Raw genomic sequence first — 280,190 nt, 5'->3', positions numbered from 1 at the left:
TATTTTGGGGTGACCCAAACCTGTGTACCTATGGATAACTTTCATTTTTCTGAAGCTGCTGAAGCTTTTTTTTTTTTCTTCCATATTATTTGCAAGGGAAACAGGCTCTTCAACCCCAAATTTATAATCTCGTACCTCCATAAGTGAAACTTGCAGAGAGAGAAAGCACAAGACGCTCTGACAAAACCTGCCTCGAACGTCTTTCCTCTGCTCAAATGGCACTGCTGGAGCTTCCCCTCGCAACCAAGCTAACCAGAGTCAAGCAAGTTAAAGACATGAATTTGTTCAATACATGGAGTTTATCCTGGTGGGAAAACATCCTCCCAGGAACCCAGCAAAACTGGCTGTATTATTATTCATAAAACAGGTGTAGTGTTAAGTGATCTGCCCCTTCTGACCCTCTCAGCAGACAGTGCGGTGAGATGCAGCCGTGCTTCGTCTGTCCGCGTGACAGATTGCAATGCTGCTGCTCGGGGAAGTTCGAGGGAAAGGAGTAGTGACAACAGGAAAGAAGGAAGGATAAAAATTAAGCATTTTGTTAAAACTCCCGCATGGGGATATGATTCGTTCTCCAGTATTTCACTGTGAAAAGGAGGAAAAGAGAATCAAAAAAGCAGGAGAAAGAAAGAAAAATCCACGATTATGGAAATTGTAATATTCTTGGTTTTTTCCCAGTGTCATAAAAAAACACCCCCACAGCCAGGGAGAATCTAAAAAGAGGTGAAAAGGGTTGACTAAGAGACTATTTTTAATTGAAAAGGTAATTTTCCATTAAAAGGGAAGTGTTTAAAGACCAAAGCTATTCAACCTGCTCATTGTAAAACTTCTGCCAGAGTTTGAGACGCTGCATGCAGGCTGTGCTGGGGTGGTACCCAGCCCACGCTGCTGGTTAGACAGAGCAAGAGGTTCTCTCCAGCCTGGGCTGCTCCAGGCTTCCCCTTCCAAGATCTGTGGCCTTCGAAGAGCTGGTATCCAGCTAGCTGGATTGGGTTTCTTTTCTGATTATAAAGCCCTGGGTTTCTCTTGACGTCCCTGCTTTGAGGTTTGGTGGTTGGCATTAGCAGGCCTAGCAAGTGGAGGGCTGCAGAAGTTGATGCCACCTTCTGAAGACAGGCCAAGTGGCATTAATGCTTTTTGTTGAAATATATAGAAGAAAACCTGAGGGTCCTCACATCCCAGTGCTATTTTAGAGCCCTGCAGCACTCAGTGGTAACTCAGGGTGTGCTTTGGCTCTGGGGTGAGCTGCTGCAGCACAGTGGGCTGAGACAGCTGAGGAAGACAGGATCCTTCCACACCAATCATCCCCTTCAGGAGCTCACAGTCTCTCCTCAGCACACAGTTGTTGCAGCTGTGATCATGAGCGTTTATGTGGGAGCTGCAAGGTTGGCGTTTAATTTGGCCAAGACATCCAAAAGTGCTCTCTGATAGGGCTTTAATGTAGATAATGTGATGCCTCTTGGTGGCTTAATTTGAGTCCATGATGAGGGATTCGGAGTTCCTGGTACTCCATGTCAGCAGAACAGCTCAACACATGGGTAACAGAAAAAAAATAAACTGGGCAGCAGAGTGGGATCTAGCACCTAGCCCAGATGGCTCTGCATGTGCCCACTGCAGTCAGTGCAAACAGAGCTTGCGAAGTCCCATGAGCAATCCACCTCCACTGTCTTGATGCTGATCTTGGTCAGCCACCTGCAAGCAAATCCAGACCATTGCCTGCAACGTGAACAGTCTCTTCTTGAAGTTGGAAGTGAAGGGATACGATAACTGAGACTGGGGCGGGATATGATAACCAAGGCTGGCTGTTTGTGGGACACCCTTATGCTTAGTAGTCTACCTTGAGACCCTGGAAAGATGGTCTCTGGGTTCTGGACCACGAGTTCTCCAGGTTACTCTGTGAGCAGGGCTTCTCCCCTTTCTCCACATGATTACTGTGGGTTTTTTGGAAATTTTTTGTGCTTGATCACCTGCTTAACGCACATCCCACCACATGCTCCCCAGCCCTGTGTCTGGTAGGGCAGCCAGACCATAAAACAGGAGTGTGGCTTCTGTGAATAAGAGACCACTTGCTCGTCTGAAAATCTCACTAGCAAATGGCTGTCCTATGCAGAGGAAAGAAGTCAATGAGCAACTGAGGTCTGATGTAGTCTCCTGAACTTGGTCCTAACCCTCTCATTCCTCATTCGTGTGGGCCTCTGTACAATGGTGTCAAAATGCTGCCCATGAGCAGTGCTGCCCCTGGCCTTGCAGAGCATGGGGCTACTCTCTACAGACACCCCACGGAGCAAACCTCACAACAGTTAGTACTAACTCACCAGTGTGGATTTCCTTCAGGATGAATTGCCGGGGAAGAACATCAGCTTGATGTGGCTGGAGCTTACCTAGTCTGCAGCCCTGCAAAAACCTGATTTTCATAAAACAGTAGAAATTGCCATCACGGATAAGCCAAAGAAAACGTCTATCCTTGCACATACACTCAGACCCATCTTGTGTGGGGTTACAGCAGCACAAAGGATTCAAAAATAGCACTAAAGAACTCAAAAATCAAGAAATACCAAAGTTTAAGTCCCTTCCAATGTGGGCATTTTTCCTTGCAGACATTTGTCATGATGGTGCCTTCAAAATCCAGGCATGTCATCCACTTTTTAGGCAGAGAGCGTAACAGGGTCCAGCTACCTACCCTTCCTGCTCCTCTGAATTTTGCTCTTCCACATTTGATCTTAGTTGCTGGGTCTTGCCACCACTTTTTCTGGAGAGCAAGTCACTGGTTTCCCCATGAGAACCCTCATACCCTCAGATTAAGCTCTGATGCTTTTTCCTTTGCTCTGAGAATAAATAAATAAGCCAGGCTCTGGGAATGACTGGTGCAAGGCGGTGTGTCATTGCCCACCACGCGTCACATCTCATGAACTTTCTGAGACAGCAGCAGCCCCCTCCCACCCACCCCCTCCCATGGACAAGCTTTGTTTTAGTGTACAGGCCAAACATTTAAAAACATTTAAAAACAAACTCCATTGCTTGTGCTAAGCTGGATTTGTTTCTTACCCAGAAATCAAGACAGCGTGTTTTCCTGCCTTGTCTTGGTTTGGTTTCTGTAGTGGCTGCTGCAGTTTCTACTGAAGCTCAGCAACAGCAGTACTGGATTGGGAATTAAAAAAATATAAATCCGAAGCCATAAAGGTTTGAGCTGGTTTGCATTCAGTTCAGCTCTGGGGTTCCTGCTGAATTTAGTGATTCAAGGGCAAGTCCTATAGACCCTGGGTGACATTCAGACACTGACATCCTCATGGCGTGACTCTGAAGAAAGGCCACCACCACCGGCCTTTCTTCAAGGACCTCTTGTCTGCGCTGGGCCCTGCACTGCCTTCACCATCACACCCAAGCTCCCTGGAGATGCTCTCTCTGCTGCCTGGTTTCTCTGCGCATGCCCTCTCCGTCCCTCCCAGCTCTCTGCTGTCCTGTCTAAGGCCCAGGTGGGAAGCTGGGGAGGCTGTGCTGAGTTGGTACCTCCTGGAGCACCAGGGGGCACAGAGAGGAAGAGGAGGAGGAATTGCACGGATCAGGAGGCACGTGGGGCTCCCAAAGCTGCTGATGGTGGTGGTGTCAGAGAGGGCGGCTGGGAAGCAGGGTGTGTACCCTCTTTCAGGGGATGATGGCTTTTAGTTCATGGTGAGGCACATTGTAGTGGAAAACGTGATACAAGACAGATAAGCCCTGATGAATCCCCAGGTGTTTGTCAGCGTTAGTGGACAAGGACGTATCTACGCCAGGCCAGTGGCTGCCACCCTGTGGTTCTCTCATCTCCTTCCCTATGCCCTCTGTGCAATTAGCTCTACCCAAGGCAGGCTTGGTTTGGAGGGTTTCAGTGGTAAAGGGAGAGGATTTTATCATTCCAGGGATATTGGACAGTGCTGTGGCTGTGGGCTGATTTCTGGCTTGCCTCTACCCAGGGCCAGCCGGCCCAGCTGGGCGTGCAGCAGCTGATGCCTATAAAGAGCTGCGAGGGGGGCAGGAAGGAGAGGGTGGTGTGGAGGGATGTTTCTGAGCAGAGGGCAGTGCTTTGTCTTCTGGGTCGAGTTGGCTTCAAGCATTCAATGCACCCTGATATGTTAGCTAGTATCACGGCGCCTCCTGTCCTAAGGGAGCTGGATGAAGTGTGCGTAGGGAGCACAACTCATCATCTTCTTTAGCCTCCTGTATGCCTGCTTCTGGGTTTAGCCCTCCCTGCTTCTGCACGGTTCTGCATCCGCTTTGCTGGGCAGAGTTAAGGTGATGTTGGAGGAGGGATGTGGCTCCCTGCTGTCTGAGACCACGTCTGTTGCTGCGACTGTAGTCACCCGCCCTTGGAGCTGATCTCCCAGCAGTGAATGGCAGGGACCTGCCGCTTCACCCGAGCTCCTCAGCACAAAACATGAAAACTGGGCGACCCCAGCGGGAAGACGGCTGGGAGAGATGCGCAGCCCCTCTTCCAATGCTGTGGGCTTGTTAATCTGGTAGGCAACTTCTGATTAATGCTGTTTTTCCCAGGCCACCCTGTTTTTGTAATACCTGGCTGCCTGCAGACCCTAGAGCTAGAATGAGAAAGCCCAGTCCTGTTTCTCCTCTTGTTTAATTCTCTTCAGCTGCTGATACATCTAATTCAGCCCTGGGTGAGCTAATCATGGAAACCCTGGCCCCCGGAGGCTGCAGTGAGCTGACTGAAGTACTCCTCCCAGTCTTTTGTAGGGCTGTTGCCGGAGGTGGAGGTGTGCTTTGGGAGTGAGGGGTTTTGGAGTGTATTTCTTGCATGTTTTACTGGTTCACCTTGTGACCATCCTTTGCTTGAGAGCGGGTGTGCTCTCCTGATCTCTGTGTGAGCTGGCGGATGCGTGTAAATCGCAGGCAGCAGCACCCTGCTGCAGACCCCTCGGTGTTATGCACTGGGCCCATCCCTCCAGCCTCATCCTTCTTAGACTGAGCTGTGAGTTTTGCACGAGAGCTGCGAGGTAAGGCAGTCTCCAGATCCCTCCTTGCCTGGAGAGGAAGAGGAGGAGGAGGGGGAACACCCCAGGGTGACATTATTTAGGGGGAATTGGTCCCTCCCAGCTGTTCCTGCATCTCTGATCAGACCAAACTGGGGGGGGAGAGGGGGGGGCAATCTGAATATATAGGCAAGGTGCCTTGTCCAGGGCCGTGGTTTTTAGCAGTGCTGAAGGATGGCATCCCCACCCCATGGGGCTGACCCCCGGCTTGTGTAAGGAAAAAAATCTACTGTCCTGCAGGTGGGGTGGGGTGGGATGGGATAGGATGGCTGTGCTGGTTTGCGCAGGGAGGAAGAGCAGCAGGCAGTGCCTGGAGCCCCTGGTCACGCTGCAGTCCTTGCCGGGCTGATGTCTTGGCAATGTGGCTCTGATAGATCTGGCTACCTCGAAACTTGGCTGGAGCTGCTCAGAGACCTTCAGGAGAGACAAAGACAGAGGCAGCAGAGCCCAGTGCCTCCCTGCTGCAGCTCAGCTTCCTACATGTGAGGGATCAGAGCTCTTTCATGCTGACCTGTGCAATGGTACCAATCTGTTTGTGCCCAAGCTCCCAGTGTAGTTATACTGGGATACAGTGGTCTCAAGACCCTGTTTCCCTCTCCCATGGGATGTTGGCAGGGTGGTGATCCACTTGTGCGAACCTGTGGCCTCTATCCTTCCTACGAGCTCCCAAAGGACATGACCTTGGTCCCTGCATCACCCACGTCATCTGGGCGTGGGGAACACTTGGTGACGAGGATGCCCCACGGAGAGGCTAGGAGCGCTCCTGCCCCTAGTGCCAAGGTCACCGGTGAACACAGGAGGTGAGGCCCCTAAGAAACCTCCCACCCTCCACCAGTCTGTAGCGGGTCCCTGGCAGCTCTGCAGCCGTTTCTGCCCTGCCAGCTGGAGAGAGGGGACCCGGCTCTCCTCGGTGCCGGGAGAAGCCGTGGCCCCGCTACCCAGGCTGCTCTGGCTGCAGCAGGTACGCGGCTCCGGACCTGCGGGGCCCTTGAAAATCCCCGAAAAACAGCGAACATCCCCTCCGGGCAAGAGGGAAGGGCAGACGCGAGCCGGGCGGGACGGGAAACTGCCGGTGCAGCGGGAAGGCTGCAAGTTTCGGCTTTCCCGGCCGGGAGGGATCTTTCCTCCGCGGGTTTCCCCTCCCCGAAACCGATGCGGTTTGGCGGAGCCGGGGCAGCGCTTCCCCGGGGCCGCCTCCGCCTGCGGCTCCGCGGTACCGGCGCCGGTAGCGGACCGGGCCCTGCTCGGCGCCAGCCCTCACCGGCGACGAGCCCTCCGGGGCAGCTACTCCGGCTTCGGGCTTTTTAATTTTTTTCTCCCCCTCCCTTCCCAGCACTTTTTTTCCTGCAATACTCTGGAGCGGCGGGAGCCAGGCACCCGGGGCGATGCGCGGCGCGGGGGAGCGCATCCCCGCCGGGGTCCGCATCCTGCCCCGGCCCGGGGACGGGCTTTCCCCAAAAAACTCCCGGCCCGGGCTTCTCCTGGAAGTGGGAGCTGATTTCCAGCCGGTTTCACCACCGGGAGAACGGCGGTGGTGGGGCACCACCCTCCACCTTTTTTTTTTTTCTTTTCTTCTTTTTGGCTTGCTTTCTAAAAAAAAAAAAAAAAAAAAAAAAAAAAAAAAGAGAGAGGAAAAAAAGGCAGGGAGCGGAGCGGAGCCGGGGCTGCCCCGGCGCCCCGCGGGGTGGCCCGGCCGTGCCCCCCGGAGCCGGGAAGGGCCGCCGGCCCCTCGAGGCGTGGCGGGGCTGGTGCCTGCAGCCAGGCAGGAGAGCGGGGAGGAAACTTATTTCGAGTGGGGTGGAGAGGGGAGGGCAGGGGGTGGGGGTCGGGCAGGGAGGTATCAGCTCCAGGAAATGTGCCTTGGCAGCAGTCGGACGGGCGCTTCCCCGCAGGTTGGTGCGCTCCGTTCCGGAGCCGTCCAGGGCGCCGCGGTTCGTTCCCCACCCCGGGGGAGGACAGCCCGGGGAGGAGGGAGCCGCCGCAAGACCTCTCCGGAGCGGTGGCCTCGGACACCTTTCCCGCCGGTTCCCCGCAGGAAGGCACCGCCCGGGCCGCCCCAGGTAAGCGGTCGAGCCCCACCGACGGCAGCCCCGCATCCTCCCGTCCCGCTGCCGCGGGAGGCCTCGGGGCGGCCGCCCCCCACGTCGGGGCCGCGGGGCTGGTGGGACCCTGCGAGCCCGCCCGGGGCAGCGGCAGCGAAACCCGGGGTGGGGGGTTCACCCGCTCGGCGGCAGGGAGGGAGGGAGGGAGAGGAGGGGATGGGGGCGCCCCGGGAACGGGCGAGCAGCCGGGGCGGGGAAGCCCCAGCCGGGGCCGGCGGCCGGGGCTGAGCACGGCGTGTCCGGGCTGTGTTAGCAGGCGGGCGGCGCGGCCCCCTCGCCCGACCCGGTTTCCCACCATGCTGGACGGGCTGAAGATGGAGGAGAGTTTGCAGAGCGCCCTGGACCCCGCCGCCCCCTTCTCCTCCCTGATGGGTAAGTCGGGGCACCCCGCTCGACCCTCCCGGGGACCGGGGGTGGGCACGGCCGGGCGGGCCCCGAGCGATGGGCAGGGGGGAGGTCGGGGGACCGGGGGGACCCGGGGGCAGCTTCCCCCCGGCTCGTTGCTGCCCGCCGCCCTGCCCGCCGCCGCGCCGCTCCCTTCGCCCGGGGGGTGCCCCCGGCGCCCGCCTTCCCCGCTCCCGTTTCGTTCCGCGATTGTATTAAATTGCGTGTGCCCCCCTCCAACCCCCGGTGCAACGAAGGCCTTTCCTTCGTGTTGAACAATAAATAATTTATTTTCTTTTCTTTCTTCGTTTTAATACCGGTTTCAAACAATCGCCCGCTCTCCGAGCTGCGGCTCCGCCGCCGCCTTTCCAAGAGGAACGAAATTGGGGGCGACGTCCCCCTCCCGGAGCTCCCCTAAGGCACGGGTTCTCCTCGGATCCCGGAGCAGCGCCCCGTACACCCCCCGGCCCCGACCCACCAGCCTGCGCGGGGGCAGCCGGAGCAGCGGGATCCTCCGTCCATCCCTCGCCCCGTCCGTCTCCCCGTCCCCCTCTCCCTCCACCCACCCCCGGCTCCTTCCCCGCAGGCAGAGCCGCGACCCCCAAGTCGGTGTGCGAAGGGTGCCAGCGGGTCATTTCGGACCGGTTCCTGCTGCGCCTGAACGACAGCCTGTGGCATGAGCAGTGCGTCCAGTGCGCGTCCTGCAAGGAGCCCCTGCAGACCACCTGCTTCTACCGCGACAAGAAGCTCTACTGCAAGCTGGACTACGAGAAGTAAGTGCCCCCCGCTTCGCCCCGCTCTGCTCCCACCGCCCGCAAAACCCCAGCACCCTGCCGAAAGCGCGGGGGGCCGGAGGGCTCGGTGTCCCCCCTGTAGCTCCCCTCTTTCCCTGCCCTGTGTGTCCCGAAAGGCATCACCCTGAGGGTGCTGGGTGGTGAGTTGTGCTTCTCCCCCCGCAGCCTCCTCGCACCCCTGGTTTTCTCCTTTTTTCAAGGCGTTTCGTTGTGTTCGCTTTGTGCCGTGGGAATTTAGGAGCCTTTTGTCAGGAGCCTGTGAGACAGCCGGTAAACCTGGGGCTGCGGAGGGACGGGGCAAAGCATTTTCCCGTCTCCTCTGGCTTTATTTTCCTACTGGGCGTCTGCAGGAAGAATGTTACATCCTCCCTGTCCCGGTCCTGGATGGGGATATTTTCCTAATATCCCCGCAGGCAAGGCAATGCTATTGCTCCCTCTGGTCAGGTGGGGAAACTGAGGCGCTCAGAAGGGACCAGGGAAGGCCCCGCTGAATTCAGAGTGTTTGCTGCCACAGGCTGGAGGCTTTGCCCACGTCTGGGGCTGTGATGGAGCAGGAAATTGGATGTAGGTGGTTAAAGCTTCCAGCCCCAACACTTCCCCTTTGGCTGGGGAAGAAAAGATGATGAGAAAATTATTTTTCTTTTTTTCTTTTCCTTTTTTTTTTTTTTAAGAGAAAAACCTTTCCATTGGGAACGGGGAGAAGGCTGTTGAGCTTCTCATCTCCGGCAGCTGCTTTCATTTTCTCCTGCTCATCCCGCTCTTGCCGTCACTGCCCGACCCCGTTCCCTGGCCGGTGTTTCGGAGCCGTTAAATTTGTTTTGCCTCCGGGCTGGTTGTTTCTTGAGGGAGGGTGTAGATGGGGGGCTGGATTCCTCACTATGGCGATAGCATGGATGCTGGACCCCCGTGATTTAATTCCCAGGTCGGTGTTTTTATGAGAAAACTGTTGTCGGCGATGCTCTCGTCCCTGGCCTTCGGCGGCTCGGCGAGCATGCCGGGGGCTAGCCCTGCTCTGGGCCTTTTTAAAGTTGGTTGTTTTGTTTTTTTTTTTCCTTTAAGTCCCGTATTGTGGGTCTGAGTTTAATCACTATGGATACAAGGCAAATTGAAAGCAGAATTTGTGCGCGTGACCTTGTTTTCAAATGTTTACGAAAGAGCGGAAGAATTAGCTGCTGCGAGAGTGGAAGGGAAGAGAGCTGCGTTATGGGCTATTTTTTTTTTTTTAGGTGAAAATTTGTCGAGATTGGGCGCGCTGCTTGTTTGTCCATAGAAATTTCACTACTGGTTCCTGTATGCTTCCAACACAATTTAATTGGCATTTTCTGCTTTATCGGCGCCTTCGTTTGGAGCATTAAGGGGAAACTGGGGTGATTATTGCTGCGGAAATGCCTTTCCAGCTTGCAGCATGCGTGGGTTTTACCTTCTGTGTGTTCGACTGCGGCTTCGGAGTGCTGGAAGCCGGCTCCAACCCCAAACCCTCCTCCTCTGTCTCTTGGCCGTGAAAGAAATCAGTGCCGCAGTTGGCTTCTTGCTGTGCCCATCTCGCTGTCGGGATGGACCAGGATGATTGTGAGGGGGGGAAAAAAATTAATGAATTTATTCCACAAATATTTCCTAGGCTCTGGCAGTGGCACCGTTTATCCTGGTTATTTCCCGGCTGCGTTTGTGTTGGTGACTTCTGCCCGAGCTGGGGAGCGGGCTCTGCGGCGGGCGGTTTCCTGGAGCTGGGATGGTTTTAGCCCTGAACTGCTGCCGGCCTCTTCCCCTCCTGCACCCCTCTGCCCCTTGCTCTCGCGTCGTTGCCCCCTTGAATTTTATTTTATTTTATTTTATTGGTACGGGGCTGCAGGTCCATGTCCCCGCTCCCTCCCTGTCCCCAGCGGGGCTCTCTGCTGTGCTGGCAGCGCGACTCCTTACCTGGGGACAGCAGGGACGCAAGGCAGAGTCCCAAAGAGCTGTTTCCTTTGGTTCCGCAGAGCTTTATGTATGACACTGTTTTTAACAGAAAACCCTCTTTTTTTGCCCAAACTATCCGTCTTGTCTTTGGGCTGAACTCTTTCCCCGGGCGCAGGAGCTCTGTGCCCGCCTCCGCCACGGTGTTGATGCCGGGGCTTTCAGCGCGAAACACACTGCTCTTGTACCGAGCTAATTATTTCGAGCCGAGAGCTGGTTAATTATCGCGGGCAACTGACCCTCCTTTGCGCAGCACGATGGTGTGAAGCAGCTGATCCTCCCCGCAGCACCGGGGGTCCCGCCAATGGAGCCGGGCTCCGGAGGCCTCTCCGTCGGCACGGCGGTGCTGGCCGGGTGGGAGGGATGGGGGGGTCTGCGTCCGAAACGCTGCTGCTGGGGGTGTTGGGGAAGTGGTGGGGATCCTACCTGCCAGTTGTGGTGTTGGTGGTTTTTGTTGTTCTTATCTTTTTTTTTTTTTTTTTTTTTAATGGAAAGAAGGGATTTCTCTTCCAGATGGTGTCTGTTGGGATGTTTTACCAGAGATGAGTAGGTGCGGTATTTTCGGACGCGTGTCTTTGCACTCTGAGCTGCGTTTATAACAAGGCTGCAGAGGGTTAATGACAGAGCGTGAGATGGCAGAGTTGTGCCTTTAGTTATAAATACACCCGTGGAAAGTGTTACGTACACTTTTAAGGGAGCATCTGACTTCGCCGGCCTCTAGAAATTGAGGAATCATTTATTAAAACAGATGTTTTACATTTCTTTTGTCATTCATAAAGAGGAAGACCTTGGGAGAGGACCTGGAGAGGGACGGATTAAAGACCGGGGACGTCGGGCTGGGTCGCGGCATCCCCTTGGGCTGCGGCTCAGGACCTGTGGATGGTCCGGATGACGATGCCGGCGGGGGGTCACTCTTGGGCCGGTTTCCCCCGTGCTGGTGGGGAGGGCTCCTGGGGAGGGACCGCTCGAGCTCGTGCCCCTGGGACGGCATCTATTTGGGGCAGAGGACGTTCGTTACAGAACATCCTGAATCTCGCGGCAGCCCCCGGCGCTTGTCCAAACCTGATAAGTCTCAACTATGACAAGGTTCAGGCTTCGCCCTGGCCGGCTCCCTGACTGACGGGACGCACCCTGGCTGTGGGGCCCCCACGGTTGATGACCAGGGGGAAGGGCTTTTGTGGTGGCAGGTTTGGCGGAAGGTGTGTGTGGGGGGAGCGATGCCAAACCTGGCCGTAAATGGGGAGGGGTGGTGGGAGCGATGGGAAGAGCGGGGCTTACCAAGGGGGCTGCCCTGTGGGTTCAAAATCCACAGGAGGATGGGGATGGCTGAGCCCCACTTGCCCAGAGGCGTTTTGCAGTGGGGCAAGTTGTAGGGAGGACCTGGAGCTGCGGGGACATCCCCACCCCAAAGCCCTGCCGCAGGGACATCCCCATCCCAAAGCCCCATGGCGGGCGATGCCATGGGCGATGCCGTGGGCGTGCGGGAACGCTGCCGGCCGGTACCGGGGGCCGAGAGCGGTGTCAGCGGTGTGGTCGTGACGGGGGGGCGCAGCTGGGGAGCGTGGCGACGGCGGGACGGCTTGGCACGTCCCCAGCCACGGCGCAGAGCCCCGGCCCCAGCCCCGGCTGGCAGGAGCAGATGGCCAGCACATCTCGGAGCAGGCCTGGCATGTGGGGGGCGCCGGCAGCGGAGGGGCGGCCGCGGCCCCCCAGCCACCGCCGGCGTGCCGGGCTCCCCGGCCGAGGGAGGCAGTTGTGTGATGCTCGCCCTGTCTTCGCACGGCTTGATGGCTCTGTGCCGTTGCCAGCTTCTGCGCTGTCATTGCAAAGCTCCTCTGTTCCCGGAGTTTGTGGGGTTGCGCGGGTGCCTCTTCCGCCACCTCCTCCGTGAATTAAATGGAGGAGACTCGTCCAGCTGCGAAGGGAAAAAAACTAATAAAAATCCTTCCAAGCTCTGAGCGCACACAGAAGAAAGCGTGCGTGTAGAAACCCATCGGTGTCGGGTTTTAAAATCACACTCAGCATCTTTGTGTGAGGGATGAGGCTGGATCCCCAGCAGCGTGGTCCCAGTGGACCGTGGCTGGCTCTGCCCAAGGGGAAGGTGGGGTCTGCCCAGCTTGGAGCAGCGTGGCCTCCTCTCGCCTGCTGGAGGCTCCTCTGGCAGCTGCCGTCGCTGTAGAGGAGAGACGGGCAGAGGTTTGAAGCGTGGTGGCTGTTTATCTTGCTTAACGTGGGTAATGAATGTAATTGTGCAATTAGCTGCGAACCGCGGCACTGCTTCCCCAGCCTGTGGAAGGGTTGCGAGGGGGATAATCCCAAACGGATTGAATGAATAAGGTGATGCTGATGCCGGACGCTTTAGGGCAGCCTGATTGCACCAGCCTGAGACTTCCTATGGTCTGGGGAGTTTTTTGCTGGCGATACACAATCCTTTGCCTTCTCTTGCCTGGAGAAATGGGACTTTTTGCTCCTCTTGTGGCTGATAGGAGAGAATGGTCCCTCCAGAGAGCCATGGGTCAGCCTAGCTACGGTGCAACATGTCCTCTGGAGGTCCTTTTCCCTTCTTGTAGGGAATCCTATGGAGATGATGGTGCTAACTTGGGTTTCTCCAACTGGCCAGGGACTTGGGGACAGTCAGGCTGGCCGGGATGGGGTAGCAGAGCACGCGGCAGCTGGTCCCTCTTCCTGGTCTCTCTTTTCCCCATCCCTCAACCTCTTCTTCTCGCACTTCTCATCCTTCCTGCCTCCTCTCTGTCCCCACCCAGCACCTCGTCCCCTGTAGCAAACCCCTCTCTGACTTCACCCCCTTGCCCACAGCTCCTGGAGGAAACATGCCAACACTTTGCGGGCTGGGATGAGTGCGGCTCTGGGGCAGCTGGATCTGGTCTCATCCCCACCAGGGATGGGGATGGTGGGTACCGCCAGGCTGGCACCAGATGCTGGCCCTTTGCTTTTTGTTATTAAGTTGCGCCAGCGGTGGGGGGAAAGGGGGGAAGCAGCGGGATGCAGCAATGAGAGGGGTGTTACGGAGGCTGTCACGGGATCCGCGCTGGAAACGCCAGGCCAGCAAAATATGCCTTGCTCCCGTCTCCGCCACCCCCTGTCCTCCCGCTCGTGGGGCTGCCCCTTTCCAAAGGGAGCGGAGACGAGATTTGGCGTCTTGCCCCCCTTCTCTCTGCCCTTAATTAGATTTGTGTCTTACAATTGACGTTTCGTAGAAAGGCCTGGAAGGAAGCGACGTTTGGCAGCTTGGGAGCGAGGCAGCCGAACATACTCGTCATCTGTCCCTCTGTGGTGGGGATGGGGGTGGCTTTGGGGTCACCCTTTCTCCCGCTCATTGGCGGTGGGACCCTGGAGGCTGTGGGTCAGTGCCGGCAGAGCCAGTACCTGAGCATCCTTGGGACTCTCCATGGCTTCTGCCATCTTATTTTGGACCTACAATGATTCCGCCCCCCCCCCCCCCCCTTTCATTCTTTTTCTCCCGCTGTGGCATGGTACTCCCTGATGAGCCCCTGACGGCGCACTTGGAGCTGGGGGAAGCACTTCAGATCTTTGCAATCCCAATGAAGGCACCAAAAATAAATTGTCCGGGGGAAGAAAGGGGGGTTTGTTTTGGTTTGATGGAGAATTTTGTCTCCACCAGCTGGAGAGACAGCTGGGGTCCTCTCCTGCCCCGGCTCGCCAGCCCTCGCCTCGCCGGTTCTTCACTTGCTTGCAGCCGCCAGGCGCAGGCAGGGATTTGCCAAGCCGTGGATTTTTTAGAGAGCTCGCAATTTGGTTTCTTGCTCGGTCCTTCCTCGGGAGAGCTTTCTGGCAGGGTCTGAACCCCGTGCTGTGGTCATCCCCGGCCGGTTTTGCAGAGGCTGGTGGTCTTGGGTGTTAGATGCGCCGAAGGCCGAGCAGCGTGGCAGGCAGGAGGCTGAGCCCTGCTGGCTGTCCCCATCCCTGCAGGCAGCCATGGGGTGGCCCCAACAAACCCAAACCCCCAGCCATTTCTGCCTCTGCTCCCGCACACTCGCCCCAAGGTATGGCTGGGGGGACTCCAAAGCACCCTCTGCCTTGGAGGCGGGGGGAAAGGGACTTTGGGGGTGGGGGGTGTGAGGGGTGGTCCCCTCTTCTGCTCGCAAATGTCCAAGTCCTGCTTCTGGCTGAGGAGGGGGGAAAAAACCTAACGGTTCAAATCAGGTTTGGGTCTGGATTCGTGGTTCCACAATTCTGGTGAACCCTGGGGTGTGCAGCCAAGGAGGGGTTCTCAATACATCCCACGTCCCGGATATTTTTCTTCTCAAGATGCTGTTTGTCCTTTTGTGCTCTGTTTCATCTCTGGCTCGTGCCCTCTGCACATGTGGGGTGGGGACGGGGCGTCTGGGCTGGAGGACTCTGCTTCTGCCTGCGATTTAATAAAGCATCTCCTCTGTAAGAGGAGTAAAGAATAGCTTTAAAGCAGGGAGAAAATAGTTGGATTTTATTAGGATGAAATACTGGGGTTGACCCAAAATAATATTTTTCTTTTTTTTTTTCCCCCATAAATGCGTTTTCATGAGAAATTTGAATTTCTGTGTATTTGTAAGAGATTTCAGAAGGGGGGGGTGGGGGGAACGGAACTAACGGTGCTCCCTGACGTGGCAAACACTGCGCAGACGTGTGTGAAAGCCTACAGCCGTGGTATGCTAACTTTGTATTTTGTTCCTTGGTACTTTTAACCTGAAAGGAGTCCTGCCTGGGCAGAAGGAAGCCGGATTGTCCCCACGTATCTTCTCCTGGTGCTGTTGGTCCTCGGGGGCAATGGATGCGCCCGGCTTGTCCCGTGCGTCTCTGTGAAACCCGCAGGCACCTCATTGCAGCTCAGTTTGGGTTTTGTTGTGTGGGGGGGGGTTTGTTTGTTTTTGTGTTTTTTTTTGTTGTTTTTTTGTTTTTTTTTTTTTTTTTTTTTTTAAGATCATCGAACCTTGGTTGCCCAGGAGAGGAGTTCTGTAATCCCTGGCTCCCCACCCCAAATATTTATGGACAGCCAGATCCCGAAGCTTTTGCGGAAGGCGTGCGGCAGGCAGAGCGGTGCCGTGCCAGGGCTGTGCTGGCAGCAAGGGCGCAGCGTCGGGCTGGTGGCACTGGTCTCTGGTTATCTGGGGGGGCTTTGTATCTTCTTGCCTATCTGTTTTGCTGGGATCTCATTAACGAAAGACCCATTTCTTCAGCTTATCGTGGATGCTTCAGGTGCTCCGTGTTTTGTAGGCCGGCTATCTGAAAATGGCATTTTCTCCCCCAAAGGTTGGATTTTTTGGGAGGGTGGCGTGTGCGTTTCTCCATGTAGGGCTGAAATCACGTTGTGTTCAGTGCAAACAATTTATTTGCTCATGTTGCACTGCGTTCAGTAGAGGCTTAGCGTTTCCACGATCCTGTGGCTGGATTCAGGTTGTCTGCACTCGGTGGCTGGTTTGACTGGGATGGTCCAAGGTTGCACGCAGGGAAAAGAGCTGAGACTTGGCTCCTTCACCCATGAAATGGAGCTGGAAACCTGGTCTAGTGGGAGGTGTCCCCGCCCATGGCAGGGGGTTGGAACTAGGTGATCTTTAAGGTCCTTTCCAACCCAAACCATTCTCTGATTCTATAATATAGCTAAAAAAGGCTTCATTCATCATCGCAAGTGCTTTGAGCACCTTGCTGGGGGAGTTTGAAGGCTGGGCAGGAATTTTCAGTCTCTCTCCAGATTTGCCTAATTTGTGTCATGTTTGCTTTCGTGTGTTCCACCTCGGGCTGCCTTTGACCAAAGGTGACCGAGAGGTTGTGCTGCAGAGATACCAGCTTCTCCCGGGCGTTGTTTAAGGAGAACAGCTCTCCTCTGTATCCCAGCACATCCCAGCACGCAGCGACGCTTCCCCTCATCCGAGGAGTCACTGGGGCTCCGTGGCCGCAGACAAAAGGTTTTCCCTGCGCCGAGGCATCCCGCTCTTCCTTGGGGCAAATGCCTCAAAGGGCAGAGCACGCCGGAGGAGGCTCCCTTGGCTGGTACTTGTGCTTTGCGAGCCCATCAGGACTCAGCATTGATCCTTGCCAGCTGTCCCCCTGTCGCCATCCTCCGTATATTGTCTCTCGCCACTCCCTACCCCTCTCCTTCCCTTGTAGCCTTCATTTCCTAAGGCTGCTCTTGGGGAGAGCTTTCTGTCCTTGACAGCGGAACAAATCCCTTTTCACGCGACCATCACTCGTCGGCCCATTGTCCTCCACCCCCGCTGCCACCGTGCAAAATCTCCCCCCTGGTACGTCTGTTCCTCTGGAATGATAACCACCATCACGGTGGGGCAGCGAGCCCCCGAAATCCCTCCGGGCAAGGTCCCCTGCCCTGCGAGGGAGCGAAGTGGGATCTTAAAAGCACAACAAGAGGCAAGGGCGATTCCTGGAGAAAAGGTTTCTTCGGGACCATTTGGATGTGTTTCGTCTCTTTGGGGCGTGCATCCTCTCCTCTGGTTCTGTGCTGCAGAGCTCCTTGGATGAACCTGGAGCCTGTGTCTACCGACGGCTGCTCCTTCCCCACCTGGGGCCAGAGGAGACATATTATAAGTTGATTTTTCACTGCATAGCATCGCCCAAGGCAGCTAAACAGGAAGAGGGAGGCGGGAATTTTTGCTATTGAAAGCTCAGGGAAGCATTTGGCAGGAAAAAATTTGGAATGGGGAGAGAAATGGGTTAAGGGACCTGAAGACAGTTCTCAGCTGCGGCATTTTTTTATTTGAAAGAGTCGGTATTGTCACTTCTTCCCTCCAACCCCTGCCATCAGAAGAACATAGGGATGCTTTGGTTGTCAAAATTTCTGGCATTTGCCAGCTCTGTTAAGTCTTTATTCCTGGAAAACAGCATCTCAGCTATGCAAAATGTTGCTAAGCTCTGCAGTAATGTGTCTAAACAGGAGGAGGGAAAAGCAACATGGCAAATGTTTGCAATTGCCTCCACAGGGGTGATTTTGATGCTGTTGAATGAATAAATTCATAGAATCACAGAATGGTTCAGGTTGGAAGGGACATTAAAGATCACCCAGTTCCAGCCCCCTGCCCTGGGCAGGGACACCTCCCACCAGACCAGGCTGCTCAAAGCCCCATCCAGCCTGGCCTTGAACACCTCCAGGGATGGGGCAGCCACAGCTTCTCTGGGCAACCTGTTCCAGTGCCTCACCACCCTCACAGGAAAGAATTTCTTCCTAATATCCAATCTAAATCTCCCCTCTTTCAGCTTAAAACTGTTACCCCTTGTCCTATCACTCCACTCCCTGATCCAGAGTCCCTCCCCATCCTTCCTGTAGCCCCCTTTAGGTACTGGAAGGGGCTCTAAGTTCTCCCTGGAGCCTTCTCTTCTCCAGGCTAGTGACCCAAATTCACAGGTGCTGATAGTGGAGATGGATATTTGCACAACCCTAAAACTCTTGCCCAACAACTTCTGTGTGGGACTGCCCTACAACACACTTCTGGGGCATCTTTCCCATCACTGATCTTAGAGGGGACCCTCCAGGCAGCAGGAGAGGAGAGAATGTCAGCAGTGCTGCGTGCGCGTCGGGTGCGCAGGACCTCAGCCCTGTGCTGGGTGTTGAGGACAGGGCAGCAGTCTCCTCCCTGGTTGCGGACCACTTTCTGTAGGCTCCTGCAAGGGTTGAAGTGGGGAGACTCCTCTGGGGCACACGGTTCAGCCAACTCAAGGTCTGAACTGTGCGATGGAGAAGCTGAACTCCAGGTTCTTGGCTGGAGGGAGACCTGAGAGCCCTTTGCTCACCCGAACCGAGTCCGTGAACTCAACCATCCTCTTGACTTGGGCATCTGCGGTCTCCAGTGTGGTGGGATGGCTCAGGCTCATGTGTCTTGAGCCTCGCTCGTGCCAAATGGGTGGCCAGCTGGGTTGGTGATGGAGAACAAAATATGAATTATGTATATCTCAGCATCTCCACTGCCAGGCAGAGCGCTGCAGTGGTATTGAGCAGATCCTTTTAAACAGCAATGAGGACGTGGGAGCTTGGTTAGGAAAGCCATTAAGTGTTTGAATCTTCTTGATGCCTGCTCAGGTGACTGTTGCTCCTTCCTTCTGCATCCGTAATTATGAAAGGCTGAAAGAGCAACCTCAACAGACCGGCTTAAAAGTTTAATGAAGCTTAAAGTGTTATAGGTTGAGCTCTTGAGTCTGAGCTTGTTTCAGCTCTGGCCCTAGGAAGGAGGGTTAACCAGAAAGGAGGAGAGGCTTCCTGCATGCATTACCTCGAGGACATTAAAACTCACGTTGATGGAAGGTTGTGTTATGGAGATGGATTAGGAGAAAGTAATGGGAGAGGACATCCGAGATGGATGAAGGGCCCTGCGTGTGTGTGACGGACGCCCTCTGCTCTGCAGCTCCGAACCCGGGCAGTGCTGATGGATGGGTGCCAGGGAGCAGTGGGATCCAGGTGGCTCACCTGCTCCGTCTGGTGTCACACGCTTCTCGCAGCACCCACCGGAGATGCTCCAGGCTGGGGAGGGGTGGTGGCCTGCCCACACTGGCAGCCTTTGAATGGGTCCTAGCGAGAGCCAAAGTGCCTGTGCCCTTGGCGAGGTCTTTCCTGAGTTTCCTCCGCAGCACCAAATTCACCTTCGCACCTTTTTTTGGCGGGATGAGACATGGAGCCGAGACCCTGAGCAGTTCGACAGTGTTGGGCTGGGGGAGAAGTGCTCGCTCCCCAGATGTGCTGCGTTGTGAATCTCCACAAGATCCCATTTTTAGTTTCATGGCGAGGGTTTGCAGTGGGAACTACCTCTGGCCGAGCGCGCTGGGCTCCTGCCCGCTCCCAGCGCTTCATCTTTCTCCTCTTATCTCGTGGTGAAACTGCAGCTCTTTATGGCTGGAGTGACGATGGAAGAAACGCGGTCAATGCTTTGGTGCTGGGGTACATGTGGGGACACAGCTGGGTTTGTGGGACCATTTCTTCGTGGCCAACCCAGTTCAGAGGCACTGATGCCGCCCATCCTTATCCAGGCAGGGTGACACGAAGTGATGAATCTGGCTGCTAAACCAGAGCACCCAAATCCGCTCTGCTCTACTGGGATGGCCCATCTCCGTCCTCCAGGGAAAAAAAAAAAAAGTGCGATTTCCCTGCCAATAATGTCTTTATGCTATTTCCAACCGCATAACAAAAATCCCAGGAACTCTCTGAATCCTTGGCTTTTAAAAGTACGTATACCCCCACCTCAAACTGATTTATTTCTCCTGTTTCAGGCACTTCTGCCTCCAAACATCAGCCTTGGTCCTTCCCTCCCCGGAGCACTGTTCTCACGCAGAGTGGCCACTGGCCTCACCTCAGGGCGATGCTTTGCAGGTCTCCGTGGTTGTCCAGGGAAGCTCATTTGGGCACATAGTGGGTGAAAGGCGCTAATGAAACAAACCCCAAATCTACATCTTCCTCTTCCTCCCCTTTAGTGCCTTCGTGCTGGAAAAGTGCAGCAAAAGTCAACCGGCAGCGCATCCTGCCGAAGCTGTACTTTTTTTTTTTTTTTTTTTTTTCTTCTCCATACGGATTAGTGGTTCAAGAGCAGGGATTTTCAAACTGACAAGCCCTTGGCAGAGAAATAATTATAGGCTTTTTTATGCTTTGTGTTTCCTAAGTAGTTCTAAATGACTTTTTCCCTTGGGGTGTTTTTTGGGGGGGTTTTATTTCGGTTTTTTTTAAAGACCACAAAAAGGGGAGGAAAAAAAAATAATGTGTATTTTCTCAGTGTCCTTGAAAACATGCAAGATGTTTGTGGACACCATTCAAGTTTCAGCTATGAGATTTATTTTTTATTTTTTTATTTTTTTGCATGTGTGTTTGTTTTGCTTTAATCACGTCCAATCAACCGAAGTTTCTTGGCCGGTGATGCTTCAGAAATGGATCTTAGAAAGGGGAGATGGAGGGGAGATAGATGCGATCACTTCCCAGCCATCTCAAGAATGTGGGTTTTGCCTCTACAGTATATTCCCCAGGGGTTTTACCCCGCTCCTTGCTGTAAGAGAAGATTTCTGGGGCTAGTGGAGCTGGTTTTCCCCGTCAATATCCATTATTTGCTTGCGCTGGGTTGCTGTGCATCCTGCTGGGAAACCCTGCCCCTTTCCTCAGCATCCCGCTGCCGTTCCCGGGGGCTGCGGATCCCAGCGGGGCTCGCCCAGCTCCGTCCTCCGCTGGGTCCTTTCCTCGCCTGCGCCTCCGTCCCAACAGCTTTGGCCAGACATTTTAATTTTAAAAAAGGCAGCGTGACGTGGAGGAAAAAAAAAAAAAAAAAATAAAAAAAAGCCGCCTAGGGGTGGTTGGGGGGCGGCTCCAAGGTGCCTTTCATCCCCAGCAAAAATGCACCCCCTACAAGTTTCTGTGTAAGCCCTTAACGCGGTACCCTAATTTTCTGAGCGCACCTGACATCTTCCCATCATGTCGCAGCGTGTTTTACCGTGGCTCAGTCCCAGCCTGGAGCTTTTTGGTCCCTACTTTTTTTTTGCCCCCGCCATCACCCCCTCCCTGGGAAGAGCCCTCTGGAGGATGCTGTCCTAAAGCCCAGCTATCCCGTGCTTGTCTGGGGAAGGGGGTCTCCATCCATCCATCCACCCACCCATCCATCCTGGATACTAAATGCTGCTTGCTAGGTGAGGGCGGTGGGGGGCTGGGGGAGGGTCCTGCTGGCATTTACATTCACTGCAATATAAAAGGGCAGCGCTGGGGCCTGGAGGGGCCACTTTATTGCATCCGCTGTCGGGGCAGCACCAGGGTGCTCCCCCGGGATTACCGGTGCAATATTCCCGCTGTTGGCAAGGATGGGATGGGGGCGGGGGAGGCGGTGGGCAGGCCGCTGTTAATAACGGCATTGCTCTACTTTGCCTTTATTAAGTGAGGGAAGCTTCTGCTCCTGGTGCCCCAGGCGTGTCTGGGTCCAGGCTTCGGAAGGAGAGGGAAGGGGGTGGGAGGGGATGGGGGGTGGCGGAGAGATGGTGTTTGAAGTAATTAGAGCTGCTCAGTGGCGAGGGGGGAATTGCCAAGAGGGGTGGCAGTGGCGTCTGGATGGGGTACCCTGCCCTGACGTGCTGCAGAGCCCTCCTGCAGGCTCTGCCCAACCCACCCCGCGCCTCGGCCCTTCATCTGCCCGGGGGCTATGGCGATTAGCGAGGAGGGTGGTGAGAGCCTCGCTTCCCCCATTCCCCCCTCTTTTGAAGACCCCTTTAGGTTAGCTGAAGTCCAGTTTTGCTTGCAGGGAGACCACACCATAGTCCCAAAGCCTGCAAGGTCCCTTGTGTCCTGCAGATGTGGAGGGTGACCCTGCAGAGGGACGCGGTGCCAGGAGAGGACCTGCCTGTCCCGTCATCATTTCTCAGGGGAAAGCGTTTTTTTTCTCATCTTCCCCTGTCCAGACGCTGCGAATCCCACTAAAACTTTTGACTGGAGCAGGGATTACGTGCTCAGGTTTCAGCCCTTGTCTGCGAGCGGTGTAAACTTTCTGCCGGAGCTCAAGTGACATTTTGTGGGAGATAGGAGAGTATTAAGTGTTGGTCCTTGCCGATAAAAATAGCTGCTGGCCCGACGATGTTTTCTGTCGTCTTGTCGCTGCTCTGAGCCGGCTCCATCGCCTCCACGCTGGCGCTCACGACGTGGTCTTTTCTTTGCGTCAGGTGCTGGGGGCACCCGCAGCCCGACCCAGCGCGGTCCCCTCTGAGCATCCCCACCTGCGATGCTCCTCTTCTCCCGTAAGCATCCTGTCTGGGGCAGTGCCGGGCTCTCGGTGTGGACTGGAGGGCAAACCGGATTGGGAGGAGCGGGTCCTGGGTTTGTCTTCACAGGGGCTGTAAGGAAACGCTGTCCATCCTGCTCGCCGTGAGCCCACCCTAACCAAGCACAGCATCCCCCCCTTCCCTGCAATCAGAGCCTGGGGATCAAAGCAGGTACCCCAAATCGCCCGTTACCACAAAGCTCGCTGCTAACATGGGAGCTCTCCCGATTACGGGAGTCCTCATGCGTGCACACGTGTCCGCCTGTCTGTTTTTCCCGTTGCTGTGTTTCAGAGCTGATGTTTTCATCCCGAGGTTATAGCCAGAGCTGGCTCGGGGCCCCTCAGCAGCATCGGCAGAGCTGACTCTTGCCGCTCCAGAAACGCGGGGCTGGGGCCAGTCGAGAGGAAAGGGAAGGAGAGGAGGAGGAGGAGGGAGCGGCAGGGTCTGGCTCGCTGCTGAGCTGGGACCAGATCCGCTGCTGGGAGAGGCCCTGTGCCTTTCCCGGGCTCTGCTTTAGAGCAGCATCTGCCCGCTCCACCTCTGAAAATAGCCAGCGTGGCTCTGGAAGAGCTTGTGTAAAGGCATTTTGATGGCAGCAGGGAAAATTTGTCCTGGCTTTGAGTCTTTCTTTCTCATGGCTGGGCTGGGAAGTCCCCAGACATTGGCCTCTGTGGACTGGGCATCCTTTGCGGATGCCTCCATTCCATCTGCTTGTTCTTATGATGTCCACCAGAGTATCATTCTCCCCAAGGATCTCTTCATGAACCTCCTACCGGCACGGTCAGGCTACCTTCAATGCAACTTCTTAATTGCAGCCCTTGAATACCTTTCTCAAACAAGTGAAGGCTTTTGGGAACAGCATCTTTCCCAGATTGCCTTTACACTCTGCTTCAAGGCACGCCTGCTGCTGGGGGATTCATCATCTTGCATGGTGTCATCCATCGGCCGAAGCATCTCTCCCGTCAGAAATAAGGAATGAGGTCCTCGTGTGTCTGGAGCCGAACCGATGCGATGGCACTTGGCCACTTACAGTAGTGGGCGATTACTGAGCCCCTGCCAGGAATTCTTCCAGTGGGATCGGGAACGCTCTCGGGTGTTAAATTTGTCCTGTGGCGTGTAACCTCTAAGTAGAGCCCGCCGTGTTTTGTAACGGATCATATGATGCCGGTGATGGCAGCCGCCCGCCCTGCGTTTCAAGGTCAACGCGGAGCTCGGGGACAGAGGGGCAGCTCCTGGCTGCAGCCTCGCCTGGCCACTGAGCCATCTCGCGGGGCTCTGCTCCCTCCTGGGAGCCTCCACGGGAGCTCTGGCTTGGAGATGGAGGCCATTTTGCTCCCAGACGGTGAGGCTGCAGCCCGCACCTTGGGATCTCCCCTTGCAGGGTGTGCTCCTGTGCTCGGCATGGCTCTGGGACGCAAACCCTCCCTGCATCTGTCCTGCAACCCCGAGAGGGTTTCTCACGTGCTGTCTCCACCTCTGGAAACTGCCATTCCTTCTCCGGAGCCTGTGCATCAGGTGTGGCTCCATCCCCTGTGAGTTTTACAGCATCATGCTAAGGACAGGAGCTTCCAGCATGCACATAGACAATATTCCCTTGCTCTCCGTGCCTTAAAATATCTCCCAGTAAGGACTTCATCTTGTATCCCTGAGGAGAACTGCTGTGCAGGGATGGGTTTGCTGGCAGAGATGAGGAGCTCAGCGTTCTTGTCTCGATGGACAACCATCACAGCGATGCTGCCGCTTGCCCTTGCCTTCCTCACAGGAAAGCACGGCCATCCCCATGGGAAGAGCCTCCCGTGGTCTTTATTTATCAATAAATAAATGTTTTAGGCCTGTCACTGTATCAAGCAATTAGAAGGGACTTTTCGGACAGGTCATTAAATAAGAATTAGCGGAGGTTTAAAATATTAATAGGCAATCGGCCCTCGCCAGTTCTCCAAACGTTTCGTTTGTGATTTGGTCCCAGGCTGGGATGTGCTGAGAGATGCTCGGGCTGCAGCCCGTGCAGGGGGGTTAACGCAGCGCTCTCTTCTGCCAGAAAATAATAAAAGCCAGGGACTGTCTAGGGATCGCGCATGAAGGATTAGGAAGAGGATATGCACGGGCCTGTCTGCAGCTGGTTGAAGTCTAGCGCAGAGGGGTATGCCTGGAAATCATTGCTTTCTCATGGCTGCGAGGGGGCCAGTGTGGAAAGGGAACTGGTCTCCTAAAAGCCGGGGAGCCCCGCAGCCAGCTGATGTTTTTAGTGGGAGGCAGTGAGTGGATCCTCTCTCCCTGAGAGGTGCCTGTGCCAGTTGGGAAGGAGGAAGCACCGTGGGGTGGATGCTTCTGCCTCCGCTTTCCAGGTGCTGCAGTTGTTCAGCGCGAGCGGAGGTTGCTGGGCTCTAGGGACTGTTTTTTTTGGCATGAATGGAGGATGTTGGGCTCTAGGGACTGTTTTTTTTGGCGTGAATGGAGGATGTTGGGCTCTGGGGACCGGGTTTTCAGCGTGAGCAGAGGATGCTGGCTCTGGGGACTGGAGTTTCTGGTGTGAGCAGAGGATGCTGAGCTCCAGGGACTGGGGTTTTCCAACTTTCTACAGGATGCCCCATCAGATCTCCAGATTCTGCTGGGAGTCTGGCTTAATCCACAGCATTATCTGTGACTTTTCGGTTTTTAAAGCTGGAGGTCCCAGAGTCAGAGGATTCTGTGAAGTAGGGAGCACTTCCAGCTTTCTAGCTATAGGGAAAGCTGGAAGATGCTCAGGTCTTGTGTTTGTTTGACTTCTTGATGTTGGCAGTGCTGTTTCCTGAAACGGTCACCTCGATCTGGCTTGGGAAGTCATGGCTCTCCAGCTTAGCAAGTGTGTGAAGATCTCCTCGCATCAGTTATCCAGCATTAGCATTTACTTTGCGACCACCATGCTCATGGAAGGTATCTACTGAGACGGAGGCATCCGAATTCCCTAAGGCGAGTCGGGTCTTTATGGCCCTCGCCCAAGAGAAGCACGTTGCTTTTGTGGCAACTATTAATTGCTTCCTGAATTTAAAAGGCATAAACAAACTCGCTTGCCAGGGAACGAGTTACCCAGCGCATAAATGCTTTGCCATTAATGCGTGGCTGACCCTGACAATGATGTGAGGACCAGAAGAGCTTTCAAAGAATTTACCAGAAACCATTTCAGGGGAGGTTGTGTGTTGTAAATCCTTAAGTAATGGGATGGAGGGAATTAGATTAGATAATAGTTTGCAGAAACTGGGCACGGTTCCCCATTGAGGATCTTGAGATCATTAGAAACATAGGGTGGTGAGGCGAGGCCCCTGTGCGTCCTTATCCCAGTGACCGACGGGGGAGTTTACAACCTGGAAAACGAGATTATCGAAGGGTTTGTTTTACACGCTGCAATAACGAGCGATGTTAGGGAGCAAAACAGAGTCCTGTTACATCCAAAGATGCGTTGTAAAGCCGCAGCAGTTCCTGGAGGAGCAGCCCAGGATGGGGCTGTTGGCGCTGGGTGGAAGGTGCCCGTTGCATCCAGCACCTGTTGCAGTAGCTCCTGGGCACTTTGCAGCTTTGGCGTGGGTGTCCTGGGCAGTCCTGTGCCTCCGCTGAGCTCACCCCAGCTCAGGGGGATGCTTCACAAATACAGTTTGGGCAGAGAACAGCTTGAGAGGAGCCCTGAGGAGAAGAACTTGGGGGTGCTGGTGGACGAGAACCTCAACATGAGCCGTCAGTGCGCGCTTGCAGCCCAGAAAGCCAATCGCATCCCGGGCTGCATCAAAAGAAGCGTGGCCAGCAGGTCAAGGGAGGTGATTCTGCCCCTCTGCTCTGCTCTGGTGAGACCCCACCTGGAGTACTGCGTCCAGCTCTGGAGCCCTCAGCACAAGAAGGACATGGACCTGTTGGAGTGGGTCCAGAGGAGGCCATGAAGATGATCCGAGGGCTGGAGCCCCTCTGCTGTGACGACAGGCTGAGAGAACCTGAAGGGTGCTACAGAAAGGATGGGGAGAGACTCTTGATCAGGGAGTGGAGCGATAGGACGAGGGGTAATAGTTCAAACTGAAAGAGGGGAGATTTAGATTGGATATTAGGAAGAAATTCTTCCCTGTGAGGGTGGTGAGGCACTGGAACAGGTTGCCCAGAGAAGCTGTGGCTGCCCCATCCCTGGAGGTGTTCAAGGCCAGGCTGGATGGGGCTTTGAGCAGCCTGGTCTGGTGGGAGGTGTCCCTGCCCAGGGCAGGGGGGTTGGAACTAGATGATCTTTAAGGTCCCTTCCAACCCAAACCATTCTGTGATTCTATGATTCAGGAGGACTTTTAGCCGCGATAGCAGGGGAGTTGGTGTCCTGTCATGCTTTCACAATCTGCCCCGATGTATATATCCCACTCCCCGCTCCTGCCATGGGCTGTCCTAAAGCTGTTGGCAGGTTTCTCGGGGGCCCCAGCCCCTCCTTGACGATTCCCCAGCCCGTGGATGGGGCTGCTGAGCTATTTCACAGGGAGATGCTGGCGCGTGGGGCTGTTTGCTGCCTCCCCACTCCAGCAGTGCCTTTCATTTGCTTGCTACCTCCGCTGGTTTGCTCTTCCTCGTGCTCCCCCTGTGCTGGAGGCATGGGGTTGGGCGAGCTGTAGGGTGACAGATCTGCTTTTTACTGTCTGGGGTATGTGTTGGGTTTTTCCCCAGAGGTTTGGAGACGGTGCCTGCCACAAAAAGCCGGGGAACAGCTCGGCAAACAGTGTTAAACCACTCTCGTTTGAAAGGGCAGGCATGGTGGGGGGGAAAAAAAAAAAAGTGTTTTGCCTGTAGTGGAAAAGTATTTCCCAAATCCAATATCTATGCGATGAGGGGTACCGCGGTGGGAGTTGCGTATCCTTTCATGGGGCGGCGCTTGCAGGGAAAGCAGTCAGCGGCCAGGCTGCCTCCAGCCTTAATAATAGTCTCACTGGCTGCCTGGGGCAAGGCGCTGGTGCTTAAAAGATGAAATCTGGTGGCTGATATTCAGCTGCCCGTTGGTGTCGGCGTAGCACGTCACTCCCGGCTTGTCCGTCTGTCGTGGAACCACCTGGTACATGCATGGGTCGGTGATGTTTTCAGGATGGCCATGCTTGACACCGGGGAAAGTGTAAATCCGGATTAGCGTGTTGCAGCTCTGTGGAAAGAGACCTGGGAGTCCTGGTGGACAACAGGATGACCATGAGGCAGCAATGTGCCCTTGTGTCCAAGAAGGCCAAGGGCATCCTGGGGGGCATCAAGAAGAGTGTGGCCAGCAGGTCAAGGGAGGTCATCCTCCCCCTCTGCTCTGCCCTGGTGAGGCTGCATCTGGAGTGCTGTGTCCAGTTCTGGGCTCCCCAGTTCAAGAAGGACAGGGAACTGCTGGAGAGGGGACAGCAAAGGGCTACCAAGATGATGAGGGGACTGGAACACCTCTCTCATAAAGAAAGGCTGAGGGATTTGGGTCTCTTCAGTCTGGAAAAAAGATAACTGAGGGGGGATCTTATCAACGCTTATAAATACTGAAAGGGTGGGTGTCAGGGGGATGGGGCCAGGCTCTTTTCAGTGGTGCCCGGCAACAGGACAAGGGGTAACGGGCACAAACTTGACCATAGGAAGTTCCATCTCAACATGCGGAGGAGCTTCTTTCCTTTGAGGGTGGCAGAGCCCTGGCACAGGCTGCCCAGAGAGGTGGTGGAGTCTCCGTCTCTGGAGACATTCCAAACCCGCCTGGACGTGTTCCTGTGCCACCTGCTCTGGGTGACCCTGCTCTGGCAGGGGGGTTGGACTGAATGGTCTCCAGAGGTCCCTTCCAACCCTGAAGGGATCAACTTTTCTGTGATTCCGTGATTCTGTTGGGCTCTGTGTTTTTGCATCTCCAGATCTCACTCTCTCCAGCAGGACAGAGTTCAAAGCGGCTCTGGCCTTCCTGGAATAGGAAATGGCAGGATCCACCCTGGAGCCTTTTCTCTTCTTACCCAAAAGGGTCCCACCCCAGCTGAGAAGCCCTAAATCCAGCTGGGTGTGGAAATGGGGGCGGAAAGGTCCATGCGAGGACCGTGCTTCATTCCTACCGCTCACTCCAGTGCTGGTCATTCCCCAGTAAGTGTGAGGTTGTGCTTGATCTGGGTCTGAGCTTGGGGTTTGTCTTTATTGTCCTTTAGAAAGGGAGGAACAGAAATTCAGGAGGCCCTGGCGAGATGTGCTTGGAGGAGGGCGGCTCTCGCTCCACAGAGCAGACGCCGGCATCCAATTTTCTGTCTCGCTTTGTTTAATGGACCTTCGAACCCGTTGCAAAGCCGAGATTGCACAGGCGAACACCCCGCGGCCAGATTGCAGGGTCTTGCTTAACCCAGCGCTGCCGGGTTTCTCCCCGCAGTTTTCATGCGAGGTCTCGGCTTCACCTTTTCACCAGTGAGAAACTCCCCAGAGTGGCACGGCCAGCCCTGGGGAACTGGGAATATTCTTCTGGAGGTGAGTTTTACTCAGGCTCGTAGGTGATTTCTGGCGATGTGTAGGTAGAGGTGGGAAGTACCTTGTGATGGCCCCAAGGATGGGGAGGCTGCTTTGCCCTGTGTGCTAGAAGTGAGTCCCCTGCTTTCTCCCTCTTCAGGAGGTGGCTTGGAGGCACTTTTCCATGATGGTGACACACAGGTCACTCTTTGTCTTATTGAATACCACCCTGGGAGGTGTTCAATGGGTTGGCAGGTGACATTGTTAGGTTTCAGTAGTAACACACTGTGGAAGTAAGCAGGGAGACTTGCTCAGTGGTTGATTCCCGAACCAGGGGCTCCCGTGTTGCTTTGATTTGGACTCGCTTCATGCTCAGATGGTTTTCCTCCTGACGGGCTCCTTCCCCACAGGCTGTCACAGAGTGGACTCGAGCAGGTGCAGGCTCTCGGGCAGGCTTTGGCTTTCTGCCTGCGAATACATGGCCTCGTGACCTGGGGTGACATTACTGCCGTATTGTGGCTTTGAGCAAGTCCTTTCCCACCTCTGCATCCCGCAGAGGACTTCCAGGGACAGTGGAGGCACCTGAGGGAGTGGAGATGCTATAGAAATCAAGGCACGGTGTCCGGGTGTGCTGCATCCGTCACCATGTCCACCACCCCTGCCCAGTGGGTCACATCCCGCCCGGCTTTAGGGACCACCATTCCCAGAGGCAGGGAGCACCCGATGTGGATATTTTTTTCCTGGGAAACAGGAGCAGAGAAATACAATGTCCACATTTGCAAGCCACCAGGGACGTCTCTGGAAGAGGTGTGGAGGTGCTCGGGATGCAGCTCGTGGAGGGGCCGGGGCACGTTTTGGAGGCTCGGAGTCCCCTTCGCACGGATGCCACTGGGAAAGGCTGTTTTTATCCGTCATTTTCCCCCCTCTCCGGAGGCTGAAGGGTCCCCCTGCCTGCCCTAGCTGCCAGCAGGGCTGTGGAGGCAGGAGGCGGGCAGGGAAGGAGAGGAGGAGAGGATAACGCCCCGGCTGCAGGCCTTGGCCATTTCTGGACGAGTAGGTCATCTGGGTGTGGGAGGAGAGCCGGTGTCCAAGCCAGCCCGGAGAGGCTGAGGTTGGGTGTATGTACGATTTGGGGGAAAGTGAGAAGGGATTTCTTAGACGAGAGGAATGTGAGTTTCCTCCTTCACATATGTCTCCTGTTCTTCCAGTTTGCAACAAAAGTCATCAAATTGCCCAAGACCTGGCAGCAAGGACAGCCCGAGAACAGCCCACAAATCACGGGAAAGCATCTCCCCTCCTCCCTGCCTGCCTCCGGATACTTGTGCATCAGGAACCGCTTTAATCCCCCTTTGGGTGATAAAACTCCTGCCCTTTCCTGATGCTGGGCGGCTGCACAGCCCGGAGCCTCCAGAGCTCGTACACGCTGTAGCACTGGTCCTGGCGGGTTAGAAGTCTGGGTTTCCCTTGAATTGGTTGTCCTGGGAAGGGCTGGGGTGCTCGGACATTGAAGGGGGCAGCAGCCATTTGGAAGGAGACGCCATGATGTGGCTGGCGTGACTTTCCTCGCCCCCAGGTGATGGGGACAGGTGGCAGTGACTCAGGTCCTACTTGGTCTGCCTGAATTATCGGGCACTGGGAGAGGAGATAGAGACTCCCAGGGATGCCCAGACGGAGGGCACCAGGGTTTGGCGATGTAGGGCTCCAGCTGAGAGGCTAAGGAGTGGTTGTGTCTCAGGATGAAGAGTGCTTTTAACAAGCCCAGCCCTTTCCTTGCAATCCTGGAGGTGCAGGTCCATCAGAATCCCCGTAAGAAAGGCACTCAGGTTACCCCATTTTGGTCGTTTGAGTTATTATAGGATTTTCTTACAAGAAAACAACTCTATCTATCTGACTTATTATCAAGTGTATTATCAAGCACTGATAGCAGGGCAAGGACCGCTGAAGGTGTCCCAACCTCAGACACCACCCCTCACCCTGTGTCCTGTAAGACAGCACTGGTGCAGGTTTCACCAAGCGGTCCAGGGGTTGGTGTGATGGAGGAGACATGGGTGGGCTTTGGCCTGACCAGAGGACAGGGGCACCCAGCACTTTGCACTTGTCAATACGCGGCACGTAGCAAGTGAAGGCAGCAGCGTGAGGCTCTGCAGAGGGGGAATTGCTTCCATGTACAGCTTGGGAATGGGGCGCTCCTCTAGTAGTGTGAACACAGCTGGTAGCTGTGTCTGCCTTGCCCGGCTGGGGTGAAGGTGGCAGCCCTCTGCCACCCCTCCCCTTCCCGTATGTGGCCGATCCACTTGGGAACCAGGCACACAGCCGCCGCTCGGAGGGGAGATGTTCACGTGATGGGGCTTCCCGAACCCAGGCAGGGGGGAAACGGCTCCAGGGGAAGTCGAGTTGCATTTAACAGTTCTACCTGGGATATTATTTTTTTCCTATGAGCACTACCCCATTCCACCAGGATGCCCTGCGGATCGCTGGTGTGCGATGCTGGTCCTTCTTCAGTTCTTCTGATGAAACCTTTCAGGCTGAGCTGCTCATGGGCAAGACCCATGGCCAGGTCTGCAGGGGAGCTGGTGGGCTGGTTTCCTTTGCCTGCCCGACACCCCGCTCCCGACGTGAGCCGCTTCCCTGCTCCCGCCTTCCTCTTCCCACCACAGCACCTGCTCCGGATGTGTTTCCCTTGGACTGCAGAAGCTGTGTTTTTCCTTTGTTAATTTTTTTTCGATCTCTCTAGGGTCCTCTTCAGCTTGTTTTGCTCTGTTCCATCCTCTCCAGTTTATTATCTCGTGCTAATGTTATTAACATGCTAATTAGTCCGTAATTGCAATTGCCGATGAAGATGTCAAGTAGGGCTGATACTAAACCGTGATCCTTCGCATCGCTCTTTTTTCTCTGAATTCTGCCGATGACTCTGTACCTTTCCCATCGTCTTGATTATTTTGTCTTCGCAGAGGGATGCTCGCGTCTGCGTGAGCGTGATTGCTCCCCTTGTAAAGACTCGCTGAGACGCAGCGTAAGGTGGTTTATGAAACCCCCAGGGCCAGGTTGGCGATGGGTGTAGCCAGGCATTTTCCAGCTGGTCCCAAGGTCTCGTCTCAAAGGCAGGGTGCCTGCCTTGCTCTCCGTGCCAGCCCCCTCGGGAGGCAGAAGGAAAAGGACTTTGGAAAGTTAAAGAGCGGCATTTGCCATCCCGCCTATACACTCAACCCTCTGGCCGCTCGGGCGTTGTGCAAAGGTCTTCCATGACTATAAATAGGCAGAGAGGTGGGCAAAGAGATGGTGAGATGGGATGAGGACAGGCGGCGAGCCAGCGTTGGCCGGCATCTGGAGCTCTCATCGCCTTCGTGCGCAGAAGAGGTGCGGTTTGTTCCGGCCGCGCTGCTCTCGTCAGCACAAAGTTTGCCCCCGCAGAGCCTATTTTTGAACACAAATTCCCCCCCCATCCCGGTTACCTTTTGGAGGTGCCGCAAAGAACCGGGACCGGCTTACAGCGAGGTGCCCCGGCGCTGCTGCGGGACGTCGAGCCACGTGCTTTGAATAGCTCTGTGCAGACGTGGCCTATGAGAGATGAAATGTGGCTCTTGACCGATTGCGAATAAATCAGGGTCAGGAGCTTGAACGCTGGCCAAGAAACCCAAAGGGATAAAATATAGCCTCTCTACAGACTGTTAGCAAACAGCACGTGGGCTGAGGTCTGCTAGATAAATTTATGCGCTGTGAATTGTTCACCCAGCTGTAGTGGAGGGATGGACGGACCCACAGAGAACTAATAACCATATGTGGTGGACATGCCTTCGGTGCTGACCTTTAGAGGGTTCAGCAAAGGCTGGGAGGTGGCACGGTGACGTCTTCTTAGGGATGTCGCTAGGAGGGAATGGGCGCGCGTGTTGCTTGATGCGAGGGAGGGGGGCTCAGGCTGCCTCTGCCCCTGCGTGTCCAGGACACAGCCTGGCAAAATAAACTAATATTCCTGACCTTGGTTTTCCCACCATGTCATTTGAAATGAATGGAGGATAAAGACTGGGCTCTTCCCCTTTGCCTGTGTGTTTTTGAGCTCGTGGGACTCGTCCCTGCTCGTCCCTGATGCAGCCCAGGGAGATCAGTTTAAAATGGGAGGAGAAAATAGGGAAATAGTGAAAAGGTGGGGATTCTTCCCCAAACCCAGGCTGTGGGTACGGGGACTGCAGCACCCGCTGTCACCCATTTCAGTTGAACTGCCGGGAGCTGGCGGTGCTGCCCCAGCCACGGGGGCTGCCTCCTCTCGCTCGCCCCAAATCCCTCGCCGCTGCAAAGAGAAACGTCGACTTCACGATGGGATGAAATATCCTGGCGGCGGAACCAGCTCCCGGCAGACCAATTTAATGAACCTTTGGGTTCGGTTCAACTGCTTTAAACCGGAGAGATGGGCCTGAGCCCAGAGCACGGAGCCAAACAGCTTCATCCTCATCCAAGCCGTGAGCAGTTTGTGGCTGGTCCCTCCTTTCTCTAACCAGGCATCTGCTTCCCGCCCTCCACCCCGGGACGCTGGATGTGTGCATGCTGTCATCGGATGAGACCAGCTTGTATATTGACATCTTGTATGTCAACATCTCGTATATCGACATCTCCGTCCTGCCTTTAGCTCAGCTTGCAGGGGGGACCCGACGCCCCCGTGGGTATCAGCCCCCGTGCCCTGGGTCTGGCTATGGGAGGGCGACCGCTCTGTTTTCTTGTCTCGTTTTCCGCCAGAGCCGCAGGGGGGGAACCTGAATTCCCCCGGCTGCCATTCAGGGAAATGTTGCGGGGGGGGGGGAAAGGATCCCATATTTTGGGGGAAAAGGTGTTTCTCCCGGATCCTGGGCCGCTCCTGGGCTGTGCTGGGCAATCCACCTTCCCTAGGTGGGGCGGCTGTGGGCCGCGGCATCGTTTTGAGGTTGAGCGCTGGATAAAGAGGCTTTTCCCAGGCTGGGCATCCCTGGCAGCTTGGGAGTCCTCTCTGGGACGGGCCAGCCGCTAGCCATGCCCAGCATCTCTCCTGCACTATTGCAGCAGGGAAGTCCATGTCCCGGCCCCAGCCGGCTGCGGATGGGGACCCCTGCCTCCGTGACTAATCCAGCAGCCCCTGCCTTGCCGCCCCCCCTTGCGCCTTTGCCTTGGACTGTGACTTTTGACACGGGCAGGACACATTTAACAGTGTGCTCCGAATGCTTCGCCAGTGGCGATCCAGCGGGTTGCGAGCTGCGGGGCCGTGTCACAGCTCCTGCTACAGTGACACCAGAGCTGGCATCCCCATCCCAGCCATTGCCGGGGACCCTCGTCCCACCAAGGGCTGGTGCAGCTCTCCATGTGTGGGGTGAAGGATCCCCACCACGACTCGCGTCGCTGTGTGATTTAGTGTTCTCATTCCTTCTTTTAAAAGTTACTTAGACTGCATCGGAGCAAAGCACAGCAAGTTTTTAACGCTGACTGTTTGTTTTCCGCCGGGATGTCTTTCCTTTCTGCCTGTGGCAGTGAGGATTTTGGAAGAAACCTCCCAAGGAAACCACAAATAAAACCCAGAGCAATGAAATCAGCGTGAAAAAGCGTGACGTGGTGCTCGGGTTGTACGTGCCCCTTGCTTTTGGTGAGGCAGCTCAGGGAAGCCCAGCGCTGCACAGGCAAACCTGAAAGACATTTTGGGGGGGAAACTTCCTTCTTTTTTTTTTTTTTTTTTTTTAATTTAAAGGATATGATTTTGCAAGAAGAAATGAGACTTCTGCTGGGGATGTGTGGCTTTGAGGGTTAATGAATCTAACCTACTACCTGGATACATTTGTTATTGCTGTTGGTGGCACTTGTGGTCTCCCTTGATTGCAATCATTAGGTTCCAGAGTGAACACTAGGCACAGGGTAGTTTACACTTGTCTTAGGTGTGAGGGGACACCCCGGCTTTAATTAAATACCCTTCAGAGATGTTGCTGAATACCGCTTCTAGCTGGAAGGGTTAGGAACACCATTTTTGCTGTTGTGTTCCAGAGGGTCCTGCTGGGGGTTTGCAGAGCCCTGCCCTGACATTGCCTCTCCGGGGACTCCCGTCCCACCGGCTCCGTCTACTAGCACATGTTTTGGGGCCAGGAGAGCCTTCTCCCAGCTGAAGGCATTGAGCCATCTTCCGTGAGGGTTTCGCAGCTAATTGGTACAATCAATATTTGTTTTGCAAATGCAATTGGAGGGAAAGAGGGATTGAGCGCGCCAGAAATTCAATTGACCTGTAAAAACAGATACTGTGTAAAGGGAATCCTTTCCCTGCCAAGCAAATATTTAGAAAGGAGAAGCAATAAAATGAATAAGCAACAAAGTAATATCCTGCCTCGCCGGCCGCGGGAGGCTGCTGGGAAGGGCTGCTGCCCCCAACGCTGTGATAACCCCGAGCAGGAACCCGTTTCCTAGAGAAAGCGTGTTTGCTTTTACCATCTAATCCATCAAAAGCTCATCCCGGTGCCTCAGCAGTGCTGGGACCTGTCTCGGGTAGCCCAGCAAGCTGGGCACCAGCCCCGCATCCCTACAACAGTGACCGCGGCACGAGCCCGGCGGTGGCACAGGGGACAGGGTTGTTTTCAGATCAAAAAAGGTCCAGAAAAATGTTTTGGTCAAGAGTGGTGAGATGGGGTCCAGCCAGGGCTTTTGCCAAGTGGGAGTGGAGTGCTGGGGTCCCTCTTTTCCAGGTTGCTCAGCATCCCTGGGCACAGCCCTTGGGTACCCAAGTGACTTGAAGCAGAGCTTGGGCTCATGTCTGAATTGAAAAACCTCTGTGGAAAACAAAGATTTTTCAGAAAAAAAATGTATAAAGTATGTACATACATGTGTGTATATACGTATATGTATAAAAAATAGAGCAAGTACAAGGAAGGGAAATGATTTTATGGGGAAACTCCTAACCAGCTCCGGCGCTGAGCATCTTTAGGCCTGTTTGGAGCCTTCTGAGCATCTTCACCCCATGATGGATACTGATCCCTCTGATTGACGTCAGGATCTGAGACTACGTCTCGTTTACTGGCATCAATTAGAGCCTTTTGGGCGGGGGGGCGTTCATGGCTACTGAAGCCACCTTGAAATGCAGTTGCTAAAGGAAATCAAAAGAGAGGTTTGGATTCACGTTCGCCTAAACAGAAACCAAAGAGAGGTTTGGATTCGCGTTGGTGTAATACTGAATTTTCAAGTGAATGCTGGCTAAAAATGTAGGTTTCCCTCCCAGACTTCCCCAGACTGAAGAGGAGAGAGCTCTAGAGAAGCAAGTGAACTTTAAACACTTGATAATCAATTTTTTCCTGAGGTTTTATCCCTCTTTAAGAGACTGAGCTCCTCTAGGATGCTCAGTACTTCTGGGGAGCTGATGCTCAGACCCACAAAAGGCAGAGCAGCTCTGCTTCCCTGCACGTGAGATGTCATTTGGGAGCAGGTCGCTGGCCGGGATCACGGGATCACTGCCTGTCTGGGTTGCCCGTTGCCAGGCTGCCTCTGCCGACGTGTCCCCGGGACACCGACGGCATGAGAAACCCCCCCGGTGTGCCATTGTCTGGTGTCGCACCCTGGCTCGGGTGCCGTTGAGGTCGCAAAACTCACCCCAAGTATTTGTTTATGGAGTGCTGTGTCCAGTTCTGGGCTCCCCGGTTCAAGAAGGACGGGGAACTGCTGGAGAGGGGACAGCAAAGGGCTACCAAGATGATGAGGGGACTGGAACACCTCTCTTATGAAGAAAGGCTGAGGGATTTGGGTCTCTCCAGTCTGGAAAAAAGACGGCTGAGGGGGGATCTTATCAATGCTTACAAATACTGAAAGGGTGGGTGTCAGGGGGATGGGGCCAGGCTCTTCTCAGTGGTGCCCAGGGACAGGACAAGGGGTAACGGGCACAAACTTGACCATAGGAAGTTCCACCTCAACATGAGGGGGAACTTCTTTCCTTTGAGGGTGGCAGAGCCCTGGCACAGGATGCCCAGAGAGGTGGTGGAGTCTCCATCTCTGGAGACATTCCAAACCCGCCTGGACGCGTTCCTGTGCCACCTGCTCTGGGTGACCCTGCTGTGGCAGGGGCTTGGACTGGATGATCTCCAGAGGTCCCTTCCAACCCCGGCCACTCTCTGAGTCTGTGTTTCTCCCGAAACCCCAGCCCAAGAGCACGTGCTAGAAGAGAGCTGCAACATGAGCTCAGCGGAGAGTGGGGGGGGAGAAAGATGGCTTATATTTAATGTCTTTTTAGATGAATATTTCCATTCATTCCAGAGCATATTCCTCTGGCATTTCCAGCGCGCTTGTTTAGCTGAGTAGTTAACAAACTTCATCGAAACACATGTTATAGTGCTCTCTAGTGCACGGAGCTATGAATGAAGGATGCCTCTTTTGAGATATCTCGATATGCAGTGCAGCTTTTGCTCCGGAGCAGTCTGTTAACCGCAACAGCTGCTTCCCATTGTGGAAATGGTATTGAAAAAAAAAGAAAAAAAAAAACACCAAAAAAACCCCCCACAAAACCCCATCCCAACAACTTGACAACCCACGCAGATGATATTTATGCAAAACCCTGCATGAGGGGGAGCTGGGGCACATGGAAATAAAAGATAAGGCGAGAAATAACCCCGCCGGGAGACTGATATCTCCCCGTCGGCAGCGCCCGGTTTGCTCCCGCGGATCTCTGTTTGCCGAGCCGGGCTGAAGCAGCTGGTCTCTGTGTCCGACTTAGTTTACTCTGTTTAGCTTTTGTACAGCCGAGCGATTTTTATAGCCGCCGGAGCGCTGGGAAGCTCGACAGGATATTGGTCGCCTCCTAATGAGAGTTTGCCGCGTTGGCACGTCGGCACGAATGCACCGTGAATTTTAAACGCCCGGGAAACGGTCCCGGATGCTCAGGGAGCCCTTGGGGGGGAAACCTGGGTTTTCTGTTTAATAAAGGAAAAGATGAGCCTTGATAGTAGCCTAGGAGACTCGAGAGCAGCCGGGAGCCCCAGCGTTGGGGCTGGACCCAAGGTACATCCACCCGCACTGCCCTCGATGGTGATGCTCCGGGAAAGCTCCCCAAAAGCCAAGGGAGCCCGTGCCGCCCTGGGCAGTTGGGGATTTGGGTCGTCCTGAGTGTGAGGTCGGACCTGTGGGACCAGGCTGTGTGTGGACTCGGTCCCTTGGATTTGCCTGATCCCTTTTTGAACTCGTTGGTACGAAGTGGATGTAAATTTGCGGCATCGCTGGAGGTCCCCAGCCCTTCCTCTGCTGGGAGCGGGGCTGGCTTGGGCGTTGGATCAGGTTGCTCAGGGCTGAGGCGAGCCGAGTGCTGGCTGTCCCCACGGAAGGAGATTTCACAACTTCTCCACTTGATCTGAACGCTCTTTCTTTTATTTTCTTTTTTTTTTTTTTTTTTTTGTACCCCCCCTTTCCTTTTGAAATTTGGAATGGAAACTCGAAAAGTTTTCATCTGGGTGTTTGTTTCTATTTTCATTTTCCATCGCAGGAGGTTTACAAAAAAAATTCAGAGGCAGACGTGATGACTTGCAAGAGGGGGTACCCTAAGCTGGAACAGAATGAAAACTGTTCCTTCCAGCGGGGGTGTAAAATCCCCCGAGGGGGTAGGAAAACCAGCCTGTGGGGCTTTTTTTAGCCGGGATTTCTGTTTCTTGAAAAGCAAAAAAATAATTAAAAAAAAAATAAAATTTCAAGATCATAATATTTTATCCACCAAATGAAAGACACAAACAGCGTTTCCTTCTCTCCTAGTTATTCCTGCCCTCGCTTAAAAAGCCGGCCAAATCGGGGTGGTGGCGGCGGCGATGGCACATCCTCTCACTCCTGGTGACTTTGCTTTTCCATCATTTGCCTCCCCATTAATCTCGGTACAAACAAAGGCTCTGAAGAGACAAGCTGAAAAGCTCCTGGGGGTACGTTTAAATCAGTCCTTTCTAATAATGTCTGTCGACCTCTCTGTGGAAGCACCGCTCCCCAAGGAAAGGACACGGAGCCGCGGCAGCGTGCTGAAATATGGTGGGGTGTAATTAATTCTGACCTCTGGCTCCCGCTCACTCACTCTCAATATTAAATTTGACTAGTGATATTGTGGTTTTTCAATTATCCTTGTTTTCTTGGGGGCATGGAGGGGGTGGGGGGGGCCGCTGCTCGAAATTCGGCTTGGTGGGAGATGCATTGGCTGGGATGCAGCACCGCTGTGCCGTGGGCTGGATGGGGTCGATCCTTGGGTTGTCTCCCTTGGGATGGTGTTTGGGCTCGGAAGCAGTGTTGTGTGTGCCCCTCCCCTGCCCCCACCTGTGTCCCTCCTGTGTCCAAAACCAGGTGCTCGATCGGTGCTGTGATGGGACCAGCTCCCTGCCCGATGCTACAGGCTGTTATGGTGGAGGGCGGGGGGGGGAACGCCATAAAAAGAAGCAGCTTTTGGGGGAAACAAAACCAAAATGAGCATTTTGGTCTTGTTCTTCTGGCTTTGCCCCAGGAGGTCTCTTTCTGGGCACTCCTGAAGTCAGCAGAGGATTTTTATGAGATTCTGTGAGGGCCTGGAAGGGACCCAGAGCCGTCAGCTCCTGTAGGACCTTGTTGGTGAAAGTCTTATTAGCACGTCCTTGATCAGAAATGGAGCAACTTAGAGCGGCCTGAGAAGCCGCGCACTTGCTTGACCTTTCATTTTGGTGCAGAGGAGGCTTGAGGGTTGCTGGTGTATTTTGGCAGTGGCTGTTTGCTTGGAAGGCTTCGTTTGTCTGTTTATTTAACCCTATCATTCTAGCAGTGCCCCTGCGTGTCCCGGCGGCGTCCCTGGAGGGTCCGGGGGGTGTTAAGTGACCACTTTCGGTTAAAAAGCACAGCGCCAACCCCCTCCTCCTCTGCTGCCCCCCTTTCCCTTTTGCCGCCACCTCCCCAGCACTCCCTTGTCACCGCTGTCCTCTGCCATGGCACCAGGCACCTGGAGGAACGTGGTTGCTGCCAGTGAGCATCAGGGCAGGAGCTCATTTAGGGATGCTCCTGCAGGATGCCAACGCGTGCCCCCCCCCAGTTTTAACTCCTCCAAAGCCTCTGCAGTCCCTGGATAGGGCTGTTCCCCTCCTCTGTGCCCCAGCTGTCCCCGACGGTGGCTCTGAAAAGCAAGTTGTGCTTGTTGGCATCCAGCACTGTGACGGGCTCTCCGAGTCCGGGAGGTGCGCAGGGCTGGGATGTGCGGCAGAGCAGGATGCTGCGTGGGATAGAACCACTGGGTTTGGACCTTGAGAGAGCTGGGTTGGGTGAGGAAAGGCGAAAAGCAGGACTCTCAGGCTTCACCTCCCTTCCTCGCTTTCCCCGGCCTCTTGGAGAACACAGCCACCAGCCAACCGCTCAGGGCTGGATTTGCAAGAGGCCAAGGGTTCACTTTTTGGACTCCCCAGCCCCGGTTGCAGGCAGCGGCTCGGCTGGACCCTGGGGAGAGTTTGCACCCTGGGGCCGTGGAAGTTTGCATCAGCCCCCGGGATGAAATAAGCCTGTTTCAGCCCGGTTGCCATGTCCCCTTGAAGCGTCGGAAGACGCATTCAGGCAGCAGGAATGAGAAGGGCTTGAGCCGGGGGTAGGGGGAGGGAGGAGAAGGGAAATTAAAAAAAAAAAAAAAAAAAAAAAAAGGAAAACGCCACTTGCTGCAAAGCGAGCGAATTCTCCAATAAACCCGAATCTGCTGAGAATACATTTTACAAACATGCAGCGAAGTTGGCCGCTTTTGTTTGGGCGTTTGTTAAGCATTAACTAAAGAATGCCATGGTCCAGCCTGCTCGGTGTGAAACCTAATTCTCCCCCTTTCTGGAGCCATGGCATGGAGTGCTCAATTTTTTTCTCTCTGTAGGACTGCAGCCTTCTGGTACTCCAGCCAAAAAACACTCATATTTTAGCAAGCTTAGCCCCGGCCCCGTTGCCAGGCAGTAAAGCGAACACTTGTCCGCTTCGGGGGGAGGGAGCCGGGAGCCGGGGAAGGGTCAGGAGAACAGCCCCGGGGAAAACATCCCGCTTCTGTCCCACTGGAGAGCAACATGAGGGCTTGGGGTGCGTGGGGAGGAAAGGTGAGGGTGGCCGTGGGTGCTTTCCTCCCACAGCCTGGGAGCCTGGAGACCTGGGGTGGCTTTGGAGGTCCCCAGGGATCGTTGGGGCCGGGTTGCCCTCTGAAACGCTCTCCTCATCCCCAGGACGTGCTAGCCTGCTCTCCGCAGCGCTCAGGTGGACGCAGCCCTTTCCTAGTTGCTCCCATGGCCTCGGCACCCCTCCTGCCGGGGACGAGGGTCTGTGTGGTCCCCCCATTGCTGCGGCGGGGGGATGCCCTCGCAGGCACCACGCTGGGGGGTGCATCCATCCCCCTTCCTTCTCAGCCATGATCCATGCCCTGTGCCTCATCTTTTTGCCCCACGAGGGCTGGAGGAGGGGACAGGGTGACATAAGCCCAGCAAGACAGCGACTCGTTCCCAAGCCATGGGTGCAGGCTTGACAGCAACTGGCATTTTTCCACTGCCAGCCCGTCAACGACCTGGTGCTGCCGTCCCCCCTTCTGAGGAGTGACAGTGAGTGAGAAGATGACCTGGTGCCAAGACAACTCAATCCGGCGTCCTCACTCCCTGCGGCTCATGACCGGCACCCGCCGCCAGCCTCCTCCTGTGCCTCTTGCGTCGTGCGTGGCCATCGGCTTATCCCCACGCCAAGGTCACGGCTCCAGGGGAGGATTGCAGCTTTGCCCTCCAGAGAGCCGTCGGTTGGGGATGGCTGTGAGTGTGGCCGGGCTGGAGCTCCCCGCATCTCCGATGGGTTGGCTGGGGGTCTGCTCAGACTCCTCCTGGGGCCACGGCAAGATGAGTTGGTCGGGTCTCCGCACCGTGGTGCTAGAAAACCCGGCATCCCTGTGGATGTGTCTGCCGCAGGGAGGCGAGCAGGGCAGCTGCCTGCACTGCTGCGTAGGGACCGGTGCCAATGGTGCCAGCCCCAGCCCTCGACCAGGAGCCCCAGGGGCCACTCGGGGGCTGTCCCTGCCCCTCTCACCGCATCCCTGGGCCAGGAAAGCATCCCTCCGCCATTGCCTTACCTGCCGTGTGAACCAAGGCTCCACGCGGCGTTTGAGATTTGTCCATCAGTATTTAATATCGGCATCCCTGACCCGCCGCGCCCCCCCTCCTTCCCCATCCCGGGGAGGCTCCGAAGGGCTGTGTTTGTATGCGGCGCACGCAGACAGACAGCAGCCGGGAAGCGCCCGTCAATCACGGCCCCTTTCAGCCTGTCACCTCAAAATAAAGGGAGAAAGAGGGGGTGGTGGCTCCCATGGGAACCCAGGGCTGCCCACGGCGTTCCCCCTCCATCGGTGCGGGAAGGGACGTTGGGATGCATCGCCCCAGCAGTGGCTTTGGCCACGTGTCGAAATTTCTAGGTTTCAGTGACGCCAAACGGGTGGGAAACCCCAAAGCAGAGGTCTGGGGTGGCTTTTTCGAGGAAGAGGAATTGCTCGGAGAAGTGGGACTGTGTCCTGGGGGGATGTCTGTACCACCGTCTGGCTGGCTTGGGGGGGTCTTCCAACAGAAACGCACTTTCGGAAAAGGCAAAATATTTTGTTTCAAGATTTTCTTGAAACCCGCCACCACCACCACCACCTTTCTGTTTCAAAATTGCAGATTGTCATTTCAAAAGGGACCTAATTAAAACAAACAAACAAACAAAACATTTTAATACAGATTAATCAATACAGGAACATTTTAATGTTGTGGTAAAAATTTCTTGCATCGCCGTATTTTTCTTCCAGTTCTTCCTAAGTTGCGGGGGCTTGTTTTTATTTACAAATAGTCACTGTCAGCGCTTCGCTGGGGCTTTTACTGAGCGGCCCGTGGCAGGATGGGTTTCCACCGAGCATCGCGGTGCCAAGCGGGTCACCCTCTCCGGTGCCCTCTGCCTGCCAGCTTCGTCTGTGGTTGGACAAACCCGAAGGCTGCCGGCCAGGCCTTACATCGCTTTTGAACCCCAGGCTATGGAAGGAAAAATGGATATCAGGAAGAAATTCTTTCCTGTGAGGGTGGTGGGGCACTGGAACAGGTTGCCCAGAGAAGCTGTGGCTGCCCCATCCCTGGAGGTGTTCAAGGCCAGGCTGGATGGGGCTTTGAGCAGCCTGGTCTGGTGGGAGGTGTCCCTGCCCAGGGCAGGGGGGTGGAACTGGGTGATCTTTAAGGTCCCTTCTAACCTGAACCATTGTGTGATTCTGTGAAAAAAAAAATTATCTACTGAGAACCAAAGCCCGCAGCATCCCTAGGATGGCAGAGATGAAGGTGCTCCCGTTGCAGTTTAAGTGTTGGTGATTTGTTCTTGGTTTCAAACCTGTTGAAGTCCCTGGGCAGAGCCCATCCTTCTTCTCTTCCACGTATCCTCCTGTAGGGAAATGTAATCTCCAAGTCCCCTTCGTAGCTGCAGGGAGGCACAAAGAAGTAGAGAGGGGAGAAAAAATGTCATTTGCTCTGCAGCCTGCTGCTTGCGGTGGGAAGGAGCTGGGCGCAGAGCTGGAGATCCCAGGGGTGGAGGAAAACACCCCTGGATCCAGGCTGGTGTGTCTTGCTCAGGCAAAAATGTTAAATTAATTCCTAGATCTGGTGCGGGAACAAAATTTTCTTTCAACCCCATCACAGGCCGACCAAGGGTGTTACCCATGCAGGAGTTATCCATGCTGGAGTTATCCTATGTGGGGTTATTCCTGGGTGGGATTGTCCATGCCTGGGGTTATCCATGCCGAGGGTTATCCATGCATGCTCTTCCTCCCTGGTCCTTGCAGAGGAGCTGGTAGTGTCCAGGGCTGGTCCAGGGCCATAGGGGTCTGGGACACCAGCGATGCCTCTTGCTCTCTCCCCATTACTACCTGTGGCAGGCTGCAGATTTTGTCTGTGACATTTTAGTGCCTACGGTCTGGGTTCATTGTGGGTTTATAAGCAGCTCTTTATGGGTTCATACTGCAGCGGACGTTTTATGGGGATTTCTCAGCATCTCACGTTGCCCAGGGATGGGGGAGCCCTGCCTTGGGCAGTGAAAGACGCCTGGTCTGTCGCGCATCCCTCAGCGGGAGCTGTGGGGGACCGGGCAGTTTGGAAATGAAGTCATTCATTCAGTGACCTAAGCGCGGCTTTGAGTGTCTACTATTAGGCAGCCTAACCTGAATCTCACACCTTCTCATTTTGCAACGCGCTTTGGGCTTGGAAACATCCATCGTTCGGTTGGTGCGGTCATGCCTAATTGGCAGAGGTTTATGGCTCTCTAATCAGTGTCCTGGCAACAGAGATTTTTGGGCACGTTCATTCGTAAAGATTAGATAGCAGTAACGTAATAGCTTATCAATATTTTATTACTGAGGGCAGTTCGTAATCCCAACAGGTAGGGCTTAAACTTCATTTAAACAGGATGAGAATGTGTTACCAGATGAATACAAATTGCCTCCACTTTGACATAAGAGAGACATAATTAAAGATGAAACGACTACAGAAATATTAGCACAAGCCTGTGCTTCTCAGAGCTGGAACAAGAAAAAAACCAACCCTTCAGAAGGGATGCTTTCAGGGGAATATACGTCCTTCTCCTCCCAGGGCAGTCACAGGGATGTTGGAAATACATATATCTTAGAGACAGACGGTCATATGTAAACCTGGGAAATTGAAGTCGAATGTGCAAAAATAAAAGCCACTAACGGCATTATCTGGAATTATAAAATCCCCAACTCCCACCTTTTATGTGATTATTTTCCCCTTTCTGTAGCGACAATAGTGTTTTATAAAAGTTGTGTAACGTCCCTTTCCTGCTTCTTGCGGGATGCTACAATTTGCTGAGGCGCCCAGGATTTGCTTGGCACGGGGAGAGTGATGGACATCACTGTGCTCGCTGCCACCGTTTTGGGAAAACTTGGGAAGGAGTGGGCATAGCCCACGTGCCAGCATGAAGCGTCCGTGGGAGCACCCCGATGTGGGAGGGAGCCGCCGCCAATAAAGCGGTGAACGTTTTGGGGGCCCCATTCCCAACCCTTCCAGCCCTTGACACCTAGATTGGGGTTGGCGGGTGCTGCTGGAGGGTGGCCGTGTGCCCTGGCACCCTTGCCAGCTGCGTGCGCACATCTGGCAGGCAGCTGTTTGCCTCCGGAGCTCGCTGCTCACCCGCGGGTGGGAGGTGATGCTCGGCAGCCGACCCTGCCCCTTGGCGCAGGAAGGCAGGCGTTATCCTCTTGCTCCTGCACCGGTGGGATGTTCCCCGGCCTCCAGTGGTTCGCGCAGCCGACCCTCTTGGTTACGGGCTGTCGGGCGACTCAAGGGGTGAAATGAAAAGGTGAAGCGAAACCCGGCGGGGATTTCACGGGGGCAGAGGCTGCGCGCATGGGCTCCCCTTTGCTGCTGGGGAGCTTTTGCGCAGCAGCATCCCTGGCGTCACGGGTGCCTTCGCCTTGGGAGCTGCCTCTGAGGCACGAAGACACGCATGTGCTTTGCTTTGTGTGCCCCCCCCACCCCGTCTCCTTGTTTTATGGGCTATCAAGCTCGTCACAGAAACTTTTTGAGGGTTTTTTTTTCCCATTTGCTGAGGGTTTTGCTGCAAGGGTTTTGCGTACATCTGTTCCTCTCCTTGTTGGAATGGGGCTGACTCAGCACATTTCATCTCCTTCGTGAGAGCCAAAAAAAAAAAAAAAAAAAAAGAAGGGTTGAGGGTTGAAAGCCCGCTGGTGGCTGCAGGGCTGCCCTTCCCCTCCCCAGCCCTGCAGCCCCCTGACCCTCCCCTCAGGTGTCCCCCAGGGATGACACATGGGATGGGGACCACGGAGGTGGGAGCCGTCTGGGGCCGGTGGAGGGCTGGATGCAGCACTCCCCACGCGAGGCCCTGGGGCGTCCCCATGCTGGGACACAGGCGATGCTCGGAGATAACCTCTGCAGGATGCGTGCGGACTTCTGACTTCTCTTTCTGGGCCAAAGTCATCAAGTCAGGGGAATAATAATGTCCAGTTCCCACAGATATTTAGGACGGGGCTGGGTAAACAGTGATTTTTTTTCTTTATGGGGCCCAAGCCAAAAACGCACGTATCTGGGGGTGGCAAAGAGGTTCTGCTTTGGTACCTTCAGACATCTCTACTGGGGGAAACATCCCATTCACTTAAAACATCCAGGATTTAGCTCCAGGTGCCTCCAAATCCTCTCAAGCCAACACTGATGCTGCCACCTCCGCTCTGCTCGCCTCAGTTTCCCCAACCGTAGATCATTGATCATGCTACTGAGCTTCTCGGTAAAGACATGGAAAGTCGGAGAAAGAAAAGCTCTGTTTCAACCTAAAGTGTTATGGCTGTTGTTATTATTATTGGCTTTTAAGTATAAAGCCAGTGTGTTGAAACCTGGGAACTGCACAATTAGGGATGCCTCAAACACTGTCACATCAATGTCAAGGAACAAGCTGAGCTTTTTCTTTTCCTTTTGACACATCAAATCTTCGGTCTGTCACCAGCCTTAACCCAAAACTTGCTGCCGTGGGGATTTTTATGATATATTAGACATTCCTGATATGTTTGCAAGCAGGAACGGGGCTGTTCCGGTGACCGAAGCCAGAGGGACTGGGTGGTTTGTGGGTTACTGACAGTGCGGATGCTTTCTGCAGGTGCTGGTTGAGAGGCACGTACGAGCTTGTTGGCCCTGTTGCCATCTCCAGCATCTCCTCACGTCTAGGCCTGAGCTGGAGGCAGGTGGACATGCAGGGTTGGCTTGATAAAACTCATGTAGATGTGCTGGGCCACGTGTCTTGTGGTGGTGGTGGCTGGACTGTTTGCTTTTCACCCTGCAGCGTCCAAACGTTGGGTTTTTCATCCTTTGACTGCGTTCATGGTAAGCACCTTGTAAGAGGTCAACCAAAACCGCTAAAGTTGACCCAAAGGCAGCATCCCCTATTGGCACAGGGCAAGCTTGCAGCACCTGCCGTGTCACCGTGGGGTGCCAGCACCGACGTGCCCAGCCCCTCACCGCGCTCAAAGCACCACTGGGGTGACAAAGTGGTCCTGTGCCGATGCCTGTCTCCCCACCATAGGCGTCCTGTCCCTTGTCCGCAATGCCACGCCACCCGCCGGGTGCAGCCGCGGTGCCACCAGGCGTCCCAGCGGGGTCTCCTCTTGCTCCCCCAGGCTCTTCGCGGTGAAGTGCGCTGGGTGCCTGGAGGCCATCGCGCCCAGCGAGCTGGTGATGCGCGCCCAGAAGAGCGTCTACCACCTGCGCTGCTTCTGCTGCTGCGTCTGCGAGCGGCGCCTGCAGAAGGGAGACGAGTTTGTGCTGAAGGAGGGGCAGCTCCTCTGTAAGGGCGACTACGAGAAGGAACGGGAGCTGCTGAGCTTGGTGAGCCCGGCTCTGTCGGATTCTGGTAAGGGGCCGCCCGCGCCCGGCGTCTCCCTGGCTGGTCCTGCTCCGAGGCCCCTGTGAGCGCGGTGGGGTCTGGAGGAGAGGTTTGGGTCTCACTGCCCTCAACCTCTGCCCCATGGACCGAAGGGAAAAGCTCTATGAGCACCGCTGCATCCTCCATCCAGAGTCTCTCCCACCTCGGTGAGCAGGGAGCTCGGCAGCGGAGGGGCTGCAGGGCCGGAGGATGCTCTGGGGACCATCCCATCTCATTAGGCACATTTCTGTAAGGGTTTGTGCTCCTGGACTGTGCAGGCCACCAGCACCCTATCCCCAGGGGCGTACAGCCTCCCTAGATGCCAAAGGTGACATGTCCCACCTCCCTGCCCCAGGGAAATGAAGGGACTGCCCCAGTATAAATATACTGTAAAGGAGAATTTTATTCCTAAAAAAAATTCACGGTCCCAAGCATCCCACTTACTACCCTGGGCTAAACCTTCTGTGTCCCTCCCTGTCCCCGCCTGGGACTCTGGAAAGGCTGAGAGCAAGAAGTGAGCAGCTTCTGCTGTAGCCACCCTTGGGAATACCGAGGGGAAACTGAGGCACAGAGCTAAAACATGAGCTGGAGGCAGGGGGCCTGCAAAATCTTCTGTCCCCGGCAGCTTCCCAGGCAGTCGATGGCCAGAGTCAGACTGCAGACCAGGGGTGGGGACACTGCGGGGACACCACGGAGCCAAGAGGGGGTTCAGGAGAGGTGTCGCTGTGGCTGGAAGTGGGCAGGGGGCTGGCGCCCTGCTCCAGCCAGGGTGTCAGTGCTGGGTTGGGTGGCATCAGATCAGCATTACAATGTTTATCTACAGTCGATGCAAATCAAATCGGAATGTTTCCCAGGCAGAAAAATTTAGTAAGAAACCCCAGCAACAGGGGCCGGAGGGGTGGAAAGGATCTGCTAGCAGAAATCCTTGTGATAACACCATCTGAATTAAAAAAAAAAAAATAAAAATCAGCATTACAGGCCTGTTTAGAAGGGGGGTGTTAAGGTGTGAAGCAGGGCAGGTCACAGACACGGCAAAGCCCGGCGCTCAGCACCAGGCACAGGCGATGCTGCAGCTGGGGGAAGGTGTATGGAGGGACGGGGGTGGTTTTTGGTGGGGATGGAGAAAAAAATTTCCCAAAGCCTGTGTTTCTCTTTCATATTGTGCTCCTCAGCAGCGAGAGCCCGTCTCCGCAATTCCTGCTTGCTCGAAAGAGAATATTCTCCCTCCCCAAGTAACAGTGATGATATTTAAAAAATAGAGTGAGGCCATGGGAGGAGGTGGCTGAAGGGAGCCAGGGAGTGATGGTCCAACGCTGGAGGAGCTGGAGAGGCAGGAAGGCAGCAGGATCCGGCACGCTGGCGCTGGCTCTTGCCTTAGCCCTGGGAAAGTCCTTAACTGATTGAAGAATTATTATTCTTTCCTTATGGGATGTGCAAACTCTTTCAGTTAAAATAGGAACCAATGAGGAGACGTCATGCGGGAAAATTAAGTGAATTGGCCTCTGGTCCCACAATGTTTTGGGTTTATTCCTAGTGGGGGAAAAGGGCAGTTTGGGAAAGGTTGGGGAGCTTTTCCTCCCCAGTGACTCGTCGTCCCGTGGTCCAGCCCCGCTGCCAGGGGCTCCAGCCAAACCGAGAGCTTCGACTAGCAAAAACCTCGATGGGAAATGCTTATTTCGGTGGAAACTGCAGCTGAGACCCAAGGGATGCGAAGGGCCAGCGTGGGATCAAAAGGGCATGACAACTCCTAGGCTGGTCAGAAACCCAACCCGAAGCCCCCGGCACCCCCTGGCACACCCTGCCTGAGGGGTCCCGGCCCTTCCTGTCTCCCCACAGACCCCGTAAGCTTAGCCTGACCGCCATCCCTGCCTGGTTTTGGTGGCCACCAACAGTTTGTCTCAGGACGGCACATGGCTCTGGGGACGGTGACCCAGCAGGGACCACCCCAGGTGCGCACCCCGTGCAGATGCTCAGCGTGGCGTGGCCTTGCCCCCTCCTGCCACATCCCCCCCGGGGTCCCCACCGCCACGCTGGGGGGATGCAGAGGGGTGTCCCTGCTCCGGCACAGGTCCCGGATGCCCTTCACCAGCAACGTGTGATGTGCATGTCCAACCTCTCCCCAGTCCCCTTTTTGCTGCTTTGAAGCCCCCTGCCCTCCCTCCCCCCGGGCCGCCGCGCACCAAAGGCCACTTTATGAGAAAGCGCAGATAAAAAGCGAGCCATATGTTGTCTGTAATCTCCCAAACCCCCGCTTCAATTACTGCCTCCCCCGAGCCTCCGCCGCCCAGCCTAAGTAAACAAGCCCCTCTGAAAGAGGACCCCACTTTCCAATTAAAAGCGTCCTAACGTTTCTCCTCTCCCTAAATCCTCCCGAGCGAGGAATGTCCTGGCCCCGGCGGCGGGATGCAGGCTCGGCGGGTCGGACCGAGGGCACGCCGCACAATATCCATCGCCCCGGCCCCTTCCCAGGTGACATCAGGGGCAGCTCCAGACACTCATTAATTTCTCCCCCCCTGCCCCCCCTCCTCCTTGGTGGGGAAAGGCTTGAAAGGGAGAGTTAATTAAAAGTAATACCCCGCCAAATCCGGCTTCGCTTTTCCTTCTTTCCCTTTGACTCTGGGAGGGATTTGGGGAGCAGGTGTTGAGGGGGGAAGGTCTTGGGGTGGGTGGGGGTGGGTGGGGGTGGAGCTGCTGGGAGTGTGATTTTCCCCTTTGGCGTGGGTTTTGAGCATCATTTGCTTGATAGAGTCCATGAGCCTCTGGCTCCCCCCCGCCGGGTTCTGCTCCTCCTGGACCCGGGGGAGGGATTTGGGTGCTCACCTCGTATTAAGGTGCGGAGGGGTTCAGGCACTGAAATGTCCCCATCGGTTGACATTCCTCCCCCCAGTATTCATAAAAAATCTCTTCCATCACAATTAAACTCTCTCGGGAGAGCAGGCAGCTCGGTGAAGCAGAGACCCTGCTTGTGCTGGCACTGGGGAGGAGGCTGCGGCAGCCGCTGCTCAGCCCCATTAGCCATCAGAGACCCCCCGCCCTGGGCGTCCCCAGCAATGGGGCTCTCAGACCGTCTGCATTACTACGTCTCTCACACTGGGACGTGCAAGAAAACAGCAGTTTGTCTTTCCCGCTGCCATTGCTGCTGGTGGTGTGCCATGGATGTGCTGTGGGCGAGCAGCAGCAGCAAGGCGCTGGCTCCTGGGGACCAGCACCCAGCTCCAGGCTGTTTTGGGGACCACCAGCATGGACATCTCTCCGTGTCCCAGCCCTCCCAGCCCTCACCACAGGGAAGGTCTCTATAGTGGCTGGTGAGCCTAGGAGAGAGACCAGCGGCATGGAAGGAAGAGGAAACTGGTACCCAAGAGCATCCTTGCTCCTCTGCAGGAAACATTGCCTCCCCTTGCCCTGGTCTCCTGTCTTTCCCCACCTTCCAACTGGGCTGCTCTTGGATTTACACTTACCTGCTTTGTGTCATCCATGATTAGCTCTCGCCATGGGGTACGACCTGACCTGCTTCAGCCATGAATTACTCTGGGCCAGGCTCAAAACCTGCTGGTGCATCCCCATCTCTTGGAGATACGGCAGCGCCGGGATGGGACTCGGGCCAAGCAGAGCCTTGCAGTCTGCATCTGCATCAAACCAGCACCTCAGCTCTGTTATCAATTCCCAAAAGGATGGCGGAGGAGCTTTCTGGAAAAGGCTGTGAGTGATTTACAGCTCGTGAGAGGGAAGGACCTGTGCTGTCAAACCTGCATTTACAGCCCTCCCGTGCAGGCGAGGTCATGGACACGGTGGCGGAGCGGTAAATGAGGAGGGCTGGGAAGAGGCAGGGCAGCACTGCCTGCTGTCTCAGAGCAGCTCCTGCCCAAAGGCCCCATGGCCCCGAGTGATGGAGGGCAGCAAGGAGATACACACCAGTGCCTGGGAACAGAACGGAGCAGCACATTGCAGCAAGGACCCGAGGGGGTGAAGCTTGAAGCAACCTGGGCTTGTACCCAGGGAGACTTAAAACTCCTCGGTGGCGGGGGGGGAATATAGGCGAAAAGGTGCCCCTTATATTTGTGTTTGAAACTCTGTGCTCTAAATGGAGTGGACCTCCGTGGTAGGGCAAATCCGGAGGGGTTTGTGAGGTCTTGGCTAACGCCTTGCCCTCTCTGAGCATCTCTGCTCGCCCTTTGCCTGATCTGCCCCAGCCTGGGCTCTCTGGGCAGAGGGACCAAGTGCCTGGTCCCCAGCCAGGCTGGGGGACAGCCCCAGGAACACAGCATTCCTCGACGTCTGCTGTCCCCTCTTGTGGATGTGACCTGCCTGTCTCTGTCCAGATGTGTCCCCAGCTGTGGCCTGTCAGGAAATCCCTGTGGAGCAGGCAGGGATTTGGGTCTGATGGAGGGAAAATCAGGTGTCCCAGGGTTTCGTGTTGCAGCTGCTCAGACAGTTGGGGAAAAGAAGAACCAAAAAGGACGTCTGCTGGCTGAGCCACCCCAAACTATGAGCCACAGCAGCTCCCACCCTGTCTGAGCTGCCATGGGTCAGCCAGCCCCAAACCTCAGCTCCTCACGCACATTCACAAGAAGATCCCCACCAGCTTGTTTTACGTCTCCCAGGTTATTTTGGACATGCTGGAAGATAATGTGCATGGCCCATTGTCTGTAAAGGACCTGTTGTTTTTTTTCACTCCTCCCTTAGGCAAAAGTGACGATGAGGACAGCATCTGCAAACTGGGTCAAGCCTCGGGGAAGGGTGCCGAGGATGGGAAGGATCACAAGCGGCCCAAGAGACCCCGGACAATCCTAACCACGCAGCAGCGGAGGGCGTTCAAGGCATCGTTTGAGGTCTCCTCCAAGCCATGCAGGAAGGTATGGGGAGAAGAGTCCATGCTCAGCTGCCTCCAGCCCCCAGGGATGTCCTGGATGCTGGGCAAATACTTGCTCCAGCTGCTCTGTATCCTCCAAAAGTACTCCCGAAAATCTGAGGGGTCTGAGACACCACTGTCATTCCTCTCTCCAAGGTGCGGGAGACGCTGGCGGCCGAGACTGGGCTGAGCGTCCGTGTGGTGCAGGTCTGGTTCCAGAACCAGCGAGCAAAGGTGGGTGCACTGGGGTAGCCCACCACCAGCGCCTGGTGCCAGGGCGCCCCTCCCTCCTCGCTCTGGCTGGGGGATGATTTAATCCCACTTTTTCCCCTTCTCCTTGCCCAGATGAAGAAGCTCGCCAGGAGGCAGCAGCAGCAGCAGCAGGATCAGCAAAACACGCAGCGCCTGAGCTCAGGTACGCCCCTCACATCCAGGGTCTCCCCATTTCCCAGCCCTCTCCAGGCTTCCCAAGGGAGCTGGACCCCCCACAAAAAGGTGGTAGCCCAACTGCGCCGATGGCTTGCTCTTATCTTCCAGCCCAGACGAACAGTGGTGGCAGCACAGGGCTGGAGGGGATGCTGAACCCCTACACCGCTCTGCCCCCACCTCAGCAGCTGCTGGGCATGGAGCAAAGCGTCTACGGCTCCGACCCCTTCCGGCAAGGGCTCACCCCCCCGCAGATGCCCGGAGACCACATGCACCCCTATGGTAAGGCTCCGGGGTTTGCCTCTTGCCTTGGAGTACTGTGTCCAGTTCTGGGCTCCCTGGTTCCAGAAGGACAGGGAACTGCTGGAGAGGGGACAGCAAAGATGATGAGGGGACTGGAACACCTCTCTTATGAAGAAAGGCTGAGGGATTTGGGTCTCTTCAGTCTGGAAAAAAAGACGACTGAGGGGGGATCTTATCCATGCTTATAAATACTGAAAGGGTGGGTGTCAGGAGGATGGGGCCAGGCTCTTCTCAGTGGTGCCCAGGGACAGGACAAGGGGTAACGGGCACAAACTTGACCATAGGAAGTTCCATCTCAATATGAGGAAGAACTTCTTTCCTTTGAGGGTGGCAGAGCCCTGGCACAGGCTGCCCAGAGAGGTGGTGGAGTCTCCATCTCTGGAGACATTCCAACCCCGCCTGGACGCGTTCCTGTGCCACCTGCTCTGGGTGACCCTGCTCTGGCAGGGGCTTGGACTGGATGATCTCCAGAGGTCCCTTCCAACCCCCACCATTCTGTAATTCTGTGATTCTCTCCATCAAAGGGATGCTGGGCCATGGCGAGGGGGCGGTCTGGTGGGGGCACGTGTGAGGGATGGGGCAATTTCTGGGAAGACAGCAGTCCCTTCTTCCCTAAATCCTCACACTGCAAAAGCTGGGGGTACCGGGCACTGCCAAGGTGCGAGATGAGAAAGCAGGCTCTGAAGTCTTTCTACTCCTTCCCTGCTTCCAAAGGTGCCGAGCCCCTCTTCCACGACTTGGATAGCGATGATACCTCACTGAGCAACCTGGGCGACTGCTTCCTCGCCACGGCGGACGCGGGGCCGCTCCAGGCACGAGTGGGGAACCCCATCGACCACCTCTACTCCATGCAGAACTCCTACTTCACCTCCTGAGCGTGGCCTGGTCCCCGGCACGGGGCAGCCGATGTCGTCGCGCTGCTTCAGGAGGGGCTACAGAGCCCCCAGGGTCGGGAGGGAGGGGGAAGCCACAAATGCTGGGATGCCGTCAAACAATATGTTGTAGCTTGGGATTCCCAAGGAGCGAGTTAAGTTATGGGTTGCATAGTTTCATGTTTCTCTTAGGAGCCTAGGATTAGGGACAGGAGTGGTTTTTGCAGCTGGCTGGTGGGTTTTCAAATTTCAAACGGGGAACCAAATTTCTCGTTTCGGCAGGGGGAGGGGGAAACCCTTCCCACGGGAGCATCCCGGTGCCGTATCCCCTCTGCACCACCTTCAGTCCAAGCAGCGGGAAGGGCAAACTGCTGATTTTCACGGGGGCCGGGGAGCCCGCCGCATCAGCCGGGCTTTGAAATTTGAAAAGCTGACAACGCTTTTGGGGAAACACGGGGAAAATTTTCCTGCGGGGTTTTCCCTCTGTTCCCTCAACCAGCTTGAGTGCTGGCTGTTTAAACACGGGGCCTTTTAAGATAGATGTTCCCATGCGAATATAGAAAGCTAGAAACCCCTAACATCGTCCCCGTCCCCGAGGAGGGGGCCGTATGTATGTGTATGTGTGTGCGTGTGGGCTTGCACGTGGGCGCGTGCAGAGCTGCGTGGCTGTGGGCGATGGGCCGCACAGCCGCGCCTGCCAGATTGTATCAACAAAGTTTATTTCTAAGTCTATCAGAAATTTACTGTACAGCAAAAGTAACTTTATTTTCAGCGTGAACCATATTTAAGGAAATACTCAATGCACTTAAGTTATAAGATGAAATAATTTACTTTTTATAAACGTTATGTTTAGGTTGCAAAAGCCCAGTGGCAGGGAAGGAACATCGGTTCACTTCAGGCAATAGGTTTGGGTTTTGGGGTTGGTTATTTTTGGTGCTCTCAGGTTGCCACACTGGTTTTGAGGCGCAGTTGAAACCCAAAGCAGGGCTAGCTCCAGGGACCTGCTTCTCCGCTAGCGGCTCGATGGGGACAGCACGGTGGCCAGGTCCTGTCCCCACCGCTGGACATGTCCAGGAGGTCGGTGCGGGGTGGATGACGCTTCTGGAGCAGGTGGACATCCTGCCCCATCGGGGCTCAGCCATGCTTCTCTGCATCACCTCTCTCCTTCCCATGGCGGGACCCAGCCTGCCTCTGCCAGCGACCCCGTCCCGTACCCTCAAATATGGGTGCTAGACCAGTGCAAGCTGCTCTCCTGGCTCCGGAAAACACCGCAGCCTGTATCACTACCCCTCGGGCGAAGGAGGAAGGAGGGAGAGCTCTGCATTTCCCACCCCGTGCTTGGGTTCATCCCTGCAGGAGCCATGGGAACCTGGGGAAAGTTCTCCTTAGGGTCAAGCCTTCAGCTGACCCTCACCTCATCCCCACCTCTTGTTTTCATGCGTTGTGTCCTTTTGTGCTGCTGTTCACAAATGATGTAAGCGACAACCCGTAAAGACATGCAAGTGGCTGTGAGGCTCAAAGTGCTGGCTCACCGCCACCGTACGATCTGACACTGAATGTAGCGGGGTCCAGAGATGGCTGACCCGGCGGGAGATGCTGACACACTGTCAGAAATTGCGTACCGAGATGAAATTAAAAAGACAAAAAAAAAAATCTCTGGAAAAAAAAAAAAAGCCTGGTCTTTTCTTGTGTGTGGTGTCCCGTGACTCGGAGAGGGAAGGGTTTGAATCATCTCCAAAGTCGGCAAGGTGTTGGGTAGAGTAGACCATGGGGAAAGCTTCTGCCCCTTAGGTTTTTTGATATCAAATATTTTCTGGTCTGGGACTAAACTGGCCCTTGAAGGTCCTCTGTGGCCAACAGACAGAGATTGGTGGATCTGGAAGGTGACACACTTACCTCTGGCTCCCACCCAAGGTGGCAGTGAGGGGCTTGCTGGGTCTCTCCACCAGGCACAGAAGGACTGTGTAGGACTAGCTCAGCTGAGAACAACCAATTTGTAGACATCTGTAGGCAGCGGAGATGACTAGCAACCAAAATGACAAAAGAAAAAGGGGGGCCAGACACTAGGCAACCTTCTTTACAACAAGGAGGGATCTTGTAGAAAGGACGGGGAAAAAGAGAAAAAGAGAAAAAGAAAAGTGTTTTTCATGTTTGCCAGCTCTCTGCATGGGCTCATGTGTGTTTGTACTACCAGAAAACTCTGCTTCATGTTTACACCTGCCCACAGTGTTCCTATGTTCTTAGCATTGAAGGAGAGCTGGAGAAGCCAGAACGTCCAGGTTACTGGCAAAACATTTTCCTGAACACATGAGCTCTTGGGTTAAAATGCCCCGCAGACCTCATTGGTACCTTCACATCCCTGGTTGCCATCTCAGCTCACTGAGCAGAGCATGGCTGGGAGGCATTTCTGCAGGCCAGGTTATCTCATAAGTGCTCTCATCTAGACTATCACGTCACCATGAACCCCAACCCTCCACGGCAGGGCCGCGGGCAACTCCACGCTAGGACTGCCTAAAAAATATGAGTGGGTATTTCCCAATAAGAGTCACTCTCATCGTAGTTCCCTGACATGGAGAGGTTCTAGGGGTATGTACTGATTCCACCAAATTGGGGATGGAGATCCACAACTCATTGTCTGAGATGTTCAAAAGAAGGCGTTCTCCTTCCTGCCCTTCGTCAGTCACGTCTCTGCTGCTCCTGTGCTATAAAATGTTTTCCAAGTCCAACCTGCAGAAAAAAAATATTCTAAAGTGGTGTGACCATGTGAAGAAAACTTGTGATTTTTATTTTGCAACTTGCATTTCCCTAGTAACAGCCTGGATTTCTTGGGTTGGTGTGGGGTTTTGCTCTATTTCAGGACAGAAGAGCGTAGCAGCTGACCCTATGAATGGCAACTGCTGCAAAACCCCGCAGCAGCCCCAGCCCAGCAGGCGTCCAGTTTGTTCCAGTCTCCCAGTCATGTCTTGGGACGGGGTGCTGGGCATTGGGATTGTGTCCTTGGTTGCCCTGCAGTTGGGTATTTCCCCTTCCTGCCCAAAAGGAAGACTTGTTTTTAGTCACTGCACAGGCTCTATTTTCTCTCAACAATAACATTTTGATTACAAAACCTCTCTGAGCCTTTATCTGGCCTCCGTTGCCTCAAACATGAGCTGGAAATGCACAGAAAGAAAGCTGGAGAGATGTCTAGCATGTAGGAGAAGGCGTTCTGTGCAGAATTAAATAAGCTATATTGAGCTGCAAGGTCTTCTCTTCCAGTAGAAGTATCTCAGCTGTGCCTGCTTGCTCATTTGGGATGTAATTAGTGAGTCACCAGGTGAAGGTGTTGCAGGAGGGAGGGTAAAACCCTATACAAGCAGCATTCACAGGTTGCCTGGGTTTGGGAGGAGGTGGGAAGACATGCCCTAGGAAGCTGCCTGGCCTGATTTGAGATGATCTTGTGAAGGACAGCAGGGTAGGTGCTTGTGTGTGAATTTTGCCGTGTTTCTAAAGCCCTTGCTCTCTCTGAGAGAGAATTGTGTGTTGGGGGATTTCTTTGTAGAGACTGTGGTATTCGTGTGTACTTTGCTCTTGTAAAGCACAAGGCTGATACCTGTTATAAGTGCTGGTATTTTTTTTTTAGTGTTGGCTAAGTGTAATTTTTTTAGCTGGTTGTCTCCAAACCCACCTTTGGGGTGGATGACGTGAAAAGGCAAAATCCTCTCTTTTGGTTTGGGATTTTGGCACAGGAGGGCTCTACAGCAGCAGGGAAAAGGGTTGCGTCTGTCCTGGCATGGACAGGCTGGGGAAATTACGGCTGGAGATTTCTCTGTCACTGGGCTTGGTGGTCTTGGAGAAATGCTGGCTGGTGCCAGTGGAGCAGAGGGGATCTGGGGGGAGGCTGATGGTCACTGGGGGCTGGAGGTGGATCTCACCACGTGCTTTGCCTGTGGAAAGAGGGCAGATCTGGAGGAGGTGGACTATATGGGGTGTGGAAGAGCTGCTGCGAGCCATGAAGCCAGCACAAGTCCGACGTATAGGATACAGCTGGAGGTAATGGCTGGGTTAACACCACCCAGGCTTGCAATAGAAAAATGGATGCTTTCGGTAGTTGTTATTAAAATTGCCTTAAAAAATTCCCCTCCCTTGGATGCTTCTTAAAACATCATGTTTATGTTAAAAAAAAAAATAAAATTGTTTAAAGATAAAAAGCTTGTCTTCCCCACCCACAGCTATCTCCTATTTGAAAAATACTCACCTACATCAGGCTGGCTTTTCATCAGCCTAACTATCAATTTACACTTACCAAATTACTTCCCCCAGAATAAAGCCCCCATAAAACCCATGTCATGCAGACTGGTTGCCTACTTTTAAAATCTTGCAAAAATGTAACGACATGCTATAATAACAGTATCTCAAGCTATGTGTGTGTTTATGTGTATGAAATTACTATATATAGTATATAATTTTGGGGAAGGATCAGTATTGTGGAAGGGGGAAGATCTTTGTGTCGTAAAATCAGCAGAATTCATGGTCTTTAGCTTGTCCTCCTCCTGCAAGTTGGCCTGTGTGCTTGGCACAACCCCGAACACCAGTCCAGCTTGCAATTGCGCAACGCAGGAGCAGATGTGGATCCTCCTGTCATCTGGATTTCATATTCTCTTGTGCCTTATTTCAGGGTGTGGATGGATCCTGCCAAAGTAAAAACTGGCTGGGCCTTATCTTCTGCAGGTGATGGAGTCACTGCAGGGCAGATGGCTTCTTGTCAGGCTGGCTGGATTGCTGGATGTCCCTGGGTGGGTGGGTGGGTGGCGGGTTTGTTCAGGACTGGCCCCCCTGGGATGTGCTTTGCCATCTTGTGGTCCATGTCTGAGCCCACTCTCAGCCTGGGGATCAACTCCCTAGGACAAATGATATCTTCTTGGCAAAGACAGGAAGAAAAGAACAAGGCCTGATATGAAAACAGGCTCTACCTTGCTCTCCAAGGCAAGGGCAATGCCAGGAAAAGGTTGGGGGCTGACCTTCGTGTCTCTAGTGACTCAAAACAAAGCCCCCTCTGTTCAGGCACTGCTCGGTGGCCAAGGAAAGATCAAGTCAGAGATTACTTTTCAGTTGAGGACACTGATTAGATGATACTGATAGCTAGGAACGAGCTAGCTCTGATTGATATTATGTTAATTAACTTGCTCTTTGTGAATGGATGGTACAGGAGCTTGTGGCAGATGCAGACTGGAGTGAAACTCAAAATGGTACTGGCCAATAATGCCTGGGTTTGGGCTTGGAGATTTAAATCTTGATGGTGTTTGTGGGAGACTTTGTAGTGCATGGGCATAGGAGCTGGAGCAAGCAACCTTCCTGGAAGCATGTCACCTTGGTAGCAGATGCTGTGTAGGAAAACCACCTCCGGTTGAAGAGTTGGGTCCTCGCCTTGCTCAAAATGGCCTGGCTCAACTGAAGTCAGTGGAGCTGTGCTGGCTCCTGCCAGCTGAGATGTGGGCCCTAAGAGACCCCAAAGCGGACATCTTCCTAGCAAAGAGGAGCTTGGGGCAGTGAGGAGGCCCACACGTGAACCCCAGTGCACAGCCACCTTATATACAAAAAGACCCTGCAGGAGAGTTTCTTCTGTACCCACATCAGTGGGTTGTCTTTCTGCCCATCTGAGGTGGAGAGGGCACAAATCCCAGGGAAGCCACAGGCAGGGTCTTTCCCTGGAACTGGATACAGGAGGTAGCAAATGCAGCTTTTCTGGTGGGAAAAGACCAAAGCTTTGGTTGCTTCTGTCACCTTTCCAGAGTGAAATCATTTGCCAGATGTCTGATATCTGCACTGATGCTCTTCTGAGCACAAAATGTCACCCATCATTAGAAAACGCTTGTCTTGTGACACATGATAGGGCTCAAACCACTGAGGATGAGTGTCTTGGCCTTATGGTAGGTCTGTGAGCAAGATCCCAGGTAACACCAGCTGTCCAAATCTGTGACTTGCGTTTGCTAAGTCTTTTCTTCCACTGCTCATCATCTGCATGGAAAGTTCCTTTTAAAAAAAGCTTTATGAAATGGTAAAGATTTGCAATGGAAAGGCAGGAAAAGGGTTGGAACCTCTTCAGGTGTAAAAAGGGGAATAATAGCTTCTTATCTTGTTGGAGATCAGACCAAATTCTTGTCTGTGTTCCTCTGAGTGGCAATGTGTTGGTCACGAAAAGGTTATCTTGTCAGCCGTAGACCTCCTAGACACTGATGTGGAGGCTGACATGTGCTTGCTGGTTGACGTGTATAAGTCCACAGGCTAAGGACGAGCGTATCCAACTGCAAACCATGTCAAAACACTCCGAGTGATCAAATACCGACAGCACTTTCGGTGAAGAACAGCAGCTTCCCACCGCCTCCGGCCCTCTGAGCTGCTGCTTCAGAGAGGAGATCAGATTTCTCCTCTGATGACCCCGAGAACAGGGGGCTCATTCAGAGGGATGCTTGGTGGATTGAATCATGGTCCCAGGGCAGAGTTAAATCTGTGGCAGGAGGCAGGCAGACCCCATGGCACAGAGATGGGGAGCTGGTGGTGAACCCCAACAAGAAGTGCCCTTATCAACTTGGTGGCTTCGGGTGGGGTGAAGAGCTAATGACCCTTTTCTGACCAGTCTTATTTAGGACTCTTAGAGAGCCCAGACCAGGATTAGTGCTCTGGAGAGCTGAGCTTTGGTGTTCTGAAACTGGCTGGCCCCCATCAGCTCTGGCTCTCCTCTTACCTCTGTTCCTTGTGGTATGGATGCAATAATATCTGCTTTGGAGAGGAGAGGCTGTGACGGGAGGTATCCATGGAGCCTGGGGCTTTTCTGTGCTTTCCCAAGAGCAACTGCAAGGAAACAAGTCTGTGCTCAACACAAGCTCAAAATAATATGTGATCATGGAGGGCCCTGAGGCCGCACACAGAGAGCGAGGAGGAGATGGGAAACAGTGAGCAACCACATGTTTGCTGAAGGAGGCAGGGACTGTATGGAAAATATAGCATGAGATCATGGAACGAGAGATGTAGCGCAACGCCTGTGCCTTGGATGGCTGATTATGTTGTCCTGACAACCTCGAGCTGGTGTCCCAGGGTTGGAGGGTTTGGCTCTGCAGCCGAGTGCATGTAGGTATTTGGGAAGTAACTGGAGAGCCCCCGAGGAACTTGGGAAGAGGAGACTGGTGAAACTCTTCCAAAAGGATTAGCTGGAGCCTGCCAGAAGCTATAACCGACTGTTGGCTGCTCTGTCTCCTCCTGGAGTAGGCGGCGGGGTGAGGAAGGAGCGGTGACATCCCAGTGCTGCCAGCAGAAGACCTGGGGGCCTGGGGCACATGAAGCCTCATCCCATGGGGCAAAGACTGCCTTTGCCAGGAGCTCTTCAACAAAGGCTGGGGTAGAAGAGCTGGAGACAGGGTGAGAAGTTCAGGCAGGACACAGTGGTAGCGCAGCTCATCTGAAAGAGAGGATGGTAGCTGCAGGTGGGACCAGGATGGTTGGGGAGGATGGGGCTGTGTCACTTCCCTGTTAGGACAAAAGGAGGCATGAAGAGACACTGAACCACCTGAAAGCCTGTTTTGATCCTCAAAGTTAAGGTATGAGAAATGGGGCCAGGCTTCTGCAGGGAAGGGAAACAGTGTGGCTGGTGTTTGACCAGTGGCTTTCTCTGTGTCAAGCTGGGTTACCTGAGAGTGTAAGATGGGGAGGGGATAGCTGGACATGAGCCAACAATGTGCACTTGCAGCCCAGAAGGCCAATTGCACCCTGGGCTGCACCAAAAGAACCATGGCCAACAGATCCAGAGAGGTGATTCTCCCCCTCTACTCTGTTCTCATGAGACCCCACCTGGAGTACTGTGTCCAGCTCTGGAGTCCTCAGCACAAGAAGGGCATGGACCTGTTGGAGCGGGTCCAGAGGAGGCCATGAAGATGATCCAAGGGCTGGAGCACCTCTGCTGTGAGGACAGGCTGAGAGAGTTGGGGTTGTTCAGCCTGGAGAAGAGAAGGCTTCGGGGAGAACTTAGAGCCCCTTCCAGTCCCTGAAGGGGGCTACAGGAGAGATGGGGAGGGGCTGTTTGCAAGGGCATGTAGTCATAGGATGAGGGGCAATGGTTTGAAACTAGAGCAGGGTCGGTTTAGATGAAACATCAGGAAGAAGTTCTTTACACTGAGGGTGGTGAGACACTGGCCCAGGTTGCCCAGAGAGGTGGTGGAGGCGCCATCCCTGGAGACATTCAAGGCCAGGCTGGATGAGGCTCTGAGCAACCTGATCTAGTTAAAGATGTCCCTGCTCACTGCAGGGGGGTTGGACTAGATGGCCTTTAGAGGTCCCTTCCAACCCAACACATTCTATCATTCTATGAATCCAGAGAAAAGCATCAGTGACTCTTTGACAAGGAGTTGGACCCATGAAGAAGCACGAAGGCAGATGCTATCCTCGAAGACATCGTGTTGCGTTCTGCTGTGCCCCAGAAATGGTTGTGCAAACTGAGCTGCTTTGCCTGTTCCCTGGGCTTTACAGTTCCCATCAATTAAAGGCTAATCACTTGCTTCAGAAAGCTTTTAAGTGCCGGCAAGCTTATTCAAGATGATGAAATTGCCTTCTAATTGATTATTCCTGCAGTTTACAGCTGTTTCCCTGACTTGCTTATGTTTTCCTTTTCTGGAAATAAAAAAATCTGCCATTGATGTGACCAGTTCACCTCCAGCCAGGAGCTCGTGAGGAGCTAACAAATGTTTGTGGCAGCGTATTAGCCAGGGCCGGAGCTGGCGGGGAAGAGCTTCCCCATGAAATATGAGTAAGCAGAGGAGATGCTACGCTTTCAAGCCCTCCCTCCCTGTGATGGCCTCAAAGCTGTGGTGTGCTGGTGGTGGCAGGGGGGAGGAAGAAGAGTCCTGTTTCATCCCACAGCCCTGGGCCACCCGAGCTTAGGTGCTGCCTGACCGCGTGCACCCGGCCGCCCCCCATCCTGATAGCATCGGGGTGAAGACAGTAGGTGCTTTGTGGCTGGGGGGGGATCTGATTACTTGGGAGCAACTCTGCTCCTGGGGAAGACGATGACAGGGGCTTGGGGGGGGGGGGAAATAAATGTCAATGCCAGTTTGTGAATTCCTCCGGGATTTTTCAAGGTGCTTCCTAAGGAAAAAGTCAGTGGGTTCCCTGCATGAAAGGGCTTTATAGCGGATTACGTGCTCTTGCTGACATCCTTAATGCTGTGTTGAGTTTGCTGTGCTGTACCGCAGCCCCCTCCGTGGGACACGTACTCCCTTTTTTGCTGTTACTACAGGTCCTGCTCTCCAGCAAGGTTGGTGATGGCTCTTCTTTCTTTCCCAGCAAAGGTTTCTACCTTCCTTTTCTGCTCAGACAAGGCTTATGCAATTGCCTGGCCTGTCACTTCCTTGCCAAAATAATTTTGGGGGCTGTCGTCTAATTTCTGCCAACTTTGATAAGTTAAAAGAAAAAGATCGGTTTCTGTGGGTCTTGTGTAAAGGGGTGCTGAAGAGATCTATAAATCTGTCCACTACTTCTCTTCCCCTCCATGGGGGAGACTTTGGTGCGAGCATAACCCTTGCTGGAGTTCAGGAATCGCATTGGTGAGTGCTGCTACCCATGTCCCACCTGCAGCTGAGGTGTGAGGCAGGGGTCATGGCTGCCCACCGAAGGGATGCACAAAGCCGTGGGACATCAGGCTTCCCAGTAGCTGGGCTGCTACGGTGTCCTTCTGGCCAAGAGGTTTCTCTGCCTGAGAAACCCCATGACTTCTGCTCAGCTGAGATGAGACCCGTGAGAATCTTTGACGTACCGGAGTGGTGGAGGAGATGTGTTACTGCAGCCAGCTCATTCTTTCCCTCTGTTGGGAGACCTGGCCAAAATGGGTCAGGGATACGCTGCTATTTATTGACCTCTGATGCAGGTATGGCTGGAGTCTGGGCAGGGTCATAAGAGAAAGTCCTTCACTCTTCTTTCTAGCTAGAGGTCTTGCTCTCCATCCCTCTTTTGGCAGCAAGCTCTAGTGAGCGTGAGGCTGAAAGAGTCCTTTGGAGGCTCTCACTGAGAGTTTGACAGGGTGCAAGCTTCCGTCTGCGTAGATGTCTTGAATCTCCCTAATTGATAACTGTGTTCCTGGTGGGGATTTCTGCCGCATGGGATCCTTCATTGAGGGAGCAGGACCCTTAGCTAAAAGGCAGAAGGCTTGGGGAAGCTCTTTGGAAATAGAGCAGTGAAATACAGGGATGGCGATGAAACTTTGCCATCTGCTCCAGAGCGAACCGACTGCGGGGAATATTCAGAGCGGTGCCAACACAGGCAAACTTGCTCCTGCAATGTGTTTGCAGCCCTGCTGGTGCGGGAACCCACTGGATGTGGCATCTCAGCTGCTGGTCCCTAATAAAACCTACCGCGCACCTGGAAGCGTCACCTTTATGTTGCGCAGCGATGGGAAGCTGTCCTTCGGTGCCGGGCGGGTTGCAGTCCTATTAGTCTGAGCTGTGTACTGGCGGGTAACTGGTGTGCCACGCTCGTGCTGCTGGCTGTGCTGGGAGAGACCCTGCTGGCTGCTTTTCCCAGGAAGGGTGCACCTGGTTGTCCTGTCTGTTAACATCCCTGGATTGGAGGACACAAAACACCGCTCTCGACACGCCACCTGCATGACACAGCCCAGACTGAGGGCTCTGTGATAACCAGCCGATAAAACCGTCCTCGCAACCGCAGCCATGCGCGGGCAAACTTCCCTGGCGGGGCGAATGGATCCAGTTTCAGTGCTAATGGGTTTCCCAGGATTTGCAGATGTGAATTATTTGCATTCTTGAGTCCAAGGTGAGCGCAGGTGCATCAGACGGTCCCCGTGAGCACCCCTCCGGCGTGCTGTCCCCCCACCTCCTGCGCACAGAGCCGCTATTGTACATGGCTGCCTGCGCACCAGCTGCCCGTGGGACAGCCCATCGGGCGCTCGGGGTGCTGCTCCGTGCTGATGTTCTTTCTAAAGGTGTCTCTCCTTTTTCTCCTCTGGGAGAGAAGCCGTTTTTACAGAGTCAAACCCTGGCCCTTGGGCTTTTGGTCAGACGTCTGAGGAAAAGAGCCTTTGCTTTAAACCACCCTCCTTGCATTAGCTCTGCTTTAACTCCAGGACTTTTTAACACGCTTCAGCTTCTTATAAAGTTTCTGTCAAGATGGATTAGCAGCACGCTGACAGATTGCTGTTACAGCCCCAGTGAACTTTTAATACCTGACAGTAAGTTCTGCGAGAGTCCCTTAAATCCTCCTGCGGATGCTTGGGTTGGGGAGCAAAGGCTGCTGCTTACGCGGCTGGTATTCAGGGCACCCCCGCCTCTCCCCGAGCCGTCAGCATGAAGAAATGACCTCTGGGGATTTCTGACATTCTCTTCCCCAAGGCCGCCTCAAAACGGTTTCCTCAGTGCGCGTTGCATCCCCTCTCCCCGTGGGTGAGGTGATGCTGAGAAGGAGGGCTTGGGGCTGGAGGTCCCCCACTTTGCTTTGGGCAGAGGAGGGGCAGCAGCAGCACATCTCATCTCTTGCCTGTCCAGCGGAGGGTCCTTGGCCATTGTGGCCAAGAAGGCCAAGGGCATCCTGGGGTGCATCAAGAAGAGTGTGGCCAGCGGGTGGAGGGAGGTCATCCTTCCCCTCTGCTCTGCCCTGGTGAGTCTGCGTCTGGAGTACTGTGTCCAGTTCTGGGCTCCCCAGTTCCAGAAGGACGGGGAACTGCTGGAGAGGGGACAGCAAAGGGCTACCAAGATGATGAGGGGACTGGAACACCTCTGTCATAAAGAAAGGCTGAGGGATTTGGGTCTCTCCAGGCTGGAAAAAAGACGGCTGAGGGGGGGATCTTATCAACGCTTATCAATACTGAAAGGGTGGGTGTCAGCAGGATGGGGCCAGGCTCTTCTCAGTGGTGCCCAGGGACAGGACAAGGGGTAACGGGCACAAACTTGACCACAGGAAGTTCCATCTCAACATGAGGAGGAACTTCTTTCCTTTGAGGGTGGCAGAGCCCTGGCACAGGCTGCCCAGAGAGGTGGTGGAGTCTCCGTCTCTGGAGACATTCCAAACCCGCCTGGACGTGTTCCTGTGCCACCTGCTCTGGGTGACCCTGCTCTGGCAGGGGCTTGGACTGGATGACCTCCAGAGGTCCCTTCCAACCCCCACCATTCTGGCTGTTGGGGGGTGAAGCCAAGGTGATTTACACACACACACACACCGCCCCCGCCTCAGGGGCTGCTGCCTGTGCAGTCTATGGCTAGGATCAGAACATCACTCACATGAGACAAGCTGTTAGCTGCTCTTCAGGCAGGCTTGGGTTGATCTACCAAAGTCATGGCCTGCAGTCCATGCACCCTGAGTAAGGGTGCAGTCTGGAATGGATGTGGTTTTCTTCCTTATACTGAACTTTACATCCTTTTATTTGAACTTTGATGCACCTTTTCCTACTGCTGTCACCAAAACTGAAACAACATCAGTGTAGAGGTGTGCCAAGGAATGGCCACCAAATGTCCACGTGGTGAAGTGGCTGCCATGGTGGAGGCCCCATCCCTGGAGACATTCAAGGCCAGGCTTGATGAGGTTCTGAGCAACCTGATCTAGTTGAAGATGTCCCTGCTCACTGCAGGAGATTGGACTAGATGGCCTTTAGAGGTCCCTTCCAACCCAACACATTCTATCATTCTATCCTATGTGAAGGGGGTGGTGCATGGCAGAAGTCTGGGGCAAGCTGGGGACGGCTCCTGGTGTGCTGCTTCCTTATCCCTGTGGTGAAATGGGAATAGTCTGGGGAGGAGCACAGCAAAAGCAAGGATGAGAAATGGGTTTCATGTGGCAAGAACAGCACGCAGCAGTGGCATAGCGAAAAGGAAACTGGTGTCCTGACTTTCCGTCCGTCTTGGCAGCGTGTGTGCTGATGTGGGTAACTGCATGGTGGTGCACCTTCAACAGCTTCTCTCCAGGATCCCTGGGCCCTTCTGGGTACCAGAATACCTCCCACTCCCCTCTCTTCTTGGAGATTTCTCTTCACCTTCTAAATCCGCAGCTTCTGGAGGCGTGGATGTCCAGGAAGGTATTTGCTAGGATGGATAGTTTGCAGTTGTGGAAAAAAGTTTGACACTGCCTTTGCTGAGCTCCCTGAACTCAGAAACCAGAAGTTGCCTCGTACTTAATTGAGGGCACACGAGTTTTTGCGCACTTAGGACAAAAACTGGAAATGGCTTTTGGCCAGGGTCTTTCTGACTCTATCTGAATACGTTCTGCTCTTTAGGTTTCACTTACTGGAATGCGCGTTCTCCCAGTAGGCAACTTGCATCCAGAGTCTTATTAGCCTTTTGAAATGCCATTTTTCTCTTGTGCGGTGTTGGACAAATTTGTGTAGCTTGGCAGAGATACAGTTGTTCAACAAGAGGCTGCAGCTGAGCAAGATGTCTTGTCTTGGCATGGCCAACGCATCATGGCTGATATTTTGGCCTCCTGCCCGCAGGATGTGCCTCAAGGCACGCAGCAAGTGCTGCGGAGGTGGATGCTGTGTACCCTGCTGCCATAAGTATGCCAAGGTGGTGTTTGGCGTGGTCCAAGGCGGTGTTTTACAGTTGCCCCAGAAACTCTAGCCCAAACTGGACCTCTGCTTGGGGCAGGGGTCATGACACAGAGGTCGCCGTAGCAAATATATGGTGAATGCAGATACAAGGGGGAGCCCCTTGTCAACAGAGGAGGATTTGGGGTGCTGGAGAAGCCAGGATAGGCCCAGATTTGCGCTGCTTGTAGAGACCTTGAGCGTGATAGGGAAGGAGAGTGAGAGACCTTGGTTTCCCAGTGGCTGACCCAGCCCTGCTATCTTTGAACTGGGTTAACTTGGGCAGCTGCTTTTTAAGCATCTTTGATTTTTTTTTTTTTTTTTATTATTGCATGGCAAAATACTTCTTGGAAAGCTGGGCTATTATCCCTCCAATAGCAAAATCCAAACCCAGAAGAGAGAAAAGGGTTGAGGGGAGGGAGGGAGCATGAGGAGGCGGGGGGTGGGGGCTTTGAAGTGAGCTGCCCAAATGAAACGTGTGACATCAGAGAGATGGCAGATAGCTGGCAGAACAAGGCTGCCTTTGAGCCTGCCTCGGGCCTGGCCAGCGTGCACTTTACACCCCACCTCCCAAAGTCGGAGATGAAAGATGCCCCAGGCAGCCTGCCTGACCCCATTGCCTCCGCTATCTCCACTTGATTGCACAGTGTTTTGCTCCAAACAATTCTTCACTGTCTGGGCCGCACAGGTGAATCTCCTGGCTTGGCTCGCGAGCAGGGATGCCGCGCATAGCGGGGCCGCTTTGTTGCGGTCGCTCACCTGCTTGTGGGGTGGTTTTCTTAGGACGGGCATTGTTTAACAGCAGGGTAGGGAGGGAAGGGTGGAGAGGAAAGGATGGGGGCAGGACTGGGCAGCCTGGGGACAGGGAAAGTTCTGGGGGGATATGGAATCAGGGAGCATCCTCAGGGATGAATGCATGGGGGGGATACAGAGTTGGGGAGCATCCTTGGCCGGCAGGTTGGTGAGCCTAGCAGGTTGTGTTGGATGCTTCAAGAAGGGATCCAGGCTGGGTTTGAAAATAACCTGCTTCTCCATTTGTTGCTGGATTCAACCTGTTTGTGTGTCTAAAGCACTCTGGTCTCCCCACCTGGGGCCCTTGCTTTCAGAAAGGTGTGTTGGAAGAGTGGGTGCATGTCTACACTAAGAAGAAAACGTATCTTTGAGCAGCTGTTCTGTCTCAAATGAGATACGATGGATTTGTGTAGAAAATGAGAAGTGGGAAAATGACTGCAAATAAGGCACACGCTCAACAGGCTAAGAGGGCAGTGGGGCTCGGCTCTGAGAAACTAGATGGGGATTTGGGAAATTAAATGCTGGTGGGCAACGTGTTTTGCATCGGGTCTGTCCCAACAAGTCTTCATGCTGGGCTCATGCAGAAGGAGGGTTGGCAAAATATAGGTCATGAAGACTGTGTATATGGGGAGGGTGCATCAGATGTCAGAGTTCCCCTCAGAAGGGCCAAGGCTGTTATTTCTCTGTCCTCGATTTCTTTGAAGCTGGGATATGAACCATGAAACCAGTCTTCATCAGCTGCTTTAACAGCATTTTACATTCTCTACCCTCTCACTGAACGTCATGGGACACTAGAGTTCTCTGCATGGAGAAAAATGAGGCCAGATCCTAAACTGGAAGCCCCAAACCGTAAGCCAGGACACAACCAGCGTTCGCATAAGCAGAGCTAGAATAGACTCCTCCGGACTTGGCTAATTTCTGAGCATCTTCCAGCAGTGTAAAGGACGAGTGGGACCAGTCTCCCATGCATCCACTGATTGTTCATGGCTGCTGCCATGGGACCTGTGTCCTTCCAGTTGGGTTGGGAAGGTAAGGGTAGACAGACGTCCTGCTAGTGAGAGCTGACGGTGCAGTGCAAGGGCTATTACAGCAGGGCTGGCCACCATCACCCATGGTTAGGTCAGGATGGAAAAGGATTGAGTGCTATAGCCAGTCTTTAGAAGGCCAACAGCCTGTGAAATTCCAGCTCTACGTGTGCTTTGTAGACAAACAGGGTCAAGTAAGTTTTGAATGTTCAAGTAGTACCACAGATGTGTCCACAAGACCTCCTCAGTGAGTCCTCCCTGAGCAAATGCAGTCAGAGAGGCAGTTCTTAAATTCATGTGAGTGTGGCGGCCTTCAAAATCCTGAAGGGCATTTGAACAGTTGAGTTCCCATACAAAGATCTGGGCACCCTTTTGACCTTTACTGAAAAGATCAGAGCCAAGTTTTCCCTTGCATTCAGTGACTTGTAAAGACTGAATGCCCTAAAATCAATGTTACTAGTGGGAACATGAAAATCAATTGTGTCAATCTATCACTCATCTTGCCCTATTACATTCGGTGATTAGAACTTGGCCTCAACTACATGAACAAAGTGTCTTCTGTGACAGGTAACGGCTGCAAAGGAGATGGCATTGTATGACTTAAAGTGGTCAAAAGCAGAGAACAAAAGTTTGGGTCCAGCACTGTGTTTGTTTTGGGTTGTGTGTGGTTTTGTGTGGTTTTTTTAGTCCATTGCAATGCTTTCCTATCTTGAGCCTATTTAGGTCAGTATGACATCTTGGGAACAAAAGATGAAGTACACATTTGCCGAAGTCTCAGTTGAAAAGGAAGAAAAGTCTTCAGGACACATTCCCTTACTGTCTGTGCTGGTGGGTAATGAGTAACTTGCAGAAATTTGCTTAGTAAGGACTTGTGAAATGGTAAAGTTAGAAAAAAGTAAAATGACAGGGAACTAGCAGTAGGGGGAAGTATATGGAGAAGGCAAGGTACGCGTTGTTTGTGAACTGTCTGGGAGCAGTGCTAAGGAATAACGTACCAGGTTGATTGGTCATCTTCAAGTAGACCCTGGAGCCAAGGAAGATGACTTGCAGGACTGTGTAGGCATTATGCAGTGACATCCCAAAAACTGTTTAGGGCTGGGCTGTTTGAAGGTGTGAACACCACCAGTGCTGGGGGCATTTTTTTGCATCTCCAGCTACCGTATCACCCTGCCCTCCAGGCCTAAGGGACCAAATGGTGTCGATGGTGACCTCTTCTTACACAGGCAGCTTGGAGGCTGGGTGAAATGGCCAGGTTGCAGTCATGGTTGTGAAACACAGCTGAGATTGCTGATAGCTGGAGGGTAGATATAATCGAGCCAATTTCAGGAGAGCCTTGGCTGGGTAGCAATAAACAGGTATGGCAGCACAGAGCTCGGATTTGGGCTGAAATGACTCCACCTGGCTATGGTTTTAAGTTCAATTCATGTCAAGCTTGGCTTTAGAGTAGAGTAGATACTCTGCAGAAATTGCAGTTTTGCTGTGCACGCAACATGCTCAAACATCTTTCATCTTGCCACTGAGACATGACATTATGTCCAGGTAAAAAGCTGCTTCTCACCCAAGATTACTGCTAAGCTCTAGGCACCCCCAAGTTGCTTGAGCCTGGCAGGGTGAGATGCTGTTGGCCCAAGGAGCTGCCTAGGGGTGGCAAAGGGACGACAGCCCCCCTCCACCCTGTGCCACCCCTCCATGGGGAGGAAGCAACCTTCCCACTGCAGACCCACTGAGTGTGGCTGGCCTTGTTCAGCAGCAGTGGGGGTTCATCTGTCCTCACCCACATCAATCGGAGGGTTACAGCTTGAGGCAGCAGGTCAGCTTGGAAATTTGCTGATACCCCTAACACAAGGCTCACTTATCTAGTGTTTCTCCATCACTAGTGCTGGTGGGAGAAGAAAAGCCTTCCTGCCCTATGGCAGCATCCCCTTGTGCTCCCTGTTGCCCTCCAGCACAGCCTGAGTCCGCAAAATAAAGCCAAATTTTAGGTGGGGAAGAAACCAGCTATTCAAGGCAGAGACAGACCTGTGGGATCTATGTTGGTTGGGGTAAATAGGCTGACCACCAGATTGAAAACCTCATGCAAACACCTGGATGGGGCCATCTAGGCCAGCCCCCAGGCTTGGTAGCACAGTCATGCTGTATGTCAGTTTGTCACCCATCAGTTTTCCAAGGGACACCTTGTCAGATCAAGTAGGACAAGATCTCAAGGTGCATAAATCTTGTAGGATCTGAGTGTGCTGGACACCTATATAGTTTTGTGGTTCCATATCTGAGTTTCCTTCCTCTGTAAAATGGGGAGAAGAGTATTTTCCTCTGATGACTACTACCCCTTCTCTGTAGGGTGGCCCTTCAAAGGGCAGAAACATTGTCCACTGCAGCTGAGACTTTTGAAGTCTGTGATACCAATACCAAACGTCTCTGGGCTTTCCTGCTTCACCAATGTTTGTGTTCACCAAAAACCTCTTCCAAGGGCTGTGCCCAGGCATGGATCTCAGCACTTCTCTGTAGCTGGTGAGGAGGGGACAGAGGGACTAGGTTAGGAGCTCTGCCCATGTCACAGAGGAGTTAATTTTGGGGGTAGAAGTTTGGAAGAGGACCCCAATGGGGGAGAAGGGGAGAAATGACAGCTAGAGCAAGCAATGGGGGTTTCCTACTCTGTGCCCTGATGCGAGGCAGGACAGACTCTGCATTTGCCCAGCCTGTGCTGAGTATCCTCCAGTGACCAAGACTGCAATGCTCTGCTGGAGCTGCTGTTTGGGAGCTTCCCCAAGCCTTTTTCTGTGCTCTCTTCCTCCTTGTAGCAGGAAAAAGGAGGCAGGGAGCAAAACCAAGGAGAGATGATCTGCTTCCCTGACAAGGCAGGTGAACTGCAGAGCTGGGGGGTCCAGGAAGGTGTTTCCACCTCTTCATTGGGGCCTGGCTCTGGGAATGACCAGGGGTTTGCAGCACTGGTGAGGACCCTGGTGCTGAGCTGTCCCGTGGCCCCGGGCTTTTTCAGCCTCTCTGTGTACCTTTGCCATGAGGATGGGGCTGCAGCTGTCCCTCCCCGTGGGACCTCTGCCTCGGAGGTGGCTGCAGCAGCCTGGTACCCACGTGTCCCCTTCCTCGCTCTCCTTCATTAAGGCACCGATCTCTTCCCAATAACAAGGGGGCTTCTGTTCGACAAAACCTGCCAATTAGTCATTCTGGCTGGGTATAAACGTGGCACTTGAACAGCTGAGGGGACGGCGGGCAGTCCTGCCCCTTCTCGCGGCGTTGCCAAGCTTACCATTAACACAATGTGACAACTAATCTCTCTATAGCATCTGACTGAGCAATTTTAATTAATAGCTCTGTACGCTCGCACACACACCCCTACCCCCTCCGCTTCGCGCAGGTACCGCATGCCTTTAAAGCTCCTTCCCTTGCATGGCAGCCCGAGTGGACAAAAGGAGTAAAAAAAAAAAAAAAGCCCTGTTTTGCCCCCAATTAGCGTGGAAATGCTGCTCATTTGGGGCTCTGGCCCTTGGACTGAGTCAGGGCTCACTGCCCCCCATTCCCCCTCCCCTCCGTGTGGTTGAGGACCTCAATAAACGTGGTGGCTCTGGGGCAGAGGTGTTTTCTCAGCTCTGCTGGGGGTTGGGGCATCCCTGCAGTGGCCAGTGGGAGGCGAGGGGCCACCGGGGCTGAGTTGGCTTCGTGGGCTGGGTGTGGGGGAATTGGAGGGCACCGAGGGGGCATTTGTGCTGCTCCTCCAAAAATGGACACCTTGCTTTATCCAAGCGTGTGTTAACATCAGGGGGGAAAAAAAAAAAATCCCATTTCTGTGGCTAGGTTCTCCCTGACGTGAATGGCCATGGCTCCCAGATGGCCGCTGTTGGGGCTGATGTGGTTTTGGTGCGGAGATGTCCCAGTTTGCTTTAGGACAGCTGGGAGGGCTCATCCGTGGTGAGCTTGGATGTTGCTTTAGGCAAATGTTAGGTTGAGGATGCCTATTTTGAGCTACCTCTCAGTGGTGACACGGATGTGGTTGCAGCATGAGCAGAGCCGGCCCTCCGCATGGCCGGGAGGGATGCGGGAGCCCAGGGAAGCTGTGCTGGGCTGTGCAGGTCACAGCTGCGGGAGCAGCACGCAAATCCTCCATGGAGAGAAAGAAATTGTCATGGTTAGGAAGAGCACTGAATATCTGTGGTAAGGACTGAGGCAGAAAAAGCTGGGTACAGGAGAAGGTGAGAAGTCCAGTGCAGTGTGGGGGTAAGGAGGGGTGCCCCCTGTCCTTCCATCAACACCTTAATTCAGTATTTTGGTGCTGGGTAGCCAAGACCAAAGATGGCATCGGCATGGCTGGATATCCCGAGCATGAGGAAATTGCTCAGGCTTTGGGCACTTGGATAAGAGGAATACGTGGGAAGCATCTCTTCCCATGGTGACGTGGCTCCACCATCGCCCTCCTGCAGCTCTCTCCCACCTGGGGTCTGCTCAGTGCTCTTCCTTCAGTTCGCTGGAGCAAGTCCTCAACGACAGTGAAGAAGCACCATGGGGTGCTTAGGCTTGGGCAGAACATCCATACTTTCTGCAGGTTTTCATTCCCGTGGGTCTGGGGGTCTTGACCACCTTGTCAGAATGGCTGCAGCGGGTCATGCCATGGTATTGGGAGCCCAGTGCCTTGAATGGTGACCTGTCCTATGAAGGGGGATCAGAAACCACCATAACTGGTCATACTTAAGTGATTTGATACTTAGACAATAAATGGGGGGACCCCTTGCCCTCAAGAGAGGGCTATGCTATTCTAATACTGTTGGACAACACATCTCTGGCTTGGAATGTTCATCCAACCTGGAAGCATTGTTCATTATGGACAAATGCAGGAGCTTGTACTTTGTTTTGTTCTTGTGGAGAGCACAGGCTTGTGTCTGCATGAGACGTGTCTCTTGCCCTGGAAAGAGTGGAGGTGTGTGGGACACTGGGGTGGTGTGTAGGAGCCCTTTTCCCGGAGACGGGATTTAGGAGGAAATGACCAACTGGCCTCACATCCCTTTTGCTCTGCACCTTTGTGTGCTTCTGCCTTGGTCCTTGCTGGTGACTCCTGGCTTGGGCTCATGTTTCTTTGGTCCCTCTCCTGCCTTTGGGGCTGCTCAGGCTGTATCCCAGACCTCTGGCTGCCGTTGCACGAGAATGTCCCTGCCTTACTCTGGCAGGGAAAGCACCCTACATGTGGTAAGGGTTTGGACTGCCCAAGAGCACCCTCAGTCCCTACGGTGACTTCTTGCGCCCAGCACCCTGGGCACCCAAAACACAGCAGCAGGCTGTCTTGCAGCGGGATGTCCCCTCCTCCTAGGGCATGGGCCTGGCTGCCTTATGCTGGGTGAAGCTGCCCAGGCGCTTCGGGAATCTTGGCCCCACAAGGACCACCGAGCACGGAGCTGTGAGAGCTTTCCTGCTTCCCGCTCGCCTTCCCGGCAGAGAGATGGCATGCCGGGATGCAGCGCATTCAACTCGGCCAGGCAGCTGGCGAGCGCAGCCACCCGCCTGCAACGTGGGGAACACGACGTGGACCAGTCGTGCCCCCAACCAGCCCCGGGGAGAGCATCTCTGCCCCACGGCGGAGGCTGAGGGGACGTGGCAGGGAGCGGCGCAGAAGCCGGTGCTCCCTGGCATCCCCCCCTGGCATGGCGGTGGCAGGCGGACGCGGGACCTGCCCCATCTGCCTGCGCGGCAGCGCGGCAGGGAGCTAATGAGAAGCAAGGTGAGAGGCAGGAGACGGGCTGACAACTTACTGGCTCCACAAGCTGCTGGTGGCAAGCGGGCGGCAGAAGGACGGCATCTGCCCCCCCTCCCCATATCCCCCCCGCCCCCTCCTCCGGCATCTCCAGCCTCATAATGAGGTTATTACTGGCCCGCTGCTTGACGGCCGGCACCAGCATCTCTCGCCTCTCTGTCCTCCCAATTCCCACTTGTGGCTACGGGAGCGGTGAGGCAGGGCGGAAGGGATCACCCTGCTCTCGCGCTTGGGTTTGGCCCAGGGCTTCAGTGGGAGGGAAAGCACGGTTTTGACCTTCCTCGTGGAGGAGACAGCGCTCCCGTGCTCGCCGCCTGTCCATCCCCTTTATTATCTCTTGAAGGTTTCTGGCCCGTTGCAGCCTGGTTTGACAGGGGGAGAGGTCTCAGAGATAATTAAGTTCCTACAAGTTTTGTGAAAATGGGCAGGCGAAGGGGAGGGATGTGATGAGGGCTTCTGTGGTGGGGAGGGCTCCTGATGGGGAGGCTGAGCCAGGAAATGGTGGCTGCCTTGCTTGTGGGAAGCCCTTCCTGAGACCTGACTCGGGAAATTGGGGAATAATGCTTAATCAAGGGTCTTTCTGCTGGAGGAAGGATGGGATTTCACGGGGTATGCCCAGGAGTGTTTGAGATCCCAGTGCATCCCATGAAGGAACTCACGTGGGGATGATGCTGATGGGACAAGTCCTGCCTTCTCCTTAAAAATTTCTTAAGGATAAAAAGCACTTTCTGCGTGCGTGCTGGTTACCAGTACAGCGCGGCCTGTGCCAGCCGTGCCTTTCCCTCTGCCTGCGGAGCACCGGCTAAAAGGCTCCAAACACTTTCCATCGTCCCACCCCATCTAACAGCGGCTGCAAATGGCTTTGCTGAGCCCATCGCCCCCAGCACGCTATTAACATTTGTATTAATCACTAACGAGCATGAGAAACCAGTGCGTTTCCAAACTCCTCCGACATCCAGAGGCTTGCAAAGCGGGGTGTGGAGTGGCTGCTTGTCTCCTGGCTCTGCTCCCCTCCTGCCTCGGCGTGAGGAACAAATAGGTGCCACCACTCACTGCCCCACAGCTGACCACGGGGACCCGATTCCAGGCACCCACGTAGTACCGTGCAGGAGCTGCCTGCGGTCGGGGTGCCGGGCAGGGACCGGCCGGCTTCTTCCCCTCTCGGAGCAGCTGGCGTGGATGTCGCAGCCGATCACGTCGAGGAAGGAGGTGAGCAGGAAAGCGGTGACACCTCGCTTATGGCACCCTGCTGTCAAGGGGCAGATGTGGAGGCCGACACATGTTCGCTGCCGCCATGCCGCTAATTAATCACCTCCGCCGTAGGGCCATGACAGCACCCAGCCCCACGCAAGGGGTGCGGTGGCTCTGCCAGGGTGGCAATGGGTGTTTGTCCCCATGCTGTCCCTTTGAGCCACATCATCCCGTCCGTGGGATGGCAGGACAATGGGTCACTCAAGCAGTGAGCTTCAATGCTGTTGGGTTTTGGCTTCGGCAAGAAAGAGGTTGGAAAATGCAGGGTGCTTTGTTGTCACCTCTTGCACGGCCATCACTGCCTTATGGGATCCCTCTCCGGCACCATCCTGGCTTGGGCGCCCCGAGACCCTGGCACCCCTGGGGACAAGGAGATGCAGTCTCTGTGCTTGCAGCTGGAAGGGCTTCGGGCAGACGTGGAAGGGGATTCCCTTCCCCCTGGGAAGACCTGCAACTTCTAAATAATAGAGAGAGCAGACCCTTTATGGCAGAAACTGTTGATAAAATTTGGACTTTGGGGATGTTTTCCTGTTTGCTCTGGCATGTGTGGCAGAAGCCAGGTGTTGCTGCTCCAATTCGGCTCCCCAAAGAGGCATAGGAATAGCAAGCACCCACCCAGACCGCTTTTTCCCCAATTTCCCTGCTGGCCAGCTGAAAAAAATCCCCAGTGGAGAATGCCACAATTTTGCTGAAACCTGGTTGGGTTTTTTTTGTTTTTTGTTTTTTGTTTTGTTTTTGGTTTTGTTTTGTGTTTTTTTTTTTTTTGCTGGGGATGTCTCACTGAAATTTCTGATGATTTGGCCCCAGACAGGAGCATCTCACAGGGCCGGGGTGGGGGTGGTGGGGGTCAGCCACATCACAGCCTGTCCCTGGGCTCCCGAGGGGGACAGTGGTGGTGGCGAGTGGGGGGGCGGCTATCTGTTTGTTCCAGCATTCTGCCAAGTCAGGCAACTAGCTTTTGCAGCAAGCTCCGGTGGCTTTGGGGACAGAGGACGAGGATGCAGCGGTCACCTTCAGGGATGCTCGGGGGTCAGGTCCCAAGCCATCCCCAAAGCGTCGCGGTGCTCGGGCAGCCCCGGAGTGTCCCCAGGTGACGGGGGACAGGGGATGGGGACCCCACAACCAACCTGGGACCTCTTTGGGGGGCCCCGGCTCCTCTCTGCGGGCAGAAGCCTCCACCTGGTGGCCGAGCCCCGAACGACAGACGGGCTGCGGGACAGGAGGAGGGACGGGGACAGGGGACGTGTCCCCTCCTCGGGGGCTACGGCAGGAGCCTCAACAACCCACACCCCTTTGTCTTCATCGCTGACCATACAATTAGCTTTCCCCCACCGCAAATCCGTCGAGTCCTCCCCCAGCCCCCACCCCAACTGAGATGATTACTTTTATTTATTGCCCTTCACATCTTCCGTGCATGTATTATTTTGGCAGTCAAAAATTTACCAGAAGGTTATAAAGTCTCTCTCTTTTTCTTTTTTTTTTTTTCTTTTTTTCTCCAATTTTCGTTTCCGAAGCTGGGCTGAAGGCATCCGGGGAGGCAGTGGGGTGACATTAGGCAGGGGTGTACCCCTACTTCTCTGCTTGCTCCCGGGTTGCGTCGTCCCTGGCTGAGGGACGAGACGAGAAGGGGGAGCTCCACCAGCCCAAAGCAACTTCTCCTTGTGCACGGTCCCTGTCCCCTCGGGCTCTGCTGGCCCTTGCTGGGGCCATTAGGAACGGGGCCATGCCTGGGCAGGATTTGCCTGTCACGTTTGACAGCCGCGTCTCCTGCAATGTTTGTTTTCCTCTTCTCTAATCCCTTAAATGTGAACGCGAGCGGGATGTGGGATGCTAACCCTGTTAGCGTCAGGGTTAGCCCGGGGTGAGGCAGGCCTACGTGCCTCAGTTTCCCTATTTCACATGACCTTGTTCTGCCTTTGCTTCTCCCCCAGCCTGTCCCCTCTTCCAATCCCTTTAATTAATACAGGGCTAGCTCTGCCTTACAGTGTCCAGCAGGTTTTTCACCTCAAATCCTCAGCTCACTTAACTAATGAGCTCTCTAAGTGTTTTTTTTGGGGCAGCTTTTATAGGGCATCTTATTTCTTGACTTGTCCACCTGCGTTGTGTGGCTCTCTCGGGGCTGATTTGCACTGGCCTTGGGCTCCTGCAGCCTTGGTGGCTCTCAGGAGGGGGTCACGCCAAGCAGGAGTGTCTGTCCAACCACACTTGCAGGGGAAGGAGACTGCGATGCTACCCACTTTCTAGCCTAATTCTCCCCTGTGAAGGATTTTGCATGGGCTGCCTCCAGATTTGGCAAACCTGGTTACGTAGAGGACGCCCACAAGGCACCCACAGACGGAGGAGCCTGTGCTAACCTCAGCCTTCTGCTTTCCCTCTTCTTTTAAGCTGGATACAGAAAATCGGGAGGGGTAACCTGGGTCTCGTGGTGCTCTCATGGAGGAGCAGCATCTCCTGGTTCTCACTTCCCCCATCTGTTATCGCTGGCGCAGGTACGGCGCGTCTGCCCGGGTGCTTCCGCGGCGTCATTTCATTTAAACAATTCCCAACTGCAGCTCATCACGTTGCCTGCTGTCAGCTGGAGATGGCTGCCTGAGACACTGTTTGGCTGAGAAGCCCATTTTGCACAGATCAAGGACAAAGTTTGACCAAAAAAAAAAAAACAAACCAAAAGAGACAAACGGCAACAAAAAGCGGAGCTTGCTGACCAGGGCTGGGCCACGCTGCCACCCATCAGTTAAAACCATGGTGTCCTCAGGGCTTGGGAATTAACCCTTCTGCGGCCAGTGAGGACTATGGGGAGACATGGGATGACTTGCAACAAGCCCAGCACCACGTTGCGATGGGAAACCTCTTGCAAGTGTCCTTGTGGTCCATACCCTATCCCAGGGTGGAGGTCCCACCAGCCGTGTCCCCAGGGCTCCGTCCGGCAGCGCCTGCCCTGCTCCTGGAGTGCCCCCCCACCCTCGCAGCATCTCCCCAGGCAAGCCTGCAAACCCAAGGCATTTCCCTCCAACTTTTATATTTTCTCGCTTTTCAAAAATTAAGACCTTATTTCAGCATCGGAGCAGGATTCCCCCCCCCAAGTTTCAGAAATTCCACAGGGAATTTCAAGAAAAATGGAAACATTTGCAATGTGCCCCAGGACAGAAAACTGGGTTGCGAGCAGCTTTCATCTGGTGCAGCCTTTGCTTCCTGCCCCTTGGGATAAAAGTCCCAGAAGAAGTGACAAAGACTCATAAATTCTGCAGAACAATTTAGTACTTTCTGGAAAAAAATCTGGTTGTTCCCTAAAGTGGGACTGAGCACTGGGTGTGACGCGGGGTAAAGAAAGTTTCTGCAAATGTCTGGCTCTTAATTAATATTAATACCTCTCCAGCTTTTTATCTCTGCTTTAAATAAAAGGAATCCAGCCATGGCAGAGTTCCCACCGCATTAAGAAACTCATGAAAGCGGAGTGATGGATGCTTTGGAAGATGGCTCTCATTAATGTCTAATCCTTCCCATCAGCCCCACTTGTCCCTGACACTTTGAGCTTGTTAACCATTTTTTGCAACTGTTTTCAGGGACTTCTGAAACTGGGGCGGGGGGAGGGAAGGAGACGGTGTTGCTTCCTCCCCTTGCATTTGGGTGACGGTGCAAAGAAGAGCGTGAAAAAGTGGTTTCTGATCTGGGTGGAACTAACTTCTGCCCTTTCTGTCTGCCTGCCCCAGGTTTATTGCAAGAGGTCACTCCCAGACAGACCCCAAAGGCGCTGGAGGTAGTGAAAAAAATTTCTGTTACTTTATGGGTGATAGTCTTAATTAGAAAGGCCGTGTGTACCTTAGAATAATTGTTGCTGGGTGCAGGAGTGCCGTGTTCGGCAGCTGAGGAGCAGGGCCCCTGCTCGGACTGTAGTCGTCGCCTCCCCTTGCTGCTTTGCTGTTGTTAAGGGCAGTCTATTTAGGGACCTTTCAGAAAGCGCCAGCTCCTGGGTTCATGTGAATAAGTAACTTTGCTTTCTTTTTTGAAATCAAGTCACTTCAGTCCTTACAGCAGCAGAGGCGCCTGTGGAAAATACAGTAGGTTTTGAGGCTGGAAGGGAGCAATAAGTTGGTTTGTTCTCCCATGGGGTTGCACTGAGAAAATCCCACAGAAGAGCTTCCCCCCTGGCTGCTGGGAGCCATCCCTGGGAACAGATACGCCGCCGAAGCGCTTTGCTGGCAGAGGAAAGCCTGCTGTGCTCATCCCGTAGGTCTTTGTCAGATTGTTGCGGTGAGCGCGTGCTTATCGCAGTGCTGATAGTGAAGGTTCCTCTGCTGAACACCTTTTTTCCTAATTTATATCCAGGTTGCAACGCTCATTGAGACTGTGTCTCAGTGGCTGGTGATGGCACAGCATGCTCGAGGACAAAGGTGCCCGTCCTTCTGCACCCAGCCTCGCTGGGTGTCCTTACAGGGAGGTCACAGAGCCCTGCCAGATCTCAAGGGACCAAGCTGCCCAAGCCACATACTGGGAAAAGGGGGCTCTGACCCTGCTTGTGGTCTTGCAACCCCTGGTTACTCTGCTGAGGAGAAGCTGGAGATGCTGGGGCTGTCAGGAGCAGCTCACTGAGGTCTTAAACAACATGGAGTTTCTGCACCCAGCCCAACCACATGGTATAAGCAGGTCCTCTCTTCCAGAAAGGCCGCCCAAAATCAAAACAATTGTTAGACTCAGTCACGTACATCTATGTTTGGGCTGAGAGTGATGGGTTGAAGAATTCCTCGCGGCTAAATATTGCAGTAAGGCTTCCAAATTGGTGGTTATTGCAGCAAGGCTTCCAAATTGGCGGATGCGAAGCCTCTTGGAGCAAATCAAGCCCTTGATGTGGAAATGCTGCAGCTGAGGGCGAGGGCAGCCGAGGGCAGCAAAGGGCTGGAGCCCCCCTGCTGTGAGGACAAGCTGAGAGAGTTGGGGTTGTTCAGCCTGGAGAAGAGGAGGCTCCGGGGAGACCTTAGAGCCCCTTCCAGTCCCTGAAGGGGGCTACAGGAGGGGGGCTGTTTGCAAGGGCATGTAGCGATAGGACGAGGGGCAATGGTTTGAAACTAGAGCAGGGTGGGTTTAGATGAGACATTAGGAAGAAGTTCTTTACACTGAGGGTGGTGAGACACTGGCCCAGGTTGCCCAGAGAGGTGGTGGAGGCCCCATCCCTGGAGACATTCAAGGCCAGGCTGGATGAGGCTCTGAGCAACCTGATCTAGTTGAAGATGTCCCTGCTCACTGCAGGGGGCTTGGACTAGATGCCCTTTAGAGGTCCCTTCCAACCCAACACATTCTATGGTTCTACGAGGGCGGCCGCTTCTGTCTGCTTTCCACTAGAGGTAGCTGGAGCCCCGCGCAACCCGCCCGACAGCCCTGGGATTTCCACATCCCCGGCCCTAAATCAGCACTGATATAAGTGATTAGCCTGCCATTAAAGGCATATATATCCCACCGCAGGAGCCTGTTGGTTCGCAGCTCTCCCTTCCCTGCCTGCCTGCATCCCCGCATCCCCCCCGCGCCACGAGAGCTGCGGCGGCCAAGGCTGTGTCAGCGCTTTCTTGGCATAAACCCCGTAGTTTGGGGGGGCTTTTGAAAAGCCAAGGCAAAAAAATTCCCTCTGCTGCTGGAATTCATCACGCGGCTTCGCAGCCTTGGGGACAGATGTCTGCGACACTGGAGAAGAGAAGAGTAAACTGCTTTTAGCTATTTATTCTGCAGAGGAGGAATAGGATGGAAGTTTGTTGGTTTAAGGCGATTTTTTTTTTTCTTCTTCCCTCCCCCTTTTGCCTTTCTAGCAGGTTTAGGATGTACATTGCCAGCTGACTCTGTAGCTGCTCTTTAGGGAGGGAGGGAGGAATAACCCCCCGGGTGGGTGGGTGATGGGGCACTTGGGGTGCAGCCGCCTCCACCCGCAGGGACCGCTCGTGCTGAAGGGCTCCTGGGGTGCCAATGTGGTGGGGGTGGTTTTTCTGGGGGGGAGAAGGAGTATTTTGTGTAGAACAGCTACTCCTGACGAGTTGCAATAACCTTGCAAAGCGAGGAGGGAAAGAAGGTCAGGAGGAGCGGGGATTATCTGCCTTCCCCACTCCCAAAGGGATTTTAGCCCTGACTTTTAATAACAGCCAGGAAAGCGGCAGACTTCATGCTTACCCAGAGGAAAAGGCCCTAATAGCATAAAGGATCAACTGGAAAAAAAAAAAAAACAAACCACCACAACCCTTTTTTAATCTCGCTTCGCTATCCCCATGGAGACTGCCGTGCTGCAGCCCCCGACCCCAAGCCTGCGCTGGACCCTCTGCAGTGGGTCGGGGTCCCCGCTGGCACAGGGGATGCTTGTGCCACTGGTCTGGCCGTGATTTGCTGATGGTGGTGGTGTGATTTCCCCAGCCAAGGTCACAGCTCTGTGCAACGCAAGGGGCTCACATGTGGGACAGAAGGAGAGCCCTTGGGCCCCTCTCCGTGGCCACCACGTTGCCCAGTCCTGGCATGAGCTCAGCAAGTTTGTCTCAAAACGAGCGAGGTCTCGTGGAACTGGAGGTATTGGGGAAGATTAAATTGGGATTGCGTGGCTGGGGCCATCTGCAGCTCTTCAAAGGTCTCCCAAGCCTGCAGCACGCCACAGCGAGGAGGGCTCCTTCTCTCTTCCTGTTGCCACTTGAGATACAGCTGCAGGTCCTTAGCTGCGTTGTCCTCTTTGATCAGGTTTCTGGCCATCAGGTGTCAGTCTCATTTGGTCTGGCCAATGCCAGCAGCCACCTTGGTGCTTCTTTAGGCCATCAGGTGGGAGGGGGCTAACGAATCAAGAGGAATGAGCCTGTATGAACTCTGTCTGGGATCTTCTTGTGTTCTGGTCTAATCCCTAAACCAGTGCTGGAAGCTGGTCTCAAAACCATCCTTGGTTTCTTCTCCAGAGGGTACGCTGAGCATTAGCGGCGGGTTTTTGGGGGTGGTGGAGCGCTCGCCCAGCCTCGTGGGACGAGGACGGGCACACGCTGCTGAGCTTTGACGGATGGAGACCGTTAATATTGAACATATAATTACGCTAGCCAAGGCCGAGAGTCCTTCTGCGGCGATGCGTATGGAGGGCATCAATATTAAGGCGAGTTACTAAATGTATCTCAAAGGTGAACTGAAAGGCGTTTTGGAGGTCCAGGGCTGAGTTTCAGGACTCTGCTGTGCCGTGGCCGGTGCTGAGAAGGTTCTGGCTGGCAGGGCAGCGAAGAGAGACGCTTTCCCTGATCTTCTCGAGATGTCTCCGTGTTTCACAGTTAAAAGAGGAGAAAGGAATGGCCACTCCATGTTGCTGAGCTCAGCCTTCCCACAATGAGGAAAATGGCTTAAAAATGCTTATTTTTACAGACTGCATGCTGTAAATGAATCAATCTAATTAAAATAAATCCTCCCAGAGTTGGGGCTTTTAGGGTTTGTTTTTTAGGCTTTTTTCTTCCACCAGACAGTTGGAAACTTAGTTGTGGTTGATTTCTAATTCAAGTTCTTCTCGCCCCAACCCTCAGTTCCTGGAGCTGGGGCTTTAGAAGGCACTTTGGGTGCCATGGGGTGAAGCCAGGGGTCCTGGAAATTGTGCTGGGAGCTTCCAGCTCCCCAGTGGGAACTTTTTTTTTATATTTCTGGAGGAAAAGGAATAATTTCTCTCTATCAAAAATGAATGAAAACTTGAAAAATCTCTTACAGGTTTATTTATTGCCTCATCTATTAAAATAGCCACATATCTATTCAAGTGTGGGGGCTGCACTTTATCTTGCCTTTCCCATGAGTCACAGAATACAATTCTTTTTTTCAGGGGAAAGACATTGCTGAGTTTCTCACAAGGGGAAAAATGAGCTGGAGGACGCTGAGGGCACGACTTGCCATGGCAGCGGTCGGGCGGCCCACCCTTCCTCCCACTGCCACCATCCCACAGCCCCGCAAACGCCTCAGCGGCCGATGCCAGCCTGCCAGCCCATTTCCATCCCCGCCGGTGAGCTAAATTTGGGGTTTTCCCCACTCTTTAGTCGGGAGCCATCCGCTGCTGGTGTGTGCTGGTTGGGTAAAAGGAGGCAAAGATGCTCCGGGATGCCAGAGACACCAGCAGACCTGCCTGCACCAAACCTCTCAAGGGACTGATGGGCTGTTTCTGGGGCATTTGTGCCCGTGTTTCTGAGCTGTGGCATGAAGGAGCCACACACACACACACACACACACACACGCACATACAACCTCCTGGACCTTTCTTGCTTTACATTCAGTGACACTGCTCCTATTAAGCATAATTGCCGAGTTTCTGCTAAGCCAGCCCCACGCAGGAGCTGATCTAGTTGTGCTGGAAGGGACACACTTTGCTGGTCAAACACTGGATGCCCCAAAATATAGAATCACAGAACGGTTTGGGTTGGAAGGGACCTTGAACATCACCTAGTTCCAAGCCCCCTGCCCTGGGCAGGGACACCTGCCACCAGACCAGGCTGCTCAAAGCCCCATCCAGCCTGGCCTTGAACACCTCCAGGGATGGGGCAGCCACAGCTTCTCTGGGCAACCTGTTCCAGTGCCTCACCACCCTCACAGTGAAGAATTTCTTCCTAATATCTAATCTAAATCATCTCCCCTCTTTCAGTTTGAAGCTGTTACCCCTCGTCCTATCATTACACTCCCTGATAGAGTCCCTTCCAATCTTTCTTGTAGGCCCCCTTTAGGTACTGGAAGGCCACTACAAGGTCTCCCCGGTGCCTTCTCTTCTCCAGGCTGAACAACCCCAACTCTCTCAGCCTGTCCTCACAGCAGAGGGGCTCCAGCCCTTTCATCATATGTTAATTCGAACCCTGGAACCGAAACCCCCTCCCATTTTTTTTTTTCTCGCTTGGTCTCACGCTGACTTGCAAACTCCCGGCAGGACACGAAATTAAACCTGCTTCCCACGATCGGGGCCCTGTGCGTGACTCCACCTGGGACTGCCGCAGCCAGGGGGCTAGAGATGCGAGGGTCCTCTAAAACCCCAGCGAGCCGGTACCTGTTTCCATGACATGGGGCTGGTTTTAACTTTCCGCAGTAATTTTTTTTCTCGGCGTGTCTCAAGCTGAGGACGGTTTCGGCCACGGGCGCAGCTCGGGAACGCAGGGGCCAGTGATGGAGTGGGGCTGTGGCAGGGCTGGAGGAAAGCCAAGGTCCCACGGATGGAGACTTTATTCCTCAAGAAATGGCAGGAGGGGAGGTGTAAGGGCAAAAGCCATCACTTTATTAAGTATTTTTTTGTAAGCACGTCAGCCCAGGGCTGGCGAAGGGGCTCGACTTGGCGGATGGGCGGCACTTTCTCCTGCTGTGGGTATTTTCCCGTGGGAGCCCCACACGGGACCCACCAGCCCTTGCTCCCCCACACACACCCCCTTCCTGCCCGTTCCCCGCCGCAGCTCAGAAAAAGCTTTATTTATACTCATTTAGCTGCTTGCCATCGCCCTAATTGAAATCATTAACCTTCTTGCTTAATGAAGAGGAGGACCGGGAGGAGGGCGAGGGGGGGTGCGGGGGCCAGCAGACCCCCTCTCGGATTGCTCCGCTGATTCCCTCAACCGCCTGAAAAAAAAAGTGATTTTTTTTGAATTTGGCCACCGGGAGCTAAAAAAAAAAAAAAAAAAAACCAACAAAAAAACCCCACAACAAAAAACAAACCCCGAACAACTGCGCCTCGGTTCGGGGGGCTGGCGGGGTACGGTTCCCTCTGCCCCCGGGGCCGCGGCGGGGCTGACGCCGGCATTTCATCTTGGCGGAGAAGTCATCGGCTCTGACCACGGGGAGGGCTTTGCCCGCTAGGTCCCACTTTGCTCCCCTATATTTAGCCCATTATGAATATGGAAGAGCGTTGAAAATGATTCGCCCAGACATCCCTCTGTCCAGCCGAATAACGTCAAAGGCGGGAGCGGGGATGGGAGCCGCTCGCCCTGGCAGGGACCCAGGCCCCCGCCTGGCCTCGTGGGTCGCAGAGTGGGGTCCCTGCAGCTGCGTGTTGCGGGGGGGAAAACCACATTCGTGACTTTAGGGACCCCCATAGTGGGTGTTTGGGGGGTGAGATGCTGGCTGGGGGAGTGCTCCCCCCGCCGCAGTGTGCCAAGCAGGCGCCCGGGGTCTCAGCTGGCTTTGGCAGGGGACGCCGCATGGTGCCCAGCTGCGCGTCGTGCTCTCCAAGGGCACAGCGGCCCCGTCCTTCTCTCCCACCACCCGACACCCCCTGGCCGGCCGGGCACAGCCCCAGCAAAGGACCACGCAGCCCGGGTTGGGCAGCCCGGGATCCGCCAGCGCCCGCTGCTTCCCATCCAGCTCCCACCTCTCCTTCTCCAGCAGAGGGGAAGAGAGATGCCGCCATCCTGGCTGGTTTTGCCAATGCTCCGGCATCCCCACTCCGCTGTGCTCAGGCTCCGGCATCAAACATGTGCTGAACGTCCTGGCGTGCGACACGACGGCACGTGGCTGCTCCTCCGCCAGGCTTTGCCCCCAGCACAAAACCCCTTTTCCTAAGGACGGCTGCTGTCCCTTCCCTTTTGGGAGCACCAAACCTACCCCAAAAGCATTTGGGCATCCTCCTGTCCTGCTCTGGGATATGGACACCCCTTCTTGGGTGTCTGCCCCATTTTGCCCACTGTTTTCCTCCCCTTTGCACGGAGCATCGCTCCGTCCCGAAAGCCGGGTACTGATGGGGAGAGGATGTGATCCAGGGGGGCAGACTCCCCCTCCCAGAGGACCACCCCCGCACCCCCACCCCCAGGCTGGGTTGTGTTGGTTTGGGGTTTGAAGAGCAGTTTGCGCGAAAGATTAACCTCGCTTTTGGGCATAGCGGAAGAAAAGAGGGAAAACAGCTTTATTCGAGCTGTTAATGAAATGTCATTTGCAATTCCCTTCCATGGCCGTCACGTGGCGGATCCGCAGCACCCCGGGGTTGCACCGCCTCACACGGCGGGGGGGTGTGGGTGTGGGTGTTACTTCGGAGGGGGTTTTGGGGAGGGGGAAAAATGCACAAAAGCATTGAAACGTGAATGCCCTGTCCCCAGAGCCTGGGGACAGCATTTGCCATGGGTGCTATTGCAGGGTAAGTTGGCTCAGTGTCCCCTCCCAGCTCAGGGGACAAGGTTGGGGGGGATCGGCAGAGACCTGGCAGAGCAACACACCTTTTCTGTGGGGTCTGGCCCCAGAAATATCCCTGGATTTTATTTTTCCCCTCCTATCCTCACGTATCTATACCCAACACATTGCACATGAGCTGCCGGCAGGGTCCCACTGCCTTCCCCCCTGCCCTGCCGAGGCTTGGTGACGGCCCCCCTTTTCCATCCTCCCCCTCTTTGCCTGCCCCGTCTCCCCTCCTCTGCCCCCTCCCAGTTTCTGAGTGATCCTCCACAGCCGTGAGCCGCTTTAACTAATCTTTCTGTCAGTGGGGTACTTTATGGAAATTGAAAACTAATTAACGTTCATCTCAGTAGCTAATCGCATAGAAAACCCCACCGCCTCGGCCTCCCTGGTCTAAAAATAATGACGGCATGTGAGCAGGAGCAGGGAAGATCTCGATCAAGTCCACCAGAATGAGATGATCCCTGAGACAGACCCCCGAAACCCCATCCCTGGGGATGGGTCACCTTCTGCTGGAGTTCCTGACCCATCTGAATCCATCTTGCCCATCCTACAGCCCTTCCCTCTGGCTACCTCCACCCAAGAGGTGGGGAAAAGACATTTTGGGGCAGTCTGGGGAGAGAGAGGGTGGTGTGGGGCTGGGAGAGGGGGTGGAGATGCGCGGTAAAGATGCTCCCGCCTGCAGTGACTCGTTCGGCTTTAATTGCTCCCTGAAGTTGCCGGCTGCTGGCGGCACCGCATCAGAGATGTCACGTTATAGTCATGCGTGAAGAGCTAATGGTCAAGGGTGACACCACCAACAAAACATCCTCGGGGAAGCTGTCAGTGGCGGGGGGGGGGGCAGGGGGGGGCATCAAAGGGCAGGGAGAAGGGCCGTCCCGCTGCCAAGGGTCAGGCGGCTGCTGGAGATGCAGGTGCCCAGCGTAGGGGTGGTGGCAGTGCCTGTGGAGCTTTGTGGCCAGAAAATCTTCCGGCCACATCAGGGATGGTGTGGGCAGTGCCCGAGCTGAGAGCACTGGCTGCTCTCAGGAGCCCTGGAAAAGTTTTCCTTTGGCTTTGAAGCTCCACGCTGGCATGAGTTGGGAGGGCTCACGCTGATGGTGTTGTTGGACCAATGTTAGTTGATCCCCACTGTCCCCATGCCACAGGGAGGTGGCCCAGGTGTGGAAAACCAGGATGTTAAGGTGGGTCTCAGATGCACAGCTTCTGCAACAGCCACAGGGACACCACCTCATCCCTCTGGGCCTCCTAAAGGGAGGCCTCCTCCAGGCCCTCCTGTGCCCTGGCTGGGATGCTGTCGTGCCCGGGCTGGTTGGCACCTACCAAGGATCGAAGGGAAGACTTGGATGAGACTCCATCTTGCCAATGCAAGAGGTTAAGTGGCACAGCATAGTGGGGTTGATTATTTTGGCTTTGGCTTTGAAGCTCCACGCTGGCATGGATTGGGAGGGCTCACGTTGATGATGCTGTTGGACCAATGTAAGTTGGTCCCCACTGTCCCCATGCCATAGGGAGGTGGCCCAGGTGTGGAAAACCAGGATGTTAAGGTGGGTCTCAGGTGCACAGCTCCTGCAACAGCCACAGGGACACCACCTCATCCCTCTGGGCATCTGTACACTCCTGTGCCCTGGCTGGGATGCTGCTGTGCCCGGGCTGGTTGGCACCTACCAAGGGTTGAAGGGAAGACCTGGATGAGACTCCATCTCACCAATGCAAGAGGTTAAGTGGCACAGCACGGTGGGGTTGATTTTTTAGACGCTGTGACCAGGATGGGCCCCAGCACACACGTTTGCAGGCTGTGCCGCACCGAGAGCGGCACAGTGCAAAGTGCCCTTTCCAGATGCCCTTGTCCCCAGGGGCCACAGGCTACTCCTCTGCTCCACAGCAGCATCAGCACGGTCCCAGTTTGAATTTGGCTTGGTGGTCCCGTTTCCAGCTGCTTCCCATCATGCTGCTGCTGGGTGCAGCATGTCTCTCTCCGCTGCCGCTTCGGCGGGACGGGGCAGCATCTCCCTGCCCTCCATCAGCAGGAATGGCTCGGAGAAAGCCAGGCGAGATGGCCATGCTGCTGGGGCACGGATCAGCCTGCCGGAGAAGCAGCCCTGGCCACAGCCATCCCGCTGAGAAACGCGGCGAGGGAGGAAGAGTTATTGCTGCAGTCACACACCAGCTATTACCTCCCAACAAAAGGCAGCGTCTGCACAGCCGGGAGAGGGCCCGGGGACAGGGACAGCCCTGGTGACCTTCAGAGGACATACAGCAGACAGGACGAAGCCCTGATTGCCCCAGACAGGTATGCCCGCGGGCAACCCTCCACCTGGCCCGGCGCAGCGGGGGCCTCCTGGGGTGCTCCCCACAAGCCTTCAGCCACGATCAGCTTCAAAACCTCCTCGCCAGCCCCCAGCCCGGTGGGTTTGGGTTTTTTTTTTTCCCTTCCAGCGCACATCAAGCTTTCAGGTTTCTGCAAGGAGGAAGAGGCAATGCCGTTGTTGGCGCTCAGCTGCTGTGAGGTGCCGGGACCTACTCTAATCTTGGAGTTCGGATACATCCCTGCAAAGCTTCATTTTTCCAGCTCATCCCTGGCAGCCAGAGCTTAGTAAAGAACCTGCTTATAATAATTTGGGATCAAGGGTAAGGCGACAACACCAAAGACCTCGGGGAGGTGAGCTAGGGCTCTCTCCCTGAGGCCATGGGTGGGGGTCTGCCAGCTGTATCCCTGGACATGCCAGTGTGGTCCCAGCACAGCTCTGGGACTGTTGGACCTGAGGAGCTCTCATTGCAATGTCCTTGTGCTGCCTCTCGCCCCAGGAGCAAACGTATTCAAGGGCATCCCCCTGCCATGGTGAGAAACCCCCTGTAGACAAGCGGAATTTACTGCCTAGCCGGGTGCCTGGTCTCTGGCCCGAATTCACCTCAAGGAGGTGTTGGGACGTGTGTGGGAGAGCGGGGGAGGCACCACCATCCCCACAGAGAGCTGGAAAGGAGCGAGTGGCCGGGGCTGAATGAAGGGGAGAGCAGCGGGTTGTCAGCAAACTTCAAAAAAACCTAAAACCAAGCTGGACTTCAGAGCCAATTAAGTTTGTGTGATGCGAGAGAAGTTCTGGTGAAAGGCATGGTAGCGGTTGAACTGTATATCCATTTATTTAAATGCAGTTTTCCAGGGGAGCGGAGTACTTGCATATCATTAGCGGCAACTATCTCTGATAAGGCTGCCTCCTAATATGCCAAAAAAAAGCTTAATTAACTTTGCTTTGTATTGAGCCAGGGAGGTTCCTCCAATGCCTTTTCCTCCAATCAGGAGCAAAACAGGTCTTGAGACAGTGGCACACATGCGGGTGGGTGGGTAGGGTGGCTCCATGCCGGGAAGTGCCACCAAATGGTGGGTGACCCTGGAGGGATCCATGCGGCCGCGACGTCTGACACTGCTTAGCTGGTGGGGAGGAGCTTCAGCAGCTCGTTGTGTGCCCAAGCTCCATATGAAGCATCAGAGGAACATCGTGGCTATCCAGAGGGAGACGGCGGCTGCCTCCCCGGGACACGCGGGGCCATCGCACCTCCGTGCCCTGCAGCTGCAAACTCCTCGGCCACCACCACTGCCTGTAATTAGAGGGATGGAGGAACCAGCCCCAGATTTAAGTGGCTGTGGATTCTGTCTGTCCCTCTGTATTTCCCCTAGTGCGTGAGCCTTCCCAAGCCCGCCACCCTCCCATCAGATCCCTCAACCGGTGGATGCTTGTCCCCACGCTCCTCTGCACAGCGTTGCGGAGCACTGATGCCATCGTGACATGCACCGTGCAGGGGGGAGCCTTGGCCTCTGAGGGGTGACGCTGCCGGCGGCAAAGGCAGGGCAGCAGGGTGACGCGCGGCATGTCACCAGCGCCCCAGCACGGGAGGCATTGGCCATGGCAGCTGTTGGACCTGCTGCAGGACAGCTCTGCAGTGGTGGCACCTGGAATTGGCGCTACCGTCCCCTCCCCATTTTTCCAAGCATAAAACCGCATTGCTTGGGAATCCCGTGTTTTACAGATCCCAGGGGGCTGTAAATCCCAGGAGCTAGCACGCTCCCAAGACACTTCTACCTACATACCTATACATGTACGTATGTAAATACATTCTATAGATGACTATTTTTATGTCGTCTGTTTCATAAAGAGGTCACAGCTGTGTAGCTGCCAGCGCTTTTCCACAAGCCCAGCCGTGCTGGAAGCGGAGATGGTTTATGGGAACCCCCCTCCCCTCTCGGCACAGGGCAGCTGGCATTGGTGGTGGCTGGGACACCCCGTCCCACCACCAGCCCCAAGCTGGCCGGGCCCCGGGCAGCGCTGCCCCCACTTCCCTTGCAAACCTCTTAGCCCCAGGTTAATTAATCGTCATCAAACAACCTTCACTCTTGCTCATGCCTGCCATGCCCAGCTCCGTCCCGATGGTGTTGCTGCCTTTTGTGGGGCTGCCGAGGCCGGGAGCGGGGACAGAGTGCTGCTGAAATGGAGCTCCTGGAGAGCAGCACTCGACAGGAGAGGGGGCGGTCTCAATAGGAGGGGGGGGTCTCAATAGGAGAGGGGGTGTCTCGACAGGAGGGGGGGGGGGTCTGGATCAGAGAGGGGTCTCAACAGGAGAAGAGGGTCTCAGTAGGAGAGAGGGGTCTCAATAGAAGAGGGGTCTTGATAGGAGAGGGGGGGGTCTTGGTAGGATCAGGGTCTCGATAGGAGAGGAGGGTCTCGGTAGGAAAGGGGGGGTCTTGATAAGACTGGGGTCTTGATAAGACTGGGGTCTTGATAGGATTGGCGTCTTGATAGGAGAAGAGGGTCTTGATAAGGGGGGGGGTCTCGATAGGGAAAAGATATCTTGGTAGGAGAGGGGGTCTGGATATGATTGAGGTCTTGATAGGATCAGAGTCTTGATAGGAGAGGAGGGTCTCAGTAGGAAAGGGGGGGGGTCTTGATAGGACTGGGGTCTTGATAGGAGAAGAGGGTTTTGATAGGAGAGGGGGGTTTTAATAGGAGAGGGATGTCTTGATAGGAGAGGGGTCTTCATTGGGGGGGGTGTCTCGGTTGGATCTGCATCTTGATAGGATTGAGGTCTTGATAAGAGAGGAGGGTCTTGATAGGAGAGGAGGGTTTCAGTAGGAGAGGGGCATCTTGGTAGGAAAGGGGGGGTCTAGGTAGGATCAGGATCTTGATAGGAAAGGGGTCTCGGTAGGAGTGGGGGTCTCGTGAGCGTGGCCCTTTTTGTTCAGCTGGCCAAGGCGCTCCGTGCAATGGCTGCACATGGCCCAAAGGACATGTTTTGAGGCAGCTCAATGCGATTTTTCCCCACTTAATGCCCCAATGGGTCTCTGGAAATGCGGCACACCACGGGCACAGGCTTCAGGAGCTGGAATTCCCTGAATTTTTTGATCCCTGGTGGTGGCACGGTCTGGCTGGCGGGTGGGAGAAGCACCGTGCTGCCTACGCTGGGTCGTGCCTGAACAGATGCTCCTGCGCCATAATAAAATGTTAAATATTTTAATAAACATTAGCCACATGTTGAAGGTAAAACGAGCTGCTTGCTTTCACTCTCTCCTCTTTTTTTCCTTTTTTTTTTTTTTGTATGCAAATGAACTGGAAGCTTATTAACAAGATGAGAGGCTGGAGCCTAATTAGCAGCAGGTCGAGGGAGCCGCGCTGGAGCTGAGTCAGCGAGCAGGAGAAGTGGAAAACACCGCAGCGCTCCCCGCCGTCGCCGCCCGCCGCTTCCCAAATCACCCCCCAAAAAACCCAGGAGAACCCATTTCTGGAAAGGTCGGGGGAGACCCAGGCGTCGCTCGGGTTCCTGCTCTGGATATGGCTGCGTGGGTCACCCCCAAAGCCACCGTCCTCGGCTTCTTCTCCACCCTGGTTGCATTGCAGCTTGGGTTTTTAGGGGTTGAGCTGGGGCAGGGTTTCCAAGCACCTGGGGGTGCTTGGAAATTTGGGGGCCATGCCACCGAACCCCATAGCGATGGACAAGAGGAGACACGAGGTCTTTGCGGGGGGGCTCAAGCATGGCCGGTGCCGCTGGCAGGGGACTGTGCTGCGCTGGTCCCTGTGTCATTTGTTTTAGGGAATATTTTTCTCTCTGCTTATGAGTCCTTTTCCATTTTGAAGGATCATTTTCCCCACAAAGGGCTGGGAAGAAAACAAAGGGGAAAAAAAAAAAAAAAAACAAACCAAAGCAGGGAACCTTTTTCCTTTAAAAAAAAAAAAAAATTTTTTTTTTTTTCCCCCCTCCTGTCCTTGCTTCCATCACCTTTTGCCTGCTCCGGAGGTTGTTCCAAGCAGAGGAAAGGCAGAAGCCATGGGGCTGCCGGTGGCTGGTGGCCGCGGGGACACGGGGACTCACCTCCGAACCAGAAGGTGCCAATAAACCCCTCTTGTAATTTGCACCTTCGGAAGGCGACAGCAGCCGCGCGGCCCCATCTTTCATTTGTATTTTTAATTAGCCGGGATCTCCCAGCGCCTCTCAGCTGCCCGGCCCCGGGGCCAGCCACAGCTGCGGGAAAAGGGCATTCATTTTAGGGGTGAACGAAGCATTTTGGTGGCCCCCAGGATGGGGGGACCTGGCAAGGAAGTGATGGTATTCCTCTTTTTTTTTTTGGATATGTATTTCTTCCCCATGCTCTCGCTCCAGCCCTGCCTCCGGGCCATCGCCACCTGTGCCCGTTCATCCGCCCCCTCCTCTGGGCTCCTTCCTCACCATCCTCCTCCTCTCCCAGCACCCAGCACCCTGCGCCGCCCTCCCGGGTTCCCCCTTCCCACACAGCCCCCGCCATCGGCACCTGGAGCAGCCAGTGCCCAACTCCCCTGTAAAGCTACTCAAACGCTGCCTCATTAGCCATAATTAAAAGGTGCAGCACATGTTCCCAATAGCTCATGCCCACGGCCAGGGTCAGCTCATCTTTTTCTTTTTCTTTTCTTCTCTTTTCTTCTTTTCTCTTTTTTCTTTTCTTTTCTTTTCTTTTCTTTTCTTTTCCTTTCTTTTCTTTTCTTTTCTTTTCTTTTCTTTTCTTTTCTTTTCTTTTCTTTTCTTTTCTTTTCTTTTCTTTTCTTTTCTTTTCTCTTTTCTTTTCTTTTCTTTTTTCTTTTCTTTTTTCTTTTTTCTTTTCTTTTTTCCTTCCCTTCCCTTCCCTTCCCTTCCCTTCCCTTCCCTTCCCTTCCCTTCCCTTCCCTTCCCTTTCCCTTTCCCTTTCCCTTCCCTTTCCTTTTTTATTTTCTTTTATTTTAATTTTATGTTATGTTGTTATTTTATTTAATTTATGTTATTTTATGATGTTATTTTATGTTTATTGATATTTTGGGGGGGGATTATTTTGTTTAATTTAATTTATGTAATTTAATTTAATTATTTTTTTGTTATTTTGGGGGGTGTTTATTTTATTTTATTTTATTTTATTTTATTTTATTTTATTTTATTTTATTTTATTTTATTTTATTTTATTTTATTTTATTTTATTTTATTTTATTCTTTTTCTAGGCTCCTATACCCACCGTGCCCTCAGGATGCCATCCCCGCAGAGCTGCCGGAGGAGGGCCCCGGGGACAGCCACCACCCCCCTGCTCACCCGACGGATGGTGGCGGTGGGGGACAACACACGGGGCGGGGGGGGGCTGCCTGCATCCAAGGCACAGTAAAATATTTTACTACGAAGCGGAATTACTCCAAAGACTGATGGGCTGACTTGCGAGACCCACTCACGTTTATGGAGGTCGTAAGTTATGGAGTCCCGCTGAACTGGAGGGGAAAAAAAATACCGCTCGCCTTTTATAGGCGAAACTTCCCGCCGTATATTAAACTCTCCGGCAAACAGACGGGGGCTTTACTGCAAACTATAACTTTAATGCCTCCCAGCCCCTCGGTTCGTTTGGAAGGATTATTAATAACTGGGGTGCACGCGGTTAGTCCCCGCAGTGGCTGGTGGTGGCCCTTGGAGCTCCTGGCGGTGGCTGGTGGTGGCCCTTGGCTGGAGGTCCTGGCGTGGGGACTGGGGGGGGACACACAGGATGGGGAAATGCCGGCAGCTGCTGGGGGGAGAAAAAGCTGCAAGAGGCAGGACACGTCCCAGAGAGCTCGGGAGGGCCCTGGCATGTCCCAGGGCAGCGGCATGTCACCAAGCCGCGGGGTGATGCCCACCAAGGGGCTTCTGCAGCTTCTGCCGTGGAAATACGCAGGGCCCAGTACACGCCATGTCTTTTTTTTTTTTTTCCCCATTTCTTGGCCTAAAATATTGTAACATGGAATGGAGAAAGTGCAGGAGCCTGCCCTTGGGGTTGGCTCTCAGCCAGGGCTGAACTTTGTTGCCCAAATCTGGAGGGAATAGTGAAGAAAAAAACCCCAAACAATCCCATTGATAAGTGAGGGGTGGGGGATGGGAAGGATGGGCAGCACCAGCAGGAGGAGAAGATGTGGAAGGAGATGAAAGCAAGGAAAATGGAATCCAGTGTGGGTCCTGTGGGTTTGGCTTCTCTTTTATCCAGGAGCAACCAGTGAAGGGGGATGGAAGGAGGGGGGATGGAAGGAATAAGGGAAGCTGTTGCCCCCAGCCCGGCTCCTCCAGCTGCCCCAAATGGCTGCGTGTGCCCTTTTCCCACCTTAAAATCATCTCTTTTTTCCATGGCGGGGCCAGGGGGAAAGACTGGAGCAGGGGGAGGTGTGACACGCTCAAACCCAGCCCCGCACCCAAAGGATGCGTGCCAGGACCCCCAGCACCCCATCACCTCCTCCCAGCATCCCACCCACCTCCCTCCTGCCTTTTCACCCGCCTTTTTTTGGGCGATTTTTCTCATGGGGGGCCCAGTGAGACGTAGCATTTCTCTGTTTGGCGCCGGGGATGAGCATTTATTAGAATTAAACAGCCGGGAGGAAGATGATATTTAAACTGGTATTAGGAGAGCATCGTCGGAGGGAGATAATACCTGGGTTGGTCTGGCACCGTGGCAGCCGGGGGGGGAGACGGGACTCCCCAGGTCTCCTGCCGGAGAGCGATACAGTTAATTTGCAGCCGGAGCTGGAGGCTGGCCTGCGCTGATACCGCTGTGTTATTTAGAAGAGAAAAGGTCAGGCTGGAGATTGAATAATCATTGACAAGAAATCCATGGGGGAGCGCGGGGCTGCAGCTCCAGCATCCTCGGGCCACCTCTCTGGGGCTCATGTCCCTCCGCTTTGGTCCCCGCAGGGTTTCGGGGGGGGGGTTGTGGCAGGGATCCTGCCTGCCTTTCTCCATCTTGGGAGCCAGGGAAATCACAGCCACTCTCTCCAGCTCCCCCCACCTCCTTATTTTTTTTTAACTTCCATCTCTGGGGACGTTTTCGTCCCACGTACAGACTCTTTCTTTTTAAATTGCAATTTTTTCTTAAAATTACTTTTTGTTCAGACACGTTTTCAAAACTTTTTTTTTTTTTTAAACTAAAAGCCACAGGAAAACATAAGAAACCACCAACCCTCCCCCTGCTCCCCAGCCCAGCCCCAGGGTGTGATAAGGAAAGCCCCCATTCTAGCTTTTTTTTGGGAAGAAGTGCATTAAAAACTCCCCAAAAAAGAAGCGAACGAGCAATGAAAATGAAAGATTAAAAATGTTGGGTTTTTTTTTTTTCATGGATGAAGCCGCGTGTCCAGACGCACTCGCCTCCCCCTGCCCAGGGAAACTGAGGCACAGGGGTGGGGGGAGGCGCCGGGAGCAGCAGGGATGCTGCGCGTCCAGCATCGTCCCCGAATCCCGTCCCTCTGGCTCCAGGCCCACACCACCAGGAGCAAGAGCCAGCATAAGGCTCAGATGAGCCTTTGCTCACCGCGCACCGCCCCCCCCCGCCCCCGGCCCCCCTTTTACTCCAAGCCCCTCCTGCAGCCCCCAGGGGGGAAGCCCCCAGGGCATCTCGCTTTCCTCTATTTTTTTCCTCCCAAAAAAAATACACCAGGTTTGGTTTCAAGTTTTTTTTTTTTTTTGGTTTTTTTTTTTTTGCAACAAAAGAAACTATTTATTTGGAATATGCATTACCAGTACAAATCAGGAAACTGTAAAACCTACACCTTGTTAGTATCGTCATAGAACATAAAAGTCTCAATTGGGATCAGAAAGACAGAGGCCTTTTTTTTTTTCGTTTTTTTTCTTTACAGAAGCAGAAAAGCTTAAAGTTTCAAAACCAGGTCGGAACAGAGAGTCTTTTTTTTTTTTTTTTAGGGTTTTTCTTTTTTTTTTTTTAATATTTGGAATCCGTTAGGAAGAGGGGGAGGAAAAAAAAAAAAGTTGGGGGGGGAAATAGAAAAGAAAAAGCAACTCAGAGCAACTGGATCATCTTTACAGGGGACAGAAAGGGCTTTGCAAGAACAAAAAAAAAGCAAACCGACAAAACCAACCCCCCAGGCAACATTTGATTTACATCGTCTTAATAATAATAATAATAATAATAATAATAATAATACAGGTGTACGAAAAAAAAAGGACTCCAGGAACCCTTGGGATCGAAAATAACATCCCAAACCCTAAACCGTTCAGTGATGTGAAAAGCTCAGGTTTTTTCGGGAGGAGGGAGGCGAGCCAGGGAACTGCTTTAAGAGAAAACTACAGCCACACCAACCGGCGTCTTTCCCTTCAACGCCCCCCCCCCCCAACTCCGCAGCCACCGAGATTCCGGGCTGAAATTCAGGGGCATTTTGGCCACGTCCCAGCATGGCTGGGGTGGTGGGGGGCTGCCACATCCCCATCCCTTGTCCCTCATCCTTCCCCGTGCAACCGGGGCTCGGGGCCAGGCTGTGAGACACCCATCCTCAACAAGGTCCACGGTGGGAATGAAGTTGGTGCCTTGCTCCGAACCCCTCGTTTTTGGGCCAAGGGTGCCGCCAGGATTTGGGGCAGAGCATAAGGGTGTCGAAGCCCACCATCTACACGTTTTTGGGGAGGATTGATGCGCCCTTTCATCATTTCCAGGCAGCTCAGCATCGCATCGGGGATCAGCGCCTGACTCCCTCCTCAGCATCTCCTCCCCAAAACCTCTCGGGATCACATCTCTCTCTGGGGACGTAATCCCCCGGTTAACCCCAGAGCAGCCACCTCAAGGATCTTCTGGGGTTGGGTGTCAAAGTGTGTGCAGACCCCCGCGCCTCCCGGAGAGTAAAACACCCTCATCCCCTCCCCCCCCCCCCCCCAAAACACCACCATCACTTTTCACATCACTTGGGTCCCAGCTCAAAAGCACGGGGGGAAGCGGCAGGGCCGTCGTCTTGGCAAGGTCCAAATAAACTCAGCATCATCATCAAAGCCCCCTCACCCCTCCTAAATAATGCCAAAAAAAAAATAAAAATAAAAAATAAAAGGCAATTTCTGGGTCTCAACGTTAAGAAACATAAAAGTGTTAGACTGTACCTATTAATGCTCGCTATTCCAACTGTTTGTTTTTTTTTATCCTTTTTAAAGTTTTACAAAATGAATTACCGTCACTTTTTTTAAACATTGTGTAAGAAGAAATGAGTGTGCACAACTCTACACTTTTCTAGCATTCTTGAACTAATTCACAAATGCGAGAAAATGGGGGGGGGGGCGGGGGAAGGGGGGAGGAACCAAACAAACCAACCATGGGAAAAACAAACAAATAAAAAAAAAAAAAAGAAGATGAATGTAGGTAGTTCGATGTTATAAACTATACAGGAATGAAGCGCTTGTTGCCACAGAAAGAACAGGGATGGGACCTTCCCCCTGTTCAATTTTGCGTGCTAAGAGGGTCATTTTTTATTCTTTTATTATAAACACTATTAAATTCCGACTGCGTTTTTGGTTTTTTTTTTTTTTCTCCTTTATCTGAATATACAAGAACATTCATTATCAAATGTTCGTTATCATCAATACTACAAAGAACGAGACACAAATCGCAAGAAACAATGGAAAATGTTAATAAAGCTGAAAGAATCGTCGAGTTTTTTTTGTGTGGTTTTTTTTGTTTTTATTTTTTTTGAGTTTCTGCAGGTTTTTTTTGTTTGTTTTTTTTGTTTTTTTTTGTTTTGTTTTGTTTTTTTTTTGGTATCGAAGTCAGGTTTTTCTGGGCAGAAAAAAAAAAAAAAAGAAAAAGAAGAAGAAAAAAATCCACAACACTCGGGGCTGGGGTGGGGGGGAAGGGGAGGAGAAACAAAACCCAAAAATAAAAAAAAAGCAAAGAAAAAGGCAAGCCAGTAGCTACGCCAACGCGAACCGGAGGGACCAACCGGGGAAACCCAGGAGGTGATTTGGAAAGTACCGTGGAGGAGGTGGGGTGCCGCAGGCAGGGGGTGCAGGGCAGGGGAAGGCACCCCCGGCACTGGCCGTCTCCGGTGAGCTGGTGGTTTCGGCTCATTCCGGGTTGGTTTCCAAGAGGTACGGCTGCATTCCCACAGGCACAGCACACTACTGCTGCTCCGGAGAACGGCTCTGACCCAGTCCTGCATCCATGAAACGCTCTGCTGGAACCGTTTCATGTAAAATCAGCTGGAAATGGTTAAAAGGCTGTACTGGGGGAGGCCACGGAAGGGGGAGGAGGAGAGCGGGATGGTGCACGGCTTGGGAAGATGGGCAGCATCTCCTAACCGTCCTCACAGGGAACCAACCTTCTCCTTGCTCTCAACGTATTCCCAGCTGGAAATATGTTAATTCCCAGCCCTAGACCTTGGGTGTCACATCACGCTCTGCAGCACGGTCCCCGTACCCGGATGCGAAAGGAGGAGCCGAATGTGTCCCACCGCTGGAGATTAAGAACTATGCAAAGATGAGCTTGTGCCGTTTCTTGTCCGCCTTTCACGTCCTACTCTGAATCCACCAGCTCCGAAACAGAAAATCCACTGAATCCAGACTTTTGGTATTTGGGGGAAGGTCACAAACTTCAGAGCGGGTGTTTTAGAGCCTTCCGGGCTTATTCCCCTTGGAAAGCCAGGCTTCACCTCCACTTCAGGCGAGTCATACTGCTGGCCCCGTGCTGCAAGGTGACAGCATGTCAGAGCCACGGGCACCTCCTTTTTCCAGCAAAAGGGTGGGAATTTTTCGGGCAGAGCTCAAATTTTAAACGGTTCCTGCTTCATGCTGCTCTGGGCTGGCAGTTCCCATCTCGAGATGGCCAGCATCGGCATGGGCAGGGTGGGCACGGACGTGCAAGATGTGGCCGAGAGAGGCATTAGGGTCCATCACGAGGTGCCAGACATGCTGCACCCACGCTGGTCCCCACGACACCCGGGGTCTTGCCGCAGGCCGGCTCAGCCTCCTCGTGCCCGCTGGAAGAACCAGCGGCCGAAAAGTACCTTCCCCGGCACACAGCTCAGCCCCGTTGCCTGGGGCAAAGTGACGTCTCCGCACCCTGCTTTTCAATGAAAGCCGTCCTCCCAGTGCCGGCTGTGTGAAGGTGATGCAAGATGATGCCTTGCGTACCACCCAACACCGCTTGTCCGAAAAGTGGACCTGAAAAGCTGGGTGGAAAACCCCACCAGTGCTCCCACGGCTTGGGATGCCACTGCCCAGAGGAACTCCCAGGACAAAACCAGCAGCTTCATCAGAAAGACATCCCCAAGCAGGGCACCCACCCGTCCTACAGAGCTTCACCCTCAAGCAAAACTGTCACGTTAACCGTGACCAGAAGCACCCGACGCGCTCACCCCACCACATCCAGCCTCCGCGATCCCACCACCCGTCCCTCACTGCCTGCCCGGCAGGGCTTTGGGAATGCGGCAGGTGCCACCTACCGCTGCGGGTCCTGTCTGCCCTGGGGAACCCCATCTCCTCCTCTTCCACAGCGCAGCACGCTCCCGAAAATGTGAGCCAACACCCCAGGACAATCTCCTCGCCAGAAAAAACTCCAACGCTGACCTCCCGAGGTGCTGGGAGAAAACTGCTGGGGTCCCATCCATTATCAATGCCTGATCCCGTACAACACCATGGAGGTGCTCAGCGCCTTCCTTACCGGCGATGGCCATTTCTCGCCCGCCTCTGCCTCGTCTCCTTCCCTCCTCTCCTCCCCTCCAAGGGCAGGCAGGGAGGACGGTGGGGTTTCATGGCTCACCCAGCTCACAGCATCCAGCAGGATGCGCGGCTGAGCAAGGCAGGGACCGGGAAGCGCCGGCGGTTTCCCCGAGGGCCGGGAATGGGCCAGTACCTTTCGGAAGTGAAGGGGAGCGTGTTGGCTCCTTCTCCTACGTGCACGGGGGGCTTGCGTCCACCCACCCCATCACCAGCAGCACCCAGGGCACAGCTCACAGAGGCAGGGCTGGGAGGCGACGTGCTGGCTGTGGCCCGGGCCGGCGGAGACGAGGCGGCAGCAGGGCTGCGGTGGCGTTTCCCTAGGGAGAGGTAGCGTGAGAGACACGGGGGGAGGTGTGTGAGGGGGGGGCTGCCTGCTAGTAAAGGAGCGAGAAGCGACTGAGGTACGTTTGCGGCTCCTCAGAAAGACACCCAGCACGAGGCCGTATGCTGCTGTGGGGTCGTTTTGTGTGGCGGCAGTTGATTTTTGCTTTTCCTCCATAAAATCCTTCTACCTGTTGACACATCCTTCGGTGGGAAGGGGTGAGGGGAAGGGAGTGGTGTTGTGGCGGTGGCAGGGAGGGGGAGAGCGGCTTCTACCCAGAAAAGAAAAGGGAAGAGAGTATAAAGAAGTGTCCAGATTGGCTGAAAAAAGCATCCCGACGAAGAGAAGAGAAGAGGAGTCTTCTTGTGTGTGCTGATTGGGTTCACCTCCAGTCTGACTGCTGCGGTGTTAGGAGAGGCCCCCTCCCCTCCCGCCCCCGCCGGGGCCGGCTCAGCCAGGGATGCAATTTGCTGGGAGATCAGTTGGAGGTATCAGAGTGAACGCTGCCAGGGCCTTCTGTGGGGGAGGTCACCGACGACGGGGTAGTAGCGTCTTGCCAACCTCCATTAGCCTGTGGGAAGGGAGACACGGAGATGTCAGTCACCCAATGGCACACCCGACCCTACCCAAGTCACCCATCCGCCTCGGAACCCTTCCCCCCTGGCTTCTCCCTCGGCAGGGGCTGATGTAGGAGGCAAAGTTGTCCCCTCCGGCTCACCCATCTGACCACCGGCCATGGGGCTCCATCAGTGGGATGAGGGCCAGGAACAATTCTGTCGAAAGCAGGGGTTTTGATAAATTGCAAGTGCTCATGTAAATTCTGTCCCTTAAAAAACGTATTGCTGCAGAAACCCTGAGCTCTGGTTGTTGGCACCTTTTTTACCCCCAAATAGGACCCTTCTCTATATGGAAGGAGGAAACCAGCAAACATCTCACTCCAAAAAACCCCATCCTGGGACGCCACCTGGACCCAGGTGCCACGAACACGCAGAACAAGCAATGGGTCCCAAGGGACCGCTGAGCCTTGCCATGTCCCCTGGCACAGTTCCATGTCCCCCCTCGCTGCCTTTGCGGGCACCCCTCCTGCTGCGCCGTCCCTATGCGGGGGGAAGCCATCAGCACCAAGCCTTATCGTGGGGAAGACGCCTCGCCCAAACACCTCTTCCACGTTTGACCGTGAAGGTCGCATTTGGGGGTTCGGGCCACCTCTCCGTTCCCAACGCCAGGGCCTTCCCCTCCTTGCTTCGCAGTAAAACCACAAACAAATTTCTGACACCCCGGGGCTGGTCCTCCGCACTGCCCATCACCCCTCCTCAAGGGATCCCAAGCCACAGCGCAAGGGAGGTGCCACCACCATATGCCACCCAAGCGTTGGACAACTTGTTTCTTCTCCTAAAGAATTTGGCAGAGCCAAATTCTCCAGCCTGTCGAGGGCAGAGCTACTGAAGGGCCCTGGCTGCTGCAGGCAAGAGCCAGCAGCGCACAGAAGCTGCTCCTCTGTGGCTGCCATCCCCTTTGGAGAGGAGCAGATGTTGCACCCAACCTCCTCTCCTCGCTCTGACATTGATTCAGTGCTCAGCTAATTAATCCTTCCCAACTTCTGCCCGAGCTCGTGTCGGTAGCAGCCGCCATCCCGCTTTAGACATGCCCAGGCTGCTTCTCCTCTCCGGCTGCCTGTCCCGCTGCCTCCAGTGCAGAGCATCCATCACCGGCCCCGACTTGCCGCGACCCCGTGGACCCCCAAAGTGGGATCAGGGTAGGAAAAGCCCTATTGCAGCGAGCAGCCACCCAGGACTTGACAGTGGATTGTCCATGCTGCCGACCAGCTTCTTGCCTGCCTGAGAGGCAGCCGAGATGGGAGCGAAGAGCTGACCACGAGCGCGCCGTGGGGACCCATGTTTTGAGGGATGGAAACCACCTCGCAGCGGGACAAAGTGGGAATGACAGAGGCGCACACAGGCACACAACAGGCCTGTGTGTTCTTCCATGCATGCATGGGAGCGTCCAAACATGCCTCCTTGCAAAGGGAAGACAGGAATCGCAACCTGAGCTTGCCAGCAGGCTACCAAACCCCACTCCGCTTCACCTTGGGTGCAAGCACGAAACCAGACCATGCACGAACACCAACAGCGCCGTGTGCCCCCCGCCTGCAGAGACCACCTCACCATGCCCACCGCCCCCACCAACTTCCATCCATAGCTGGGCCCCGACCCACCGTCCCTGCGCTCCTTGGGATGCAATATCCAGCCTTACGTCTTGGACCGCTGCAAGAGGCAGCAATTACTGTAGATTATCAGCCCGACAATGACAGGCCGCGTAAAGAGAGACACGGAGCCAACTCCACCGCCCCGAGACTGGCATATTCAAGTACACTTAGGACATTAATAGCAATTTACGTGCCATCAGTGAGAGAGAACCACAATAGCTGTACTGGCAGCCTCTTATTACCAAGCCTGTTATTTGTTGGAGTTACAAGCTATAATCACAACAGAAACTTTCAAAACCCTTATCTTCCGTGATGCACCAAATCTATTTCAGAGCCGTAATTGCTATGTCACCAGAGAGTTTGCTGCTTAATGCACTCAGATGCCATTTAGTGTTTGCAGGGTCATTACGGCGAGCAGGAGGGGGGGAGAGCGGAGGGGGCCGCGTGGAGCAGGGCTCCGTCCCTATTGTGCTCAACTATTTTTAGCGAGGCTCTTGCGTGCCAGCCATGACTGGAAGGAGCGAGAGGGAGAGCATCTCGCAGGCAGCAACCGCGGTGTCCCAATGTTTAGCACTCTGTCCCCCCCCCAAAATGCTGGGGAGCCCCGTGGTACCCAGGACTGGGGATCAGCCTCCACGTGTTGCAGGAGTTTGGGCTGCCGATGATGACCTCAGTGGCATCCAGTGGGAAAACAAGAGGATGTTGGGGAGAAGCTGACCTGGACTAGGGCACGCTCCACAGACCCCACATCCTGCTGCCCCAGCCTGGCAAGGCCCCAAGTTATGGGTCAAGCGATGGAAAGGAGGCCCCGAGGTTGACCATGACTTTAGTATCCTGATGTCGTCCTTTGGTATGGACAAGCCCTCCACGAGGAGGCCGGATCCTTCCCCAGGCAGAGGGTACATAGGCACCATCCATGCCCATCCCTCCTTTCCTGGAGTTCACCCCGTTGCTGCACAGACCAAGCCACGTGCAGGGTGCATCCGATTCCATCCAGCCGGCCCTGCCTCCTTCTGAAGCAAGGAGATCCCTTGGGATCTGACTGTAGCAAATCCCTTGGGATCTCCCTCAAAGACAAAGGAGTCTTTTGAGGAGGCTGCTGCTCCTCGCAGACCCTCTGAGGAGCCGCTGCACACAGCTGTGACTTCTTCAGGAAGGGCAGAAGCCAAAGACAGAGGACATCTCGGACATCTCCAGGACATCTCTTCATACGTCACCTTTTGGTGCCAGAGCACAGGCAAGGCCTTGGTGGCTGTCCAAGTGGTGGAGCCCTGGTGATGGATTGCTGAAGCAACCGGTTTCGGTGCCCGTTTCCACAGGTCTCAGCATTTCTGGTTGGCTCTCTGCCTGGTCCTCCTATGTGGGGCTGGGAGATGACTTTCTGACAATCTTTAAAGGAGCCTTCTGTTTTGCACGGAGGCCATCTCAACCTTCTGTGGCCAAATCCCTGTCCCACCATCGACGGGGCAGGGTGTCGGGTCAGCCTCCAAACACACCAGATGCTAGCAAGTCTGACAGATGAGGAGTAGCCTCAAAGAGGTTTCAAACCTCTGAATTCCCTATCGGGGTCTCCTTATGATATGCACTTAAGCTCTTACTACACACCAGAGAATCCAGCCTTGTCTGGCCATTACTTTCCAAGGGTCATGGTGGCAGTCTCAGGACACACCAAGGCATCTCTGACGGATGCAGCTCGGGCACTGAAGCCCCGTCAGACCAGCTTCCGTATCCCAGCTTGTGATCATGACGGCGAACCGTAGCTTGCTGAGGAGGAGAGCAAGAACTTTCTTTTCAAGACCCAAATTCTTAGAGAAAAGGGTCTTGGCACGAGCGAGGAGGTCTCACCTCCTACAGGTACCAGTGCCCGGTGGTCCTTGCTGACAGGATTGGATACAAAACTCAACAGCACAACCTGCCACTGACCATGGCCATCACGGCGACCGACACCGCTCTGTCAATACGCACAGGTCTGCACAACGACACTTTTAAATCAAAAACCTTGCACTCTGATGAACTTTAAAAAGAGCCCCTCGTTTTAGACTTTTAAATGATCTATAAATTAAATTAAATATAGTCCCAAAATAGATTTCTGAAGGAGTTTTTCTTTAAGATGACTATAGCTCACTCATTAATTTGCAGACAGGGGACCTAAGCCACTTGGTGGATTTAGGGTCACAGGGCAGTGGCACGAAGGGTGATGGCTTGGGTCGGGACCCTCCAGAGGATTACGACAATAAAGATCCAGCTTCTACCGTAACCCACCAGAACCTGGATATCTAAATGCTTTGAATTCCCAGCCTTGGGGACCCCCAGCTGGGTAGAGACATGGACCCCCACAAACACGCACTATCCAGAGGGACCAGATACCTCTCACTTAATGGTGCAAACCCTGCAATCTCAAAGCTTGCAAAAAAAGGCTGGATCAGGCCCCAAACATCCCCTCCTTTCAGGTCGGGGCTGGGGGGGGAACCTTGTTCCTCTCAGTGCTACCCAAGGCAGGGTATCCTCAAGATGGCTCCTGCCTCTACCAGCCCTTCATCACCAAAAGCATCCCTGTCCCTTGCCGGGACCGCCATCCCCACCTGCAGAAGACAAGGCAGCTCTTCTCGCTCTGCCTCAGCCATCACTGCGGGTCACGGAGATCGCGATGGCTGGGATATCGCCCGTTATCCTGCTAACGATGCAGAACCGACTCCAGCCCTTTTTGCCCTGCGGAGCGGTCTGTCAGCCGTCGAGCAGCAGAGCCGCGGAGGGAACTGGGCTTTGGGTAGAGATTCCTGTCCTCAGCTGTCATGACTTACACGCATTTGAAAATTCATCCTCCATCAGGGAAGGCAAACCCCGAGCGTTGTCTCCCCTGCCAAGGTTTGCAGCGGTGGAGCTGGGCAACCTGCCGCTGACTTCCCAGCCCTGACGGGCTCCGGGGATGACTTAACCTCAGCCCCGCGCAGACATCTTTGTGACAGGGCTCTTGACTAGGTTTCGGCTCATCTCCTTCCAGCAGCTCACGGGGATCCTCGGGTGACGTGGGGACGGCAGCTTTCTGTGTCACTAGCAGCTTTCCTCCACATGCTGCTGCCCCTCCTCGGCGTTAAAGGGTTCAGGGGAGAGGCAGGGAAGCCCTGCCTGCTACGAGACAGCCACCCTGCCTGCACTGAGCAGCTCCTCGGGATCTTGCCCAGGATGCAATGCTTCCCAGAGGGCAGCCACACTTCAGGGGTGGACAAACTGGGCTTCATCAAGGGACCTAGCTGGATGGGAAGATATTAAGCTACAATAAAAGCTACGGGGAGGAGCAAGCTGCCTGGGATATGGGGGTAGCAAAACATTTGGGGACAGAGAGACAACCCAGAAGATGCTTCCTGAACTAGCTGCTCAGCTCTGGACTCCCTCTCTCGCTCCCCACGCCTACCACACCTTTATGGGGAAACAAGGCATCACCCCAAACCCAGGCGGTCCTTTTCCACGCTCGCCACCTTGCCCCTCTCAGAACAACATCCAATTCGGGCCAATTTGTGCTCCTGTCCTGCCTGAAAATGAGCCTGAGGAACCATCAGCTGCCCCCACCCCAGGTGGTCCCTCTTTGGCAAGCACAGGGGACACCGCTGAGTCCCTGCAGCTCTCAGCTCACCACTTCCCAGTGCTGCTCGTGGGCATAGTGGTTCTCCCAGTACCACAGCCAGAAATACCAGCCCAGCCCTCCTCGTCCTATTCGGCTTTTGAATTTCCACCACCTCTTTCTTCTCCTCTCCCCCATCGCTCCCTCCCCCCCAAATTTTGGCTTAACCCAGCCCACTACTATTTTCCAAGCCAACTGCAACCGTAATCAGCTCAGCCGCTTTCCTTGGGGGTATTTTAATTTATACAAAAGTATCATCTCTTATCATGATCAGCCTGCGATTCATTTACTCTCCAAGTATTAAAAAGCCAGAAAGGGAATAAATTCAGTGCACGGAGAAATTAATGCGGAACGATAGGCTCTTTCATGTGGCATTTCCAAGCGCCGTTTTTGCAACGGGCTTATGTAATGAGACATAATTATCTGCACATGTTCAATTACATTACTTCACAAATCCTCCCTGCCTCCTGACGTCAAGCTGCCCGCTAAGCCCTGGCGCCTGCAGGAGAGGGGACCGCAGACCCCTGTCCTGCTGCACCCCTCTCCCCGCGCCGGCGGTGGCCGCTCACACGCCGACGGCCACAATACGGTCACGCACAAGGTGACAAATGGCACAAGCTTTGGCTGGGAGGGTGAATGGGACTGGCCTGTGCACCTCGACGGGGTGATGGGCCGTGGGACCACCATCCCACCTGCATGACCATCACCTTCCTGCCCAGCTCGAGACCACCCCACCTCAACCTTCGGCCTCCTCAGCAGGGACCTTGGTAGCCAGCCACGTCCAGCGCCAGCCGCCCCCTCCTCCACGCCACCCCGGACACCACCGCCACCACCCACTTGGTGCTCGCTCACAGCCTCCTTTTCCAGGCTGCCCCCTTCTCCCAGCTTGCTGTCACCGCCGCTGAGATGGCGGACGATTGATCTGAGAAATGAAGTTGGATTGCTGTCCCGAATCTACACTGGGTTCTCCTTGTGTGTGTCTGATCGATTTCCCCCTGTGCGACACAGCTTGTCGCTACGAATTTTCATGCTAGTCAGAACCCGCCAGCGCACCCAAGAACAAGGAGAAGATGCTCCGGAGACCGCCCTCCCCCTCGCATCCTCCCCCAGCCCGGTTGGGCGAGGTTTTCTTGGGTTGATGTTGGTTGGCTTTGTTTGTTTTTTTTTCTCCTTATATTTGCAACCGTTATTGCCGCCAACCCCATTGCCACCGCGCTTTCGGATGCCGGCCAGGGATGGGCTATTTTTAGACGGTCGCCATTGGCCTCCGCATGGAGCCACCTCTGGACCAGGGCGTTCGCGGTGACATTCCCCACCGTGGTTACGCGAGGTGTCACCTGTTTAGCAGCTCCTTTCAGCCGAGTGCGTGTGGCCGCAGGTGCCAGGCAAACGCTGATCGGCTCTGACAGTCCTAGACGCCAGCTGCCTGCACAAAGCCTGCCCGGTCGCCACTTTTTTTGTGGGCAAAGCTCTGCCGTTGGCGTGACCGATACAGAAGCAATAAACTAGGTGACCGTAAAAGCAAAGACAAGTCCTACTAAGTGGCATTCTGAGCCCTATGGCTTTGAAATAATTGGTAGTGAGAGAACAAAAATGAAAAAAAAAAATAAAACAAGAACCCGAGCCTATTTTTTTTTTTCCTTACACTGATGCCCTGCGGACTATACATCTGACTTGCTGCGAGTCCGTCACTGTATCCTCCTGTCTGGCTGATAACATGGCGAAGGGTATCCACCTAAACAGACCAACGACAACAAAGACACAAATTAGAGTGAATGAAAGGTTAGTGGGCAAAGCCGCTTCGGTTCATCTTTGGCAAGATAAAAACAAACAAACAAACAAACAGCAATAATAATAATAATAATAATAATAATAATAATAATAATAATAATAATAATAATAAAAATAAAGGTATATATTTAAAGAGGAGTAAAAAGAGAACCACGGTTGGCCTTGCAGTGAGAGCCGAGCCAGAGGAGCGCTCCTGCCTCCCTCACCACCCCCCGCCTGCCCCAGCAGCCCCATCATGCTCTCCTTGGTCCCAAGTCTTTCCGCAAAAATAGCGGAGAGGGAGAACAGCGTGGCAAGCATGGGGTGGGAACTCCTGGAGCACATCACTGCAGCCGGCTCCACCACCGTGCTTGAGGACCCACACTCCTACCCCTATCCCCTTCCACTCTTCAGCCCAAAGCACTGGGAAGCTCACGGCACTGGAAGGAGATCCTCGGAGTCGGCTGAGTGCCTTCATTTCAGAGGGCCCAGAAAGGGAATATACCTACCATGGCAAAGGCACCCGCAGCTCTCCTCTGGGTGCCCTGTTCCTCTCCCTCCACTCCCCCAGCCCAGCCCCAGCAGCAGTACGAGCGACGAGCACATCTCGTCGCCCCCGGACGGCACGCTTGCTCCGCGTCCAGCGCTGCCAGGGGAGCGACCTCGGCTTTAGAGAGCTCTCCGTGCCCGATGCAGAAGTGTCAGAGTGGCTGTCACTTCTCAACACACTACAGAGCCTTAGACGCCAGAGAGTGGACTCATGGCACATCTGGACATCGGCTGGGAGGTGGGAGATCTGAGTGAGTTGCTGGCTATTTTAAATTCTTTCCTTTTGCTCAAAGCACAGGGTGAAGTTTGAGTAACGCTGCTCAAAGCTCCCTTGCTCTGTCTTGCTGGTGTGTACGTGGGTAGTGTGAGTGCCTGTGCTTTGGGGAGGTGGGGAGATGATGAGGGGTGGCTTTCAATTGAAAAAAAATTTAAAAATCTAGCTGTTTATTCGAGCATTTCTCGCCTTTCAGTAGACACCTGGTTCGGCATCAAAGAAGTAAGTGGAAGCCTTGTAAAATGAGACACCAGTCCAAACATCTGGCCCCTTCCCTTGGAAGAATAAAGCAAGCAGAACCTAAACCTCAGCTGCTTCGTTTGAGTTCATGCCTGTTCTCCTAAACCTCTTCTCCTCCTAGTACGACTATCAAGCCAGAGCCAAATGCATTCACAAAGTGTGGGCAAGCCTCCTCAAGACCATGGTTGTTGGTTTGGTTGGGTGTTTGGTTTTAGTTTCTTTTGGATTCATTTATTTTTGTTTTGGTGGTTGTTGCTGTTGCTTTTTTTTTTTTTGGTTGGTTGGTTGGTTGTTTTTTTTTTTTTGGTTTGGTTTGCTTTTTTTTAATGCTGGTTGGTTCGTTTGTGCTGGTTGAGATTTGCTCTTTTCGGACGGGAGGGAGAAGTGCCAATACAATCAAAGGCTCCTCCAACACTAATGCATTCACTGGCAGTACATCGGATGGGTCCCTACCTGTGACTGCACGTTGGCTCCAACCTGGGCCCCTTGGTAAGAATCCCCATTGAGAGACTGCACGCTCATGAACAAATCTCCAGAGTTTGACATGTTAAAAGAACTGGAAGAACCTGGAAAGGAAAGAGTGAGGCACCTGAATCACAGAAAGGAAAAAGATCCACCCCATGACTCTCAGCCAAGAGGAAGGAACAACATGCAAAGCAACCACAAAAACAAAACACACAGTCAGGTTAGTAGTATGAAGAACAGAGCAAGCAAAAAAAAAAAAAAAAAGGATGCACTCCTGAGGTTATTCAAAGCCACATGTTGTTACAGCTCAATGCCAAGAACATTCTTCAACAGCTCCTCAGCTGGAGGAAGGATTCTAGGATTCTTCATGCTCTGGACCGAGAAAAACAAAACCCAGCCTGGAGGACTCAGACAGCTCTTTCCCTTCATTTCAGGGCATCAAAATCCTTCAGGCAGCTTTGAAAATCTTGGTTGTCGGAGGTGTCCACCCGGCAGACTGCACTGGAGAACAGAATCACCCAAACAAGCCTCGCTATTGAAAGCGGAAGCCTTGGCCCACACCACTGCTGTTTCTAAGAAGCTCAGATCAAGGTGGATATGTCTGCACCGGGCTGCTCCCTGCAGGGTGAGCACGTCCAGACACCATCCAGTTCCATGGCCAGAGCTCCTGCTGAGTCACGGGGAGCTCTGCAAGGGAGCAGTGCCTGGGGTTTGCCTTCAGGACATCAGGAACCCGTCACTGGTGGGAACTGCAGCGCACCAGGAATGAAGGCTCGCAAAAACGTGAAGGCGCCTGGGCTGGACTCCCAGTACGCATTGTGTCGGCAAAGGTCTTTCATCGTAATGGGCCATGAGAGAACGCAAGGGTGCCACAGCCCTCCTGGGCCAGCTGCCCCAGGAGAATGAGCTCTGTAAGCCAATTCCCCACCGCATGCACCAGTCGCCAACGTTACGCTAAAAAAATTATAACGGTGAAGACAACTGGGTGGGATCAGGAAAAAATAAAAACCACAAATGAAGAGAAAAAAAAATAACCCCGCCTTTGCAGAAACAAGGCTTTCTGCTTCCAGCTTCAAGATATCTGAGCACCTCCTCAACTACTGAACGGGAGAAACAAACCCATCATGTAACTGGAAGGCGGGGGAGGAGGGAAGGGGGTTAAAAATAAATAAAAAGGTTTTATGGGATTATTTCAGAACTTATCGTGCAGATCAGCGCGTTAAGTGTGAGACAGCTCAACGTGCAAGGTTTGGTTATATACATGACGTTAGCCTTGGAAAGGAGAAACTTCAGGGGCCCAGGTCAGCTACACTTTCAGGTCCAACCCCAAATCCACTCTCATTGTCTCCACTGCCGCTTCCGACTTGGAAGACTGGCAACCACAGTCCTGGTGGAGTTGCCCAACTATGGCTCATGCGTACGCTCTGAGAAACGCCTGGCAATCCCCCTCTTTTTGCTGGAGAGGGAAGAAACACTCTGGACAGACCCCAGCTCTGCCCTAGAGGTGGACCGAGAAGGATCCTCTGAAGGAAGCCACCTCCAAGAAAGATCAAGGAGCACATGGGAGGTCTACGCTGGAGACTTCACGTTCACCAAACTCTCTGCAGCTCTCTGCAACTGGCTCTTTTGTCAGGTGCTGGCAATTCTCAGAACTGAAGGCAAGCAGAAACATCACTCCTAGGAACAACGCCCAAGACAGTCAAGGGACTCATCTTGAGCACAGTGAGTCTTGGATCAGGACCCTCCCACCGGTGCCTGAAAAGAGCAGAGCCAGGAATAGCTCATTGTCTGTGCTCATGTCATCCCTGCCCAACCTGTTCCAGAGAGCAATCCCACAGCGCTGCATAAAATAACCCGGGCTAGTCAGGAGGCAGCTGTAACCATCACCTCCTCTGTTCAGCTGGCAAAGGGCTCCTGTCACTTCCCGACCTCTCAGGTTACTTGCTATTTTAAAGGTGAAAAAACCTAAGGAAACGAGCTGGCAGACAGAGGACAGCCCACCCTGACACTGCTCCACTTTAAGGGCGAAGGTGGGCTCTTTCCATGCGCGCTAAGGTGCTTCCTGCTGGTTTTTCTGAGTGATCGCTGTGACCATGGACAGAAAAGCACAGGGCAGTAACACGGCTTCGCACTCCCACGGTGGCTGAGAACCAACAGGCTTTGCAGCTACGGCTCGTAAGAATCAGAGAACATTCTCCCGTCCTTTTAAAGCGAGCAGAAACCTTTTGAGATCCCAAAAAATAATCAGTGGCAGAGCTGAGAAGAGGACTCGGGAATCCCTGAGCACCTGACAGGGCACCGCTATCGCTCTGCCCCCAGCACAGCAATGTTTCATCCCACCTTCCCCTAGCAAAAGAAGCTCGGGACAATAATAACAAATAAAAACATCATAAACTTAACCAGCATTTTATTGAAACTTAACAAACCTGGCCCTAAAACTCAGACTGGGAGGGAGGAAATAAAAATAAACAAACAGCCACAAACTCCAGTTCTGAAGAGCGCCGGTGTCTTAGAAATCATGAGGAGCGGTGGAGATGTCACTTACAAGATATACGCTGCTATTGGCACAGGGTGTTTTTACAATATATGTGCATATCTAAACGGTAAATATGTCTTGCCGCTGATGTGGATACAAAGATAAATATGCGCATATCAATGGCCCCCGCATGTATGGATGCATTTGTATCAGAGCCGTAATTGCAGAGAGCCCTTTCCGCTGCCGCTCTGCTGCCTCAGCACTCCGCTGCCTACGTGCTAGCCATGTATGAAAATTACAGTGGCCCAAAGTCTCAGAGAAATGGCGAAGAGGGGCTGATGCACTGGGGTCGGAGAGGGGGGGACAGGAATGTGAAGAGCCCTGAAAGTTAAGACTCTGGTATCCTCCACGGAGACAAGATCTGGGAATACAAGTCAAATCCTTCCACTTAGAGGAGGCTCCATCATAAATCTAATCTGTCCTCTGAAAGGCTTCACTGTGAACACACCAAAGGTTTTCAGTGGTCATAATTTGATCTGGGGCTTCTCAAGACCTGAGAGGTAACAGCCATCTTTGACCTTGTGAACCCAGGAGGAAAGGGCTCTTATCTTGGCATGAAGCCCCTTGATGCTATTGTGTGTCGAAAAAAAAAAAAAAAAACCACAAAAAAACAGAAAACCCAACACTTTTCATGAGTTGTAGCAGTGCGGAAGAGTGGTCCATCTTCAGCATCCAAACATCTTATCAAATCCAAGACCTATCATCACCACTATTCCTTAATGTTGAGCTTCTATCAGGGCATCATCAGCTTCGGAAAGAGTGGTGGAAATGTTCAAACAAGCTACGGCACTCAGATCTTGCCACTAGGTGAAAGCCTACATCAAAACAATGCCCACAAAGAGATCACTTCCACCTCTAAGACTTCTGATAAGCAAAATCCACCTCAAGTTTGCCTCCAATTCAAAAATCTTCACAAGCTTGACTGCTGGTATTTCTTGCACCTCTTCTCTGGCTCTTCAGAGAGCTTCTTCTCCAGCTTCTCTAATGTCTTTTCTAATGTCTCCACCTCAAATTTTCCAGGACCTCTCACAAGTCCTTTTCTCTAAAGTATCTGACAATTCAAACATGGTAATGGTGTTCACTGGAGTTGAAATCTAGCCATCCTCATTTGCTGCGCCTCACCCCCTGCCACCAAGGAGACAGAGATCCAGCATACTCAACCACTGAAGCTGACTTTGGCCGTATATACAAGACTCCTAATTGAAGTCAACGGCAATGACATATATCCATTGAAAGCACAGAATTTACCTGCCCTGTAACTTTTCCTCGTGTTTCTACCATGGCCAAAGATGAGGGAAGCAACTTGATGGACCACGTAGCTCCTCAGCTGGACAAAGCCGCCGAGCTTGATATGTGTAAAAGCCTGGGATGACCCAGCAAGACCTTTGTTCTTTTTCACTTGCCAACCAACACTCAAGACAGTAAGACCATGATCAGAACAGCCTCTCTGCTGAAGCAGAATCCTCTCCAGCGCTGCGCTCTGGACAAGTGATTGTCACAAATGGAGGAAGGCAAAGGAGAGAAGATACAACAGTCAGGCCCGTACCTGATGAAGTACATTTCCAGACAGCACGATCCCCTCCATCAGCACCTCAGCAAATAGATTTTTACAGAGCAAAAGGGTGAGCAGGGAAAAACCACAGTTCAGGTCAATTTTGGCTGCTCTGCATGGAAGATTTCACTGGATGTCATCACCTGTGTGTGGCCCTTGAGGACTCTGGTTGGCAAAAGGGTCTGTCCGCATAAAAGAGCTTTCATTTGCCATGTGGTTTTTGTGCTGAGATTGTCCATGCAATCAAAGCGAGGATGGGGAGTTGTTAGCCCAAATGAGCCAGACATCTCAGCTTATTCGAACATCTGGCTGATATAAGCCCAACTGCGCGTATTCAGGATGAAAAGGTGTTTGACATTCAGGCCTGGGTGACTGAGGATGGGGGACCCTGCTTTGAACGTGCCAGATGGCTAGACAGATGCAATCCTTGCCCTTGTCAATGTGTGGCCAATCTCTTTGACTGACTGTAGCCATTCACCGATCTCCGGTAACATGGGCAACAGATGGGCCTGCGTAGCCACAGCAGAAATGAATTTAGCTCCTGTCCCAGGTCCCATCACATCCAGTTCCACCTCCTCTTCCAACATCATTGCCCTCCAGGGACTACACTGCCGGTCGCTTTCTTCTCATGACCTGTCCTCTGCCTACTCTCTTTCCTTCCACATGCCCTACCATGCATTTAAACCAGAAGCTCCTAAGAATTCCCTGCAAATCCAGCTTTTTTTCAGGCTCCTTCCTCACCAAAGTCTCAGCCAATGATCTAAAACCAGAAAAAAAGTCCACAGTATAAAAGGAGAGGCATCATCCATCTTAGTCCTTTATCTCTTCGTCCACATTGATGCTCCTCAGGGCAATTCAGCACATCCGGGTGGCTCATGGCCCTTGACACCACCCTCCAAATCTTTCACAGGCAGGTTATTTCAGACCTAGTGTGTACAGGTGTGCTTCTTGCTGTGAGCACCTCCAGGACAACTTGAAGCAGGGGAGGTCACACAACTTCAGATGTCCTCAGGCCGTGCCCCTGCCCTACAATGTGACAATGCAGAGATGTTTGATTGAGCTGCTATGTCCACATGGCTCAGCTGGGGATATCTCAACTTGGGATGCTACTGTTGGAGATAAAATCCCGAGGCCCTTCCAGTTGTCTTCTCAGGGGAGGACTACAAGGACATCAAAACCCACCATTTCTGCAAGCTGACCCAGAGACTACTGCGGTGCCAGCGATGGGGCTTCCCTGCTGCTCTGCCACCGCTGCAGCGCACCGGGAGGGTGGCGGGATCTGGGCCAGGTTAGAAACACTTTGCTTCTAGCAGAAGGATCTCAATGGCCCACCAGCTACCCTCACACTGACATGCTGCTTTAGATCCACCGCCACATTAGGCACATGAAAAGAGGTCGATGTTGCTGGAGCGCAGACAAGTGAGTCAGAAAGAGGACCCAGGAGCTCAAGTCCTACGCGTTAATAACAAGACTGTTTGTCCTTCCTTGAAAGCGTAGTGTTATCCAGGGATTATCTTAGCTGTTTACTGCAGGGTACCAGCCCATTTATCTTTAAAAGAGCCGTGTTACTGCCTGTGGGGAAGGCAAAGAAGCAGCCTCGCGCTGGAGCACTATTGAACTGGGCAGGCACTGGGGAAATGCCTATTCCACTACCGTGCGGGTCAAATCCAAACCTGTTTAAGTAATTTGAGGCTATTTCCTTGCTATTCCAGATCTTTGGATCCGACTGCAGTTCAAGAAAGAGGAAAAGAAGGAAAGCTGTGTCACCTCAGTCCAAGCTGATGAGGACCGCAAGACAGCATCAAGGCAGTCGGTATCTCCCTCAACACAGGCAATTCTGCTCTCTGTTGTCCAACCTTTTTTACAGGGGGGTTTTAACGGCAAGAGGCTCCACCTGACCAGGTATTTTGAGTGAGCAGTTTGCAATGGATGACATTTTAAAAAATGCAGCTAAATCTTCAGCAGTTAAAACAACGGAAGGAAAAGAGGGGGGAAAAAAACCACCAACAAAAAGGAAGAAATCAAACAAAATTCCTGAAAACCGACTGTCCCTGCAGAACTCTGCCACATCCACCTGAGCCCTGAGCACCTCAGACAAGCCAGAGCAGGCGGCACTGCTCGGTTGCAGGCAGCCCTGGGAGAAGAGGAGGTGGGAGAGAGGTCTCCAAGCATTAACTTTGACCTGCAACCAAAAGCTGCAACATGTAGGCGGCTCTCTAGATCCCTAGCATGTATCAGGTCCCCTGATAATTAAAGGGTTGCGTGTAGGGACTTCTCTCCACTGCCCAACTGAATAAGCCTTCTGCGTCTCTGCAAGCCACCCACATGAGTCCCTGCAAGGTGGGGATGAGCTCCCTAGCGCAGAGCGATCAACCACTGCTTACCATGTTAGCTCGTGGGTAATGGACTGCCTTTGCCTTCCCGCTGTGTGGCTGGTTTGGGAGCCAGAGACCCACGCCACTGGTTTCTCCCCTTGTTTGACCCCTGGCTCTCCCACTTTCCACTCAAATCCTCCAGATCTGGGGGTACTTCTGGGGTGCGATTCCTCTGATACCTGTCACAGGCAGGGTTGCGCTCACTATAGAAGCATGTCCTGATAGCAACCAGCATTTGAATGGTGTACCGCTGGTGGCCTACTTAACCTCCAGCTCCTCCTGCTGCCCACCACCCTCTTTGCTTCCCCACCGTTTCCTTCCTCTTAGTAGCCTACCCGATAACAGCAAGCACCATGCCCCAGTGAGAGGGTACCATGAGCAGACACCGAGCTCAAAGGCACGAGAGTGACACATTCCCACTCTCCCTCCCACCCCTAAAAAGAAAACAGGCACACAGGTATTTTCATGGATAACGAAGCACATGGCACCCACGAAGTTCACTTTTTCCCCCCTCTTTTTAAACAAATCCCAATTTTCCATCACTCTTGGGAGCAGAGCACAGCCAGCTGACGGCAGCCTGGCATCATTTTTGGGTGGGTCGTCCTCCTGGCAGGCACCACGCATGAACTAAGCATCGTTCTCTAGCAGAGGAGTTGAAATCTGGGCAAAGCGCTCTGTGCCTTTGACCCTCAAAACAAACAAATGGAAACCACAGCAAATGGGAAGGAAAGGGGGAAAGGGAAGGGAAGGGAACGACCCATGGATTTCCCTGGATCGCGCTGACACAAAGGGAAAATAAAATTCACACAGGGCACACTCTTGCAGGTGATCCAGACACCATCACGTAAGCAATCAAAGGTAACCACAACAGAAAGAAAATCAAAGGATAAAAATCTACTCAAAACAACCCGCAAAATGGCATGAGTTAGGGCATCCCAGAAATCGTGGGGCTTATCCATTAGGACCACTCATGCTTTCAGCCCCAGTGAAACAACCATAATGCACGGACTTTTTTTTCTTCTTTTTTTTTTTTTTTTTTTTCTCCCCCTGAAGTGCAAGCAATCCCAGCAATCTTTTTTTCAGATAATTTTTCTGGTTTTGTGTTTACCATCCATGCACGTAACACCCCACGCGGCACCGTCAGTCACAAGGTCTGATCACATCATTTTTCCAACAAAAAACAGAACAGGGAAGGGGAAGAGGAAAAAAAAAAAGAGAAAAGAAGAGAGAAAAGAGGGGGAAAAAAAGTAAAGAAAATAAAGTACCCCGACAAAACAACCCCCAAAACCAAACCCATCTCTTTTTTTTTTTTATAAAGACCACAAAAGTGAGACAACCGAAATCAGAAAAAAAATAAAGTGAAATAACCAAAAGGAGAAAACAAGAGAGAGATTAGAGGAAGGGGAGGAAACGAACGAAAAAACGAACACTAATGACCCAAAATAAAAAAAAAAACCCAAAAAACTAACCAGCTGAATTGGGAGTTGAGGGTGAGTTAGCCTGGCTTCCATGGGCTGACACATTGGTAGCCGTGACAGCCGTTTTGGCAGCATAAATATTGGCTTCCTCTTGAAATTTACCTATGTTCTTCTTGTACCGGATTCTCTTATTTCCAAACCAGTTTGATACCTAGAGTGAGTTTAAGAGAAGACAAAGACGTTAACGTTTCAGCTCTGGCAAGTGCGGCTGGGTGAGGAGGGTGGATTAGTTCAGGTGAAGCAGTGCATTTTCCTTCCCCCCCACCCCATCCTCCTGGCTGTGGAAGGCAGCACCTTCTACCCCCGGGTGCCACACCAAGCCCAGGAAAGGTGGTGGGACCCCCTTGGGAGGGTCGTGTTTGTGCGGATGCATCGTGTTCCTCTACGGTTGGGACGTTCACTAAGGGAACCCCTAGACCCACCCCACAAAAATATCAGATGGGTTTAAAAAAAAACGGAGAAAGTCAAACGACTCTTGAAATTGCACAATCTGAAAATGACTATGTGTCATTTTGGAACTTCTTATTGGCCTCCTCTTTGGTGTCGCTTTGACAGGGACGGATGCCCTGATTCCCAGCTGCCCTTTCTCCTCCCTTCGGAGAAGCCAGTGTGGCTTTCAGGGAGAAAACCCAACGAATTTACTCAGGCCTGGCTGACAAACAAAATTGCCTTGCTATCACTGAAGCTCTGTTTTTGATCCTCCTGAGTGAAATCAGTGCAAAAGGCCAGAAGCGGATGCTCGGCATCCATCCAAACTTGGCTTTGTATGGTTTAGCATGAGCCACTACCTAGCCCGGGAGCTTCAGCGGAAGGCCGGAGAGGCAGCACGGGGCTCATCGTAAGATGTAACTTTGGTCGCAGGGAACAAGCGTATCCTTTGGAAAGGGGGAGAAGGTGTTTCCATTGTGTTTGCCAAGAGACCACTATGGGTCTGTTGCGTCCAAGTGCCTAGAAGTGTGTTGAATGAGGTGAGTGGATTTCTTTAAAAAAAAATAATAAAGAAGCAAGCTGAACTTCTTCAGAAATCACAAGGGTGGCTGAAAATGATGGGCCGGATCTGAAAGCAGAATGACGTGGTGCAGCTCTGCTCGTGCCAGTCCCGGTGAAAGCTGCTTCCATGTGCCCACAGCAGCGCAATGCCTGAGCCTCAGAAAGCTCCAAGGGGAGATCCGAGAAGGTGACCCTCGCAAACCGTCAGGGTGATACCCTGGCATCAGTAGTACGAATGGAATGCTTGAAAGAAATGTTGCTTGGACAACCTGCCAGGTGTCTGGATAAACACCCCAAAGTTTGCCTATCAGAGGTTCAGCACAGCAATAGGAAACTCTGAAGTCTGTGATATCCAGCCAGAGCTGCTTCTCCGGGGAAAATGTCAGGGTACCAACCATGAACCCAGCGTTCACAAAATCCCGCTCAGTACCCTGCTGATGATAAAATTCTTCACTTGCGGGCACTCTGTCGCAGCAAACGATTTCAGAGAAGACGTAGGAAATATTCAGCCTAGAATTTGGGAAGCAGCTCTCAGCTTCTTCTTTGACAACACTGAAGAGAATCAGGGGAATGTCTTCCTACGTGCAGGTCTATAGGCAGAGAACAACTTCCAGCAGCTACTGACCTTGTTTGAGAAAGCTCATCGGGATGAAGAGGATGGGCAAATGCCAGCGGATGCTGCAACTCTCCCCGAAGAGCTCCAACACTCCCAGGATTGCTTGGAGCTGCAATGTTGAGCTAGCAGATCAACCTCTCTTGTGGGACTCCAAGGACATTCTCCCTCTGCTTGCTGGTGAGCAAGTACATCAGCGCTCCCTCTTCTAAATGGACTGCCCAAGCGCCGAGACACAGAAGACAACACTGGATTTTCATCCTGGGAAGCTCATGATTTTCTCCTCATCTTAGAGAATTGCTTTGGCTTGGGTGTTGATAACTGAAAGCTTTTACTCCTACGACGCTTTCTATCTGCAGCACTCCTAGAGCGTTCAGCAACTTCTACACGGAAGGGGCTTCATCCACCAATTTACTTGCTACTGAACTGCAGGTGTCCAATCCTGCGCTGCTGCAAACAGGAAACAGAAAACGTAACCTGCCGAGACTCCTGGGAGGCAAAAGGTAGTAATTCAGATCAGCACCCAACCCAGATCTGGGAGCGAACATTTCAATGACACCAGGAGCTCTATTCCACTTCTCGGTCTGGCTTTCTCATTAATGACGTGTTCCTTTGTGATCTTCTCACTTGGCCATCTCTCTACAGCAGCTCTTCTGGCTTCAAATGCTGGAGCCGGTGGGTCAGTGCCACAGGGAAGGAAATCAGGATAAACAGCCACCACAATCGATCCACAGCTCAAAAGTTGCGAAGCAAAGAACCTGCCTACCCCGGTCAGCCTTTGAGTTCAGGTGAACTCCACTCATGACTTGCACAGATTCATGCTGTCCCATGTTCCCACTTAGCCTCACCAAAAAGAGAGACTTGGATGCGTGTTTGTTTCTCCCTTCTTTGGACAAAGAAGGGAGGGAGATCCTGGAATCAGGCACAAAGCAGCCTGGATACAGCACAGTCAATAAAATATCTTAAGTGCAGCATTTCTCCTGGGCATTTTCTCTTTGCGAGGGAAAAGCTGTAAGTGTGAACAGATGAATTAGAAGTGAGAGGGGAAGCATCAGGACAGCTGCAGTTTTACTTAAGCCAATATGTGCAGTCTCTGGTAGGTAACTGGGCAGAATCGATGTTTGGGTCTTCTGACCCAGGGGATGCAATCGGAGTCACTCAGCAGGCATTCAACACGGGGACGACACCTACCCTTGGCTGCTGTTGCTCCTGCTGAAGGCAGACACGCTCTCACAAGGACACCAGATGCTACTGCTGTCTTCAGTTTACTCAAGCGACGAACAGGCATGCGCCTGGGGCTGGGAAGCGGCCCAAGATGGGGAACGCAATGGGAGCCTGGAGGGAGCGCTAAGCTCACACAAGGACAAGACTACCAGAGGCCATATAGACTGGCTTTCAATCACCCAGCTTGCTCCAAAAAGAAAGGAAATAAAGAAGGCCAGGCCTGAGCAATGTACGGTTGAACACTTCGAGGGCTGACTGCACTTCTCACAAGTCCCAGCAGCTCCCAGGTCATAGCTACAGACTCCAGGAACTAGATGGCTGCCTCGAATGTATGGAAATAATTAAATTTGTCTTTATTGACCACCTTTCTTTGAGGGATAAGCAAGTCAGGTAGGTGTCATGTTCCGCACCACAAGAGTAATGACAGAGAGAAACGGCCCTGAGAAAGCCCACTCTCCTTGAGCACAAACTATCACCACTAGCCTGTCTGACCCAAACCCTTCCCACCAGGACCTTGTCCTTTCTACCTGATGGAGCAAAATCTGCACAGCTCTTCCTCCTGCGTTCCAATCCCTTGGCTTGAAGAATGGACCTTCAGCTCAAGCGGGCTCTTCTTGTAAACCAGCTCAGCACTAACTCCTTGAAGAGAAGGCTTTGCCTCTGTAGGTCATGTCGCATCATTTCTGTGCTGTTAACACCTCGGCTGCGCACAGAGCCATTGCTCCACGCAGTCTTCATCCCTTCTAAATCCTCTCCCAAACTCTCCCTTTCCACCCATGGCTTCAATCTGCACGTCTGCCACTTGCTCTCCCATCCACTTACGCTAACTTGCGCTAAACTCATTTAGTGATTAAATGCTCAACGCTGGGACACGACTGACTTGACTGAGGCCCGGAGCGCCCTTCACCACGCTAAGGCAGCTGCCTTTGCTGTTATTTCTGAGCTCTCTCACCTGTGAGACTGTGATGCCGCATTTCTTGGCTAGCTCTTCTTTGGCTTCCTCACTGGGGTAAGGGTTGCTGAGATGGGAATAGAAATACTCATTCAGGATTTCCGTAGCCTGCTTGTTGAAGTTTCGTCTCTTCCGCCTTCGCATGAAGAAAGAAGGGGAGATAGGAGGAAAAGGAAGGGGAATCAGCGCCAGGGATGCAGAAAAAGGAATGGAATGCCATTTTAGATAATCTGACTTTCCCCACTTCCCTCCCGCCTTCCCCTGCTCCTCGGAGCATGGAGTGCAACAGACTCATGGCCAGGAAGCTTCTTATCTGCGCCTCGCTGGTGACTCCTCTCTCAGCACCTGGTGACTGCTCTCTCAGCACCTTCCAAAGCAAGTACGTCTCCGTCTCAAATCATCACTGTATCCTCCAGCTCACAGAAGAATCTTAAAACTGGAGCCCAGGTCCTCCACCTGGGAAGGTGACTCCCGACACCTGGCTGCACTGGCCAAAGACATCATCGCTACTCTGCAAAGCTCCGTTCTGAGAAAGCAGCGCTAGATACAGCCTTGGGGAAGGCTGTTCCATTTACAGCTGGGCGATATCTGTCATCTCCCTCTTCCCTCGTACCCCAAGCGGAGCTGCCTCTCCTCCCCACCCAATGCTGCAGCCCAAGCCACAGCCCGCACGTAACCAGCTCAGGGAGTGAAATAATTTTACAGCAAATCGAAAATCTGTGACAATGGGAACGGAAGGAAAAGAATAGGAACCTAGGGGGGACAGGATGGGCTGGAGGATTAACTTTCATCCCTAACTGATGTGCACATTTTCACCACAGAGGTTTGTCAGAATATGCCACAGAATTTCCTTCTGCCACAGCAAAACCAGGATGCGCAATTCTCAAGGTACAGCTGGCAACCTCCCTGAGACAGAGGCGGGATGTCTTCAACTCCTGTCCCCTCCCCTGCTGAGCTACAGACAACTAAAGGATAAGGAAGGTAAATAGCCTCTGCAGCTCAAGACCAAAAGACGTGGCCCTTCAGACAGACCTGAATTCACTCCAGAACCTCAGAACACCTCTCCCAGGCCCGAACAATACTGCGCGGAGGGTGGGGAGAAAGGTTCGGTGGGGTGAACTCACCGTGCATCCAGAAATCGGGAGCGCAAGATCATGACGGCTTCACACGTGCTTTGCTTCAACTGCATCTGGATGGAGCTGAACTTGCGGTGGATGATGCTCACCATCCGCTCTATCTCCTTTGGTGAGATAGGTCGGGTCCGGCTCTGCTCACGCAGCAGGTTCATCACATGGGTGGTGAATTCGTTGCATGCCTGGGATGGCAAGAAAAGCAAAAGAAACCCCAGGATCGGAAGGTCATTCGACCGCGTCAAGGACAGTACGGAGGTAACACTGGTAAGGAAGGAGATCCAAGTGCAGGCCTCAATGGCTGGGGCTTTTTAGGGCAGACCCAGAGCAAGAGTGTGCTGGATTTCAAGGCAGAGATGAATTTCTCTCACCTGCCAAGCAAAAGGCATGAGAGACTCCCAACAAACATGTTGAGAAAGGCAGGAGCCAATTTCTTTGCTCTCAGGGATCACGGATGGAGCTGGGGCACATGAAGCCCTAGGACTCATGAAAAGCATTGAAGAAGTCCCAGCCACTGTTTTTCTGGATGGGACTGGAGGAGCTACAGATGTATCTGTAGAGGACCATGAACCTTTTGACCCGCTGTCCCTCCTCCCGCTGCCCCAGCTAGACCCCAGCACCACGTGTCCTGCGGAGCCCCTTGTGCTCCACAGGAGCAGCTCCCAGAGAGACACGGCCCTGCTCTGCGCTCTTAGCACGTCAGATAAGAAATAAATAACAATAATACTTAAAGCTTGAGTGAGGCAGGAACCCTGACAAGTAAGGGCAAGCAGGTAACAATCTCAATTAGTTTGCTGCTGGCACAGCACCGTCTGGCTGCTCCTGCTGTCCCCACGCCGTGAGGACAGGGCAGCGGGGGGAGTCGGGGGGACAAGTGAGGGATTTTGAGGCCGGATGAAGGCCACTTCGTTGCCCTCTCCTCCATCCTCACAAGCATCTCGCAGACATGACAGGACCCTCCCATTCCCAGAACCAAGCCCTGAAAGCCAGGCTGACACTCGGACACTGATGGCTCGAGAAGCCTTCGGTGCTCCTGGGACACGGGCAGGTGCCCTGGGGACAGCGTCCCCAGTTCCCACCCCATGGTGGGGAAAAAGGGGGCTGGCAGGGGAAAGAAACACAGATTTTGTGGACTGGGGACGTGGACTTGACTTTATATATCCCACCCCACAGCTCAGACCTAACAAGGAGACATCCCAGAGGCCAGCAGAGTCCCTCTAACTGCCCATCACCAGCTCCAGCTGACAGCTCCCATCTCCCGGGGTGAGCACCGGCTACGAGAGCTCTCAGCCGGGTGCCTCTTTGCTCCCAGACACCCAAGCGCTTTCAGCTCGTCTCCTCTTGGCGTGAAATAAAGAGCATTAAAGGCAAAATTGCAAGCGAGTGCCGTGCTGTCACAGCAGCAGCCAGACGCCGTGAGAAGTCAGGTGCTGAGCTCCCCCGGCCACCAAAAATGGGACTGGCAAGAGGGGGGTGGAGGCTGAGAAAACCTGAATCCCGGTTTTGCAGGACTGTGCGTGATGATACCAGAGATGGGGACCGGCACAGCCATTTGCAACGCAACTCGGTGGCAAAACCAACCCCGTCCATGCATTGTGAGAAGGAAAGATGTGGCCCGTCTCACCCCACGGGGCTGGGGCAAAGGCTGCTCTCACCTCTGTGTCCCTTTGGGGAGCAAAAATGACGCAGAAGCAAAATCAGAAAAGCAAACAAATAAAACTCCTGCCCAAGGGGAGGAAGGAGCAAAAGGTCCTTCCCTGAAGCCTGTCCCTGGCTGTGCCAAGGGTCTCTCCTTGGACTTGGTTCGCAGAGGACATGGGGTCTTCTCTCTCTGTCCTCAGCCTAGGGGCTGAAAGATGAGCCCTGACATGGTTTCCACTCCTACCCACGTGAGATGGCGGAGGACAGCCACCAAAGGTCATCCTTCCAACCCGCCCCATGCCTGCTCCCTGGGCCCTGCCCCCCCTCCTCCTTTAATGCTCTGCCAAAATGTCTTTCATGGCATGACCACGCTTGGCTTCTCCAACACCAGAGCCCTGCTTGGCCACCCTGACTCCAGCTCCAACCAAGGGGCAAACATCTAAGGTAGCTCCACGTTAGCCCCAGGTGTAGGTCTGAAGATGCCACCCAGCAGCCTCAGCTTGGCCAACATGGCACTGGAAGGGGCGAGACATCCCCTAGCCCCACCACACAACCAGTTAGCCGGGTAAAATGGGAACCAGGCTGGCTTGCCCATACAGACCCCCGCACCAGTGGCCACTCACAGCCCCACGGCATCGGCAGAGACGGCGTTAAACCAGAGACCTGAAACCCCGCCTGGGCCTAGCCGTGGGGGATGCCTTCTTGCTCGCACTCCATAAACCACAACCTCGGGGTAGAAACCACATTCATGGCAAGGGTAAGCCACGCGGCGGCAAAGAGAGGTCTGCAAAACATCTGGAAGCGTTTGAAAGAAACCAGTTTTGAGCGTTGGCCCCTGAAGCTTTTCATGCAATTGTCAGTGTTACCAATAGCTGCATTCATGACCCAAATAGCTTTTCTTTTCTTTTTTTTTTTTTAAAGAATCATTTTCCTCAAGAAAAAAGCCACTTTTTTTTTTTTTTTTTTTCCCTCTGGAAAAAGAACTTTTCAAGCAGAAAAAATATTCGAGGACGATTTTGATTCCAGCCTTGCTTGGAAACCTGCCTGCACTGAGGCCAGCACCTCGAAGAGGACTCCACCTTCACAGGGCCAATTTTTGAGAAGATATTCGGAGAGAAGTGAAAAGTGAGAATCGAAAGGGCAACGTGTGCCAAGCCTATTCTCACACCACATCCCAGCACAAAAACCCAATCCTCCCAATCCTCAAAAAGCATGTTCTCACTCCAAGTACCAAGCAACAGTTTGCGTTTGCCCGCACGCTCCTAACAATAGATGTCAGTAGCGATCCAGGCTGTGCACATCCATGCTGCAGTGCCGGAACCGGACGGTGGCTCTCCCGGACGCTCTGGCTCTCCTAGACACTCCAGCTCCTGCTCCCACCATCCCACTATCACCACCCCTGGGCAGCCCTTTCCTTCCGCCACAAAGGAGCCTGTTACCTGCTCGTACTTCTCCAGCTCCGTGTGGTAGATCTGCCGGATCTGGGAGAGTTTGGCTCTGTAGTCGGAGTGCTCCACCGAGTTGTCGGAGCCAGCTCCTCCCGATGCGGCGGCGGCAGCGGCAGCGGCGGCTGAACCCCCTCCTTTTTCGGGGCCCGCTACCCCCTCGGCCAGGAGCATGTTGTCTAACCGCATCAGCTGGGGGTCCGTGGGCTCCTCTTCCTGCGCCCCCCGGATGCTCAGCACTGCAGAAGACACAAAAGGGAGAGGAAAGCCTGAGTCCTGAGGAGGATTAACTCGGGGAAGGGGATGCTCATCCCAACTTGGACCGGTGGGGCTCAGTCCCCATCAACGGGGCTTTTCTTCCTTTCCCAAGGGTACCCCACCAGGCTGTCTGCATCCTGGTGCTCCAAGTGCTCGTCTCCACACGCAGCTCCTAGGCTCTCCAGCTCCCTGCTCCCCTCCCTGCCTCTTCCCCTCATTCCCGCAGGGAAGAAGTAGGGCAGAACCGGCGGTGAGCTCGCCGCAGAGGTAACCCAGAAACCCACGCTTTGCGTTCAAACACGCAGCAAAACTCCTAGCACCGCCAACCAAAAAACCCGACAAATTTACCCATTCTTGCTGCCAGAAGTGATAGGGACTGTACCCCGACTGCACGGGATGGGAAGTCGGGAGCCTCTAGCCCAGACCTCAGCTCACCCAGGGGCCCTCTCGTGTCACCTAACGTACCGTTTACGGCCTGATCCCGCACCGTTCGCATCAGCCATCAACGCCAGATGGCAGAGGAAGAAGTACAGAGCCCGGAGCCGGCTGTGCCTCAGTTTCCCCATCTTTAAATACAGACGCAGAAGGCTTGCAAGGCTGTGCTTTTAGCCACCCAGTGGAAAAATAAGCGAAAAAAGAAATGGACAAAATGCATTTTATTCTTTGGAAAACGCCAGGTTTTTTTTAACAATCCGGTCGTTCCAGTGAAGCCTAAACCATGCTAAGAAAAGGGGTGACAATAAATCAATCCTCCCGGAGTGACTTGCCAAGGAGAGAATTTTCCTCCCCTCTTTGTACTCCCTGCCTCAATGATTGCTTGGAGTAAAAGTCCTTCTGCTGTGAAGGGGAGCATGGGAGCATCCCGACCATGCTGGGCTGGTTTGGGAAAGGGCCACGTCCCAGGTCTGAAGGACGGAGGTGCCCCACGTGTCCCCCCCCCGCCATGGTCTGCGTTTGAACACAGAAGCAAACCCAAGCTTTCCCACATGCACATAGACAGGTGCGCACAGCTGCCAAATAAATAAAATAAATCAAATAAATCCTCGATGAGCGAACACAAAAAGGCATTTCCTAAAGAGAAACAAAAGTGCATTTCCCCGTCTCATGCGGCACAGGAACGCAAAGCACTTTGTAAACACACACACACACCCCCCCCACTCCCCGAGCACACCCTCGGAGACGGGTAATGTTGTGTGGATTTTAATAAAGCCGTGCCCGCTTACACCCGAGATGAATTTGACACACCTCCCCACCCCGCCGAATCAAGAGAGCAAACAAGAGCAAGTGATTTTCTCCATCACTTAAAAAAAAAAAAAAAAAAGTCTAAAATTACTTGGCCATGAGAAGTAAAAGCAGAGCAGCTAAAAGAAACCCCTACGTTCTTCCTCACTCTGAACCAAGTTAGAGAAGGATTTAGCTATTTTCCGTACAATAGCGTAGTAAAAGACCTTGTTGAGAGGTTTTGGCGAACACTAGAAAGAGATTTTTTTAAGCCTCAAACTCTACTGAAACCATTCTTTTCAGGACTCTTAACATTTATCGCCGGTTTTGTGATCAAAACATTCGCTGTCAACAAAGGTGGGAAGGTCAGGGGGAGAGGAAAGAAAAGAAAGCAAAAAAGCCCGGCAACAGTCAATTTGCCAATAAAATGAGCGAATAATAAATAATCCCACGCTAGGGAGGGTCGTTTCTAAACAGAGGGATGGGGGCACGCTGCCAAATTTGGAGCCGGGTGCCAGTTGCCGAGCCCCGAGGAGACAGGTCCGGCATCGCCCTCCACCGTGGGAGGCTTCCCACGGCACACGCTTCACCGGCAAATAAACCCGAGGGGAGAGGTCAGACTCCATCAAGAAAACGGTTTGGGGTCTGCAATCCATAAACTGAAACAAGAGGTAAATGTAGCCAAAATCCTTCAAAAGAGAAGAGGGAAGTGACAGGCTGCGGGCGAGAGACAAACTTGCTATGATAAAAAAAAAAAAAAAAAAAAAAAGAGAGAGAATAAATTCATGTTCTTCCAGGAAAAAATAACTCACTAAATTAAAGCGCATCAAAAGCCCAAACACAAATGGAAGGCAACACAGGTTAAAAAAATAAAATGAAATTAAAAACCCTCAGATAAACAAATCAAAAGCAGAGTTGCCAAAACAGGTGCATCTGGATTTCAAAAGGGAAATATTTTTAGATTAAAAATCTCAGGAATCATTGACCTGACAGGTAGGCATGAGTGATTAATTAGTTGATGTTTAGAAAGCTGCTGCCCGATGAAAAGCGCTGTATAACCCCTGAGCTTTATTACCGTGCAACACGCAGGGACCAGCACCCGCTGGGTGTGTGCATCCCGAGCATCCTACGGATGGACGCGCGTCCCCGCAGCCGAGACCCGCACCCAGCCGGGGACCACGCGGAGGGGGCCTGGGTTTGGCTGCCCGCTCCCAGGCAGGCTAGGGAATAAATAAATGGGAAGGACAATGTGTCTAAGCAGAACTGATGCTGCCTATTTATCCCTGGAAGGCTGCGATCAGCTGAGAAGAAGACAAAATGATTATTTAAAAGCTCCTTTTTTATCTTCCCCGGTGCTGTCCCCGGCTCCAAAGTGCCTCCTGCCAGGATGCCCGGGATGCTGGGCTCCTTGGCAGCTCCGACCCTCCAAAATGCCCCCGCCGTGACGGGATGCAGCCCCCGACCTGCGGTGCCTGGGCTGCCGATGGAGGCTGCAGGCTTTCCTACCAAATTAAAATAAAATAAATTAAGCAGAACGATCCTCAGTGGTCCGGCTTTGAGGGGCTGCGGGCACGCTCCCCCCCACCCCGGCCTGGGCATCCCCAGGACCCGCCATTTGCTGCTCCTAATTAAAAAGAGGATTAAAAAAAAAAAAAAAAAAAAAAAAAAGGAAGAACAAAAAGAAAGATAGCGACTGGCAACTGGGGGGAGGAAAATTCATGCAAGACTTTCCGTCCTTGGCCGCTTTCCTGCTGGCTCGGCAGCCCCCGGAGCTGTGGCAAATGCCGCTAGAGGGTGCTCGGCCCTCGCCGAGGTCCCCCGCTGCCTCAAAATGCATTTTTATATATAAATATATATTCCCACACACGCGAAGATATATATACAGATTTATTTTAAAAGCAAAGCCAAACCACACGCCTTGTCCCGCTGCGACTGTGGAGGGGAACTGAGGAGCGTGGCTGCCCAACGGCTCGCGGCCGTGGCAGGGTCACCGTCACCGACGCCAGCAGCGGGAGCAGCTGGGGACCGCCGAGCCACCAGCCCGCGGTCCGGTCACAAACGCCACCAGGGTCACGGCGACCCGTTCCAGCAGCTGGGAAATGGCTCCCAGCTCACATGCTCGCTCCTTTTTCCTCCCGAGCGAGGTATCACAGCCACGCTCTGCAGAGGACATCGTCCAAGTCCTGGGCTGGCCCGGCAGTGGGACTGGCCTCAGAGAATCAGGCGAAGAGACAAAGCTCAAAATAGCTCCCCAGCTCCTTGCCTGCCCTGCGATTCAGGGACGCGGGATGGAAACCGCATCAGGTCGCCAAAGCTTTCAGATGGTCCAAGATGATTCCCACCATCCTGGGCATCTCTGATGAGCGCCTGCAGAGCAGCCAGCCCCACGCTCACACGAGACAGGCAGGCAGCACCCCGCTTGTGTCTCTGCCCCCACAGCATGGTACCTCCACCTGGTGGGCAGCCACGCAGCGTGACGTACAGCCAAGGTGGGGGGCACGGCCAGGAGAAACAGCCCATGGCACATGCCAGACATGGTGCTGGCATATGCCTTCGAAACGGACTGCACCCTGGGGATGGACTGAGGCTGTGAAGACACCTAAGAAATCCACAAAGGTGGGTAACAGGCTCCTCCTGGTCCTCCACGCTACCATCCTCTCCAAAGGAGCACTTTCCCAAAGAGACCTGAGGAGCCAAGCACACAGCCACCTCTCTCCTCCCCCAAGGCCACCCCAAACCAGTTCAGTTTAACAACTCTTTGCTCTCCACCCCTTCCAAACCCTCCAGATCAGAGGTGCACAGGCAACATGGGTGGAACACCATCATGAAGGCAACCAGACATGATGGGGGTGATGGCAGCAGCTTAGCAGGAGACTGTGGCTCAGCAGTGACAGTGGAAAAAGATGCTCAAACCTCCAAGCTCTACCTGTCTTCTAGAAAGGGCAGTGCCCACAAGTTGAAGAGGTGTGGGAAGCAGAGGCCTGTCCCAGACAGACTCCAGCATGGGATATATCCACTCACAAGGAGACACAGGCTGCCATGGTACAGCACTCCTCACCATTTCTCATCCTCGTGTCCCCCCTTGGATGCTGCTGCACGTGTGTGTGCTCATTGTCAGTTAAGACACAGCCAGGACTCCTGGGGTGAAAGCCGAAGATCAAGCAGAAGACACTGGAGGAGACTATGGCCAAGCAGTAGACACCGGAGGAAGCTAAAGCAAGGTGGAGCAGTTGGGAACAGCCTCTCTAGGAATGCAATGGGGACATCTTGGAGGAAGAAGACACAGTAAATGACACAAAGCCAACTCAGGTTGCAATGATGAACGAAGAGGTCCCCAGAGCTGGCGCAGCCGCTCATGAGGGCTTTGCTGCAGAGGACCAGCATTCCTTGACTCTCTGGTCTGACTCCAGTGGTCAAAACCCTAGTCCTACGAAATTTGCTGTGACCGCCTGGTTAAGATCTCCTCCAACTAGATGATCTCCAGAAGTCCCTTCCAACCCCTACCATTCTGTGATTCTGTGAATTACATGAGCTGGCCGTTCCTCTACAGCTCTGTTTGCTGACACCACCAGCGAAGGGCTGGTCCCAGCAGCTGGACGTTCAAACAAACCCACCTTAAAAGAGACCTGCTGCGTGGTTTTCACGAGTACGGGAGGAGCGCTGCCCTCCCGCCCGAGCTGGGCTGCTTCTGGATGGGTTTTCTCATGGTTGTTTCTGCCCATTCCCAACTTGCTGAATTGCCTTTCCAGGGGGACATTTTAAAGGAGAAGGAGATTTCAAGTAAATGATTGCAACTTATCGAAAATAATGTGCTACTTAGCATTGGAGACAAGCATCCTGGCAGGCAGAAATGGGAAGCAGTGCCGGAGCAGATGGGAGTAATTAGGTTGTGATTTTCAGAAGGGTTTTCTTTCCTGCCTCCACTGTGCCTAAGATGTACTGGGGGGGGGGGAACAACCCATCCAACAACAGAGTTTCAAGAGAGGCAGATGATTCCTCTGCCGGGCTGCGAGCTGGTCTTTGGTGTGACTTTCCCGTGGGGAAACCAGAGATGCTCAGAGTGGAAATGCTGCTGGTGGAGCACGGCTGGCTGCTCTCGCTGTTCTCACACAGCCACAAGTGGGGCGAAATGCCTCCTTCCCCACCAAGGCACTCATCTGCCACCTCACTCCGCGCATTGGCTGAATAAAGCCTTGCCCAAATCCTGTCCTGGACCGGTGGGTGTCCCTGCGGGGGGATTTGGGCAACGAAGGCACAGCAGCTCCTCCGCGGGACCCCCAAAACTCCTGCACAGACCCCCGCAGCGCACAGCCGGGCTTTGAAACACGCACCAAACATCAGCCTTCTTCCTACCTTTTGCAATTTAACCACTATCTGCAATATTTGCTCAGGCTCGTGGAGACCGAGCTTCCGGAGTCACACAAGCCCACTGGTTTTCTTTAAACATATGTTTTTACACCTCCAGGTCTAAAACAACAGCCATCAAACGGAGGGACAGACGTGATGCCAGCAAATGCCCCTGCTAGCAAAACTGGTAACTAATCATGTTATTTTTAAGCCAATCTCAATATTCCCCGGAGCCTGAGTCTACATTTGTGAAGGCTGAAGATCAACAGCACTGAACCTGGTACAAAAATATTCCCATCTGCCTCATATTTGAGGGCAGTTACGCATTAAGTGGCTTGCGGCTGTCTGTCTGCATCCTCCTCGTACTCATACGTGGAGTCACAACCAACTCAGGGGAGTTGGCGCTTGCTTCCTCAGCTGATCCATGACGGCACGGGCTTCAGTCGCTCTTCCCAAGCTACCTCTGTGCAGAAGAGCCCCCAGATCCCACGCATCTACCTAAACTCCTGGTCTTTTTTTTCCTTTGCAAGTGTATTTGCAGCCTACTTTCTTCTGCAACAGCAAACCCCAGACACAAAGGGAAATCCAGTGGTTTGGATCTTTAAACACAAAGTCACCTTCAAGACCAGAAGGTGTCCAGAAGGAACGTTCACAGCAGGAATACGGAAACTCTCAAGAGCTTTGTGGAGGATGCTAAAGCACCTCTGGCTGCGTCTTCGCACTGCCCATTCAAGGGTCCATGCGAACGACAGCAACGTAAATGCCTTCTCGGCAAAGCCTACGGTGTCCGCGTTAAATGGGGACCAACAATCTCAGTAACCACGGTAGAGCACCTCAACGTTAAGTAATCACAGGGATTTTTATACCTCGGTTGGATACATTCACCATGTTTACATAAAGCCACTGAGAAAATCAACATCAAAACACAAATACCTATTTCCAAGATAAATGTAAGCTGGAATTTCCAAATACACTGGCACACACCCTTCCAGGAAGCAGGAATTAAGAGAAGTTGGGTTTTGTTTTTTTTTTTCCTCTTGCAATTGACAGAAAAGTTCCCCTCCTCACTCCAACCTTTCCAAAACTTACAACTGGATGAACAGATTTTGCTCAGATTTTCCAAAACAGGCTGCCGTGAGATGAGACATGGAAAATTTCAGCTGGCAAAATGGCTTTTTGTGCATCTTCTTATTTATTTATTTCCCAGGAAAAGGAGGAACACTGTGAAACCAATGGGCCATTTCTGTCGGGAATTTTCACAGTCTAAAGCCATAAAAGAAACCAAAAATCCCAGCAACAAATAAAGAGAGAAGCTTGTACCTGGACCCCGGACCACCCTGGACCCCAGCAAATGAACCTCCTCTGCCAACACAGGAATGTCCACCGGGGCTGTTTGGAAACAAAGCACTTAAACAATTCTGTGAGAGATGCTTTGAAAGGTGGAGAAGTGTTCGTTCAGTCCATATAAGCACACAAAATCGTGATAAGACGTGTACAGCCACAGAGAGTTTAGAGTAATGGTTCATCCAGCCCCAAAGGCCAACTCCAGCTGCAGCCAACAAGCCCTGCTGGAGACCCAGCCAAGGCCACGACCAACAGCAGAAGCATCAGATATTCAGGACGGTGGCACTTCCCCCAGCACCCTCCCACCCACCACCAGTTTTGGGAACTTGCATCGCAACCCAAATTCAGATCAATCCAAAAATGCTTCCTGAATCAAAAATGCCGTCTTCTCCTCCCGTTTCATGTTATAGCTTCCCCCTCCCTCTTTTTATAAATCAAAATTTGGGTCAATTTGAAAACAACCAAACTGCTTTAAAAAATACTAATTTCCCATCTTCCTGGGGCAAAAGAGTCCAAATTAGCTGCTGAATCCAACCCGAATTAAAAAAAAAAAAAAAAAAAAAAAGGTCTGAATTACCCTCAAACCATAATGTCGGGGCGTGGGGAACGGAAGAGGGGAATTTATCACATGCCAAAAAGTTTCTCAGCTCCCAGCGGCAGCTCTCCATCACTTCAGGAGATGCAGCTTGCATGTGCCACGGAAGCTGCAGAAGAGAGACACGTATTTCATAGCGCTGGCAAAGAGTCCGCACCAGTTTTCTCCTAACCCCATCCCAAATGCCAAATGGGTTGCCATAGCGAGTGAGGATCTGGCAGCAAAATGCTCAAAAGGTCTGGAAAATTACCACTAACACATTTTGGGGGAAAAAAATTTCCCCTCCCCAAACTGGAAAACGATCTGAAATAGTCCTTTCCACAAAAATAGGGCACAATGTTGCGGCGATTACCGAGAACCAGATTCCCCAAGAAATGTGACTCCCTGGGAAGCTGAATGAACACAGATGAACTTGTCTTTCCAGTCCTTCCCCACGTCCTGCTCCTGACGACCAGTTTAGCTCAGGGCTAGTAACCGAGCCGGGTATGGAAACTTCTGACCCCATCCCCACGTGTCCAGTTATTGCTATTTTGTGGTCGAATGAAGCATCGCGGATCAAATTTAAGTATCTCCTATTTTTCCCTTTGCAGTCCTGACGCGACAAACCGTGTCTGCTCGTGGATGCTTCGCTGCAGGTTGGTGGCTCCACCAGCCTCCCGTCGGCTTCAGCAGCAAAACTCCCAGCTGTAATTTTCGTATGTGAAATCTGGGGGCAGGTAGTACGCAGAAGCCAGAGGCGACTGAACCTCTTGCACGAGGAGCAGATCCCTGAACAGAGGCGGGCGGTTCCGTCGCAGAAAGCAAGCTGGAAGTGCTTGTAAACATTAAAAAACCAACCAAAGCCAAACCACCCCACCGGTGGACAAACCACCTCCTCTCCTCGCAGATACAGTGGCTTCAAGTCCACCTTTGCCACGTTCCATGGAGCAGCAAAACCTCGCAACCTAATTAAGCAAATCCACTTCCCCCCAGTAACACTCTGCCAACAACCCATCACCCCAGAGCCAAACTCCGGGCGCAGAGGGGTCAACCCCCCGTCTTACTGGCACTCGGAAGAGCACGGATAAATTTTGGCCGCCCGGGGGTTCTGCTGAGCAACCCCCTCGTCCCCAGGCCAGGGTCGCGGTCTGGCTGCGAAGCAGGCTGAGGCTGGGGAGCGCTGGTGAAGCGGGCTGGAGCAATCCCACGCTTGGTTTATCTCACAAAGCAGTTTTCCCCTTCTTAAGCAGGGCAGGATTAGCAGGCTCCAGTTACAGCTATGAAGCGTAATCAATCCCTTATCTGCATAGGCAAACCCAGCACGTCTCCAATTCTCCTGCCACACCGACAGCGCGGTAAGCGAGAGGTTGTCTGCGGCCACCCGGCCTTCTCCATCCTAGTCTCCTCCATCTCACCCCAGCCCCTGCCGAGGGCAGGGGGACGGGGACCTGGACCGACCTCCGGCTGCTCGGAGCAGCGGCTGCAAGGAGATAAAGGCAAGCAGGGTGAGATCCAGCGCTGCTCTGCCGCTGGGCCAGATTTAAGCAGAAGAGGTAAACCAGCTAATTGACCACAGGCTGGCCCGGCTCAGGGGAGCAGCATCTGCCGCAGAGAAAAGCTGGCGGCCGGGATGGGTAAATTGGCACTACAGGCAGCGGAGGGGAGGAGGATAACACAAAACCCATGCATCTGCCTCCTTCCCACACCTCTTGGTGTCTCGGATTTTTTCCAACCCCAGATTGCAACATGGGGCAAAAGAATCAGATTTTGCTATTGCACTGAGAAGAACAGGCGGTTAAACAGAAGGCTCTGCCTTGGTCCTTCCAACGGCAGCACCTGCTGTGCCGGGACCTCACCTTCTCCTGCTGGAGTCTCAGTGATGGACCAGACTCCCCTCTGCAGCACCGAGAGAGTAAATTGTCACTGAAGGACAGAGCAAGCCATTGTCCCCACCCCAGGAGATGGCTTGGACCTGGTGTTCGTCCCACCTGGAGACACTGGAGAGGACTAGAAGCTCCCTAAGCCCTGCAGGAACAAATCTGCAAACAAAAGATGGGATTGCTCCCAGAACAGGTCCAGCCATAAACCCCCTCCCCTCTGGACGCCAGTTGGGCTGGGATCTGCCTCCTGCTCCGGCGCGGCGCTTTGCATATGAATTCTCCTTGCTGAAAAGAAATGGGTCCTTTGAATGAGCTGAATCTGCTAATGAGAAGCCGGGGCCTCCAGAGCCCCTCTGAGGACAAGGGTCCCCTTTCCACCGCCCCAGGCCAAGCCCTGAAACTGGAGAACAAACAAAGAGAGGTTTTCCCCCCAGAAGGAAGCTGCCTTTCCAGCCTGCTCCCCCTCTCGGAAAGGTCATCTCCCCTGGCCATGCAGTGCCTGCGAACGGCTGCTCCACGCACAAAGCGGCGGGGGCAAGAAAAGTCATAGGTGAAAAGACTGGCGAGAGCCCAAGCTGAAAAGCTGCATTTCAGGATTCCCTTCTCCTGCCGTCCTTTAAAAAAAGACGACCCATGAGACTCCATCCAAGGGAAGCTGGCTCGGGGCTCGTTAGATGGCAATGCCCCACTCAAGTCTTTGGTTTGCTGCATAATTTGAAGGTGCCCGCTGACCATCACATGGCCAAGGGCGCTGCTGCTCTGTCGCCACGTTGATGGCCTTGCCATGGGTTAGATTCGGCATTTTGTGCAATGCAGGAGAGATTTGCCAGGTCTCAGGGCCAAGCCATTGCAGGAAAATACACGGTTCTTTCCCTCCCTTTCTCTCTCACGAAGCAGGCGGTGCAAACCCACGACAGACATCTTCACCAAAAGCTGGGGACAGACACCTAACAGCCTCCCACTGCAGAGTGCCCTGGGGCCGTGTCCTCTCCTTCCACTGCCCAGGGACCTGCCACCTCCTGCTTAGTGGCACGGTCTCTGCCTGGAACCACATTCCCATGTCCAGCGGTGACCTTCTGATATAACCCAAGGGCCGAGCACGGCCCTTGTCATTCCTCCTGCTTACTTGAAGGCAGCCTCATCCCTTGGTGCTTGGAGGTGGCTGCAGGAACAGTATATCCTTTTTTTTGGTGAAGGCAGACAAGAGGGAAGGAAAAGAGAAGGAAAAGCAACTGTTAAGTGAGGACTCTCCACCCAGGGTGAAACCTCAGGGGTGGGTTTTGCAGCAGGAAAACTACTGCCCTGGCAAAGGGGAAACTGCAGCTACTGCCAATCACAAGCAGATCAGAAGTGCCTTCCATCAGCGACTGTCTTCTCTGAGGGTCAGCCATGGCCCAGGGTCTCTGCCTCATGGAGGATGGACACCGCTCTTCCCCAAAAGACAGGAGTCTTCCATTCCAGATGCATTAGAAACCATCCCTCCCCATGCCGTGGCACCAGGTGCCACGAAAGCCCTCTCCGTGAAAAATCTGAACTGAAAGTAAGTTACAGGCCTATGAGGACAGGCCAAATCCAAAGCAGAAGAAGGAACCGTAACCAAGTTATTGGAAGTCCCACCCCAACTCCTGTAGTGTAGCCACCACTTAGATGCAACACGTCAGCCACTGGGCAACCGCAGACACCTAGTTTTGGTGGTGGCCTGTATTGGGACAATATGAGGCCACTTCACAGTGTTATAGATGTCCTATAGGACCAGAGTCAGCCTCCCTTGAACCCATACGCACATGAGTCCCATGTGTTTCTGAAGTACCACAGCTCTCCAGGACTAAATGTTCCTCTGACTCCTTGCAGACTTCCCTTACACACACGTGCAAGGTCCTTCTCCCTATGCTATAGATAGATCACACCAAAACCTGACTGTTCCTCTTCGATTTGCTTGGTTTCCAAGCTAGTCCCACCCACAGCACCACACAGAGGTCAAGTTTGCCCAAGCCTAGACGGTCCATCAAGCTCCCATGGCTAAGACATGCTATCTTGAACCCAGCTTTGCTGGGATTCGATGATCTTGGGCAAATAAACGAGCACATTTTCTGCACGATGCTCAGTCCCTCATGCCACCGTGCCGACCTGCTGAGCCCAGCCTCAAACCCCGTCCTTGAGCGCACCAGACAAAGCCTGACTCTTTGAAAGGCAACAGCCGGTCGGCAGCGTTTTAAGGCCAGAAAACAGCTCTGAACGTTCAGTTCCTTCTTTAAATAGAGGCCCCTTCTGTAAACGATCTGTTTGGACAGGAGGGAGAGTGCTGCAAGAGTCCAAGCGCTTGTGAAATAGGATCGGCTGCCTTCGCTCCCACTCCATTCAAAACATGTGGGGGGAAGAAAGAAACCCAAAACTGGCAAGGCAAGAGGGAAGGAGAGAGCCCCTACATGTCCGCGCTGCTGGAAGGGTGCAAGACACCAGAGAAAAACGGGGGAAAATAACTAAAAAGGATCAATTAGTGGCATTTCTGTTTCGAGGCGCCTGCGTGTGTTTAATTATATTCCATGCAAGAGGTTGTTGACACAGATTTCCGTGCTGCAGGGCGGTGGTGTAACGGGATCCGGCTCTGCCTTCTACCCTGGACAACCCCAACCCTGCTCGAGGCTTTTACCACCAAGTCTCCCTCCCCCGCCCTAATGGTTTGGCAGTGCCCTTGGGCAGAGGGGGGGTGACACCCAGCCCCACAGCACGCTGGCCAGACAGACGGAGGGACGCAGAGTTTCCCCCCTTGCTCCTGCGAGAGAGGCCCCTGCCATAAACAGAGGGGAGATTAAAAAGGGAGGAAAAAAAAAAAAATTAAAAAAAATCTTTGCCCAACTCCGGCTGCGTCCCAGATCAAAGATCATCTCCATCGAGGCCATCTGGTCCTTGTAAATGTAAAACCAAATTGAAAGCCCTGCCCTCACCTCCTCTGACTCCCTCGGCAATATTGCTTTTACCGGCCGGGGATGGGGAAGGGGCTCGCAAAAGGCATCTGTATGTAATATAGAGCCCCCCGTGCAGCTGGGCTAGAGGTTTGCGACCCCCCTTTTTATTAATCATGAAGCAGAGGTAAATGTTTTCTTTGGATCTCCAGGGGCCCCGTTATTCCCAGGGCCTTTGGGAAGAGCCCACAGCAGCGGCTCAGGGATGGAGGAGGGCTGCTCTGCATCCCCATCGCTTCATTCCAGCTGGGAACCTGGTTGTTGTCCCCATCCTGGTTTAGAAAGGGATACACCGAGAGGGGAATATGTCCCCACCATCCCAGCAGTGTCCCCACCGGAACAAAAGCCACGCAGCACCCTTCTTCCCCAGCCCACGCAGGTTTCTCCTACCACCGCTCCCTGCCTGGGATGCAAAAGGGGACGCAGAGGCCGCCAAATAAACGGAGAGAAAAGAGGAGGACTCAACTGCGTGCTTCCAAAAAAGGGGACGCAACGCATCCGCGCCAAAAATGACTCGTGAAAAACCCCACCATTGCCAACCCAAATACTCCCGGCTCGACTTGAAAGGCGAGCGGGATCCACCACGGAGAGGAGAAAGCTACATGGGAGACGTCGCAGGCAAAGAGGAGGCAGCTTGAGGAATTCCTACCTATCAAGCTTTATTGTGTTATTCCAACTAAGCAGAGACAAAAAGACAAATCTCAGCTCCCTACTTTCATTTATAATTGAACCCAGTCCAGAAGGATGGAGCAAGTACCATCTGTAATGCAGAGTGCATTAGCAGCCGGCAGAATGAAATATTCAAATTACTGTAGGCTACCTCGCATTTTAATGACAGGGTTACAAAAACCTGACTTGTAAGTGGAGATTGGACTGGAAGAACAGAAAGTTTGTTTTTCCAGTGCATGAATTAACCTAACAAAATGTTACTTTCAGGAAAAAAAAAAACAACAAAACAAACCAAAACATTTGCATGGGTAATTCTGCAGCATATCCCAACAGCCTCATGAGAAAAAAAAAAAATATTATTCCATTTAGCTACCCTAATTGATATATTGTCCGGGGAGATGAAAAAGCTCGCAGAAAAAAAGGGAAAAGATTTTTCTCTTTGGCTGAAGATAGTAAATAAATAGATGTAGGTGCGCACAAATATTACCAACACATACAGGTCTCGTAGGCAGGGATGCACGGCGGCACGTATGCGCATCCATGGCGTGTGTCGGTGCAACACTCGCCCGAGCCGTAGCCTTTCGATGCCATGCACAATCTGAATATGCAAATCACCCCTTGATTTTCGTGCTTGTGCCTGCGCCGGGATCCATTCGTTTTGATATCGTTAATCAGGGCTGCCGAAAAAGCCTGACACAGTAAGTGGCTGTAGCCCCTAGCAGTAGTCAAGATGGAGTGACAGGCTCCATTTAAGATGTCACAGCATATAATAAAGTGTAAAACTATACTTAAAATAAACGAGATAGAAACAATAAACTTGACTCGGGGTTTGAACTTTCTGGCAGAGCGGCAGAGGGATGCAAGCACATGTGTGTGCAAGCGGGCACGGGGCTGGGGTGGCTGGAGAGGACGGTCCGTCCACCCACCACCCTGCCAGGCAGGTGGGAGCGAGGAGAGCTGACTTCCCACCTCCTCCCAAGGAGCTGAGTTCCTCAGCAACCCTACGATAACAACCAGTCTGCACGTGGGACATCTCCGGAGGTGACGTGGAGGAGGAAGACAAGGAGCCGTAACTGGGATCTGCCGAGGACCGAGGGGATGGCCAGGCCACGACGGGCATTGTGATTCAGGCGAGGAGCCCATCCACAGGGCTCAGCAAAGATGAAGAAGGGATTTACCCACTGCAGGCATCACCTCCGTGTGCCTGGATGGAGGTGGGGACAACTCGGTCCCAACCACCCTTCCCTCCCAGGCACCCAGGGAATCCCTATCCCGCCATCCCCAGGCAGAAGCACCGGGATGGGAGCGGAGAGGCAGTGAAGGCCTCAGCACCTGCAGCCTGGGCTCAGCCACACGCCCTGGGACCAGGAGCCACAGCAGATGCTGCAGCCCTTCCCTGGCAGGACCAGGCACATGGCAGGGGGGCGAGGAGGGGGGGGTAGGGGAATACTAACAGGTCCAAAAGCCCCATTTTGCTCCCCAAACTGCCTTTCTGCACCCCAAAACCTCCTGCATGCCCAATGGCAGCTCTCTGTGCTGAGACAAACCAGTCGCTCTCCCTCCTGCTAAGCAGTTAAATTAGAGAGTATTCAATTAATAACAGCTGAATATTCTGTCACATTTAGGAAGATGTATGGTAAGACAAGCGAGTTGTGATGTCTGTGACAGAAATGATAAAAGTTCTCCCGACACAGCCTGGCAGATACTTGGCTGGAGGAACCGCTTGCTCTCATGGACTCCAGCATCAGCGCAGACACCAGGCCCAGCGCTGCCTTCAAAGGAGAGATGCTCCAAATTGCACAGGAAAAACTTTGCCAAAATCGTTTGCAGGCAGCTCCCTCCCGCCCTCCTTCTGGGATCCATCTGAGACGCAGGGACAAGACCCTAGAGAAGACCTTGGCCAGGAGAGGACTGAGACGGCGCCTGCCAGCCACCACGTGGCGAGCAGCACCCAGCAGAAGCTCAAACCCTCCCATGTCACCTAAAGGCCATCCCACAACACTCTTCCCAGCCCCTGGCTGCCTCAGTTTACCCATCCGTGAAAGGGACAGTGATCACACCCCAAGCAACGCAGCGCGGGGGGGGGAACCGGGGCAGCACTGGCATGGCGCCACAACCATGGGGGCAAGTGCCTGCCATCCTGTAAGACATTCTCCATCTAATTTAAAGATGCGGCGTGGCCAGGGGATGTGGAGGAGCCGTGCTCTGCAGGCCGCCTCCTCTTCTTCTGGGTGGGGGTGGGGAGGGGGGGGTTGTTTTTCACTGGTGTTGTTTGCGAACAGAGTTTTTGTTGCTAAGAAACTACCTTCATATTGCTCAGAGAGCAAAGACAAAGCAACCGTCAAAATAACACCGTATTTTGACAGTAGCCAGATCGTAACCAGAAATGATCCGTTTTCCCCGCTCTCCTGTACGCTCATTAATGTGGTCTAAATACCACACGCCCGTATATAACCCACACCCTGTATGTACACACGTGCGGGCACACACGGGCACTGGGGACCCGTGCCGCACTCGCGGCGGGGCTGCGTCACATCCGTTCATCCCCCAAGCGAAAGCTGAAAGAATCAGAGCTGGGAAGAGGAGGGGGCTCCCCGGGGAGGTCCCACGGCTCCCTTCCAGGCGGGAAGATGGCACAAGGTCTTTAAGCAAAGAGATTCATGAGAAATAACAGGGAGAAGGTAAGACCTCTGCCCGTGTCCACAGCAGGTAGCTCTGTGTGTCAGCCCTGCTTTGGGAGGAAACATCATTACGTGTTGGTTTAGTGTTTGTTGGGTAGATTGGGGTTGTTTGTTGTGGGGATTTTATTCAATTCTCAGGGGAGAAGAAGCTGGGGGGGAAATAAACCCCATTCGCTGCTCGGTTTCCGAAGTGCTCTGTGACTCTTGCTGCTTTTAGGGTGGGGAGATCCTGCCACACAGGGAAGACCAGAGCACCCCCTCACCATCACCCTGACACGGGTACATTCCCAAGCCAAGTCCCCAGGATCCTGAAAACCAGTTTGCCAACGCATCCACCTCCTGGGGCAGGAGGACATCTCCACCCTTCCTGACAGAGCATCTCTGCAAATGTCCCATGTGCCCGGAGGGCAGGGGGTAATGGCAGGGGGAGAAAAGACACCCGGGCTGTGCCTGCTAACAACTGGGAATGAGAACTGCTTCACCCGAAAGCCTCAGCGTCGTGGGAAGTGCCCGGAGCCGAGGTAGGATCATAGAATTGTAGAATCATAGGGTTGGAAGGGACCTCTGGAGATCACCCAGTCCAAGCCCCTGCCAGAGCAGGGTCACCCAGAGCAGGTGGCACAGGAACGCATCCAGGCGGGTTTGGAATGTCTCCAGAGACGGAGACTCCACCACCTCTCTGGGCAGCCTGTGCCAGGGCTCTGCCACCCATGGATGGGATGGCTCTGCCACTCCACCAGGATGCTGCAGTCGGGTGTCAGCGAGACAACCGGGGCAGCGGGTAACCCCCGCGCAGGCAGGGATGTGGGTAACCACCGTGCAGGCAAGGGCATGAGTGACCGCCACGCAGGCAGGGACGCAGACCGTGGCACCTTGCACCCACCCTCCTGGCAGATGCCCCCCAAGCCTGCCACCCTGCCACTGCCGATTTACGGGCAAAGACAGATAAAAGGCAAGGCTGAAACTCCAACCTGCCGTGGCGAGGCAATCCAAAGGGCGCCGCGCTTTTGCAAACCCCTGGTGCAAGAAAAGGATGCCCAGAGTCACAGTGTAACGGCGGCGGCGGCTCTCACCACCCCAGAAGGACAGCAAACAGACCTGTTCTCCTTGACCATGGCCCAGCTGGGGCAATCACCGGCTCGAGAGCCGATGGAGAGCACGGATTTCACCGCTGGCGAGGGATTACACTGCTCTACTTCATGCCCCTTGGTGTGCACTTGTGCAGACAGCAATGCTTGCACGTAGGGACCATCGGGGCTTGGCAGAGCAGTGCCCTGCCTTGGATGCTTTTTTAGGGGGAATACGGAAAAAATTGAAGCTGCGGGAAGCAATCCCGCAACATCTGCGTTGGTTGCCTCTTCCCCTGGGCCAGGTGAAGCGTGGCTCTGGCTGATCCCTTGCTCAAGCACAAGAGGCTTCTGCACGTACCCGAAACCCCAGCCCAGCACTGAATGGCCCGTCTCCTGTAGAGCAGCAGCTTGCCACGTGTGCTTTCCCTGCCAAAACCCTCAGCTCCACCCTACAGTAGGAGAAAAAGGGAAGGGCGAGAAGAGCTCTGTCGAAACCCACCAAACCCCAAACAACATTTCTCTGCAACAGAACAAAGCCCTTGGAAATCTCTTCTCCGCTTGGGTCCCCCGACCCACATGAAAGCAGCATTTTTCTGGGCTAATTACGCAGGCTGCTCTGAGCCTCCTGGCAGAATACGAGCTGCGAAGGCAGACATCAAAGGGCTCCCAACTTTAAAATAAATAGAGAGCAAAGACAGCACGGTCCACGGGAGACCTCTCCCCCATCGCTTTTGCCGGCCGCCTGGGTTGAATGTTGGGGGTGACTGGGTTCACCAGACCCCCGGGCAAGGAAAGGCAGGGGAAGAGGCGGGGGCAGCTAGATTTTATTTGCATGGCATGTTCCCAGAAGGCACAGGCAAGTCAGGGGGGCAGTTTGTCCTTGCAGGACCAGCCATGGTTGCAGCAAAGCCTTCTGAGGCCTCCATCGAAGGAAGGACCAACTATGGGGCTTGCCTGCTAGCTAGGGTGGGCAAGCCGCGAGGCGCTGGGTGGAACGGCCAAGATTGAGTTGTGGGAGAGGATGGGACAGGAGTCACTGCCACACACCAGGCACTGGTGGTCGCCATCACAGCTGGTCTCAGCACCAGCCCCGGGCGCTGTGTGCATCCATTTCCCCAGAGATGAATGCACCCATTGCACCTGGAGCTCCTGAGGTGGGATTTTCCAAACAGGTCCTTCACCCTAACAAGCAACCTTCTACAGGAAGCCTTGGCCCTGCTTGGCCTGAGTCACAAACTATCCCTGCAGCTCCTGATGGACAAGAAGCCTGAGTTCTGCTGCTTCCTGTTTGTTTGGGAGAGAAAATGCCTTCACTATCCACGCGAGAAAAAGGGCACTAGCCAGAAACCAGCTTCGCCTTCCACCAGCACCCCATGGCCATCTGTCCCCAGCTCCTGGCCTAGAAAGCAGCAGGCTCTCCTGGCTTTCAGCAGGACACCCTGACATGCTGGGCATGATTTGCATCGTAGATGACCGGGGAACACGAAGCCATCCTGCCACCTCCTCTGGCTCCCACCGTCCGCCCTCCCCTTTGGGATTTATCGGGCCTTGCAGCACAGCTGGTACATGCTCCGCAGAGCAACCCGCCCTCACTCTTCACTGATGAGCACACAGAGGTGCCTCCAAAACAGCAAGGCATGACCAGAAGTCCTATGGGTCTTCAGGCTCTTGTCCTTCCATGGGCAGCAATTACCCAGGAGTGCTGCCACAAGACATTTCTGCAGAGCCTTGGAAAAGGACGGGGGCATGGAAATCCACATGGGACGCTCCGACATTCAGGAAGATCAGTGCACGCAGAAGTGTCACGCGAGGGACGGCACCTGCGCTCCTGCACCCAGCCTGGCCCAGCCCGTGGTCTCCCCACTTCTCCCCCTGCCTTGGCTCCAGGGGCGCGGGGGGCAAGGAGGAGGCTGGATCGCACCTCGCTTCCTCATGGAGAGGAGAAGGAAGATGAAAGGAAGGATGAGGCTGGGACGGCCGAGTGTGGGATGCGAGGGGAAGGTGTCAATTAAAGCAATGAGGCCCTCCGCATCCCCGCACCTGACAGCCGGGCTGAGCAGAGCTGACAGCCGGAGTGCCGGCTGGCTTCCCTGTCTCGCCCGCCGGAGCGCGCTTCCCTCCCCCCACACCCCCAGCTCCAAACCAGCGAGGCTGGGGCATGCAGACACCATCAGCGTCGTGGTGTCCCTTCCCCTGACCCCAGAGATCCTAATAACGGGAATTATCATGATTTGGGGCTTGGAGCAGGTCCCGGCCAGCCCGGAGGCGGATGGCAGCGAACCGGTTGGGGCTGGGGTTGGGGCAGAGAGAGGTGCCGGATCACACTGAAACAACCAATGACCACCGCCAGGTCTCAGCCCCTACGCGGGACAGCATCAGCTGGGCGCCGGGATGCGGGGAAGGTGGCAATCCAGCAGACACTGTCTGGAAACTCACCCCCTGAAGCCTCCCCAGCCGGCCAGCCTGCATCTCCGCTCCCCCTTGCCTCCCCCCCGGGGAATCACATCCCGGGAGCCCCTGCTTCAGCCCCTGCCTGCCCTCCCCGCAGGCTCAATCCGATTACTGCTGATACACATCTCCTCCTGGGCTCCAAAACACGCTCTTCCTAGCTGAAGGATTCGCAGGGACACGGAAAACTTGTCCTGATTGCAGCGTTAATGGTCGTGTGGCCCATGTCATCACCGAAATGGCCTTAGGGGGAGAGTTGATGGGTCTCTGAAGTCATCAGGACTACCCCACCTCATCTTGCTCCCCTTATTAAAACCATTCATCCTGGGAGCTAAATGAATATGTTTCATCTTCAAATGCTGAGACACAACAGCAAGCAGGCAGAGATCTAATAGAACAATACCCATCTAATCATGCCGATTTTTCTCTCCCCATCCTGCCTTCATATTACACACGCAGCCACGAGACAGAGCCGGGGCCGCAGGCAACGGGTGAGGACGGGGCACGGCACGCTCTCGGCTTTGCCACCATCGCTGCACCTCATCCCCCCTCCACGCCAGGGTCTTCCTCACTCTGCTGCGGTGGAAAAAGCCCCAGGACTTTTAAAACTAATAAGGCCGATAGATACTGAGCCTAACAAGTCCAAGGGAGCCAGGGAGACCCCCTGCTTGCCATGGGAATACTGCACGCCGTAGTGCCCATGAATCATTTTGGTGCTCCTTCCCACACCCACCACAGGTTTTCCTGGCTCCTGTTCCCTTAGATACAGGGTTGATTTTTCCCCTTGTTTGCTAAAGCACCTTTATGCATGCATGACGTCAAGGGAAGCGTCACAATTTTGCGTCTCTTGCATATTAAGGGTCTCCAGAAAGGTCCCTGTGTGGGGACAGGGCGGTGGAGGACGTGGTGGGTGGGAATGTCGGGAAGGGCTGGGGATGGGAAAGGTGGTTAATCCGCTGCATCTTTCATCCGCTGCATCTTTCAAGAGCCTGCCGGAGACGCTGCTGGCCTCCCCTTCCTAACCAGGGTTTGCACAGCAAATCCCCGCTCTATCTAATTATTAACGATAATAACGGCGGCTGGCTCGCTGGATGCCATCTGGAGCCCTGCCATGCGTGCCCGCCGGCCCCGGGAGGGCCAGGGAAGGGGTGACCCTGTGGGGCAAGGGCCGGGACCGGGGGCCGGTCGGGCGGTGGGTACCAGCTCAGGATCGCCCCAAGGACCCAGTGGGCCCACCCAAGCCGCCGTGCTTGTGTTCGCTGCTGTGGCAGGCTTCATAAGGCTCCGCTCTTTGACTGGCGTTGAGTTTATGTGAAAGTAATTAACAGTAATTAATCCTTAATTACAGTAATTAGCCAAGTCGCAGTAAATTAAACCACATCTGGAGCAGATGAGGGCTTCCGAACGGGAGGCTAGTGCAGGCGACAATCGGAGAGATGCTGAATTCATCTGACAGCATCTGATTAAGGCTACCTGTTGCAAGCGGCTCATTTGCATCGTGTTTTTGTTTGCGTTTGGCAGTAACCCTTTCAGCCGGGCTCTCGCCCCCCACCTCCGCTCCCCCTGCCCTCCTCCACCTCCCCGTCACCCCCTGTAGAGCTGCGTGGACCTGCGAGGTGGAGGGAGCAGCTCCAACTCAAGAGCCAAGGAGTCTCCCTGCTGTCCTCCCCAACCAGCCCAGGCTACTCCAGGGTGGTGGCGATGAGCCAGCACAGGGCCATGGAGCTGCTGGGCTCCCTCGCACCCTCCGGGGAGCAGAAGCTGCTCGGGGGTGGTATATAAACCACCCACCCCGCAGACAGGCACCAGGCAGGGGATGACGGAGGACGGAGGCAAAGCAATGGAGGCAGCCAGCTTCGCTCCTCAGCTTCCCTGCGTTCTGCATGGTAACAGTTACGATAATAATAATAATAAAAGATCTGGACTCCAAAGGAGAGCATTAGCAAAAAAGGGCAGGTTATTATTAATGCCACCAGCATTTACCCAGCACCGTGCAACCTCGGAGGCCTTTGCTGACGTTTAGCCACGCTCAGAGGGAGGGGGAAATCCTTCCCTTCACTTTCTTTCTACAATGGAGAAACCACAAGACGGAGAGGTGAACCAGGGTGTGAGAGGCTTGTCATGTTTGAACACCGAAAGAAAGAGCTCAGGGAGCAAATTGCACCGTCCTGACTGTTTTGTGCCTTCATCCCACGCAGCTGGGACGCACGGTTGGCTCTGAGCTATTAGAAAAATACTGGGGACAATTCACAAAAGTATCTTGCTTTCTGCTGGTCCTCAAACTGCACTACTTACCAGGACCCCAAACTCTGGGACAAGAATTTCTATCAAGGCAAGGAGATGCCAACGGGATTTCAACCATGATGGTCCGAAAGCAATTGCCCAATTTCATTAGGTAGCGCAAAAGCTTCAGGGCTTAATTGTACACGATTAATGAGCACGAAAGTCCTGTGCATCTTGCCTTTTCATCATACAGTATGGGTGGGATGGGTGGTGTACCGAGGCTCCCGAAGCCTAGGCAGGGAGCGTTAAAAACCCCTTCAATACTGAAGGATCGTCTCTCCTCTGAACTAAAAGCGTTCAGGATTGCCAAAGCCAACAGCTGGAACAGGCCCTGGAAACAATCAGAGGAACCTCGTTTTATGAAACACAGAAAAGAGCTACGTTTGCCCCCGACTGCAAAATAAAAGCAACCCTTTGAATTTCCTGTGCACACAAGAGCCTCACAGAAAAAAAATGTGGTTTCCCCACCTCTGCTTTGACTCCGCATCAGGCAGGATTCCCCCCTGTACTGCTACAACCCAGCCGAGCGCTGAAAGCAGCCACCGACCAGCCGGCGTCCAACACCCATCCGTCTCAGAAACGCGCTTTGCCGTCTGTGTCTCGGTTGGAGCAAGGGGAATTCACAGCTTTCCTCCCCTCCCAAGGAGAGACGTGGTGCGCCTCAGCTCCCAGGGCCACCAGCCACCAAACAGAGGAGGAAAAATTAAGTAGACTGAAGTGATGCTCCATCAAATCTCACCTTGCCGAACGAGGCAGGTCTCTGACCGTGGATGCTACCTCAAGATGGCTGCGCCTGGGGTAAGAACGATGTGTGTCTGCCCCGGGGGAAAGGATTTTGCAGTCAAAAGAGTGGGGAGGATTCCTGATTCACACCCCCAAAATGAACTCACACTGTCCTTCCAGTGCAATTTTGCTTTCAATCAATAGTTTTCTAAATAGATATTCCACCAGCTTTGTACTCGAGATCCTTCACAGCTATGGCATTCACAGCAAATCACATTATCTTGCTGCAGCCAGATTTTTGGCTAAAAGAAATAATTCAATTCATATGAATAAAAGATTCTCTTACAAATGTCTTCAAGAAATACACCCCCCTAAATCCACAATGCCAACATTTCGCCTTGCATAAAAATAACGTAAGTTGGGAAGCTGTAACCAAATAGGCAAAGCCTGCGCCAGCCAGGCAAGAGGAGCACAGGACATCGCTCTGCTACAGAAGCCTCAATGACCTCAGATGGTTTAATGGTGGAGGCAGGAGAGCCTGGTTGAGCCTGCATCTCCTCCGCAGGTATTGGCCAACAGCTATCTGTATGGACCATAGCTGCTAAAGATGTGGCCTTCAAAGCTGCAAAACATTTAACGTCTCAACTTGGGTAAATAGCCAAGTTTTCAGTGCACGGGCAACTCAACACTCTTGGGAAGACAGTCATTTTAGACCCAAGCAGATGCTTCATTTCAGCTTGTGCGTGTCTTTGTATCCAAATTTCCTCCAATCTCACCGGGCTACGAAGCTTCACCTCTGCAAACACAAGGAAGCCCATTCCCCATGCATTGAGCGGCTCAAGAGAAACAGCTCCCAAGACAACCCCCAGCTGTCCCACCCTGGATCAGAATGTGATCAGACTCCTCTCCCCAGCACACAGTGCCGGTAAAGTGGTGCAACCTCCTCTGCTCACCTGCCCATTGCTCCTCTCAACGCTGGCAAAAACTTGCAGGCATATGAGGATTGGGTCAGTGCTTCCTGCAAGATGGATCCGCGATGTTGCCATCAGGTCCAGCTAGACCCAAAGCTAAAAGCTCCCTCAACCTCCAGTGCTGCTCAGCTCAGATGCCCCACCTGCTTGCAAATGGTACATCTCAAACTTTCAAGCCTATGTATGTCCTTCATGGTGGCTCTGACCTGCCTAAGTAGCAACATGAGTCCCTTTGGCTTTTACTTATGTGACTGGAAACACATGTCCCTGCTCTTTGCACCACAAATTAGTGGGAAACGACCAAAGGAAAGATCCCTCCCATGTCGGTGGGGCGACTATTAACTCCACCAAGTTGACCCTCTCCACCTTTCCAAGGACATAAAGCCCCTCGGGACTTGTTGCTGCAGAAGTCCTTCAAAGAGCAGCCCAGTGGTTGCTCCATTTCCAGTAGTTTCGCACCAGGTCAAATGAGAAAACAAATACAGACACAGAAGAACCAATGAGGCTGTGACGGGGGGAGGTACATGTCACTTCTCCTCTCCAGGGGAAGGGAGACGTGGCCATACCCAGCAACATGTCCAGGCGGGCTTCCCCCGCCATCAAATATCACCATTTTTGGACCAAACGCCAAGCGTGGAAGTGTTAACCCGAAAACCGCATGCATGCATTGGGAAGTTCCCAAATAAAACCAATTAAAACTAAGCCTCTATGCCTTACATGCATAGGAAGGCAACATGTCCCAAGGAGCTGGGGCTGGGGAGGCAAGAGGCAGCAGATCTGCCCAGCCCTGCCGGGGCCCTGGTGCAGATAACCCCGTCATTGCAGACGGACATGCAAACACACGTTTTACGGACATGTGTGCGCGCCTTTCAAGGCTGAAGACTCGGGTCCCTCCTCATCTGCACAGTTCGAATTAATTATACACTTTAATTTCATGAATTATTAATTTGATTCTGACTCGGCAGCTTACGATTATCCAGCGCTACAGACTATGCAATTCCAGCTTCATTAAAACATCACCAGCTGCCTGAGAGACAGACATTAAATAGCAGAGAGTAATAATAAAATTAAGCTCCCTGTGCATAGCAACAGAGTCTTCCCCAGCCGCACGCGGCGAGGGCCCAACTGGTAAATAGGTTCCTTCCAGGCGCTTTATTCCCTTCCCGAGGCTGGTCCCACCCCACTCCCTCGCCAGGAGGATGCGTGGCAGTGAAGGAGCGGGGGTCTGCAAGAGCATCCTGGGGACGGGGAGGGGGGGACGGCACGGCCAGGCGCTGAGGGTGAGCGGCATTCCCCTCCCAATGCCCTCCTTGGTGCCCGCAGCAAGGACAGGGAAGGCCCCGGGGCTAACATTGCCTCCAAATAAATAAAGCCAGAGTGCTGCCTCCCAGCATCTCCCTGGCAAAACAATTTATAGAGGGAAAATGTCGGAATTTAGACATTCCATTTAGCTGCTTCAGAAATCTAAGGACCCCAAACCTTGTGGGATTTGAGAAATCGATGGAATTAATTAAGGGAGATGTCCAGCGGTCTCCGCTAAGTAATCAGCAGGTACAGTAGACCTGAAATTCTATAAAGAAAAATGGGAAGGGATGACATTGAAGGAGGCAGTGGGGATTAAAAAATGAGCATCCGAGTGGTAAAGGCGCACACCCATTGATCGCTGCATTACGGATTAAGGCTTCAACAAGCAGCCAGAAGATTCTGTAGCAGAAAATGGTTACAGAGGATGAGCATGAGCAGAGCGGATATATATAACCCCTGACAGCCAGGAACAACTGAGACGGAGGACAGCTCTGCGGCGAACCCCAGAGCAAGAAAGTTTTGGGGAGGGGGAGGAAGGGGAAGCTGGGGGGGGGGGGAGAGCTTGGAGGGAGCCATTTTACGCAAGGGAGACCTGCCCAGCAGGAGGGAGCGGTGTCCCCTGCCCGCCCTGGGGAGGCAGGGGGCACCCAGAGTGGGTGCCAGAGAGGGGGACATCAGGGTGGGCAGCGAGGTGGGGAGGGGACACTCGCACGCTGGCATGGGAGGCTGCTCCATCAGCAGTTAATGCCTGGCTATAAGGTGCAGCCCGAGCAGACGTGCAGGCAGAGACCAGACCTGCCTGCGCTGCCTGCCTGCCCGTCACAGGGCTCTCCCGACCACCGCGAGAGACCACCCTCTGGACCACAGGGCTCTCTGCCCCGCCGTGGGCTCCCAAGGAGACCGCTGCCCTTCATCCTATGCCCCTTCATGGTCCTGTGCTTTGGGTTCCCAACTATCCCACCTCCCATGGGATGACTGCATCCGAGCCCGGGAAGGCACTGTCACCACTCGGACCGTGTCCGTGTGACAGCTGCTTCCTGAGGTCGCCCTGCCCACGGTGTAGCCCCAGGATGCGCAGCTAACTGCCCCCAAAAGCCGGGCTGGACCCTCCTCGCAAGGGCAGCTGCGGGCAGCAGCAGGCAAGGCTGCCTTTAGGGGCAGGTCACCGATGAGCACCATCCACCCTCGGGAAGAAAACCAGTAGCGCCTTCAGACACTCTGGGTACGCATGGGAGGGGGTTAAAGCAAGATCACCCAGGAGGTGCAACTGTGAGCTCTCCCGCAGCAGGCCGCCACCCACCCACACTTGCGCCACCATTTGGGACCAACCACAGAGCAGACGTGCTTCTCCAGGGGTGCCAAGCATCGCCCAGACCACGGTACCCGCTGATGCTGCATGGCAGCTGGTTCAGACGAGACTTCAGCAATGTGGCAAACTCGATTTTCCGTGCTTAAAATGGATCCTTGCTGGGAACATTACAGCTGCATCCAATGCCTTGTGTAAACAGAGGAGGAAACCCTCGGGAAGCGGCACCCCACCCAGCCATCCTGCCTTCCCGGCCACTACGGAGGGAGGAGACCAAGGCAGCAAAACTGAATTGGGATTGTTGGAACATTTCAATGAGAAATTTCAAAAACAAAACCAAACCCCCTGGCGCCGCATGTGGCGGCAGCTCCATTTCTGTGGAGGTCGCGGGGCCAGGGCCAGCCCCCCGTCACCCTCCCGCCCGCTCCTCATACATATGCATCGGTGCAAGGCAGCGAGAGCTAAATGTCAGCGGTGCCAGCATGCGCGCACAGCCGGAGGGGACCCTCGCTTCGCAGGACAAAGGCAGGCGCTTTGGGGTACAGGAGGCGCGGACCGTCTGGGTGCAGGGGGGAGAAGGGCTCACCCCACGTATGGACGCGGCTGTGGGCACCCAGCTGCTTCGGAAGGTGATTGGAAGCTGGCAAGGCTGATGAGGCCGAAGCACACTTCCAGCGAAGGGCTGTCTGCAGCCCCGTGGGGGACTGGATGGGTCTAGCAGCCCCTGTGCCCCCACCCCAGCACTGATGCTCCCACCACCACCACTCCCACACACAGGAGTATCTCCATCCTTCATCTCTTGTATATCTTTCAAAAATCTGGTGGGGACCAAAAAAGCATGCCTGAAGGTCTTGGGCATTTTGAGCCAAACCCAGCGAGAGCATCCTGGCTGGGGAAGGGTTTGCAAAAACATCTTCCCTCCCCAGTGTGAGCTGGGCCACCTTCCCACTCCTGCAGGAAACACACAGCCATGCTTGGATGGGCAGCCTCCATGGAGCATCTGCATCCCTCCTCTTGTGCAGCTCTGGGAGATAACGGCAGGACAGCAAGTGGACCTCATCCCCTTCATCATGAGTAGGACAGCATCACCTTCTCCAATGCTGCTGAGGGACACAGAAACCCTGGTCTCTATGCCAGAAAAGCCACAAGGACCAAGGGACAGGATGGGCACTTGCCTGTTGAAGCTGAAGTGAGATGTTCCTGCATGCAGAAGACTGAACACCACGTCCCCAGATCCAGCAAGACAAGACACCAGCATAAAGAGGCCATGACCTCATGCGAAAGATGGGTCTAGCAGACGCAGTAGCATAAACACATCTTTTCTCCCCAGAGACACAGAAAGGCTTCTTCTGTGTCCAGCCTGGACTTTGAAGGCTCTCTGCCCCCACACCTCTGCACATCCTTGGATGAAGCCCTGCCAGCTCCAGCCTCAGGTTCCCTCAAGCCAACCCCAACCTGCCCCAGGTTGGAGCTGCTAATCCCACAGCCCAAGTCAACAGCGACGCCTTGACATCACACTTGGGAGGCCTTACGGGTGCCCAGCGACACGCCAGGCGGTGTGTGTTTTACAATCCATGTGTCGAAAAGCCCTGAGCAAAGGCTGTAGCAGATGCAGAGCGTTCAGCAGATTCCTTCCCCTGGCTCCATTACAGCGGGAGGCAGGGAGCAGCCCCAGCCCTCTGCCCCCAGCCTCCCCGGCCCCCAGCAGGCATTTGGCATCCAGTGCCACGAGCTCCTGGGGCAGGCGCGCTCGTCGCCACAAACATCCTCCCTCAAAGCAGGACGCCTTCTCCCATGGGGCAAACATTAGTGGGACAACTGGAAACGTTCAACTTGATTATAATGCTTTAAGAAAAGGTCACGGTGAAATTTCAGCGCTTTACCTTGAGCTCTGTTTGTTCTCCGCGGGATGAGATGGGAAGAGTCAGCTTGCCCTGGCTCGTGGCATCCGCGTAGCTCTGATTGCATTTCACGGGCCAGCAGCAGGCTGTTGAGCCGCAGCAAACCCCCCAGCCCTGGGGACTGAGATAAGTCACCACTGATGCGCTTGTAGGGGCACACGCTGGGCCACCGCACCATAGCTAGACCACCACACGATAGGTGGACCACCACACCATAGCCGCACCATGTTTTCAGTCCCGAAGTTGTCCAACCCTTAGCTGATTTTGCACAGTGCTTGCACGTCTGCTGTCAGAACAGGCCAAATACACCCAAAAAGCATGGAAAAGCAGCCAGCAATTCCTAGATAGCATCTCCCTTGGAGTCGGGAAGGCTTTCCAGCATGCCATTTGGCTTCATCTTTTCGGGCCTCAAAGGGAGCCATGGCCAAAAGCACAATGGGGCAGCGGCACTGCGGGACTCCAGCATCACTCAAGTGTCACCCAGAGCACGGGTGCCCCACAGCCACCATGCCAGCCCCACCAGCACTTTTCCCCATGCTCCTAGAGAGGGAAGACGAAGCAAGGGCTACCAGTACCGAAGGGCTGTCAAAATTTTGGCCAACACTATGAGAAGGACCAGGTCTCAGCCTGTGCAGAGCAGCATGAACATCAGGAGCATCCTGGCTCCCCAGCCCCTGTCCTTGCATTCCAGCACGATTGCTTTGGGACTCAGCAACAAGGCACTTTGCTCTCCAAGCTGAGGTGCACAAGGACAACCCACTGAAAGGCCCACAACTGCTGCAGAAGGCAGCCAGCACTCCCCAAAACCCACAGGTACAGGAGAGGAGCAGGCTAGCAGCCCTCCTCTTCTGCACATCGGAGTGGGAGCAGCTCCGACACTCAGAAAACGGTTTGTTTTCAGATGGGCAAGAGGAAAACCAAGGTCAGTTTTGTTTGTGGCCAACTGAAGGATGCTCTGCCTCCAGCAATGTTCCTGCTGCAATAATTAAATCTGTCGTCCGACAATTTGCTGCCAGGGGAGTTCTCAAAAGGTCTCCAAGCAGAGCCAGGAGACGAGTGCTTAGTGGAGATGAAGCCCTCTGCACCCGCCGGGTTCTGGGCTGCCAGGTCCAGGCCCAGGCGGGTGAAGGGAGGAGGAAAAGCCACCGGGAGCTGCCTTCAGCTGGGACAACTCCCTGGGAAAGGGCAGACAGCAGAAGGTTTTTGGGGGAGATTTTAAAACAGCCGGTCCCAGCAAACCAGACTGAAAGACTGAGGTGTCGAGTGCTCTCGCAGCACCTATGTGGCCGGGAAGGATTCGGCATCCTTCCCCGGAGGTGGCTGTGCGATCCAGCCTGCAAAGGGGAAATGGTTCGAGATGCTACTGAAATGCAAATGATTCTTTCCTGACGCCTGCCGATGCAGCCGGAGCACAGGGCCGGCGTGACACTCCTCCACGAGCTAGGATGCAGCTGGAGGGTCCCCTTGGCAGCATCCTTCCTCCAAGAGGCAACCTCAGCAAAGGAGCCGCTTGCTTCAAAGCCGGGGAGGACAGAATCAACACCTTGGCTTGTCGGTGGGGCCGTGGTGGACCCAGGAGGCAGGCAGACCCTCGTCTCCGCAGCACTTGCTCTCACTTTTCCGGAGCATGCAGACGCACCTGCCCGCGGAGTCGGGATGCTGTATTCCCACCACTCCGGCAGTGCTGCTCACAACAACTCCCAGCTGCTGCCAAAAGGTATTTTTAGCTGCATTATTTATTTGAACACCTGCCTGAGACTTCAAGGCAGAGTACGGAGCCTGAGCAGCGGAGGGAGGGAGGGAGGAGCGGCACTGGGAGATCTGGACCATTTCCACTGGAAGATTCGAGAGCGGAGACAGGGGCACAATGGAGCAAGACTCAGGCTATGCTGAGGGAGAGGATGGCGCGGCCGGGATCATGCGCCTGCACCACAAACAGCACCAGGTTAACCCAGCTGCTGGGAACAGCCGAGTACCAGTGCAGACTGGGAAGATGCTCTAGCCACCCTCATTGATGCTGCCTTCAGGGAATTTGGGCTCGTTAGGTACCCAACCGCACAGGATTTCAAGATGCTCTGGCCCAAGATGGTGTCTGTAGCAGGACCGCCAGGTCTCGCTGCCGTAGGTCATCTTTTCCGCCTAACCCGATTTTGGGGAGAAAACTCAGCAGAACTGCCTTCTTTCAAAATGTCTTTCCTCCGCATAAAACCGATTCCACCCCCAAAACAGCCCGTTGCTGTTTCCGAGAGCCAGCCGCAGAGGAAAGAGGACAAAGCGAGCAGAAAGCGAGGGAAGGAGGGATGCTGTGCCGGGGGGGAGACACAGACAGACTTCACTCTTGTTCCCAAAGACGGAGATACCCACACGTACCCCAGGGGATTGGGGGGCCACAGGGTAACAGAGGGGCCAGGCAGTGGGCACACGGAAAAGCGACACAACACCCCACCCCCGTGTTATTTCTGCACACCTTTTTCGCCACCCCGTTTACTGCTGCGAACAAAAGCCGCCACCTCCCTCCCCTTCTGCTGAAATAATCCCCCCTTCTCTCTGAAATCAGCCAGGAAAAGGAGAAAAAGAAAAAGAAAAAAAAAGAAAAGAATAGAGCATCTAAAAATAAAGGCCAGGCCAGAGTATGTGCCTCTTGGTTGGGCTCCTGTGCTCACAGATCTGCTTATTTTGGCCTATCTCTCCCCAGCGATAAGGCAGCTAACAGCCCGTTATCAGCCAGTCGGTGAAAATGTGCTCCAGCCTGATTAGGGCTCAGTCTTTGCCAAGGTTATAAACAGCCGTTATCGTTCTCCCAAACAGAATAATCCGGACAGTATCAGCTCAGAAACATATGGGCCACACAGCGAAGATAGCCGCTGACGGACACTTCATTTTAATTGTAACGAGTGGTTAGCAGCAGCCTCCAGACAACAGACACAACTGCCCAATTGGCAGTGGGTTCGCATCCTCCTCCTGCATCCCTCCTCCCTCCCGCTCGCTGCTGCTTTTCTCCTCTCCCGGCTGCCCTCCTCCCCTCGGCTTTGCAGACCCCGGGGTGAGCATCCCTGCCATGCTGGGAGAGCCCTGCTCAGTCCTGGCGAGGCTTGTGGGGTGGGGGGGGAACAGGCAGGCAGACGCCCTCCTTATCTCCCCAGGTGAAAAACGGGCGCTCCGGCAGCGGTGGCACGAGCGTGGCCGTGTTGCACCTGACGTGCCCACGGCCAAACTGACGTGAGCGGGCAGCGAGAGGGTGCACGAGGGCCGCTGCGATGCTGGGAAGGCCCCCGCGCCCGCCTCTCCAAGGGGGGACGGAGGCAGAGCGATGGGTGCCCACCACAGAGCGCAGCACCCACAGGCCTGGGTCCCCCCTGCACGCAGCATCTCGGCGGCTCCTCGCTGCCTGCCCACGTGCCAGCTAGGCAGCAGGCAGGGCACAGGAGGAGGGGCAGGAAACGCTCATTTCACATTCTCCCGGTGTCCCTTCTGTGTCATACTTCTTTTTTTTCCCCCCCTTTCCCCCCTCCCTCTTCCCAAAAGGGGTGGTTTAGCTCAGAGAGTCTTAAACACATTTGCATTCCCAAGACAAGCTTAGGCATAAATTCATCTTAGTGCAGGGGTCTTTTTTTTTTTTTCTTTTCCCCCCATCCTCCTCCTTTTCCTCCTTTCTCCTTTTCTCTCCAAACCCGAAATGAATTCAGCGAGAACCCTTGCAATTCCAGCACCGTCGCGCTGCGCAACGCGGGATTACAAGGGATCCGAGGGCTTTCCTTTTCTTCCGACTCACGGCGTGCGGTGCTGCTGCTTGGTTTTGTTATTAACAATATGTAGGGATAAGGCTCTTATAGCCCCATTAGCTGCACTAACCCTCTTCCTACTTTCTTCTTCAGCCAGCCCCGGCTCCCAGAAATCGCACCTGAGCTCCAGCCCCCCTGCACAGAAAAAGCAGGGAAAAAGGGGAAACCCCCCCAAAAAAACGACGGCGAAATGTTAACATGGGGAGGCAAGCTAAAAACCTCAGGAAGACCCAAGACTGAGCTTCAAGTCACGGACGCTTTCTCAGATAATCTGTATTCCTATCTCGGTGCCAGCGGAGCTGTGATCAGAATATCCAAGGTCTCATAAAAGATTCAGGGATTATTGACTTCCTTGCCTGCGCTGCCGGTTCGCGGTGCTCCTGCCTGCTCCTGCTCAGCCTCCAAAGCACCCGCTGCCCCTTGCAAGTTGCCATCGCGGATGCCAAAGTTGAAGACATCTACTTCTGCGGCTGTGCTGGACCAGCAGAGCGGAGCGGTGGAGGAAGGCTCTCCTCCTGAGCTGGGGGATGTATTCCCGGCCCCCAGCTCCAGTGAGAGGTTCTTCAGGAAACCCTTTGCCCCAGTGGACATCCCCACCCCAGAGCAAACCCCTCTTAAATGTCCCCATGGCCACTGCAGCAGCACCGGCCACCACGGGAGGATCGTTGTGATCCACGCGCAGCAGGCAGAAAAGCATATTTTCATTCGAGTCACGCGTTTAGGTGAAATCATCCCCAAGCGGGAAAAAGAAAACTTACAGCAGAGACCCCTCAAGAGCAGGTTTCCCCCCCGGATCGTACACGGGATGAGCTCTCCGAGGGCTGTCTCCGGCAGCACTGCAGCCCAGTTTTGCTGCATAAGCAGCCCCAAGCAAACGTGCCGACCAGCGAATCCAGTCCCTGCAAATTTATGATCGGTGTTACTCGGCCGCAGCCCCAAGGAGATGGCAGGGGATGGGGGCAGCCCTTTGGAACACGCCATCCCACCATCACTCACGTACCGGTTTTAGGCACAAAACATCAAGTGAATGGTGAACGTGGTACAGATTGTGTAGCTTACATACTGGAGATCTTCATACATGAGTTACGCAGAGATGCCCGTGTACACCACGTACAACCGGGCACAATACAACCATCAAATCCACGCAGGCACCCTATTAATTGTATTTCCGCACCACCTGAAAGCCTTAACGTGTGCGCCAAGACTCCACAGCAGAAGGCACCGCACAATATAGGAAATAAATCCATGTAAAAATCAAATACTGCACAGGAACACATAGATTTATATATAGATATCTGCCGAAACGCACACATGCGTGCACTTGTTTACCTATCGTGTGTGCATACACCCTCATACAGCACCTGCGTATACATCCCCACACGGCACACCCAGACACACATATATATATACATGCACGTATCCGCACATAGATATAGGCTATTTATACATACACAAACTATACAAACGCTCTCCGCACCCTGCTCGGTGACAGCTCCGATTTTCAGTAATATCATAATATTATTTTTTAGATCAGTTAAGGTATAAAATGTGCGCTCTCTCAGTCTTTAATATTAATAAGTCTTGTAACTAGCAGTTTCTCGTAGCTCCGAATTCTTGAGCACAACTAGAAAGGGCACTTATCCTGAAAAATCTAATAAATTTACAGTTTTATATACTTCCTTCAATTGTAAAAGTCTTGTTCAATAAACTTTAAAATGCCACTATAGAGCAATAACACAGACAGTATAAACCCAGCCCTGGGAAAGCTGTGCAACCAGAAATTGTTCCCCTTTCTGCTACAGCAATAAAGTTTTATATGTTTGAACTGACTGTAAAAAGGTTTGAATGTTGGCAACTGGGGAATAATCTGTCTTCTTTATAGTTATTATCATATTTCCCACAAGACCCTTTGGTCTGTGTCAATCCTTCTCGTATATGACACCTTTGTACTGTCAGCGAAAGCAAGAATACTTAACTTTTTGCGTGCGCGCGCGGCTGTGACTGGAGGTCCTTCGTTCTGCTTTTCTTCAGATTACAGCACCCGGGAATAAATTACCTGTGACGTGCTGCAATGGAAGCCTTTTACCAAATCAAGCTGATTTGGAGCGCAAAGCTCAAAAGAAAAAAAAAAAAAAAGGAAGAATTTGTGGACCATTTCTCAAGGTGCCAGGGGTAAGAGCAGCTGCCACAGAACAGGGATGTTGCCATCCCCGCGGATTCCCAGGACTCTGTGGCTGCACCCCCAAAGGGCAGGCAGCGTCCCCCATCGGTGGCATCTCCCTGTTGCTCTTACATAAAAAAAGATGTTGGTTCAAAATCGGCTCCTCCTGCCTCTCCACCACAGTCTAAAGGCAAGGGCAGGTCCAGCACCAGCATCCCTGGATTCGGCAGCTGGAGCCAGAGCATCCAGACGCTTCCTGGACAGAAACATTTTTGGGATTCTCACTGAATTCCGCAGAAGTCTGACCCAGACTCCAAAGAAGTAGCAGACAAATACAAGGACATTCCTCAAAACTCATCCATTTCGTAAATGGATGATGCTTTAATCAGCTGCAATTTTTAACTAGCTGGGAGCTTGCAAACCAAGATGAGGATGAGTTTTGTCACAAGACCTACAGCAAGCCTGGACCTTGGCATCATTCATGCAGGGCTGATCTCCAGAGGAGTCGCTGTGGTGGCAGCCACGGGATGCAAGGATGCAGGGGAACCCAGTCTTCAGCCTTCAGCAACCCAACACCATGCAATCCCTGACCATGGGCCATCTTTCAGGTGGCAAAGATGAGGCTCAATCAGAGATTGAGATGTCAGAAGCAGCGATGTTAAAGCACGTTTGGAAAATGAAAAATGAGGAGTCACCAGGACCAGATAATACCTGCCTAAGAGTTCTGCAGGGACTCAAGAAATAAAATGATTGCATATTTTCATTAGCAGCTCAATCTCTCATTACACTAGAGAACACAAAGTGTCATACCCTATTTTTAAAAAATGGAGTGAGATGAGCCACGGATTCACCGACTTGCAAGTCTCACTTCAGTACTGGCTAAGATGATACATAGATAGGATAAAGCCTTGAGATGGACACGATACCACCAAGATTAACTAGCAGTACCTGCAAGGAAGAAAACGTACCTTGCTCACCTATCGCTGCGTACCCGGCAACAGAAGGCACGAAGCACAGTTGGCGTTGTTTGCAGGCCCCCAAAGTTTCATCAGTTGCCAAATTTAACTCTTCTCCCAGCAAAAGGAAGGACTAAAGGTTGGCTAAGAGGTGGAAGAGAGCAGAAATAAATGGCTTTTTCGAGAAGGCCATGGGTGTAGAAGGTTTGCCCACTGCTGCTTAGTAAGTTCATTGCCAGAAGAGCATGAGCAGCAGCAGGTTTGAGGAGAACATGAGCAACTGGGGTTAGCAAGGACTGGAGAAGGCTGAGATACTCCTCCAAGGGTGTGTGAACGAAGCTCTACGAGCTGGAGATAAGACGGTGGGTAAAAGTCAGCGAGGGTAAAATGCGCAAGGAAGTAATTTAATTACTCACACACACTGACTACGACAAACTTTGCACAGTCAGGCCGGACACCTAGCGAAGCGTGAAGGGAAGGGGCGGTGAGAGCTGCCAGGGCTGTGTAACACCCTGCGTCCAGGCTGCCCCCCGGCCCTGAGGCTCCTCACCCCCCGCCAGCCCATCATCCTTGTAAGAAAGATGGAGAGAGACTTTTTACCAGGGCCCGCAGTGCTACGACAAGGAGGAATAGCTTTGAACTAGAAGAGGGTAGATTTAGATTAGGACGCGATGTTTTATGACGACGGCAGTGAGACCGTGGAAAGGGTTGCCCGGCAAAGTTCAAAAGTGTTCAAGGTCAGGTTCGATGAGGCTTTGAGCAGTCTGATCTCATGAAAGGTGTCTCTGCCCATGGCAGGGGGGTGGATTAGATGATCTCTGAAGGTCCCTTCTCCATTCCAAACCACTCTGTGATTCTGTGGTCCTGCAGGCAGGAGGTAACGCCGCCCATGGGGTCTCCTCACGGGTGAGCTATGGAGAGACTCTGTGAGGAGGAGGGATGGAAATGAGCACCAAACGCTCATTAGCCTTCAAAATACAATGTGACAGTGAAGCAGATGACAGGAAAAGCCATCAATGTGAACCAGAAGAAGAGGTCAGAGACGCACACAAGCTGCCCTCCCCAGGCATAACCACAGAGCTGGAAGGGCACCAACTGCCATAGCTTCTTCCCACCCTTCTGTCCCTCCGTACATGAGAAATGATGTTTGAAACACAAACCGAGCACTATAACCGTAGGGTTTTGGTTCTGGACCCCAGCTTAGCACTTTGTGCAACCAACCATGGATGAAAGCAAAGACCTCAGCTTCCCAGCACCTCTACCGCTTATACAAGGTCAGGTTAAAGGCCATCTCTTCTCCTGCCCTGCTCCGGGCCTGCGCTCCTCACCTTGCTGGCTGTCATGGCTTCAATTGGGACAGAGTTAACGTTTTTACTAGCAGCTGGTAAGAGTGCCATGTTTTTGGATTTGGGATGAGATCTACTTTTGATAGCACCCTGTTGTTTTTAGTTGTTGCTAGGCAGTCGAGGCCTTTTCTGCTCCTCACACCGCCCCACCAGCGAGCAGGCTGGGGGTGCACAAAAAACTGGGAGGAGACACAGCCGGGAGAGCTGACCCCAACTGACCAAAGGGCTATTCCATGCCATGTGACGTCACGCTCAGTATATAAACTTGGGAGAAGAAGGAGGAAGGGGGGAATATTTGGAGTCTTCCCAAGTAAATGTTAAATGTGATGGAGCCCGGCTTTCCTGGAGATGGCTGAACACCTGCCTGCCAACGGGAAGCAGTGAATGAATTCCTTGTTTTGCTTTGCTTGCGTGCGCCGTGCAGCTTTTGCTCTATGTATTAAACTGTCTTTATCTCAACCCACGAGTTTTTTTTCTCGCTTTTACCCTTCCGATTCTCTCCCCCATCGCAAGCGGGGGGAATGAGCGAGCGGCTGCGTGGTTCTAGCTGCCGGCTGGGGTTAAGCCACGGCACCAGCTGAGCCCCCAAAGACCTCCGCACCCACCCTCAGCAGGACCCCAAACCCGGAGCCACACCAAGCGAGCCATCGGGCTGCTGCCTGCCAACAGCTACATCCCTTTGCAGCTCCCGAGCAGCACAAGTCCCTTTGCTAACAAGCGAGAAATAAATCTCTTGGTGCTCACCATGAAGATGCTCCATCCCGGGCTTGTGGCAAGCCCAGCAATGCTGCTGTGAGGGAGCTGGGGAGGGGTCTTCAGGGACCCGGGCAGCGCGCCCCTCACTCCATGGCGACAACCTGGCTCTTCCCACCGCACCTCAGCATCCCAGCCCTGAACGTGCCAGATCTCAGGGCCGCAGGCGAGCGGGACACGCATCCCCCATTCCGCCTCATCCCGCCGGCGGAGTGGCAAGGGTTAAGTCCAGCCGGGAAGGCGCATCTCTGTTGCAAGAGTCCATTACCTCCCGCCACATTACCTCATTCATTTCTTATATGCGGATGGTTTATTCTCCCATGAGCACCCTCGCCAGCAGACATGGCTAGTGTAAAGTCCCCTCCCTCCCCTGTATTTCTCTATCCATCACATTTAACACTCTGACAGTAACAGTCTATAATGTTTCTATTCTACAAAACCGCTCTGTCAACTCCGGGCTTCCAGAGCAGCAACTGAGGAAAATAAATAACATCAACGCCAGGCCCGACAGTATCACAGCTTGCTTTCTGCTGGGGGTTTATTTTTTTTTTTTTTTTTTTTTTTTGGAGGAAGGGAAAGGAAGGGAAAAAAAGGAGAGCGAGAGAGAAAGGGGAAAAAAAGTGCAGGCACGTTAAACGTGCAGAGAGAAACGGGTGGGAGTTTCCTTCCCACCCAAACGAAGGGCTGGGAGACCCTCGAAGATGGGCACGGCGCTTCCGATGCAGAGGAAGGGGGAGCCCGCTGCCCCCACCCTGCCACCCCTCTTACCCTGCGCCCGTATTTCCCCAGGACGTGGTGACTTTGCAGAGGCTATCTGGGGGAGCGGAGGGAAGGCAGGGAGGGGGAGAGGGGCTGCAGCTCTCAGAGACGGAGGATTCAACCCGCCGTCACCCACCGTAACCCCCGCAGACCCCACGCCAGCGGCAGGCAAAACCCCATCTGCTCCACACCAGCCCCTGGTCAGAAATCGCTAATCCACTTAAATAATCCACTCCAGCTCGTGGCTTAGTGGCGGCCTCACGGTGTTTTCCATCTCCTTTCACTCCTGTGAAATTCCCCCGAGCCGAAATCAGGCACAGTGGGGAGAGCTCGGGGGTTTGCCTGCTCCTTTCTGCAGCTGCATGGGCCACCCCAGCACCCAGCAGCGGAGAAGGCGAAGGGGAACCGCACCCAATAATAATAATAATAATAATAATAATAATAATAATAATAATAATAATAATAATAATAATAATAATAATAATAATAATAATAATAATGTGTATTTATTATTACTATTATTTAAAATACTTTAACAAATTGCCTGGCACTTTAAAAAGTGAAAATAAAGCAGAAAAACTCCCCTTTCCCCAATATTTTTGCTTTTCCTCGATAGCACTACGTTGGTGTTTATTTCAAGTCCCCGTCAGCAAGCTCGCCTGCCTCCTGCATGAGCCGCGCAAGCTTGACAATCAGGGACCTGCTCAGGTGGTGTTTTTCATTGGGAAAAAAAAAATAATTAATAAATATATGCACAAGAACTTTTCCAATCAATCGGAGAGAGACACGGCCCTTGACAGCCCTGCAGATATGGGGGTTGTGCTCACCAGGCAGCTTACGGAAACCGGCAGGGACGTACCCGCCCGCGGCAGAGAGACGAGGGCCAGAGGGGATGCTCAAAGGAGAGAGAGGTTTGGAGGACTCAGAAAATGTGGGGAGCACATAACCGTCCTCACAGCGCCCCCCCCCAGTTATTCGCTTCCCCAGTCCCTTTGTGTCAAGCGGCTCCAAAATCCAGCTGACACCCTCCAGCTTGACACCAGACAGGGCCACTGCCAGCCCCAAGATGGGGACACGCATGGGGCTACACCACCCCACATCTCACACGCGTGCTTGGAACGACTCCTTCAAGTAAAAGAAAAAAAAAAAAAAGAAGGAAAAAGAAAAAAAAAAAAGAAGAAAAGAATGGGGGGGGAAAAAAAGAGTGAGCAGAAAACGGTTCCCTCCTTTGTTTACATACCTGCCAAGGGCTGACGCTGGCTGCTGTCAGTCATTTGTATGAGCTGACGGTTTTCTAGCTGAAAGCAACACAAGCGATAGCAAGGCAAGCAATAAAGGGACGGATCCTGCTCTGAGAGCCCCACGCCACCCCCCACCCAGCTCACCCTGCGAACTCTGCTCTGGGAAGAAAACACACTGAGCAACCAGAAAGGCACTGGGTTTGGAAAACGAACTGCGTGCTCCGACTCTCGGCAAGGGAGAGCATCACCACTGCAGGAGGGACCCCGGAGGAACACCAACACCGAGCTCTGCTGAGCATCCGAAATTTGGAGAACTCAGACAGAAACGGGCAAGATTTGCATCTGAGCATCCTCTTGGGACTCTTCCAGAGCTGGGTGGCTCACGTGGCACCCACTGTCATTCAGGTTTGCGGGACAGACCCTGCCTGCCCTCTACCTCCACGAGCTGGGCTTTGCTACAAAGCCCCTGGAGCCGCTCAGAAAACCCCCAGCCAGGAAGAAAGCTAATGGGATTTCAACTACCAGCTGGTACGGGCTAAAGGATTAGGACTCCAGAAGCAACGATCTTTGCCACAGGCTCCCGGTCCTCCGCCGGGAAGGGCCTTTATTCTGCTGCGAAAAGAAACTTCCCACTTGCAAAAGCAAGAATAAAGCTTCCCGCAGAGGTCTGACAGCATAATATGCATGCAGGCCCACGTGTACGCACACACACCTATACAGACACGCTCGCGAGGGGAACGCGCGAGAGAAACACAAAGAATTACGGAGCAATGAAAGGCGCAAACCAAACCCCAAGCTTTGACGTGAAAAAACGCACAAATGCATTTTTTTTCGTGTCAAGCTGTATTATTTTCCATTCATAAATACCGCCCTCAATAGCTATATACGTACCCGGATAAAATTTGTATTTAGCTAAGCCCTGTCACTGGGAAGCATGTTATTTGCTCTTTGATCGCTGTCGTTTTTCGATTTATGAAAAAAAACCTCCCTTTGCCCAACATGAGAGGAGAAACCGGGCGCTGGGACCGATCACAGCGCAACCGAAGAGCAGCCCTTGGAGAGAAACATTTGCAAACAATTCACAGGCTGAGATTTGTTTCTGGAACCCGATCGTGTTTATATAATTAATCCATTTCCTATTCACTCTTTTGCATCAGGATTTGCTGACAAACAGTTCACAAAGCCATAAAGTAAAAAGCGGTGGGTTTGGGAGCAGGGGGAAGGGCTCACAACTTGTTTTATTTACTCCCTAAACTCTGGGGAGATGCAATTCCCTGTGGTTAGACACAGAAAGTCTGGCTGTTGCAGGGAATAGTCAAACCTTCCAGGTTCGCTGTTGCCAAAACCCAAGGCTGGAAACTCGCTCCCAAGACCAGCAGCATCTTCTGCTTGTGCCTGCAGCAGAGTCCTCCGACGGCCAGAAATGACGGAAGCAGCGGTGCATGGGGGCAGGGAAATCCATCCTTTCTAGCTTCAAGAAACGTGAGATTTGGACAGGGTTGGTTTTTTTTCCTGCAGGGCAGAAGGGAACTGAGGAAGCAGAAAATCCTCCAGTTTCAGCAGTTCCCCCCTGCACCCCAGGCTCAGAGCCCCGGGCTCCCCGGGGAGCGGCTGGCGTGCGCACCAGAGGGCAGCAGTGCCAAAGCCACCCACCGCCAACCTGCAACCTGCAACCCCCAACCACCCGGCAGAAGCCAAAATGCTCAGTTCCTGCCCATTTCTCACCCAGCAGAAGAAAGAGGAGGCAGGAAAACAAAATCACAGGCCATTTGATCCCTTTCCTCTACCGAAAGCTTGGTGCCGCTTACCAGAGTCAGGAGTAACCGTGTACCAAACCAAACTGAAGCCCTTTTTGCTGCTGCTTTGAGGACATCCTCGAACATGGAGAGCTGCAGGCAGGGCGGATGGCAGCTTGCAAGGGGCTGTGTTGCTGCAGCAGTACCCAGCAAAGCCCCCCTGGCCGGGACTCGGCGGATGGTCCCCGATTTCGGGCATTTCTGGGCTCTGAAAAACCCAGGTGCTACTGCTGAGGAATGGTAAAGAGGGTGTGATGGAAAGCCACGGGGGAGGCCTGGCGAGCATCCTTGCACCGCTGTGAGCATCCCTCCTGCAGCCCGCCTGCAAGAGGCCACGGGGCCAGCTCAGCTGCGGGCAAGTGCGACGGCACCCGCAGGCCACAGCCTCATCCCGCACGCCGCCTTCTCGCCGTGCTCCTGCCTAAAAGCCCACCTCTGGAGACGATAACAGCTAATGAAACCCGTGGCCCGCCGATAACAGGAGATCAAGCAAAGCAGCGGCGGTGGTGGCAGCAGCCAGGCTGCCGAGCGGGCTGGGATGCATGTAATCAGAAGGGTTATCTAATGCTAGTTTCATTCTAATTGAGTCACTACCATATGTCACCCTGCAATAACAACGCAAGCAGCATGCAACTGAATACATATTTAATTCACATAATGGGTACAACAGTAGAAGTAATCAAGGCAGTTTGCCATAAGCCATAAAGAAGTGTAGCGTGTTCCTATCGAGGAGCAGCCTGCGCTTGGGGAGAAGGAGATGGCAGGGGCATTGCGCCGCCGCGAAAGCTGCAAAGGAGGGGGGGGACCACCCCCCCCACCCCACCCCCGCCAAAACGCATCCCGGTATGGATTTGAAGGCGAAGGGGCCATTCGACACGAACGGAAATCAATGGCGGAATATCGTCGGTGGATCGTTAGTCCCTTCAATATAATTAACAGTAATGGATTTATTGGTGGAAAGGTAATGATTTGAATGTTAAATACCGGCCTGGAACTGCAGCACCCAGTCCAGCTGAGGGGCGGTCACCTTGTTTCCAGTTTCAAAAAGGACGAAAAAAATGGGAAAAATCAGCCCAAGCCAGGAAAAGGTGCAACCCCAGAGGCAGGGCAAGGCGGCGGGCTGTGGCCATCCCTGCTCCCGGCTCACCCTCCGCTTCCAGTGGCACCTGACGGCCCCACTCGCCGCCTTCATTTCCTCCCACAACGAGAAGATTAATACGATTGAGGACCACTCATCAATATCTTTGGACAGATCAACCGGAGTTTTCATTAAAGCCATATTAATGCTTTTGGATACACAGCTGTGGACAGGTTAGGCTTCAAAAATAAAGCCCAGGCAGGAAAGAAAAGAGGAGAGGAGCAGTGTCCGCTCCCAGCTGGGAATTAACGGAGAGCAGGCCTGTTCCCTCGTTAGCGGCCTCTCCCACCAACATGTTTTGATGTATATTTCATGAGGATAAACAAACATTCATTTCACTTTGGGAAGGTGCTTGCTGTAATGTATTGGCAGCCTCACCAGCAATGAGGGGACATTAATTTCAATTCTGGTGTTTAAACACTTTGTTGAGCCCCAATCATTCATCCCTGGCTCAGCACAGCCCGGCCGTGGGGAAACACTGGACAAGCAGAGCCACAACCTCACCCTCCTGCAGAGCCTGCGGGAGTTTATTTGTTATTTAAATGACTTAAGAAGGACAAGATGTTAGGAAAGAGGTGGCTCTACCTGGCTGCTTGCCTTAGGGTGCAGCCTTCAGCCAACCCATGTATCACCAGAGAAAGGCTCCCGGCCTCCATCAGGAAATACCATCCCTGGAAGACAGGCTCCGATGAGTATCTGCAGCTGCCGGGGACGGAAGGAGAACATCTGTGCTGGAAGACTCCTGGATCTTCCAGGACTCCTCATCTCTCTCTTGCTTGTGCCTTCCACCTCTGTATCCCCATTAGATGAGAGTAACAGCACCGCTTTTTCTGGGGAGGAAGTGGGGGGGGGGGGGGAGCGGCGTGCAGAGCAGTCTCTTCGAGACGGAAGATTCTAATTCCAGTACCAAAAACCAGACCTCAATAACTAAACAGCCTGCCCAGTCCATATGACTTGCCTTGCAGGGACAGGAGACCAGCTGCATTGGTGAGGACCCATCGCACATGCCTCCTTCCAAACCAAACATGGTTCTGGGGTGACACCTGCAGCCAGGCACCTGCTTCAACTCTTTGGGTAGATTTGCTCATCAGTAGCCTGCACCCCCCCCAATGGAGTTTCAGAGACGCACAGGCTATACGTGAGAAAATGCCCACGGCATTCCCCAGGGAAATGCAGGTACGGATGCAGGCAGCTGTGTCTTCTCTCCATCCCTGGCCCTTAGCTCCTCGCATGCTCCACTGAATAAATGGAGCTGGCAGAAATTACGCAGCGGAGGGAGCAAAGGGGGGGCTGGGGCATGGAGAGCGGGGACATCTCGGAGTGGGAAAATGGGAAGCAAATATGGCCTGGAAAAGGACATGAGGTCCTGCTGCACAGCAGAGAGCAGGACAGGCTGAAGAAAGAGTGGTTGGAAAGGCAACACTGCTTTTATTACTTTCACGTGTCTATAAGAGGTGATGCTGCTTGCAGAAAGGCTTTTTACAAATAATCTGTGGGTTAAGACGCATGGAAACAGCAAAATAGGAAAATGATGCCTTTATGAAATAGCAACGTGGTGTTTACGTGACTGCCAAGGGTTTTGCTTATCCCAGCCCTCCCCGAACACACTCACCACCACCCAAAAGGAAGAGGGGAGCTCCAGCATAGCTCCCCTCCTTCCAAAAAAGAGGTCCCATCAAAAGCCTAACGAATATTCACCTGAAGAGCCAAGGCAGGTAAGGGCAGGGAGGGAGACACCCCACACTGGGACAGCCAGAGCTGCCCCCTTGTTTTCCCTCCCACTTTTATTCTCCTGCTTCTTTTTCTGATCACCAAATACGCAAGATACCCTACATGCAAGGTAGGCTTAAAAGAAGTTACAGTATCTGACAACACATCAGCAGCTCTCTGGTAATGCCGTAGAGACATTGCGGTTGCTTTATATTATAAAGCACGCACAAAAAGACATAGACACACACACACGCGCTCCTATTTAGCTCCACATAAACGCAGGCAACGCCATAAAACCATTTCTCCTTTCACTTTATTTTGTGTGATCTGCTTTGTGGGGATGTTGTAGAGGCAGCAGCACTGTCTCCCTTCTCATCTAAGCATCTCCTTGTTTTTAAGGGTAAAAAGCTGCTTTAAGAAGAAAACACATCAATGCCTAGAAAGGAGCTTACAACAGGAGAGCCGCACAAGGACAGAAAGCATCTTGCACCCAAGCACCTTCTGGGGTACGATCCCAATAAAAGGGGAATTTCATCAACATCCGTTGCTTCAGGAGACGGGACTGTCCCTTGGTACTCGATGACTAATCCAGCCCCATCAGAAGTCTCTTCCTTGCCCTTCATCAGAAGCTGATGAGGGTCTACAGCCCTCCCAAAAATTCCCCCTACATCTCTCTCTTGACTTCTCCGAAGTGAGACTTTTCCAGCAGCACTGCAATGGACACAACTGACCTGATGGCAGTCCCCTTGAAGATGCAGTCACACTTTGTGCTGTTGGTTGGATGAGAAATACATTTCTTTGTGGTAGGGTTAAAAAAAATGCCAAATTTCTAATTTCAGCTCCCTGCAAGGAGCACGTACCATCAGGAATGGTCTCTACCCCAAAGAGTTCCTCCTCTAACCAAACTGGACAGAGGAGGGCAAGGGAGTGAAGGACCAGGTCAGACCTCTGTGATCCCAACTGTCCTACCACAGCTCACCCATTGACATCTAGCAAAGCCACCCCACCTCCTGAAGCTTTCCCATCCTGCTGGGGCCATTGGAAAAGAAAGATCCATGGTCTGAAGTCACATGGAAAATCCCAGAGCCTTCGCTCCTTCCCCCCCGTCCCCCCCATTCAATAATCCTGTTAAACTGAACCCTGGCTGGATTAATCTCTTTCCCCAGACAAATGGGCGATTATTCAGGCATCACATTGGGATTTTTAGGGTTTGTGTGCATTTCTACTGATCTTCTCTTGGCTTCTTTTGTAAATGGCTTTTACCGCTCCCCCGACAGCACGCACGATTCAATTCAGTCTCTCTATTAACAGTTGAGATACAAATACCTGCTCCCCAGGGCTACCCGCCAACAAATATCAGCAGAGCTTCCCTACTTCACCACCAGTTTGGTGGCCAGCAAAACCTACAGCTACTCGTGTTTGTCCTTGAAGTCAACTCCTCTCTAAAGCTTGCTGAGACAAGCTCTGCAAACACTCAACCTGCACAGCCTAAGGCCAGAGCATCCAGAAATCAACCTCATAAACAAGCCTGGCAAATCCAACACATGCCTCGGGCAGCCTTGAATAAGGAAGATCCTACTGAAGTCAACTAAGTCAACTGAGTGTAAACACGTAACCCGACTGCGAAACACTTGGGTAGGATCATCAGGTGGCTGCTGTACCTCCCGCTTAGGAGAATAAATGGAGATCCACTGGGAAAATCAAGAAGGAAAGCCAAAGTGACCCTGAAGACACTGCTCAAGTTTCTTGCCTGGATAACAGGAGACACGACCTGCGACACCAAGGAACTGGCCCTGGGTCCCACATGATCACGTTTCCAGCAAGGTCAGTCTCCATTTTTTCAACAATCAAAGAAAGGACTTGGGATCAGGACACATGGTCCCTACCTTGCACAAAGAAAGGGCTCCTTTACTCCCTGGAGGACCTCTACAGCACAGCCTCTATCTACCAGGCCAGCAGCTCCAATTCCCATCGTTCTACATTTGTATTCCTATGCATGCGATTACGAGCGTGCGTATACAGATATATACATACACATACATTTTTGTCAACAGCATGGAACTAGGCAGCATTGAAATGCCTTTTTGTTCTTTGAAAAAAAAAAAAAAAATCTGCTTTTAAGGTTGTTCACTCCCAACCCCAAATAATGCCATCACATAAAAGCCAACAAGCCCTTTTGCACTGCCCAGATGTTTTCCCCGCATGTCCTCAGCTATATTTCTATACTTCAGTGACTACAATAAGTTGAAATTAATTTATACTCTGGCTAGTCCTGCCAAGGCGAGCTGGCTAGGAGGAGCCAGCTGGACCGTGGAGCCGCAGGACTGTTTACCAAGCCCCAGCCTGCTCTGCCTGTCCAAGCCCAGCAAAGGAGCACATTATCCTCTGGATGCCAGCACGACCCTTCAGCTGCTAGCAAAGAGAAAGGGAAGAAACCAGAAGATATCTCAGCTCTGCAGCTAGAAGGACAGACTGAGAGAGTTGGGGTTGTTCAGTCTGGAGAAAAGAAGGCTCCAGGGAGACCTTATAGTGGCCTACCAGTATCTTAAGGGGGCCTACAAGAAAGCTGGTGAGGGACTTTTTAGGATGTCGGGTAATGGTAGGACTAGAGGGAATGGATTAAAACTAGAGATGGGACGATTCAGATTGGACGTTAGGAAGAAGTTCTTCACCATGAGGGTGGTAAGACACTGGAACAGGTTGCCTAGAGAAATGTTGGAAGCCCCATCCCTGGAAGTGTTCAAGGCCAGGCTGGATGGGGCTTTGAGCAGCCTGGTCTGGTGGGAGGTGTCCCTGCCCAGGGCAGGGGGTTGGAACGAGATGACCTTTAAGGTCCCTTCCAACCCAAACCATTCTATGATTCCGTGATTCCACTTGCCAGATTCCACTTGCCAGATTCCACTTCAGTGGGATACTCACATTTTTGGTCATTTTTTTCCTTCAAAGCTCCAGAAGTCTTGGGAGAGATGAGACTTGCCGCATTTAGTATCAGAAATAAAAGCACAACACAAAGTAACACTGATCCTTGGGAAAGACCAAGTCTCAACAGTGAGGTTTCTTACGACATCCTTAAAAAAACATAAATCAGTATTTCCAGCTTCTCTGTGGGGTCTGGTCGGCGGCACTCGGGACGCAACACATGCTTCTTGACACTGCTAAGGACAGATGATGCTCTGCCAATTCCTGCCCGCATCACGTCAGCCCGGATCAGGAACCGGGGACGGCAGCGGAGGACTGGTGAGCTCAACACCGAGCTGGAGGGACAGTGATCCTCAGGAGAAACCCGGAGCACTGGAGGAAATGGATGCTCCGCAACTCTGAAGAAATCCTTCCCGTTCCCTTTACAGCAAAGGACAGCCCGGGGTGCCAAACAGACCAAAAAGCCACAAAATCCATGCACCCCCAGCCTCTCTCCCCTAATCAGGACGGAGATAACCCAGGCAAAATTCCCATTAACCAGCTAATGCGTATAGCAGTGTTTCCCAGCCAGAGCTCCTCGTGGCTAAATAACAGTCTTTATCCCCCAATTTCCCTTCATCATTTGTCATCTTCTTTCAAATCAACTCAGTATTTCCTGAATCCTCAAGTACTAACAGGCACAGGGGAAAAAAAAAAAAAAAACAACCCAAGGAGGAAAGTGCTTATGACTCACTAGAAAACTGGTTAATGTTTCCCACCCCTCTCTCTTCTCTCAAACTTCCCCCTTTCCACCCTGGGCTTGCCGGACAGCCGTGGATCGGCTCCGACGCGCTGGCCTGGGGGAGGAAACCTAGCAAGCGAGAAGGCAGATGGATCACAGTGCTGGGAAGAAAGAAGCACAGAGCACCGGCATCTCCGGCAGATGCATTTCCTGTTCCTCCATCGCAACCCAAATCAGCCCAGCGTCCCCAGCACAAACCCAGTCCTGCGCCAAGCAGTGCCGTGAGCTTTCCCCAAGGACAAGGGGAGGGAAGCAGCTAGGAATCATGATGTTGGAGCATCCTCTGTGCAAGACATGCAGAACGTGTGCCCCCCTCTGCCAGCAGCCCCCTTTAAGTTGATGTGAACGGAGACGGAGATGAGTTTTCTGCAGCAAAAATGTGTCTGCGAGGGTGCAAACGAGAGGGAGAGGGGCTGCGCTGATGGCTTGGAAGGTGTATATGGAAACAGAGACAAGAAAACAGAGCACAGTGGTGTTTCATGCTCGGCGAGGGGGTCTTTCCCCTCCGCATGCACCCATGGGCACGGTGGCAGGTGGGATGGCATGGGTGACCGGGGCATGGCCCCATACGGGGCTGAAGGTAACTCCACCTGCATCCCCACGCAAGACGGCACCTCCATCGCAGCTGGAGACCTCCAGCTCCTGCAGAAGGCAACCCGACCCAAGCCACTGCCCGGACGCAGTCATACTGCTCACCTCCCCAGCGGGGCCCATCCTGCACTCTCCAAAGCCAAACAGAAAAAGAATGGATAGTTTTTTTACCCCCCACTTCAGTATTTCCCGCCCCCGGGTTTCCCCTCCCTCTGTTTGCTTTCTAACGCACTGCCACATCCCCAGATAAATTGTGTAAGGGCAATTCAGGGGCAACCCAAAAAGCAAAGCAGAACGGCTGCAGAGTACGGAAACAACAAAAAAAACCCCAGAAAATAGCGTAAAAAATTAGGAGAAAGGGGTTTTAAAGTGAGATAGGACTAAGGAAAAAGCAACAGCAGCACAAGAAAAGGGGAAGGGGAGGGGGGGAATTCCTCTGGAAATCATTAATACTCCAGGAACCTTCAGGACTAAACCTGAATACAGACACTTAAGCTCTCAGCTCTGCCATTAACGCTAGGGCCTAAATTATTGATCTTTTGCCTTTATCAGCATAACAGTCACGTCCCGGTATCAAGATCTAACTACACTGCGGTCCCTGTGCTGCAGCCACTGAAATAATTAGGAGAAATTCTCATTAAAGGAGAGTGAAAGGTTCAGAGATGGAGACAGAGAAAAGGGTCTGGGAGGGTGTTTAATGTCTTCCACGGGGTCGAGAGAGCGCTCTGATCAAATCCCCGCGCGGGGCCGGGGGATGACAGCTTATCAAAAGGAGAAGTCCAAAGCCCGGGCTGGGCTGCGCCGTATCGGCGCCCACCCGCAGCCGCCGCCACGCACCGGCGAGAGCAGGGAATAAAGGAAGGTAGGGGGGAAAAATGCACGAAAAATAAATAAAAAGGACAAAAATTAATAACGGAAGGGCTGCTGTAGGCTTGTTCGGAGTCTAAAAAAAATTCAGGCTGGGGAAAGAGAAGGGGTGCGGGGGGGCGAGGTGGGTACGAGAGAGAGCGGGAGGGGGAAGGAGCGCAGCCTGCTCCCCAAGGCACACGGCCACGGCTCTCGCTATCGATTTCACTGCGGACTGCGCCGCTCGGGACGCCGAAAGGAAACCGCAAAGCAAAAAGGGAGAGTGGCAAAACCGAAGCGAAACCACGCGCGCGGCCAAGAGGATGGAGGGAAGAAGTCAGGAGGATGGGAGGGGGGGGGGATGACGGGGGGAGAAGCCCAGCCTGGTGGCGGCACCGGACTCAGTCCAAAATGCTATGGAAAACATTAAAAAAAAAAAAAAAAATTACTAAAAAGGGAAAAACACACCCCCACCACACTGAGAACCCAGGAAACATTTCACAGAGCCCAGGGAAAAAAAAAACAAATCTCAGTCTGGTGGGCAGCAGAAAGAAGTCGATGGGAGATTTCCGTGCAGTTGGGGAGGTGATGGAAAGATAAGGCGAGTGATGGACGGGGAGGGAGAAGGACAGGGATGAATGTAAAAAGCCGGTCCCCTCCCCCCTGCACACACAAAGTTTGCCTATATTTAATGTCAACGCGCTGTAATTTAAAAGAAAAATTCCATTTCACTCGGCTAATCAGAATGGTTAGAGAGACCATTACCACAAACACTGGGAACATCTGAAATTGATTATTTTTTACTTCGTGCAGTTAATGAAATCCTCCAGCGACCGCAGGCGAGCGCGGCGGAGGGGTCCGTGCCCGGCGCCGGGGATGGGGAGGGGGATGCCGCGCCACCGACCTCTCTGCCCAGGGCTGCGGGGGAGAGGCGCGGGGCTGGCGGAGCCGGGCTGGGCTCTCTGCCCACCATTTTGTGAAGGCTGGAGATATTTAGCATGGGCGGCACATCCCGTAAGGAGCACCACATCATTAAATGTCTTGGGCTGGTGCGGCGGGGAAGAGAAATGCAGGATGTCACTGCCTGATAGGGAGAAGACTCGGAGGTTATTTATTAGCGGACACTTACCACAAACTGCATTTTCTCCATTTGCATTCGATATGCTGCAGCCGGCTTAGCGCCGGGAAAAGGTAGGCAGGATGGAGGGACCAGCACCCTCATCCTTCCCCTGCTCTCCCCCCTTGCCCCCCAGGCACCTCAACCCCTCAAGAGCCTCCCCGCTCCTTGCCAGTCCCACCGGAGCCAGTTGTCCATCTGCTTGGTGTGACTCAGTCACGCCAACTTTTCCAAAGAAGCCATGAGGCTCCCCGTTGATGCTCTCCATCACCACTGTTCAAGCAACCAAGCCATGGGGTCCAGCCACCAAGCCCTGGGGTTCTGCTGAGGTCCCCAGAGCTCTACAGTGGCCCTTTGGCCACCAATGCAGGACGCATCCCTTCTGCAAGGCCATCCGGAGCAATGCACCAAAGAGCCTGCAGGACGCTTGGACCCTCAGCCTGTCACAAGGGTTCCAAGTCCCTCCCGGGAGCACCAGGAGGGCATCCCAGTGCATCCCTGCCTCAGATGCAGGCACACGTGGGGGGCCACTCTCCCCTTCGTCCCGTGGCCACAGCCTCTCCCCCACCTCCGAAAAGTGGCCGAGTGTAATTACGCAGAAAGCTCCTCTGGAGCTATATCAATAAGACAGACGTCTGTTGTATCATTCTCTCTCAGTAAGGCATTTCTTCTCCCCAATTGCTCATATAGAATCATAGCCTAATAGCATGCTATTAACATAATTGCCAACACAACTAGTGTTCCGTGTCTCACAGCCATTTGCTTATTTTGCCATAAAGAATATCAAAAAACAGCCCGAAAACCCGCAGCCGGGCTGTGCGGCCAAGGAGACCGGCCGCTCAGCTCCGCCGGTGGTTTCGGGACCTGGCCGGGAGAGGAGCGGCACCGGCGGCCGGCCCCAGCTGCGGACCACGGTACCGGCAGCGCACTCCGACCAGGCTCCCAAGCAGACGTGTGCGAAGATCTAAACGGATTCTGCCAGGCGAAATGAAATTCCCATTATTTTTAATTAATCCTTAATTAAAATATATTACTCCGCAGATTCCGCAAATCTCTCTTAATATGCAAATGCGGCCCATTCAAGGATATTTACATATCATTAATTAAAACGGCACATTCTTTCAGTCTAACAAGCTGGGAGCCGTGGCTGTTGCCACACTGGCAAGTGAGCCCTGCCCAGCACTGCCAAATTCATCTGCAAAAAAGATGTTAAGTGTCACGGCAGGGGTGGGAGAGCAGGGGACAGGGCTGGGGAAAGGAGAGGGCTCTCAAAGTTCTCACCCATCACCAAACGAGGAGACGAGTTTGGGAGATGCCCATCTGTGGCAGAAGAGCACCTGTCTGGAGCAGCGGACGGGGAAGCACAGCGGCACAGCAGCATCCAGGGAGAAAGGCGGCTTTCAGCAGAACCAGGGGCACAGTCCAGGCTCTGATGGCAGGGTCAGCGCTCACCTACACATGATGTTGGAGGTCACCTGTTTCTCCACGGCCTCCATTGCCAGGGACACTCTGCTGTCCCACCAAGATCTCTCACCATAGAGTACTCCCACTCTCCCTCTCTGTCTCAATCTCGGACTATGGTGATCTCCCTGCTTCAAAACTACGAGATACACCACCTGCAACAGTTGAGCTCCCAAAACCAAATTCACCCTGGACCGCTTCACGTCGAGGAAGACAAACCACCCCATCAGAAGGGTCAGACCCTACGAGACAAGCCAGTGGCACAGCCCTTCAACAGGGTGGAAGCACAGAGGTGACAATGAGCTGGTTTGAGGGAAGAAAGCTTGCTATTCCCCCAGTAATTTCCTCCTCCATGGCTCTCCAATACAAGTCGGCGCCTCCGTCCCCAAGTCACAAGGGGCAGGCTCTTTGGGCAGCATCACGAACACAGACACCAGTGCCCAGCGGCAAGCTCTGCATGGGCAACTGCCACCTCAACCACACGTCCCGTGGAGCTGTGGACTCCGAGATGGACATGAATCAAACCAGAGCGCAAGACAGCCAAGAGCTGCTCCAGCACTGGTCCCCAGCTGCAGAGAAACTTATGTTTTAGTACTCTGGAGAGACTTATCAGGTAATTTGAGTCTGGGTGCCAGTCAGGCACAAATCCGTCACCCCAAAGAGCCATCAGTTTTGCACACACAATGACAACTCCCCGTTATTGTTAACTGACCCACATCTTAAGTCTCCCATGGGCTGGAGTCAACAGGAACATCAAGTACCCAAAACTCAGCTAGCAGCTCCTTCCCAGGAGAGGAAGGCCACCACCAACCAAATAGTGTCTACGTGTTCATGGCTCCAGAGGTGCCTGAAAGCAAAGGCTGGCCAGGCCTCCACAGCGACACGCCAGGACACAGCCTTATTTCCCATCACAACCTGGATATACTGCTGCTATAAACCTGGAGGTTTTCAGCCTGCAGGACTGATTTCCATGAGAATGACAGCCCTACTCTCATTGTCTCAGTACTGTCACTACCTTCTCCTAGACAGAGCAGACAGCAGAAATTCAACCAGCAGCTCCTCACATGGGACTGACAGATATTCTCAACAACAATTAATAAGCCTCTGTCCTTTCTCCAGCGCTTTTCATCAGAGGACTTCAAAGTGCCTGAATGAACTTGTCTCCACCACACTCCAGAGTGGGAGCAAACGCGCAGCAACCTCTCTGCCCAGACGGGGAAGCGGAGCCACGGTGCAGGGAGACTTGTCCCCTGCCACCCGAGAAGCTTTACACCCAGAGCAAAACAAAAGCCACTCAGCTGGGTGAGGGAACTTGTGCTGAGCATCGCCGGGTCTATTGCTGCTCGCTGCCGGGGTTTGGGAGGGACACCAGTATAGGACTTGTCCCTTTTTGCTCCTTCACCCGGCAGCTGCCACCAGGCTTTGGCAATAAGGGCAACCTGGCTGGGTGCACCTTTAGCCTGGCCTGGCATAGCCACCCCAAAACCCCCAGACATACCTGCGTAACACAGGTACTTGCCATGCAATATCTTCTTGCTTTCCCAATAAATGAGGCTGTTCAGGTCACATGAGCCTTCGACCTCCCAGGTCTTCAGAGGAGGAGACAGTCGCACTACTCCCAGCCAACTGAGAGGACACAATATGAACTGCTCAAATCAAGATGCCTTGGCTGCATTTCAGTGCCTCCCGTGGTTGGGAAAAGCAGCAATATCTCCACGTACCAAGTTGATACTCACACTGAATCCATTTTAGGCCACACTCACCCCTTTTGGCTGCACAGGGAGTCATTTGTTCTTCTAGCGGACTGAGCCTTTAACCAGAGAGGCGTATCAGAGGGGATGCTTGCTTTTCTTTTCTCTTGCCTTTTTTCAGGACAGTGGAGGGAAAACATTTCTGCTTTATCACAGACTGCCCCTTCAGCAAGTTTTCACATCACTTAACTCCTCTTCAGATCTGCAGTGCCACACCAGTCCAGGGAGCTCACCAAGGACCATGGCAGCTGGCAAGGCAGGTGCTGCTGGAGAGGCTTGTCCTGCTTCCACAGCATTTTTGGTCCCAAGTCCCTCTCGAGAAACAAGCATGGTCAGGCAAGGGCGATGTCTGGGCTGGGCTTGTAACCACTGTTCAACCCCTGTGCCAACCTGCCGAGAAAGTGGCCAACGCACCAGGAACCGCAGACAAACCCCACCAGGATTGCCTTCCTCGCCTGCAGGCAGGCAGTTCTGGAGACCCTTCTGCTGACCCCCAGCACCACACCGTGGCCTCAAGTGCCGCCCAGGCCAGTGGCATTCACATGCTTTCCAGAAAAGCCTCAAAGCTCCCCAAAATCCTCCCAGCCCGGAGCACTGGGACACTGCATGGACAACACATCACGAGGCGCCAAATGGTTGACGAATTATGCCAATTAATACTCCCCCGGCATCTCTTGCAGCGGAGAGGTGTTTGAACCTTGGTGGTCTTGGCCCGGGGCCAGCCGAGGTGATTAAATCGCGCCTCCCTCCGCTCTCCCTTTGCAGTTCCAATTGCACGTGAAATTGCTCCTCACCTCCTGGCACACCCAGCTGTGTCCCGGACACCCGCACAGGGTTAAAAGCCACGGCCACAAGCCACAGCTCTAGGCTAATGGTCCACAGCCTGAGCTGGTCCACTCAAATGGCCCCGTGTCCTTTGCTTGCTCCTCCAGCAAGCTGTGAGGAGGAGGGGACAGCCACATCTGGCTTCTCCCTCCTCTGCATCTTCTTCCTTTCACCCAAAATGGGCAGTGGGACAGGTTTGGGGTCCCTGCTCCACTCCCCAGGCTGGGGGACCAAGACCCAGGTTCCCCAGGCAGGCAGCGACGCTGCTTCATCCCATGCAGAGGGACAGGCACCTGTCCCCACTTCGTACCATGTATTCCCCTCCCAGCAAACAAGGCAAAGCAAAAACAAACGCTACAGACCATTATGGCTTCATGCCCAGCGAGGGCTGCAGGACAGGAGGTCACCAGAGGGACCCCAGAGCCACTTTGTTATCCAGGCTGGTGCTTTCCAGGCCAAATCCCCCTGGGAGCACCCACCAGTGGCCACGAGACATCAAACCTGGGATGCAAAAGGGCCCCAGCTTCCCAATATCCTAGAAAAGCTTATACCCATCCCCCTTGGTTCCTGCTCTGCTTCTCTGTCCTTGGCAGATACTGGGCACCTCTTGGGGGCTCGGCACAACCCCTGGTCACCCCAGCTTGGGGGGACGAGGGAAGTCACTGGTGGAGGGGCCTGTCTCTCCCTCCCTCTCTACCGCCGACACATGCTTCACCATGGCACTAATCCCACATTAACATGCTCACCACGGCTGAAGCAGCCGACGTAATGAAAAAGCCCAACCACGAGGAGATAATTATATTACAAAACTATTTTAAATCAATGAGAGCCAAGACGAATGGGATAGGGTGGGTGCTGGGGACAGGCTGCTGTCACTCCAGGTGTCCTGCCACAGCCCGGCCACCTCCAAGGGCTGGACTCCCTGGCTCCAGAGGGCAGGGGATCCCCAAGCCTCCTGTGCCAGGGTTGGGCAAACCAGGGGTGAGAAATACCAAAGAAAAGCAAAATATGGCCCAGAAGAGCATGGCCTCAGAGTCATCGGGGGACTGTCAGCATGGCTTTTGGAGCCCCAGCTCTCAGGACAGGCAGCAGCTCGCTCCAAATTCACCAGCTCCCAGAGATGAGGGATGGCAGCTTTTGTTGCAAAACTCATCCCAGCTTGAAGGCACAAGCTGGGAGATGGAGAAAGAGCCACCTCGTTTTTAAAACAACGCTGTCACACCCACCGCTGTCTGCCACACAGACAGCGGACAAGACCAAGCAGGGGCAAAGTGTGCCAAGATCCGCTCCACAGTGGGGACATAAAAGAGGACTTCCCTCCTCTCACCCCAACAGAAGAGGACCCAGGACCACAGACAAAGTCATCACCTTCAGCGTGACAACACGCCCAGCCTCAAAGAGAAACCCTAGTTGCAAAGGGAACAGCTTAAAAGGAAAAACAGCTGGAAAAAGGGGAAACCCTAGAACCAAAGGAACCCCTACAACACATGTCCTCCCCCTCCCCTCCTCCTTTTGCGCCTTGTTCTCTCTCTCCTTTCCCCGGCCGGGTTTAATTTGACACCTTGAGCTTTGGTAACGAGGTGGGGAGAGAAGAGCCACAGCGGAATTCATTAGGCTGAGCACTGCAGGGCCTGCTCTCGGCACGCTAATGACATCGGAGGATAGGGAAACGAGACAGCCGCCACGCTGGATGAAATAAACATGAGCACTGTCAGCCCTGACAGCAAAAGGGACAAAATAAGGCAGGTAGAGACCTTTCCCCAGCCTCGCAATGCAAAGCGACAGCTTCCAAAGCCCCTTGCCCGTGGATCCTCTCTGCCCTCTGCCTGAGAAAGGAGAGGGTGGCCGAGAAGGAGATGGAAAAGAAAAGCAGTGATTAAACCACCCTTCCCACAATTAAACCACCCTTCCCCGGACACTTGCACTCCTTTGGTCCCCTTGCACAGCAGGAGGAACTCGTGGCACCTCCTTCCAGCCGTCCGGCATGATCCCAAATTTCACGCAGCTGCTCCCAGAGTGGGGCTTTTGGGGATACTATCTTTGTCTGGGGTACACCTCTCCCTCCCCCAAACAGCACAGGGAAGGGGGGAGCAGGGTGAGACAAGTATTGCACAAATGCCCCAGGCTCATCACACCAGTGAACAAGCCAGAAAGGACCAAGCTCCGGTGTGCCACGGGGTTGATGTGTAGCACAGGGGCATGTGTGCAGGCAGAGACGGTGCTCCTGGCATGCCACGGAGCCATACAACATATACATCACGGTGCTATACATCACATCTCTGGCACAACTTCTGCCAGCCCTCACTGTCTTTGATTCTGGAAATACCCGAGCAGCCAGCAACGCCTTACTTCGCTCACTTGCAAACCTTCATCCCAAAACCATGAGTGCCCAGGTCCCACTGAGACAGCAACGTTTAAAAGGCAATATGCAAGCTGCAAAGGGCAGGAAAACTGCAGGCTCCAGGAGAAAACTATCTCTCTACATCAGCTCACCAGTTTTGATGCTGGTCTGCAGGTACACCAAGCCAGGACGGTCCCAGCCTGCTTCCCTTGGAGGACCTGGGCCTGCAGGAACATCAGGCGATGCTGAGGTATTCCACTGTGTCTAAAATGCAAGATGATGGTTGCAAGGGGCAAGGAGCCAGAGGCTGGCTGTCCAACTGCTCCAGCTCAGCCTCTGGCATGGCATAGCCTCTCCTCCATCTCCCAACACCACTTCCAGCATCCCCTCACACAGCTCCTACATCCCTCTCCTGAAGGTACTCTTCAGGAGGACGAGGCCCTTTGTTATCATAGTGCTGCTCCACGCCGCACAGGTGACGGAAGGTCAGAGAAGCGGGCATTACTTGCACTGCATCAGAAGAGCCACACGGGCTTTTGAGAAACCAGATCTCCGGGAAGACGGAGCCACTGAACTGACCTGCCTAGCATTAGTTCTGCCTGATGTCGGGCTGAGCTCATGGCCCAGCATGGCTCCCCTTCTTGCCTCGCTCTGTCCACCCCACCACTTCTCCAATTCATCAGCCAGTCCAGCAGCCAGGTCAGACTTTTCCTTCAACACCCCTGATGCTTTGCAAGGCGAAATACTTCTCAACCCAAGAGCGACTGGCATCACAAACAGACTTTTCCTTTCCTCCAAAACACTGACCTGCCCCATCTCTGGCAGGGGGTTGGACTAGATGGATCTCCAGAGGTCCCTTCCAACCCCTACCATTCTGTGATTCTGTGATCCCTCTACTAAGTGAGGGATCTTCCCATGCGCACCAACACACAGCAGAAGAGCTCATCTGCTTGATGCCAGGCAGATCACTTGGGTTGACAGATGCTCTCTTCCCATCAGGAATTTGAATTTTCTGCTTGGGTCTGGGGGCAAGTTTTTCTGGCTGGGCAAAGTTTCCAGAAGGCTCTTTTACAGTGTCTTCACTTCAGTGCTTTTAGTGCTCCCAGTTGTTGGCTCTGCTCCCAGGACACAGCAGCATGCAGGAGGGAAGGGCGCACGAGGGGAAAAAAGGCAATCTTCTGGAGTACAAGAGCCCCGAGCACCACTCCTGTGTCAGCCCCTGGCTGGCACCCGATCCGAACGTGTCACACGTACACACCTGCCTCAGTTTCCCCACCTATTAAAACAGCCAAATCCTCATCCCCCTTCTCTCCTCCTATTCTGAGCAAAGGATGGCACTCACTGACAGATGCACTGCTAGATTTGCTGCCTCTTCACCACCCAGAAGAAAACCCCACACATTGATGGGAATGTGGGACCCATCATATGGTTTAAATGACCCAGGGCTGTTTCCCAAAGTCCACTCAAAGGCCAGGAACACTTCCAGGCTCAGCCGTTCACCCTCCGCTCCATCCTCTCCTTTTATTCCCTCCCCCGCTCCCTCAAGCATCCCTTGAAAGCGAATGGCAATTGAGTTTGTAAGTCCCTATTCATCAAGGAAATTAATTCCTTATGCATAATTCATTTCTTTTGTCAACTTTTTTCCCCCCCCCCCAAATGCTCCCAAATGCATCAGGAGTGGAAGCAGCAATGCAAGAATGGGAACACAAGAGGCTGAGGTGGGGAAGAAAAAAGCTTTGCTATAAGCTGACCAGCCTATGCCCTGCACCAGCCCATCACTCCAACCCCCGGCTCACAAGGTGTCCCCTGAGATGAGGAGGGAGGTCACCACAAAGTCTGAGCTACCAAAAAGCAGTGAGTTTGCTGGTGGGACAGAGAAGACCTGTGGGCTGCAAGTTTGTGCTACATCTACGTTGCTGCCTATGCTTGGAGGTAGTCGAGCTGAGGACGGTCTCGCTGTAATTGAGCAGCCTATCAAATGACAACTGAGATCCCACAGAGTGGTCCAAGGTTGGCACGGAGCAGGGGCACCAGGGTGCCCAGAAGACCAAAGGTGGAGGTAGCTCTGAAATCACAGCACTCTGGTCCCTGAATCACAGGGTGTGGAAGCCTCCCATCAGGCTTTCTGTCCTCACAGCAGGTTATGCCAGTCTTGTTCTGTGCTGGGTGGACATGTCCTTCAACAGCTTTCCAGTCCGGGTCCAGAGCGAGCTATCCAGCCTTCACCATACGTCTTGCCTGTAAGGAGGTAACCGCCCGTCTGGGTTATTTATGGAGGAGAGCTCCGGAGCCACGTCAGAACCCTGCTGACTGCAGAAGCTTTGCAGCTCCGTTTACCTTATTGCAAGCATAAGTCTGGAAGGAGGCCTGGACGTAATGCTCACACCTTGTCAGCTCTTGGAAGGACAACCCAGGAAGATAAACCCAGTTGGCAAGGGGAAGAGTCGGCTGGAGATAAGCCATGCCTGCACTCGGAGAGGACCCTGAACCCCCAGATCCTCCCAGTGTTAGGATGGGCCCATGCCACCAGCAATGCCCAGTCTTTTATTTCCCTGCAGCTCTCATGGCACGGCAGGAACAGAGAGACTCTCCCTGCCAGCTCCACATTGCCCCTTCCCAAGGCAAGGAAATCCTGGCTCACCCCAGCATCGGCACAGCCCAGCTCGGACACTGGGACACCACTGCTGAAACTCAGACTAGAAGCTCTGGGGCCACATACAATGCCGTAGCCCCAGCAGAACGCTGCCGGTTCCAGCGGGATCGGGTACACAGCAGCTTGGGTAACAGGGCTCGGTTTACCACTGACCTATCGACATTTACACTTGCACGCAGCTGGTAAACCGCCTTCAGATACCTGACCAAAAAAAGACTGTGGCACTTGGCCCATGCTGCTAATCCCCAAACTTGAGGAGAAGTTCACACGCAGTGCTCACACCCACGTACCATCACTTCCCACCCTGCAAGCTGGGAAACCCCATATAAATAAAGCTTAATTGCTGCTACTCCGACACAGCACACACAGGCAAAGCGCGCGGTAGCCAAACAAACAGCAAAGCCCAGGGATTTCCCGACTCCTCCGCAGACCAGACCCTCCAGCCGATGTTCAACCAAAGTCAATGCAACCATCGCCTTACCTGCAAACCTGGCATCTTTCATGACCGAATTTCTCCCTCTGCTAGGGAGAGGAAGGCATTTGTATAGCAAAGTTGAATTCGTTTAAGGCTTCTGCGCTCGTGACTCTCAGTGGCGCTAAAGAAAAGGGGAAAATGTGCTGGGATGCCGCCACCATCTCCGACTCTCCGCAGAGGGGACACAGCCCTGGCTGCATCCCACCCCAGCCCACAGAGCAAAAGGCAGCGGTTCGTGCTGTTCCCTGTACTAAATTTGGACAGTAACTAACGCCACCTTGTCACGGGGGTACAGAGAGCGTTTGAAACGCCCCATTTAACTGCACTGTACTCCTATCCACAGGCTTCATCAGCATATTTCAGCAGCGCCTTGATGGATGAAGATAGATGGGAGAACATCATCCTTGGTGAAATCACTGTTTTATCAAGGTTAAACCATCCTCACGCTGCACCACCTCCCTTTGTTGCTTCGTTTCCAATCACAAAATTAGTGGCAGATGTAACGCACGTTCGCACGGACCCCATTCCTCCCTCCCCAGCTCAGCTCTCCCTTCTGCAGGGTGGGGAGCAGGGGGAAGCATGGGGACACCTCTCCCATCTCCATGCCTAAGTCCTCCCTCCAGCTCTGTGGGTTCTGGGGACCCAATGAAACCCCAAATCCACATGGATTTCATTAAGTTGTCTCTGCAGCAGGAAGGGAGGGTGAAAGCACAGCTACATCATCCATCAGGGCTCTCCAACAGCTCCCGCTAAAGCCAGAGGACCACCAGCCCTTCTCCTTTCACCTTGGCACACCACATCCATTGGCACTTTTCTGTGGGCTGAGAGCTAAAGCTATGGGGAGCAGAGGACAAGGAAGGAAAGCAGAAGGCAGGTAGGCTTTTGGTGGAGCCAGATGGCCCCACGGTGAAGGTACCAAGGGGAATGGGATGCAGAAGGGCAGCAGTACAATAAATGACCTTTCTCCATTGTGAGCCTGGCTGGATGAGGGTGGGAAAGCCTGGGCAATTCGAGGAAAAGGGCACCAGAGCCAGGGAGGGAGGGGAAAGGCTTTTATCTCCAGGTCAGAAGTTCAACCCCAGCCCAGGTCAGCAGCGACAGAAAGCTGTTGCCTTCTGACACCTCTCCAGCAGCCAGCTGGGCAGGTTGATGGATATCCCCGCGGCTCCCAGCCCCAGCACTCCCCATGTCCCCACCTGGCAGGCCAGGCACATCTCCTTCCAGCTCCTCCCAAGAGCAGTCCCCTCTAGACTCAGGGGACATGGCCCACAGCAGCTGTGCTGGGCTGCTGGGCAGAGCCAGGTCCTCCTGCAAACTGCAAGCACGCTTAGGAGCTCTATCTAACCTCTTCCACGGAGCCACTCTGCCGAGGAAGGCTTGTCCCCCTGCCCTGTTTTACCAAAAAGGAGAAATACACGGCCTTGAGCACCATCCCTGGTGAAGCACCTTGAGTCACCCCATTTTTCCAAGATCAGACATCATACGCTTCCCGTGGAGAAGACCTTGTGCAGGGTCAACAAGGTCCCCAACGTGTCTTAGGCAAAATCATCAGACGAGGAGCCCTTGTGACTTGGGAGTGCTCTTCCCATTGGAAACTCTAGATCGCAGGCTCCCAAGTCACTTTGACACGGATTTCAGAGACCTTTCGGGGCTGAGTCACCCCCTGCCCAGAGGCGAGGCCCCAGGAGAGGACAGCACCTGTTATCTCTGCGGCCTCCAGCCAAGCACTCACTAGAGGAACACGATCCCGGTGGCTTGGGAATATATAAAGACAGACGACCAAGGTGGGCAGCATGCAGCTTTGAAACAGCTTGCAGGACCCTTCTCTGTAGCCCTGGGCTCCTAAATACCTTTTAAAAAAATCTGTATCCCCTTTATAGCACTGTTTGTCTCCACAGGGCACTATTAAGTTACAAGAATATCTCTGGGCCGGGGGCCAGCTGCCGTGTTGTGTGGTCCCCATTAAATACAGATGGGTCGGACTGCCTCCTGCGGGGAGACCTGCTCCAGCCGTGGCTCTGCATCCCCGTTTTAAAAAAGTCAGCCTTGGCAACTAGGCTTTCTACCTAGCCCATCACTCGTTGCCTACATGTTGCATAGGCACCTTTCAACCAAGGCTCAACAGCATTTTGCACCAAAAAAAAAAGGGTAAGATGCCACGCAAGATCACTGGCTTTACAGTTGGGGAAACTGAGGCACAGGCAACCCTGAGGGGCCAGCTCAGGCTCATGAAATGCAGCACTGGCCAGCCCGACTCCTGTGTAGCCGCCCCTCTCCCTGGCTCCTCCCGCACATCCTTTGGACCAGCGGGTCAGGTCCATGGGGGCTGCCAGCCCTCCCCTCCTCCTCCTCCTCCAGCCGGATCTCTCCTTTGCTCTTTCACTAGCAGGGAGAAGCATCCCTGATATGCAGCTGAGCAGCCAACTGACCCTGGCAGGCAGCGACCCAGGAGAAGGTCACTTATCGAGTCCTGCGGCGAGATCTGCAGCCTCCAAATTCACCCCAGCTGCCGGGGGGGGGGAGCTGACGCCCTTGAGGGGCTGCGGGTAGGTGTGCGTGCACAGACACCCACAAACCTTCCGAGCGAGGCAGCTGGTTTCACACCCCAGCTCCTTCAGGGCTGCTTTCCCACACAGCAGGAGCAGGGCAAGCCTTGCCCTGGCTCCCCCCATGTCCTGCCCGCTCCCCCCAGCCCCTTCGTGGGGCAGGCAGCTCTCCGGTTTGCAGATACCACCATCACAACAAGCCCGATGGAGCAGGAGCTGGGATGAGATGCTCGCAGGGAAGTTTCCTCTGAGCTCAGTGTGCAGCGGTTGGCTCACACTCCAAAGAACCGCAGTTTATAGCCCTTATAAAAACATTTATATAGAAACTGCCTGTTCCTATGCATATAAGGCCAATGCCTTCAGACTTGGGCAGGCACCAACACCATATTCAGGCGCGGGGAATAACCCGGCTTCCCAATGAGCCGAGCACATCCAAAGCTGGACAGAACCCAGCCAGCATCTCCAAAAACCTCTTCAAGAGCTATATATGGATTTTGGAGCCCAGTCCTGGTTTGCACTGGGAGAAGAGGCCAGGAGGGTTGTGCTGACCAGCACTCGAGACACAGCTACAGAAACACGTTACCAAAAACTGAAGAAAGGGTTTACAGCAATAAAAAGAAAAGCAAAAAGTGGAGGTTTCCTTCACTTCACCCCATCCCTATTGCAGAGAGGTAAACGAGAGCACAGATTAAACAGATGCAGCTTATGCTAGATCCTCAAACAAAACAAAAGCAAGACTTTCTGCAGTATAAATATGTCATTAAAAAGCACAGCTCTCGGTAACAGTACTGCAGCAGCAGACATTCACAGCAGCCCAGATCTGACTTAACGTGCGACATCCAGGTTGGAAAATGCTCAGCACCTGAACCTTTTGGTTTTGCAAGGATCCCAATCCATACCCAGTAGACAGGACCAGCTCCCTTTCATCCATTTCATACTGGTTGCCTCCGAATCTCCTTGGGTATCCCACCAGGGGGAGCGGAACACCTTCTCTCAGTTGCTACTTCATACACTACCTCCAAGGAGATGCCTTCTTCCTCAGTTTCCCCAGGACCCAAACAAAGCACTCCCTCCCATGGCCATCCCAGCCCGGCACACAGCTATCCCCATGGCAAACTTGCCCCGGCTTCCCAGTAGCAACCAGTTTGTTCCAGACCCATGCAGCTTTCATTAAGATCTCACAGACTATACTCGCCCCAAACTTCTCTACCAGCCCTGACCTGGGCTGTCCTCTGCCACAGAGGTGGCAGCACGTCAACCACGGGGCAGTTGGTCATCTGTCAAAAGCAAGGACGCTCTGCAAAGCTTTGCTGTCTCAGGGGTTCATCCACTTCCAAGACGCAGGGACGTTTGAACTTCAGTTCCTGGAGACAATTAGGAGAAATAAATCTGGTTGCTTTAGCCCCAGCACTGAAGGGGGACCGATTTTCCCTAGCGCTAATGGAGGTGCCTTTCCTTACATATATATCAGCTGAGATGATGTCCAGGCGGAACATTAAATTAGCCAGCCTCTATTAATTACAGCACTTCTATAGCTCTTCCCATCTTCCAAGTGCTTTACAAACAGCATTAATTCCTGCGCATGTTATCTCCTTTCCAAAAACCTCCCTGAAGAGCTGGCAAAGTCCCACAGCCTGGAGCGGCCTTGGAGTGAGTGGTCCCCACCCAGCCTCATGGTCCCCCGCAAGCATCCAGGCTCAAGACCATTGTTTGGAGCTGAAGCGGGAGCCCGGCTAATTTACGAGTCATCAAAAGGGCCAGGACTCCCCAGCGAGGTCTGTCCCCGGCCCCTTCTCCCACAGGCTGGGACTTACTGCTGTCCTCCCACCCCTGAAGGCTGCTGGCACTCCAACTTCACCATCCCTGCCTCGCCTCTCTCCCCGGCTGGAGAATTTCTCCCATCATTAAAATTAACAAGGTGGGTTGGCAGAGCTGAGCTCGCTACAAAGCCCCTCCTTGTTCCTGGAGTTTGGGGTTGTTTTTAAATTGAGTCACAGTCAGTCCTGTAAATGCAAAGTTATACCAAGCATCATTTACTTTACTGCTGAGCGATGAGGAGCAGGGAGGGAAACAGGGCGCTCCCCTCCCGGCACGCCGTAAAGCACCCGGCGCGCACAGGCACGCAGACGCTGCCTGCAGTTCTCCTCTGCTCCGGTCCGGCAGTGCTCCCCGTGCCAAGAGCTACAGCCTGGAAAATGGCACTTGTGCTAAAGTGCCTGCATTAATCAAATCTTCATTCACACCAACAGAGAGACAGAGAGGGAAAGGGAGAGAGATCCCACTGGCTCCCCGAGCCCAGCCTTCAGTCCACCCAGGCTGGAAAGAAGCGTGCTCCGGTACTTTGCCAGCCGGCAGCCTCCACAGGATGCACCAGGGCAGCAGAAAAGGGCAGTGAAAGGCTCCGTGTCGCAGCTTTCATGGACCTAAGTGTTCCCAGGAAGAATGGAGAAATTACAACTTTCCAAACTAGATTTAGCAACATGGGCGAAAAGGGCAGAAGAGGGCCACAGGATTCCTAGCAAAATCAGCAAGCTGTGCTTTGACCTGAGACACCGACCACATCTTTCTAAGCGGATACCATCACTGGGACCACCAATCCATCATCCACAGCATGCTACGGAGACAAACTTAGCGATAACGATGGGGACATCATCTGTTGGACCCCCAAGGGCAAGGAACCCACGAGAGAGATCACTAGACTTGGGGCTACCTCTGACACCATGCAAATATAGGGCAACTGTGGCTACTTAGCCACAGTGGGCAGGAGCAGAACAGATGCTAACCACATTAGCACCAACCTCGCACTGGGAGACCCAACACCAGACTGGACCCTAACACCCCAAGTCAGCAGGCTGGAATGGGCGGGCAGACACATACGGACTGACTTGGAAAACAACACTGCAACAAGAGCATCCTTGTCGGTTATTCTTCTAACCTGTTCTTGGACATTCATCACAAAGGTGAGTCTACCACCTCCCCAGGTGGATTTACACTTGCACAGGCAACCTGAAGGAAAGCTTGCTTGAACGTCATGTTAGCTACTACTTCTTACCTGGCTTTTGGTCTTGTATTTACTCCTCCGGTCTGTGAAGCAAGACCTCTTGCTGTCCTCTCTGGGCTAAAGAGAGCAAGAACCACCTTGATTTTAGACTGTCCCAGAGCCTAACTCCCATACGCTCCCATCTAGGAGAGTGTAAGACAAAGTCTTGTCCAGGCTTACACAGCTATGTGTGGCACTGGAAAAAAGTCAAATATAGATCACCCAAACCCCAGGTGAGTGCTCTGCCAGGTAAGTCAGGGGAAAAATCAGTGAACACAATGTGCAAGAATGGGAAGGTGGAGGAGGGATTCCCTTCCCTCCCATTTTAATAACCCAAGGTTGCAAGGACAGGAAGAGCTCTTCAAACTACACTGAGCTGGGCACAGCAGCATCATGACCTTCACTGGTTTTCCGCTCATCGGAGAGGAAACGAACACAACATGCTCCAGTTTCTTCCACTCCTCTGCCTTTTTCTGTTCCCCACAGACCCTCTGGACAAGCAGCCAAGACAGACATGCTCAAAGGGAAAGTCAGCTGGAGTGCAGCCCTACCAAGATCTTAAGCCAGACCTTAGATCAGACCTATCCCTTCCCTTCTCTGAAGGTATGGCAAGAAATGGTACCCTGGCCATGAGAAATGACCTGTGAATCTTAGCAAAACCCTGCCACCCTACGCATGCCAGACACTCACGGCTTTAGCATCCCTGCACAAGAAATGGGAAGACTCCCCACCTTCCCACCATGAACAGCTGGTTTCAGTCCTTCTCCCCTCCACACTGTTACGGGCCTGGAGTCCAACCCGCAACAACAGCGGCAGGTGGTGCTCAACAGCCCATCCCCTCCAAAGCCATCGCCTCCCAGCTCCATGGCGAGCCAGCCGAGACGGCCACAAACATCTCCAAGCAAGGTGCACCACGACACCTTCGCTCAGCAGTAGAAGGTGAGAGGAGGGAGAAGGAGAGTCTATCCAAAGCCACTTTTCAACCAGCCTTAATAAGTTAATGCAGGAATCTTCCCAAAGAGTCTGGCTATAGGAGACACTGGTCTCCACTGAATCAAGATCTGTTATGTTGTAATATAATAGATGTAAATTAAAACAGAAAATCTATCATGCCTCTAATGTAGCCTGATAGCTGAGCGTGTGGATCCGTACAAGCAGAAGCACAGAGAGGAAGGGTGATATATGGCGAAGCTGGATGGAGGGTGAAAAGCGTGGCGAGACGAGCCGGAGAATGGTGCAGCCCGCTCTACGCTCCTCAGACCCAAGGGCAAGAGAGGAATAAATGTTGATTAGTGTTGATTTTGTCCGACGAACGCTTGTCGAGTGACAGTTGGACTAAGCTGCTCTGAAAGAGAAGCATTAATCTTGGTCTGGTTTAAGTAGAGTATATTAATTTGTGTCATTTTTACTAAGTCGCACTGAGAAAGGCTTCTTACTGCTTTGCATCTGACTGCTTTGGTGGTTTAGCCTACTTTATTTTTTTTTTCTCCCTTTTTCCCTCCTTCCCCCTTTTAAACAGATACGGCGGCGGCAGCAACATATTCAAATAGCTCAGCAGGAGAGCGGGGGACCAAACGCTTCGCTCCTGGATTAAGAAAATAAACTCCCAGGGTGTTGGCATAGCAACAGCATTTCAGATGAACTGCTATATATTCCGTGATTAATAAATTAACATTTTTTTCATATGGTTGTTCCTCCTTTTCTTTCCCTCCTTCCGATGGCAGGAAGGAGAGCGGGAGCGGGGGGGTGTGCAGCGCACAGGGGAGGCCGGCGCCGATGTCCCCGAGAGCTGAGGACGGGGCTTTGCCCAAGCAGGGTGGCAGGTTCTCCTTTCCTCTCCGTGTGCCCAGCCGCAGCACAGAGCTTTCTGCCCCCTAGAGAGCCGCAGGAACGTGATGGGGACACGACGCCCCATGTGTTGGGGCCAAGGAGAAATGGGTCTCGTGTGGATGGGGATGAGGATGCGACGCAGCCGAGGAGGCAGGTGCAGGGGTTGGGGTGCAGGCAGCCCCGCCACAGGCAGGGCTGGAGGTGCTGCTGGTGCTGGGATGAGGCTGGTTTCAACTCCTCTCTTCAGGGCTGAATAGCCCCGGCCGGCCAAGGAGTGTGCACACTCTCACCATGGAGGAATGAAGCATTCCTACAGCGGCAGGCAGCAGCACGGGCAGGCATTGCCCGCGCTGCCAGTCCTGGCTCCGTTACAGTCCATTCCTGCTCTTGGTGGGACCGAGGGCTTCATGAGCTATGGCCCTTGCTGGCAGATCGGTCCTTTTGCAGCTGCTTTCTCCTCTCCACTGCCTACCTTCTTTTTGCCTTTTACTTACTTTTATGGAAAAGGGACTAGAGGGAAAAGCTAGAGAAAATACCGTGAATTAAGAGCAAAAGACTGCAAAGTTCCCCAGAGCAAACTGCATGCACAGAGTTAATTTTCCATGGCTGGAGCAGGTAACAAGAGCTCCCGCAAGCCTTTCTGAACATAACCGGGCGATCCCATTCTCTAGGAACAAGAAACCAGAGCCTCCCCAAGGAGCACCGGTGAGTGACTGACCCAAATTCAAACACTTTCTTCCTCCTGCCAGTGCTGGCAAAGTGACCGGTACTGAACCGTATCCGCCTTCAGGCCCTTGTGCTGTGCTGCGCTGCACCGCCAGGAGACTGAACACAGGAGGGAGAAAACCGACGATTCAGGATTCATGACAGTCCCCCCCAAAATAAAAAGGAGTGGGGATATGCTGAGCCGGGAGAGCTTTGCCAGGAGGGCAGGCTCCCGGCGGGGTAAAGGCTGGTGGGGCGAGCCGTGCCCTGTTTTCAAACACTCACACCAGGTGTGGTGGTTTAGCCCCAGCCAGCAACAAAGAACCACGCGGTCTTTCACTCACTCCCCCTCTCCACGGCGGGATGTGGGGGGGGAGAATCGGAAGAAAAAGGCAAAACTCGTGGGTTGAGATAAAGGCAGTTTAACAGAACAGCAAAGGAAAGGGGAAAACAATGACAGTGATACCAATAAGGGAATATACAAAACACAATTAAGGTACAACCGCTCACCAATGGGAACCTGGAAAAGCCCCAGACCGCTCCGGAGCGGCAACTCCTGCCCGCCCCACCCCAGCTCTGTCCCATGATGTCAAATGGTATAGAATGACCCTTTGGCTACTTTGGGTCAGCCATCAGGGCTGCGTCCCATCCCAGCTCCTTGTGAACGTTCATCTTATCCCTGACGGAATCAGGACACCAGGCGCTCTGCATGCCGTGGGATCACCATGCTGAGAAGGTTCAAGCTTGGTCTTTATGTGACTCCCACTGAATTCAAGAGGTTTTGGTGTGTTTTTTGTTGGTTTTTTTTTTTTTTTTTTTTAAATCATAGCATAACACCTCTTGCATCTGCAAATATGCCCTGAACATTCCCATCACCCATGCTGCTTGCTCTTTAGCACTATAGCAATCCTCCCGCGGCTCCACCACCCAAAGTTGCTTTGCTTCAGGCACCAACCAGAGTTGAAACATTTCCTCTTCTTACCAAAATCTGAATTTGTCTAAGTTTCATTAGAGCATGAAATCATTTTGACGAGGCTCGAGTTACATCCACCTCAAGCTGCACGTGCACATCGGTGTGCTGTAGGCACGCATTCGGCACACCTCTGTGTGAGAATTAAGCTCCTGAAGAAGAAACAACATTTTTTAAAGCATTTCAGCTGTGCGAGATCCACGTTCGCTTTTCAAACCTGGCTAGGAACGAGGCTTCTCATCTTATCCCAAGAGCAAGACTTGGGACGATCCAGGAACACTACCAAAAGGGTTTAAACACAAGCCAAACCAGCAGTTCTGTGCTCGCTGCCCTGTGCACAGCTGCAGGCATGAAGAACAAAAGCTCCTCCGCCACCGGTAGGAATACCCTGCTTTAAGACCGCTGCTGATCCCTCCCAATGTCTTCTGAGGTCTCAACAAACCCCCCACCTCTTTCACAGCATCACCCCTCCGACCCTGCAAAGCCCCGGCAAAAGCTCTGCCATCATGCCAGGTCCCTCCACGTTCTCTCTGTACCACAGTAACGTACAGCAGGGTCTCCATCCATGCCTCGAAGGCACCCTGTCACCCACAAGACCTTCCTCTGCCGCCGGCAATCCTAAAGAAATGGAAACCTTTAAAATTGGAGCCATCGGGGAGAGGGAGGCAGAGAGGGCCCCACAGCACTTTCCTCTGCGCATTATTGCTGCTGCTGGGGACGGCGGGCGAGCAGCACCGCGCCGTGTCCTCCCCTTAACGTTATCTTACACTCCGAAGCACAAAGGACTACTTAGAAAACCCTCGCTGGTGTAATGCTGTTTCTCAATGACTCTTCTTATGGATCCTAGAGGACAAGCCGTACCAAAGCATCTCCACAGCTGCATACAGAGAGCTGGGGTAACCTAAGCCTTTTATTTAAGCAACTGCCAGCCTCTAGCCCAGCACTGGTAGTTTTTAGGAGGAAGATGGAAGTGAGCAAGAGCCCATGGTGACAGCGGATGTTCAGCACCAAACTTCAGAGGTGTCTTTGGATATTGGCACGTTCTTCATCTAGTCCTGTTTGAAAACACATCCCGACTTGCAACATGTTTATTAAACGCACCAACAATCAGTATACAAGTATGGACCGAGTCCCAAATCAAAAATATGCAGAGCCTGGGATTTATCTACACCCCTGAAGGTGGGAATGTTCCTCATCCCTCCCAAACACCATCCATGAGAGCTCACATGGAGTCACTGCAGCATCAACACTACCCAGTCCTTCACTAACACCTCCCATCTAACCCGAGAGCTTTTAGAATAAATCAATCCATCAAAACCCTGAGTCCGAGTGTCAGCCCCTTCGCTCATGAGGAGAGGGCGAGACCTCGGCAGGCAAAGCGCGCACGCATGTCACAGCTCATTTTCCCAGGCCTGAATTGAGGGAGCCAGGGTCAGCATGGGAAGAGGTGCAGCCCCTGCTTTCCAAGGTGTATGGCCCAGGAGAGAGAAAACGGGGCACTGCTTGGCCCGGTTTTCTTATGGATCCTAGACCATAGACCGGTGCCACGACTTAGGTGTTTTTCCAGCAGCCTAAAACGGTACAGAAAAGACCCCATTGGCCCTACCTTGTCATCTGAATGCTGCCACGTGCAGAGATTGTGTCTCTCCAGCAAAGAGCCTTGTCCACTTCAGGTGCTATGTCACACTGGTGCTTTAAAGGATTAGTCCTTAAATCAATCTGCTGGACCAGACAGTTCTCAGCATCCTCATCAGGGGTAGCATCGAGTACGAGACCCCCCTCTTAAAAATTTCAGTGGTCAACCAGCCAAGAACCAGAGGAGGGAAACCCTCAAAGAAATTAAAAATAAAATAATAAAAAAAGAAAAAAAAAAGAAAAGAAGAAAACAAACCAACAGAACAGCCTCCTGGAATTTGTCCACAATGATCTGCACAAGGTTATTCTGCTTCCCTCAATTTCCCCAGTTTAAAATGAACCCTTCAAACAATCGGGAGCTCAAAATAGAAGAGGAGGTACGTAAAATAGTGCCAACCACACAGCGTGCTGCAGCATCCCTCCAGCCCCTTACAGCTTTGGCCCCCTGCAGTATAATCCCCAGCAATGCTATTTAGACCCTGTTTCTGGCCTCACTTTCCAATTCATCCCTCGTCCATCCTGAATTTCAGCACCCAGTTCCTAGTCCGGGGACAACTCTAGTGTTATCCATTCAATAGTTCCTCACCGCCTGACACCCACACCCCTCATCAGTTCATCCAGGGAGAAGCAATGTGGCAATACTTCCTCCCTGATCTTGGCAAGAAAGAGCCAAGCTTTTTGGAAAAAAATTCTTTAACCACCCCCAAAATCAAGGGGAAAGTCTGAATTCAAATTCAGATCCCAAATCCTCAGATTTGGGATCAAGAATCCCCAAGAGAGGACCAACCAATTCACCATGAATTTCACGCTGCTCAAAAATCCCAATCCAGAAGTTCAGCCCTGGACCACGTCCACCCCACATACCCAGTTTAGGGGTGCCTCTCATTTGCTGGGCTCACCATCCAGCTACCCGCATTGTGCTTGTGCAGCTCCGTTAACGTGCGCTCAGAGAGACCTGCTCTCCGTAATTTGCAGCCAAGACCACAAGAGAGAATCCTGTAAAAAGTCTTATGCTGCGATTTCTCTTTTGCATTTACGTAAGACCCCATGAAACTCCGGTGCTGTGCAAAGAAACGGTACAAAGAGCTGAAACGACATTCATCTAACGAGCTTCTACTCTGCATCCTGGAGTCGCTCATTCATTTATTTTCTCAAGTTTCTCTTGATCCAGGTGTTTCTTACCACGTGCTAGCACCTACCATCCCCTCGGCGAGTGGCTGCTGGTGGGTCGCCTGGTCTGCCACGGAAATTAATGAAGCTCCACCACGAAGGGAGAATTTCTCTCCGTAACTCCTTAGCTCCGATCCCATACATCTGGAGTTCCTGAAACTCCCTGTATTTCACCAGTATCGTTGCATTAATAAGATGTCTGGAGACACATGCCATACCCAGTTAGGAAAAGGAACTAAGATCTCTCCTGCTCTATCAAGTGTGGCCTCTGCAGCCCAGAAAGCCCACTGCTACCCTTTTTGCCAAACCACACTGCAAATAACACATCTAATTTGCTCTCCGCTGCGCTCCTTAGGTCTTTTGCAACATTACTGATTTCCAAGAGCTTTCCTCCCACTGAATCTTTCCGGTTTGGATCGTGACGGTAGTATTTTGCAATTCCTTCCTCGCACATTCATGAAGTGTTGCTGTTCGCCACTAAAAAGCCACTTGCTGGGCTCTACCCCAAAGGCAGCTGCGTTTCAATGGTCGGGAAGCTAATAATATACATTACCATACCGGTGGGCAGGGAGAGACGTGCACTGATGTTTACATCTTCCCTACACAACCAATGCACAAGGCGGACAGGTTTTTTCAGAGCAGAATTTGGAGACAGAGGGAAGAGCGTGAGATGATCACGCCACGAGGGTGAGCGGCAGGCGCGCCACCAGCACCCTGGCTCCCGATCGATAGGCCATCTGTAATAGAAGATCAATCGCTTCCATTTTGTGAGGTGTTAAGTGTGACGGGAATTGAATTAAAGCCGAGACCATAAGAGCAGCTATAAGTTATGCCTTTTTCCTTCCCCCCTTTTTTTCCCTTTTAAGAAACAAACCCATAAAATGGTACTTTTTTTTTTTTTTTACTTTCCTCTTCCCTGCCCCCTCCCTTTCCCCTCTAAGATTTTCAATTAGGTGAGTAGAAGGACAAATGGTGCAGATACATTTTGTTCAAGTTCTAAGTGCTTTTGAAACCCCCTGTCAAAGCATTTAGTAACGCAAGATTTAAGATGCCCAATTAATTTTTCCCCAACAAGGAGCCAAAAGTAGATGCAGGAGGAGGTTAAAAGCTAAGTGTTTAATTAATATTAAATTTATATGATTCTTTATCACTGAAAGCATTGTAAAATTGAAAAAGCAGTTAATTTTATGATCACTGTGTATTCCTCTGCTTTGATCTTTGATCCGTGGAATGAAATCGCAGAGTGTAAAGATTCTCCCGCTTTATTATACCTGTCTCGTGGCAGGGATGCTGGGTGGGGTGAGCACATCAGAGCCCCAGCACAAACTGGGCAGGGTGGTACCCGGGCACAAAGCCCACACGCTGCCCGGCACTTGGGGGTGCACAGTTTGCAATCGCCTCCCCCCCCGCCAAGGGGAACTTTGTGCCATTTGGCCGAGGACGGCATGAAACTCTTCTGTAGGCCACCGCTGCCTCGCCGCCGATTCCCGGCCTCCCCCGTGCCTATCTGCCAGCGAGACAAAGAGCTATTATGCAGAACGGATTGCACTGGAAAGAAAAAAAAGGGGGGGGGGGAATAATTTCTGCAGGGTTTTTTTTTTCTGTGGGTTTGGGTTTTTTTATATTTTTAAATCCCACTGGGAGCCTCATTATAATTTAGTTATTAGCAGGGGAAAAAAAAAAAAACTAAATAAGTAAAAGAAATTTAACATCTTAAAAAAATATATATTTAAAGGGAGGAGAAAAATCAACAGGACGAAAGTTCTCCAAGCTTCAAAGCAGTCGCAAATTCCCAATTCAAACATTCCCGATTCAAACATTTCAGGCAGACCCACTGGCAGTGAGCTGCCTTGGGGTCAGCTCCCCATCACAGATCCATGGCTGCTCCCGGTCGGAACAGGCAGGGTGCCCCTGACCACGCAGCCCAGACGGACACCCAGGATGGGAGCACGTCTCCACACCAAGCAGGACCATCTGATCCCACCCCTCCTACCCAGCCCTCCACTTAGAAACCCTCTGAAAGGCCACGTACATCTTCCCCTGTCCCTTCAATTCAGCGCCTCCTTCCCTGAGAGAGGTTTCGTGCGTATATTCATACGATAAGAAAGTGAGAGTTTAAATGGGAATTTAATCTTATTAAAGTCTTGATTTTAGGGCAGGTACATAAGTCATGCATACGAAGAGGCACAAAGTAATGAAACGGTGCAGCTCTCGGGATACAGCTGGGAAAACTGGGAAGTCATTAAGGATGGACAAAAATTAGGCTTGATATCAAGAAATAAGATCTAATAATTGGCACTGCTTCATAAGCAATGGGAATTAATACTGTTAACCCTTTGCCCCCACTCTTCAACTTATTTTCAGTTGCTGTCAGAGAAGGACAGTCACCTTATCCCCACGTGAGAGGTTCCAATACAGCAGCAACACACGTTGCCCCAGGTCATGCAGCAGAGATGGAGCAGAGCCTGGAAGAAAACCCAGGTTTCTCCTCTCCCATGGGATGCCAGAAGAAGGCTCCTCTTCTAATAAGCAGAAGAGATGCCAGACACACAAAGAACCAGTCTATAACCTCAGGGAGTCTGAAACGGGATGCATAACAACCACCCTGCTGTCGTTAGCAGGTTATCTTTGTTCCTTTCCATGACACGGGAAGCACAAGACACAGATTTGTGTTTTTCACGTCCTCACTGGATGGACCGTGGAGTCCAATCATCAGAGATGCTGGGCACCAAATCACACCCTCCAGCTGGCACATCTTCAAGCCCACGTCCAGCCTGGCTTTTTAAGGCTCAAACTACCCTTGGCCCAGCTAAGACAGGAGGTCAGACTTCCAAACACTCAGCCCTGGCCTTGAACCAGGCAACCAGCTTTCAAGCCTCGTACAAGGCACGTCAACCAAAAAAAACCCTGAGAAGTATCTGCAATTGTCCACAGAGAGGTATCTACAGCCAGACTGCTCTCTCCACTGTTCAGAGAAGAAAAACAGGTACCAAGGAGCCCACCTCCTGCTGATCTTCACATCTAAGGTGGTGCTTTCAGGATCTGCTTGACAGAAGTCCTGCATGACTTCTGGTCCTCTCCCACGGACGCGAAGTCATGCATGCTCAACTATCTCGGGAAGAGCTGCCACTAAGCGAGATGTTCAGGGGACACAGCACAAAAGAGACCTGGTGCTGCTCTGACAACTCCTCTGCCTCCTCCCGAGCAGTGGAGAACAGCAGGTCCACCACAGCTCTGGCCGTACGCAGCGCAGCCTCCTTGCGCAGACAGGCCGACCGTATTTTATACATATGCGTGCAGATATCGACAGATGGAGAGAGAAAATTACTGTGCCCATAAATTGAAGCTTTGGTCACGTCAGTTCAAGCAGCAGAATAGAAAATTTAGAGCCAAAAAACCAGCTTGTGTCAGTCAGGCTGACGAGCGCAGGCGCCAAAAAACACACCCTTTAGCATGGGGAGGCGAGACGCAAGCACACACATGCACGCAGAGACCCCGCTTCTCTTCATCTATTCTCAGCAACTGTTTGTCTGAGGCCACATGCAACTGGATTTGTCAAGCCCCCTTTTAACAACTTCTTGTCACAGTCCATTACCAAATTGCATATAGTTATATATTCCACTAATTAGGCTTCTAAAATATCATTAACATGTCTCTTGATCATTAGCATAACGTATGAGGCGTCCTCGTTAGGCACGACTCGAGTTTGTTAACGCGGTAATGAAAGGCACGGGGCTGGTACTGCAGGAGCCGTGCAGAGATAGGAGGCTGGGAACATCAAAAGCGTCAGTGCCAGGCTTGAAAAAAAATAACAACAAGATCAGCAAGGGGCAGAAGCCAATTGCTGGGAAACCAGGGTGATGTGGAAGGTGGAACAAGCATCTTCAGGCAGGCGGATACTTCACATACACCACGCATCTCCCCCGGACTAAAATAACATTCCCATGATCTGGGTAGAGCACAGGTCAGAGATGAGTCAGGATCACAGACCCAAACGTATCGTCATCAGAGTCTGGATAAAATGGCAGTGATGGCAAGGGTCCACAGGAGATTTCAGCCCCGAGCCCCACGGCACAGATCTGTGTCCCCAGGTGAACTCTTCCTGTCTGGTTGACGCCAAGACACCCCTCACACCTCCCTGGGCCAGCCCTGCTCCACACAAGGACACCCCGCACCCAAAGCCCAGTGCGAGACACACACATGTTCCTCCCTCCTCCGAAACCAATGTCTTGCGCTCCCTCAAGATAAAACTGGTCGGATGCAATGCCAGGCACCACCCTCACCCAGCCAGCTACGCAACGTTGAGCAACCACCCCAGTTAAACCGACAATGAAAAACCACCACCCACCAGGCATTACCCAGCAGGAGATCAAGGCTGCTAGAGACAGGGATGGGACCTCTGTCAGGAATGTAAGAGAAAGGTCTGAAAGGTCTCCGGTACCCAAATCCAACCCCCAGACAGCATTATTTGCATATGTGCTTCAATGCGTACAGGGCTGGGGGGGGGGGGGGGGTGAAGGATGTGAATTAATAGTCAAAGGTTTGACCAGGACAGATGCTTCCATGTCCAAGCCAGCTCATGTATCAGTGGTTACCACCGTTGCTATAAATAAGCGGAGACTTTTTTTTTTTTTCCTTTGAGCGAATAACTCAATAAGTCACCGCATGAAAGATATTGTAAATAGCTCCAGCAGAGTGCAAGTCAGGGCTGCTTCCAATTAGCTTTCACTTACGCTCCCCCCGCCTGCGCCAAGTTTGCAGAGTTTGTTCCCAACACGCCGCTCGCTGTCTGGGGAGAGGTGGGGAGCAAACCCCACTGCAATCCAGGCCACCACTCCTCCATGTTAGAAATGATCTTTTCATTAAGGCTGCGAGGACGTCGAAGCCAGTGAAAACAACCCACGTACGCAGTTATGTTTGTCCAGATGTTAATGCAAAGGTAGGGGGGGAGGAAACAACCCAGAGCTTTTCTTCAGCTGCTGAGAGCGAACACCACCACCGCCGCAGCATAAAACAAGCTCGGTGAAGGCAGCCCAGGGGCTTTATACGCACACATCTGAAGAGACGCCCCTAAGAAACGGGTAGGACGCATCCTCGTGGGTGACACCACTGCCAAAACAACCGGGGGGAAGATGGATGATTTTTGCAACTCTTCATCAAAAAAATTCCTCTTCCATGAGATAAAAGCGGTGTTAAGACTCTTTCCGAGTTTTTACTCATTCATACACACAACCTTTGTGTCCCGCACATGCGTGCGCCTTCGCACAGCAGCTGGTCCCGATACCAGAGGAGCATCACAGCCAGGAAACTATCACCAGGAAGATAAAATACAGGGCAGAAGAGTGTGGGATCGGTTGGTAGCCTACAGGAACAAGAATCCTGGGGAAGGGGCTTAATTCCCCACCATCCCTACCTGGGAAAGGCTCTGGGAAAGTCATGGGGTGTCCGTGCCTCACCTTTTGCCAGCAGGATGGTGATACAGGTGCCAAACCTGAGCCAGGAGATGGAGGGGGAGCAGGGAATCAAGACCCGCTCATCGCATCATCGTTTGAGCCAAACCTCCCTTCTTAAGTCACCACACGACCAGGTACCACCCGCACCCAGGCATTTGGCAAGGAGGTCAGCAGCACCCCAGAGCAGGACCAGGAGGTTTCCCTATCCAAGCAGATGTATTCGTTCACAGCCCAGCAGCCTCCCTTCCCTGCCACCCCAACCATAACACTGCATTGAAATATGGACACTGGAAAGCGTCCACCGTTTTGGGGAGAGGGGTTACGGCAGCCAGCGCAGCACACACCGCTTTTGTTTGCTTCCTGCCTTTCAAGCCAATAGCAACAATCACAAAAAAGAAAAGCCGCTAACACTTGATAAAGCTTTTCAATTTGAAAGGGGTCAGGAAAAATTTCCAGGAAAAGGAAGCGAAACAACCTTCTTTAAACCCTTTAATGTGGTGAGAATCAGCTCTCGCAGCCTACAGGTTTATATTTTTCCCCTGTAGTTTTTCAACCATCTTTACCCACTCCTCGTCGTGCTCCTTCTTCTTCCCACTCCCTCCTGCACTCCCAAATGGCGGCAGCGCTCTACTAAAATGGCCAGAGAGGAACCTCTCCCCTCCCCGTGCAGGAGGGCGCTGGGTTGACCTCTCCACATCTGGACATGGCTGCAACCTCCGGCTTTCCACAGCAAACGCCGACAGCACAGCGACCTTCCTGGAAACGCGGTCCCCCTGACCTCCCTTCTCTGACCCGCCCATCTCCTGTCCCTCCGCTCAACTCCACCACCCTCCACGCTGTCCGGGCTGGGGGCTCGGCAATATCTCATGAGGGGTGCAACTCCTCCAGACAGAGCCTTGACAGCTCTCATGGGACCAAATCCAGGGTGTTATTTGCTTGGGAAATTGAAGGGGGGGTCAGAAAGAAGAGGAAGAGAATCTAGGCTGCAAACCAAACAGATTTAACTAACTAAAGCAAACAGCCTCAACAGCAACAAATAGGTTCAAATCCTAGAGCCGCATCCTCAAATCCACTTTTGATCACCTGGAGAGTGCCTGCCATTGCAGAATGCCTTTATCCAACACATCTATTGTGCAACCAGCCAGGAAGGATTACAGACCCATCAACATCTCCACCGGTGCAGTGGAAAAGCCTTGGTGGATCTTCTTCCTTCTTGTGCTGCATGAGTCCACCAGAGTCAAGAGGCTGAGTAAAACACTGCCTTCCACAGCCATACCAACATGCCTCAGCCTTCCCCGGCCAGTCCGGCACGAGGTGGTCCATTCTCTGGCTTTTCCAAGCCACACACGGGCCAAACCAGACGGCCCTTCCCCGTGCAGGTCCAGCACTCTACATGTCCCAACTTTCCTGCAACTCACACAGATGCATTTCTTCATGGGAGTTGCCTCTCCCAAAATACCAACAATTTTAACACATGGATGCATTGCTGGAAGACCACAGTGATCCTCCTGTGGAACAGGAGACCTCAGCCTAACAGGGCCTACAACCAACCACCCCATCCACTTGGGATGGATTTTCCAAACATCCTCCCACCCAGACTGCAGCCACCCAAGGCAACCAACCCAGACCTCCTCACGCCTTGGACCATTTTGGCTGGAAAAAGCATGACAGAAAGCAGATACCAATGGTTACGCTGCAAACTGTGACTCAGGGCAGTCACAACACCAACAAACAGAAGGGCTCACGCCGGTGGCATCGCTTGCTCCCAGCCAGAGGAACAGGCAGAACTTTTTTTTATAGGACTTAAAAAGCTTTTCCCATGCACATCACCACCACCAAATCCGACTTTGCAGCTCCCCCAGCAGCAAGCCTACCGATTTTTTGCCCTCCTTGCTGGGGGAGCATGGAGACCCCCATCCTCACCCCCCGGCCACGCTGGGGGGCATCACGTCGATAAAGCCTCACGCATGCAGTGAGATGTGAGCCTCCCTGCTGCCCGCAATCAACTTCATTTGTTTATTTTTATTTGAGCAAAACTTCAGCCTGGCTGGGCTGGGGGGAGGCTGGGAGGGGGACAAACCCCTGGAAAGCCAGGCTGCGCGTTGGTCTCCAAATGGACCGAAACTGGGGATGGGAGGAGGGGCCGGCTCTCCTTTCCAAAGAGCTTTCAATAGGAAACAGATGTTGAGGGCCCGAGCACTGAAAGCAGGGTCTGCAGCGGGCTTCCCTGGCTCAACCCTCCCAACAGAATCCGTTTTAATTAAAATCTTTCAGTTCAAGCACAAGGTGAGGGGTAGGGGGAGCGGGCAAGGGCCCGGGGGTGATGTGCTGGTTACCTCTGCGTGGGCAGCAGGGTTTGTGGCAGGGCTGGAAAGGGTGCGGGGGGCGCGTAGCGTTGGGTCGGAGACCCCATCCTGTACCCCCAGCCCAGGCTCCCTCCCTCCAGCAGGGCTAAACATAAATTCTGCTGACTTCGAGTGAAAAATTGCCTCGTTTTGGTACTGAAAAAATAACATTACATCATGTAGGCTGTGTCAGGTTCTATCAATGCCCCCTTCCCGCCCACCCCCAAAAGCGAGGGGGATGTAACCCAACACTATGAAAACACCAGCCCGGAGAAGAAAAGGGGCCTTTGTCGTGGACCGTCAGCTCCCTGCTCCTGCCTGAGGTGAAGAAAGATCTTTGAAAATGTTAGGCTGGGAGGTACAGACTCCAGACACGTCGCCCCCCACAGCCCCTTTACTTCCCCATCCCCACCTTCTAAACCCCTACTTCTCCCTTACTTGAAAAACTAGGATCCAGAGCTCCCTTCTTCCCCAGATCCCTCGGGAAAAGGCAGCCCCATGGCAAAAAACAGGGTGCCAGGAAGCCTGAAAGCTCAGCCATAGGATCATTAAAGCCTGACTTTAAGCCTGGATGAGTCAGTAACATCCTCCAGGTGAGGATCCATCCTGGATTTCTTCCCAAGGACACCTGACTCTCTCGCAGGAGGGGATGTGGAGCAGAGGGTGCGTGGACACCCACACCCAGCTCCAGGAAGGAGAAAAAGGGGCAGACCAGGACCCGAAGAGCAAGGAGGGGAGCTGACAAGGGCTCTGCCAAGCTATGGCCACCCAAGGGAGCCCACACGACCCGCCAGAGCAGAGGCGGAGCGTCTGCCCACCTCACGGGGACAGGCATGAGCCGACGATCAGAGGGAAGGAAATCAGGGCCCGCAGGATCTGATAACCAGCATCAACAATGCACCACGTTATGGTCCTCCAGGCCATGGGTTCAGCAGGGCCAGGTACAGGCTGCAGGGCTCCCCCGCGGCCGCTCAGGGAATGTTGTGCCGGGCGGTTGGGAGGCAGGCTGTGCCACTTGCCCAGCAGCCAGGGAACAGGCCCTAACCCGCTTTATTTACCGGGAGAGAGGAGCTACGCGAGCCTGAGGCCCCACAGGCTCCCAGGCTGAGTGTGCAAGTGGGAATGAAGGGGGTGCAAATGGAGCAAACCCACCCCCCGCAGACCACGCAGGGTGGAGGGTTGCCTTCTGCATCCTTGCTGGGATCACGCTTTCCTCTGCCACAAGGTGGGGGAACAGGGGCATGCACCCCAGCAAAGCTTGCCTTGCTTAAATCACGCTCGCCGGCAGCAGCCGGGCTCGCTGAGCAAGCCCAGAGCAGAGGGAAAAGTAGCTGCCGCGGGCAGCACAGCACCAGGCCATGCGCGGGTTGAGAGGAGAGGGGGGAGAACACCCAGCTTGCCCCAGGGCCCTCGGCTCTCAAATGTATTTTCTCATTAACGTGTAATACGGTTTTATTGTCTCAAACAATGTCTGTTTTCGATCAGTTCCTTTATCCCAGACACTGCCGCGCGGAGAGGCCGAGGAGGCCAGATGGTTCGTGTTGCAGGAGTCTTCCCGCTCTTCCCCACCCGCCCCCTAATTCCTTACAAATTCCTGGAATGCCTGCGCCCCTGAAAACCAGCCCCGGGCAGGGCAGAGGCAAGCGTCGGCCTCCAGAAGAGGGGCTGGGGACCCTCCCCAGCCTCCCTTCCTCACCACCGGCAGCTCACACAGGGCAGGTGCCCGGTGGCAAGCAGCTGTTGTCTCCTCCACAGGGTCACCAGCGAGCAGCTCGCACCCGAAGCCAGAGATCCACAGGTCCCCCTCTTCCTCCACCCACGGCAGGGGGATTCCTTTGCTGAAGGAGGGATGCGCAGACCCCAAATCCACCCCATCCCAGCCCCAAAGGCACGGCCAGCACCAGGGCTGCAGGCGGCGGGGAGAACGTCTGCCCATAATCCCCACCACGTGCCCACGGCCACCAGGCCCCCACCACACTGCTCACAGCTCCAGCTTTCACCCACGCCTCCCAGCGTTAATCCCCGTGCCGGCAGCTGGACACAGAGGTTCGCTGAGCTCTTCCCAAAATCCAGGGGCCGATCCAAGCCTCGGCCGAATCAAAGGGAAGGCTCCCGCTGACTTCAAGCAGCCTGCCTCCCCCCCACCTGGCTATACAGACAGGCAGCTTGGCTGGCGGTTCCAGCCCACCCTGAAAAATGTCTCAGAGGTCCGGCAAGGCTCACGCTCCTCCTGCCATCCTGCCAGCACCCTCGCAAGCACCTTCCTTGCAGAAGGAAGGAGCCCACCAGCTCTGGGAAGGAGCACAAGCCAACAGCAGGGGGGGAAAATCAGGGATGCCGAAAGCAATTGTTCAGTCTGGAAGAAGGCCAGGAGACTAGTGTTCACACCCTTAAACTCGGGAAAAACGCCATGAGAGCACAGATAATCCCATCTGGGGAGGGGAAAAAAAAAAAAAAAAAAGTGAGTCTGGTGGAAAAGATGGCACCTTCTCCAGGGCCCTCAAGCACCGCATGGCATGTCCACGTTGTGGGTCATCCCAAACCAGGCACTGGCCACAGGATCCCACGGTCTCTCCAATCCTGCAGACCTTGTCCTGTCTCCCAGGAGCTCCGTACGAGCCGTGTTTTCCCCCCGATTCCCGCTCTGCAGCAGTCACTGCCCAAGAAAAGTCTTCACTGAGGAAGGGCCGGGGGAGATGCCCACCCAGCAGCAATCTGGGGCCAGGAGCCACTCTCCAGGGTTTGGCTGATAAAGCATCACACGGGCTCCTCAGAGACCTGCCGAGCAGACGGGTATCTGCTCCCAATTTGACTGAATTTCCATGAGGATGACACAAGACAGCCCCACTGCCAAGTTTCCACAGCTCTTCCAGAGAGGAGGGATGCCAGAGCCTGAGAGGCACCTCCAAAATCTCACTCATACATGCAGCAAGGAAGACACCTTCTTTTTTTCCTCCATCGCTTTTTTTTCCTGAGCCGCTCAGCTCGTTTTAGCAAGCAAACCTGCCTCCACCCGGAGAAACACCAGGGCACAGAGTCCTGCCAAGTTCTGAGTGATGAGGGGGAAAAAAAAAAAAATAAAAAATAAGGGGGTGGAAGGTTTACGGCGGGAAGATTTATACCTGTAGGATCATGCTGTCTCTTCCAACACCCTTCCTACACCTTGCCCACAAGTACTGCGATGGAAGAAGCTGTTCTTGCCCTGTCATGGTCAGATGCTCAAGAGGGAAAGCAGCTGAAGGGGTCTGACATGTTTGGTTTCCACCCAAGCAGCATAGATGCAGAAGAAAAGCTGTTACAGGCCAAAACTGAGAGGTCTGGGGAGTCTTCAGACCCCAGGCCTGAAATAGCCAGGAAGGGGGATAAGTACCTAATGTGCTTGGCACAGTGGAACAAGAGGGCTGGAAATAAGTGCTGGTGGGGGACATGCAAGCATTTTTGGTGATTTTGCACTCCGTCGCAGAGAAAATATCACCTGCCACCTTTTGGCATTCCCAGCGCTCAACTTTGGCTCCATCCAGCAAGAAAAAACACAGCAGGAAAGAGCAAGCGAGCTGAAACCTGATCCCCTGAAAGGCCGGACTCGGCGTCTGGCTTTTCTTACCGGCTCGGCCGACCTGTACGTGCCAGTCTGGGAAGGCGTAATGGTTCCACCGACAGAACTTCATTAACTTTTTATACACTTGGCCGCTAATTTATAATCATTAGCGGACAAACAGCCAACAATTACACAAGCAGCACGTTAAGAAGAGAGGGAGAGAGCTTGAAGGAGCAGCGATGGAAACATGCTCGTGGTCAGGAGGGAGCGGGGACGGTGTGTCCCCTGTCCCAGGGCTGGCATGTGACAGGGGTGACCTCTCCCAAGATTTACTGGCACGCCATTTCGTCAGCTGTAATTAAGGCACTGGGCAGCAGAAAGGCAAAAGGCGCAGGTGAGCGTGGGGAGGGGAGACATCTCACAAGCCCTCTCGTTTTCAACACAAAAAATAGAAAGAGACGGGAAGAGAAGGGGCGTGCATACTCCACGTCTCCAACTCCTGAGGCAGGCACGGTGCCTGTTTGCTGAAGAATGGGAAACTGTATACACAAACACCACAAAATTCATCCAGATTTAATGAAACCTTCAAAGATAGGTCATGTAACCCCAGAGCCTTTCCACGCACGAGCTCTCCTTCTGCTGGAGGCAGGAGAGGTAGAAGATGGTGTTGGAATGCACAGCCCTGGCACCCTGGGTGAGCAATGCCTGCAAACACCCAAATCTTGAGGATGCATCCACCTTGAGGATGGAGATGTGAAAGTGGGGAAAGGTTTCAAACACCTCTGAGATCAGCGGTCTCCGTTTCCTAGAAGAAAACTCAAAACTTAATTCCACCAGCACTCCTCTCCCGCTCAATATCCCACCCAGTCCCTGCCAGTAAAGGTGTGTGACCACCCAGCCAGACCCTCGCTGCACAACACGAGGCCGCAGGCAGAGGACAACAGGCAACAACCCTTCGCGGCAACAACCCAAGCTGTTTCAATCGATCGAAGAGCCGTATGATCCGCAGATACGGATGTCCCTGCCACGCAGGCAGGCCAGCAAGGAAGCGGAGTGACCTGCCCAGCATCACTCAACAACGCGTTGTGCCCAGAAACCAAACCTACACCTCTTCTGGCTCCTGCGCAAGGGCTGAGCCTGCTCTCCCGCCCCACACCAGCCAGTCCTTTTCCGAGACGTAACCTTCTTGCCAAACAGGTCTAATGAACGCCGCCATGCACTTCAGGCACCTCCACGCAGCCAGCGCAGCTCAGCAAAGCACCCACTGCCTCTCAGCACGAGAGAGGAAAACTCCTTCCCAAAAATCCATGCAGCACGAAGGGGGAAAAAGAGCAGCACCCCTTGAGAAAGGCAAATGAAGCGGGTGGCTGGCCAGGACTCACCCGGCTCCCCTCCGGAGCAGGAGGGGGAGGCTGCAGCGAGCAGCGTAGCCCGCTCACAGGACCCGCCATGCCTTGCAAGCCACGGCTTGCCAAGCACGCAGAGGGCAGGTAGGCAGAGCCCCGCGCGCCGGGCGCACAATCCCAGGCGTGCTCGCAGCTGGAAAAAGCCGTCGCAAACCCTCCAGCTCCACCCGCTCCCTGCGGCAGAGGCGTGCAGAAAGGCTCACAAGCCACTTTTGCTCACAGCAGGGGCCTTTCCCCTTCCACCCCGGGTTTTGCAAACAGCAAAGCACCGGTGTAATGCATGCAAGGCTCTTTATCACATCAAGTTCAGGCCAGAAGGATGAACGCCTCTGAGTTTATTGGGAACTAAACCCAAGTTTCTTGTGTGACAAGCTCCCTTTCCTCTACAGCTTCTTAAAAACCATCCAGCATCCACATAGGAAAAAAAAAAAAAAAAAATTCTCCACCTAGAAGTGCAGCTCTCAAGGCAATTCATGGGATCACGCAGTAAAGGTAATTTAGATGTAAATTCAGACCACTCATCCTGGCTGGGATAGCCCTGCAACTCCACCCGCCTGCAAGATCATGGTGCCCACCTACACGGATGCAAGCTTTGAAGAGAACCTCTACCCGATCTGCTAAAAACATGGAGCACGTTGTTTAGATTGTTTTCCTGTGGCTGTTCAATATGCATAACGGCACAAAACCCTCCGTTCATGCATCCAAGAAAACCAGGGCGGGGGGGAACCTACATATGATACACCATCCCGCAGTTTAAATGGGGTAACGCTGTGATTGTGCAACCACAGGTCAAATGGCAGGATATGCAGGGGGAGAAGTGGAGGTTGTTCCTGCAAACTTCACTTTGGCGTTCCTGCCTTTGAGTAACTTTCAAGCAGAATTGCCCAGATACCTGCTCTTTCAGGATTTTTGTGTTTTACTTTTTTTTTTTTTAAACAGCATCACTTGAGAACTGGATTTTTCATTAAGACATTTGCAATATAAAATCGATGTCAAATTTCAGAGAAATACTTTTAATAAAAAAGGCAAAGGCTTAATTTCAAAAATGTAAATATGAGACATTTCCATCTTTTTTACGCTTCCCAAAAGCAAAGCAAGAGAGTCTTCTTTACTGAAACATCTTGGGAAATCGAGCTGCACAAATTTGTACAACATTTCTGTCAACCCGAAAACACATTATTATTTCTTTTTCTCCTCGAGACCTTTTAATTTAGAGGGGGGGGGGGGAAGAGACCTTATCTTGCCTACAGACGCAAAGAAGATGCCAATGTCTCTCAAGCCCATGACCAACCACCAGGCCGTACCCCACCTCGCAGGGATGCAGTGTGGCATCCGCAATGGGCGAGAGGGAAGAGGGAGCATCTCCCACTGGACCCTCTGGTGCGGGGGCTCTGCAGCAGTGGCACAGGCAGGACGCAGGCACCAAACCTTGTGCAGGAATTGAGTATTGCCCTTGTGGGCCCTCTGCCCCGCTGCTGCCTTGCCCACACCACCCAGGTCCCAGAAAAGCAGATGGAGGGCAGGAAGACCTTATGATGGGGTGGCATTGAGCTGGTAGGAAGTGCCAGCAATCCAGGGAATTGCCATGCAGGAAAAAGCAGCCAGGCTCCAAAGGGGAGCAGAAAAGAGTTACTATAACCACCTACTAAATCCAGGAAGGCTCACAAGCAAGAGACTGCAATGTTTTTGGGGAGAAATGCAGAGGCATCTGGGCTCATCCAGCTCTAGGGATGCCTGCACAGGTTGTGGGGTGAGCACAGGGACTGCCAGTGCTCCTGGCGCAGGACCCTCACCACCGCGCAAGGAGGAGACAGAGTCAGCTGTGCAAAGGGAGTGCAGCAGCATCCTTTGCATCGCTAAAGCAACAGCAGCATCGCATTGCATCTGGGGGGACTCTCCTGGACGAGCCTTTGCACAGAGCCAGAGCTGCTCCCCCCTGGCACATTTGGGAACGCTCCTCTTTGGGTTTCGATGCTCCATTATCCAAAGACCCCAACAAACGAGGCAAAACCAGCAGCAGCATGACTTGACTCAATGCCTCCCTGCAAAGGGGCCAGTCCCATCCACCTCTGGCTTCCCAGCAAGCCGCAGGAAAGGGAAAAAGGGGGGGGCTGGCAGAGAGCACTCCCCTGTCACAGCCAGCCCCACACAAACCTCATCCAAAGCCTTCCCTAGGGAGCGGGGGCTGCACAGCCAGCACCCCTGTGTGCAAACCTCCTCCCCACCGCCCCCTTCCCCTCTCCCTCCCCCTAAACTCGCTCTCGGGCCCCATCCTCCCGAACAATCTCGCCGCGGGCTGCTTTTGTAAGCCTACAGCCCCAAAAGAAAAATGATGGGTTTGAACTCTTAACCCCGCCCCAGAAAAAGGCTGGAATTAAAAGGGGTTTATGACTAAGTATGCAGATGGGAATACTGTAATAACAACAGGCGAAATGTTTGCCCAGCAGTTCTGGGCTGGTTTCAGAGGGAGGGAGGGAGGGAGGGAGGGAGGGAGGGAGAGCGGGGACGGGGCGGCTTCTGGCCGGAGGATGACGGCACGGAGAAGGAATTTGGCGGCTGGGAAGGAAGGGAGGTTGCTGATAAATGCTGGGGCAAAGGCAGGGAGGGGGGCCGGGACCCGAACGCCTCATCGCTGGCACTTCAGGGAGGCTGGCTGCGGCGCTGCGGGTTTCTGGATGGCTGACAAAGGCACCGCCACGGAGGAGGCAAGCAGGGGTAGGGGGAGATGGCAGGAGAGCTCGGCTCTGGGTCCAGCTCACCACGGATCATGCATCTTGTGGGACACTGCTGTGCTCAATGAGGCTGGGACGTGCAATAGGGAACGTATCAAGGCAGATGGCAAAGCTCCCCTGCACCCCAAATGCCTTCTGATGGCAGGGACCCACACACAGACTCCTGCCAAGGAGGGACCCCAAAACCACAAACAAGTGGCTGATTTTTACCAGCCCTGGGACTTCAGCTCTGCTGTAAAACGTCAGTGCCTAAGTCACCTGGGAGGGCATTTTCAGGACATCAGCTTCCCCTTTTAGCAACAGGCTGTGCCCAGACCTCAACCGCCATCCCAGAGGCGTGCACCCCACTGCTCTCTTAACCCTTCTGCATGAGGGGAGAGCACTGCTTCTCCACCACCCAGTCCCACACAAGGCTGCTGCCACCCCCTCGGCACCCAGGACTCCCCTCTGCACCGGGGACCCAGCCAGATGAGGCACCTCAACAGCTCCCCGTCACACAACAAGGAGCCACCCCAACACCGCTCAGCAGAGGCCCAAAACAACCCCTGCCACAGTACCAAACTGGGCTGTCCCCAGGCACCCAGTCCATAGGAGAGGTTTGTTCCATAGCCCACCAGGGATGCAAGTCCCTGATTGTATCGAACCAGGACCTTCCTGTTCTCTTAAGATCTCCACGAGGTACCTGCAAACTTAATACAAGATGCAAACTGCTCACACACATCATCACACATGGCTTGGCAGCCACAGGCCAGAGAGCCAAGTCATCACGACCCGCGGGAGAGAAATTCACATGTGGCACATGGAAACAAGCCACAAAAACACAGACCTCCCCAAGCCCCCAGAGGAGCCACAATGTCAAACTGTTTCTGAGTGATGCTCCTGCCGCAAGCACAGGGACCTTCCCCCACATTCGCTGGGCGCAGCCCAGCCTGATGCAACACCAGCCCTTTGCCAAACCGAGCACCTCACAGGGCTATGAGGTTTGGATGGGAACACACCCCAGCCGCTTCCCTGCAGGGCTGAGGAGGTAAAGCCACGTGCAAAAAATTCACGGCACGACTGGCAAGCCAGGAACTCCAGGAGACATCCCAGCTTGCAATGCGGGGGATTTCCAAGCGCGTCTCACACCTGCCTTTGCTCAACAGGGACCTCAGGGTGCACAGCATCCATGCATGGAGTTTTGACTATGGTCACCTCCTGCTGACCCACTGCATTTACCAGAGATAGGGAGCGCTGGAAGGAGCCTGTGGGTAGTAAAAAGTCTCTCTCATTGACACAATCCTCCTCCAGGTCTGACCTGTTGCATTTATGAACAGAAACACAGCATCCCTACAGCAACCAGGCAAGAGAACCCCAAAACCTACCTCCTACAGCACCCAGTACTGCTGCTACCAGCAACACAGCACAGGAGACAGGGGAAAAACAAAGCCACCAAGCAGCTCCTCTTAAGCAAGGAGATCTCGATTTTGCCTCTGTGAGCAAATGTCTCTGTAAAGACCATCTGCGGGGTCAGGAAGGATGGTCACAAGCAAAGGGAGCGTGCATTGCAAAGGGTGACAGGAGAGACGCAGGCTCTGATCCCTTCCAGCACCGCACACTGCAGCAGCCTGAGGCAGACACACGCTGCACAAATGCACAGCTCCCTTCACGGCCGCTGCTCCACGGTGGCACGGCGGTGAGAGCCGACACGCCAGGAAGAACTCGGATCAGGTAATGGAGGGTGTAGGAGACTCGTGAGATGATTCCTGTGAGTCAGATGAGCTGGCCAGGGCCCAGATCAGCAAGCTCTGCAAAAATCAGCGAACAAAAGAGGGCAAAACCTAGACCTCCCCAGCCCCTTCCTGCCGCCTCCGAGATGACCCTGCAAGCAGCCCTGGCATCAGGCTTGATGAGAGTGGCCAGAGCCACATGGAACGCTACAGCCAGGGCTGGGGACGGAGACTCAACCTGCCGTGCCTTGGGGTGAGCTGGTCACCCCAGCTCCCTGCTCAGTACCGGCACTCGCTGAGCAATTTGGTTTCTCCTCTGCCAACAGGGAAGATAACATTGCTTTTGCTCATTTAAGCCATGAGCAGTCTCTCTCCACATGCAAACCAAACACAAGAGATCCTCCTCTCACCCACAGCTTCCAGGGCACTTCCCAAGATTTAAGGGCCAAATGTTAATGCTCCTTTTGCAACTCCTTTTCGGACAGCAGTGTTTCTCCTCCCTGCCTAATCACATACCCATGCCTCAACAGCCAGGCACAGAGTGGCTCTACAAAAGGGATATTCACATCTCCCCGCCAAGAGGGTGGCCCTGAGCAGGGGAAGCCCCCAACCCTGCCTTGCACCACATCCCTGGAGCTTGCTCCAGCAGCTTTAACAGATAGCACTGTACGGGAGGCTGCAGCCACTGGCCTGCGTCAGGAGGATCCCCTTAGGAGACACCAAGGCACAGACGTGAGGCATTTGGTCACAAGAAGATCCAGAAGAAGAAACGAAGCAGAGCCCTGGTGCAGCACGTCTCTGCAGGATCACAGGACCTCTTGAGGAGCAGCCCCGAGCGAAGGGTCACCATAGATTTTGTGGGGACTTCCTCTCCCTGGAGGCTTGAGATCCTTACCCTCTAACCTCTGCCAAACTTAGTGCTACAGCCAACCTAACTTTCATAAAAGCCCCCACAAAATCTCTGCCATGAGGTGCTGCCATCCGTTCCTCATCTGGGACTTCCAGACGTTCCAGTTGTCATTATTTTCCATTAAAAAAGGGGAAAGAAGGTGAATGGCTGGGAGGACATCTGGAAGAGGGATAAATACCCATCAGGAGTCATCCCAATTCTGACAGCTGAATGAGTTAGACAAGTGCCAACAAACAAACAGGCTAAATTGCTCCTTTCTCTTCCTGACAGGCTGAACCAAGTCTCCTGAGCACCCTTGAACGCCAGCTCGGGAAACGGTCCCTTCCCAGCGTTTGGTTGGAGTGAGAAGCTCAACCCAAGCAGCTGCCCAACCAAACCAGCCTGCACATGCTGCCCACAGGCACAGGGATGCCTCCGACATTAAACCCCAATCCCCTGCACCCCCACTGCGGTACCAGCCACCAACCAGAGGGGAGCCCTGAAGCCGGGTGACATGGAAGACCAAGCCACCTTTCTCGATGAGATAGAAGACCAAGCTAGGGCAATGCAGCCCTTTATAAATGGATGGGGACCGGGACCGTGCACCCCCTCACCCCCTCTTCCCTACGGCAAAGGCTCCTGTTGCAGCAGAGAGGTGATGCAGGCAGACCAGCAGCCTCCATCCCTCTGATCCCTGACAGGCCGTAGCCCCTTCCTTCCCCTGCTCTCGACGGCAGGCACACCCAGTGCTAAACACTGAACCTAACTCCATCCGGTCCTTCTTCCCTACGTCTATGGTCACTAAAAATTTAACCGGTTTCTGCCAAAAAAAAAAAAACCAAAACAATAATAATAATGCTGTACCTCCCCTTTGCCCTTCAAAGTTAAAGCAGCTCTGCTCTTTACCCAGGGAGGGGGAGAAGAGCTTAAACATGAGTCCCCCATCTACCCAGCACTGCTCCACTCCTCCTCCTCCAAGGACTTTCACACAGCCCTGTCCCGTCAGCATGTCTGTGGCATTTGATTCCTGTCTGTCACTAAGTGATGAGGACAAAGGGTGAGGAGTCAGGAAAAGGTCTGAGCTACTTTGTTCATCGGCTGGATACGAACTTTGGATGAACTCCGTGGGGAAAGAGAAAAGGCGCATGGAGCGGGACGCACCGTGCATAGCGCTCTCTCTCCTCCAAGAAAAAAAAAAAAGGGAGGCTTGAACAAGAGGATGGGGAGGGAGGGAAAGGGAGAGGAGAGCATTCCCCATCCCCATGGCGGCAGGCAGTCCTGAGAGCTCCCTGCTCCGAGGAGACAGAAGGATATTCAAACCGCCTTCCCAGGAGGCATGTTCAATAAAGCAGGATGCCAACGCAGCCTTTTCTCAAACAAATCTGTTAGCGGCGGGCCAGGGGCCAGCCACAAGGGCTTGCTTTTTAAAGCAACCAAATGGGAATTTCCTAATAAAATAAAATTTTAAAAAAAGCCCCGCCGTGGCATGGTTAAAGGGAAGCTTGCTGGCAGCAATGAGAATTATCCTACACACAGACCTCTCTGGAAGCATGGGAAGATGAAACACAGTGCAGGATGCGGCGCTTTGGGATGCATACAGTGCCAAGGAGCTGAAGCACCCATGTGCTCCCTGGCACCCACCGGCACAAGCTGGGGGAGATGACCGCCCGCAGTGAGGTTACATACCAGGATGAAGGTTTACAACCATGATTTTCTGCTGTGCTGAACAAGGGAAGAGGCTCACCCTGTGCTGCAATGGAGGCAATTTCCATTGTGCCGACATCAGGGACCTGGAAAAGCCACCACATGGCACGCTCACACTCGTCTCCTTTGCTTTACTCTGCTTTTCACAGCAAAGCCAAACCAGTTTGCAACTGGAAAGCCCTGCAGTAGTCTTGCAAACATTAATTAAACCAGCCCCTCCTGGGCAGCAAATCCACCACAAACTTTCTCTTGAATGGCTCTTGCCAAGCAGCTAAGATGCCCACACTGGGATCAGACACAGCCTCCATTGAGGATTATCGGCAAAGCTTACACACAAGATGTGCCAAGCCACACAGGAAAATGATTACAATTGTACACGCAGTTCCGTACTTTTCAAAGAGACCCGTTGAGCGCTGGAGGTGAAGGGTGCCCCAGACAAGCCATCCCATCACCCCGCACCAGCCTCACCCACTGAACATGAGACGGGACCCACACTCCCACGAGCTGGCTGGGAACAGAGTAAAAGTCTCCTTTTTTTTTTTTTTTTAAAAGTCTCCATCTGAGGTACAAGCAGTTGGAAATCCAAGGGTCATACTGGAGGCTGTTCACCACCAGCAAAGTGGGTGAACTCACTCTCCAGGATGGGAATCCTACATAAAAAAAAAAAAAAATTAAGTGGGTTACAAAACCCAGGAGAACACCTGAAAGCAATCCACTAGAACACGCCAGAGGTCATCCCAGATCCCTTGTCTCTCTACTAGCCACCACCAAATAGAAAAACAACCCTGTATGAGAAAGCTGTGCCTGGGACACAACAGCCCTACATGCTGCAGCAGCCCAGCCACAGAGGCACCGGTGAGATATCCCCAACTGAGCAAACAGCACCAGGCAGGGCATACATTCCCCTTCGAGGTGGGAGAAACTCTCTCTTGCGTGGTGCCCAGCGCAGGAGACTGAGAGCTGCAGAGATGGTCACAGGAACCAGTAATCCCAGCTCCAGTCTGGCCCCTCTGCTTGGGAAGAAGATTACTCACCACCAGGACTCTTGGAACTGGAAGGGATCAGAAGCTCAGCTTCATTGACTCACAGCTACATATGGCCCCAACCCTCACAAGATCCACCTGCTGTGCACCAAGATGATGACCAGGAGAAAAAAAAGCAGGAGGAACAGGAAGCACAGTTCTGCAGGGAAACAACCCGTCCATGAGAGCTGGCAAGGTAGGGTCCTCCCTTGCAGCCACCAGCCACCACCACGTCCCAGAGGAGCACACGTCAGGATATAACTCAAGCATCTCGGAGGCACTGCACAAGACCTCCAGTGGAGAAACTCTGACTTCCTCCAAGCACAGCCAGTCCCTGGCGACTGCCTCGAAAGTACATAGCAGAGTGTGCCAGGACAAATCGACTCTGCAAAGAAAACCTCAGACCATTTGGAGGAGTTTGTTCCACCACTCACTCCAGAAAGTCCAAAAAGTTCCTCTGGTGGTGGGAGGAGCCCATCCCCAGCAGCCCAGCCAAGGCAGTCTGGCTCGAAGCAACAAGCTCCCGACAGGGAGAACCAGACAGAAGAAGCAGCAAAAAAACTGGACAAGATGTCAGCTGGATTGGCCAGTTATCCCATTTGCAAAAGGTAGGAGCTGAGGGAGGAAATGCTGGTGCTGCTTGACAAGTAAGAGGAACAGAGGGAAAGAGAGGGGGCTGGGGCAAGAGAAGGTAAAACAAATCTGCTTTATTGTTGCCTGAAACCCAAGGAGACTGATTAAAGCAAACAGCCCCCCTGCCCCTTCCAAAGGGTTGTCTCGTCTGCTTCCTAAATCTGATTCCCATTTGTCTCTATATGGTTCTCATTTGTTCTTCATTTAGGTCTCCTCCACGCCCCTCGCTGAGCCTAAGAGAGCCCTCCGGAGAGCTGCAGGGATGGGCTTCCCCCAGGACCCAGTGAGGGCAACTGTTGACCAGGGTCAGACCCAGCACCAGTGCCTGCATAGAGGCAGGAGATGTGGCAAGAGGAAGGCAGCAGGCTGCTGACTACATGCAAGGAGCAAGAGGCCAAGGAGATCCTTGGAAAGAGCAGGCCAAGGGAGGACAGCATCACTACCCAAGGGTGCTGATGGGAGCCTGGCCACCTCTGGCGTCACAGACGCAGCACACCCAAAGGGTGAAGCAAGAGAAAAAAAAAAAAAGAAAAGAAAAAAAAAAGCAAAAGGGACCAGGAAGAGGGGATACAGCATGAGCAGAGACCCACCGCACATACGGTTTCAACAGCAGACAGCCTTCTGATTAAACGGGAGCTTAAAAATTATCCTAATGGAGCTCCTTTCAAACGCAAACCGCAGGGACCTCTCCTAATTGCGCAGTTCCTTTCTCAATCACAGCCTACGTATGATGAAGCAGGTCCATCCACCGCCCTTGCCCATAGCTGCGTGCCTCAGCACGCAGGACCAGCATGCTCCACCAGCCATGCCCACAGCTCCCGATGGGGTGTTGGGGCTGGAAGCACCATGCTGTCACAGCCCTCCCGGCACTCACCTTCTACCTCAGCCCCTGGCTTTTAGCCCCCCGAGAACCCAGCCAGCTGGGCACACTACCTTTGCCGAAGGATGTTTCCAAGGCCCAACCAAACACAGCAGAAAACGGGAAACAAAAATCTCTCCGTCCACCCACGTGGATTTTGCCACCTGCCTCAGGAGCATGGAAGGACCGGGAACCTCCCCTACCACCACCCTTTGCTGTGTCTTACCTCCTTCCACATCGCTTGTGGATTTTTCCCAGTAAACAATCCTCATTTGCCCTTGGGATGGTCTCCCTAAACCTCCATCCATGCCATCATGCTGCTGCACATGTTGTCCTATCCCGAAGGGTCAGCACCCCACAGCTTTTCTGACCTGGATGCAGCAGAGCCATTTCTAAGGAGAAATCCCACCTCAGGCTGCGCGCCTCCCAGGCATACACTGCAAACCTATCCAAATGGAAATTTAGCACCCTTTACCACAATAAAACCCAACCAAGCACCCACTGCCCACTCCTGGCTGCCCAACCAACCCATCCACCACAAGACAAAACCGAGCAGGGTCTGAGCTCTCCACAGCCAGAGCCAACCCTGCATCCACCCAACACCAGAGCAGGGTCCAGACGGTTGCACAGGTTCCATCGTGCTACATAACATGATTTTTCCCCTCCTGCTTGCTGCCTAGGTAGAGGACACGGTACCCACCAGCTGCTCTCTCTGCTCCCTCCTGCCCATAAGGAAAGCAGAGACCCCTGACCTTCTCTGCCGCATCCCCCAGCCCCTCCGCAGCTTAAGCAGCCCAGGTGCGCAAATGTTACCCATTGCCCTAACCAGGCAGAAAGTAAATTCCACCGAACAGGGGAAATGCCAGCTGCAGTCAGACCCCGGGATGTGCAAATAGCAGCTGGGGACCTTCGGGAGAGGAACAGCCCAGGCCCAGGAGCTCCTACTGATAATCCTTCTTGGGATGCCCCCTTCCAGAAGCTCCTGTATCAGAGCAAGGATGCTAATTTGACTATTTGAGAGAGTGGGGAAAAAAAAATAAAATAAATTAACTGTTTGCTATTGCGCTAAATGACCTTTTCAGCCGCTTGGGGACAGAATTGCACTAGGGCTTTGGAGCGAGCTACAGTGGGCGCTGCTCTCTCCCCGCTCCCATGCTCGATGCTTTGTGCCTCCGGATGCATTTAAGGGGTCTGTGCCCCCCTAGCCACCTTTGCCCACCCAGTGACAGAGCTGAGAAACAGCCTCTTCAGAAAAATCTGCATGAAGTAAGGAGGAAGAAGCGGTCTGCTAAGAGCTTGCTGAGCAAAGCGCTTCAGACGGCTTCATTTCACATCACCAAAAGCGTAAATCAGGGAATTGCTCCTCGGGTTTTTCTCCATTAGCAAAGTATATTGCATCTCCCCTTCCCACCACCGATACCGATCGACACTCCACATCTGCTGACCAGATCTAACAGCCAGGATTTTCCGGGGAAATAATACATTCGCCGAAAACACCATTCCTGCCACCTGCTCCCCCCAGACACGCAACCGCTCCAGGAGCCGGGCCGCGGCCGGCTCCTTGCTCGCAGCAGGCACAACGCAGCAGTCAGAAGCTCCACAAATTCAGATCAGAAATAAATAGGCGACCCCTTGCAAAGCAAGGATCATAAACCCTTCAAAACACCATCTCCACCAGGGTGGTGGAGGCTGTCCCACTGTCTGCAACTTTCCTGCACAACACCAAACGCCCTTCTGGAAAGCATAAGCTTCACACAAAACATACCGGGGAGGCTGTGTCCTGTGCCATGAAATCAGGATCAATGGCCGAGACTCCTTCCAACTCGTTTCTTTTTACCCTGTGAACTGTGCCTTTGTCTAGAGATTTGCAATAATACTATTGCAATAATCATATTTGTAATAGTAATTTTGCATATAAACATCCCCCTCCCAAACAAAAAAAGACCAAGTTAAAACACTTGCAACCTTTTAAAATTACAGACTCCGAGTTAAAAAGCCAAATTCAAAGCTTAAAGCTAGAGACCGATCCATCCAGAGGCTCCAGGTATTGTATCATTCTTAATGTTTCACCGGAGAATCACTGCCCAGGGGGGAAAAAAAAAAAAAAAAAAATAGATGTGTGTAAACAAGCAAACATACACCCACCAGCAGCTTGGGTTTTGAAACATTAATGTTGAAATTAGAAAGGCACATTTCAGAGAGTTATGGGCAGATTCGCTTTCATTTTGGCTCCAGCCTTGTAAATATCAAATGTCAAAGGAAACAGTCGCACTGAATTAAGAGAGAAAAATCCCCGTGCTGCGGGGATACATCCAGGATCGGGACCGCTGGAGTTGGGAAAGGAGCAGCAGCCAGCAACAAACACTTTGCAACTGAAAGGGTATTTTTGCCGGTTAACCTGCCACTGCTAATTCTGCTAATCGACATCACTCTGGAATTTGAAAATGTTATCCAACCAGGAGAGAAACTTGATTTTCCTCTTCTGATAACGAGGACAGGCAGGCCAGCCAGGCTGGGCCGAACGTGGCGTTACAAAATGCTGCCTGTAAAACCAAAAATGGGACGTGGAAATGATGAACTGAGTTTCTGAGCCTGCGCTCGGGCGAGAAACAAAAATGCAGCCACCAGCATTTAGACAGGCTGATCCCACTTGCAAAGGCAGCCCCGCTCGTTTTTCACCAAGGCTGAAGTAAAATGGCAAAGTTATCATTTTAGATTAGCGCTGCTCCTCGCAGCACTGGCTGTTCTGAGGTTTTTCAATTTATCAGTATATTTACCAAACAAAAAAAAAAAACAACCCACAACCAGGGGGGCGGGGGGGGAACAGCCCGTCACCTTGGGCCAAGCAAAAAAAGCTATTTTGGGTAAGGCTTCTCCTATAAATAAAAGGCCGGGTAGGGAGAGGACAGTGACAACGTGCTGCTCGTTCAAGGTGTCAGAGGGGATTTCTATTATCCATGCTGGCGACCTCCCCAAAACGCCAAGAAGCAGCGAGAGCGCACCACTCCTCAGCGGGCACGGCCGACCAGCGAGGCGGCTTCTCCTGGCAGCTGTCCCCTCCATCGGGCTGCCCGTTCTCCCCCCGCCTCACCTTTGCTGCCAGGAAAAGGAGCCGGTAAAGGTGGCTTTCTGTTCCAGCTTAAAAAAAAAAATATATATATACACACACACACAGGCACGGCTCACAAACACAAAGCCAATTTATTTAATTCTTCAGCAGGGCTTTTTTTTCCGTTTTTTGTTTTTATCTTTTTTTTTTTTTTTAAAAAATCAACACAGTTGCAAAACAATTAATTCCAGCCCAACCAATCCCCCAGCACCGGGAGAAAGCATCACCCGAGTCCCTCCCTGACCCCACCGCCAGCCTGACAACAACACGCTTTAATGTATTCAGCCCACAGCCTCCTCAGGCCACAGCTTTCTGTAATTTATCCCTATGCTGCCCACCACCTTGTATTATTTAAGTTGCTGGGGGACGCAACGCCTCCAAGACAGTCTTCAGCAGAAGCTGCCGACCGCCCGGTCTGCAAAACCATCATTTTTAGTTTCAAACGGGGCTCCCAGCAGATGTTCCCAAAGGCGACATGGCGAGAGGAGGGATTTCATGGAAAATCCCTGATTGTCGACACCTCTGGAGCACGCTGGGGAGGTGACGGTTTGCAAAGCACCATGTAGCACCTACAAATGTCCAGCGTACCCAAAAAGCTGGGGTGCTCACACAACCCAGGCTCTGGTGGGGTGGTACAGCCTTGGCACCCAGTGCCGCTGGCAGCACCGGGGTGCCACGTGTGACCCCAGGCCGGCAGTTCAGGGGCCAGGTACTGTTCACGAACAGCTTCTCCCACCACGAGGGAACGCCTGCTAGTCTGACTGGACCAGGATCATCTCTGGGTGGATGTTTGGGGAAAGCAAAGGACGCAGATTGAGGTTGGTTTATTAGATTATGGACAGCCCCATGCAAATAGGGCCATATTGATCCGGTCTGCAAACACCTGGCTGGGAATACAAGCAGCCCCTGAGTATACAGAAGCTGCTGGAGATTATTAACCAGATCCATTGCTGTAAATCACATTACCTCCTTCTAAACCCCAACCCAGCACCAAGTCCCCCCGTGCTGTACAGCGCACACACTTGCAGCGCAAGGGAGTGTCAATTCTCCCTGCCTGGCACCCAAAAGCCCAAAGATTCAGCCCAAAAGTGTGGAGCCTGGTAGGATCGTCCTGCTCTGGGGTCCGTGGAGCCAGGACTGCACAGCCCACCTTCTGCCGCAGCAACTCCCAAAACAAAGCAAAGCACGGGTTACCAGGATGGTGAAACTCACTGCATAGGAATACTGCCACAGGAATGCAATTAAAAAAAAAATCAAAAAGATGAAAAAAAAAATATCAGCTTTTCAGATGCAAACTCCCCCCCGGCTCTCACTGGGTACCCGGTAATTTGCACCATCTGCAAACCACCCCTCTAGTGCACACAGCAAACAGGACAGCCTCTCCTGCCTCCCAAGGCACCCCAACTCCAAGTGCAGGAAGGAAAAAAAAAAAATAGTAATAAAATGCTTCACAGCAGATTTCCAAGAGATCACAAAACCCTTCACAGAGCTTCATCAGCAGAGAAGGTAGCAGCTCCCAGATTAAAGGGGGAACTGGGGAATGAGGTGCTGAACCAAAGGCAGAGGAGGAATCCCGTGTTCCTCTGTTCTCCCCGCCAAAATTCCCAGCTCCGATTCAGCACAAGCACCACTAGCAGCATAACCTAGGGGATCTCGCTGCAAAAGAAACCACTTACGTTTAAACCACCACCCTACTCCCCTGAAGAATTGCTGCATGCAGTAATTTACTTGAGGGGGGGGGGGTAGAAAAAAAAGCCATGCTGAAATTGTCTCAGAGTTTCTCTGGGTTTTGTTTACAGCCACTGCCCTCAAACCCAGGGCTGGCACGCAGCACGCGAGCCTGCTAACAGGAATAAATCTAACATTTGAGATCATTTAGAAAAGCTCTGCTTGCAGACAGTCAGCACTCCAAGGGGGAAATCCCTCTGCAGGTCTCAAATAAGGGAACTTCAACCATTTTTCCCTGGAGAAATTTAGACCTGAAAGATCTTCCGAGTTTCTTGTTTGGAGCTACAAGGCCCGATAACAAGATCTCTTTCCCTGGACTCAGCCACAACACTTTGACTGCTGCCAAAACCATTTGGAGGTGAGGGGAGATGGAGCAGAGAGAGACGTGGTGGCAGCGGGGAAGTCACCTAACATGTTTGCGTAAGAGGATGTGCTACTTATCTGTTATTTATACATACACCAGGCTAATAAAGCTAATATTTTTCCAGCACACATTAATTGAGCACAAAGACTCCTTCTGTGCAGCATCCAAAGAGCAGGCACAGCACCTTCCCAGCACCGTGTTGGACACACACAGCCAATGGCCATCACTATCCAAAACCTGCTATCAGGGGAGGCGGGTACACGCAAAGGCTGGGAGACTTTGGAAAGATGGGATCTGGGGCAGGAGGATGAGCACATCCATCCCCTAGGAGCAAACAGATGGGGCAGGGAGCAATGGGACCCAGCAGACCCTCCAAGAGCGTCTTCCTGCTCCGCTGCAATCGCGGCAAAGTTTACTCGACAGCAAGCGCCCACAAAAAACAAGCCTCGAAACAAAACCAAACAGGTTTGCTCCTGTACTCCCCAAATTGTAGGGAGTCCCTCAGGAGCAGTAATGTCGTGCTGGAACCAGGCCTGGTTTCTCCGCTTTGCCGGGAGGGCTGAGGGGGAGGAGGTGGGAGGAAGAGCCCGCTGGCAGCCCCGTGCTTCCCACCTCCTCCCCTGGAGGTTTGCAGGAGGCCAATTTTGATTAAACTAATTAAGCCTGCTCCGTTCAAAGAGCCCCAGCCACATGCTACCAGGGGAGAGGAATAAAATACAGAATTGAAAAGGAAAAAGAGAAATCTCCCTGCGAGTACGCTCCTCCAAAGCTATCCATCCCTGGCAGATCCCGGATGGGCAACGCTGTGCTGGAAGAGGAAAGCCCAGAGAAGGGACTCGCTGCACTGTCACAGCTACAGCCCTGAAGACCCTGTGCTCTGGAGAAGGCTGCTGCTCCTTCCAGCCACTGGGACACATCCCCCTTCCCATCAGGGTGAACTGGTTTCCATCCTCTCCCACCAAGTCCCCCGGAGGCAGCCGCTCCTCTCGCAGTAATACAGCCCTCCACCAAGCCAAGGTCTCCCAGACCCTCTCCCCCACCCCCAAACCATCCCTATCTTCCAGCCACTCGCACGTTCCCTTCCCTCCCTTTCCCTTGAAGGCATCAGGTTTCTGGAAGCAATTTAATTGTGAGCTGCAGAGGCTTCCTTGGGCAGTGCCGGGGCCGGCTGGAGGCCCTGCTCTCCCAAAATGTTTCACTTTCCCCCAGGGCAGTCACATCAGGGAGCTGGCAGACCCTGCCCGGCTGCAAGAGAGAAGCATCGCTTTTGCCTTCAAAGCCTTTCAACTGGAGGAGGGAAAAAAAAAATATATATATAATAATAAATATCAAAGCAAAGGCTTCCTCCCCTTTGAAGGGCAGGAGGGAGAACAGCCGGACGAGGGCTGGATTTACGGAGAGCAGAGCGGGGACCCCGATCCTGCGGGGCTGGAGCCCAAGCACTTTCATTATGAGCTTTTGCAGAAGCAGAATGAAGCCTTAGGTGCAAGAATTGCATTGAAATTCAAATCGGGGGGTTTAACTCTCCCCTGCGCGCCTCGGGAAACCTTGGTGGAAATGCAGGATAAGGAGGAGGGCAGGGTCTGAAATCACAGCAAAGGGCTCCTGCCCCATCCTGCCCCGCAAAAAACTTCATCCGAGGGGCTTTGGGCTTGCCAGCGTACCCCACTTCCAGCTCTGCCCCGCACCCCAAAAACACCAGCACTGCACGCACCGCCACTGCCCCTCTTCTCCCCTTGCTGCTCCGTGGGGCTTTAGACTGGGGAGGGGTTGGGGGGGAAGAAGCAAGGGAGGAAGAAAGAAAGAAACCCCATATCGTAATTGCTATATTAAAGAGAAATAGCAGGCAAGAATAATAAGAGAGGTGTCAGAAGTGAAATACAGTAACAGACATTAAAAAAAAAAAAAGACTACAGTTCTGCGATGGGGGTGTTAATTGAACACAGAGCTGGAGAGAACAAAGGGGTGTTAAGGAAGAAAAGAAGGGGGGAAAAAATCCTACCTCCTCCAAAGATCTGATTTGAGTTAAGTTTGATGAAGATAATGCACAGGGAAAGGTAGCTAAGAGGCACCTTATATAGCTATTATGTTCTAAAATTAAAAAAAAACAAACCCATTATTCAACAACAATTGCACAGCTAATCAGTGCTGTCTATAAATATTCCACTTCGTAAATTCCCCCCGTTGGTGGTATGCACGTTTTTCTTTAAACCTGAATTCCTTCAATACGGAAAGGTGAGGGGGGTAAGAAAATAAAAATCAGGGGATTTCAAATACTAAGTCAGGGTCTTTTTAAGAAGCAGAATTTGCGCGATGTCCTCACCTCCCCCAAAAGAGTGAAGAAAGTGAAACGATGGGAAAAGCTCTTAAGGAGGAGGAATCAGATTAAACGGTCATATATCCTGCGCTCAGCCTCTCCCCACCGGTCCCCGCCGAACGAGATGGGAGTTGGGAAAGGCTCGCAGCTGAAATAGATGCTGCTGCATTTTGACAGCAGATATTTTCCAGTTTGCCATCCAAGGACCCCACGTCTGCGTACGCCTTGCCTGATTCTTCTGCTTAGCTATTCTGCTCATGCAGAGAACAGCTTAAAAAAAAAAAAAAACACAACATACCAAGAGAGAGTGAAAAAAAAAAATAACAAGGGAGGGGAAAAAAAAAAAAAGGCCATAAAGACAGAGCCCCTACCCCTGCCTTCAAACTTTTTATAAATCAGCAATGCAATTTCCGATTTCAATCCCTATTGACGGAGGAATCAATTGTATTTAGGACAACAATGCCTCCTATTTCCATAATTATTATTCCAAAAAGCCAGCCAGCCATTTGAAGGCAGTCCTGCCCCTTCCCTCGCAACAAAGCGACCAACAGCAAGTGAAAACACACCAAATGAACACCGACAACTTATATGTATATTTAAGCGGCAATTTTTTTGCCCCCTACGCGCTCCCGCTCGGCTCAAACCTCTCTTTTGTTACTTTTAAACAGAAATCATCCCAAAAGCGACAATCTCCACGTTGCAGACAAAAGACAACCCACTAAGCCTTTTTTTATTATTATCTTTTTTTAAAAGTGTTTATAAATGCTTTAAAATAACTGAAGAGCCCAAGTGCGAAAGGGAACTCTTTGGCCAATGCAGACGACCTCTTTTTCTAAGAACTTTATGGACACTTTGGGTTTGCTCAAGACAACGTTAACACCATGAAATATTAGCCATAATGTTGCGAGAGACGGTGGTAAAGTCTCCGTAAGGCTCTGGAGTCACTTAAATCAGGCAGCGGGGTAACTGAACGCACATTTCCGCACATCATAACGCCGGGGGGAAGATGTACGCACGCACTTTCAAACACCCACCAGTGACCACAAACAATCACCAGGATTTCAAACGCGACACATGCAAAAATCTGGGAAGCAAAATGGAAAGTGGGAAGAGAGAAGTTGGCTAAACCTTCAGGCTGCTGCCCGCAAGGAAGGAGTCCGCAAACAGAAGCAGGCGGTACCCTCGGCCCCAGAAAACACAAGGCTAACTTCCTCCTAACATTGGGCCCACAAAGCAATAATTAAAAAAAAAAATAAAACAAAACCAATAAAACAAAACCATCTGGCCGTTTGCTTCCTTACAAAGTGTGACTTTTGGGGACGCAGATGGGGGAGAGGGGAGGAGGTCTTTGAATTTGCAAAGTAAAATAATTCACCATAAACCGATCTGAGGGTAGATAAACAACACTCCAAAAGCCACCTCGATTCGGCCTCTTCAGAGAGCTCTGTGCGGCAGCCCTGTAGCCAAGTAACCCAGGCACAACAGCAACAAATAAAATTTAAAAAAATAATGTAAGACAGCCCCAGCTCGCACCTGAATATCCTTTATTTCCAGTAGCAAGCTTCGCCCTATACCATCTCACTCGATTTTACTTAGCAGAGAGGAATTATGACACCCAGGCTCCATGGATACATACAGCTCCCCATCCCTCCCCAGCTCGCCGGGACCCCACGGCATCCCTGAGGTCACCTGGATTTCCCACCAGATTTGGTCCTGGCAGATTCCCCATCCCCGAACTTTTTGACTGCACCAATAGCAAAGCCGAGCTGGGATTAATCAGTTACCCTGCCAAAAAGTACCTCTGCACAGACAACGTTCACAGCATCAAATACATGCGGAGAAAAGGCAAACATTTTCTTTGGCTCATGCAAAAAAAAAAAAAAAAAAAAAAAAGGAGAAGGAGGGAAGAGGGAAAGGAACTTGGTGGCTCCTTTTTCTGAGGCAGCACCCAGGGAAAGACTATAAAATCACCCATAAAATTTATCTCTAGGCAGACTCCCTCACGTTACATCATATGAACTCTACAGAGGTTCCCATACCAAACCCGCTGCTTGATATTATGGAAACTCCATAAGGAAGGACTCCTCAGGAAGGTCAGACCCGGCCCACGCAGCCGTGAGGACTTCAGAGAGCCGAATGCCATCGGTAGGTGCTTTGTCTGGGCTACACGCTGCACAAACAACGTTTAACAAAGGGCCCCCTTAGTCATTTTATATATATTGCAAGAGTCAAGTAATTGTATTTCCAATCAGTTGCTCATGCTAGGAGGCTTTATATATATATATATTTAAGAAAGAAAAAAAAAAAAAAGAGACCCAGATTCAGGTTTCTGAAAGCTGTTCCCTTTTTATGTGTAACTATCAATGTATATCAACTGGGTGCGCAATCATATTTATTGTCACTTTCATTCATGTCATGCCCTTGCTTATATGGTTTAGATATGAATTATTGACTGTTACAGTCCTTGTTGTAAAAGGGGAGGGGGGGAGAAGTCAAGTACTTTGCAGCCTGCTAAAACAAGGCAGCTAGATCGGCATGGAAAAGCCCGCCGATCCACTCTGGTCGGCTCAGAAAGCCAACAGCAGAGACGAACGCCCTCCCCGGCCGAATTTCCATCATTCCCCCCCGTTATTTTTTTTAATCCAAAAAAAAAAGAAAAAAAAAGAGATTCCAACAAATAAATAAATAAGTGGTGCATGTTGCTAAATGTCCTTCCCTGAGCATCTGTTGTTTAAGATCACCCTTGATTGATGACTGCTATTTTTTAATTGTTGCTTTTAAAATTTAAATGCCCCCCTGGGATGTGTTATAAGTGTGTTAGTACATGGTAGGAGGTCTGGAAAGTGGGAAACGGCAGAACCAACGCTCTCATGCCATTAGCTTCTTTAGAAGCCTGAGAACACCCCACGCCATAAAACAACAGTACCCTAAAGTAACTAACAATCTAATATATTGCTTTCACTAAAGGCAACTGACAACTCGCTCTTACGTGAGCTAGCCTGGATGATTGGCAGACAAGCGCATTTTAACCCTTTCTTTTGAAAAAAAAAAAAAGAAACCTTTACATTTACCTGAACAGTAATATTAGTAAAACTGCACAATTTCATTTTGTTGGGGTTTTTCCCCCTACTCTGCACTTAAATTTTAATTATTATTTTTTTTTTATAAGCAGTGCCATGTCTTAAAGAAGAAACTACAGCAAGAGAGAAATTGCAAGGGTTTTGATTTTTTTTTCCTTCTCCCCAGAAAAAGCAATAAATAAAGAGTCTATACAATGGAAATTAAACCACGCTATTTTCCCTTCCAGACACAAACCGCATCATGCAAGTCCACTGCCAGAAGCATTAAATACCAGCTAGTTATTTCTCCCCACTTAAATACTGCTACGTGGAGGGAGGGGGCAGGGCACAAACTTGGTGGAATAAAACCCTCAAAGAGCAAAAAGAAAAACAATACAGAACCAACAACAGCATTGACTTCCTACCTGTTTTTTCTTTGATTTCACACAAGACATTAAAAAGGGCTGGCTTCATCCTGTGGCAGTTTAACGCGTGTTTCCTGGAGAGAGAAGAAAAGAGGGGAGGGTGAGGTTAGGATGTCACCACAAGGAACAACTTTCCAAATTCACGCCGGCTGGCGTGGGGGGACGCATTTGAGCCCCCCTCGGCCCCGCCGCCATCCCTGCCTAGGACCTGAGCGCCGGCGCCACAAACAGCCACCTACCCAACGCAAAAGGAGATGAATTACGCCAATTTAGGAACGGCTTGAAAATCGCCTTTGCCACTGAGCGGCTCACACCGCCGGCGCGAGCCAGGCGATGCACTGAGCCAAAGCCAGCAGCTTTTGGGAGCCAAGCTTGGTTCAACTATCTTATTTAATACAGAGAGAGCACCGGGCTCTCTCCGTCCCCCACCTCTGATATTAAACACAGCCATGTGCTTTATTAGGCTTGCCCTGCAAGGCAGAGGGGAGATACACTCCCCCCTTGCCCCAGCGCTAGAAACATCCTCTGCTTAGAGCTGTCAATTTGGGGAATTTCGGCGCCCAACTTGGAGCACAGAGACACGCGCACATGGATGGAGAGAGAAACCCATTCCTCTGCCTCCGTGCTCCTTACACCCTGCTTAGTTGCAGGTGTTAAAATTTAATTCTTTACAACTGGGACAGTAAACACATTTAAAAACACGGCCGGCTGCTTCTGGGAAGGGGAGGGCATGCTGTTCAACACCTTTCTTTTCAGCTGCTGTTATCTCAGAGCTGACCATTCTCCTGCGGGTTTTGAGGAGAGAGTTGGGGGCGGGGGGGGTGTTAAATCGGCTGGTTTTAAAACCCACCATGTGCCCGTTGAGGCAAGAAAACAGCACGATTTTATTTTTTCCCTCTTAAGCCATACGATCATTTAGCCAAGGGTTTAGTTGTATAAAGGGTTGTTGCTATCAGGCTCCGGTTACGGGATTTCTGTTTACCAACCGAAATTACACGCGAAAGACGATGTGAACATCTGGCAAACATTCACACTACTTACCCCACCACCCACAACATGTTAAAAAGATTTATATATCTGATGAAGTCTCTCAAAGGTATATACCCTTGCAGAACCACAGCGTCTCCTTATCAGCACACCCAGATGGGTGCAGACATTTGGGTATACACAAATCACGTACATATGCTGTAGGGGCCCTCTTACAAATAATACTGGCACTTCGCATCTTCCCAAAACTTCATTTAAAAAAAAAAAAGAAAGAAAAAGAGGCAGGAAAACAACCGTGCAATAGTAGAATGGATGGAGGAAATGCAAAGCCAAACGTCACTGGTAAATATGGCATGTTTGGCAGCTCAGCATTAAAAATAATAATAATAAAAAAAAAAAGTACTGTGAGGAAGCAGCTGAAATAGTCCAGCAAGGCAAACCCATAAAGCCTTCTCCTAGCTCTGTTCTGCTTTGGTTTTATTGATTTGATTAACTATACTAAATTATCCAGGCAGGAACATACACAATTCCTGCAACTTTCCAAAGGAAGATCCCCTCACTGCCCCGGGTCTGGCCGGGAAGAAAGTGCATGATTTCCTCCTCCTCCTCCTAACAGCTACCCTGCCCCTGCAAGAACATAAGAAAATTAGTAAGATCAGCCCAGCAACAAGACTTTTTGGTAAGCGGGAGCTTTATATAAGCTGGGGAGGATGTAAGCAGAGGTTTGGGGGGAGTACTTTTATCCTTCTGGAAGTTCTTACCGAGCGAGTTTCGGGGCTCTGTGGTGCGTTTTTCCAGGAACAATGTATTCTAGCAATCTGCTCCAGCTCGGGGCATGAATGCCAGGGGGGGAGGACACTACCCCTAGCAGCTCCGCAGCCCAGAAGAAATTTCAAGTGTAACCCGAACAATTCAGGGCAACTTTTTTTTTTTTTCTTTCTTAATTCCTTCAACTGTGCTTTCAATTGGGGGATTATTTTTTTTTTCCCCCCCTCCCTTAACTTTTACTAGTGCCTTTGAAGGTGCGTGTGAGGTTTGCACTCCTTGAAGCCGGGGGCAATTCGGTTACCGGCTTTTACAGCCTTTTTTTTTTTTCCCTTTTTAAATACCTCTGCAATTAAGAATAATGTTTTTAAAAAAGCAAGCTTCTATGTACATCCTCCAAGCGCAAAAAAAAAAAAGGCCTTACAAATAACACTACTACAGGGCGCTATAAAAAAAAAAAAAAAAAAACACATTATTAACGCCCCTAAAAAAAAAAAATATACGGAGCAGCACTTTGTGCTTCTTTCGGAGGAGCAGAAGCAGAGCCCCCAGCACGCCCAGCCCGCTCCAACAACCATCTCCCTGCGGAATTAACCCCCGCCCCCCCGCCAAAAAAAAGCTGGCAAAAGCCAGGCCGCCTGCCCGGCCGAGCCCGAGTTTGGGACCCCCGCTGGGAAAAGCGGCCGAAGCGGAGACGAGGGGGGGGGGGGGGGGGGGGGAGGCGGGGGCTGAGGACGCTGCGACCCCCAGAAACCGCCACGAAGTTGGGAAAGGGGGGGGGTGGGGGGAAGAAAATTAACCCGGCACCACCCCCCCTTTTTTTTTTCCCCACCCCCCAAATTTCTCGGGAGCAGGGGCCCCCGCGGCCGGGCGCGCTCCCCCCGCCGGACAACAAAGGCCGGGTCGGGGGAAACTTCCCCGGCACCTGCCCCCCCCCCTCCCCTAGCTCCCCTTCCCTCCCCGCCGGCCGCCGCTCTCACCTGGCCTGCGCTTCGTCCAAACTCTGGTCCGTGATGGTCATGATCTGCTGTAAGATGTCTCCGATGTCCTGCTTCCTGCCTGCCTCCCCCTCCGCCCCGCCTGGTCCATCCTGCATGTGCTGGGACAGGCCCGGGTGCCCCGGCATCCCCACCCCGCTGTGCGTGTGCATCAGCCGCGGCTGGTCATCCATCGCCGGCCCCCGGCCCCGCTCCGCCGCCGCCGCCTCCTCCTGCCCTGGCTGCCGGGAGCGGCGCGGCTGGGCTGGCCGCCTGGCTCCTCGCTTTCTTTTCTTGCTCGCTTTCTTCTTCTTCTTCTTTCCTCCTCCTCCTCCTCCTCCCCCCCCTTCTCCTCCTCCTCCTCCCCAGCCTCTTCCTCTTCGCTTTTTATTTATCCTTCACGCTGGCGCCCGGCTCCGCGGCGGGGAGGAAGAGGAGGAGGGGAAAAAAAATGGGAAGAAAAAAAAATGAGAGCGAGAGAGAGAGAGAGAGAGAGAAAAGAAAGGGGGGAAAAAAAATCCCTTTGGCTGCTGGAGGAGGAGGAGGAGGAGGAGGAGGAGGGAGGCGGGAGGGAGGGAAGGAGGAGGGAGGGAGGGGGGGGGTTCCGGGGAAGGGAGGGGAAACGGCGGCGACTCCAAAAGCAGGGCAGCTCAGCCCCGCGCCCGGGGAGGCGGCGGGCGGGCCGGCGGGGGCCGGGGCCGGCGGGGGCAGGGGCTGCGCCCGGGGAGGAGGCGGCGGTGGCGACGGCAGCAACGGCCGCGGCGGGGCGGAGCGGAGCGGGGCGGCCGTCCGCGATGGCAGCGCCGGAGCTGCCGGGGCCGGAGAGCGACGGAGCCCCCCGCGCACCGGGGGAGGGCTCCAAACTTTCCCCCCCACCCTCGGGCCGGGCCCGGGGCTGGCTGGCGGCCCGCTCCCCTCCGCGGCCGGCAGCGGGCCCCCCCCCCGCCCTCCGCCGGGCCTGCGCGCACCGCTCCCGGCCCTCGCCGCCTGCTTTTGTTCGGCTCCGGACTCCTCAAACTGGCACGGAGGAACCCGGGAGGGGGTGGCGGGGGGAGGAAAGGGCAGCGGCGCCTCCCCGCCCCCCCGGCTCCATTGGCGGCGGCGGCGGGAAGGCCGGCCCCCGCGGGCCGCCCCGCCTCCTCCGCGGCCGCCCGTCAATCTCCGGGTTCAGAGGTGGGCCGGGGGCCGCGCCCCGCCCGCGCCTTAAAGCGGCCTCGGCTGCTGGGTGGAGGGGGAAGGGGGGCGGTGCAGGGGGACGGACGCGGAGGTCTCGGCGTAGGGGGGCCCCTCAGTGGGCGGCATGCGCCGCTCTGCCCATCTCCCCTCAGCCCCAGCTCGGGGCCCGGCCCGCCTTCCACCTTCCCCCTAGGGCTGTGCCCCTCAGGCTCCCTTCAGCCCCCCCATTGCATCCTCAGGCTCGTCTTATTTCCCCCCCATTGCTCCTCAGGCTCCCCTCAGCCTTCCTGCAGCTCCTCAGCACCCCTGCCTCTCCTCAGCCAGCCTTCTCGCCTCCCCTCAGTGCCCCATCTCCCCTCAGCCCCACCGTGGCCCCACGGCCAGCCTTCCCAGCTCCCCACAGCCCCTCGGGCAGCGGGCTCTCGCTCCCCACACTCTCCCCCTGCATCAGCTTTCCCCCTGCATCAGCTCCACACCCCAGGTGGGAGCAGGGTCCCCCCACCGCTAAAGCCCCAAGGGATCCATCCCTCCTCTCTTCAGCCAGCGGCAGCTCCTCATGGTGTTTCTTTCCTTCCCTGACCCACACTGTCCCACAGGAGGGGCTTTCCCAAGCACATCACCCCGGCCCATGGTGCCACATCCCATGCCTGATGGTCCCAAACAGGGTAGGGGAAGCTTGCAGAGGTCCCAAAGCCACCGAGACTGCCATTCGGACCTACGTGTGTCACAGCACTCCAGAGGGGAAGTACTTCCCCAGCGCCTTTCCCCAGTCTCCAGGATCTGAGTGTCCTGTGTCCAAAAAGACCTCTGTAGGCATGGGCTGGTAAGCAGGGAGAACCGTGGGACCGGGCTTGCCTGCAGATTAGTGTTTAAAAAAAAATAAATAGAAGGTAGTTATGGTGGTACAAGAATTTCTTGCGTGGGAGATGATTTCATCAGGTTGTCCCTTTCTCAGATCTGAGGGTCGCCAGCTCCGGGCCCCTCGTAACCTAAGGGAGGACAGGCCCAGCCCTGGTCCCCGACCTCAGCATAAGTTGGGGAAAGAACCATCAGGTTGACTGCAAAGAGAAAAAAACATAATAAGCAAGCCAATTGTTTTGCTTCCACTCTTCCTTTTTAATGAAACACTTTCCCGTGTTTTAAGCAAAACATGACTTTTCATTTTGAAATTTCCCTTCGAACCATTAAAATGTTTTAAAGTGGTTGAAGGCGAAGTGAGATGTTTTGATTTTTCTCGCTATGAAATGTTTCACTCAACACATCCTTTGTGTTTCTTGATTTGCCAAAATTTTTCAAAGGTTTCTGCTTTCTCGCCCAAGACGTATCTATGTATTTTTTACTCTTTTGAAAAACCAAAGAAAAAAAAAAAAGAGAGAGAGGAAAAATATCCTTTATCTCTGCGGCTCCACAGGAAGCAGAACTTTATCCAAGAAACAAGGAGCCAAGGGACTCCTCTCCAGAGGTCCAAACTTTCAGACACTTAGTCATCCCTTCACTTGCTTGCTCACATACCAAGTCTAGACATACGCTGTCTCAAACTCTGGCAGGGACTCCCCCATCCTGAGAGGTCAGTTCAGGGTCTTTTGGGTTTGATTTTGAGCAGCTCCAAGGAGAGGTAGAGCAGGAAAGGGGACAGACACTGGGGACCATGGGATGTGGTGGCCTGCTGACCCTGCAGACGCTTGTATTGCAGATCCTTCCCTGAGTCACAACACGATGCCTCAGCAGAGGCAGATGTAAGAGAAGGGGAGCCAGAAGACCCTTGGGGGAGCTGGCATCAGTAGAGTATGAGGCACACATGGGGGTGAGGCAAGTTGTCCATGGGGTCAGCAAGCCCCAGACAGCCCCATGGCATCTCAGCCCAGAAGGCCTGGGTTGCATCAGAAGAACTGTGGCCATCAGATCGAGATGCGATCCTCCCCCTCTGCTTTCGTGAGACCCCACCTGGAGTACCGTGTCCAGCTCTGGAGCCCTCAGCACAGGAAGGATATGGACCTGTTGGAGCAGGTTCAGATGAAGCCACGAGGACGATCCAAGGCCTGGAGCCCCTCTGCTGTGAAGACAGGCTGAGACAGTTGGGGTTGTTCAGCCTGGAGAAGAGAAGGCTCCGGGGAGAACTTAGAGCCCCTTCCAGTCCCTAAAGGGGGCTACAGGAGAGATGGGGAGGGGCTGTTTGCAACGGCATATAGCGATAGAATGAGGGGCAATGGTTTGAAACTAGAGCAGGGTCAGTTTAGATGAGACATTAGGAAGAAGTTCTTTACACTGAGGGTGGTGAGGCACTGGCCCAGGTTGCCCAGAGAGGTGGTGGAGGCCCCATCCCTGGAGACATTCAAGGCCAGGCTTGATGAGGCTCTGAGCAACCTGATCTAGTTGAAGATGTCCCTGCTCACTGCAGGGGGGTTGGACTAGATGGCCTTTAGAGGTCCCTTCCAACCCAACACCTTCTATCATTCTATGATCTCACAGGGAAAGGGGACCCAAGCCACTCCAAGGGAAGCATCCCAGCACAGGGCCTCAGAGGAGCCATCGGGCCAATGCAGAAATGGCCAGGACTCTGCCTCTGCCGTCTGCTGGAGTCCGTAAAATCCTTCCTGTCAGAGATAACTAATCCTGGGGCCTTTACAACACCTCTCCTGAAAAGCACATTTCATTCCTCCGTCTCCTCCTGCCTTCCAAGTGCATGAGATTGCAATAGGTATTACCGAAAATATTCCCCGTGGGAGCCGACACTGGACTCCCTTAAAACCCAAACACCATCACCCCTCCTTCACCAAGACACAAGCGAGCGCTATGCTCTATTATCTCTACACCCACTAAATCTTTCTGAAATAAAGAATAAACATTTCCACCACACATAGTGTAAGTGTATGTGCCAAGCTGCCTCGCTTCCTCTCCTCTGTGGTTGTTATAAAGTGGTTTTGTTTCAATGGTGAAGCAGATGGACAGGTTCCAAGTCTGGCGTCCCCTCTCCCTCCGAGGACGCCTAACGCTATCTTTGGTTTATCGCAGATTCCTGAAGAAAATGTTTTACGGGAGCGTCTTGTTTAAAATCTTGGCTCCATCGCAGCATAATTCTTATTATTTATTAAATGAAAATCAAGCTGTTGTTAATGCACCATTAGTGGCAAAGTGGAGCCCCCGAAAACGAAGGCCAAACACACTCTATTCCTCTGAGCACGGGGGAAGCATCTCCCCACCACCTTCACTCAACGCTCACGCTGCAATGGGATGAAAAGCGTTCTCCTGGCCTGTGACTCCTTAGACATTTTTTTAGGGAATGGAAAGCCAGGGGGTCTTTCGCTTTGCTGTCCAAAATCTGACATCTCAGTCAGACAGTGTAAAAGGTTGTCCGTAACACCGTTGGACGGGCTTTACCAGAGGCACTTCTGTGCAAATGCCCTTCTCCGTTCACCATGACCAAATTAATTTTCCTTCCTCTTCTGCAATTTTCCTCTAACCTATTCCATGGAAAAAGCAAAGCCCTTCCTATTTCCCAGCCAGCCGCAGTCCCCATAACGCAGTGAGCTCCATACGGATAGTCTGTCTTGGGTTGAAGTGCGTCAGAGTTTACATTCCTAACCGGTTTTCAGAGGAGATTCTTAAATTTTCCCAGAAAGTGTTGTGTTGTTGCTTTGAACTGATTGTTTATTTGTCAATTTAGTCATTAACCTTCTTCCTCACTCCTCTGGCTTTTTGATAAGACAGGAAATGTCAAAGGGAAGGGAAATAGGCTCAGAATGATTTCCCCTGGCGAAGGATCCCAGTCCCCAGAAGCGAAGGGAGTTTTCTCATCAATTTTAGCAAAGACACGGCTTCACTCACGGTGCCAGGTTAAATCAGCATTCAAGTTCCAAACCTCTGTTCAAGCTCCAACTGCTGATCCCAGTTAAAGGAGGTGGGAAGAACTGGCCAGGCAGTGGGAGAGCCAGAAATGGATTCCCGCTCACCCCATTCCCAGCCCGACACTCAGTCCCCTGCATCACACCGACTCCACTATGGTAATGGCGTGTTCTATCAAGAAATGCGTGTCTTAATTAATGTGCTGCTCATTAATATTTCCTATTCACAAAATTACCACAAACAACCTGAACGCAGGTAAAATGCAACAACCACAGGCGAGGGGATCAACTTCTGCTCACAAATAAACACGTCGCATCTAAACTTGTCGTTTGTTGCTTCTTCAAATGCAAGCAACAGAATTCTTACCGTCAGAAGTTTACCAAAAAGGAAAACGGCTTTTCCCAATAGCTGACATAAACATGTAAGTGCTACCAAACGTATTTACATGTTTGAAATAGATGGTATAATTACAATGAGTTATAGTCAATATTCAGTCTTTCCCCAGTTTAAGTGCTACCTTCTGATACAGCACAACACATCCTTTAATTGTAATCACGTGCTTTTTCTTAGAGACTGTTGCAATGTTTTTCCCCACAAAACTGGCTGTAATTGAAAAGAAAATGGCATTGTTTAAAACAAATTCTCTGCCCTTCTGGAAATAAACAGGTGACTTCCCTTACAGAGTGTTCTATTTCTGGGACTTCTACATCGCAGCAAGTCATCTGCAAAATCATTTTGGACATTTTTTTCCAGACTCCAAACTTGAATTTCAGCAAGGAAATGCAGCTTTTGGAGACTGAAAAAAAAGAAAAAAATCCAACAAGGATTTTGAAAACAAGTCAGGTAAGAGCTATCAGAGGAAATATCAACAAAAGAAGCCATAGAGTCTGCCAATAAAAGCGGATCCATTCCGGACTCAACATAAAAGGTCTTTTTCCCCTCTTTCAGCCAATGCTGATGTTCCTCAAAGGATACGAAATAGCCGTTAAATTCACTTTTATCTAGTGTGTCTCACATTCTGCACAGTGCTTTTAAAAAGAGAAAGCCACATTAGAGGGACAAACACATGACTGTATTCCACAGCTTCTCCATGAGATCTCACAAGTTGGGCCTCCAAATGAGACCTCCTCTTCACCAGCAGCAGCACGGACTCACTGGTGTAGTAAGCCCATTTTCAGATGGTGTACCAAGAAGGTATATCCCTAGCCTTCTTTTACGGATGGGGAAACGGAGGGACAAGGAGAAGAAGGGCCTTACATCTGTGAACCACTAGCAAGAGCCAAGGATATCACCCAAAGGTGATCCTTTAATATCTACCTTGATCTATGTGTGAAAGAAATCCCTGCTGCCTCATGTGAACTATAGGTATCTAGAATGACTTTGTGTCTCAGATGCAGACTCCTGGTTTTGGGATGTTTTCCACCCCGTCATCTACCTTCAAATGGTCCTTATAGAGTTCATCGGCAGGCAGAAGTTGGTTTTCCTCTCTTGAGTTTTCCACAGATTTCCAAGGCTGAGAAAGGCTGTGAAGGAAGAGGTTCAGCCACAGGTTTCCAATTTCAGCTTCAAAAAAGAGGAGTTTGAGGCAATCCCCAAAGACAACTCTCACCAGCCCTAAATCAAGGGACAGAGCAAAGCCCCTCTGCAGCAGTAAAGTTGGTGGGAGGTGTCCCCCCCTGCGTAAAGGTCTGCCAAGAAGCCCCTTGCTGCTCTCTGAGCTTGAGCCCTACCATCCCATGCACCTCTCAAGTTGGCCATCACCACAAAGCAGTGAGCAAAGAGGTCACGGTGAGAGACTCAGGTCTCTATGGTGGTAAGCAAGCCAACAGCTCCAATTTGCTGACTCGCTTCTTGATAAAATCCCCCCTCCTTGGCTTGTTCACAGATTCCTCTGGTCCCTCTCACGGGGGTTTTGACCCAGTGTTCCTGCAGGCTTTCCTATTATCAGCTGTCCTATCCTTTCTACACGACTGCCGAAGTTGGACCCTAGCCTTTCATTTCATTTTCATTTGGCTTCTTCCCCAACTTCCCATATTTAAGCACTTTGCTTATTATCAGTCTGGTCCCTCCTGTACTTTGCTCAGCTTCATTCTACTAATTGGTTCGAGCGTGGGCCCAGCATTCCCTAAAAGAAAGTGACTTCCCCTCGCACGCAGTCACTGCCGCGCGTTCAACACCCTCCCCAGACTCCCAGAGCAGGAGCAACACTTCCTCTGCAAAAGGTGCTGGTGCCCTTGACTGAGTGGGTCTGAGACAGTGATCGATATAATCACTGATATATGATTGTGTCCCATATTGGTTCTTCACAGCCCAGGAAACACGTCCCCTGGCAGGCCCTGAAGGTTGTAGGACAGATAGGCTTCACAACCGGACATCCATTTTCACTAATGCTCTTACCAACAGCTTTCCCGGTAATATCCTTATATTGCACACCACCTTGGGAAGCACCAAATTTCAAAGAGCCAGGAGCCTAAAACTGGGATGTTCATTTTAATTCCTATGAATTTATATTATTTGGATTCTTGTACGATCAGCCGAACCAAAGATGCTTGCACCACCCTTGTCGATGACCTTGTCTTTCCAGAATCACTGCTTCCCTGTGGCTCCCAGGTCACAAAGAGGTGTCAAAACCACTTGCCTCTCACTTGTGAGTAAGGAGGTGGTGCTGCAGAGAGTACAACCACAAATCACAGCAGCAGCTCTCCTGCCCCTGGATCCAACCCAAGTTCACCAAGGACTTTACTTTCACTGGTCGACTGGGCAGAAAACCCGCAAAGCTTAATTTCTTAACCACGCTTTCCCAGGAGGAAAAAATCTCACCTAGAATTGCTGTCAAGTCACATATCGTATCTCACCCCAAAAAGATTTAGGCAGGTTAAGCCTGGAAGAAAGAGAAACTATCAAAGGCTTCTTGTTTGATAAGGGCACATCTATACTCCAGCGCCACCTGGTTACTGTGGGACATGTGGAGCTGGAAGCTGGGCTGGGGGAGCAGGTTGCCCACCCTAGGCACTGTTCTCCAGAGAGGAAGCTAGAAAGGACAGGTTGTCACCAGCTCTGAATGAGAGCAAAGCCTGCAGAGCAAAAACTGTTCGCATCTTGCAGTGAGCTCAAAGCCACTTGGCACTCACATGCGGTGGGTGGCCCACCGACCCCATGAGCTCAGCACCCGCTAGGGAGGGAAAGCCACAGCCCTCAGAATGGAAAGTCAAGTTCACCGGGATCGCGGCTTTTGAAGGAGGTCCTGTTGAGCCAAAGGAGGTGGACGTCTTAGACACCGCTCTGGAACTGCAGCATCCCACACCGGTCTAATTAGCAGCAGCTTCAACCCCCCCCCCCCCCCTCACTTTAATGAGCGCAAAAGTCAAGGTGTCCAAGGGATCTTTGGGAGAGGGACAGAAGATATTTGTCAGAGGGCTGGAAAAAGGATGAGGGCGCCATGGTTATGGCAATGGGGAAGACAAAAGGACATGTAACGCTCAAAAAGCTACCAACGACTCTGACGTGCTGATTTTCCCCCAGTCCTATACTGGCGAAGATCCCCAAAGGATGCAAATTAATAACCCTTGTTTGAAGCAGTACCAATTTACTCACAGCAAAGACCTGGCTTTCAAATTCTAGATGCCCAAGTGGGTGTTGCACAGGAGCCTGAATTTCAAGGCCCAGGCTGAGAAGACCCCAGCCAGCTCACATTGTCCCGGCCTCAAATACGAGAGCAGAAACTCCTCCTCTGTTCCAGGCTGCTCAGGCCCCTTCCTCCAGCTAATTGTTCTTTCCCCAGCTGGATAGTCTATTTCTGGAGCAATACAAGAATTAGGACAGAGAGAAAGACACTGGCAGAGCCCAAGGAGGAGCAGGGAGGAGAAGGGTCATCCCAGGTTCCCTCTGTCCCCATGGAACAGGCAGTGTCAGGCTCCCAGCAGCCGGATGGGGATGGTGTGGGAGGAGAGAAATGGGACCAGCGTCCTGGGAGATACAGACTGCCTTGGACAGAGGGGGGAAAGGGAGGAGAGGAAAGAGAAGACACAACCTTTTGGTTTTGCAGGGAAGGGAACGTGGGTGTTTTATAAGCATCAGCCCCTCCTCGACTGAAATGCATGACCTGTGACCAGCCCAGGGGTGGGCAGCAGCTGCAAAAGCAGCAAAGGAACATGTGCCCACCCAAAGGTGCCCTGTACCTTCTCCTCAGAGAGCTGCCCCAGGAATGCAGGCCAGAGTCTGACGTGTTAAACCACTCTAGGCCAGGCTTCACACTGTCTCTACTGTAAAGCTCTCAGCAGCCAAGTCTGCTGACTCCCAGTTAACCCCATCTCACAGCCCTGCTCCACCTCCCCTCCCAGCCTGCTCAACGCTGGGACCTGGGAATGCAGATCATCCCACCAAGATATCCAGCCCTTTCTATTTCAACTTCTTCCTCCCATTCAGCTGAGACAGAGTCTGGCTGAGAAGGGTCAGACTCACCACATGAACCCCAAGGCTCAAGGTAAACCAGGGAGAGCAGTTTCCAGAGCTGGAAAGTGGAGAAACAACAGGCACATCCCCTGAACCCCAGCAGCTTGCCAGTCCTGTGACCTGAAATCAAGGCTCAGTGAGGGACTGGTCAGAGCTAATAGAAGTGGTTATTTGCATTTGACCTAAGGGGGTGGCTTGGAAGCTTTAGGCAGTCACTGTTCCAGATAACAAGAGGACTCCTTGCGTGTGCACTCCGGACACATCTGGCCAGCTGCTGCTCCTGGGCACTGCCGTGTGGTTGAAGTCGAAGGCATGAGTCCTGAGGAAAGGCAAAGGCAGAGCTCTATGAGAAATGGCAACATCCATTCCTCTCATCATAGCACCTCCAACCTTGTTGGTAAAAGAAAGGTGGAAGCTTAGCCAGGTCTGGAGCACAGGGCAGACTGCTGCAGGTAGGACCATGCTTTACTGCTTGACCAGAAAAGTGTTATTTACCAAAGCTCGGTCAGCCTATTTTCATAGCTTTTATACCGTAGCATTCTCCAAGCCAGAGCTTGGTGGATGGACTGCACGTGGACCAGCAGCTGCAGGTAGAGCTTGCAGTGCTGCTGTCAGTCCTGGACTAACACAGCTCCTGGGAGACTCCACCATCACAGCCTGCTCTGGAAGAAGACAGCCTCTGCCAGATCATGACCGCAGGCAGGACAGGGACCTTCACTGCACAAGGCACTGTTCGTCTACGAACGGATGGACACAAGCAACAGCACAAAGACACCTTCACTAGGATCGAAGTTTGGTTTACAGCGGTGAAGACATGCCTGCATTTTGATGTCAGGTTATCAAAGCGAGTCATTTCAATGTTGGGGCAAGCTGGAGCAAGCCCCCCTGTCTTCCTCTACACCAGGAAGTTCACAGGTCTTCCTCTATACCAGAAACCCAAGCGACACCAGTGACATGAGACTAGCTTTGCGTTAGATTTACTCTGTGGAGCTGGGATCAGACTCTAACCCTAGCTTTTACAGAGGGTTTTTTATCATCTCCCCTCGCCACCACTTAGCTCCAACCCCAAGCACTGGAATAACCAAATACCATCAATTAAATTGCCTCAGAGGAAACAAAACGTGCACTTTTACAGTCCCGAACCAGAGCCCCGTGCTCATGCTTCATGAGGAAAGGGGTCCTTTAGGCTGCACAAATCACTTGTGTTACAAGGCAAATATTATTATTTCCTGCTTTTTTTCTTTGGAACCCAGTGCAGATGAGAGAGAATTCACAATGCGGAATCAGAGGTGCCCCTTAAAACAAGAAATCGATGTATCTAAGTCATAGAATCATAGAACGGTTCGGGTTGGAAGGGACCTTAAAGATCATCTAGTTCCAACCCCCCTGCCATGGGCAGGGACACCTCCCACCAGACCAGGCTGCTCAAAGCCCCATCCAGCCCGGTCCTCAGCCTACGTAGGGCTGGATGTATCCTTCATAAGGGTAGAAGATTGGTCTTGATTTGGTGCTGGAACTGCAGCAAGAAAAATCTATGGCGGGACACAAGAATCCCTTCATGATGGACTACAGACAAAAAAAAAAAAATCAAATTTCTGAATCTTCTCATTAGGCAAGTGCTTCTGGAGCGAGCATCTCTTCTCACTTGCTCTAATCCTTTTCCCCGGGCTAAAGAGGAGTGAGCTACAGTGTTTGTTGCACACACAAATCCCACACGTGCTCTCTCCATCCCGTTTGAGGCATGGCTTCCCAGGCTGTATCATGTGCAAAGTGAAATCACCTGAAGAGTGTCGCTTTAAAAGCCACGGAAGTGCAGAGAGCAGCACCAGCAGCAGTCAATAGCAATTTCCACCGCCAGGTCGATACCATCTGATGGCTGTGTAGCTGTAAAGATTGTTTCACACACGTATCAGGAGGTGGGCAGGGGCAGGAAAAGTGGAATTGGTTTTAATGATTGCAGGATTCAAAGTACTCCTGGCTCCCTCTCCCTCTTCTTCTTTCACAAGAAATACATGCACAAAGAGTCAGAAATCAAATTTCCAGCCCTGTCAGTTCCTATCACACCAGCTCCCCAGCTTGGACTCCTTCCCAGTTTGCCAGGGAAGCTTCTCCTAATCCACTGAGAAGTGCATTACCGGGAGATGGAGTTGCAGCCTGTGTCCAAACTTCCCCGCGGTTTCAGGTCATTAGCTCCACCGGTTTGGACGCAGAGCTACAGCAGAAGTGCAGCGCTCAGGTTCAAACCCAAAGGGCTTCCAGATGAGGGTAATTTGCACTATTTTACCTCCCCAGACAAGATCGGCATCTCATTTTGCTAGATGCTGGATGGCCAAGGAATAGCAGGCAAGCACAAACAGATAAACACAAAAAAAAAAGAAGGAGGGTACCCATTTTGCAGAGAAAATGTGTGAATGGCTATAGCCTACAATAAATAATAGCACATTGTGTTTCTGTTGCCTCACAAAGTGCTTTTCAGCCAGTGACTCCAGAGGCAACAAATGAACAAACATGTCTTGGTCAGCATTAAGAGCATTGCTGTGGGATGAAGGCCAGACCAGGGCTGGCCCCGCAGCCCCAGCTCTGCTCTTCGGCTCTTGTAAACGTGCAAAAATACCAGTCGCTGCTTCTGTTTCCCTCGCATTGTCTGTCTGCCTGCCTCCTGCCTGAGGCATGGACTCTTTCTTACAGGGTTTCACTAGCTGGAACTCTCATTTCTGCTAGGAAAACCTCTCAATTGTTTCTGCCGTAACTGAAAGCCAAGACTGCGTCTGCTTTTCAGAAAATAAATAACGTTACTTTGAGTCTTTGTCTTCTAATTCATTAATTCACTCACATCTAAACACAAAGTTCTCCCCCACCATCACATAAACAGGCAAGAGAATTTTCCAAGGAGCTGAGCTCCCACCAGTGTCTCTTCTGACCTTTAGCACCTGCGTACCAGGGTGGGAGCAGAGCTGGGCATCTTCAAGCGTCTCCCTCTGAAAACTGGGACAAAACCATCTCTCCAAGGCTCATAACGTTGTGCCAGATGGACACAGCCTACCTCCCCTGCTCTGCAAATCTCTTCATAAAACACAAGTCACCACTGTCTTTCGTGCCCATCACAGAATATTTTATTAACACCCTCAATTAGGCCTCATATGATAACAGAGAAGCAAACACAATAGCCATAAGCACGTGCTACCAAAGGGTCTTTCTTTCATCTTGGAGGATGCCACGTGAACCTGTGTGTGTGTGACACACGTACACACACATCCTTCCCTCTTTTTTCCCCTAGCCCCTAAGACATTGATTCCTATTTACTGCAGCTTTTTATTTTATTAATAGAGTACACGAGCATTTCAGGGCCTGACCACCAGCTCGATGCTTTTATGGAAGCGATAACACACACGCGCAATATCCACAGCGCTTAGAAGCACGTTCCCAAACTCCCAGCCTCCAGAGTCCTATGAGAAGCAGAAATGGCAGGTAACAGCAGCCAAGCCTTGAAGCCTGGAAACGGTGAATGAGGTAGACCTTCACTGCAAGGGCTGGAGAAACTTAAGAGGGGCAGTCTGCAATTAGTAGTGCTTGCTGAAGTTTTAAACCAACAGAAAACCAGCTGGGGTTCAGCCACCAAAGCTACTATTGCTCTGGATCCAGCTTCACAAATAGGTTTATTCCTGGGAAGAAATATAAAGAGAGGAACGAAAAAAGGGGAAACACATAATTTCAATATTTTTAAACAAGGCATCTTGGTGTTTCAGTTTGAAACACTCCTGGTTTGTACTTGCTCCTTTCAGAGGGCCTGCCAGCTTTCCCCGGGTGTGCTGCCACCACCATCCCTAACCCCTACAGCCGTGCAGAGGTGGCGTTCCACCTAGCAACATGGCCAGGAGACATAGGGAGGGTGACAAACATAGTGGAAAACAAACAAAGCCCAAGCCACGGGCACGGTAGCTCAGCGGAAGGAGGTCAACACAACGCAGCAGACCCCTGACCCTCGAAGGAAACCAGAAAATAAACTCCGTCTCTCTCCACGTGCGTGACACTGATGGGGAAGCCACTTGTGCCCTTCAGCCTGGCCAGCAATGCAGAGGAACCTGCAGATGATGAAGACTTGAAACTCAGAGCTGTTGAGGCCAGGCAGGCCACCCACATCAACTAAACCTACGCTGGTCCTGTGCAAGGGGAAGAGCTGCAGGAATTTCAGGTCAATGTCTACCCTGCCTGCAGGAACCACACGCGCATGCAAGGAGAGACCCCCTGAGCCCCACGGTGGCTCCCTGACGAGTTTGCAGCTTTGCTAATTAGTCACCAAGCCAGCACCCACCACCCCTCCCACTCACAATAAACCCAAATATTCGCAAAACTCAGCAGGCATTAAAAACAAAATAATAAAAATCCCCAAATGATGATAATTTTGGTTGTCTTTTGGGTCACGTTTTCAGGTCTCTGCAAAAATGAAGCGGAAGGTCCTTGTAATGGCGCGAGCAAAGAATGGGACTTTAAATAAAATCCCAGGCAGTGGGAGATGCTCAAGGCAGTGGCGAGCACAGCTTCTGCTTTGCCTGTGCTCAACCCTGCAAAAGACTGAAAGGGCTCTGTCTGCTCAGCAGTCAAAGAAAATCTTCGTCGTGACTTGATCCCAGATACCCACGGAGTGAAAAGAGCTGAGATTGGCATGTTCGTTAGGCTCACAGGTAAAAGGCACAGTAAGCAGCAAAACCCAAAATAAATAGTGAGAGTTGACAACACTGAGTGAGCGAACCTTGAATGGGAAATAAAAGACAATTTTGAACAGTGAGAGTAGTTAATCACCAGGTCCGGTTACCAAGGGAAATGGCAAATTCATCATCAGTCAGAGGTCGTGCATGGAGACTGGATGTCTTCCAAAAAGCGACACTCTGGTTCAGGATCAAGTTTTTGGGTTCAAGAGCATCTCTCAGAGGAGAATAACGCCTTCCGTCACAGCCTCTGCCGGTGATGCTGGCCTGATGCAGGCAAGCGGGTGAGGGTCGCAGTGCTGCAGAGCCCCCACCTCTCCCCCCGAGTCGCACCGAGACTGGCTTGTGGGGCCCGGCCAAGCGCCGAAACTCTGCGCTGGCCATGGCCCTTCTCCAGACACCCCGCCTGAGCCGGGCTCCGACTCCTCGCCTCCGTCACGCTCAACCCCAGCATGGTGCTCCTGGCCACCGTGGCAAGCTGTGCCGCCGCGCTCCCTGCACCGAAGCACGGGCTGCCCAACGCAGCCAGGGAAGCAGAATAATGATCTCTCTTTCCACACCCCCCTCCACCCTTTACTCCTTTTAGTCTCTGCATCTGCTCCTTCCTTCCTTTAGCTGCCATGCAAAACCAAACCCAAAATACATGCTCTGGCTTCTGTTTACCCTTTCAGGCAGTTTCCCTGATGCCCGAGATGCTGATTTGAACTGACCTCTCTCTCAACACCACCTTATCACCAAGTCAGCTCCCCGGCCCTCCTTGGAAGCAGAAACAAAAATCCAAGGGCAAAGCAAAACGTCTTTGGCATCCCTCATGTGCTCCAGCATCTCCATCTCCCAACCATCACGTGGGAGAAAAGCAAAATGCATCGGAGTCTGACTTCCAGCTTTGATTGCGGACATGGAGAGCAAAACGCCAGCTAATCCCTGCATGAAAGTGACTCCCCAGATCCCAAAGGGCAGAGCTGTGCTCTCTACCCTCCTTCTGCACCAGTCAATATGGCCAATTTAAAGAGGTTTCAGAAGGAAGCAGGTGCCTGCAGCTCATGTTGCTTCCCTGACCCTTGTAAATCCAGTCTCTTGAGTGAATGGCTTGTTTGGAGAGAGCCCTCCGTTTGTTTGTCTGGGCTCTAGTGATAATAGCTCTAATTTATCTCTGAGCTGGGCAGGCATGTCTAATGTGTTTGAGTATTTAGAAGCATTACGGAGGTTTCATTTGGTCAATTGTTTCTTGAAATCCTTTCCCACACACAGAACAGCCGTGCAAAGGTGGAGCGGCTCCACCACAGGCAACCCTGGGAGCCACAGCCTGCGCTGCCAGCCTGGGAAGGGCACACATGCCGGGGCCGCTGGATTCTCATTTAATGCCCTGTCTTGGAAATTAAAGACCAAGCAGCCAACCTGTGAAAGAGACAATGACAAGACAGTCTGGAACACGCCACCATGCCTCCTCCTGCTTAGACCTTCCAACTCCGTTTGCTTTATCATCTATCTCCTCCGTGTAGACACACTCCATCTCAGCTCAGACTCGATTAGGCAGGGTTAGCTTGGCACCTGCGCTGGGAAATACAGCACGTTTGGCCAACACGTTGTATCTAAATCTTAAATTAACCCTCCCTGCACATCAAGATCCATTCCAGCTCTAACCAGACACTGGCTGAAGACCCTCTAAGTTGTGTTGCAGCAGAATCACAGAATGGTTTGGGTTGGAAGGGACCTTAAAGATCACCCAGTTCCACCCCCCTGCCCTGGGCAGGGACACCTCCCACCAGACCAGGCTGCTCAAAGCCCCATCCAGCCTGGCCTTGAACACCTCCAGGGATGGGGCAGCCACAGCTTCTCTGGGCAACCTGTTCCAGTGCCTCACCACCCTCACAGGAAAGAATTTCTTCCTGATATCCAATCTAAATCTCCCCTCCTTCAGTTTGAAACCATTACCCTGTGTCCTATCATTACACTCCCTGATCCAGAGTCCCTCCCCGTCCTTCCTGTAGCCCCCTTTAGGTACTGGAAGGCTGCTGTAAGGTCTCCTCTGAGCCTTCCCTTCTCCAGGCTGAATGACCCCAAGCAGAAGGGGTTAACCTGAGGCAGAGCTGGGGAATGGTGGGGACCAGGTCACAGGTAGAACATGCGATCCAACCACGGAGTTCCTTACAGCTCAAGCCTACACTGCTCCAGACGCTACCGCCCATCACCTGCGCTGTGCTCGCAGGCCCGCCCGTGCTTCGGCCCATGACAAATGCAAGGTCACGTGCTTCGGCTTAAATCACTTTCGTGGAGGTTTCAGCAATTCTTTTCATGCCGTTTCAGCTAATTTTAGCTGCGAGCCGAGAGGCCATTGCCGAGGTTCAGCTGACTGGTGGCAATTTATCAGGTCACCCTGTTGGGGTAGGGAGCCTGATCCCACTCAGCTCTGCCCTCCCCGCTCTCCCTTTTCCGAACGCAGGAGCATCGAGAACCAGACCTCTTGTACAGCACCTGTAGCCCCAGAGCAATTTAACGGAGCGTTAGCATGAGCAAGTCCATGTTGCTCCCCGTGCCTGTCCTCCACGCCACCCCGTGCACCGAGATGCAGCCAGTGCCGGGGTGGAGCACGTCGGGCATTGCCACCACCGCACAGCCAGGAGGAAATGACGCTGCAGCTCCCCGGCTGCCATCACGGGGCTAATTTATGGGGGCCGAATGTAATTACTTACCCTGGCACAGGGCCAGGACAACAAGGTTAACACCCCTCACTCTCCAAAGAGTGCCAGGGGAGCGTTAGAGGGATGCTGCCAAGGCGTTTTGTGTGCCTTGACTTCAGGTGTTGCAAACAGCAAGGTTTAGCAAGGGCTAGCTGGGAGGAAAAGGGTCGCCGTGGAATTTCTTGAAAAGCAAAATAAAAGAAAGGGTTTGCTTTCTGCTTGGCTGTGCGGGTTTATTAACTTAAACTTTACTGTGCTGCACCAGGGACCCAAAGTACAACAGCCCTGCAGAAAAGCGAGGGCTTGCCGATGCGTCCTTCGTTTGCTTTGGAAAGTTCCGAGCCTCTCTTGGCTTTGCTAAAGAAATCTTGCGAGGCCTTGAAAAAAACCATCACTTCGTCTCTGTCCCTGAGCTCCCCGGTCCCTCTGACGGCCTTGGCAGTGTCTGAGCCGTCATCTCCCGGAGCAGGGGCTGGCGCAGACATCGCGTCTGTACCATGCCGGCCGGAGCGAGTGCTCGGCTCGACAGACTCCTACGGTGCTGGCAAAAGTTTCTCATGGCTCCAAATTTTTTTATTTTTTTTTAACGTGGTTTTTAAAACAGACTGAAATAGCCCTCGTCAAAAATAAAAAGCCACCAAATTTAGCCTTCCTTCCCTCTTCCCCACCCCCCGCCTCCCGTTTCCTGGAGTACTTGCAACAGGCAGCTGGTTGGGAGGTTTTTCCCCAGGGGTTTTGGCTGTTATTTATAAAGCTTTGATGCAAACTGCAAAAGAAAGGGAAAGAAGAAAAAAAAAAAAAATCAAGTTCCAGGTGACCTCTCTCCTTCTGCAGCAGCTCTGCTCCCTGCAGCGACGAGGCATCGCGGCAGCCACGGCTTCAGGGACCACATCCAGCATCCTTTGGGGTCAATGCAAACCTGCCCTCTGCCTTCCTGGGAATTTCTCTCCAACCCCCTCCAGCCCCGAGGGATGTAGCGATGAGGGATACAGTTCCTTTCATTTAGAGTTTACTGGTTCAGCGAAAAAAATAATGTCACAAACCCCCACCTCTTAGCAGCACTGCGTTACTGGCAGGCGTCCCTGGAGCTTACTGGTCTGAAGGACTTCCCAAAAAATGTTCACCCGGGACCTTGGAGGAACTGGGCTCCTGTCCGCCCTCCTGGTTTTAGGGCAAAGCAAAGGAAAAAAAGTGTCACAACTACATCTCAACTGACTGCCCCGCTGCCGGGATGAGAGCAAGGCTAGTCCCACAGTGCCCAGAGCTGATATGGGCATCTTGTGTCTGCCGATGAACCGAAAAACCCAAATAAGTGAAAACCTCTCTGGCCTTCACCTTAGTCCATAAATCCATACAGGAAAGGGCAGGGCAGAATGCCAGTCCCTTTAGCTTCTGGGGGGTCACCTTTCCTGCAGGAGAATAAGGACAAGCACAGCAAGAACAGCAGCCGCGTGGCAGAAATCCCCTTTGCAGGGCTGCGATGGTGGTACCCTCTGCTCAGCACGACGCAGGGCCCAGCGTGCTGCCTGGCATGGGGACACCATCCCGTGCTCCCTGTTCCTGCAGCTGGCGGGGGGAGGAACGCTGCAGCGACGCGTATGCGTGTATTTCGCTGTATATACATGCGTGTACGTACCATGGCACGCGTACGATGCATATTGAGATAAATAATATTTTGAGAACAAACATTTCATTTTAAAAGTCACCGTGTGACAACAAGTTAATTATCTATCATATCATCTCTCAAACCCAAACATTTTGAAAGCTAGGAAATAACTAATTAAGATCATCATAAATCTTACTCTGTCTCACAAGCCCATTTTCCTAAGAAATAGGAAGAAATACACATTTCATCACAATGCAGCATCCGTAACTCTGACCTATGAGATATTAATGACTAGTTCACACGGTTTCTCTACCTAAACACTTTTTTTGCAAAGGTTACCATAAGGTAGCACAGGATAATTATTTGGTAACGCTTTCCTGGCAATAAATCTGCAGACAGAGATAGTTAGGAGAAAGAAAAAAAAAAAAAAAGACAACACCGGGATCCTCTCACCTAACACGAGCCACGTTGACTTCCTCAGATCCATTTTGCTTTGAACCAGGACAAATCTCATAAAGGAACATAATTAACTGCTCCCAGTTAAAGCTGTGCTCCCTCTTCCTCCTCCAGACAACGGCTCCCAACAGGCTCCTTACACTCAAGCCTCTACCCACTCCCAGGGCCTTCCTCTGAAGGCTGTTTAGTCACAGCTTGGACAAATTGGCCATTTCTAGAAGACATTTGGCCATTTCTAGAAGACAATTTCAGGTTGATCCTGGATAGATAAATCAAATCCACTGGAGAAGATGCATAAAGCTAGGCCAGGACCACACTATTAAAATGCTCAACACAACTGAAGAGCTAAAAGACTTGAACATGGAGGAAATTTCAATTTTTTTTTTTAATTAGAGCGTGAAATGCAGGTGGGACAACTGCTGAAGCAAGGCTTTGAGCCTGGAACCATGTTTAATAGGAAAAGGGTGTTCACACTTAGCATCAGGACTACAAAGGAATAAAGATGAGGTGGGGGAGAGATCAGGAAAGGAAGACACATCTGGAAATCAAAAAATACAGGAATGAAATGAAACCTGGCAGGACTCAGGCCTCGAAGGGGAGACAGAAACACTGCAAAAAGGGCTTTCATCATAAAAGGAGAGCAAGTGACAAAGCGCAGCTGCTCCGCACTCATGGTGCAGTTCTGTGTTAGGGTAGTTCGGACACAGCCCCAAGGATAAATCGGTGCTCGGTGCCTCATGAGTGCAAAGGCAAAGGCAAGGAAAGCACATGTAGAAATGGCAACAATCCTCACCCATGTGATGGTCCAGAGCAGAGGGAGGCGGACGCTCCTCACGGGCCATCACTTGGAGAGACAGCATCCAGGAGCCACCCTCCATGACTGCAAGGCAGGAGAGGTATCTGCTCAGCTCTGCAAAGCCAGCGGGCTGTTCTCAAGCATCTGCGAGGCATCCTTTGGGACTCAGAGTTTGCTATGTGGAAAGTGAGCCAAAACACAACACGGCTCTTGCAAATTCGGGTCTTAGTGGGCAAATCCCCAAACCAGCTTTCTTTCTAAATGAATCAGGAGGTTCAGCTGGGGAAGACTTCATGGAATGGCGCCCCATGGGATGCATCCCGTTGAGGTGGAAGGATGGGCATCACAGGACCGGGAAGCAGAGAAGGGCAGAGCAGGGTTAAGCTGAAGGTCTGCAGAAGTGCCCTGCAAGACCATGGGCTTCCTTTGGGTGTAAAGAGCTGCCTCCAGCCCAGCAGCTGCCAAACACCAATCCACCTCCACCTCCACGAATCAGGGCCATGGCAGGAGCAGAAACCCCTGGCCTCAGGGCAGAGTGGGCTTTGCTACAGTCTGGGGTGGGAATTCAAACAGATCTAAACGTGGTGCTACGTACAATGAGGCTCTTACACCAATGAAGCACGCCCCGATTTTGTGAAGGACATTTGCAAGTGAATTTAAGCTAAAGGAAAAAAAGGCCCTTTTTATACTGGAATTAAAATGTCTAGACAGAGCCTTCCTGGTGTAACTGGACCTGCATATACTGATCGCGATACACCTGATAAAACTTCCCATGTAGACAGGGACTAAGAAATACTTTGGCAGAAATTCCAGCAGGAGCCATTTTAAAAGTCTTTAATCTCGAGAATTACTTATGCTATGTAATGAAGTCTGCATTATGGCTGTTCATTACATGGACCCTAAACACTGGAGAGCAAGAGGATTTTCTTTGGCATTACGACAGGAATCCACAGCATAGAGAAGGCTGGCCCTCAGCGTGAGGTCAGATCTCCCTCTAGCTGCTGGTCCTGGGGACTCAGCAGCCTTTGACCACCCAACGCCTGTACAAGCTCCTCTTCTTACCTTTCCTACATGCTGGCGCTTCCAGTGCTGCGGGTCTTGAGGTCACTTCTTGCTGGCTGCAGTGCTCCTCCCAAGGAGCACAAAATAGCTCAGCTTTTGCCGAGGACATACTCCAAAAGGGAGGTAGAGAGGCCAACACTAAAACCCACAATGGTTTCTTCAAAACAAGCCATCATAGATAAGCCAACAAGGTGTGCAGAGAGCCCAGACCCTCTGCAGAGGAGACATCCCACAGCCAAAATACTCGTGGTTTATGTCTCCTCTTAGCCCAGCTAAATCCATAAAAGACCTTCAAGTCAATTTTCTCCCTCTGGCATACAACAGGATCCAAGCAGTGCTCAGCATCACACTGGTCTTTCCAGAGATATGTTCCACAGATCAGCGGCCCCAGGTCTCCAACCTGCTGTTAGGCTGTTCTACATCACTCACCTCTTCAGGGCTAGCACCAGAGCTTGCTAGCAAAATGCCACCATCATCACCAAAATGTCCCAGCAAGTGCAAACCCAGAGGAGGAGCTCATTCCTGGGTCCTTGGAGTTACGTTGCTTGAAGATCAGTAGGTCTTCCTAGGAGGCAATGAGTAGGTAGGAGGGTCAGAGGGAGAAGGGGACCGGCACAGTGTCCATCTGGAGTTCCTGGGGGAATGAAGGTCCTTGGGAGGAGACGGCTCCTTCCAGAGACACCCAAAAGGGAGACCAAGAGCTTCAGCCACTCCACAGTGTCTCACAGGGTAGCAAAGGAAGCTGCTTTTTGGGGATGATGCCAAGCCTTTTTACTTTTTGAAGAACTGGACGGGAGTCTTGACGTAGGGGGCTGCAGCCTGGTGACTGAAAGATATTTTTTGTCATGTGGGTCAGAGTTGGCCTGGCTGGTCCCGCTGGCGTTTCCAAGTCTTCTCACATCACCTGAAGGTCCCTTTACATCGCCAGTGTAATACAGAGGGGCTCCAGCCTGAAGCCAGCCGCAGAGGACATCTGCGACAGACCCTGGCAGGACCAGTGTGTCTGAACAGCCACGTGCACACACGCGCAGACAGACACACACACGCACGCTGTCCACCTTGCAAAGTTTCCCCTGGATTTTTGTTACCATGTCATCTATTAATTACCTAATTACATCTTCTAATTATGGGATTCCTCCAGTATTTATACTCATTACATAAATGGCGGCAATTACACTAATTAGGTTAATGATACAGGATAACAGTCTACAAATTGCTTTAAAGGGACACTCTCGAGGCACATAGGCCAAGGATGCTCCCTGGCAGGTCAGCTGGTGGGTGGCATGTAGACATGCTCCCTCACCCCGCGGAGCTGCTGCTGCTGCTGCCTCCTCGCGTGGCCTCTACCTGAGCATCGGGGCCACCGCTACGGGTGGCCCAACAAACAGAGAGCGGCTGCAAAGAGAGCTACCGGGCAGATACGGAAGCAAATGCTCTACTGCGTGGCTGCTAAACCGTTTCCGCTGAAAGCTGTGGTCTGCTATTTAAGCGTGACCCTCTTCAAACTAGAAAGCTGGAGGAAGGGTTGCAAACGTTTCTTCTCTGGCTGTACCGAGACCTGGGAGGAGGACGGCAGAGTACCCGCATCCTTCCAGGCTCCCCAGCACCACTTCCGAATGCGCCCCAAGTCCTTGAATCCCGCTCAGATGGACGCGACCCAGGCTCTTCCCTATAGGCTTTTCCAAAATGTTTGCAGCAAGGAAATCCATCTCCTCTGCTCCAGCCAGATTCCCAGGAGCTCCGGCGGCACTCTGCAAAGCCAAACATGTCCTCGGGGTGAAAGGCAAGCCACGGGAGGCTGGAAGGGATCTATTTTGCTGAGCGCCCTACTTACCCAGATTTGCTGGAGACTGAGCGGCATGGGACAAGGTGCTCGCCCCTATAACTCACCCAAAAGGATCCTAATGCAGCGCCAAGCTCCATTACTCTCTGGAGTGGCCTCGAGCGCGGGGAGAAAACTTCCTCACTTGGATTCGAACGCAGGCACTTCTCCGGTGGAACACGGGAGCCCTTTGCAGCACTTTGGAGCGTGATGAATGGCCCTTTGTCCTGCAGCCACTACAGAAAGAGAATGTAATTACCCAAACTGGAATTCAGCCAGGATGCAATTTTACGCTGAATGAATTTTTTCCCCCCTCCTTAAAGTGTTTGCAAATCCCCCTTTAAAGATAAAATCCCGGAATAAAATCCAGCGCTTGCTTCAAAATTGGCCCAATTCCATTATAAGTCAACTGAACAACTCCATTTTGCACCTTTAAGTCCATGGAGCTCTCGATGTTGCGCAAGAGATTTCATTATTGGCAAGGTTGAGGAATGCTGATTTCTGCTACTGAACTGCTGTCTTAGCCCTAAACTATATCCCTGTGTCAGCTGCCCAAAGACGTGTGTAACCAGGTCCATTTTCTGAAAGATATACAGCTGCGTCCGGCTTTATAGCCCGTTCCAGCAGGACATGGCTGGCACTTCCAGTGGAGCAGGCTGACCGGTCTCCACTCGAACAGGCAGGGTCTATGGCTCCAGCGGGAGTCTTGCAGGAGCATATATCGATTGTAAATAATGTCTCAATATCCTATAGTAGGTCATAAATCAAAAAGGGGTTGAAATATCTTTTCTCCAAGGGACTTTTTTTTTTTTTTTTTTTAAAAGGAGTCTATTTCTTGTTTAGCAGTTTTCTTTTTAGAGTTACTGCATCGGCCTTTTACCCCAAGTGCCAGGTTTGAATCGTGGCCGGCGATCCTTGCTTGACCTTCCCTGGGGACACACAGAAGCTCCGCGATGAAGCCAGGGCTTGGGTGTCCCATGGGAGAATAGTCACATCTCACGCTCGGGCCAAAGCCCTCACCCCAGGTGGTGCCCCTCGCCTTGCGCGTGCCTTGCCGAGCAAGCCAAGCCCCACCGCAGCCACATCTCCTCTGGTCACAGACTATGGCTTGGGGAAGAGTCTCTGATGTAACAGCATTAGAGACACTCACCGTGAAGATGGGCTTCTCGTAGCGGGTGCAGGAAGTAGAGATCCTCCCCGCTGGGTACGGAGCAACACCGTCTTCAACTTCTCTGCAGCTTATTTGACTTGACACCAACCCAGAAAATAAAAAACAAGCTTTGAGCCAATGAAGACATCAGCCTTTCTCCTGTCCCACAGGCCACGGGAGATCCCTCCAAAAACCTAACCATCAACCCAAATCTCTCCCTTCCCTCTTTGGAAAAAAAACACACGCCTCCAAGCTACACGTGCTGGCACGGCACTGCAGCAAAAGGAATGGCCTCAGGGCTTTGTCCTGCAGGCTGTGCCACACTGCCACTGTCCCAAGGCTTGTACCCACGTGTAGTTACTGACATGAGACATGGGACAGGTGCAGCCTCCAACCCACCGTGCACAGCCCTGCGCCAGTCACCTCCTCAGCGGTCATGACTTGCAGACCCATTTGACATGGCTCAGGGCAGAGACCCCTTTTCCGTCACACCTCTCTAAGTCCCTATCACAGGGGTCTCTTTGTCTTGCAAAGTATCAGTTTCTCAAATTGCTGCATTATTCTGGAAAGTAAAAAAAGAAAAAGCCTACTTTGGGCCATTTTTAGGGGTATTGAGCAGAGGGAACTGAATACCTGTCAGAAGGACAGAAAAAACCCAATATTTTGCTGTCTAGAAAGTCACCTAAAACAATCCGGGCTGAGCTTCCCAGTTGCATGGTGCTATGTGGCACTTGGGGACACCTCCAGTCCCTCTCCCAGCACCTCCTGGGTGCCACCAGCATCCTGCAGGACAGGGTGGACACAGCACCCCGATGGCCACAGGCAGCGGGACACAGTCCTACTGCTCCCCCTCCAGCACTGCCTTGGTAGGACCTGGGCAACATTGATTTCTTCAAGTCCAAGAAGTATTCGAGCTTGACTGGCAATAAAATCAAGCCCAGGGAAAGGTGCGATGGGATCTCCTGGGACTGAAAAGAGAGCTTTGATGTTTAAAGAAGCCAAGAGGGAATAAAAGGGAAGGAAGGGTGGGAGGGGAATAGCATTTACCTGCACAAAAGCAAGAACATTGACAATAACCCGGCTCAGCTCTGGCTCACACGGGAGACTTTGGAGAAGGGGGTGGGAGGCAAGGTGGGAAATTACCAGGAGCTTAAGAAAATATATATGTAAAAATTAAAAAAATAAAATAAAACTGTATCAGCATTGACTAATAATTTCCGGGCTCTGCGCAGATGTCATTAATGACCCTTTTTATTCATGCAGGAGTTCCCAAAGAGGAGCATAATGTTCCATTAGTAATAATTGAGAAAGTCTCCTGTCGGGATTATGTCAAAACCTAGAGATGCTGCTGCTGCCAAAACATTTTGGTGACAAACGTGTGAAGCGTTTGACAGAAGGTGCCACAGCAGGTTGAGGCGGCTTCAGGAGGGGAATCCTAGGAGGAGAGAAGAGGTGGGAGACAGCAGCAGGGTGAGAGCTGAGCACCAGTTTACTCAGGAAACACGGCTCAAGGGATGAGCCCACCTACCGTGACAGCTTCAGGGTCATCACGGCACCTCAGAGACGCTGCTGGGGATTGCTGAGGATTTCGGCTGACCCGTCTTCTCCCCAACTCCCGAGACTTTGCGACACATCTGCAATATGTCCTCTGGGGTGGCTCAGCGCAGCTGGCTCCTTTCGCCCGGGGACAACTGTGTCCTCAGCCACCAGGGAACGGCAGGGGCATTGCGACACCCTGAGCGTTGCTTGCTGCTGCCCCAGTGAGGGCTGGGGACCACTGCAGTCACCAGCACAAAGGGCAAAGCCGCTGTGAGCAATTAACCCAACACATCCCATTTCAACAGGATGGAGAAAATATCTGGTGACACAAGTAGTTCAACCTACAGCAAGGCCGGACAACACTTGTTTGAACTACAAAACACCGGTGAAATTTAGACAGCCCGGAAAATAAATTCCTTCTCCCAAATCTTTCCCATTTACAATCTGGAGATCTCTTTTTTTTTGCTGGGCAGACGCAGAGTCCTGCTTGGCCACAGCTGGTGCCTGAGTACTGGCACTGCGCTGCTGCCGCGTAGACGCCGCCAGAAAATGCAGGAAGAGCAAGCGGCTTTCCAGGACCAGTCCTTTTCACAGAAAGGGTTAGTTAACGTCGTGCAAGAGCCAAAATAACAAATTCCCTCCTCTGTCCTCATCCCCCACCTCACCAAGCCCCTCCTGGGACTGGACCTCCCTCCCGCCCCGGCATTGCCTACCCTTCATGCTGCTCTTCCAAACCAGAACCCACCTACCGCAGCCTGCGGCGCAGGCAGCCGTGCTGCGAACCGGCACTGCCACCGTAAGCTGCCCAGAGCCGGGCGTTGTGGTACGCAGAGATCCGTGTTGCACTGCTGGGGCTGGCACAGCTCAGCCCCACGACATCCTTGGGCTCGACAGACACGAGTTATGGGGCTTGGGGGACGGGCCAAGCTCAGAAGAGCATCAGCGAGACACAGGAAGTGGTCTCCAGGCATCAGTGGGAACGGGGGATAAGCCAGGCGGACGGGCAATGCAGGGAGAGCTGGGGAAGCTGCCCTGGCTCCCCATCCCCAGCAAGGGAGGCTTTGTCCCCCGTGAGCACAGCTCCTCCTGCAACATAGCACGGGGAAGCACCCATGGGTCAAGCGCCATGAGCCACACGTTCCCAATTTGCTGGACAAAACCAGGCAGGTCGCTTCGCCAAGGTGGCACCCGCTGCCAGAGGGGTGAAAAAAGGCATTTAAATGCAAGCACCATCCTGATGCAGCTGGGGAAGCCCAAGCCAGGGCACCTCAAAGTCAGCATTATACAGAGCCAGGGACAGAAAAAAAAAAGTTTGTCACCACTGTATCATTTGCCCTTTTAGAGCAGGGAGGTATTTGGAGCCAAGACGTTGGTTCAGGCAGCATGTAAAGCCATGAAATTTGGATTTGGATCCAGAGCTGGAGTCTAAAAGCCATCCCAGTTTGCAAGGGTTGGTTCAGGCTCATTTCTAGTCCCCAGACCACAGCAGAAGGGCCTCTCTTCCCCGGGGCAGGAGCAGAGCAGCTGGTACTCTTCAGCCCAGTTAACAGACGAGGTCTGGCCACCGCAGCCGAGGGCTGCTCCAGATTTGTTTTCTAGTGGTTTGTTCATTGAGAGGCTGCCAACGCGTTAGCAGAGAGAAATGCACACTGGCCGGATCCTCCCCACCCCTCGCACCAGAGCAGATCTGCCGCGAGCTGGAGCGACGACCCCGCCGAAGGAGAGCACATGCTCGGCTCTCTGCCGTAACCGCCTCGTTAGAGGACGGAGCCAGGGGTACATCCCGAACGGCTCCGATGAGGGCAAACCCCCTTAGAAACAAGCCCGCGGGCCCCGTACGCCGCTTTGCATGCCCACCCCACCGAGTCCTGCCCGCAGGTCTGGTGTCACTGAACGAGCGGTGTCGTCTCCCCCAACACCTTGCGGGAAAGCTGCGACTGCTGTCCCCACCACGGCGGCCTCCCGGAGTCGGAGGCAGAAGCGCCATTGAAAAGAGCGTGAAGGCTGATTGCTGTAATTGAGCCTACCAGGGGAATTTCAGTCTGTGGGAATGCACAGCACATCCCAGCCTGCAGGAACAGGGGTGGAGAATAAGCCGAGCCATTCCTTTCGAGGACTAATGATGATGGGTTTTTGCTAGGACTCAAGCTGGCATGGATGAGAGCTCCCACAGAGCGCAGAGTCAGCCAAATTAAGCGACAGTTCTCCCTTGGAGAAATCCAGTCTAGGAGAGTTAGTCACAGGACGCTGCCAGCCTAGGTGCAGGCTGCGCAGAGGCGGCGGCGGCAGGCGCAGAGCCCTGCGTCCTCGCTGGATTCCTGCCGAGGATTCGGCTAACGCTGGTCTTCCAGCTCCGTGCTATTTAGGTGGCAAGCGCCCAAGCAGCGATGGCAAGGTGATGCAGGGGATGGGGGCAAGGTGATGCTCAGGTACCTCTCCTCTCGTCAGCCAGGGCCACACGGCAGGTCTTGCGTGGAATTGGCAGCAGGAGAAGAAAAATGCGTAGCCCTGCTTGTGCGACGCACACCTTTGCGTATGCATACGGGTGCAAGCACATGTATGTACAGAGGCACAGAAAATCTGCACCACTGTCAATGCCCTTTTTCCCATTTTGTCCCTTTTTTTGGCCTTATAAATTGTCCGTGGGTAAGCTTACGCCAACATGTGGTCACCTACCTGCTAATCATTTACTAACCATTTCCAGCCGGCTGAATGTAAAGGATTTAAATCCCGACTAAACGTGAGATGCAGGTCTCATCTCAGAGGTCTGGAAGGTGAACGCGGCGGCTGCGTTGCTTTCTTGCCTACCTTGGAAAATTGTTACTAAAAGATTTAGCACGACCGTAAATAAGTTTGTACCAAACTGATTCTTCACAGCCGCATCCAGAGAGAAGAAACACAAGGAACACATTGCTGGTACTTGTGGTTAATTGCTGCCTTTTCTTTTGGGTCTACTTGGTTTGAAATATTAAATGCAGAAGAAACCATCTATTTTTCCTCCAGAGCCTGTCAGTAGGGGAAGTGAAATATGTTTTTTTTCCCCCCCTCTTTTTTTTTTTTATATATAAACAAGGAGTATAAACTGTTTTATAGTAACTAGATAAAATTACACAGTATTTTAGTCAGTGGGGAAAAATATGGATCTCCGCGTGGCGGTATTTCTCCTATCTTTCTCGCTGGCTGTACGTTAACGTGACGACTCTGCATAACTCAGCTTTGCAGAGTTGTCACTGACATCTTTGAGCTCAGACACCGTCCAGTCTGTCCTCAGAGGGGATGACAGGCATTTTAAAGACTTCTGGGTTTTGATGTCCCTCCCCGAACTCCCCAATAACCTGGGGAAAATTTGGAGTAGCTGTTACAGATTTAAGCCTGTATTTCACGTCCAGCTGTTCACCTGCTGGGGCCCACAATCAGCCTTTACGCCGCGAAGGAGCTCTGGTCCATCGAGCACAGGTTCAGCCCACGCTATCACACGGTGACTCAGACGAAACATCTCTTGGAGAAGGGAAACAACACCAGATCAGGAAAACACCCCAATTTTTCTCTTCAGTACCAACAGACCTAGAAACTGATACCACCTTTGCTCTGAAGGACCAAACCTTCTGCCAACACCACCAGCTTTTTGGCTTCAGCTTGCTGAAGCTCAGCTCCAAAGCTCCCCAACAACCCTCCTGCCCTCTGCAAACTCCAGATCTTCCACAAAAGCAGGGAATTTTGAAGGCAAGATTTCACAGCCACGACGTTTCTCCCTTTGCCCCTGAACGTGCTCTAAGGCCGTGCCAAGATTTCAAAACCAAAATGCCTCTGGAGCACTTGATACCCACTCTGATGGCGACTCTGAAATTTCGGCTTTTCATCGCAGTGCTAAGTAGAAGCATTTTCCAGACCTTTATGTGGGACTAAAATTCAACATTTTCCATCACCACCCAGCAAACAGCTGCCCTGACAGATTCACTCCAACACCTGGGGCGGGAAATTCAGCGTATTCTGTATGAGTCTGTTAAATTCAGACTGAACAGCCAAAACGAGCGTGTCTGTAGGAGAGCACACACCTGAGAGTTGGCTTGCTGTCACCCCACATTGCTCTACCTGCTGTCCCGAGCAACGCCAGCAGCACCCTCACCCCGGGACATCAGCGTCCAATTTGATCCAACCAAACCCAGCCTCTGGAGCCACCACAAATTTTGCCAGAGCCGCCTGTAGCCAGCGAGGGAGAAGACCCCCCTGGCATCCTTACCTCTGGGCTCCATCCTGCTGCCTCTGCTGCTTCGGTGAGAGCTCTGGTGAAGGCAGAGACGCTGGTTCTCCGTCGCGGATGTGGTGGGAAGGCAGATAGAGCTCACCATCGGTATCTCCAGCCCTTCAGCACACACGCGGCTGCAAACCCACCAGGCAGGCCAAATCGCAGAGAGGGACAGCGTGCAAATGGCCTTAGTTTTCCAGAACTACAGAAATTGAGAAGACCTTTCCCTAATGAAATGAGCTGATTTGCAGCTTTTAGCTGTTAAACACAAGATGAAAATTCTCATCTGGAGCTGAGCACGTCCGTCCCTTTGCGTTTGTGTTTGCACAACCCCTTGCGCCCCACGCCGATACCATCTCTAGCGCCACCAGAGCATCCTGCTGCTTCAGATAAAGATTATTGTGATTATTTTTTAATCCCTATTTTTCCCAGGGAGAGGAGAAAAAGAGGAGGGGAAAAAAAAAAAAAAAAAAGAAAAGAGGGGATTTAATCTCAAAGTTTCAAAGCTTGGAAGTTTCAGCTGCTCCAGCAGCATTAATTCCCGCCGCGTGGGGCCGACCCATGGGATTCTGGTGTAGGACGTGGCCGAGGCGCGGAGCTGGAGCAACGCTACCGCAGCATCGCCCGTAGAGGGAGCTTCCTTGGGGAGCCAGGCACGATTGACATCTTTTCATCAAAAGTGTCCAGCTTTTTTTTTTTTTTTAAAAAAAAAACGACATTTTTTTTTTTTCCAGACAATATAAAGTATTGATTTTAAAGTTCGTGTGGTTTTCAGTTGGTTGTTTGGGTTTTTTCCGCCTCCTGCCCCCCACAGCAAAACAGGCAGCTCCGGGTTAAACCTATTGGAAATGGATGTTTTGCAAGAAGTGGGGAAAAAGGAAGAGGGAGAGAAATGCTTTGCCCAGCGCTGGATGTTTGCAGTTGGTTTTCAGTTGGGTTGAAGCAAACAAATTGCCAATGGTCATTTTTCCATCCAATTTTGTTATAATGAAGGGGGGGGGGGGGGGCGCGGAAAAAGCTAACGGTTTAGTGACAATCAGATTCTGCAGTCTGCCAGTGCTCAAGTGTTAGACGGCTTTTTCGACCCACTGGATACCACTCTGGGTTTGAAATGTGAAGCCCGACGGCTGTTTTTCTACACATTTTTAGTTTAATTTCCTTGCAAACAGCCTCACAGGCTCCGGTTATTTCTCCATGAGATCCCCCCTGCCCTTTGGGCACAGCCACAGGATTCCCACAGCTCCCGAGATGGTGGAGGAACGTCCTTTTAATTCACTCTGTGGACGGCCCAATTAGCATCCCAGTAAATTATTACCTCGGGGAAAACTCCAGTCTCAGGACTCGGCAGCCAGCTGCGAAGGCAGCCAGCGCTCGCCCTGCTTCCCCCGAACGGCTCGGGGAGAGCCGAGAAGATGGAGGGCATTTTCTCCAGGAGGCGATGGCATTCAGGTGGCCGGGCAGCACAATTAGAAGGGGAGAACTGTAGATTATCTCGGGTTTATAGTTCCCTGATAGAAGGGATGGGGAAGAAGCACAGTAAAAAAAAAAAAAAAACCAAAACCATGATCAAATAATTTGTTCTGCTGTTCAAATTTCTGGACAAAGCGAGAGATGAGACGCAGCTCCACCCCCCAGCTGCATTTGATCTATCGGGCTTTGAAATTAAGTATTCTCCTTGCAACAGGCGTAACTGCGTCCTGGTGAAAACTGCTTCTCCGGGCTCTCCCACAGGCAGGGTTTGGGGCTCCCTCCACATTGAAGAATGAAAAGTCCCCAAAGCAGCTGAGACGCCTCTGGTTCGGGTGCACCACACGCAAGGGACGGTCCTTACACCAGGTCCTTTCCTACCTGCAAGGCAGAGGCAAAAGTCCTTGTCTGCTTGGGCAAGGGGACCGAAAAACACCAGGGGACCAGGCCAAGGCTGTGCAGGAGATCTGTGTCCCAGCAGGAACACAGCCTAGATGCCGGCTGGCATGGTCCACCACGAAGCTGTCCTTGCACCTCAGTAACCTGTTGCCACCTTCTTCTTCTGAAGATCTTTTTCCTCGTGCTCTCCCTCCAAAATGCCTTTGCCATTCATGTGAATGAGGCACAAGCAAATCAAACCACACCAAGCCCACACTGCAAACAAAAACCGTGACCCTGGTCCATCCACTGTGAAAAACAGGAGGGGTGGGGGCAGGTAAACTAGCCGTTTACTGGAAGAACCTGAACATATTCCCCCCCCCCCATTTGCATGAACAGATTTGGCACAGGTATCCTCACACACCTCAGTGTGCTTTGGCTTCAAAAGGACCAGGCGGGTTTTCTCTACTTAATTGCAGCATCCCAAAGTTACACCTCCAAAGGTTTGCCAGCCTCGATATTGCAACAAATACCTATTTTCATGAAATTATTTCCCAACCGGTTTTCAGCCAAGACAGTACCAGCAGCTGGTCAGGCACGTTTTGGTTTCATGAAATCTCTACAGTCTTCAGAGGACAGTGTAACATTTATGAAGTGCAGGTTTTTTTAATACCTTGGCAACTTGGGCACATCTCCTAGGCGCCTGAAGTTTCTCAGCGCTGACTGTCAATGTTTCTGCAATGGGACATCCACTCCTTTGGCCAGCTTTGGATTTATACTACAGTATCTCCACTAATTTTGATGGACCTACTCTTGACAAGGTCACAACGGGAAAGGGGAGAGCTCCGTCCCTTAACCATGTACCATTTTCGCTTGTGTAACCGTCAGATCTCCCCCGGCCCTGAGCTTTTGCAGCCTTAAGATAAGGCACAACCTGCTGTTCTCCTGTATGACCTTGCAGTGAGTCTTCACAGCTCAAGAGTACAAAAAAAATTAAGAACATTTCCTTGTATGAGCTGCAAATGTTTCACTTCTTGACAGAGCTGTAGTCCCTGGTCCTTCCCAAAGGTGGAGAGAGCAGGTGGAATAGCTGAGCCATCCTCCTGTTTGCTAACGGACCACGTCCATTCTCACTTGCTCTTCTCTCCATACAGCATCATTTTTCTCTCTCAGCCATCTTTTAAATCTTTATTTTAGTCTGTTATCTATAGAAACAGGTTTGTTTTTTTTTTTTTATTTAAGACTGTTATCTCATTCTGCTCACCTAGCTGGAAGCAGCACCTACTTGTCTGCACTCGCCAGACCAAACCACCCACTAAGGCAGATGCTGGTCACCCTGTGCACACAGAATGTGTTGGGTTGGAAGGGACCTCTAAAGGGCATCTAGTCCAACCCCCCTGCAGTGAGCAGGGACATCTTCAACTAGATCAGGTTGCTCAGAGCCTCATCAAGCCTGGCCTTGAATGTCTCCAGGGATGGGGCCTCCACCACCTCTCTGGGCAACCTGGGCCAGTGCCTCACCACCCTCAGTGTAAAGAGCTTCTTCCTAATGTCTCATCTAAACCCACCCTGCTCTAGTTTAAGCCATTGCCCCTCGTCCTATCACTACATGCCCTTGCAAACAGCCCCTCCCCATCTCTCCTGTAACCCCCTTTAGGGACTGGAAGGGGCTCTAAGTTCTCCCCGGAGCCTTCTCTTCTCCAGGCTGAACAACCCCAACTGTCTCAGCCTGTCTTCACAGCAGAGGGGCTCCAGCCTTCGGATTGTCTTTGTGGCCCTCCTCTGGATCTGATCCAACAGGTCCATGCCCTTCTTGTGCTGAGGGCTCCATAGCTGCATGCAGTACTCCAGGTGGGGTCTCACCAGAGCAGAGCAGCGGGGCAGAATCACCTCTCTGGATCTGCTGGCCATACTTCTTTTGATGCAGCCCAGGGTGCGATTGGCCTTCTGGGCTGCAAGGGCGCCTTGCTGGCTCATGTCCCGCTTTTCACCCACCAGTACCCTCAAGTCCTTTTCCACAGGGCTGCTCTCTATCACATCATCCCCCAGCCTGTACTGGTAATGAGGATTGTCCCGACAGAAGTGTAGGACCTTGCACTTGGCCTTGTTGAACTTCATAAGGTTTGCTTGGGCCCACCTCTCTAGCTCGTTCAGGTGCCTCTGGACGAGCTAGAGACACTAGCACACTTACTTCTTATTTCAGTGCAACAGTAAACCTCTGGTACGTGCCCTCCGAGTTTGAATTTCTGGACACTTCTGCAACCTCTAGCATTTCCTCTAGATGATTCTCCCCAACTCATGAGACCGCCCTCTCAACTATGCCTGGTGAACTCAAGATACTCGGCTTCTGCTCTTTGCCTTCCCTCCACAGGACCAACTACTCAGAAACACAAGGAGATCCTATCGGACTGATACAATTTCCTTTGAAGCCACCTGTGTTACCCGTTCTCATGGGTAACATTCCCTTGTTTTATCCTAGGTTTTCACAAGCTTGACTACAGGTCTCAGTGCTTTTCTGGGAACTGCAGTTATTCTGAAAGCCATGTAATCGTCCCATTCCCACTTTCTCTCCATTTTTCCCTTTTCCAGTACTTAGCTAGGATCACAGCCGACCTTCTTAGGGGAAAACAAATGCAATGCCACTTCTTTGGCATCATCTGCTGAGTGCTTTCCCTCTCCCCGAGTACCAAACCAACACCTCTGTGGTTCTCCTGCAACTGCTGATGTACTGCTAGAGCAATCTCTCGTTACACTTGATGTCCCCTGCTAATTGCATCTCACCATGTGCCTTGGCTTATCTGATCTTGTCTCGGCGCGTGCATGCTGCGCTTCTGTACTTGATCTTCATGGCCTGACCTACTTTTCGTTTCCCCCAGGTTTCTTTCTCAGGTCTGAGCTCTTTCCCTGCGCCTCCTTTCTCCTGCAACACGGTAGTCTGAACCAGGCCTACAAGAAGATGGGACTGCCTCTCATTAACAACTTTCCCCGCCCCCTCAAGATCAGTTTCCCAGGGGGGCCTTACCTGTGCGTGATCAGCCGGTGCTGGAGTCCCCTGATGTGTATGTAGGTCCAGTGCTCTCCTCCCTCCCGCTCCTCAGCACCAGCTCAGTCATTTCCCAGCAACTCCAATGGGTCGCCTTCCACCTCCCTAGCCAGCTTCGCCTGCAGGAGTTACCGTCAGAAACGGGCTCTCTCCTGGCTGTTCTCCCATGCTTGGAGATGGAGATGGTCACTCACACACCTTCAAGCCTCGCTGCGTCCCCTGCATCTTCTTTCCCCGGGAAGGGATACCCCACGTTAACTAAAGGATGCTGCCAGCGGCTCAGAAAAGCCTCCTTTACTTGGTGTGCTGAAGACCCGCCCCTGGGGTAATTCTCCTGGTGTTTTCCCTTTTAACCACCAGCTGGAGACCTCCAGCAAGTCTAATCCCCCCTCCCCCCCTCATTTTCTAACCTCCACGCAACCATGCACACCCTTGACGTGCAAAACACGCCTTCTCCCCGATGCCCCTGCCTGCCTTCCCTGCTCTGGCTGTGTCCCTTTAACATTGCAATTCCAGAATACAACTTCTCACACTAATTGAATCTTGTTGCTTTGTTGCAAGCCGAAGCCCCCAGCTTCCCCCCCTCCCCGCCCAGCTCTACTCCCATTCATCTTGTATTCAGCCATTGGGTGCAACAGCCCCCTCTGCTCTTTCTTGGCCTTCCTTTGATCTTGCCTTGAATAGAAGCGGTCAAGCTACAACGACCACAATTTCTTTCTTCCGTCCTTAAATCCCTGTGACTCCAGGGCTGGCGGGTGGCATTGCGGGGGAGCACCCATCCCCGGCCGCCTTTCCCTCCACCTCAGCAGCCCAAGTCAAAGCCCATTGAAGGCAAGGGAAAGGCTTCCATTAGCTTCAGCCGGCGTCGGGTCGGGGTCACGAACGGCAGCGGCCGGTGTTTTTTACACCAATGCTGCCAGAGCAAGTTAGTAAATTGTCCTCAGCAGCCAGGTGACTGCCAGGGCCTCTGATAGCACGGCTCTGAGCTGTACGTCCCGGTGCAGAAAACAACAGACCTGGGAGTTTGACTCTGCTCTGGATTTCACAGACTCACAGAATGGTGGGGGTTGGAAGGGACCTCTGGAGATCATCCAGTCCAACCCCCTGCCAGAGCAGGGTCACCCAGAGCAGGTGGCACAGGAACGCGTCCAGGCGGGTTTGGAATGTCTCCAGAGACGGAGACTCCACCACCTCCTCTTTGCACCACAAGAGAAACCCTCGCTAACAGCACCGGCACCTGCAAGGGCGACGTCTAAGCCAAGAAGCAAGGAAGAGAGAAGGGACAATTAACCCTGGTTTAAATCCACTCAGCTGCTCATACCAAAAAGATTTACCTTCGTGAGACAGGATCCTGATAGCGCTCGGAGCTGAATCCCCAGCCTGAAGTGTATGAGGTTTAATTACTGCAGCTTTGTTAAATCAGCCCGGTTAAGCCCCTGTGTAATTGCTTTCTTCTGGGCCCAGCAGTGGTTTATTTGAGGACAGCTCAGGCTGATCCTCGGCCGCTGGGAAGCTGCTCCTGTGCTGTTTACATCACCTCATTTAAATCAGTTTAAACGCACACCTTTTGAGAAAGCGCCTTCAAAGAGGCGAGGCCTCAGCCTTTCCTTTGGTTTGTGCTGAGAAGGCAATAAAATGCTTATTTTTTGCTTTAAATAAATGAAGCCCAGTTGCACCCAGAGCTATCAGTGTGCTTTAGGCAACATGTGGTACCATCAGTCTCGGGGAGGATGCATAAAGCACCCCAAAAAAGAGAAATGCAGCCTGGCGATGGGGCCAGAGCATGAGGCTGGGGCCAAGGCTCCTGCCCGGAGAAAGCCATGCACCGCAGAGCCCACAGGAGCCACATCCCAAATCCCCTTGTGCTTCCCACTGCTTTCTCCCAGCTGGGGGAGAATCCCAGGACACGCAGCGCCCGGGCGATCCTCCGCTCCATCCCTGCAGCCGTGCTGGTTGCTACGGTTACGGGCAAACCGGTGCGTTTTGCAGGGTGGGGAAGCGGGTGGCGGACAGGACCCGGGTGACGGGGTCCGTAAATGAAATGGCTTTTGTGGGAGGGAGGACCCTCGCCCCATCCTCGGCAGCCCCGTGCCACGGAGCCGACCCACGCCGGCTGCGGGCGCCGCGCGCATTTGCATGGAGCTGACAAGATGACAAGGTGCAAATACGCCAGGCTGCTCGGGAGTAATTTTTACGGCAGCTCTGCCTTGTGCACGTTTTTATTGCAAAGAGGGTAATCGGGCCTCTTCATTATTGAAAACATATTTACTACCCCTCGGCCGCTCTCTCCCATTTTTGCCAGCCCCTTCCTTCCCCCCTTAACTACCCTGTCCTCCACGAGATATGATCTCATAAATTTACAGTGTACTTGCTGTCTGCAAAGTGGATGTTCAGTTTCATTTTTATTGGACTTTACGATACAGGCGGATTGCATTTTATTTGTTGCGCCGCTACCAGAAGGCTTGAAACTGCCGGAAAGTGCTGGCCGCAAGAGGGATTTGGCCTGAGAAAGGGCTGCAGGATGGGGCTCCACAGACCCCGGGAGAGCTGCCGGCGTGGGATACGCCGGCTGCAAGCAGGAGAAGGTAGTGCTTTGGAGGAAGGCTGCCGTCCTCCTCCTCTGCTGGAGGAGATGCTGCTCCCTCCGCCCCCCGTGGTCTTCCCGGCTCCTCCCGAGAGGGACGGGGATCGATGCGGGAGCCGTGCCTCTCTCCCCGGCAGCCGGCCTGATTGACAAGGGATGCGCGGCAGGAACAACGGCAGCGGTTTCTCATTGCTCACTGCGCTTTTTGTGGTCGGTACGCTTCCCAAAAATGCCTTTCCCAGGCTAGACAGGCTTGTCCGAACCCGCCTGTCCAGCACTGCCCTCAGCGTGACACTAATGTACCTCAACAAAAATGCCAGAAGCCACAGGGAATGGCAGCAATGCGTGTGACACCAAAGGATGTCAGCATCCACGAAAACATCTATCGCAGTCGGTGCGTTGCTCCAGATTTGCCCTACTGTTAACAGCCAGCAGAGCACAACCTCGCCCCCTTAATTCCAAACGCCTCGGACGGCTCCGACTTATTTCCCGGCACAGGGGCAAAAATCCCCCCGATGCCTGGAGGGATGCCCAAGAGGCAGGAGCAAAGGGAAGCCCGTGCCTCTGCTCCCACGGACATTGGCTCCGGACTGGCCGCCGAGCCAGCCACCGCTGTCACGGCTGCTGTAATCAATCGCTAGTTCGTTATTAAAAAGCTGTCTCGCACAAGGAATTTGTTAGCGTGGAGCAAGCCGTGTGCGTGCCCCCTCGGCACCGGGTGGGTGGGGTGACACCACATCGCGCTGCCGAGCCGCTTTCTCCTCCAGGGAAAAAAGGCCTTTTGCAGCCCTTTCGGCAACTGCCCGGCGGTGTCAGGAGCCCAACGCACTTTGTATCCACCTCAACTCGGCGCGGCACAGTTTAAATAATCAACCTGTGTCCTTTCAATCCAAAGAAAAAAAAAAAAAAGGAAGAATTTTATTTTTTTTCTTTTCTTTTCCAAGGTAACGGGGAGAGGCCAAGCAAAGCACCGCAAAGCAACATAAATGATTTAGCACCCAACGATTTTGCCAGGGAAACGCTAAAGACGGAGTCTAATCCTTTCATCTAACCCTGGTCTTTCTAAAAGCTTTAAGCTAGGAGTTGACTCAGCATGTCAGTGCCAAAAAGATCCATTGACCTCGAGTTCAGTGCTGAGAAATTGAGAAATGTTCTTTTTAATGTCTATTCAATAAATACAGCATCACCCTCTCCGTGGGCTGAGCAATCCACTTCAAATCCATTACGGCACGTTCTCACAGACTGACAAGTTGTCCTGAGACAATAGTGGCTGCCAGATGAGGTTAACCCTTGCCGAGGGGGTGTAAATCTTTGTAGCCACAAGCCTTTTGCTCTCAGAAGTCCTTGAGAAGAGGGGAGGGGGATATCTGAATTGATGACGAGCAGCTGCTGCGTGCGCTCCTTGCTGGACCAAGGTGATCTGCGTCGGTAAAAAATATGCCCAGTCAACACAGCCGGGCTTCGGGCCATCTTGATGGGAAGGAGGGGAGTGCTGCCGCCCTTCGATCCCCAGTGGTGCCTCCAGGCACTCATGCTCCCAGCTTCTGCTGGCCAACACAGCCCATTGGATTGGCAGCAGGAGGGATGCTGCTGAACCAAGGTTTTGTTGGGAAGCACCACTCTATGGCACTACCATCCCTCGGGCAGGTCTACCAACAGCCAAAAGTGACCCCCAGAGCTCATGGTACTGGGGAAATTTGGAGCTGGAGCCAGTTTGGAGACTTCTGGCCCAGGCACAGTGAGTGCGAGCTCCGCGCTCTGCTCCCTTGGGCGTACTGGGATGACCTCCCAGGCTATGTGGCCATGTTTTTGGCAGCACCAAACTGGCTGGATTAAATACATGGCCAAGGATGACAATGGTGCAACTCAGAAAGCAACTCAGCCCACTTAAGTCCAACCACTCCTGGCAGTGGGCCATGGCCTCCAACTCCCACCCAAAATAATGCATCTTAACACAGCTTCTTTCCTAGGGACAGCCCAGGGACAGCAGAGGCACAGACCCCCTGCACAGGACATTGTACCTGCATAAAGGCCAGCATGGAGCAGCTTTCCAGGCTCGGCTTTCTGTTCAAGAGCATGTCCATGCAAGGAGTGACAGCAGCATGACACCACTTTACCCACCACTGCATATCTATGACTCTATCCAAGGCTAGGAAAGGCGGGATGTACTTTTCACTAGCTCCTTGTTCCCAAGTGCCTCAGCTGGTGGGTGCCCCATAGCCACCTTACAACATTGGTTGGCCTGGTCATCTCTGATTCACCCATGGTTGGTGGAGTCTGACCCAACCAGAAGGCCCTCAGCCTGTCTTAAGGTCAGAGTCACAGATCACTGGGCTAAGCAGACTTAAAGGAGTGCTGATCTCCCTCCGCAGAGGGTAAAAAGCACCCACTTGGCCAGTTTAGTCCATCAGAGCTCAAACACGAGGAGAGAGGAGTCCCTTCATGGCCCCAGGGCACCCCGCAGCCAGCCAGACCTTCTTTCTGATGGCATGTCCTGGACTGCTGCAGCTTCCAGTGCTAAGCCATTAATGAAAATTATCACCTTAGTAATGGTAATAATACAATAATTCCAAAAGGTAACGCTACGGGTGCACAGTCAATCTGCAAGAAATTGGATCTGAGGCAGCAGGGGAACCCTACGTCTTCGGTTTTACATTCAGTTACAGGTATTTTACAGTGCCCCCTTCCTCCTCCTCTTCCTTCCAGGTTTCAAGCCGCTGAGCTTTGGCTCAGCGACGCACAACCAGCCTGGACACTGTGGCGGTTTTTGGGGGGACGAGGGGGTGCTGCAGCAGCCACCCAGCCTTTCCAGGCTCCTCCGACACGCCGGGGTGGAGGAGGTCGCACAAGCTGGTACTTGAGGCTCTCCACTGACTCAAGGAAGCCATCCTGCATCGTGTTTATCTGGGTCACATTTACAAATTCTCTTTTCGGCTTTAGAGGCTGGAAGTTTCTATTTTTTTTTTCCTCCTCTCTCCCCTTGTCTGTATGTGCCGGCTGACTGAGATCTGCAGGCACAGAGGGCTCGGCCGCAGGGCTGTACTGGTAATTACTGTTTGCCGGTTAACTAGATCATGAAGACTAGCAAATGTTTACCTTTGATTAGACCGCAAACCTTCAAGATGGCATTTCTTACTCATAGAGTCTTTAAAGATACAGAATTCTGCTGGAAATCAGCAAAAAGCTTTTGTTTATGGAAACAAAACTTATACGTAACTCATATAGCTGCTGAGAAAAACACGGGAAGGCCAAATGACTGCACCCAACAGTTAAAGTCTGTGAAGGCACAAAACGACCCCTGGATTTTTCTCCAACGTTCCTGTGAGTTGAACTGAATTAAATTGAAAATCTCATGATTTCTATGGGAGGAGGAGGCATGCTGGAGGCTTTTTTGCACAGGTGGGGCTGGTAACACTGGGAGCATCTTCCAAAAGTCCTCACTGAGGGACTTTTGGACAGTTGGACACTTGAACTATGCTAGTAAACATTTCGATACTAGAAAATAAAATGTCCTCAGCACTCTTCTCCAGCACTGCTTCATTTACTTCCATTGGCATAGTCTTAAATACTTCCAAAGAGCCAGACCAAAGCTCCTCGGTGTAGGAGGGCAGAGTACACAGTGCTTGAATGCTGCCCCACCAGTATCGCTCCTGTCCATGTCACCTCCAAGGCCTGCTCCAGAGAGCACACCCGTGTCCCACCCTCAACACTATATGCTGGTTGGATGCTCTGGCCCTGACATTTTTTGCCCCCCCCAAGGCGCTCTGCAGGGAGACCTACCCAAAAAAAGCACAGCCACCATGCAGAGGAGACGCAGCTGCTTTGAGGTAGGCAGAGGGATTACCAAATGTATCTGAAAGGTGCCTCAGGGCAAGGACCACCGTCATTAGAGATACTGCTAGGTGAAAGACCAACACCGAGCAATGATATTTCAGTCCCTTCCCTTTCTTGCTCCTGCCACACCAGCCAAACCGGCCACATGGGAGAGATGCTAACGCAAGAATTCCCCTCCTAACATTCGAAATTCCCCAGGTACGTAACGATACACCATAGGAATAATCAACAATGAAAGTCCTCTAGACTTCAAGAGAGCTTGGGTCTTGCCTTCAAACCCCATGCCAGCACAGCCCTGCACCCCAGCAGCAACCTGCACTGCCCGCGAGAAGCCGTGGGCAAGGCCAGGACCAGTCCAGATCCAGGTCTGCTGCTTAGGGATTAAACAGATGCCCCCCGTGCAGGGTATGGACCGACCTATAACATCTGCGTATGCTGGAAGACTTGCTTTGACCATACTCACACGCTTGCACCATGATGGAGGACATGCTAATTAAGATGCTATGCCCATAGCTGTGTTGGAGCAGCCTCACCAGAGGAGATCTCATGGAGAGACTCCTTGCAAGGTAGGAGGTCTTCAGCTCACTCTGGCCTAAATTTCACTGGCAGAGGCAGAACTGAAAAATCAGGTATTCGGGCAACGATTTCCAAGCGCGAGGTCTGCACGCAGGTCTGTCTCAGGAGTTGGCCAAGCCGAAAAGAAAACGGGCAGGCAGGTTGTGAACATCGTCACCTAAACAGCATCATGCAGGAGGAGGTGTGAGGAAGGCAGGGGGACACTACTCTGCTGCTGTACTAGACACAGCCTATTCATTTGAAGACAGGTTGCAATGCCAGGTTGTCACCCCCTCATCGGTACTCCCTGCTTGGGTCGCCAGCACCAGCCATGAGTTTGGTTCTCCCTAAAACCCTGACCCATTGGGTCACCCTTTGCTGAGGAGAGAAGCCCTCCCTTTCACATGGGGACAGGAGACGATGCCAAGAGAGTGGAAGGGCTGGTGATGGACCATCTCCACGATGCTACTAAAGCGTAGAAAAGGACCAGGATGGCAGTGCCCCACGCACCGATCTCTGCTGCCACCCTGACCCATGCACACCAGGGCAGCCGTGGGGCTCCTTTTTTGTCACCCAGACTTTAAGACTCCCCTCCAAGACATCTGCTGACACCGCTAATTATGGTCCACCCTGCCAGCGGCTCGGTGCGCTGCAAGAATTTCCTGATTGCTTTTTTGGGGAGGGACAGGAGCTTTCCTTCTCCCTTTGTCTCCTCGGTGAAGGATGTGCTCTCGGGCTGAAGTCCTGACAATCCAAGCTGCTGAAATGAATCCTCTTCAGTCTATTTACTTGATATTTACCAAAGTCTGCGATCAACAAGAAAACACATCTCAGCAGCTCACTTGGCAAGAGAACGAATTGAGGCAGCACTGCAGCTGTCATATTTATTTCAGTGGCAAAGCAGGTCAGGAAAATTGATAAAATTAATCATACAAACTAGCAAACACCGGGAGTGAAGGAGAGAGAGAGAACGAAGGGGAGAGAATGAGAGTGAAGGAGTGTTTGCAGCACCAAGCTGCACCTGCTTTTATTTCTTTTAATGGATTTTTTTTTTTTTTATGCAATGTCACAGATAAAATTGGTGCAAGGTACATTATTTTATAAGTAGGTTTGGGGAGGGGTGTTGAGATTACTCCAAGCAGATGCCTATTACACCAGGGCTGAGCCCTAGCCACAGCATTCGCAAGGAAATAGGAATTCAAGGACAGAAGTGATTTTTCAGACAGTCCCCACAGACCAGGTGGGAAGGTCCTTGAAAGCAATATCTAGAGGTGCTCCGACCAGGCTGGGGTTTGGGCCAGGGCTCCAGGTGGCTCCTCAAGGTGCTCCCAAGGTTGTCCTCAGGGCTGTGTCCCTATTGCCCCTTCCAGCTGGGTGCAGACGTGCCCAGGGCTCGTGATGGCTGCATGCACCGAAGTGCAGAAATGCCTCCCTGGCCATGGCTTTACTTGCCCTTGCAAGACAGCAGCTCTGGGGACGTCTCACCAAATGCATCCCCCGGGTTTCTGGACCTTGTTCTCGGGAAGCATGGACAAGGCACAGCTCTGAGGAGCCCCCGTGCTCCCTGGACACCAAGGTCTCAGCTTCTGTGGCCACCCATGCTGGACTTATACACCTGCGTAATGAGGATTAACACCAACTTTGATCTCGGAGACTTTATGGGTCCGTCTGCAGAAGGAAGCTTGCAGAAGCTAGTATCTTTTTGCCATAGGCCCCTCTTTGAGCCGAGACCTGCCTGGTTTCAAGCTAGGGGTAGGCAAGCCGAAAAGAGCCAACCGACTCTGGGAAAACCTTCGGGGAAGGTTTCAAGCACTGAGGTTCAAGCGTCACCCCCCCGCCCCATGCCTTTTTTCTTTTCTTTAAGAGTTTTTAGACCAAGATTTAAATTGTAAAAATTGCCATTTCAGAAGGAAAAGTGAAAGAGTGCATTTCAAGGATGTTACCAAATGGCATTTTGGCATTTCTACTCTTTAGTTTTCTGTCATAAAAATAGCAATCAGAAAACTCAACCCAAATTCAAAAATAACACTGGTCCCTCTGAAACATTTTCTTCTCTCTCTTTTCTCTTCTTTTTCCTCCTTTCTCACAGACTAAAGATTCACTGAAAAATGTCTCTGCTCTAATTTTGAGTCCTTTTTCTCTGGCTTTCCACCCTCCTCTTCCACACCTCTCCAGGCCCTCGCTGCACGTCCCTGTTCCTAACGTGAATTACTGATCTCATTGCTCCAAGCACATTAAAAGTGAAGCTAATTAACCAGCAGAACAATTTGCCTAACGACGTGGTAGATTCTCCATCACTTGCAGCCTTCAAGTCAAGCCTGAACGTCTCTCTGACAGAGCTTCAAGCAGGGTAGGGGAATTCGGGAGCAAGGGTCTCAGGTCCATGCAGGGCTGCAGGACACACAGGGTTGCCTTAGAGACTTTGGGACCCTAAAACAGGGGGTCCCACCTGCCCCTGGGGAGGAAGGCATCCATCAGCTCCAACACGCTCATCCACAGCCTCCGTCCTCACTGGGGATGGGGCTGCTGAGGGCGGCGATGGTGACAGTGGTCTTTGCCGAGCCGTGGCTGAAGGAGGATGGTGGAAGAGACCCCGAGGAGGCAAACCCAGGGGAAAGGCGACAAACCAGCAAGAGGCCACCAGCAACACCGAGGCAGTCGTGAAAACCACAAGAGTTAACGAGCATTTTAGGAAAGAAATCCCTCTATAAGATCTTGCTGACAAGCGCTATTAAATATTCATTCTATAGACTGCGGAGACATCATTAGACACATACGTTCAGGCTTTCCATACTCCCGGCTCTGGCATTTGTTTTATGCCGCACTGATGAGCTGTGGGGACCTCAGGGAGGCTGGCGCCAGCCCCCGTTAGCAGAGCCGGGCTTCCAAGGGGGCAAGCAGGGCTTGCAAGGAAAAACACGGCCTCGCGGCCCCGATGCCGCCTGTAGGATGTGCAGGGAGGCAGCTCGTGGGTTTGGGAGATGCTGATGTTTAAGGCGGGTTATCGTCCCCACGGAAGAGCATCAGCAGAGGCTGGGGGGACAGCTGCGCCCCGGGAAGTCACACCGACCACCAGGAGCCACGGTCCCACCGCAGACATCCCCCTGGATGTCTCACGTGGACGCGAGGGTGCCGCCTCTCCCTTCTCACCATGGAAAAACTCATGCGCCCACCCTGGCTGAAGCTGGCTCGGCCCACGGGAGACAGGGCTTGCACCTATGCATGTAGATATCTATATATTATATATATATATATGTATTTTTGCATATATTTGTGGTGACGGTACCATTTTTTTTTTAAACAATCTGTCCATAAATGTCACCGAAAATCCCGGTCTCCTTTTATTAAACCTGAAAAATGCGTATAAATGTAAATAACAAATGACTGATACAGGGAGAGGAACCAGAGCGTCTGCTGGCGTCACCCTCCCTCCCTCTCTCCCTCCCTCGCGCTCTTTCCTCCTCGTGTAATTTGCATTAATAAAGAGGCTGTTCCTTGTCGGAATGTGTTTCATCCGGTTTAAAATCCCAGGGCGATCCACCAGGAACAGCTCTGGGAGAATCCGACTGTCAGAGCCGACAAGACAAATGAATCCCGGTGTCAGGAGCGTGTGGTTCAACGATGACAGATTGAGAAGAACTGTCCCCCTCTCGACAGGCGGGCTTCATTTTCAAATTAATAAATCTGAATAAAATATTTTCCCTTTCATTACGAGCCGAGCCCGGATGACAGTTCCCGTGACAGGAGGGAGTCGCAGTGTTGATGAGGAGACTTTGCATGAATTCCACCTGGGCTTCTTCGGCTTTATTTTTACCTGCAATTTCATCCCTGTTTACTTCTCTCCCCTTCCCTCCTCCCCTTGCCCTCTCTCTCGCGCTCCCCCTCCCTCCTTCCTCCTCTTCCTTCACCTGCTCTCAGCCCCTCTCCCGTTCCTCCTCGGCTCCTCCCTTCCCCACCGTCCCCGGGTGATTTGGACGCCGAGCCCCGGACGTCACTCCTGCAACGCACGCACCGCCTGTCTCGCACCTCGGATGCGTTACAGATACGAGACGCACCGAGGTCTCGTGCCCTCGCTGTGTGCACCCTGTTTGATTCCCAGGTGTGCGCAGGTGCCTCGACCCCACTCAAAGCCCACGCACCCAAAGAGAACACCCCCCCCCACCCCCGAGATTTGATTCTCTTTAGAATCATAGAGCTTGTTGGATTGGAAGGGACCTCTAAAGGGAATCTAGTCCAACCCCCCTGCAGTGAGCAGGGACATCTTCAACTAGATCAGGTTGCTCAGAGCCTCATCCAGCCTGGCCTTGAATGTCTCCAGGGATGAGGCCTCCACCACCTCTCTGGGCAACCTGGGCCAGTGTCTCACCACCCTCAGTGTAAAGAGCTTCTTCCTAATGTCTCATCTAAACCCACCCTGCTCTAGTTTCAAACCATTGCCCCTCGTCCCATTGCTACATGCCCTTGCAAACAGCCCCTCCCCATCTCTCCTGTAGCCCCCTCTAGGTACTGGAAGGGTCTCTAAGGTCTCCCCGGAGCCTTCTCTTCTCCAGGCTGAACAACCCCAACTGTCTCAGCCTGTCCTCACAGCAGAGGGGCTCCAGACCAACCACCGGTGGCTGCTCCCAAGGGGGCCGGAGGCAGAGCCCCGCTGCTAGCCTGGTCCCAGGGCACGGGCGGATGGATCACCAAGGGCTGTGCACATCCAGCAGCACCATTAGCTCCACCTAAAACATACAGCTCGTGCCCTGTCTCACTGACAGTCCCACCACCCTGGCTCCCAAAGTGGAAGATGTGGGTTAATTCTTCTGGCCTGCTGCTTCAGGAATGTTTGTAAGTCTCCCAGAGCATCTTTCTTTGAGACAGCCGCACACCAACCACCAACACCAAGATCAGCCCTGAGCACGTTTCCCCTCCGACGCCAGCATCCATCCCCAGGGATGTGCAGTCTGCAGCGGCACCGTGAGGTCCCTCTGATCTGCTCCTTGGCAGTGGCTCACCGCCCCCCCCATCTGCTGTGACTGCCACAATACCCAAACCAGTCCTTGCTCCAGAACATGCCTTTGGACACTGGAGGCAGGCAAAAAGGCAAACAGTCACGCTGCAGCCTAGCGCTCGTGACACTCAAGTCTCCGTTCCGCCTCCAGATCCCACTGTGACCCATAAACATGGCTGGAGAGTCCATAAACATCTTTACTGCCGCGTTGCCTCCAAGGCGGCGATGTGGCCCATTTCCCAAGGACGCCACTGAGATTATTCAATGATGCTCCCTGTGCAACCTCAGCACAGCAAGTGCTAGCCTGGGATGAGGGCTGGAGAGCCTCTTTCCACTGCCAAAGCATGTCCTGGTTTAGGTAAACCTTCCAGCCCTCCCTCCTGCACAAGTGCTGGTCTTTAGTTTGGACCGTCCTCTGGATCACCCCAACCGAGATGTGGTACCCATGGAAGATCACACAAACCCAACCCGAAAC

The 280,190-nt window shown here is 52.9% G+C and overlaps 2 protein-coding genes across 4 annotated transcripts; one reads left to right on the top strand and one right to left on the bottom strand.

The window, feature by feature from the left end:
* The first annotated feature begins 7,044 nt into the window (after positions 1-7,044).
* LMX1A (LIM homeobox transcription factor 1 alpha) lies at positions 7,045-53,223 on the top strand. Its single transcript, XM_074598515.1, has 9 exons — positions 7,045-7,078; positions 7,377-7,492; positions 8,091-8,277; positions 46,526-46,758; positions 51,454-51,623; positions 51,776-51,853; positions 51,965-52,034; positions 52,157-52,327; positions 53,063-53,223. Exons 2-9 carry the CDS (start codon positions 7,417-7,419, stop codon positions 53,221-53,223), a joined length of 1,146 nt encoding a protein of 381 aa, XP_074454616.1. The 5' UTR covers positions 7,045-7,078; positions 7,377-7,416.
* A 47,825-nt stretch (positions 53,224-101,048) lies between these two features.
* Positions 101,049-233,686, bottom strand: PBX1 (PBX homeobox 1). Of its 3 annotated transcripts, XM_074596467.1 has the most exons (9): positions 233,330-233,686; positions 230,598-230,671; positions 126,058-126,302; positions 122,972-123,162; positions 121,848-121,983; positions 118,060-118,219; positions 110,116-110,228; positions 108,475-108,564; positions 101,049-101,575 (listed from the first exon to the last, which is right to left on the bottom strand). In XM_074596467.1, the coding sequence occupies exons 1-9, from the start codon at positions 233,518-233,520 to the stop codon at positions 101,483-101,485; spliced, it is 1,293 nt and encodes a 430-aa protein (XP_074452568.1). In that variant the 5' UTR covers positions 233,521-233,686; the 3' UTR covers positions 101,049-101,482. The 3 variants fall into 3 exon arrangements, with proteins under 3 accessions (XP_074452568.1, XP_074452569.1, XP_074452570.1); XM_074596468.1 differs by lacking the exon at positions 110,116-110,228; XM_074596469.1 differs by lacking the exons at positions 230,598-230,671; positions 233,330-233,686 and adding an exon at positions 134,872-135,018.
* Positions 233,687-280,190: the final 46,504 nt, after the last annotated feature.

This window comes from Larus michahellis, chromosome 8 (genome assembly GCF_964199755.1).
Source record: "Larus michahellis chromosome 8, bLarMic1.1, whole genome shotgun sequence".
NCBI lineage: Eukaryota > Metazoa > Chordata > Aves > Charadriiformes > Laridae > Larus > Larus michahellis.
The sequence above is the reverse complement of the archived record's forward strand: the minus strand, read 5'-3'. Positions and strand labels throughout refer to the sequence as shown.

Bases quoted from the DNA above. Each gene is read 5' to 3' on its own strand.
- LMX1A (XM_074598515.1), top strand. From the start codon at position 7,417: ATGCTGGACGGGCTGAAGATGGAGGAGAGTTTGCAGAGCGCCCTGGAC. The intron at 51,624-51,775 runs GTATGGGGAGAA...CCTCTCTCCAAG, and splicing joins CCTCCAAGCCATGCAGGAAG to GTGCGGGAGACGCTGGCGGC. The intron at 52,328-53,062 runs GTAAGGCTCCGG...CTGCTTCCAAAG, and splicing joins AGACCACATGCACCCCTATG to GTGCCGAGCCCCTCTTCCAC.
- PBX1 (XM_074596467.1), bottom strand. From the start codon at position 233,520: ATGGATGACCAGCCGCGGCTGATGCACACGCACAGCGGGGTGGGGATG. The intron at 118,220-121,847 runs GTGAGAGAGCTC...AACTCACTCTAG, and splicing joins GCGGCATCACAGTCTCACAG to GTATCAAACTGGTTTGGAAA. The intron at 108,565-110,115 runs GTAGGGACCCAT...TGGTCTGTTTAG, and splicing joins GAGCCAACGTGCAGTCACAG to GTGGATACCCTTCGCCATGT.